The following is a 288358-nucleotide window of genomic DNA, read 5'->3' as shown; positions in this document are numbered from 1 at the left end:
GCTGGGTATGATATGATAGCAGACTATCGGGGTGACAGCAGGCTGGGTATGATATGATAGCAGAGTATCGGGGTGACAGCAGGCTGGGTATGATATGATAGCAGAGTATCGGGGTGACAGCAGGCTGGGTATGATATGATAGCAGAGTATCGGGTGACAGCAGGCTGGGTATGATATGATAGCAGAGTATCGGGGTGACAGCAAGCTGAGTATGATATGATAGCAGAGTATCGGGGTGACAGCAGGCTGGGTATGATATGATAGAAGAGTATAGAGGTGAAAGCAGGCTGGGTATGATATGATAGCAGAGTATCAGGGTGACAGCAGGCTGGGTATGATATGATAGCAGAGTATCGGGGTGACAGCAGGCTGGGTATGATATGATAGCAGAGCATCGGGGTGACAGCAGGCTGGGTATGACATGATAGCAGAGTATCAGGGTGACAGCAGGCTGGGTATGATATGATAGCAGAGTATAGAGGTGACAGCAGGCTGGGTATGATATGATAGCAGAGTATCAGGGTGACAGCAGGCTGGGTATGATATGATAGCAGAGTATAGAGGTGACAGCAGGCTGGGTATGATATGATAGCAGAGTATCAGGGTGACAGCACGCTGGGTATGATATGATAGCAGAGTATAGAGGTGACAGCAGGATGGGTATGATATGATAGCAGAGTATAGAGGTGACAGCAGGCTGGGGATGATATGATAGCAGAGTATCGGGGTGACAGCAGGCTGGGTATGACATGATAGCAGAGTATCGGGGTGACAGCAGGCTGGGTATGATATGATAGCAGAGTATAGAGGTGACAGCAGGCTGGGTATGATATGATAGCAGAGTATCAGGGTGACAGCAGGCTGGGTATGATATGATAGCAGAGTATAGAGGTGACAGCAGGCTGGGTATGATATGATAGCAGAGTATCGGGGTGACAGCACGCTGGGTATGATATGATAGCAGAGTATCGGGGTGACAGCAGGCTGGGTATGAAATGATAGCAGAGTATCGGAGTGACAGCAGGCTGGGTATGATATGATAGCAGAGTATCGGGGTGACAGCAGGCTGGGTATGATATGATAGCAGAGTATCGGGGTGACAGCACGCTGGGTATGATATGATAGCAGAGTATCGGGGTGACAGCAGGCTGGGTATGAAATGATAGCAGAGTATCGGGGTGACAGCAGGCTGGGTATGATATGATAGCAGAGTATAGAGGTGACAGCAGGCTGGGTATGATATGATAGCAGAGTATCAGGGTGACAGCAGGCTGGGTATGATATGATAGCAGAGTATAGAGGTGACAGCAGGCTGGGTATGATATGATAGCAGAGTATCAGGGTGACAGCACGCTGGGTATGATATGATAGCAGAGTATAGAGGTGACAGCAGGCTGGGTATGATATGATAGCAGACTATTGGGGTGACAGCAGGCTGGGTATGATATGATAGCAGAGTATAGAGGTGACAGCAGGATGGGTATGATATGATAGCAGAGTATAGAGGTGACAGCAGGCTGGGGATGATATGATAGCAGAGTATCGGGGTGACAGCAGGCTGGGTATGATATGATAGCAGAGTATAGAGGTGACAGCAGGCTGGGTATGATATGATAGCAGACTATTGGGGTGACAGCAGGCTGGGTATGATATGATAGCAGAGTATAGAGGTGACAGCAGGATGGGTATGATATGATAGCAGAGTATAGAGGTGACAGTAGGCTGCGGATGATATGATAGCAGAGTATCGGGGTGACAGCAGGCTAGGTATGATATGATAGCAGAGTATCGGGGTGACAGCAGGCTGGGTACGATATGATAGCAGAATATCGGGGTGACAGCAGGCTGGGTACGATATGATAGCAGAGTATAGAGGTGACAGCAGGCTGGGTACGATATTATAGCAGAGTATCGGGGTGACAGCAGGCTGGGTATGAGATGATAGCAGAGTATAGAGCTGACAGCAGGCTGGGTATGATCTGATAGCAGAGTATCGGGGTGACAGCAGGCTGGGTATGAGATGATAGCAGAGTATAGAGGTGACAGCAGGCTGGGTATGATATGATAGCAGAGTATCGGGGTGACAGCAGGCTGGGTATGATATGATAGCAGACTATCGGGGTGACAGCAGGCTGGGTATGATATGATAGCAGAGTATCGGGGTGACAGCAGGCGGGGTATGATATGATAGCAGACTATCGGGGTGACAGCAGGCTGGGTATGATATGATAGCAGAGTATAGAGGTGACAGCAGGCTGGGTATGATATGATAGCAGAGTATCGGGGTGACATTGGCTGGGTATGATATGATAGCAGAGTATCGGGGTGACAGCAGGCTGGGTATGATATGATAGCAGACTATCGGGGTGACAGCAGGCTGGGTATGATATGATAGCAGAGTATCGGGGTGACAGCAGGCTGGGTATGATATGATAGCAGAGTATCGGGGTGACAGCAGGCTGGGTATGATATGATAGCAGAGTATCGGGTGACAGCAGGCTGGGTATGATATGATAGCAGAGTATCGGGGTGACAGCAAGCTGAGTATGATATGATAGCAGAGTATCGGGGTGACAGCAGGCTGGGTATGATATGATAGAAGAGTATAGAGGTGAAAGCAGGCTGGGTATGATATGATAGCAGAGTATCAGGGTGACAGCAGGCTGGGTATGATATGATAGCAGAGTATCGGGGTGACAGCAGGCTGGGTATGATATGATAGCAGAGTATCAGGGTGACAGCAGGCTGGGTATGACATGATAGCAGAGTATCAGGGTGACAGCAGGCTGGGTATGATATGATAGCAGAGTATAGAGGTGACAGCAGGCTGGGTATGATATGATAGCAGACTATTGGGGTGACAGCAGGCTGGGTATGATATGATAGCAGAGTATAGAGGTGACAGCAGGATGGGTATGATATGATAGCAGAGTATAGAGGTGACAGCAGGCTGGGGATGATATGATAGCAGAGTATCGGGGTGACAGCAGGCTAGGTATGATATGATAGCAGAGTATCGGGGTGACAGCAGGCTGGGTACGATATGATAGCAGAGTATCGGGGTGACAGCAGGCTGGGTACGATATGATAGCAGAGTATAGAGGTGACAGCAGGCTGGGTACGATATTATAACAGAGTATCGGGGTGACAGCAGGCTGGGTATGAGATGATAGCAGAGTATAGAGCTGACAGCAGGCTGGGTATGATCTGATAGCAGAGTATCGGGGTGACAGCAGGCTGGGTATGAGATGATAGCAGAGTATAGAGGTGACAGCAGGCTGGGTATGATATGATAGCAGAGTATCGGGGTGACAGCAGGCTGGGTATGATATGATAGCAGACTATCGGGGTGACAGCAGGCTGGGTATGATATGATAGCAGAGTATCGGGGTGACAGCAGGCGGGGTATGATATGATAGCAGACTATCGGGGTGACAGCAGGCTGGGTATGATATGATAGCAGAGTATAGAGGTGACAGCAGGCTGGGTATGATATGATAGCAGAGTATCGGGGTGATATTGGCTGGGTATGATATGATAGCAGAGTATCGGGGTGACAGCAGGCTGGGTATGATATGATAGCAGACTATCGGGGTGACAGCAGGCTGGGTATGATATGATAGCAGAGTATCGGGGTGACAGCAGGCTGGGTATGATATGATAGCAGAGTATCGGGGTGACAGCAGGCTGGGTATGATATGATAGCAGAGTATCGGGTGACAGCAGGCTGGGTATGATATGATAGCAGAGTATCGGGGTGACAGCAAGCTGAGTATGATATGATAGCAGAGTATCGGGGTGACAGCAGGCTGGGTATGATATGATAGAAGAGTATAGAGGTGAAAGCAGGCTGGGTATGATATGATAGCAGAGTATCAGGGTGACAGCAGGCTGGGTATGATATGATAGCAGAGTATCAGGGTGACAGCAGGCTGGGTATGACATGATAGCAGAGTATAGAGGTGACAGCAGGCTGGGTATGATATGATAGCAGAGTATCAGGGTGACAGCAGGCTGGGTATGATATGATAGCAGAGTATAGAGGTGACAGCATGCTGGGTATGATATGATAGCAGAGTATCAGGGTGACAGCACGCTGGGTATGATATGATAGCAGAGTATAGAGGTGACAGCAGGCTGGGTATGATATGATAGCAGACTATTTGGGTGACAGCAGGCTGGGTATGATATGATAGCAGAGTATAGAGGTGACAGCAGGATGGGTATGATATGATAGCAGAGTATAGAGGTGACAGCAGGCTGGGTACGATATGATAGCAGAATATCGGGGTGACAGCAGGCTGGGTACGATATGATAGCAGAGTATAGAGGTGACAGCAGGCTGGGTACGATATTATAGCAGAGTATCGGGGTGACAGCAGGCTGGGTATGAGATGATAGCAGAGTATAGAGCTGACAGCAGGCTGGGTATGATCTGATAGCAGAGTATCGGGGTGACAGAAGGCTGGGTATGAGATGATAGCAGAGTATAGAGGTGACAGCAGGCTGGGTATGATATGATAGCAGAGTATCGGGGTGACAGCAGGCTGGGTATGATATGATAGCAGACTATCGGGGTGACAGCAGGCTGGGTATGATATGATAGCAGAGTATCGGGGTGACAGCAGGCGGGGTATGATATGATAGCAGACTATCGGGGTGACAGCAGGCTGGGTATGATATGATAGCAGAGTATAGAGGTGACAGCAGGCTGGGTATGATATGATAGCAGAGTATCGGGTGACAGCAGGCTGGGTATGATATGATAGCAGAGTATCGGGGTGACAGCAAGCTGAGTATGATATGATAGCAGAGTATCGGGGTGACAGCAGGCTGGGTATGATATGATAGAAGAGTATAGAGGTGAAAGCAGGCTGGGTATGATATGATAGCAGAGTATCGGGGTGACAGCAGGCTGGGTATGATATGATAGCAGAGTATCGGGTGACAGCAGGCTGGGTATGATATGATAGCAGAGTATCGGGGTGACAGCAAGCTGAGTATGATATGATAGCAGAGTATCGGGGTGACAGCAGGCTGGGTATGATATGATAGAAGAGTATAGAGGTGAAAGCAGGCTGGGTATGATATGATAGCAGAGTATCAGGGTGACAGCAGGCTGGGTATGATATGATAGCAGAGTATCGGGGTGACAGCAGGCTGGGTATGATATGATAGCAGAGTATCGGGGTGACAGCAGGCTGGGTATGACATGATAGCAGAGTATCAGGGTGACAGCAGGCTGGGTATGATATGATAGCAGAGTATAGAGGTGACAGCAGGCTGGGTATGATATGATAGCAGACTATTGGGGTGACAGCAGGCTGGGTATGATATGATAGCAGAGTATAGAGGTGACAGCAGGATGGGTATGATATGATAGCAGAGTATAGAGGTGACAGCAGGCTGGGGATGATATGATAGCAGAGTATCGGGGTGACAGCAGGCTGTGTACGATATGATAGCAGAGTATAGAGGTGACAGCAGGCTGGGTACGATATTATAGCAGAGTATCGGGGTGACAGCAGGCTGGGTATGAGATGATAGCAGAGTATAGAGCTGACAGCAGGCTGGGTATGATCTGATAGCAGAGTATCGGGGTGACAGCAGGCTGGGTATGAGATGATAGCAGAGTATAGAGGTGACAGCAGGCTGGGTATGATATGATAGCAGAGTATCGGGGTGACAGCAGGCTGGGTATGATATGATAGCAGACTATCGGGGTGACAGCAGGCTGGGTATGATATGATAGCAGAGTATCGGGGTGACAGCAGGCGGGGTATGATATGATAGCAGACTATCGGGGTGACAGCAGGCTGGGTATGATATGATAGCAGAGTATAGAGGTGACAGCAGGCTGGGTATGATATGATAGCAGAGTATCGGGGTGATATTGGCTGGGTATGATATGATAGCAGAGTATCGGGGTGACAGCAGGCTGGGTATGATATGATAGCAGACTATCGGGGTGACAGCAGGCTGGGTATGATATGATAGCAGAGTATCGGGGTGACAGCAGGCTGGGTATGATATGATAGCAGAGTATCGGGGTGACAGCAGGCTGGGTATGATATGATAGCAGAGTATCGGGTGACAGCAGGCTGGGTATGATATGATAGCAGAGTATCGGGGTGACAGCAAGCTGAGTATGATATGATAGCAGAGTATCGGGGTGACAGCAGGCTGGGTATGATATGATAGAAGAGTATAGAGGTGAAAGCAGGCTGGGTATGATATGATAGCAGAGTATCAGGGTGACAGCAGGCTGGGTATGATATGATAGCAGAGTATCGGGGTGACAGCAGGCTGGGTATGATATGATAGCAGAGTATCAGGGTGACAGCAGGCTGGGTATGACATGATAGCAGAGTATCAGGGTGACAGCAGGCTGGGTATGATATGATAGCAGAGTATAGAGGTGACAGCAGGCTGGGTATGATATGATAGCAGAGTATCAGGGTGACAGCAGGCTGGGTATGATATGATAGCAGAGTATAGAGGTGACAGCATGCTGGGTATGATATGATAGCAGAGTATCAGGGTGACAGCACGCTGGGTATGATATGATAGCAGAGTATAGTGGTGACAGCAGGCTGGGTATGATATGATAGCAGACTATTGGGGTGACAGCAGGCTGGGTATGATATGATAGCAGAGTATAGAGGTGACAGCAGGATGGGTATGATATGATAGCAGAGTATAGAGGTGACAGCAGGCTGGGGATGATATGATAGCAGAGTATCGGGGTGACAGCAGGCTGGGTATGATATGATAGCAGAGTATAGAGGTGACAGCAGGCTGGGTATGATATGATAGCAGACTATTGGGGTGACAGCAGGCTGGGTATGATATGATAGCAGAGTATAGAGGTGACAGCAGGATGGGTATGATATGATAGCAGAGTATAGAGGTGACAGCAGGCTGGGGATGATATGATAGCAGAGTATCGGGGTGACAGCAGGCTAGGAATGATATGATAGCAGAGTATCGGGGTGACAGCAGGCTGGGTACGATATGATAGCAGAATATCGGGGTGACAGCAGGCTGGGTACGATATGATAGCAGAGTATAGAGGTGACAGCAGGCTGGGTACGATATTATAGCAGAGTATCGGGGTGACAGCAGGCTGGGTATGAGATGATAGCAGAGTATAGAGCTGACAGCAGGCTGGGTATGATCTGATAGCAGAGTATCGGGGTGACAGCAGGCTGGGTATGAGATGATAGCAGAGTATAGAGGTGACAGCAGGCTGGGTATGATATGATAGCAGAGTATCGGGGTGACAGCAGGCTGGGTATGATATGATAGCAGACTATCGGGGTGACAGCAGGCTGGGTATGATATGATAGCAGAGTATCGGGGTGACAGCAGGCGGGGTATGATATGATAGCAGACTATCGGGGTGACAGCAGGCTGGGTATGATATGATAGCAGAGTATAGAGGTGACAGCAGGCTGGGTATGATATGATAGCAGAGTATCGGGGTGACATTGGCTGGGTATGATATGATAGCAGAGTATCGGGGTGACAGCAGGCTGGGTATGATATGATAGCAGACTATCGGGGTGACAGCAGGCTGGGTATGATATGATAGCAGAGTATCGGGGTGACAGCAGGCTGGGTATGATATGATAGCAGAGTATCGGGGTGACAGCAGGCTGGGTATGATATGATAGCAGAGTATCGGGTGACAGCAGGCTGGGTATGATATGATAGCAGAGTATCGGGGTGACAGCAAGCTGAGTATGATATGATAGCAGAGTATCGGGGTGACAGCAGGCTGGGTATGATATGATAGAAGAGTATAGAGGTGAAAGCAGGCTGGGTATGATATGATAGCAGAGTATCAGGGTGACAGCAGGCTGGGTATGATATGATAGCAGAGTATCGGGGTGACAGCAGGCTGGGTATGATATGATAGCAGAGTATCAGGGTGACAGCAGGCTGGGTATGACATGATAGCAGAGTATCAGGGTGACAGCAGGCTGGGTATGATATGATAGCAGAGTATAGAGGTGACAGCAGGCTGGGTATGATATGATAGCAGAGTATCAGGGTGACAGCAGGCTGGGTATGATATGATAGCAGAGTATCAGGGTGACAGCACGCTGGGTATGATATGATAGCAGAGTATCGGGGTGACAGCAGGCTGGGTATGATGTGATAGAAGAGTATAGAGGTGAAAGCAGGCTGGGTATGATATGATAGCAGAGTATCAGGGTGACAGCAGGCTGGGTATGATATGATAGCAGAGTATCGGGGTGACAGCAGGCTGGGTATGATATGATAGCAGAGTATCAGGGTGACAGCAGGCTGGGTATGAGATGATAGCAGAGTATAGAGCTGACAGCAGGCTGGGTATGATCTGATAGCAGAGTATCGGGGTGACAGCAGGCTGGGTATGAGATGATAGCAGAGTATAGAGGTGACAGCAGGCTGGGTATGATATGATAGCAGAGTATCGGGGTGACAGCAGGCTGGGTATGATATGATAGCAGACTATCGGGGTGACAGCAGGCTGGGTATGATATGATAGCAGAGTATCGGGGTGACAGCAGGCGGGGTATGATATGATAGCAGACTATCGGGGTGACAGCAGGCTGGGTATGATATGATAGCAGAGTATAGAGGTGACAGCAGGCTGGGTATGATATGATAGCAGAGTATCGGGGTGACATTGGCTGGGTATGATATGATAGCAGAGTATCGGGGTGACAGCAGGCTGGGTATGATATGATAGCAGACTATCGGGGTGACAGCAGGCTGGGTATGATATGATAGCAGAGTATCGGGGTGACAGCAGGCTGGGTATGATATGATAGCAGAGTATCGGGGTGACAGCAGGCTGGGTATGATACGATAGCAGAGTATCGGGTGACAGCAGGCTGGGTATGATATGATAGCAGAGTATCGGGGTGACAGCAAGCTGAGTATGATATGATAGCAGAGTATCGGGGTGACAGCAGGCTGGGTATGATATGATAGAAGAGTATAGAGGTGAAAGCAGGCTGGGTATGATATGATAGCAGAGTATCAGGGTGACAGCAGGCTGGGTATGATATGATAGCAGAGTATCGGGGTGACAGCAGGCTGGGTATGATATGATAGCAGAGTATCAGGGTGACAGCAGGCTGGGTATGACATGATAGCAGAGTATCAGGGTGACAGCAGGCTGGGTATGATATGATAGCAGAGTATAGAGGTGACAGCAGGCTGGGTATGATATGATAGCAGACTATTGGGGTGACAGCAGGCTGGGTATGATATGATAGCAGAGTATAGAGGTGACAGCAGGATGGGTATGATATGATAGCAGAGTATAGAGGTGACAGCAGGCTGGGGATGATATGATAGCAGAGTATCGGGGTGACAGCAGGCTAGGTATGATATGATAGCAGAGTATCGGGGTGACAGCAGGCTGGGTAAGATATGATAGCAGAGTATCGGGGTGACAGCAGGCTGGGTACGATATGATAGCAGAGTATAGAGGTGACAGCAGGCTGGGTACGATATTATAACAGAGTATCGGGGTGACAGCAGGCTGGGTATGAGATGATAGCAGAGTATAGAGCTGACAGCAGGCTGGGTATGATCTGATAGCAGAGTATCGGGGTGACAGCAGGCTGGGTATGAGATGATAGCAGAGTATAGAGGTGACAGCAGGCTGGGTATGATATGATAGCAGAGTATCGGGGTGACAGCAGGCTGGGTATGATATGATAGCAGACTATCGGGGTGACAGCAGGCTGGGTATGATATGATAGCAGAGTATCGGGGTGACAGCAGGCGGGGTATGATATGATAGCAGACTATCGGGGTGACAGCAGGCTGGGTATGATATGATAGCAGAGTATAGAGGTGACAGCAGGCTGGGTATGATATGATAGCAGAGTATCGGGGTGATATTGGCTGGGTATGATATGATAGCAGAGTATCGGGGTGACAGCAGGCTGGGTATGATATGATAGCAGACTATCGGGGTGACAGCAGGCTGGGTATGATATGATAGCAGAGTATCGGGGTGACAGCAGGCTGGGTATGATATGATAGCAGAGTATCGGGGTGACAGCAGGCTGGGTATGATATGATAGCAGAGTATCGGGTGACAGCAGGCTGGGTATGATATGATAGCAGAGTATCGGGGTGACAGCAAGCTGAGTATGATATGATAGCAGAGTATCGGGGTGACAGCAGGCTGGGTATGATATGATAGAAGAGTATAGAGGTGAAAGCAGGCTGGGTATGATATGATAGCAGAGTATCAGGGTGACAGCAGGCTGGGTATGATATGATAGCAGAGTATCGGGGTGACAGCAGGCTGGGTATGATATGATAGCAGAGTATCAGGGTGACAGCAGGCTGGGTATGACATGATAGCAGAGTATCAGGGTGACAGCAGGCTGGGTATGATATGATAGCAGAGTATAGAGGTGACAGCAGGCTGGGTATGATATGATAGCAGAGTATCAGGGTGACAGCAGGCTGGGTATGATATGATAGCAGAGTATAGAGGTGACAGCATGCTGGGTATGATATGATAGCAGAGTATCAGGGTGACAGCACGCTGGGTATGATATGATAGCAGAGTATAGAGGTGACAGCAGGCTGGGTATGATATGATAGCAGACTATTGGGGTGACAGCAGGCTGGGTATGATATGATAGCAGAGTATAGAGGTGACAGCAGGATGGGTATGATATGATAGCAGAGTATAGAGGTGACAGCAGGCTGGGGATGATATGATAGCAGAGTATCGGGGTGACAGCAGGCTGGGTATGATATGATAGCAGAGTATAGAGGTGACAGCAGGCTGGGTATGATATGATAGCAGACTATTGGGGTGACAGCAGGCTGGGTATGATATGATAGCAGAGTATAGAGGTGACAGCAGGATGGGTATGATATGATAGCAGAGTATAGAGGTGACAGCAGGCTGGGGATGATATGATAGCAGAGTATCGGGGTGACAGCAGGCTAGGTATGATATGATAGCAGAGTATCGGGGTGACAGCAGGCTGGGTACGATATGATAGCAGAATATCGGGGTGACAGCAGGCTGGGTACGATATGATAGCAGAGTATAGAGGTGACAGCAGGCTGGGTACGATATTATAGCAGAGTATCGGGGTGACAGCAGGCTGGGTATGAGATGATAGCAGAGTATAGAGCTGACAGCAGGCTGGGTATGATCTGATAGCAGAGTATCGGGGTGACAGCAGGCTGGGTATGAGATGATAGCAGAGTATAGAGGTGACAGCAGGCTGGGTATGATATGATAGCAGAGTATCGGGGTGACAGCAGGCTGGGTATGATATGATAGCAGACTATCGGGGTGACAGCAGGCTGGGTATGATATGATAGCAGAGTATCGGGGTGACAGCAGGCGGGGTATGATATGATAGCAGACTATCGGGGTGACAGCAGGCTGGGTATGATATGATAGCAGAGTATAGAGGTGACAGCAGGCTGGGTATGATATGATAGCAGAGTATCGGGTGACAGCAGGCTGGGTATGATATGATAGCAGAGTATCGGGGTGACAGCAAGCTGAGTATGATATGATAGCAGAGTATCGGGGTGACAGCAGGCTGGGTATGATATGATAGAAGAGTATAGAGGTGAAAGCAGGCTGGGTATGATATGATAGCAGAGTATCGGGGTGACAGCAGGCTGGGTATGATATGATAGCAGAGTATCGGGTGACAGCAGGCTGGGTATGATATGATAGCAGAGTATCGGGGTGACAGCAAGCTGAGTATGATATGATAGCAGAGTATCGGGGTGACAGCAGGCTGGGTATGATATGATAGAAGAGTATAGAGGTGAAAGCAGGCTGGGTATGATATGATAGCAGAGTATCAGGGTGACAGCAGGCTGGGTATGATATGATAGCAGAGTATCGGGGTGACAGCAGGCTGGGTATGATATGATAGCAGAGTATCAGGGTGACAGCAGGCTGGGTATGACATGATAGCAGAGTATCAGGGTGACAGCAGGCTGGGTATGATATGATAGCAGAGTATAGAGGTGACAGCAGGCTGGGTATGATATGATAGCAGACTATTGGGGTGACAGCAGGCTGGGTATGATATGATAGCAGAGTATAGAGGTGACAGCAGGATGGGTATGATATGATAGCAGAGTATAGAGGTGACAGCAGGCTGGGGATGATATGATAGCAGAGTATCGGGGTGACAGCAGGCTAGGTATGATATGATAGCAGAGTATCGGGGTGACAGCAGGCTGGGTACGATATGATAGCAGAGTATCGGGGTGACAGCAGGCTGGGTACGATATGATAGCAGAGTATAGAGGTGACAGCAGGCTGGGTACGATATTATAGCAGAGTATCGGGGTGACAGCAGGCTGGGTATGAGATGATAGCAGAGTATAGAGCTGACAGCAGGCTGGGTATGATCTGATAGCAGAGTATCGGGGTGACAGCAGGCTGGGTATGAGATGATAGCAGAGTATAGAGGTGACAGCAGGCTGGGTATGATATGATAGCAGAGTATCGGGGTGACAGCAGGCTGGGTATGATATGATAGCAGACTATCGGGGTGACAGCAGGCTGGGTATGATATGATAGCAGAGTATCGGGGTGACAGCAGGCGGGGTATGATATGATAGCAGACTATCGGGGTGACAGCAGGCTGGGTATGATATGATAGCAGAGTATAGAGGTGACAGCAGGCTGGGTATGATATGATAGCAGAGTATCGGGGTGATATTGGCTGGGTATGATATGATAGCAGAGTATCGGGGTGACAGCAGGCTGGGTATGATATGATAGCAGACTATCGGGGTGACAGCAGGCTGGGTATGATATGATAGCAGAGTATCGGGGTGACAGCAGGCTGGGTATGATATGATAGCAGAGTATCGGGGTGACAGCAGGCTGGGTATGATATGATAGCAGAGTATCGGGTGACAGCAGGCTGGGTATGATATGATAGCAGAGTATCGGGGTGACAGCAAGCTGAGTATGATATGATAGCAGAGTATCGGGGTGACAGCAGGCTGGGTATGATATGATAGAAGAGTATAGAGGTGAAAGCAGGCTGGGTATGATATGATAGCAGAGTATCAGGGTGACAGCAGGCTGGGTATGATATGATAGCAGAGTATCGGGGTGACAGCAGGCTGGGTATGATATGATAGCAGAGTATCAGGGTGACAGCAGGCTGGGTATGACATGATAGCAGAGTATCAGGGTGACAGCAGGCTGGGTATGATATGATAGCAGAGTATAGAGGTGACAGCAGGCTGGGTATGATATGATAGCAGAGTATCAGGGTGACAGCAGGCTGGGTATGATATGATAGCAGAGTATAGAGGTGACAGCATGCTGGGTATGATATGATAGCAGAGTATCAGGGTGACAGCACGCTGGGTATGATATGATAGCAGAGTATAGAGGTGACAGCAGGCTGGGTATGATATGATAGCAGACTATTGGGGTGACAGCAGGCTGGGTATGATATGATAGCAGAGTATAGAGGTGACAGCAGGATGGGTATGATATGATAGCAGAGTATAGAGGTGACAGCAGGCTGGGGATGATATGATAGCAGAGTATCGGGGTGACAGCAGGCTGGGTATGATATGATAGCAGAGTATAGAGGTGACAGCAGGCTGGGTATGATATGATAGCAGACTATTGGGGTGACAGCAGGCTGGGTATGATATGATAGCAGAGTATAGAGGTGACAGCAGGATGGGTATGATATGATAGCAGAGTATAGAGGTGACAGCAGGCTGGGGATGATATGATAGCAGAGTATCGGGGTGACAGCAGGCTAGGTATGATATGATAGCAGAGTATCGGGGTGACAGCAGGCTGGGTACGATATGATAGCAGAATATCGGGGTGACAGCAGGCTGGGTACGATATGATAGCAGAGTATAGAGGTGACAGCAGGCTGGGTACGATATTATAGCAGAGTATCGGGGTGACAGCAGGCTGGGTATGAGATGATAGCAGAGTATAGAGCTGACAGCAGGCTGGGTATGATCTGATAGCAGAGTATCGGGGTGACAGCAGGCTGGGTATGAGATGATAGCAGAGTATAGAGGTGACAGCAGGCTGGGTATGATATGATAGCAGAGTATCGGGGTGACAGCAGGCTGGGTATGATATGATAGCAGACTATCGGGGTGACAGCAGGCTGGGTATGATATGATAGCAGAGTATCGGGGTGACAGCAGGCGGGGTATGATATGATAGCAGACTATCGGGGTGACAGCAGGCTGGGTATGATATGATAGCAGAGTATAGAGGTGACAGCAGGCTGGGTATGATATGATAGCAGAGTATCGGGGTGACATTGGCTGGGTATGATATGATAGCAGAGTATCGGGGTGACAGCAGGCTGGGTATGATATGATAGCAGACTATCGGGGTGACAGCAGGCTGGGTATGATATGATAGAGTATCGGGGTGACAGCAGGCTGGGTATGATATGATAGCAGAGTATCGGGGTGACAGCAGGCTGGGTATGATATGATAGCAGAGTATCGGGTGACAGCAGGCTGGGTATGATATGATAGCAGAGTATCGGGGTGACAGCAAGCTGAGTATGATATGATAGCAGAGTATCGGGGTGACAGCAGGCTGGGTATGATATGATAGAAGAGTATAGAGGTGAAAGCAGGCTGGGTATGATATGATAGCAGAGTATCAGGGTGACAGCAGGCTGGGTATGATATGATAGCAGAGTATCGGGGTGACAGCAGGCTGGGTATGATATGATAGCAGAGTATCAGGGTGACAGCAGGCTGGGTATGACATGATAGCAGAGTATCAGGGTGACAGCAGGCTGGGTATGATATGATAGCAGAGTATAGAGGTGACAGCAGGCTGGGTATGATATGATAGCAGAGTATCAGGGTGACAGCAGGCTGGGTATGATATGATAGCAGAGTATCAGGGTGACAGCACGCTGGGTATGATATGATAGCAGAGTATCGGGGTGACAGCAGGCTGGGTATGATATGATAGCAGAGTATCGGGGTGACATTGGCTGGGTATGATATGATAGCAGAGTATCGGGGTGACAGCAGGCTGGGTATGATATGATAGAGTATCGGGGTGACATTGGCTGGGTATGATCTGATAGCAGACTATTGGGGTGACAGCAGGCTGGGTATGATATGATAGCAGAGTATAGAGGTGACAGCAGGCAGGGTATGATATGATAGCAGAGTATCGGGGTGACAGCAGGCTGGGTATGATATGATAGCAGACTATCGGGGTGACAGCAGGCTGGGTATGATATGATAGCAGAGTATCGGGGTGACAGCAGGCTGGGTATGATCTGATAGCAGACTATTGGGGTGACAGCAGGCTGGGTATGATATGATAGCAGAGTATTGGGGTGAAATTGGCTGGGTATGAAATGATAGCAGACTATCGGGGTGACAGCAGGCTGGGTATGAGATGATAGCAGACTATCGGGGTGACAGCAGGCTGGGTATGATATGATAAAGCAACCACAGATTCTGTTAATATGAATAAAAATCACTCAAACCAGTAGCAACAATATGTATGGTAAAAATTAATTGTATCGTTATTAAGACAAAACAACCAATGCTTTATAAGAAATTAAAGCAATAAAACACACATGTAAGTAATAAAATTACATATAAATAATAATGATTCCTAAATTGTATATATAGAAAAGAAAAAAATAAATTGTATGAATGAAAAGTTCCGGACTATTGAATAAACATTTAATGAAACCCTCTGAGGACCTCCTCCATGGACAAATATAATTTTTGAACTGTTGTTAATTAGTTCATCATCCGGTGATAAAGTTAAATTGTAATGAATAGATGTTGGTATTACCTTCTGTGTAGTTGGATCATACCCAGATCTTTATGTTTGACCACAGTGTGAATGATGGTTGCCATGACCGAGGATGGCTGGCCTCCCGATCTCAACCCAGCTGACGATGGAGATGCAGAGGGGAGTGGGTGGCCGCTCTAATGCTCCAGGTCCGGCACAGGGGGGGAGAAACAGTGAACTCCGTGCTCTGGAAATATGTGGGCCATCTGACCAAGATGCACGCGCTCTACCCGGCTAGCGGGGAGACTCCGAAGGATTGGACGCCGCCGCTCTGAAGCTCCGTATCAGACGTGTGGGGAAGCGAGTTCGGGGGGAACCTGGTCTTCTATGGTCGTTACATAGATGATCTTTTTATAATTTGGGATGGGGATTCTATTAGTGCACAATCCTTTGTTTCCTCCCTAAACACCAATTCCTTTAATCTTTTTTTCACACACACACATACAGCAGGGATCTAGTTACCTTCCTGGATGTAACTCTCACAATTAGTGATAAACATCTCATAACCACTAATCATTGTAAAGAAGTGGGAACTAACAAGTACCTGCATTTTAAAAGCTGTCATCATCACCCTTGGAAAACCAATATACCTAAGGGACAATTAATGCGTATCAAACACAATTGTTTCAACCTTGAAGATTTTTCCAAACAAGCCTTAACACTTTGTGAGAATTTTTTAGATAGAGGTTATCCCCGAGACCTGCTTGAGAAAGCGTACAATCAAGTTTTACTTATACCGAGGGAATCATTACTACAACCTAAAATAAGAGAATCTCATATAGAAAATACAGAGAGTAATTTTGCATTTATTTCCACCTATAATGATTCTTCGAGAAAAATTAAAAGTATTATAGAGAAAAATTACTCTATGTTAAAATTCGACCATGTGTTGAAACAAATATTACCAACGAAATATACTATCATTTATAGAAAAAATAAATCACTTAAAAACATACTTGCACCAAGCACTTTAAAGATTCCTATCATGACTCCAGAATCTGGATCAGACTGGCTTCCATCCAGACCTCCCGGTTTCTACAAATGCGGTTCTACTAAATGTATCACATGCCATCATGCATTAAATAAAACAAAAACTATTAATCTTGAGGGAATGGATAAGAGCTATACCATCAAGCAATTCATTAATTGCAACACTAAATATGTGGTGTACGTGTTATTGTGTAGTTGTAGGGATGTTAGATATGTTGGTAGAACCATTAGAGGTTTAAAAGAGAGATTCCTAGAACATAGGAGAAACATCCTGAAGAAAAACGTTTTACATAGTGTCTCCCGACACTTTATGGATAAACATGAGGGTGATATATGCTCCCTAAGAGTTATAGGAATAGAATCAATACCCCCTACTTCTAGACAAGGATATAGATTCAGAACCTTATGTAAACGAGAAGTTTACTGGATCTTTAATCTTAACAGTCTCTACCCTGACGGTCTTAATGAGCAAATTTAACTAAATACTATTATTTGATTACACTTAGTGATGTTTTTATTTTATTTATTTTTTATTCATATCAATTTTATTTAGCACCTGATATATAGACTTTATTATATATATATAAAAAAATATTTTTTGTTTAATTTGTTGCTTATTGTCTCAGTTCGTTATTCGTTATATCAAGATACATGTATTTTAGTTATTATTCATATGCTTCTTTTTACATGTATATATATATATGTGTGTGTGTCTATTTATGCATGTATATATATATATATATATATACACATATCTTTTTGTCTGTTCTCTTTCAGAATTATTATTCTTATGTCTTTTTGGTTTTTTTAAGTAAATATATGTATGTGCATTTATAACGTTTCTGCTCTATTAGTTGCCTGTGTCCCTCTAATAGGATCAAATTGTTTTTTCACTCAAACCAGTAACTAACTATACTCACATGTATTTAATGATGATTAATTGCTGCAGGTATTTAAACTGTTCAAACTTGCAATGTCTCATTCACCTTGAAAAAGCTGTCAGAAGGACGCTGAAACGCGTTGGTGCCTGATACCGCTACACTCACCCGGTTTTTGGTCCCTGGATTTCAATCACTGGTTCCCTCTGCACGCTCATACACTGCGCCTGGCAAGCTCTGAGCCAGTGCCTACATCAGCTTGCAGTGCATTATCCTTCACATTCATCCGGGACGCAGAGCCCTCTGTCTTATTCCCGTCTGATACGGAGCTTCAGAGCGGCGGCGTCCAATCCTTCGGAGTCTCCCCGCAAGCCGGGTAGAGCGCGTGCATCTTGGTCAGACGGCCCACATATTTCCAGAGCACGGAGTTCACTGTTTCTCCCCCCCTGTGCTGGGCCTGGAGCATTAGAGCGGCCACCCACTCCCCTCTGCATCTCCATCGTCAGCTGGGTTGAGATCGGGAGGCCAGCCATCCTCGGTCACGGCAACCATCGTTCATACTGTGGTCAAACATAAAGATCTGGGTATGATCCAACTACACAGAAGGTAATACCAACATCTATTCATTACAATTTAACTTTATCACCGGATGATGAACTAATTAACAACAGTTCAAAAATTATATTTGTCCATGGAGGAGGTCCTCAGAGGGTTTCATTAAATGTTTATTCAATAGTCCGGGACTTTTCATTCATACAATTTTTTTTTTCTTTTCTATATATACAATTTAGGAATCATTATTATTTATATGTAATTTTATTACTTACATGTGTGTTTTATTGCTTTAATTGACTTATAAAGCATTGGTTGTTTTGTCTTAATAAAGATACAATTCATTTTTACCATACATATTGTTGCTACTGGTTTGAGTGATTTTTATTCATACTAACAGAATCTGTGGTTGCTTTATCTTTTATGCATTTTCTACTCAGTGGGATTGACTACCCCACACAACCACATTGAATCTGTTAGTACATATCAACTCCACAGCGCCTGGGCTATATCTTGTGGGTATGATATGATAGCAGAGTATCGGGGTGACAGCAGGCTGGGTATGATATGATAGCAGAGTATCGGGGTGACAGCAGGCTGGGTATGATATGATAGCAGAGTATCGGGGTGACAGCAGGCTGGGTATGATATGATAGCAGAGTATCGGGGTGACAGCAGGCTGGGTATGATATGATAGCAGAGTATCGGGGTGACAGCAGGCTGGGTATGATATGATAGCAGAGTATCGGGGTGACAGCAGGCTGGGTATGATATGATAGCAGAGTATCAGGGTGACAGCAGGCTGGGTATGATATGATAGCAGAGTATCGGGGTGACAGCAGGCTGGGTATGCTATTATAGCAGAGTATCGGGGTGACAACAGGCTGGGTATGATATGATAGCAGAGTAGAGTGTCATTATAATGGGCAAGCGAATTGTGCTGGGAGCAGTAGTTCTCCAGACAATAGTTAAACCAGGGTATATTGTGCTTGGCCAAGCTGCATGTGTTAAGTCTGTAACGCAGTTGTTGGTGCTGGTGGACATGCGGTTACTGTTGATAAGGGAATTATGTTTCTCCAGGGAGGCTTCATTCACCACTCCAAGATGGCTGCCGAGGTAAGAACTGCGCATCGTGCATTATAGGGGTTGCAGTGGGAATCGGACGTTTCTTATTTAGCTCAGAGAGCAGTGCGTAATATGGTCCTAGAGAAGTGGTATAACTCACCGCCTCTTCTCTGTGCTTTTTCAATAAAGGTATAGCGGCACGTGCTGTAAAAAGGGGCGTGGTCTCAAAAAAAGGGACATAGGCCCTCATTCAGAGCCGTACGCTCTGAGCAGAGCGCACGCTCTGAATGAGGGCCGGGCTCCATTTTCATGGAGCGTCCTCCTGGACGCTCGTATAGCTGTGGGTCACCACCCACAGGCTATACGAGCGTGCTTTGTGATGGCCGCGATGGTCGAGACCATCGCGACCATCGAAATTGCGAGCCGGAGCCTGCGGTTGAGGTTTTCAACCGCAAGCTCCGGAGTGATTTTGGCTCTATCAGAGCCAAAATCACTCCCACTGACATCACTAGTGATGTCAGTGGGCCGGCTTCTGACGGGAGGCGTTCCCATGGGAACGCCTCTGTCAGGGAGGCACGCCCCCGGCACGCCCACCAAAGGGGGCGTGCTGTCAATCAACATTGACAGCACGCCCCCTTTGATCGGACACAACGAGCGAAGGACTTTCCTTCGCTCGTCGCGTCTGGCGCATGCACACGACGGAGCTCCCTCCGTCGTGCGCATGCTCAGTGCATAACATCGACCCACTTGCGAGCGGACAGCCGCTCGCGAGTGGGTCTGAATCAGGCCCATAGTCACACAATAGTATTTCCAATTCAAATTGCACCGCACAGTACCACAATCTTGATTCACATTACACCACATAGTAGTGTCCCTTATTCATGTATGACACATAGCAGTGCCCCTTTTACACAATGCCTACATTTGTGCCCCTTATACACAATGCCCACAGTAATAGTGCCCCTTATACAATACCCACAGCAGTAGTGCCCCTTACACATAATGCCCACTGTAGTGGTGCCCCTTATGCAGAGTCCACAGTAGTGGTAGTGTCCCTTATGCATAGCCCCCCTAATGCAGTGCCCCCAGGAGTGTTGCTGCTTATGCAGTGCCCCCTATGCAGTGCCCCCATTAGTAATTCTCCTGTAATAGTGCCCCCAATAGTAGTGCCTGTAGTAGTGACCCCTGAGTAATGCCCCATATAGCAATACCCCCTGAGTAATGCCCCCAGTAGTAGTGCCCCCAATAGTAGTGCCACCTGAGCAATGCCCCCAGTAGTAGTGCCCCCTGAGTAATGCTCAGTATAGTAATACCCCCTGAGTAATGCCCCAAATAGTAATTGTAGTGCCCCCAATAGTAATGCCTCCAGTAGTAGTGCCGCCTGAGTAATGCCCCCTGAGTAATGCCCCCAATAGTAATTGTAGTGCCCCCAATAGTAATGCCTCCAGTAGTAGTGCCGCCTGAGTAATGCCCCCTGAGTAATGCCCCCAATAGTAATGCCTCCAGTAGTAGTGCCCCTGAGTAATGCCTCCAGTAGTAGTACCCCCTGAGTAATGCCCCCAATAGTAATGCCTCCAGTAGTAGTGCCGCCTGAGTAATGCCCCCAGTAGTACTGCCCCCTGAGTAATGCCCCCAATAGTAATGCCTCCAGTAGTAGTGCCCCTGAGTAATGCCTCCAGTAGTAGTACCCCCTGAGTAATGCCCCCAATAGTAATGCCTCCAGTACTAGTGCCCCCTGAGTAATAACCCCAGTAGTAGTGTCCCTTGAGTAATGTCCCCTTAGTAATGCCCCCTGAGTAATGCCCCCAGTAGTAGTGCCCCCAATAGTAATGCCCCCTATAGTGAAGCCGCTTAAACAACAACAAAAAAAACCTAATACCTTAAGCCCTGCATCCGCTGCCGTCTGGTCCGCCTGGCTGCTCCTCTGAATTATGTAAGGGATATCATGGCCTCTCTCCCGTAGTGCACTGCGGGAGCCGGAAGCCGGAGCTCAGGAGTGAGCTCCAGCCTCCGGCTGCCCTGGTGTTGTAGGGAGGGAGCCGGGCTGAGGTGGCCGGAGGAGGCAGAACTGGTTCCGTCTCCAAATAGAAGTGACGGAACGCAGTTCCGCCCTGCTCTTGACTACTTTAACCCCTGTCAGAGAGAGACCTGCAATATTAAGTACCCTGCACTCGCTAGAGCAGGGATGGGAAACCTTCTGCCCATGGGCCATATAAGGCCCTCGGAATCATTTGGTCTGGCCCTCTGGGCTTTTCTCTGCCAGCCTCATCTGGCTAGCAGGGTGTCCTTAGGGCGCTTCAGATGGTCACAGCGCTGCTCTTGCAGCTGCCTGGAGCATCCTGAGGATGCTCTGGGCATTGCTGTAATCACCGGCGATTGTGGCCCTGCCCCCATGTGATGTCACGTGGAGGGGGCATGGCCTCCACTGGGCCAGCGAATAATGTTATATATACCAAAATGACCCTCGGCAGAAAAAAGGTTCCTCACCCCTGCGCTAGAGCAATCCACCCACCGGCTGGTGAGCTGTATCACACCCACTGCACTGCTCCATATCAACCAGTGTATTATAGTGAGTATGGCTGTACATCACCTATCTCCAAATAAACCATCCAACTGGTTAAACAACTGGGCTGTCTGTAGTGATAGTGTCTCCCGGGGGCCCCGGCCGCCGTCTGTTGCTCATGAAAAAGATTCCCTGGCTAAGTTGCCTGACTATGCCTTCAGGCGCTTGGTGGGCCAGGGGCGGGGCCACCAGAAGGGGCGGGGTCACAGCCATGTGAGCGGAAGACATGAGGAAAGCAGATAGGACCTCATTCAGAGGGGCCGGATATGCAAATGAAGCGCTCGCAAGTTGCGTCGTTAAGATGGGATCGTTAGCTGGACGAGCGAGGGGAGGATGCGGCCGTAAGACTAAAAATACGCCCCCTTCTCGTTCGCATTACACGTCATCTCCGGGCATATAAGGATTAATCGAGACCATCGGGAACCATCGGAGCTGCTCGTAGAGCTTAAGGTTGACCATACCCTCTCTTAAGCACTACAATCAAGTCAGTGTAAAAACCTCCCATGTCACATGTGCCATGATGCTACTTAGTTAATTATGCACTCCCATAATCCGTATGCACTCCCATAAAAAGCCGTTTGCATAGTCAGGCACGCCTGCGTTTGGATCTCCACTCCACTGTTCACATGCACCTTCCCCTATTACCACCCACAAACGCCTCATCCTGTCACTCAAACTAACGACCTGGCTGTGTTCAAGGAGAGAGCAATTTCTGATCGTAATAGCTAGTTTGCGCATGCGCATTGCGAATTATATGATTGCGCAGTTTAGCGAACATCAGTGGCATACGACTGAGCGGCCACAACTATCGACTCTGAATGAGGTCCATAGTGCTAGAGGTGTCAGAGGAAGTTTCAGTGCAATCTGTGAGGAGAGAGTGTAGGGGACAGTGTGATCTGTGGGTTATGGATTGAAAGATCTACAGTACAAAGGTAGACAATGTCTAGATAGACATCAGGGGGTAAATTTACTAAGAATCGAGATGCCAATCTCAGGAGAGTTTAGGCATGATTTAGAGATGAGCGGGTCCAGTTCCCTGAGATCCGGACCCACCCAAATATCGGGGAGCCAGGGCGATCCGAGCGCAGCTCGGATCTCCCTGCCTGCCCCGGATACCTGACCCAAAGCGGGCTTAATGCTGATTGGCTGAGAGAGCCGTCTGTCATTGTGACACAGACTGCACCGCGTGTGTAGCCGGCAGCTGTGTGTTTGCTTTAGCAGCTGATGAGAGTCAGACAGACACTCATCGGCTGCTGCTCCCACTGCCAGAGCCGGACATCTTCCGGCTCCCGCAGTGGGTAATGGGAGTGACACGTCACTCCCATGACGCATCACTCCCATAATGCAAAGCGGCAGACGGAGGAGCTGATCTCGACGGCGGGACCAAGAGCAGGAGCGGGTGTCAGGTAAGTGTTTTGTTTTTTTGTTATATTATGTGTGTCTACTGCAGGGGGTCTGGCACTATAAGGAGGAGACCATTACTGGGGGCACTACAAAGGGGGGGGACTACTACTACTGGGGGCACTACAAGGGGGGGACTACTACTGGGGGCACTACAAGGGGGGGACTACTTCTACTGGGGGCACTACAAGGGGGGGACTACTACTACTGGGGGCACTATAAGGAGGAGACCATTACTGGGGGCACTACAAAGAGGGGGGGACTACTACTACTGGGGGCGCTACAAGGGGGGGACTACTACTACTGGGGGCACTACAAGGGGGGGACTACTTCTACTGGGGGCACTACAAGGGGGGGACTACTACTACTGGGGGCACTACAAGGGGGAGACTACTACTACTGGGGGCACTACAAGGGGGGGACTACTACTACTGGGGGCACTACAAGGGGGGGACTACTACTGGGGGGGACTACTACTAGGGGCACTACAAGGGGACTACTACTAGGGGCATTGCATAGGGGGGAGGGGACTACTACTAGGGGCACTACATAGGGGGGAGGGGACTACCACTCTGGGCACTGCATCGAGGGACCACTGCTGGGGGCTCTATATAAAGGGTAATAGTGGGGGTACTGCATAGGGGGAAGACTACAACTGGGGCCACTATTTAAGGGGCACTGCATAAGGGTTACCACTACCGGGGGCACTATATATGGGGCTTACTACTGGGGGCACTGCATAGGGGGGATCACTACTCGAGGCCTGCATAAGGGTGTCCTCTCCTGAGGGGGGGGGGGCGCCGTAGCACGCACGTTCTTTCGGGCACCCTGGCTACACGCTACTCCTCTGCCAGGGCCGCCTGCATGCATTTGCCCCCCAGGCTAAAAGTTGTTAGCCAGCCCCTGGCTCCCCTGTCACCACCCCCAAACGCTGCCCATCACTCCCTCTGCGATGGCTTTGTATCTCCACTAGTGATCGCAGACCAATCACAATGCTAACTCACGCACGTGCTTGCAGAGCATAAGCATGCCCAGTACGCAACAATACACTATCACAATAGCGATCCATGCTGTCAGGCCCATAGCCAGTAATACAATCTGTAAGAATCAGCTACTTCTCAACATCTGACGGTACTGTCAATTATTCTAGAATTAAACATTTACAGAAACAGACATATTATACTGCAAACTACACTCAGCGGCCTCCATGTTATTCCAAAAGCCTTAAATGTACAATTAACCCATGATGAGCCTGATTCAGACTTGTACGCAAACCCAATGGTTTGGAGATCTGCGCATACCCAGATATCGCAGCCTGATTGAGAGGCTACGGCCATTTGGTGGCGGAGCCGGGGAGGAGCATGGGCTGTGTAGGTGTGGAGTCAAGGGCGAGGGCGGAGTCAGGCAGCGGGGGCGTGCTTACTAGTATAAGTGTACGTTACTATTGCGAATGATAAAAAACTAGAGATGATCGGTTCAGATTCCGAACCGCTCCGAACAGGTGGAATCCGAGTCCACCCGAATGCAAGTTCGGAAGTTCAGGCCTGACTCGGATTCCACCTCGAGGCCGGACATCACCCGGCTGACGTCGGATTCTCGCGATACTCCGGTGACGTTCGGCCTCAATAGAAGGCGCGGCGTCCAGGGCTCAGCACCATTTCGTCAGTCGCGCTCTGCATGTTAGGACTTAGGAGAGAGAGGGATTAGGAGTCGGACTGGTGTGCCTCTGGACATTATTTTGTTGTGAATTAGCCCTCTGTGTATACAACCTCCGTGACTGCTTGGATATAAGCCTAAGCCATCTGTGTATAACCTCTAAGATTTACGCTATTTGCGTACGCAGTCATACAGTAAAATAAAGACCTTAGACCTTGAACATGTGTTTCCAAAGCACAAAGTATTATTCAACCAAAGTACAGATAATACACGCTGTGATCTAAGTACAATTTAGCTCAAAGAAATTATACAGACCCAAGATACAGTCATACATACGCAAGCGCTCTGGGACCAGATTCCGGCATCAGCAAGAGACCTCCGTCAAACAGCAATCAGCAGAATAGACTAGAAACCCAGGGTCAAAGCACACATATTTATACCCCCCCAGAAATAAGCTGAACAAAGAGAGGTCTTGTTGCGACTCCATTGGCTCTCCTTTACGGTACGTTTGTTACAAGGCACTTAACAGGTTGATTCAAATGGCCACAGTCCAGCCTCCAACAGCTGGTTGCCTTCGTTTTCCCACCTGATGCAAATCTAGACTGTTGGTTTTACAAAGTACATTTTGGTTCTTTATGTCTTTACGGTCCATAAGTTGCGAACGCATGTTCCGATCTTCACACCGATGATACCAGAAAGCTGTGGATAAAGTGCAGATCAGTATAATACCAAACACGGTTTATTTATCATGTATTAAACCTTAGATTCCAAAATAGTCTTTATTTCACAGCATTTGTAATAAATGAATAAAACTTGGATCTTTTACTTTATAGCTATGGACCCTTTTGTGTAAGTGTGCATTATGTAAGTATTAGGGATATGAGAAAAGACGCTAGTTAGGTTTATCTGATTTGGGGAGATGTGCACGCATGCAGCTAATAAACAGCGTTCGCTTGCAGGTTATTGTGCATTCGCTACTGTGCGTCATGTTAGCAGCGCAACTGTGCATAATGTGTGGTGTTTATGCATGAGATTCTATTTATGATGGATTTAACATATATATATATATATATATATATATATATATATATATACATATCTCACTCCTTACTAACAGTTTCAAACTGCAATGCAAATGTGTTATGGGTAGTGAGCTTCACTTCTCAAACAAGGTGGAGACCCCCAGCTGTGAAGCTGGGGCCATTCTGTCTGGGAGTGAGACTAAAACCTGTTTAGGATTCAGACAAATTCAATTGTGTAGATCAATGTCTGGGTTATATTACAATTGCCACAACTATACTTGTCTATATACAGGGATTCCCGATTTGTATGTAAAACACTCACAGTATTCTGGTGTATTGTCTATTCTATTTACTTTTCTCAGGAGGCTGTTTTTCTAGTTGTTTTGGTATTTCTCTATGCAAGGTTGTCCCCAGAATGGGCCTGTCATGGCTTCTAAAAAGATTATCAAAAACATTGCCATCTGTACTTAGCTCGTGAGTTGTAACTTAAAATGGCGCTGGTCGCAAAATGGCATCTTGCAGATTCTTGTTTCTAAAATGGAGTCTAGCTGCCATTCGCAAGGTGGCGTCGCGCACGCTATTTTTTATGCTGATTCCATCTCAGCCACTAATCCAGCTTCGACAGTATATACAAGCTCTGTGGCTCCTTGGGCCTTAGCCCTCTGTGTGTCCATAACACACAAGTACTGTGACTCAGTAGTAAGTGGCAGTGAGTGTCAATGTTTCATAGATGTGCTTTAAACTGTGGTGTCTGTGCTGCTGCTCTGTCGCTTAGTAACCAGCCAGCTCACTGCAGCCTTTACCCAATAATGGTGAACACAATATTGTGAGCTGTGAGGTGGTCTAAATTGACTGTAAATTGCTGTAAATTAATGTTATTAAGGTTAATAATACTCTAGGAACAAAAAAAGCCCAAATTATGTGATTTTAGCTTTTTTTGTAAATTTTTGTGAAAAAATCCAAATCCAAAACCAGTCACGGCGGTTTGGCAAATCCAAAGCCGGACGACGAATCAGAGCCAAATCCAAATCCAGCAAAAATGGTTCAGTGCACACCTCTAGAAAAATCCCAGGCAGACTGCTTAGAGAAGAAAAGGAATAGAGACTTTTGGCTGCATCGCCAGGAAGATTGCGGTTACATTCTGAGCATGTGGTTACACCATCTTGTGCATTCCGGGAATTTGCCTGCAAATATCCTGTGTGGAATTCCTCCTCATTTTTGCTGCATCTAGTTTTCTCCCGTAGTGTACCCCAACCAGGGGCACATTAGGAGAGGAGGGAGCCCGTGTGCAGTCTCCGTGTAGGACCCCTCCTCTCTAGCGTCAGGTGAGTAGACTTTGGTATCATGTTGCGGGCAATTTTGCAAACCGCTAGGATCCCTCTCTGAAATAAGTGTGATCTTGTAGGCTATAGTCTACCATGGCCGATGTCATCAAAAGGTGCCATGAGCTATTGTTACCCAAGCTCCGAAAATCTAAGCATGGTATATCCGGCAATATTGCAGTCTATAGGGACTGCCCCGGTGATCAAAACTAGAGAGCACGCAGCAATTATCAGAGATAATATATGCAAGGGATACCACATGCAAGGGATACCACATGCAAGGGATACTACATGCAAGGGATACCACATGCAAGGGATACCACATGCAAGGGATACTACATGCAAGGGATACTACATGCAAGGGATACCACATGCAAGGGATACCACATGCAAGGGATACCACATGCAAAGGATACTTAAATAATGTGAGTTTTCTGCAAAATGCCTTTAATAAATAGGTTCCTTAGTGACTAAATGGGCAAAATAAGGGATGATAGCAGCCTAAGGATCCATCAGTCGCCTTATAAAAGCCCAAACAGGTCTATGACTGGAAGCTGATTTGCATCCAGACACTTGGCGAATGCTGATAGAACAAGCTGGAAGCGGAACCTCGGTATGTATCATGGAAAACATCTGTGCCTCCAAACAAAAAGAGGGGCAAACGCATTTACTGAGCCTGTTATTATGCTGCTCCAGCAACATTTGTTTAACGTATTCACACGCAGGCCATGTAGTGTCGCCGCAAACCAGACTGTATAATAGGACATCCTGCACAAAAATGTATATATAGCCCCTTTTAAAGTGGAACTCAATGAGCAGAATGTCTTATTTTAGGAATGTGTTATTTTACTAAAATGTCAATCAATGAAAAAGGATTCAGTAGTTGCTCAGTGCCAATTGCCATATTTATGTAATAGTCTATAACACAAGTCAATAACTTGGATGAAGATACAAACTATTGTTTTAGTCGGCTACAGAAGACTTTTCTGGAGCCGGAATAACATAAGTACAAAACCAAGTGCCTCATTAAGAGATGTACTGAAACCCGTTACAGAAGACCTTTTTTTTAATTTTTTAATTTTTTTTAATAAAAAAAAATAAATTTTTATGACGGCTGTTGTTATAATGATAATTACTGCCGGCCCACTCCATGCAATGATAAATAGACTCTTAAATGACAAGAAGCCATGTTATATATTTGACATTATTGTTTAGAAATCAAACAATGATGAAACTGGTTTAACTCGTTGGCAGAAGCACTTTCCAGACCTCAGCAGAGCATCAATGCTAAAGGCACTTCTATATTCTAATCTTACAGCCATTACATATCAAGAACTGTTTTTCAAATTGTTTTAGAGGGGTTATATGTCACCTTCATGATGCTATCTAATTGGGCTTACTTTTTCAATTTGCCCAAAATGCACTAATTCTGAGGCCTCACTCAATCAATATTTATGGGACTGTGGCCCTCATTCAGAGCCGCTCGCAAAATGAGAGCGCTCGTTCTGAATGTGGGCGCCGCTTGTATTTTCAAGTGCTGCCTCCTGGTTGCTAGCTAAGCTGTGGGTTACCACCCACAGCTTTAGCGACCGACCAGGTTGATGGTCGTGATGGTCAAGACCATCGCGACCATCGGGGCTTGCGATGAGACCCTAAACTTGAAGCTCCCCACTGACATCATTGCTGATGTCAGTGCGGCCGCCCACCAAACTTAAGGAACGCCTCCATTTGTGAAACCAACCCCCTGCCACGCCTACAAAACGGGGTAAGCTGCCTATCAACATCGTCAGCCGCCCCTTTTGTAGTGAGCTACGGAGCGAGATAATTTTTCTCTCGCTCTGGGGCTTGCGCATGCGCAGTGCGGTCGCTGCGCATGCGCAGGGCCTAAACATCGACTCGCTTGCGAGTGCTCAGCGCTTGCGAGCGGGTCTGAATGAGGTCTAGTATCTCTATTAAAAAATTCTGGTTCCAAATAAAACAGCTGGCGATTTCAGAACCGATAAATTTTTTGCTACTGACTCCTGAATGGGCTATTTTTGGAATCTTAACAAAAGATTCAAAAGTTTCACCAGGGTGCAGAAAATTACTCTTGATACTCTCAGCCGTGGCGATAAAATGTATACTCCAACAATGGATACATTCTTCCCCTCCATCCATTGTTTAAGGATAAACTTTTTAATACCTTTAAAATGGATTGGATAGAAACATCTTTGCACAAAGAACACCGTCTAGAAAGATTTTTTGAAATTTGGGAATCCATTATTGACACTTTGAATATATCACTCAGACAACAAATCCATGGTTGTTTTCGAACAACCTTATGGTACGAAACTAGAATATACCAATCAGATCCTCCGGTTCAACTTATATAATATGTTTGGGTGTGTGTATGGGAGGGATGGGGCCGCAGGTGACTCTTCATTTCTTCCCTTCTCGTTTTCTTCTTTTTATTGAAAATATTGTTTCATAATAATTTAAATGAGAATCTACTAATTCTACTTACTATCTTCATTTACAAGCACAATATCTATATATTTACAAATAATTTTTTGTAATTATTATACTAAAATGTGATTATTGTATATGATGATATGATTATATTTTTCTTTTTTCTAACAAATGTATTGTTGTATTCATATCTAAAATGCTTTAGTATGCATAACTAAAATGTTTGAAAACCCAAATAAAAAACATTTCGAAAAAAAAAAAAGAAATCAAACAATGCGCAAGTTTCAAAAAGAGCCGCCTCGTGCTAATAATTAAAATTTTTAAGGGGCATATTTTTTTTAATAATTGCCAACTGACCCCGAAAATGAAGATTCCTTGTCGCTACAGTTTGCTGCAATAAGGAATCTTTTTTCATCTGAATGCAATGACTGCGATTCAAATGTTGTAGACGCCCCCTGTTGGGCGTCTATACTAATAGGTGCCTGACGGAGTAATTCCAATTTTTCTCAGTTCAGGCGCCATTTAGTAGATATCGCGGCCCCGAGCACCGGGGTTATCTGCGCACAGTGATCTCACATGCGATCAGTTTACTTCCAGGTTCACCCTCCCTCCCCGTCACGCTACTGCATATGCAGCGACATTCGTTCCGCATGTGCGAGCAGGTAGCACAGGGGAGGGATGCGAGGTGTCTTGGATGCCAGTGTGGAAGCAGCAAGGCCTCTCTGGCAGCGCTGGACACCATGGGAAAGGTATGTTATGACACCCTGAGAGCTTTTTGGACATGATTTAGATGTAGACACAACTGCAGCTGCGATTTACTCACTTCTGAGTAAGTCTAAGCTTCCGCAGACACAGCAATGTACCTCCCGGCAGCTAACAGACAATTTGCTTGGCACAGGTGACAGAGGGAATTGCAAAAGAGTTCTGCTGTCACTGTGGGGCTGATTCGCAGCTGAACGCTAGCGGTAATTGCCCCCGCTCTGCGTTAACAAAACTAAATGCAGATATTCTATCCTATGCAGCATTGCACGCTTCCCTGTAGGCGGACCGCCCCCCATCCCTACGTTTCATAGCTGAGGTGCGACTGAGTTGCGAACGTTTAAGCATCTCCTGTAATTGCGTACAATCAGCCCAGGAGCATGCGCAGTGAGAAAACCGAGTTGAGTTCGACTTTGCAGCAGCGCTGACCGGCCTTGTGTCTAGAGAGCGGAACTTTGAGATTTACCTGCAAGCCGCCAGGTAGGTGACTGCCCTCCCCTGCCCCTCCTGTAGTGATCATCTGGGAGAGGAGTTTACTAGGAAAACATTTCTCTCTGTCTGGTGTTTGTGACTCTCTGGATGATGAAAGACAGTCATTTAATGTAACTTTTTAAAATCCGCAGCAGTAGAAACGAATTAACTGTTATATAACTTTTCTTTGTGTGGGAACTATCAGTGGTAGATAATCTTGGTGGAATAATTGCAGATTTCAATGTTTAAAGATCCATCAGCAGGGACGCTGATTTGGGATTCCCACCCCCCTTTCTTTTATCCTCGTACCAATGTCCCGCAGCTTGTTGATGGAATTAATAACATAATCAGCAGGACATTGAGCACCACGGGGGGAGGTCTGTCTAAATAATTATTAAACAGTTCTCCATAAATTACTGTCTGACCCAAGAATCCTGCAGAGGCGACTTCTATGACTCATGAACTTTATTACACTCCCCCCCACCCCACCCGTTACCTTATAGCAGCTCATATACAGTATACAGCCAGCCACCTCTTCTGTGCATTGGGCAGCTCATATACAGTATACAGCCAGCCACCTCTTCTGTGCATTGGGTAGCTCATATACAGTATACAGCCAGCCACCTCTTCTGTGCATTGGGCAGCTCATATACAGTATACAGCCAGCCACCTCTTCTGTGCATTGGGCAGCTCATATACAGTATACAGCCAGCCACCTCTTCTGTGCATTGGGCAGCTCATATACAGTATACAGCCAGCCACCTCTTCTGTGCATTGGGCAGCTCATATACAGTATACAGCCAGCCACCTCTTCTGTGCATTGGGCAGCTCATATACAGTATACAGCCAGCCACCTCTTCTGTGCATTGGGCAGCTCATATACAGTATACAGCCAGCCACCTCTTCTGTGCATTGGGCAGCTCATATACAGTATACAGCCAGCCACCTCTTCTGTGCATTGGGCGCCCTGATAAATCTCTCACACCAATGTCTACATGTAACGGATCTAAGCAGGATAAAACATTGTAAAGTGATTATTGTCTAATCCCAGGGGGAATTATATTTACTGACAATGGGCCTGATTCAGAGCCGCTCGTAAGCGGCCGCTCGTTCGTTGCGAGCGATGTTAGCCCAACTGCGCATGCGTACGGATCGTTATACACATGCGCGAACCAGTCAGTACGGTCGAAATTCATGTGCTCGCAAAATAGCGAATGCCTGAAAATTTGAGTGACAGAATGAGGCGTATGTGGGTGGTAACAGGGGAAGGTGCTTGAAAACGGGGGAGTGGAGATCAGAACGCAGGCGTGCTTAAAGGTCAAAACGGGCGTTTTATGGGTGTGCATAATTAATACAGCACCGTCACTGACCACGTCACTGGGTTATTTTATAGCCAGAACTGCTTGCAAAATTGTGGTAGCAAAAACCAACCACAAGAATAGCGAGCAGTTCATACCCTGGTTGATGTACTCGATTAATCTAATAAATAGCGGACATGACGTAGGATGCGAGCGGCCAGGGGGCGTAGTTTTCCAAAAAACGATCGCAAGTTTTGTTCGCTCTTTCAGACCTAGAGGCGTGAACAGACCGCAAAGAGCGAACGGTTCATTTGAATAGCCACCCCTATTTTCTGAACGAGCGAGCGCAAATAGCGTCCGGCTCTGAATCAGGCCCAATGTGCAAAAACTCTCTGCAGAGCGATGTAAAATGCCCTGGGGCCCTGTGTTGCACGCACGTTGCAATGCACACGGATCTTGCAGATACTGCGCATGCGCTGGATCGGGTACGGTGAATCGCCAGAGCGTACGGGTTGACCCGTCTGTCGATGGACCATGCTATTCATGCTATGGCCGGTAACTGGGCGGCTACCATGCGATCACACGGACCATTTCTGTCTCATGGGAAGTGTCATGGAAGCGTTGGCCATCTTACATGCTTCGCCTGTTTTAGCCGGATCTTTTGCACACAGCACAGGGCTGGTATAAGTCCACATATCAACGATGGCGGTTGCGGCAATGGATGTAAGAACAGTGGGCGTGACAGACTTCCCCAATGCGGTCGCACGGATTTCTACTATACAAAGGCGGATTTTCACGTTACTATAATATACTGTAGTGAGGAGGCTGCCGCGGCTGGACGGAGAGATGTCTGCAGGTGCATCCAATTCAGAATAAGCCCCTTAATACATAACTTTCCCATCTAGTTTTATCAACTCTTAGTGTTTCATACCGTCTCGTTATGTAGATTTTAGTGTATGTATTAGGAGTCTCTTCCTTGTTAATAATAATAGTAATGTTATTTTTATATAAATTTTCTTCCAATAGGACTCAAAGTGCTTTATATTTGCATTTAAAAAATACAAGATACAAAATAAGCTTAAAAGAAAAGAGAACTAAGCATCTGGGTTGTAGATTGTTTAGGGACATTAGTGAAACGCGTGAGCACACAGGTGAGTCTGGAGTCTGTGAAGGATTCTAGAGTGGAGGCCTCTCACCGAACTGTGCGGGGAAGCGGGTTCTATATAGTCGGAGCCAGTGGTCGAAGTGGGGCGGTATACGGCGGTATGATATACCGCCACTTCCCACCGCCACTTCGTTTTCGTGGCAGAAAGTGTACCAGCACTGGGATCTAGTATGGGATCCCAGCGCTGCAACAGCAAAGTGTGGAGATGTGTCCCACTGGGGACACATCTCTTTATCGGCGACAGCGCTGGCATGGAACCAGGAGCCTCGAGTAACGGGCGGCTGCACTGCACTAGTAAGCAGCGGCACTGACAGCCAGAGCCAGCCAATCGCGGCTCACAGAGTGCTATCCAATGAGAAGCTGCCAAGGGGCAGCTTCTCATTGGCTCACAGATCCGGCCGGCCGGTGAGCTGGTCCGCGAGCCGGGATTGGATGCCAGCTCGTGTGGACGTTAAACTGCATTTCAGCAGGGACCTAATGCTCCAGCCCCGGCTCCGGTCCGGCTGCAGTGTAGTTAGAGGTAAGAGGGGAGGTTGTAGGAGGGAATATGTTAATGAGAGAGATGAATAGGCAGTTAGTGGTGTAGAGGGGTTTAGAGAGGGGGAACCAGTTAGAGAAAGGGACAGGGGGTGAGAGAGAGGGAAGCTGGCAGGAAGAAGTGCAGTAAGTGAAAGGTGCAGTGGCTGAGATAAAAGCAGGGGCTAAAAGGATAGCCGCGCTCACTATTCTGTGGTGACCGCACCGGGTGTCATCCAGTGCAGGACAGCCAGTGGAGTGAGGGTTGGGGGGGTCTGGATTCAAATCTCCATGCCCCCACCTCAAAATTCCCACTTCGAGCACTGGTCGGAGCCATAAAGCTTAAAGCTCAACCCCCAAATGAATTAATGGAGATTCTAGATACTGCTAATAGTCCTTCATCTTTGCAGGTAGATTACTTGGCATATGTGTGCATTACATAAATAGCAATAAATAATTTTATTTTTTAATTTTAATAAACTACTGTTTCTGTATGGACCTATTCAGGTTGATGAATAGGCCCCCATGAGAGGTAAACCAAAACAATATTACAGCTGTAGTTGGCGTTAACACTCATCATCTTTCAATGTTAATGAGTCACTCGATTCCCTAGTTACAGTTTCACATTTGATGCTATAACGGAACTGTGTAAATCAGCATTATGCATGTAGTGTAGGTTTTGCATGTAATACTGGTATTGGGCACCAGGCTCCTCTTATTAACAGTAATCAATTAAATCAATCAAATTCTCTATTGAAAATAAATAGACTGCTCCCCCCCTCCGACCCCAAATCATTAACTAAGACCAGTGCCACTCTTTGTTCCCCTACATTACTAACAATCCCCCCCTCCCCCAGGGGAGGGGCCATGCTGTGAGCTTCATTTATTTTATTTGTATAAAGAATTTAACTTTTTCATTGAATATAATTCCTGTGACGTGCGTTACGGTTTCGGTATGTTTTGTTGACGATCACAACTTCGACTGTCATTATATAGACACCATAATGTCGACAGACAAAATGTCGGCATGTTCAGAATGTCGACCTGATAATTTTAAGCCTAACCCAAACTTTTTCGATCATGGCGCCCTAGCGTATCAGGATTGTTTTCACGGCACCCCTAAGCCAAAAGTTTGTTATTGAGAAATTCAGATTTTTTTTTTTTTTTTAGTAAAGTGAAGTCAATTGTGGTTATATGTCATCTTTAGGTGCAGTTATGTGGTGGTGGACAGGTTTGCAACTTCTGTTTGTACACATATTTACATTACATGGACAATAAATCATTTTATTTGGTGCTGGACCACCAACCTGAGGCTCCCCTGCAAGTGTCCTGAGGCACCCCAGGGTGCCACGGCGCACAGTTTGGGAACCACTGGCCTAACCTATAACCCCAAACCCTAAAATTTCTATGGTCAACATTGTGACTGTTTTGACATTTCATATGCAAGTGTTGACATTTTGGGTGTTGACATTATGGCATTCAATGGTGTCGGAATTGTTATTGACTGTTGGCAATGTGACTACATGCCATGCATTATGTAATGTAGCTTATCATGTGACATCTGCTGGTATAAAACGGTACTACTGTTAAAAACATTTATATATGAAAACATACGCAACATGATGTTTTTCTGCAAAGCGCCATGGAACATTACAGTAACGACAATAAGATGCGCTGAGTTATACATTAATGCTTAAAACACCTGTAGCTGTAAAAGGCAATAAACAATGTACACACAATAAAAATAAAAAGCACTCTCCACAGAGATTAGATTCTAATAACAGTGCTTGATGTAGGTCAGCGATTGACAGGCGTCCCGAGGTCCACATGTAACCCACCAAGCCCTTTCAGTGTCCCCTAGCTACTTCCTGCTTTATGACTCATTGGTGGTGCACTGAAACGGTTGGTGCACTGAATCGACCTGAACAGTAAATATTTTTAGGACCCCAGGTAACTGCTCTGTAGCACAATCCAATCACATCACTGAGGTTTACATTCCTGGTTATTATTCCTTGATTGGACATACAGGACTGTTTTGCACACAGGTTTCTTCATGCCCGTTACAAATTTACAAATGGCACACCATTTTATTATGGCTACTCCAGTTTGGACATATTGCAGCAGAAACATTAAAATATTGCTGCCTGCATCTGTTCACCTAAAAACCCTATATAGATTTTCAGATGATGTCCCTTACTTTTATACAAGTTCTATAAGAATCAGAATTTTAACTTCTGCATGCAGTAAATAACTTTTTTCTACAACTTTACTGAAGGTATTTTAGAACAGTTTTTTTCTTCTGATCTCTTGTACATTTGTATTTTTAAAACCCTGAGGTCTTCTGTGCAACAATCTACAACTTTCCTCTCTTATTATTAATAAAAACGCATTCGTTGTGGTTTGTTTCCATTATATGTTTATAATATACTAGCTGGAGTACCCGGCAATGCCCGTTATTTTATGAATGTTTGTTTACACATCATCCTCCAACCAACCTCTCCTGAGGCAGGCCTCATAAAAAGTGTGACAAACTTCCCCATCAACAGTCCTAAGGTCTTCGAAGGAATTAGGACCTGTAACAGTGTAAAGCAAGCTTCGGAGATAAAAACATTCAAAATTTGTCGGATGTACAGTGTAAACACGGCCAAGAGCTTCTGTTGCTCTGATACCAGGATGACCATCTACAGCGACTCCCTGTTTTCTGCGCATAAAAACTTTTCAAGAAGCAATCGTGTAATACTTTGGCAGCTCACAGTACAGCAGGGTCCTTGCAAAGTCATCATTTTGACACAGGGCCTGATTCAGAGCCGCTTGTAAGCGGCCGCTCGTTCGCTCCGAGCGACGTTCGCACATCTGCGCATGCGTATGGGTCGTAATGCGCATGCGCCAACCAGTCATTGTGGTCGGAAATCGAGCGCTCGCAAAATAGCGAGTGCCTGCTAATTTGAGTGACAGGATGAAGTGTTTGTGGGTGGTAACAGGGGAAGGTGCTTGAAAACGAGGAGTGGTGATCCGAACGCAGGCGTGCCAAACGGTCAAAACGGGTGTTTTAAGGGTGTGCATAATTAACAAAGCAGCGTCATCGACCACGTCACTTGGTTGTTTCTTAGCCTGAACTGTTCGCATGATTGCGCTAGGAAAATCCAACCACAAGCACTGCGAGCAGTTCAGATGCCTTTCGATGTACTCGATTAATCAAAAAAATAGCGGAGATGACGTAGGATGCGAGCGGCCAGGGGGCGTCTTTACAAAATAGCGAGCGCATGTTTCGTACGCTCGCTCAGACATAGAGGCGTCAACAGACCGGAAAGAGCGAGCGCTCAATTTAAATAGCCGGCCCCTTTTTCTGAACGAGCGAGCGCAAATAGCGTCCGGCTCTGAATCAGGCCCACAGTTCGAAGAAAGAAGTCAATGTTGTTGCGTAATTTGGTATAGTCAGAGAGCTGAGAATGCTGGGAAAGCCTGCTAAAGCTCTCTTCGATAATAAACATTAAGATCATGACAACACAAAACGCTTGCTCCGAGGCCCTACCCATATGCCATGAAAAAAATAGTAGATAAGCTAAATCCTTTTCTAATTCCGTACCTGACCTGTAAAGGGCAAATGCTATGCAAAAATTGTGTTTTTTTTATTAATTAAAATTAACAGTAATTAATTTCGATTGAAAATTATTTTAGTTGCCTCCGCCGTGTTTTAATACGCTCGTATGTAAAATTTCACGATCTTGGCTTGTAAACTGGATTTGTATAGAAAGACAGAAGGACAAAGTTTCACTTTTATATAGTAGATTGTCCTGATTATTAGCCCTCATTAAATAAGTGAGTTGGGGGGTGTTTTAGGGAAAGTGGTAGGTCTGAGAGGTAAATTTACTAACAATCGAGTTTTTCTCGAGAACAAACTCGCTGAGCTTCGCCAGGACTCGGGAGGGATTAGAAAAATTTAAAAATGCCAATTTACAAAAAAAATTAAATAAAAATCGAGTTTTGACTAAATCAAGTTTTCCGATGATGAATGAATTTGAGTTTTCTCTGGCGAGTTCCCTGTGTCTAAGCGCAGCCAAACACTCCCGAACATGCAGCCTGCACATATCCCTGAGATACGTGCAGGCTGCATTTGTGTGTATAATCTTAAAAAAAACTATCAAAAATAGAAAAAGATTACGTGGGGTCCCCCCCCCACCAAGCATAACCAGTCCTGGTTTCCTGATGCAGTCCTGGTTCTAAAAATACAGGGGACAAAATGTGTAGGGTTCCCCCGTATTTTATGAACCAGCACTTGGCTCTGAGAGTCAATATTATGCAGTGTGTATGCCATACATGCCTACTCTCCCAGTTGTCGTGGGAGGCTCACGATTTTTCCGGTAATCCCCCGCACCCCTGAAGAGGGCAGGATGGGAAGATCCTCTGAGACTTTTGCTGGTCCATATGGAGGGGGTGTGGCTAAATGGTACAAATCGCATCATTAAGCCCTGCCCCCTCGCGGACATGCAAATCGTGGGGGTTTAATGTAAAGGGGGCGAAGCCTAATGTCGGCTATATTCTGGCTCCGCCCCCCCCCAAAGATGAAAGAAGAAGGTGGTCCTCTCCGGCTGCTCCCAGCATGCTGCCCTGCAAAGTCTGTAAGTATGGTGAATGCACTACATCATGTAGTGCGCGCTCCCGTTGGGTCATCAGCCACATCACCCGATCTTTTGTACATGCAGGAAGATCAGGAGATGCGGCCTGCATATTGGGCACTGGATCGCCCAGTGTGTATGGACCACCCGATACGTTGCCCCGTCAGCGCTGGGGTACACAGCCAGCTTAACACTGTGTACAATATATTTAATAAATCATGTACTGTAAATACCAAAAAAAAAAAAAAATTGTAAAACTGATCTATATACAGTAAATATTACACTTCACTAGTCTACAAGTCACTGCAACAATTATATAAGCAGCACTGGCAGTAAGTTTTGGCTCTGTATTGCCACCTACTGGTCACAAACAGTGAAACATGTAGCTGTTGCTATCTTTTAAACTGCAACTTCCGAAGCAATATTTATATTTCTTACCCAAAGTCCAGTCCTCTGAACATGCACCCTACAATCTGTCTACAAGTAGACTTGTAGACAGATTGTCTACACAGTGCTGGCGACAACACCACCTATACAATGTCATGACCTTAGGGGGAGGGGCTGGCACAAGGCGCTCCAGAGCCTTGTTACAGCACTGCCCAAGGAGGTATTTTTAATTCATGCCCACGGTACTTGTAATTGTGTTATTTATTAGGTGGTGTGTTTGGGCAGGTCTCCATCAAGTTGCACAGTATATATTTGTCATGCATGTTGTATGAACGAACAGTGCAAGCCAATACTGGGGGGAATAGGTTGGGTTATTGACCAGATCTCCCAACTTTCAGGAAGTAGGATTAGTGACCTTTGCGCGCACCCATAAAAGGGGGCGTGGCCCCACATCAAAAGTCATACCTGCGAGAAACGGTCTCCCATTTTCGACATGCTGGGGGTGTGCCCAGCGCTCCGGGAGCTGCTGGAATGCCCCCAGTCACTCTCTCCAGTGAATAGATGCCCTGTGCATGTGCATGGCTTTTATTCACTGCATGCTCTGCTAAGCAGAGCCTCCTAACCTATCCCCACTCCCCATCCTCAGGACACTGCGGCCCGTGGGCAGCGGAAGAATGGTACCCGAAAAGCAGGACTGTCAGGACGGTTGGGAGGTATAGCAACCTTCGATGGTCTGATGATGGTGGCAACTTGTTTTACCATCAATGGGTGACGTTGCGATGGCCAATACAGGCCATGGTCTGCGCATATGTAAAGTTAATGAATCAATGGATTAACCATCAATGGTTTCTGAGCCATGGTTTAAAACCAAGGCCCATGGATGGCTGACAACCCTGCTGAGGAATGAGTAATGCATTGGGTGGGTGGGGGGAATGTGCATAGTCTATAGAATGATAGGGGTGGGAGGGGCACAGTTGGGCAATGTATAAGTGACATCACAGGGGGAAGGTGACCATGCATTGTGTACCAGACATCACAGATTAATCATGCTTTCATTTTAGCGGTACATGAAATTGCTATTTCATTTCAAGGCTCCCACTAGGAGGCCTGGTGTGGGTGTGTGGGGCGGGGGGCACACCCATCCTTAAACTATGCCCTGGACAGTTTCTTTTATAAAAAAATTGGCAAAAAGTTCACATGAATTGTTTTAAGGGCCATAAGAAATAGCAGTATGTCATCTCTGAAATAGAACTACAGCTCCCCCTGCTGGCAAAAATACACCATTTCCCATAACTGACCCTACACAAGAATGTCCTTTCTGCAGCAGCGCAGCATTCAGCTTATATTGCAGCCAGCGAATGGGCCTGTTAGCCCACGGAGCACTTCCTTGCCCCCCCCAAGTCTTTATGCACTGGGTGACAACACACATTACAGTAAACATAGGTAACTGAAGGGAAAGTCACGCCAGTTTTTCCCTAACTTGCCCTCTGCTCACCAGTGTACCCCAGTGATTCTCCATCACCACGGCTGCACAGGAACCCTGCACAGTGTGATGCAGCAGCAACATGACGATGAGACAGCGCAGTGGGAAGGAAGGGGGACTAGTCCTGCCAGGGCCGGCTCCAGGGGACGGAGCACCCTGTGCCGGCTCTTTACAGGGCACCCCTACATCATGTGCGGTTGAAAATCGGGGCGTGGCCTAATTACCATAGGCCATGTCTCCTACGTGACGTTATTTGGAGGCGTGCCCGCATGGCACGCCTCCAAATAACGTCAGGCTGTGGGGAGCCTCACTAGCTGGGCTTCCCCCAGCCCTCTCCCATCACTGAATGGATGCTGCGCGCATAATCCATTCAGACTCCGGGGTCACAGCTGCGGCGGTGTAGGTCCCCAACCACCCGATTTGACCACCCGCAGGCCACTTTGGCCCACGGGTGCAACAGCGGGACAGTGAAATTGGGATGTTGGGGAGGGGTGCGCCCTATAAGGGTGGCGCCCAGGTTCGAGCGCACTGGTTGAACACCCCTAGAGCCAACCTGGGTCCTGCTATGCCCCTGCTGCCATCCTCTTTAGGGACTATAGCCATCCGCCTTAATTAGCCAAGCTCCACAGGTGGCAGCCCATCAATCACTTCCTCAGGCTTTGACCCCATTACAGACATGATCTTGGGGTAGCACCAGGCCTCAGTGCCAGATTAAGGTCCACACGGGCCTGGAGCTGAAATGTATAAAGGGCCTATTGTGTGCTGCAGCAGGGGGTGTGACTAGTGATGTGGTGGGGCAGGACTAGTGCTGTGGGGGTGTGGCCTGCACAGGGGGTGTGACCTGCTTCATGGGCTGTGGCTAGCCCCTACCTTCAATCACCTCAATTGCACCCCCCACTCCACTTATAATGTAATGTGAAAGTCTGCAAACAAAAAGGAAATACCCCTTGTTAACGTGACACAAAAAGAAAAATGGCACTTCGTGATCACATGAATTTGAAACCTCCCTACTAAAGAGCATGCGGGTCACTTAGTGATGTCTTTGAGTGTGACATCACTTTATATATTTAGGACATGGAGGAAGATGCGCTAAGCTTTGAACAGTGATAACGTGGAAAGAGATAAATTACCAATCAATCAGCGCCTAAGTTTACAGGCTGTTTGAAAAAATGACCGTTAGGAGCCGATTGGTTGGTAATTTATCACTTTCCAAGGCTTTAGTGCATCTCCTCCCTAATCTTATAGCTACACCAAGATGATATTAGATCTATACCCCATAGTGAGAATAAACAAAAAAGTCACGAAGAGAAGCAAATACATGTATACATTACATACACACACATATGTATGTATACGCGCGCACACACATATATTATATATGTAAAAGCAGAGAGAGGCAGCACTCCAGGGACTGGCACAATGTAGATTAAATATGTGGTGACAAGCATTTTTCATACATTGTGCCAGTGCCTGTACATATTTACCGGTCGGTTCTGGAAGGCACCGGAGCATTGTATACTGAATTGACCGAATTACTTAAGTGTTCGGCAGTAGCAGTATGAGGCGACAGGAAAAAGGTTTCCTGTCAATGCAGTCAGCCTCCTGTGGGCCTATTTTCAATGGGGGCCTGGAGCTGCAGCTCCACCCGCCCCATTGTTAATCCGGCCCTGCCAGGCCTCCCAAGGTAGGAGTTATGGAGAAGACACCCCCATGACACAACTAGGAAGCCGCGGTTACATAGTTATACTGGATGAAAGAGGCAAATTCATGGTAGAAAATTAAACTTTAGTCTTTATTGCTGTGTGAGGGCTTCTCAGCACCAATCATGTAAAACTGATCAATGTGGAATAATTTCACCAAAACCTCAGACAAAATCAGTAAAGTGAATTAGAGCAGAAGGATTCAGTCCTCCTGACAGATTAGAAAAATTCTACATCATCGATGTGCCGGCACCGTACAAGGAACTGACAAATTACCATTGAAAAAAGGTTTAGAAACTGCAGATTGGAGAAGGGAAAGAACTGAAGCCCTGTATACAAAGCAACAGTCAGATTAGCCCTGGATATAGGCCTGCACCTCTCATACAGCGGGAAAAGAATAGATTATAGGAGCTACAGAGCCAGGCTTGGGAGTCACTTTCCTATTACCCTGTGCATAGTCACCCACAGTCCCTGAGTGTCAGCTGCAAATCCACACGATCACAAAACTGTATAAATGGCATTTTTCATCCCAATACTGTCCCAGTTCTCCAGAGATTGGCCAAGTTCTTCCAGATACCATCCCAGTTCTTCATAAACTGACCAAGTTCTTCCAAATACCGTTGCAGTTCAGAGACTGAGCAAGTTCTAACTGATTCAGTCCCAGTTCTTCAGTGACTGACCCAAGTTCCCCCTGATACCGTTGCAGTTAGTCAGCGACTGTCCCAGCTCTCAGGACAGCAGCTTTCATTACAGAACTCTGCTGACATTTATTGAAGAGCCGTGTGTTTACATGGAGTGAGAAGAACACGACATTATGCCCCTAGGTACACATGCCCAGCTACAAATTCAAGATGGAAACTCAGCAGTTGGGTATGATCCGAGAGGGTAATGTATGAATTATAAGAACAGATACACAAATACTGCATACGGCACAGACAGGGATGCTATTAACCTAGTAATAGGTCACAGGTATATAATAAGGCTAAATATTTGTGCATCTGTGTCTCCATAGCCCAGACTGACCTGGTGCTCAATGAAACATTTGATTTGAACTGTACAGCAACTGACAGAACACGTATCCAGTGCACCTGTTGGCCGGACATGGAATGTATTAAAAAATGAAGGAAAATTGCAGAGACCCTGTACAATTCTCCACATACTGCAGACTTCTCGCAGGTATATTTCAAGTTTCCCCAGAAGGGTCATTCTATTTACACGTGCCCTATACCGAAATATGGCTCAGCAAATTCCTGCAGCGGCGGACAGAACCGAGCTTTCCATATCCAATTCTCCTGTATAGGACAATAAAATAAGTTCTGTTATCCAAGTAATCAGAATACACAGAGGCCCCTTTAGTGGATAGGTTACTGTCCATCCACCAATTTATAGTCCATCAGCGCTGAACTGCTTTCTGTATTCTTGTATCCATTTCTTCATGTAGGACACTTCCAAAGCCCGAGCCTCGGTCACAGACCGGGGGTCCAACGGGTTATTGGAGCGCAGGTCTAGATGGTGGGCCCCGTCTGATATAATGATGGCAACGAGCGACTCACTGATGCTCTCCTTCACGCCGCCAGCTGACCACGGATCCAGATCACCGTTACTGCAAGAGAGAAACAATGACAGACTCTTTGTTTTTTTTTATTATATTTTTTGCTACTGTACCCCAAAAGAGAATTAAAAAAATTTAAATCTTTAAAAAAGTTCATACAAGGGTAGGGATCATTCTTAGAATATTGTACACTCCCTAATTACACATGCCGCACTTGTAGATATTAAGAGTTCTCTCCCCCAAAATCAATTGTTAACATAATAAAATAAGCCTTTGAATTTTTGAATAACTACTTCATTACAGGCCATTGCTCCCCATGGAAAGAGTTTATTGTACGCCGTAGGGGGAGACATGTAACGGAGCCACTCCCATTCTGCAGACTAGAAATCTGAAACATCCTAATTACATAGGATGCCGCTGCATTAATCCCTCGACCGCTGGGTTATTAAAAGCAGGACACGGGTTTGCGCAAAGGCAGGACGCTCTCTACCGAAAGCCCTCTCAGAGGGTAGTGCGGCCAGTGCCATGGCACAGGGCACCGCAGGGCAGGGGGCGCTGTTTGGGCCTCTCAATTTCCTGTTTATTATCACTCTCACTTGTAGCTTCCTCTTCTTTTATCCCCAGCATCTCCTGGCCTCCCCTATCTCTTCCCTGGCCCTTCCCCATGAGGCCATGGCCCTTTTTCCGGTGCACTATTTTATGTCCCTATTTAAAAATTGTGGGGGCGCCAATGCTCTTTCTGGCACAGGGCACCTAAAAGTCTAGTTACGGCTCTGCTCTCACCCACACTAGGGAACGTGTACTCAGAAGGTCTGTTGTGTATAAGGAATTTCCCGGAAGTCTGCACTCCTGAATAAGGAGGAGATTATGTAAAAGGAACCACTAAGTGTTACAGATTGCCTCCTCAAGGGGATCACGTGTCCTAGATACCAGCAATTATGGGGTCAATACGCACGTGGCAGAAAGCAGACACTACTCCTATGTAAGCATTTGTATATTTTCCACCACTTATTGGTGATCTGGGCCAATATATGAACTTTTTATCCTACCTCATGCATTTGAATTTAGTAAAAAAAAAAAAAAATTTGTGGACACAGTGTTTGTGCTTTGCTGGAAATGTTAAACAGCTGCTTAGTTGGAAAAATGCAAGTCCTAGTAAACAAAGGGGTTAATTTATCAACTGGCAAAGAACCTGGGTGCCAACTAAAAGATTGCCCATAATAGGGCACGTTGTCACCAAGGCCACAATCACTGGACCTGCTATTACAGAGATTGGCCACAAGAGGGTGCTTCTTGACAAAATTTCAGAAGACCCTCAGCATTTAACATGTTGCCGTCAGCCCTTTGTAAGGCTGAGTACACACCTAAACGACCAGCAATCGTGCCGATGTTCAGGGCGATCTGCCTTCCCCCTGGACATCACACGATTGCCGGTACACACTAAAAAGATTTAATGAACGTTGGAACAATCACTGTTCCGTTCTTCATTAATATGTACAGCCTCACATGTGATATCGTGTGAATGACTGTGCAGCACGACCAATCCCACGATATTGCATGCGACCGCGGGAGTGCGCAATTCAGGCATACACTGCACGATATGCCCGATTTGTCATTCTGATTTAGCCAAATAGGGCAGATATCGTTCAGGTGTGTACCCAGCCTAAAATGTATTTATATTACTAATGCTGGGCATACACTATACAATTATCTGTCAGATATCTGTCCAATCTGGCTGGTTGGAATGAAAACCTGGTAACGTTTGGGAGCCAATGACAGTCGTTCATTTGCTCACAAACACTGGAAAACACATAAAAATGGTCATTCAGACAAATTGGGTAAAACACATGAATTTAACCAATTTGAACAATTGTTTTTTTGTCCATTTTCCAGTGTTAAAAACCATATGATGGACTGTCATTTGCTCCCATACAATACCAGGTTTTCATTCCAACCAGCCAGATTGTGCAAATATTTGTATAGTGTATGCCCAGCACATGATTTATCAAAGCTTGGAGAGAGATAAAGTACCAACCAATTAGCTCCTAAATGTCATGTTACAGGCTGTGTTTGAAAAATGACAGGAGCGGATTGGTTGGTACTTTATGTCTCTCCAATTTACAACTTACCAGAGCTTAGTACAGCTGCCCCACAGCTTCTAAAGTGACAGTTAGGAGCTGAATGGATGGTACTTATTCTCTCCACGCTTTGATAAATCTCCCCCTATTTATTGCAGCTTCTCAGAACTACTTAAGAGAATATTTTTTTAATTTAAAAACATTCTGCGACTACACCGCTACACACACTACAACGTTTTAAAAAAGACAATCCTACTGTTTGTGCTTAACCCATGCACAACATATCGTATCAGCTATGTATAGCCCAGCAACATCTGTGTAAGCCCACACACCCCTTTATGTGACGCACTCACACTACGTGGTGAAACTCTGGCTCTCGTTTATGGGCTCCTATCTCCTAGTTCTTACAGTTTGCTCTCAGAATTTGGACAGCCTCAAACAGAGAGGCTGCTTTTTCAAAGCCCCGTTTGAGGTCTCCTTGATGTAAGGGTGACCCCATTTTGCTTCCTTTACATTCCACAACCCACCCAAAACAAATTTGGGAGTGGGCTGTGGAAATTGGAGTTACATTAAGGCAGCGTTTCCCATCCTCTGTCCTCAAGGCACACTGACAGTCCAGGCTTTAAGGATAACCATACTTGAGCAAAGGTGACTTATTATTAGTACCTTAGTTAGTTTGATTCAACCATCTGTACTAACGTGTGGATATCGGTAAAACCTGGACTGTTAGTGTGCCTTGAGGATGGAGGTTGGGGAACACTGCAGTAGGATGAAGATGAGATGGGGTAGTAATGCCTTTGCCCATTTGTGGATTCTTACCCAACAGAGCCACAATAACCCTGCGGGTAGATGGGGGTCAAATAAAGGGAGCATATGTAGTAGTTTTGGGGGTGGGTTGGGGGCATTAGGGGAAGCAGGACACAGAAGACAGCTGCCTATGACCAGAGACGCGTTTCGTCACCCTGACGAAGTCTCCGTGATGAAACGCGTAGGGTCGTGGTCTAGCGTGTCGATGACTGATCGTGGACCTGCTGAATATGCCACGGATGCTTGACATTACATGTTTTCTTGACTTGCGGCCGTTGTGACCGCCACCGTTGATACGCATACTCGACTTATGTATTTTTTTTTAAGCTGCTTATTACATTTATCTTGTGATGCACTATGGGGCGTCCCCTTTATTCTGTTCATTTTTAGATTAAATTGTTTTGCCCGAGGAAGTGAATACGGGATACGAAGGGGAAGGCGCCGACTTACATACAGTCTATGTGCAAGCAGGATGGCAGTGAAACTACTTTTATTAGAAAAGATCCATCTGCAATAGTGAGGCAGTTGAGCCTGGGACTTGTTGTTCCACAAGAGCTTCTGTGAAGTGGATTATACTTTGCGCACTGACTTTTTTGGGTTGAACTATATATCTATTTATCCCACACATTTATAAATATTTTTACACTGGTAATATGGACAAACCCTGCTGTGCTTACCCCACGTCAGGCCCAGCAGTGCAGGGTTCTCCCGTCTTCATCAGTCAGCCATTGGCTGGGAGGGTAAGCGCTTAGTAGAACAATTGTCATGGCAAAATTAAACTCCATCTCCACTGTACAAGTATTTTATCATGAGGCTTAGATGGCCCAGGGATTGTAGGACCCAGCAGGGGAATTAGGGGTGAGAGGCGCTGTATCATGGTCTCCGCTACAGAACTGGTCACAAGACAGGAGGAGATCAGAGTACAGTGACGTCTCCACGTGACCATACCCTGAGCGAAGCCAATAAAAGAGAGCCAATGAATGTGTGACAACACCGAGGCACAAGCTACCTCATATCTCAGTGATGCCACCAGTTCCTAGTAAATTCATAGGATCAAAGTATTGATTCAGCCCAGAAAATGGCCGCCCCTACTGTGTTTAGGCAATAGGCACTGTACATTGTAAGACAAACTGCCCCCTCCCCTAAGGAGCAGCGTTTAGATTCACGGTTTCACATGTCATTTGGTTAGGAGACTATAACCAGTTCTAATTCTGTGCATCTACAAAGGTCTCGCTTCAGTCACATATAGATCAAGTTTTCCTTTAAACACCATGAAAATGTACAAAGCCAATCATTCAGCTGGCGGCCATCTTACCTGAATATTATATTGCTTGAGGAGCTAATGTTCTTCCCACCGTACACAGATGTAATCCAGGAGGGGCGGGGTCGGACCCCCCACTGCTTATAACATTCTTCTGAGAAGGCCTCAAAGTTCCACGACTGTGGTTCAAACATGTCAGTGACCCCATCAGAACAGAACGGCATCACCATTTCCGTGCAGGCCTGCGGAACACAACAGAAAGGGTCAGAACTTAGCGCCAGTCGTCAGAGAATCAGAATTCACACATTACAGGCAAGTCATTAGCTGCGCAAAAGGTGCGTCTTATTCGCATAATTAAACGAGCAGAAGCAGCAAAACTACATTGGACCAATGGGACCTGCACATCTGTGTGCGCCCGAGTCTGGATCTGTATAAAAGGGCTCTAGTACAGGCATCCGCAGCTTTTCCTCCTATTGCGTTCCGTTGTGCTTGTGTTTAATACTAAGGGACTGTTTGCGTGCGCTCGCTCTGAATCAGGGCGTTTTTTGTTTGTTTGTTTCGGCCTCCAGGCAGCTCGCAAAGCTGTGGGTGACCACCCACAGCTAGTGCGACCGGCCTGGCGATGGTCGCAATAATCGCGACCATCGGGCTTGCGGCGAGACCTTGTGGGAGGGTCTCAGCTCCTGCAAGCCTAAGTGGACTTCCTGCTCTATTAGAGCAGGAAGTCCACTACTGACATCATGAGTGAGGTCAGTAGGGCCGCCCACAAACGGAAGGCATTCCTAAGGGAACGCCTGCGTTTGTGCAGCCACTCCCCCTCCCCGCCTACAAAACGGGGCGAGCTGTCACTCACCATCGACAGCCGCCCCGTCTTGAAGTGAGCCCCGGAGCAACTGAACTTCAGTCGCTCGCTGGGGCTTGCACATGCACACACCGGAGGCGGCGCATGCGCAGGGGCCAAACATCGACCCGCTTGCGAGCGCTATGCGCTCGCGGGTCTGAATCAGGCCCTAATTCCTGTGTAAGTAAAGTCGCAGCCCAGCGTCTCTGGTGAGCAGCTATTTACTGCGCCTGCGATGCAAAATGTAAAGAACATTTTGATACGCTACTCATCTCAGATACGCCGGACGTCTTGCGCCAAATGGTGCAAAGATGGTAGGTATATGAGGACCCATCTGTATTTGTGCTGCAGCTTCAGTGTATGCTATAATCTGCATTACATACAGAATCAGACCACGGTTATCATTGTCTCCATCACGTACCAGAAAAGGTTAGCTATATAAACACACTGGCTATACATAAACATACCTATTAGGTTACAATTGGCAAAGAAACCTCAAACTTATTTAGCAGAATTTTCTTGCCAAGTAAAACAAATATCTTTACCCCTTTGACAATTAAGAATATGTAGTTTCCCGTTGGCCTGACCCCTATACATCTAAGCTCTGATCTTTGTTCCCAAACCAGCATGAAGATCTCATTTGCTGGGGTTCAGACATGTACAGTATAGATAGTTATAGCAATGAGGGTTCCTGCAGCACTGTCCCATGTGGGTCCTACACTGAACACCCTGCAGACGTGGAGGGCTGTGTGGGGAGGGGGATGCCTGCATTAGTGTGGTGCAAAATAATTATATATATATTATATATATATATATATATATATATAAACATTTGCTATACAGTCTCATTAAAAAAGGGGATCATTTCATTGAACACCAATTATTGAAAATTATCCTAGGGAATGTGGACCTCATACAGAACCGCTCGTAAAAAGCGAGCGCTCGCTCTGAATGAGGGCGGACGCTTTTTTTTTTTTTTAGCCAGCCTCCAGGCCGCTCGCTAAGCTGTGGGTGACCATGGGCTTGCGACAAGACCCTTGTGGTAGGGTCTCGTCTGCTGCAAGCCCCAGTGAGCTTCCTGCTCTAATAGAGCCGGAAGCTCACTACGGACATCACGAGTGATGTCAGTAGGGCCGCCCACAAACGGCAGGCGTTCCTTCAGGAACGCCTCCGTTTGCCCAGGCGCCCCGCCTACAAAATGGGGCGAGCTGTCGATCAACATCGACATCCCCCCAGTTTGTAGCGACTCCCGGAGCGAGTGAATTTCTCACTCGCTCCGGGGCTTGCATGCGCAGTGCCCCACCATCGACCCGCTTGCGAGCGGGTCTGAATGAGGGCCTGTGTTCAATGCTGCAAGGCCAGATTATCAAATGAGATGGATGGAGCTACAGCCCCAGGCCTCCATATAAAAATAGGCCCATCATCATGGTAATATGATTACCAGTCACCCATATGTCGTCCATAAATAATAAGTATTAAATAGTTTTTAGATTTTTTTTTTTCTCCACAAAATTCAGCAAAATGTTATTTTATTGTGTATTTAGGGAGACAGGGGAGCGGATATTATCGGGAGTGTACACGCCCACACAGCACAAGTCACACCCACAAGGCACTGGCCACACCCACACAGCTCCTCACTATATGCTCTTGAACATTCTCAGCCCCAGGCCCACTATCTGTTCCTAACACTGAAGCGTTGATTTAATACACTGAGGGCCGCACCTTTGTGAGGGCACCGGTCATCGTTTATTTAGATTGGTTGGCATGCCGGACCATTGCGGTTATTTATTCAGTTGCACAATACACATACTGTACAGCAAGTGTCGTGAACCCCCAGCACGCTGGGAGCTAAAGGTTTCCAACCCCTGCTGTACAGTCCCCTAAATTTACCACATTTTGCAGAGGTCAGGGAACATACCTGATAACTCCAGCCAAGGTCATCCAGGCTCCCCACGGCTGTCTGAGAAGTGTTTAGGCACAGCGTGTCCCCAGTGTAGTTATAATATACATTGATCGCCTGGAAAATATTCTGCAGAAGTGCCTTGTCCTCAAGTTTGGGATTCTTTAAAAATCTGCAAACCACCTACAGGAGCATAAAGGACAGTGAGTCATGTGAGAATATCCAGTTCTTCTCAGTAACCGTTAAATATTAAAATTTAACTTTGTTAATAGATGAAAGTATTAAAAATAGGAAAAAAAAACAAAGTTCACCATTCAGTAAATATACTGTTCCTCTCCAGTCAGTTGTACAGCACTAGATGGAACGTCTTGGTAGCAAGTGATCATATACCCTGCACGGAGGGGAGAGTGTGGTTTATGCAGTTCTAGGTTTTAGCAACAATAGAGGTTACAGACTCTATAATAGATCCCTGCTCCCGTTTCTCATCGTTATCAGACCTGAATTTGGAGATTGTGCTGCACTAGACCTTTGTGTATCTGCAAATAAGTTACCTTAATAGGCCAGGCAGGCAGAGGCTCCAGGAAGTTGGCCGGGTACGGGTAGTCCACCATGGCCAGGTTCACCCAGGTCTCGCTGAGCCAGTTTTTAAATGCTGCAACATCATCTTTGCATTTCAGCGGAGAGCACAAGTGAAACGCGTTGGAGAGCCATCTGATGCCTTCATCTGTCAGACAGGGAAAGGGTTACAGTCCAACAAGATTCTATGCATCCTGAAAGGTCTTTGTGAAAAAAGTAATAAAAATAATAATAATAATAATAATAATAATAATAATAATAATAATAAATAATAGTATATTGTCAGGGCCACTAACAGTTACACCCTGCCTTCTACCATATAGAGTCAGGACCATGGTCACGCAGCTCCCCAAGTCCCAGTGTAGCGAGGGCAGAGCCTAATATTATGCTCAGTTAATATTTAATCCCTCTGCCGGTTACACAATCTATATCTCTAAGAATGTCTATATAACCCAGTAGTCTGCCACCACCTGCGTAAAAAGGGGTCACAGGTCCCCAATCGCTTTAGTACAATTGCGTCGTCTCTGCGACACAAACTAGCACCCAGTTATTAGTCTCCCGATGCTTCTAACAATATCAATAATAGTTCAAGGGTAGCCTAAGCTGCAGCCTGATTGACAGGCTGCAGTCATTTGGGGGCATGTCGAGGCCAGGGGTCTGCGTGTAGCGACACAGATTTCCTGGCCCGGCTGAGCAGTTCCGTGGCCAGTCTGAATAAGCTTAGGCACAACTCAGAAAGCCGATGTACATTGCATCTGATAGTCATAATGGCGATCCGATGCGGTGTCTTTGGCCGCAGCACTTGGATCGGAGATGCTGACAGGAGGCGTCTTTTGTCCTCAGACGCCTCCCGTGCATTAGCATATTTTAGCATTGCTGCTAAATCCAAAGTAGCAATGCCATTAGCATCCATCTCTCAATCACCCCCCATGATAGAACAAATGCTCGTGGACAATTTAAGCAGGTTGACTGGTATTATGGTGCCTAATCAGGGTAATGGTCAGTCACCAATTACTAACTAATGCTGGATACACACTGACCAACAGATCGGCCGTTTCACTGAATGGCCGATATATTGTGTGTGAGTCGACGTGTCTGAAAAAGGGGTGTGTCCTAATTTCCATAGACCACGCCGCCTATGTGACGCTATTTGTAGGGTTGCCCGTATGACACGCCTCCCATTCACGTCAAGCTGGGGGCAAGCCCAGCCCTCCGTCAGCAGCTGTGCTGCCCTCAGCCGTCTCCCAGCATTGAATGGAGGCAGTGCGCATGCGCGCAGCCTCCATTCAGCTTCGCCGGCACCAGCTTGCTCCGCTTAGTAAAGCAGAGCTGCAGCGGTGGGGGTCCCAAACTGCTCTGGGGACACTTTGGCCCGCGGGTGGAACAGCGGGATAGTGCCTGAAAAACAGGACTGTCCCACTGAAATCGAGATGGTTGGGAGGAGCATGCCCTCTATGGGGAGGCACCCCTGTTCGACCGCACTGGTTGATCGCCCAAAGAGTCGGCCCTGCCTGCTTCACAGGCTGCCAATGACTGGCATCACAACTGGGAGGACACATTAAATGTCCACCCAGTTGTGACGTCAGGCACGACACATCGAGCCGATGATCTGTAAGTGTGTATGTATGCACTTACCAATTGTCATATAGGACAGCGGATCGGCCAGACAGCCTAACAGTCGTCCCAATGTGTACCCAGCATAACATTTGATTGGGATCATTCAGAGGTTAATCTGTATTGGTGTTATCAATAGGAAGGGCAGTTGCTTTGGGCACACAGCCATTTGGGACTCATAAAATCGCCATAGACACAGCAATAGCTTTACACACACCAAACTTACCAGATTCTGCCATGCGGTTTATAGCTGACCAAGACTTGGAGATACATTCATCGCACCCAGGTCCACTTTTCTTAAAGTCATTTGTCACAATTTGATAATACAAGTTGCAGGGAACCAAATCCTCGAATTGCCAAATAGGAGCAGAAGCTGCCAGAGCCCTGTTAGAGGTGGAGGGAAATAACATCGTTCTTTGCAGCTTAAAAAAATTAAATAAAAATAAACAATCACCGCAGACAAAAATCGGTAAATATCCCAGAGACAGGTTTGTTTGGGTCTTTGTTGGACACAAAACAATTGATCCCTGCAACAACCAACTTCATAAAAAAGTCTTGTAAACATCTAGGGAGTATGGGATGTGGTTATGAGACCGGTGGCCGCGAAGCCGCCGGTCTAAGTCCCGACAAGGGACTTAAGATAGGTGTTGAAAAACAGACGCCCATCTTCATCCCGACGCCGGAATCAAGAAGGATGCCAGCCCAATCGAGAACAGTCCGAAACGACCTTAGCGTTAGCCATGGAGGGGGGGGGAGAGTTCGGTTTAGGTAGCATAGCCGGGTTAGAGTTGGATTTTGGGAGAAGGGGGTTAGGGTTAGGCACCATCGGGATGCCGCTGTTGGTATTTTGACAGAAGACATCCCAATAGCCGGCACTACCTACCGATTCCGGAAGTATATATTACACTAGGAAATTGCATTAGGGGCCCATTTATTAATTATCGGGTTTAAGACCATTCTACTTAATCATTGGCTGCTCTTCAAATAACTCCAGAACATCTTCAGTCATCCACTCAGAGCATGAGTTTAGTGTAAGGAATAACCCACAACAAAAATCACAATGAAAGCCTTGCGGATATGCCATATCCTTCCCAAGGCCACTCTGCTGCCGGATGGCTCTGATCCCGGTCATCATTTTCAAAACCCACCATCACGAAAACTCCCATATCAACACCAGCACTTACCCCACTACAACATGAGGGTACTTTATTCGCAGCCAGGCCGCCAACATGCCTCCATAAGACCCCCCAATGGCGATCACAGGGCTGTTCCGGGCATCGGCGCTCTCTTTAAAGAACCGTATTAATACGGCAAAGTCTGCAAGGGCCTGCTCAGAGGTCAGATAATTCAGGTGTTTGGGATCCTGAAACAGAAGGTGGTGGGCGGTTCGTTGTTACCCCAAGTTGGGAAGGCAGATTTATCAGAGCTCCGCTGTCAGAGAAAGGTCATATAAACCAATACTAGAGTCCAAGGAAATACTTACACTGTATGACAGGTTACCAAATGGCATAGATTGCCCATAATACCGGTGCTCGGCAAACACCAGCAGAGCGCCAAGCTCCTCCGCTATATCCCACATGAACCCCTAGAAGAAGAGAGAGGATATGTATATTTTATTAATGGTTGGAATATGCCACATTGCTCGCAGTGTCAGAAGTGAGAGAACCCAGAACAAGTAAGACAGGGACATACAAGTGTCAAAACAGGGCAGATCAGAGACAAGAGGAGCAATGTGAGGATATATCTTAGAGGGATTAAGGAAGGCCATTGGTGGAGTGTCTATCGATGGTCACCATCAATGGTTCCATCAGTGGTTACCATCGATGGCAAACCCCCCCAAAAAAAACCTGTGGTGAAATATCAATGGTTTGCACCCCTTAATGGCAACGGCGGACCATGGACCAATCATAAATGAGGGGCAGGGCTTAGGGGCTACCAGGGACATTGCTAAGCTCAGTCCTGTCAACGATGGCAAAACCATCATCAGATATAGTTAGTTAACTACTGATGATTGTTAACTATCAGTGGTCAATGGCCATCTCTAATAGGAAGTACAGTGGGAGTAGAGTGACCAGTTATCAGAGGAAGCCAGGCAGGTCTACGATGGAGTGAGGGAATGTATTTGGAGAGGAGGTCTGCGATATCCGGGCATTTGCATCCAGAGCGTGTAGTGCACCCACCGAGCCATTCAGTAGAGGGCCAAGCTTTTAAGCGCAATGGGTCCCAGAGAGAGTGCTACGGGAGGCTGAGATGGTGGGTACCGTGGCATGGGAGGACACACTGAGCACTGCAATGCCCCCTTCCCCTCGAAGACACAATGTGGCAGACCTCGCTGCACCCACTATTTGCAAGTTAAATGTGTAGATATAGACACCCATTGCGTCTGTAAAACAGCATTTGATGCTGGTACTTTCTATATAACAGTAAAGAATCTATTTCTGGATAAGAATTTAAGGTTTCTCCCAATAAAAAAAAATTATTAAAAGAAAAAAAAAAATCACATTTCACACTGTCCTTTATCATTTATATTGGTGTAAGGTTTCTCTGATGCGCTTACTGTATTATTGCTGAATAATGTGATGTCCCCTTCATTCCCGGTGTAGAACAGGATAGGGCCCCCGGGTCTCTTCCAGTGGGTATCAGATACTAGGTAACGCTGCTTAAAGGTGCAGTCCTCATAAAATCCAAAGTGATCAATCTAAGGAAGATTAAAGAAAATAATGTAACATCCAAATCACTTCAGTGGGAGAACTCAGAGTTATGTGGGCAATACATCTACGGCCCGATTCCCTGTTCTGCCGATGATCAGCGTTCAAAATCGGATCGGGGAAATTCAACATGTTATTATCAGGTCGGAGCTGGGGAATAGAGTTGTCCAAAATGGTGAATTTCTCCAATTCGCCGACAGAATTCGGAGTTGGGGCTATCCATCGTAGATGCATGGGCTACAGTAGGTCTTACAAGTGTGTTAACAATCAAGAATTGTTGGTACGTGATCATCATTTTAGTTTTTACCACCTTGTTCTACTAAAGGAATAATCATGCTTTCCCTAGTTTAGCAACCGTGCCATTGCTGATCTGCTGTGCATTACCCATAGAGGAGTACTTGCTGGTTTATATAATTCACAAATCCTGGCTTCACTCGACTCTTCTGCCAACTATTAAAATTCAAATGCTGTGACCTGAAGTTTGATCGGGCAATAAAATGTACTCTGCACTTCCCATCGGTCCCAAAATAAAAATGTGAAAAAATTATATAGGAACCTGATCTCAGTTATCTGGTTCATATAACCACATCAGGGGGTTTATTTACTAAAGGTCAATTTTGATAGATGTCAAATTTGATATTCGTATTTTTGAGGATAAACCACACATTTACTAACAGACAATTTTTTATTTCGTTTTGTAAGTACATTAGCAAATGTGTGAATTAGCCCCAGGAACACAACATCAATGTTGTTTGTTGTTTATCAATTTGAAATACAGGTTGAATCTCCCATATCCAAAATGCTTGGGACCAGGGGTATTTTGGATTCCGGATTATTCCGTATTTTGGAATATTTGCATACCGTAATGAGATATCTTGGTAATGGGACCCAAATCTAAGCACAGAATGCATTTATGTTTATATACACCTTATACACACAGCCTGCAGATCATTTTATACAATATTTTCAATAATTTTGTGGCTCAAACAAAGTTTGTGTACATACATGAATATCATTTAGGTTTCATATACACCTTATACAACCTACAGGTAATTTTACACAATATTTTTAATCATTTTGTGCCTTAAACAGGGGCTGAGCCATGCCTACTCTCCCAGCCCGCACACACTCCCTCCAACCCGCTGGCGTCTGCTTCCCTTTTGTAAGTGGGCGGTCCGGGGAAGAAGATGACGTGATTCGTCCCACCCCCACCCCGGTAATCTCGTCATTGTGTGGTGGGGGTGTGGTCGCGATGATGATCGCATTGTCACGTCCTCAAATTAGCATACCCAAATCGCTCCAGGCTGCATTGAATACCTAGACACAGTGCATCTGGAAAGTATTTACAACGCTTCACTTTTTCCACATTTTGTTATGTTACAGCCTTAGGGGCCTATTCATCAACACTAAAATAACGTTTTTAAGGACATTTTCCTTAAATAACGTTATTTTGGTATTCATGAACAGACTTAACACAGGAGATATCACAGATATCTCCTTGCTAAGTTCCCCTGCGTTAATTTCCACACTCCCCATACATTAGTACATTAGTACGGGGATGTGGAAATTATGGTATTCATCAAATTCCGAAAATTATCAATTTTCGGAATTTGATGCAGTTACTATTCGCCACTGTGAGGTGGCGAATAGCAGAATCCACTTACCTGTATCAGCGTGTGCAGGTCCCCCGACGAGTCCCTCCGGCGCTCTGCTCCGTCCTCAGGCTCCGGAGGCTGGTCTGTCATGTGGTTTCCCAGCAGAGCACAAGAAAGTTTAGAAAAAGAAAAAAATATATATATTTTTTTTCTAATCTGTCATGTGGTCTGCTGGGAAACCAAATGGCAGACCAGCAGGACGGAGCCGGAGGCTGCTGCGCGGACAGGTAAGTCGGGGGGTGGGGGGGGTGGGGGGAAGGTGAGCGGAGGGGGGTACAATACTTAACGCATCTGTAGGCAGTGCTGCGCATGCGCTTGTTTTTACAGATGTAACAGCGCATGCGCAGCACTGTTTCCAGACGCGATAAGGTAGTGTAGAGAGGGAAAAGTATCTATTTCCCGAAAAGCTGTCATCGCAAAAATGACAGCTTTTCGGAATAGATACTTATGGAGAGGTGGAATGATGAATTCCACCTATAATTAGCTAGAACTCCATGAGAGTTCTAAAGCTAATTATCTCCACTGAATTTTTCCGTTTAATGAATAGGCCCCTTAGGGGTCTATTTATCAAGCAGTGAAAAGTGTGGAGAATAGAACCAGTGGAGAAGTTGCCCATAGCAACCAATCAGCTCCTACCTATTATTTTATAGCCTGTTCTAGATCAATGCTACTTGAAAGCTGATTGGTTGCTATGGGCAACTTCTCCACTGGTTCACTTCTCCACACTTTTCACTGCTTGATAAATAGACCCCTTATTCCAAAATGGAATAAATTCAATTTTGTCCTCAAAATTCTACACACAATACCCCATAATGACAACATGTAAAAAGTTTTTATGAGCTTTTTGCAAATTTTATTAAAAATAAAAACCATTAAGAAATCATATGCAAATAAGTATTCACGCCCTTTGCCATGAAGCTCAAAATTGAGCTCAGGTGCATCCTGTTTCCACTGATCATCCTTGAGATTTTCCTACAGCTTAATTGGAGTCCACCTGTGGTAAAGTCAGTTGATTGGACATGATTTTGAAAAGGCATACATCTGTCTATATAAGGTCCCACACTTGACAGTGCATGTCAGAGCACAAACCAAGCATGAAGTCCAAGGAATTGTCTGTAGACCTCCGAGACAGGATTGTCTTGAGGCACAAATCTAGGGAAGGGTACAGAAAAATATCTGCTGCTTTGAAGGTCCCAATGAGCACAGTGGCCTCCATCATCCATAAATGGAAGAAGTTCGGAACCACCACGACTCTTCCTAGAGTTGGCCGGCCGTTTAAACTGAGTGATTGGGGGAGAAGGGCCCTAGTCAGGAAGGTGACCAAGAACCCGATGGTCACTCTGTCAGAGCTACAGCATTTCTCTGTGGAGAGAGGAGAACCTTCCGGAAGGACAACTATGTCTGCAGCAATCCACCAATCAGGCCTGTATGGTAGAGTGGCCAGACGGAAGCCACTCCTTAGTAAAAAGCACATGGCAGCCCGTCTGGAGTTTGCCAAAATACACCTGAAGGACTCTCAGACCATGATGAGACAAGGATTGAACCCTTTGGTGTAAATGCCAGGCATTATGTTTGGCGGAAACCAGGCACCGCTCATCACCAGGCCAATACCATCCCTACAGTAAAGCATGGTGGTGGCAGCATCATGCTGTGGGGATGTTTTTCAGCGGCAGGAACTGGGAGACTAGTTAGGATAGAGGGAAAGATGAATGCAGCAATGTACAGAGACATCCTGGATGAAAACCTGTTCTAGAGCGCTCTAGACCTCAGACTGGGGCGACAGTTCATCTTTCAGCAGGATAACGACCCTAAGCACACAGCCAAGATATCAAAGGAGTGGCTTCAGGACAACTCTGTGAATGTCCTTGAGTGGCCCAGCCACAGCACAGACTTGAATCCAATTGAACATCTCTGTAGAGATCTGAAAATGGCTGTGCACCGACGCTTCCCATCCAACCTGATGGAGCTTGAGAGGTGCGGCAAAGAGGAATGGGCGAAACTGTCCAAAGATAGGTGTGCCAAGCTTGTGGCATCATATTCAAAAAGACTTGAGGCTGTAATTGCTGCCAAGGGAGCATCAACAAAGTATTGAGCAAAGGTTGTGAATACTTATTTATGTACATGCGATTTTTATTTTTTAAATTAAAATTTGCAAAAAAATAAATAAAAAAAACTTTACACGTTGTTATTATGGGGGTATTATGTGGAGAATTGTGGGAACAAAAATGAATTTATTCCATTTTGGAATAAGGCTGTAACATAACAAAATGTGGAAAAAGTGAAGCGCTGTGAATACTTTCCGGATGCACTGTTACTTACACATAAGGCCATTAACCAAACCACACCAACATACATCTCTTCACTCATCTCAAAATATCTCTCAACCCGACCTCTCTGCTCAGCACAAGATCTGCGTCTCCCATCCCCACGCATTACTTGCTCCCACTCACGGTTACAGGACTTTCTTCGGGCTGCACCCACTCTATGGAATGCCTTACCACACACAATAAGACTTTCCTCTAGTCTTCAATCCTTCACGCGTTCCCTGAAAACTCACCTCTTCAGACAAGCTTATCAGATTCCAGAACAGACCACATAACCCTCATAGCTTCCATGTCTTATCACATCCCCTTTCACAGTCCACACATAACCTCACACATTGTCTTTCACATACTCCTGACATTTGGCCGACATTCCTGTGTGACTGGATCATGCAGCCCACCAAGAAACTCTGCAGTCTGGCTGGACCAAATTGCAATATATATAGCACCTATCCTTGTGTATCAATGCCTATTTCCCTATAGATTGTAAGCTTACGAGCAGGGCCCTCTTACCTCTATGTCTGTCTGTTATTATCCTAATTTGTTCTATAAATGTTTCCAATTGTAAAGCGCAATGGAATATGCTGCGCTATATAAGAAACTGGTAATAAATAAATAAATAAATACATAAATATTGTGCCTGCTTTATCCCTGTGTCTACAGCCACCTTCATTTCTGCCTGGTTAATAAACCTTAAAACTGATTAAGGGCCTGATTCAGACCCACTCGCGAGCGGCTGTCCGCTCGCAAGTGGGTCGATGTTATGGACTGAGCATGCGCACGACGGAGGGAGCTCCGTCGTGCGCATGCGCCAGACGCGACGAGCGAAGGAAAGTCCTTCGCTCGTTGTGTCCGATCAAAGGGGGCGTGCTGTCAATGTTGATTGACAGCACGCCCCCTTTGGTGGGCGTGTCGGGGGCGTGCCTCCCTGACGGGGGCGTTCCCACGGGAACGCCTCCCGTCAGAAGCCGGCCCACTGACATCACTAGTGATGTCAGTGGGAGTGATTTTGGCTCTGATAGAGCCAAAATCACTCCGGAGCTTGCGGTTGAAAACCTCAACCGCAGGCTCCGGCTCGCAATTTCGATGGTCGCGATTTTCGCGACCATCGCGGCCATCACAATGCACGCTCGTATAGCCTGTGGGTGGTGACCCACAGCTATACGAGCGTCCAGGAGGACGCTCCATTTTCATGGAGCCCGGCCCTCATTCAGAGCGTGCGCTCTGCTCAGAGCGTTCGGCTCTGAATGAGGGCCTAAGGCTTCACGTGTGGACGAAGCACCACCAGCACCTTTGCTGCTCACTTCAACCATCCAGCACGCATCATCAGTACTCCCAGGGCTCAGAGTACCGTTAGGAATCCCGACTCTGTTGTTACTTTTATGCACTGAGTGTCCTAACGCTGGTCACTCTACTAATAGACTGCATTGGGATTTCAGTAGGCGATTCACTTTTAGAGATAGATTTTAAACCCAATTGATCAGATCAGGCACTACTGATTGAGTGTACGGTCACTGCTGGAAAAGCTGAATGGCGGCCACAGGTCACAGCAATGGGGCCCATTCACAATAAAGGAGCAGTGTAGCAGATCATTTTAAGATTAGGACGCTTACAGTAAATATAACAAGTAATGATGTGCCTGGTTTCAGTAAACTAATCAGATTTTTTTTTAAATATGCCAAAATCTTAAACAATGAACAAGAAGCAGTTTTGATGTCCATCCTGTCTGATCAGCTTCCTGGAAAAGATAGCGGTAGGGATGAGGATTTCCTCACCTCGCCCACACTGTGCCCTCCGTGTGCTGGGCAGGAAGTCAGGATCTCCTCTTGCTAATTGCATTTAGGGAGACGCACATTAGTCTGATAATTACAAGCAAAACAAAAACGTGAACAAAAAAAATAAAAAAAAATAAATAACTTTCAGTTCTACATCTACACTGAAAAGCCATCTGCTCTGACAATGCACATTTTACTGGTCAGTGTGTGGACACACCTATGAATTAACCGACCAGGCTCCCACAACCAGTAGTAGCCGTGGTGTCGTAACTGCGTGCAGGTGAATTAGCTGCGCCAATGGCACGCTTAAATCTGCACCAGTCCCCAACACTAGGGTTCGGAGTTGGACGTAGGCAAATCCTTGTCTGTCTTTTGCCGGACGGATGTCTGAGACTTTATGTGAACGCCGCTACAAGCCTTTCCCTCTGCACATCAATGCACCCGACTGTGCAAGGACTGAGGCACCCAATGACCGCGTCCTCAGACGCTACAATACCTTCTTGTGCATCTTTAGATGCCGCTATTAGTCGAAATGTGCTTCTTAATAGCCACCTCCGTTAACGCCCAAAACATTTTCAACACACCTCTCCGTGTGCGAGCCTGAAATCGCAACTACGACTCTGTACGAACACAATGGGGACGCACGTGCAGTGTGACAGTTGTGCAGTAAAAATAAATAAATTGCACCACCATGCCCGACAGTGACCTAGCACGTGACCCGGAAGGGGGCTGAATGTCACTGGTCCAATGCTGGGTACACACTGGACGATGTGTGTATGGAGCGATGTCGGATTCGGCGGACCCGGCGAGGGTGTTGGCATCAGCAGGTGCATACACATTTGGAAATGCCGGAAAAGACGAACGACAGTGGCAGGGGGGTGGGGGGGGGGACGGTGACGACTGAATGTTCAGACGGCTGGGAGATATCGGTAACGACCAGTGGGAGCGTGCATCGTTCATCAGTAAGTGCATATACACTGGGCGATTTGAAAGATATATCGTTGAAAGAGATCGTTAAAATAGATCATAGGTCGTCCAGTGTGTACGGGGCTTAAGAATTCTATTTATGGCAGCAACACATTTTAGTACCACAGCGGATGCATAAATGTAGGGACACAGGGCCTGATTTAGAGCCGGACACCTGATTTTTTTTGTGTGGCCTCCTGGCCGCTCTCATAGCTGTGGGATAACGTCTCCGTTTGGCCAGCCAGCCCCCCTGCCCACCTCCAAAACGGGACGAGCTGTCAATCAAAATCGACTGCCGCCCCCTTTTGGTGCGAGACCCGGAGCGCCCGTCGCTAGCCGGGTCTCGTGCATGCGCACGTCGGAGCCAGCTCCGGCATGCGCAGTGGCCAAACATTGACCAGCTCGCGAGCAGGTCTGAATCAGGCCCACAGTAGGTGGTTGATGGATAACTTTAAAACTCCACCTTGGATGAAGTTCAACAAGATATACAATAAGAATACGTGCAGTGAAGCATTTTACAGACCCTCAGGTACCCCGGATGCCTGTACCAGTCAAGCAATCCTCTCACTTGCTTTAAACTGGCAGGGGAGGAGAACACCAGACCCCAGGTACACTCCTTTATTTTAGAAGTGCCATTCACAGCTCAGGGAAATGTATTTTTCAAATTACCACGTCTGCCGAATGAATGAAGGTCAGGTCACAGCGGCAGCTCCCGTGTCATTAGCCCCCTCCCATCATGAGACTGAGGGGGCGTGGCTAAATCACATATTCTCACATCATTTAGCCCTGCCCCCTCCATACGGAGTCACGATTCCTGGAAATTAGCGGGGAGATGTACTAACATACTTACCTACTTTTGAAAAAGCATTTCAGGGAGATTGTGTAAGCAGCACCTATGAGCACGGCGGTAAAGCACTTACCGATATGCTCATGGAGTGTGTGTATGAGCCTGCTGAAGACTGAGGACCTGATTCAGACCTGCTCGCTAGGATGTGATTGGTTGTAGCTGGCCGATATTTGCATTCTGCGCATGCGTATACATCACCTTGTGCGTGCGCAAACCACTGCGACAGATCGGGAAGCACTCACTCGCTCAGCATAGACAGCCCAGTTAAATGAGTGACAGGAGAGGCCATTTATGGGTGGTAACAGGGGCAGGCCACTAGAAACTGGGGAGTGGAGGTACGCCTGTGTGTTTCCACACCGTTTCATAGGCATGCATAATTAACAGGCAGCGTCATTGTAGACGGTTGTATTTCACACTGAAGTGATCGCAGTGCTTGCGGCCAGGTATAGTCAATCTCATGCGCTGCGAGCACATCCGATGGTGCTCGATGTACCAATGTTTTCATGCACTTCCAGGAGATGACGTGTGCAAGTGGGCGTCTTATGAATGGCTGGTGGGCATCTGCATACACAAAGTGACCGCTCGACAAGACATAGTGGGCGTGCTAATGCCTTGCCATGCGATTGCCTGCCTTGCTGGGCGTGCGCTGGATTTGCATTCGCTGGGAGCGAGCGATCGCATCTAGCGAGCGGCTCTGAATCAGGCCCCGAGTTTCGTCCTATATGCTAAGTGGATGACATTTTACACTTTTCAGTTGTACTTTGGCGGATAACACATATATATGCCAATACATTGGTCCATTAAGAAAAAGACACTTTATTTTTGCTTCAGCTCACAACTGGCAGTCTCTGCATGCCACACAACACATTATATTGGGTATAGGGGTCTATTTACTAAGCAGTGTTAGGAGACAGAGTTAAAAGTGATAAGAAAGTGATAAGGTGCCAGCCAATCAGCTCCCAACTGTCATTTTTCAAACACAGCCTGTGAGATGACAGTTGGGAGCTGATTGGCTGCCACCTTATCACTTCATACTTGCCTACTTTTGAAAAAGCGTTTCAGGGAGATGTGACAGCAGCTCCTATGAGCATGGTGGTAAAGTGGGCGTGTACTGCTACATCTGAGAGGCGTGTCATAAAATTGACTTACATCCTAATATAAATGAGCCCCAAAGCAGTTAGTAAAGATCTAATTGTTGATGAAAACACACTGATACTTTTCAGAAAATGCATGTTATAACTAATGCAGGGAAATGATACTAATGATCCCATTTGAATGTAAATATCTCTGTTTATTTTTATATATAACATATTCATAATGGGGGTAAGTTAGAATCAGGGAGATTACTAGGCTCTTCAGGGAGACAGGGAGATTGCTACTGTTTCAGGGAGTCTCCCTGACAATGAGGGAGAGTTGGCAAGTATGTACTAAGCATCGCTTCCACGATGCGGTACATCCCCCCCCCCTGACTTCACATACATACTGCGGTATGTACTAAGGATTTCGCAAAGAACAGCTCTTCCGATAAGCGGTCCTTTGCGATGCTGCCGGGCAGAGGGACTTCTGGGTTGAACACCCAGAAGTCCTTCTGCGCATGCACAGAAGGCCGCGGGCCGCGGGGGATCATGGGAGGGATCAGATCGGATCTCTCCCAGCCAGGAGCGTCGTGTTAAGAAGCCCATAGGCAAAGCAGCAGCCGCTTAGTACATACGGGGAATGCTGTAAAACCCCCGAAAACTGCATTTTTCAGGGGTTTTACTGCTTTTTCCCCTTTAGTACATGTCCCCATTCTGCCCACTGCCCTAGGAAGTAGGTGGGATGCGGGAGATTTGCCTACTATTCCGGGAGCCTCCTGCAACTTCCGGGAGAGTAGGTAAGTATTACATAGATATACCAATGTGGCATATTAATCAGCGCAGTCACCTGGTCGCATCACATTGCAAGTAAGAGGCATTTCAGGCGGGAAAGACGCCCAGCACTAGCTGAGTGGCATGGGACCTGGCCCGCCAAGAGGGGTTGTTTGGCGCGACTGCAGCAAAATGTCCGAGGACACATCTGTACTATGATACGCGTGGTCATCAGTAGATGTGAATTTTGGGGAAATAATGAGGGGAGGGGTATCAAACCTCCAAGTAGAGACGCTGCCCATAGCTACCAGAATTAAGCTATTATTTACATAGCACGTTATGTAAAATGATAGGTAGAATAAGATCGGTGGCTACATCTTCACCTTAAGGCGGGTATCCACGAGCCGTTTAAAATGAGCGATTCAACAATAATGATATCGATTAATTGTTCACAAATCGGGCATGAAAATGTCGAAAACGACCAGCGATGCCCGCTCACGCTGGTCGTTTTTTACATCAATCATCGCCTGAACATGCCGGTCAATCTACCGATAACGATAGATTGACCATGTTCACGTATTAGGGAGGTGCCTGCACTGAATGACATATCGTTCAGCGTAGGCACTGCAGGGGAAGAGGAACGACTGTACAATTACAATGTTGTAATCGTACCGTCGTTCCCTTATTCTGCCAGTGGATACGCACCTTTATTAGATACTCAAAGCGGTTTCTCCCAACGGTGACACAAGAACATGGTTTATATCTAATTGTCGCCCCTGACCTGTGCACTCAGCATGTGGCATCTCGCAAGGCAGCAGAGAGGGTTGCAGCCAGCAGATGGAGAAGTGATTAGGAGGCCGTCTACAGATGAGACCCTGCTGGGGAGTAATCAGGGGGCGGCTCTGCACAAACAAAAAGTTATTCTCTTCAGTTAACAAAACAAAATGTGATAATCCCCGAGAGCCCTGAACTCCAGTATAACATGACCACACCAAGGCCGCCTGCGACATCTGCAGCCTTTATTCCTGATGTGCTTCAGGTGGCCGGCTGTACTGGACATTCCAGCAAACACACTGTAGGTCAGGAGTCTCTGACCTATATGGACAAGGAGCCAGGGATTGGCTGCTGCCATGAAAAATAGCAATTAGCAGCCAGTAGTCTGATTTATTAATAGTGTCAGGGAAGCCGGCTGTATGTACAGCGCTCGCCAACTGGCTTCCAAAAACGTTTCACTAAAACATAGCAGCATGTGATATAGCATTCACGGCAATTCCCTAGCAGTGAGCAAGGGGAGCCGGGCCAAGCCGCATAGACCATTAGTCGCTCCTATCAGAGATTCTATAGGTACGTATGTATGTACGTGCAAGCCGCAAGCCCCCCCCCCCCCCCTCCTTTTTACTCCATTCCAAGTACGAGTTGCAGAGACTACAGTATTAACTAAATCATTTTTGTGGGATACCCCCCAAGAACACCCATTTACAGGGGGTATCCACAAATATTAAGGATCCCCTAGATGTACCATGGAGGGTCCCTCCATTTTCAACAACAAAATCAGCCCCCGTAGTTTCTATAGGTGCTGCTAGGCTGTCGGAATTACCAAGCTCCGGAATGCAAAGTTTGGCTCAGCAGCCAACGCCATTTGGGCTACTCAGAAGTTTCCTGGAGGGCACCTACCCTGGCAGTGGCCGCCACACCTGCGCTGAAGTGCTGCGTGGTCCCAATATAGAGGTTAAATGACCGCATTTGCGATGGCTATTTAAGTAACTTGACTAGCGATCCATGAGCTGCTAAATATGGCTCTAGTCTCACATGTTACCTCACAGCCACATAATGGGGGTAAGGTGCAATCAGGGAGGTTGCTGGACTCTTCAGGGAGACAGGGAGATTGCTGCTATTTCAGGGAGTCTCCCTGACAATGAGGGAGAGTTGGCTAGTATGCTCTCCCATTAGATTGTATACTCAGTAGTCCTAATCATGACAACTGTAGGTGTTTTAGGATGTATTGTCCATAAACGGTACAGCACCAGGTAAAATGCTTGCACTTTATAAATACTGGGACACTATCTGTTCTTTACTCCATCATCTCTCCCAGAACATGAGAGGATATGAAAGCAGACAGGCTGATAAATGGTTTATAGAGGTGGCTTCAGTTCCCTTATATTGTAGCAACCACAGAACTGTACAGAAGAAAACATGTTGCTTCCTATAGTAGTCCATCACATGCAAGTATAAAAATCACATATCCAAAATACTGGTACCAGCCCTGGAGCAATAGGCAAACGGTCCCAATTTGGCAAAATTAATGATTTTTGGTAGTTTTGCAGCAGGATTCAAAAGGGTAATTGCAAAACAAATCGCTGCGTGCGCACAGTACGGGTTACATGTATGCGCAGTGGCTAACAATCGCTCCAACGGCGTAAATAACGGTACTGCATGTGGATCTGAATCAGGCCCTTACCTATTCTTAGACCAAAGATATGAAAATACTAAAAATGTTCCGCAACAAGTTTAAACTTTATTTTAATGTAGTAATTTTTTTTTTTTTTTTATTCAATTCAAGATGTCCTAAAACGCTGCCTAACCAGCATTCAGTCTGCAGGTCTGACATTGAAGTAAAGCAGCCACCTACCTGGAATCAGTCCCTCATCTGCCGAAGATAACTGTAGTATTATATTATAATGAAATGGTTTTGTCTGGCTGTGCAGTGGCAGAACGCAGGCCACATAACTCGTAGTAGTAAGCGTTCTTTATTACTGACAGTATCGCATCATGTGGGAAGACTGTTCTTCCCCACTGAGCTGTTCTAGCTGCCTCACCATGCAGGATGTTTCCCATTTACGGATGACTGAGAACACGCAAGCTGGAAAATAAGCCTACAGACCAAATCGCTACTGACAGACACAAACCCAGTGCACTAGTATTGTAAAGGCAATACACAAACAAACACATAGCGCCCAATTTCCAGTTGGAACACAAGTCTATTTATAATTTTGTGCGTCACATAATTTATCTCATATGCACAACTCGAGCCAAAAATTTGAGCTGAATGTACCAAATACTGTAAGTCCATTTCCCATTGCACTATGAAATGACCAGAGGTGACCAGGCGGAAGTGCAGAGGAGCAATGGTGGGAAGACGTCAGTTAACCCGGCAGACCTAAACTGCGCAGGTATTTAGGGCTAGTGTTCAGTGGCGTAAATTCATCCCAGACGCCCGGAGGCAAGTTATAATTTGGTGCCCCCCCTCGTCACAGCGCCTGACACTGTAAAGTAGCAATTTGCATGCAGACAGGCTATAGATCAGGGATGGGGAACCTCAGACCCAGGGGCCGTATAAGACCTCCGGAATCATTAGGACTGGCCCTCTGAGCTTTTTTCTGCTAGCCTCATCTGGCTAGCAGGGTGTCTAGAATGGCACAATGCACAAACAAAAAAGGAAAGTATTCCCAATACGGGGCACTCACGAACCAAATGGCACCCTGCAGCCAGAATCTATGCAGCAAAGCCACCAGGCGCGTCCTGAGGACGCTTGAAACGGTCACACCGCTGCCCTCACAGCTCCCCGGAGCATCCTCAGTAGGCTTCGGGCATTGCTGTAATCACCGCCGATTGTGGCCGCGCCCCCCGAGTGCCATCACACAGAGGGGCGTGGCCTGCACCGGGCCCACAAATAATGTTATATATATCAAAATGGCCCTCGGCAGAAAAAAGGTTCCCCACCCCTGCTATAGATAGACGAAGGCAGCAGCTGGTGGTGGCAGCTTCTCAGGTGCCGGGAAGGGGAGCCATGTTTTGGGCAGCCATGATGGTACACTCAGAGCACATAGTTACAGCCCTAAGTGGGGTGAATATGTTGTGAACAATAGAGGAGGTGCCCCTTCAGAGCTGGAGCCCGGCGGCAGGCGCCTCCATTGTCTCCCATAGTTCTGCCTCTGCTAGAATTATATCAGACATGTATATTACACATATTTGCCAACTCTCCCTGATTGTCAGGGATTCTGCGTGAAATAGTAGCAATCTCCCTGATTCAGGGCCATTTCTAGAGAGGAGGGGGCTCGTGTGCAGTCTCCATCACGGGCCCCCTCCTCTCTGTCCGGCTACCAGCGCAGCACTTATAGACTCTGGGCACTACAGTGTGCCCAGAGTCTATACTCTGTGGCGCATGCGCAGGTCACCGGGAAAATGGCCGCGGCGGCCATTTTCCAGACTTTTTTTTACAGGCACAGACACCGGAGCCGACTTGGGACTCTGAAGAGGTAAGTTTTATGGGTGCAGTGCAGGTCCCGCACACCCTGCACCCATTATAAATACACCCCCTGCCCTGATTGTACCTTACCCCCATTATGAAGCTGATATATATAAAAAAAAAAACCAAAAACAGATCTATACAATCAAATGGGATCATTAGTATCATTTCCCTGCATTGTATATAAGGCACAGTGGGCCTGATCGAGAGCCGGACGCTCTGAATCAGGGTGTCCCTTTTTTTTTTTTTTTTTTTTAAAGACGGCCTCCTAGCCGCTCGCATAGCTGTGGGTGACCACCCACAGCTTATGCGAGCGGCCAGGTGATGGTCAAGACCATTGCGACCATCGGGCTTGCGACGATACCCTTGGGGTAGGGTCGCTTGGCCGCAAGCCCCAGTGGACTTCCTGCTCTACTAGAGCAGGAAGTCCACCTACTGACATCACGAGTGATGTCAGTAGGGCCGCCCACAAATGGCAGGCGTTCCTTAGGGAACGCCTCCGTTTGTGTAGCCACCCCACGCCTCGCCTACAAAACGGGGTGAGCTGTCGATAAACATCGACAGCCGCCCCTTTTGTAGTGAGTCCCAGAACGAGAGAATTCCTCTCTCGCTCCGGGGCTCGCGCATGCGCACGCCGGAGCCGGCTCCGGCATGCACAGTGGTGGACCATCGACCCGCTTGCGAACGCTGTGCGCTCGCAGGCGGGTCTGAATCAGGCCCAGTGATCCATATGGTTACATGCATTTTCTGAAGAGTATCAGTGTGTTTTCATCGCCAAGTAGATCTTACAGACTGCTTTGGGGCTCATTTACATTTGGATGTAAACACGCCCCTCAGATGTAGCAGAACCCATCCACTGTAACGCGCGCTCATAGGTGCTGCTTTCACAATCTCCCTGAAATGATTTTTCAAAAGTAGGCAAGTGTGATATTACATATCACAGTTATTTGGGTGTATACCGTGCAAGTACTAGCTTGGGTGTCACTTGCGTCTATTTAGAGGTAAAGCATGCCTGACATTTATGCGACTATACGAGCAGACGAATTAGATTTCCAGCCATGTATACTTATTTGCGCAGGTGCAAGTTTGCAAAACTTTGTGCAACGCTAAAATCACTCCCTTAAGGTGGACAATTTAAAGTTCTGTCAGGATAAGGTAACTCAGGGTTTGTGAAGTGTTCTTGCTCAATGATTACAGCTTGGTAAAGGTGGAGAAATATTCTATACCAGTGGTTCTCAAACTTGGTCCTCAGAACTACACACAGGTCACGTTTTGCAGGTCACCCAGCAGGTGCACAGGTGTACTCATTACTCACTGACACATTTCACTTGTGATTCTGTAAGGAGACCTGGAAAACATGCACTGTTTGGTGTCCTGAGGACAGAGGGGGTCATTCAGACCCGCTCGCAAGTGCAGGACGCTCGCAAGCGGGTCAATGTTCCCCCACTGCGCATGACTGAGGGAGCTCCGCCGTGCGCATGCGCGAGACCCGGCGAGCGACGGGCTCTCCATCGCTCCGGGTCTCGCACCAAAGGGGGCGTGCTGTCGATGTTGATTGACAGCACGCCCCCTTTGTGGGCGTGCCTGCCAGACGGAGGCGTTCCCATGGGAACGCCTACCGTCTGGGTCCGGCCCCACTTACATCACTAGTGATGTCAGTGGGAGTGATTTTGGCTCTGACAGAGCCAAAATCAATCCAGGGCTTGTGGCAGCGAGACCCTACCGCAGGGTCTCCGTCGCAAGCTCGATGGTCGCGATGGTCAAGACCATCGCGACCATCATCATGGACGCTCGCATATGCTGTGGGTTGTCACCCACAGCTATGCGAGCGGCCAGGAGGCCGCTCCATTTTCATGGAGGAGGGCACTGATTCAGAGCGAGCGTTCGGCTCTGAATCAGGCCCAGAGTTTGAGAACCTGTGATCTATACCATAGCCTGGTCACTGTGGCTTTAATTTAACATCTACCAACCATCTATACACGGAGGGCAGCGCGTCAGGGAGCGGAGAACGGGGCCCTGTCTTCAGAATGGATGGCATGAAGAATTGGTATCTCAGAGGCGATACTGGAGTTTGTTGCCTAGTTCATCTACAATGCAAAATAAAGATTAATGCTATATTTATGTGCCCGTACTTAATGTGTATTTTAAGCATGAAATGTTCAGGTACTAAACAGCACAAATCATGTTTACTGAGTAAAAGTAATATACAAGACATTTTAGGTTACTTGGCATTTTGCAATGCATTCAGGTGGCTTACTGTATATGCTGGGCATACACTGTTGGCCCGATCAGCCCATAACCGTCCGACCGGGCCGTTCATTGAACAGTGTATTACCGCAACCGATCAGTAATTGTCGGTCTGTTGGACATACAAAAAGCATCCAGCATGCCGACTAAGCGGATCATTGGTCGGGCACATCTGGCAGTGTATGCGGTGTGATGGCTGACCGTCTGACATGGCCCTTGTTCCTTCACAGGGGAGGAACACAGAAAGGTTTCCTTTTCCCAGGGGAAGAAAGCAGATATCGTGGCCATACACTGTGACATAGCTCAGAGTGTACGGCCACGAGATCTGCTGGGTTTCAGCTTGTCAGGTCATATGTCTGTCAGTCTGACAGACATTATATCCGACAGTGTAGGCCGGTCTGACAGACATTATATCCGACAGTGTAGGCCGGTCTGACAGACATTATATCCGACAGTGTAGGCCGGTCTGACAGACATTATATCCGACAGTGTAGGCCGGTCTGACAGACATTATATCCGACAGTGTAGGCCGGTCTGACAGACATTATATCCGACAGTGTAGGCCGGTCTGACAGACATTATATCCGACAGTGTAGGCCGGTCTGACAGACATTATATCCGACAGTGTAGGCCGGTCTGACAGACATTATATCCGACAGTGTAGGCCGGTCTGACAGACATTATATCCGACAGTGTAGGTCGGTCTGACAGACATTATATCCGACAGTGTAGGTCGGTCTGACAGACATTATATCCGACAGTGTAGGTCGGTCTGACAGACATTATATCCGACAGTGTAGGTCGGTCTGACAGACATTATATCCGACAGTGTAGGTCGGTCTGACAGACATTATATCCGACAGTGTAGGTCGGTCTGACAGACATTATATCCGACAGTGTAGGTCGGTCTGACAGACATTATATCCGACAGTGTAGGTCGGTCTGACAGACATTATATCCGACAGTGTAGGTCAGTCTGACAGACATTATATCTGACAGTGCATGCCCAGCATTAGTTTGATAATGTATGTAACAAAGGCTTGCTCTGTGTCCGGCCTGAGTTAAATGAAGTCACAGGAACAATTACAACTCCCATCATCCTGTGGGGCAGGGTAGTGCTCCAGTGGAACACAAGAGCTTGGCAGCCAGCACCTTGGGGACCAGCCAGCAAGAGAAGAGGGGCAACCATACAGGATAGGACGGATGCCAGCACCAATCAATAGGGACAAAGCTTGAGCTCATCTCTGATCGGATTTGCCTGCTTAAGTGGAGTTAGGGCTCCCCCTCACCATCCTGGCAGCCGGGTACACTACAGAATTAAAGTTTATTTTCCCACGAGTTTGCATGTTAAACACATAATTGATGCCAGTTAAACCAGTTGTAGGTCTGTGTGTGACCCCTCTCAATAAAGCCACTAGTTTTGTTAAAGCTACTTTGTAAGTGTGTGAACCCAACACTGAAGACGTCCCCTTGGAGTACGCCGATACGCCAACACTGCAGTAAGAATATGAACATCTGCTTAAATAGACCATGGCTGTATAACGAAGGCTTGCTGGCTATTGTCAGCTTGTCACTACGGGTAAATGAGCGGATCGGAGGAAGCAGGCTGTTCTGTAGGGAGGAAATGAGAGACCCTTCCGGCCCGTGCTTAGAGTGGTGTCTGCAGTGTGACCCCTTTGATTAGCAGTGCATAAAAATATATCATTTCACTGGCATCATATAACAAGTACTTCCTTATATAACCTAATCGCAGAGCAATCTATTGTTTTTTTTTTCTGCACAGTCCTTTGTTTGTATTATGCTATTAAAATCCTCATTCAAGGATTGCCAAGTACATTAGCTGCACTGATTGGGAGAACAATGGGTAGCTGTGCTGCAGAGAGGCTTCGGTTCTCCCAGCGATAGTATGACAGCAGCTACTGGCAGGCACTGAATTTATATATATATATAAGCTGGCACTTGCTGCAGTGTATTTAAAAAGTTTTTTTTCCAGTCCAGCACACTTTGTCCCTCTTTTAGGGTCTTAAGCACTAGACTCTTTGAAGTAGAGTCGCTGCTCCCCTTTATAAGTCCTTCCCCACTGGGGATGAGCCACGAACCGCACACCTCTCTCCAGAGCGGACAGCACGCCTCTCCACCTCAGGACAAGGAACCGACCTCCAGGACTCTGGGACACGTGATGGAAGAGTCAGCAAGCCACGCCCTAACGCGTTTCGTTAGTCACTTCGTCATAGCTGTATAGTGATTGGCTAAAATGTCCTTATATACTCCCTGTCTGCGTCATGCCAGCCCTCGGCGTGCTGTCCGCTCTGGAGAGAGGTGTGCGGTACGTGGCTCATCCCCAGTGGAGAAGGGCCATCTGCTGGTGATTGCCTGGGGTTTAATAGAATGCCAAGTGGTAACCAGTCCACTCCGTGAATTAAATGGTACGCATGTACACAGCAGAGGTTGAAAGTTGACTGCGTGGTTTTAATAAATAAATCTTTAATGCACTATGGAGCGCCCCCTTTTTCTTTATATTTCAACAGAAAAAATAAAAAAATTATACTATATTCTATATATATATTAAATTAATGTAGTCCCTATAATAATGTTAATTACATCAGATAGAAATATAATGTAACAACCTAGGTTTCAAACATACACAGTGTTACTTCTAGTCTTCCTATCAGTACCACATAAGCTGCCATCCCCCCGCTCATAGCCGTCATTATGTATGCAGGGAAACAATGAGGACATCAGCCTGGTAATGAATGAGGAGCGATTATCATGCAGGGCAGCTACATTCTGCACCGTGTTCCATTGGTTTCAGTTACGAACGCATAGTTATGTACAACACTCCCTTCTCCCACAGCCAGAAAGACATGCTGAGACTTGCAGTACACATGCGGTAATTCCTGGTGATAACTGTGACAGGACACCGGATTCTCAGAGGACTGTGCATTTTGGAGGTTCTCAGAAACTACACACTCCATCAGGTTAGGGCCGACCTTACCCCTCAAATTAGAAGTCTCCTCCCCTCCTTTATTTTACCCCCACCACCGCAGCTTAGCAAGTAAGGTGGGGGGGGCGCTTGGCTGTAACATCCAGGGCAGGGATGATGCGATTTGTGCCAATTTGAGTAATTGTGGCACCGCCACCTGCTATACAATGATGGCACCGCCATGCCCATGCACCACCCACCTATGCTGCCGCCACGCCCCCGGTTGCGCCAACGTGGCGATCCCCTCCTTGTTTTATTCAGTGGATCCTTAATATATGCAGGTATTCCCCAATAATGGGTGTTTTGGAGGGCTATCCCACATTTATGGTTTATAAATATGCCCCTCAGTGTTTTCGTTGCCCCCTAAACGTTGTTGCCCTAGACAACCGCTTGGCAATGCCAAAATGCTTCACAAATATCAGTGTGTGGGCCTCATTTACTAACGAGTTTTATCACCAAAACGAGTAATAAATGTCACCGTGTAGGATACTGATGCTCCAGCCAATCAGCTCCCAACTGTCATCTGTTAGAAAAGTGACAGTTGGGAGCTGATTGGCTGGAGCACCATTTATCATACATAGCGAGTTCTATCACTCGTTTTGGTGATAAAACTCGTTAGTAAATGGGGGCCTGTATTTGGAATACAAATAGAGAAGTTATTAAACCAATGCAACAAACTGACATCCTTTATAGTACAATGCTACAAGTCAATCTAAAATCTACAAGAGGAATAATAAAGAAAATCTAGTTATGCCCATGGGTGGTAGCCATTTAGTCAGTGGAGGAAAGTGTCCCGGACATACAACTTTTTATTGGTATTGTATAAACAAGACAAACATTAGAGACAAAGGGGCCCATTTATCAAAGTGTATTTGAGGTATAATCCCCGAAAACACCCGTTTGAGGATTTACCTCAAATATTAAGTATCCCCCATATGCATTAACGAGGGACCGCAACAGGTATCTCCGATACCTGCTGCGATCCCTCCATTACCGCTGGCACCCGCATCCCCCGTAGGTTGCTGCCAAATTTACCAATATCCGGATGTGATGCATTCCCGACACTGGCCCCGCAGCTAACGCCAAGATGACGCTAGCCGCTGTAGCCTGCACTGGCTGGCAGCTCTCCGGAGACATCGCAGGGACGTGCTCCTTTCGGAGCCAGTGTCCCTGTATGTCCCGGATGATACATCCGGCCGATAGGATCGCATTTTGCAATGCGATCATGGGCGTTACTGGCATGCCCCGACTGCATTGCAAAAGCGATCATTGATAAATGGCCCTTAAAGTTACATTTGTCTAACCCAGTGGTTCTCAAACTCAGGGCCTGATTCAGAGCCGGACGCTATTTGCGCTTGCTCGTTCAGAAAAAGGGTCCGGCTATTTAAATTGAGCGCTCGCTCTTTGCGGTCTGTTGACGCCTCTATGTCTAAGCGAGTGAACGAAATATGCGCTCGCTATTTTGTAAAGACGACCCCTGGCCGCTCGCATCATACGTCATCTCCGCTATTTATTTGATTAATCGAATACGTCGAAAGGCGTCTGAGCTGCTCGCAGTGCTTGTGGTTGGATTTTCCTACCGCAATCATGCGAACAGTTCAGGCTAAGAGACAACCAAGTGACGTGGTCGGTGACGCTGCTTTGTTAATTATGCACACCCTTAAAACGCCCGTTTTGACCGTTTGGCACGCCTGCGTTCGGATCACCACTCCCCATTTTCAAGCACCTTCCCCTGTTACCACCCACAAACGCCTCATTCTGTCACTCAAATTAGCAGGCACTCGCTATTTTGCGAGCACACAATTTCCAACCGCAATGACTGGTTCGCGCATGCGTATTATTACAACCCATACGCAGTTGTGCGAACCTCGCTCGGAGCGAACGAGCGGCCGCTTACGATCGGCTCTGAATCAGGCTCTCAAGTCCTCAGGACCCCACACAGGTCATGGTTTCCAGGTCACCCAGCAGGTGCACAGGTGTATTCATTACTCACTGACATTTTAAAAAAGATCCATAGGTGGAGCTAATGATTTCACTTGTGATTCTGTGAGGAGACCTGGAAAACATGCACTGTTTGTGGTCCCGAGGACCGAGTTTGAGAACCTGTGGTATAGCCGAACAACAGAATATAGGTGCTGACAATATAAATAGAAACAGCAGCAACAGAATATAATACACATATAAAATAAAACTGCGATAATAAATGCTCAAATAGACAATTATACAATCAATAAGATGGTAACCTCATTAATAATTTCAAATACATTTTTGTTTTATTAAACAAAAAAATAGAATACAAAATAAATATAGAAAAAGGAAAGAGGGAAAAAAAGAAAAGACAGGAGAGGTCAGGGAGTGGCAATGATCTTGAGAACACCTGATTTACAGTGTACACAGCACTGACGAATGATCTTTCCAATCTGTACGATTATCTGTTCTAAGATCGTCACAAAAAGGTGACCTTTCTAAAATCATATATCAGCAGAAATACCAAACAGATGATCAGAAACGCATAGGTCAGATCCAATCAGAGTAGTTTTTGGAATGAAAATCGAGCCTGGGGGGGTCTGCGTACACACTGAGGTTATCAGGCCGAGCAGCCAAAAACAGTCTCCCTATTTTATGGTGTATAGTTTAGTTTTCTGTATCTTTTTGCTGATACTTGGAAGAGAATGAGTGACCTGTCTATATTCTAGGCAGCGCAGTAATTTGTTTCTCAAACCATTTGATCTATTGTCATTATTGCATAGGGCAGAGGTTCCCAAACGCTGTCCTCAAGGCTTCCCAACAGCTCAAGTTTTACAGATATCCATGGTTGAGCAGAGGGTTTAAATCAAATTGACTGAGGTTCTAATTAAGTCACCTGTGGTCAAGCATGGATATGCATAAAACCTGGACTGTTTGGGTGCCTTGAGGACAGAGGGCCTGATTCATTACGGATCGCTATTGTAGCTGCGATTATGCTCGCAGTCCCACTGCTAATGAACGCTATCGCAATGCCGTTGCAGCCTAATATAAGGACGTCCACTTCACCTTCCACACAACCGTAATACTTTGCAAGTCTGCGAAACCATCGGTAACATCGAGTACCATCGAAGCCTCAGGCACACTTACCAAAGCTCTGGCCTTACTCAGAAATTGCTAACCTCGTCACACGCAGTGATAGCTCAAGCTGCGTATGGCCATCGCAGTGACTAATTTATGCACGCCCCTGTAACAGCGTTCAAACGCACTGGCACCCCCAAAGGCTCACTTCCTGTCAAACACTCTGCTATGAGTCTGCGTAGTCACTGCGATCCGATCGCGTTGGAGCCTTCCCGCTCTGCGATGCATATGCAAGCGCAGTACGCAACAATCGTCCACCTGCGTGCGTAATCGCAGTTGCGATCGGTAACGGATCAGGCCCAGAGTTTGGGAACGTCTGGCATAGCGTCTACCTAGCTTAAGGATGACATCCAACGCTGCTGAAAATTCTCACAAAATGCAGGTCTGGCCCAAGCTAGAAGTATCGGAGACTTATCAGGCAGGGTCTTCTCCACCCTGCCACGGGACCCCTGTGCGGCCAGTATCGATAACGGCTCCATTAGCAAAGAATCCAGCAGAGCTTACATTTTAGCCGTGAACAGATTAAAAACAACAACAACCATCAGCACTTTCCAAATTTTTCCCATAGCTGCTTTTACGCAATAAACATAATAACCCCACATAATTGCCCCAATATGTTATCCCTAGTACTCTTGATACCATATACGTCTCTCAGGTTTCAGGCAGCTTTGTGGCCAGTAGCAATGCTATTATTTGTACAGCAAGTTCATCACTCTACGTACATATTATCTCTCTGCAAGGTTATATCGACCATGGTGATCTGCACTGGCACAGGATACCCTTCAGAGGCTCATTTATACAAATGCTGGGAAAAGGAGTAACCCACTGGAATTTCTGTGTGCGTCCAAGACGACTTAACGCATTTTTCACCAGTAAAAATGGCTGTATTAGCAGCGCACATCGATGCATGAGAAATAATTGTTGCTAAAAATTTAAATACAGCAATCAGGGGCTCTGTTTAGTAAATCAATAAATCAGCTTTTTCTCCAGCATTTTAGACATACTGGCCTATTCTCCCAGAAAGGCCAGGAGGCTCCCAAATCTCGTCTGGCAATCCCGGATGAGTATTTAAGACTCCCGGAGCTGCCCATATTCGCCAGGCGCTGCCCACTTCCCGAGGGCAGTCTAGATGGTCGATGACACAATTCGCGCTATAAATCGTGTCATTGTAGTTCTGTCCCCACTTTACAATGCCGGTAATCGCTGCATTGTATAGAGAGGGTGAGGACATGATTACACAATCGTGCCATAGCGCCCCTGCACATCTCACCTATGCCATGCCTCCCCCCTCGCTATACTAACCTGGCTACCCTCTCCCGGAACGGGGCAGTCAGAAAGTTGGCAAGTACATGGAGAAAGCCCGAAATCTCTCATCTCCACATTTAGCACAGTGAAGAGTTTCTCCTTGCACTGCCCAGTAGCTCCCATCGGATGAAGGGGGTCATTCAGACCCGGTCGTTAGCGCCGATGCGCTCGGACCGGGTCGATGGCCCCCCACAGAGCATGCACACGACGGCGCCGTCGTGCGCATGCGTGAGACCGACAGCGCCGGTCATAGCGGGTCTCGATCCAAAGGGGGCGAGCTGTCGATGTTGATTGACAGCTCGCCCCGTTTGGAAGGCGGGCCGGGGGGGTGGCAGCCCAAACGGAGGCGTTCCCGTGGGAACGCCTACCGTTTGGGGGCGGCCCCACTGACGTCACTAGTGATGTCAGTGGAGAGCTTCCGGCTCTGACAGAGCCAGAAGCTCTCCGGGGCTTACGACAAGGGAGACCCTACCCTAGGGTCTCGCCGTAAGCCCCGATGGTCGCGATGGTCTCTGACCATCGCGACCATCACCGGAGCGGTCGTTAGAGCTGTGGGTGTTAACCCACAGCATAACGACCGCAACAGAGGCGGCCGGTCAGGACGCAAGCGGCCTCCCAGTTTCTGAGCGACCGCTTGCATCCTCCGACCGCCTCTGAATGAGGCCCCAAACGCGGGCTGCGCAAAAACGATGCAATCATGCTTGGTGCGTCTTTAGATGCCGCCATAGGTTGCACCATTGAAACTTGCAGCGGCCCTGTGCTCGGTGCAGGTTTTCCATCCAAGTGTGGCCTCCAATGTGAGCGTGGAGCATCTGTGTACATTACCACTTCAGCACCACACCCACAACACATACACTAGACGGAGCCCATCCCAGGGCGTCTGAATCGTCACCTCCCCGTCACCGCCCAATACATTTCTGCGTTCATCTGAAATCGCTACTGCGACTCTGTATGAAAGCAATCAGGACACAAGCGAGGAGAAAATCAGACGCTTGCAGTTAAAAAAATTACTCAGCGACACAGCATAAGACTGCGAATAAGCCCCATAGTGGTCTTCCTGCTTTTTCCCATAATTCAGCGCTCCCTTGGCTCTGATGTCACCTCACATCGATGTGCGTATGGTCGTCCTCAGTGGCTGAATATGCAAAAGAGGTTACTAAGGTCCAATTATCAAAAAATATTTGCAGCTTATTCCCTGAAAACACCTATTTTATTTAGTATCCCCGAATTTATGACATATAGTGATCTCTCCATTCCCACCGGCAGACGCAACCCCCATGGGTTTCTTTGGGGGACACGATGCTGCCACTTTAACCAACTTACAGAGATTGGCCCCCGCAGGTACCGCCCGCTGTAGCCTATGGGCTACACATTGCAAAAACTACTGGGAGAGGGCTCCATAGGAACCATCCCCTGGCAATGGCCGTGGCACATGCGTTCTCAGTAGACTGCGCATGCGCTGAAGTCCAGGCACAGGAGTGAAGAGACCACTGACGCGGTCACTTCACATCGCTCCTTTTACAGCCCCTGTCCCTTTTTGTTACATCTGGGCGCTATGGTCACATCCCGCAATGCGGTCATGGCGGCGCCAAAATCTGGCCCAGATCGCATTGCAAACGCCATCACTAATAAATGGGCCCCTAAGCGCAGTTATCTCCTTGCTGGCACAAGCCCTGTAGCACACGGCCCACCATGACATGTGTTTTTATTTTTTAATATAAATACACTGAAAAATGCAAAGATATATTTACACCATGTTTACTAATTAGAGCTTTAAATCTTTATAACAACCATCAGCAGCTATTTGGCCTATTGCTAATGCGCATTAATAGTGTATGTGTGAATGAGTACGGATCATAAAATACGGTCACACCACAGAAGCCCCAGGTCTCTGAAAGTCAAAATTAATTCAAATAATTATAAAATCATAACCCTGATCATTTTCATAATCTGAGCATACTATACGTCTTGTGACAACAAATAAGGACTTAAAAACACAAAAAACAAACACAGGATGGATTAAACATGAGAGTTGCTCCATGCACACTTCCATGTATGTTTTTTTTTTCGTTTGGTTTGTCTTTTAAAGGCCAATTCCTCATTTGAAAGGTAACACACAGGGCCACCCAGCTTGTCCTCAAATCAGCTTGTGTACCACACAGAATAAAGGCTACAACGAACATTGAGCTCTAGGCACCGTGCGACGCGACGGGGGATCCGACGTCCGACATATCAGGAGGTCCCCACACACGTTGCGATTGGGTGGCCGACCGCCCCATATGCCGACTCCCCCTCCCCCACCCGCATAGCGCTGCATGGGGTCGCACATGGCATCCCCTGATCGACTGATCCGGCAATAAGAACAGGGGGTGCAAGGTGCGCGCTCGGTCCGATATCATACACAGTGCCATATAGCCAGGGGCGCCGAGAGGGGGGGGGGGGAAGGGGTACAATTTACCCGGGCCCGGCCTTCCAGAGGGGCCCGGGTCTGGCACCGCCCCCTTCCTCGCAGGAGCTAAGCAGCAGCCACGACAATCTCCTATGCCTGAGGGGGGGAGCAATCACACTGAACGCGCCCCCCCATGGCTTTGTACCAGGCTGAGGGGCTCACAGCGCCCCCTCCACGGCGCACTACGCTGCGCTGAAAAAGTGTATATTTTATTTTAAGGGGGCGTGGCCACGCCTCCCGCGATTAGGACGCCCCCTCTTTACCGGGGCCCGGCGGCATGCTCTACGCCCCTGCGTATAGCAGCCAAATCGTACCAATCCGTCGGATCGGCTGCTTTATCGCACCGTGTATGGCCCGCTTTAATTGCTACATATGCTTCAGTCACTATAACATTAGTGTGTGGAACTTCTTGTTACCCCCTAGGACACCTGTGCAGCGACCACAAGCCCAATTCCGGGTCAGCTGATCACAGACATTTGCTGACTGCTACAAAGTAACTAGAGGAAACGAGAATCAGATGTCAGCGGCGGCAGATAGACAGGGAAACATCTTGCAACACACAGGAAGAGAGAGACTCGTGATTATATATATAACTATACATGTGAAGAGTCTCCTTAGGCTTAACCCCTAGAGAGCCACAGTGACCTGCGATGCCCACCTGCCTGCACTTTAGGGGTTAACAGGACCAGGAGGGCAAACCTTATACAAATGATTGTGGGGTCTCATTGTACATCCCTCCAGATGACCCAGAAATGCCATGCATAGCCCTGACTGCGGGCAGCACAAACATTGCAGGTGCACTAGAGCAAGGAGCTGGCACCTAAGACAGCCAGGACCCCTCAGGGCAGCGCTGCCCTCTCCTCCCCCTCATACAAGACCCCCCCAAGGTGAGCCGGGAAGCTCCCCTTACCTTCTGATCAAAGTAGTAGGTCTCATAGGTGGGACCAGAGTGCACCACAGCGACCCCCAGCCACGTCCAGGCCACAAGGAGCCAGCCTGCCAGCCTTACAGATGCCATATCTCTCTCTGTGTATGAGATCAGGGCAGAGAGAGGGGATTCCCTGTCTATACAGATTGTAACAGGAGAGGAGGGTCCAGCCCCAAGGAGGAGACTGATTCCCCTCCCTGTTAACCTACTCAGTGATGTGCTGTTGTGTAATAACTAGCACTTATATCATCAGCAGGACTGAGCAGGTCTATTTGGAGACTTTAACTAATTAAGTACAGGGGGGGATAAATCTTCTGAACTCAGTAATGACCCTAATGGAGAGAAATACACTGCCTAACAAACCACACTGTGAGACCTCTGCATATTGGCTTTATAAGGCTATGCTTTTCTTTCTGTATAATGGAGCTCATTCGGACCCAGACGCTAAGCTGCGCTCTCACGCAGCTAAAAGGTATGCAAATGCCGCGATCGCACTGTCTAGTGTTTGGACGCCCCCTCTGCCTTAGAGAGCGACGGCAGAGCGAACGCACGCCGGTATAAAGACGGCCACCTATCATTCTCAGTACATGTCATCTGCAGGAAGTGTAGGATTAATCGGTTACATCGAGAGCCATCGGAGCTGCACGCAGCGCTTGAAGTAGACCCTACCCCACCGCAAGCACTGCGATCACTGCAGGCTGAAATACAACCAAGTGACGTGTACAATGACGCTTCCATGTTAATTATACAAGCCCCTAAAACTCAGTTTTGACGCCCAGACACACCTGCGTTCACAGCACCACTCCCCCATTCACAAGCACCTTCCCCTGTTACCACCCACAAACGGCGCTATCCGTCACTCAAAATAGCGTCCAGTCTGTGTACTACGAGCGCAGTGACTGGTTCGCGCATGCATACTTTGACGCATATGAAAACGTGCGATAATCGCCCATAGCGTGCGTTCGTAGTTTAGCGAATGGGTCTGAATCAGGCCCAATGTCCAAAGAATAATTCATTATATATTAACTAGGTCAGTGATCGCCGGGTGCGAATGCCTGAAAAAAGTAGTGAGGGGTCACTGCAATGGCAGAGGGGCCCCGGGAATAAATGTCCGGGTCAGAATGAGTTATTTCAGCTAGAAACAATATGTAAGAAACAAAGGGCCTGATTCAGAGCCGCTTGTAAGCGGCCGCTCGTTCGCTCCGAGCGATGTTCGCACATCTGCGCATGCGTATGGGTCGTAATGCGCATGCGCCAACCAGTCATTGCGGTCGGAAATCGAGCGCTCGCAAAATAGCGAGTGCCTGCTAATTTGAGTGACAGGATGAGGCGTTTGTGGCTGGTAACAGGGAAAGGTGCTTGAAAACGGGGAGTGGTGATCCGAACGCAGGCGTGCCAAACGGTCAAAACGGGCGTTTTTAGGGTGTGCATAATTAACAAAGCAGCGTCATCAACCATGTCACTTGGTTGTTTCTTAGCCTGAACTGTTCGCATGATTGCGGTAGGAAAATCCAGTGGCAAACGCAGGATTTCTAGAGGGGGGTTTCCAAATGCCTGATTTTAGAGCGAGTGTGGCCAGTCCATGAAGAGGGTAGAATTAGCACTTAACCAGCTTTAATATGTTTCATACAAAGTGTATTGTGTGTCATAAGTCCAGCAGATAGAGGACCAGCAATGACTGTAACCTATTAAATGCGGCAGTAGGGCCTGAGCTGAATGGTTTTATTTTAGATGTGGGCACCATTCCAGAGGATTAGAGCAAGTCCGGGAGTCTAGGGGAGCAGCAGAGGAACCTAGCGCTGCCCTGGACATATATATATATATTGGGCTCTATAGCAGCACATCCTTAACAGTGCATGTTTTCCAGATCTCCTAGTTGGTGCACAGGTTATTTATTATTGGCTGATACATGTTAAAAGATCCACAGGTGGTGCTAATTATTTCATTTGTGATACTGAGAAGAACATACAGCACTAGTAAATTTCTATCATATTACTATTTCTATTGTGGTCATGGTGTGGGCTGGGGAGGGGGGTTTCCAGGCAGACAGAAACCCCCCCTGCGTTTGCCTATGAAATCCTACCACAAGCACTGCGAGCAGTTCAGACGCCTTTCAATGTACTCGATTAATCAAATAAATAGCGGAGATGACGTATGATGCGAGCGGCCAGGGGGCGTCTTTACAAAATAGCGAGCGCATGTTTCGTTCGCTCGCTCAGACATAGAGGTGTCAACAGACCGCAAAGAGCGAGCGCTCAATTTAAACAGCTGGCCCCTTTTTCTGAACGAGCGAGCGCAAATAGCGTCCGGCTCTGAATCAGGCCCAAAGTCAGTGATGTAGTGTTTTTCATGTAGAATGCACAGTGCATCTGTCTATGGGCCTGATTCAGCAAGGATAACAACTGTGATTATGCACGTAATCAGCCGATTGTTGCGTTGTGTATGCTTCGCCGTGGGCGAACCAGTCACTGCGATCGGGACTGTGATCACAGTGACTACGCAGACCCATCGCAGAGTGATTGACAGGAAGTGCCGTTTGGGGGTGGTAATGGGGGGGTGGTCAGTAAAATAAAGGCGTGTCAGTGCGTTTGAACACCGTTGCTTGGACGTGCATAAATTACCCACTGAGATGCCGTACGCAGCCTGAGGCCTCATAGCGTGCAATGAAGTTAGCAATTCCTGAGTGAGGTCAGGGCTTGTGCAAGTGTGCGTGAGGCTGCGATGGTACTCGATGTTATCGATGGTTTTGCAGTCTTGCTAAACATTACTGATGTGTGTAAGGCATGGTTGCCGACTTTCTGGCTGCCCGTTCCAGCAGCCAGATCAGGCATGGGCGGTCGGGCATGACCGGGGGCCGTGGCCAGTGCAAGGGGGCATGGCCAGCAGATAGAAGTCATTTGTGGGCAGAATGGGGGGCGGAGCCATACGATCACATCATTTTGGCCCCGCCCCTGCTACACAATGCTGTTATCATAGGAATCACGTCACCGGCCTCCCCTCGATGTGGGGGTTTCTCAGGTATTCGCGGGGAGGGGGGGCCTTCCTGCCTCTCCGGGGGGGCCGGGAGCGATACCCAATTTCCGGGAGGCTCCCGGCCGAATTGGGAGGGTAGACAAGTATGGTGTAAGGTAAGTTGGGCGTCCGTATGTCGTGCTGCGGCGGCATAGCGATCGCAATGAATTAGTATACTATCGCAGTGAGACTGCGTTTGTAATCGCTATTGCAATCACAGTTGCGATTCATAGTGAATCATTCCCTAAGGGTCTAATTCATACTTGCCAACTCTCCCTCATTGTCAGGGAGACTCCCTGAAATAGTAGCAATCTCCCTGTCTCCCTGAAGAGTCTAGCAATCTCCATCATTTCATCCTTACCCACATTATGAAGCTATTATATAAAAAAACAGAGATAAATACATTCAAATGGGATCATTAGTGTCATTTCCTTGCATTGGTTATTATAAGGCAGAATGATCCCTATGAATTTCTGCAAAGTATTAGCGTGTTTTCATCAACAAACAGATCTTACTAACTGCTTTTGGGCTGGTTACATTTGGATGTAAGTCAGGTTTAGGACACGCCTCTCAGATTTATCAGTACACGCCCACTGTAACACGCGCTCATAGGTGCTGCTTTCACAATCTCCCTGAAATGCTTTTTCAAAAGTAGGCAAGTATGGTCTACTTCCGAGTTGCATACTATGCTGATATTTACACAGTTGGACGTTCTTTTTTACAGCGCATGAGTCTAAATCGCACGGTTCCGGTGCCCCCACAATGTCGTTCGAAGTGAGGAGTTAGACACAGAGAGATTGACAGGTAAGAACCGTTTGTGGGTGGTAACGGAGGGGTGGTTAGAATAAGGTGGGCGTGTCACAACCTTTTCATAGGAATGTCGGATCCAGCAACTGTCCTTGTACGCAGTTTCACTGGTGCCGACGTCTTAGTTTAGTTGCCCATTCTGTAGGACCACAGGCTTACTCAGGACTGCGGTAAGCTAATGATCTGCAACAAATGGTGCGACTTTGTATGCAGATGCTGTGCTGCGACTTTGTATGCAGATGCTGTGCTGCAACTTGTTACGCAGGTCCTTAGATTTGCAAAGCCACCGGTGGGCGACTAAATACAACGCCCCGCGGCTGCAAAATTTGCATATTTTCACCTGGCAGCTGCGTACACTGAGCCAGCCTGATTCAGCAGTGGACGCTAACATGATCGCAGCTCTGGTTTTGCACGGACCGCAGCTGCACGCGACAGAAATCGCTGAGTATCAATTGATTGGCCAATGTATCTGCTGCCCGTCGTCCAGTGTGTACCCGCGATATGTCGGTGAACGTCGCAGCTCACCGACATATCACATTGGCTGTGCTGCACACCGCAGACCGCCCGTACACACCCAGCGGCAGCCGCGAGGAGGGGGACGTGACACGCCCCCGACTCACCCCCTGGCCGCCAGACCCTGAGGGCACAAGCAGATGATGGCCGTTCAGTGTGTATGAATGACCATCATCTGCAGATATATCTGTAATGTGTGTACCCACCTTTAGTAAATTTACCCCCAGGTCCTGATTCATGCGCCTGTTCAGATTGGTATTGTTGATTCAAGAGGGGCCAGCAGCAATAGCAGTTACATAGATGGTGACCCTGAGACTGATTAGACAGTGTTGGTCAGCCGGTCAGGGCAGCCAGATCTGCATGTGATAGGGCTGGTGTTTCTGCACAGAGAGGCGTCTAGGGGGCTCAGTGACTGCGCTCCCTTCAGTCCTGAGTGTGGTTGGGAGCACACAGGGTGAGAATTTAGACGACAGGCCTGTAAGGCTGCTTATGTGACCACAGCTGTGTATGTGTGTTTCAGCTCTTCTCCATACATGCCTACCCTCCCGGTTTTACTCAGCAGTGGCTGTGGGTAGCAAATGTGCCTTAATGCTGGATAAGTCAGTGGGTCTCATTCAGACCCGGGCCCAAGCGCTGAGCTGCGCGTGCGCAAGCCCAGGTGCGAGAGAGAAGTTCTCTCGCTCCGGAGCTCACTTCAAAAGGGGCGGCTGTCGATGTTAATCGACAGATCGCCCCTTTTTGTAGGCGGGGGTGTGGTTTCACAAACGGAGGCGTTCCATAAGGAACGCCTGCCGTTTTGTTGGTGGCCTGCACTGACATCAGCAGCAGGAAGCTCCCTGGGGCTTGCGGTTGCCGAGACCCAACCTTAGCGTCTCGTCACAAGCCCCGATGGTCTTGACCATTGCGACCATCAACCTGGTCGGTCGCTAAAGCTGTGAGTGGTAACCCACAGCTTAGCTAGCGACCAGGAGGCCGCACTTGAAAAGTGAAGCGGCCGCCCTCATTCAGAGAGAGCGCTCGCTTCTTGCGACCGCCTCTGAATGAGGGCCAGTGTGTGCTCGTCACAACAGTAGTGCTGGTGTCCTTGGAGGATTAAAGTGGCGCCAGACTCGATGAAGGATACCCGCCGGTAGGCCCAGCTCCAATCCACCTACAGCGGCTTACTGTACAGTCCAAGGGATCAATTCACTTAGGCGCAAATTGCAGGTGATGCGCTGTTGCAACAGCACCCTAGATCGCACTGATTTCACCCCAAATTCACCCCATAATTACGCATTTTAGCTTGCAGGTCCATAGCGCAATAAAATATGTGTTTTAGGGGTAATAAGGGGAGATTTAATAAATCTTGGAGAGAGATAAAATTGGAGATAAATAGCACCAACCAATCAGCTCCTGTCATTTTTCAAACACATCCTGTACAGTGACTGTTAGGAGCTGATTGGTTGGTGCTATTTATCTCCAATTGTATATCTCTCCAAGCTTTATTAAATCTCCCCCTAAAGGTGCCCATCCACTAGACGATTAAGTTGAGCGATTGAATGATAACGATCGCTCAATCGATCATAAATTGTTTGCAAACATGTCTAAAATGACCAGCGATGCACGTGCCCGCTGGTCATTTAGACATCTATCATTGTGCAAACACGCTGGACAATCTGACGATAACGTAGATGATTGATGAGCCTGCACTGAACGACTGCTCGATCAGTGCAGGCTCATCAAAGACTGACAAACAACTGCACGATTAAATTACAATGTCGTAATCGTGCAGTCGTTTTCATGTCTGCTAGTGGATGGGCACCTTAAAGAGTGTACTAAATCACAGGCATCGCCCCTTATTGAATCTGCCCAATAATGTCTTGTACTGCTAAGAGTGAAGAGGATCAGTCCAGCCTGGGTGGGATTGGAGGGGACAAGCTAGATTGCAGAGAACCCTGTAATAACAAAATAAAGTTAACTAATATATGGGGGGAGATTATCTAGGCTGTCAATGTTTAAAATGAAATATACTACTTGTAACCTAGAAGGAAAATATGAACTTTTGTAGAATGACATACATATTAAGCATCTAGTCACGTGGCTGTCAGTTACCATGTCGATATATCGACACCACAATGTCAACAATAGAATCCCCAGAATGTCAACATGTTCACAATATCGACATCTACAATGACGCCATATGAAATGTCAACGCTCTCAGATTGCCGACAGTTAGGCCAGATACACACTAGAGTGACATTGACACGAAACGTCGTTTTGAGGCAAATTGGCACAACATATCGTGTGTACATACAATTGCGTTCTCCTGTCCGTTGTATACTACATCTTCTGGTTGGCAGTGCTGCACATCGTGTAGTGAGTGTACGGCCAACCGGATGACCAGGCGATATGTCGTTCTGATTTAGCCTCTGAAGACGTCACCTCTTTCCACTCGCAGCCAGTGATCTTAAAGATAGTTATTCTGGTGTGTACAGGAGCAACGATAAATCGTATACGATCAACTGACACGTTAAATCGTCCCACGGCTTGAAGGATGGCACAGTGTGTACGTTCAACAGCGTCTGTTCTGGGATAGGGTTAGGCGTCGTCAGGAGGGTTATGGTTAGGCTGCAATGGGAGGTTAGGGTTTAGCTGCTGGGTTGGGAAGTTAGTGTTAGGCACTAGGGGGAGTGGAGGTTAGGATTTAGATGCTGGGTTGGGAAGCTAGTGTTAGGCACTAGGGGGAGTGGAGGTTAGGCTTTAGATGCGGGGTTGGGAAGTTAGTGTTAGGCACTAGCGGGAGTGGAGGTTAGGGTTTAGATGCGGGGTTGGGAAGTTAGTGTTAGGCACTAGTGGGAGTGGAGGTTTAGCTGTGGGGTTGGGAAGTTAGTGTTAGGCAATAGGGGGAGTGGAGGTTAGGGTTTAGATGCGGGGTTGGGAAGTTAGTGTTAGGCAATAGGGGGAGTGGAGGTTAGGGTTTAGCTGCGGGGTTGGGAAGTTAAGTGTTAGGCACTAGTGGGAGTGGAGGTTAGGGTTTAGATGCGGGGTTGGGAAGTTAGTGTGAGGCACTAGGGGGAGTGGAGGTTTAGATGCGGGGATGGGAAGTTAGTGTGAGGCACTAATGCGAGTGGAGGTTAGGGTTTAGCTGCGGGGTTGGGAAGTTAGTGTTAGGCACTAGTGGGAGTGGAGGTTAGGGTTTAGATGCGGGGTTGGGAAGTTAGTGTGAGGCACTAGTGGGAGTGGAGGTTTAGATGCGGGGTTGGGAAGTTAGTGTGAGGCACTAGTGGGAGTGGAGGTTTAGATGCGGGGTTGGGAAGTTAGTGTTAGGCACTAGGGGGAGTGGAGGTTAGGGTTTAGATGCGGGGTTGGGAAGTTAGTGTTAGGCACTAGCGGGAGTGGAGGTTAGGGTTTAGATGCGGGGTTGGGAAGTTAGTGTTAGGCACTAGTGGGAGTGGAGGTTTAGCTGTGGGGTTGGGAAGTTAGTGTTAGGCAATAGGGGGAGTGGAGGTTAGGGTTTAGATGCGGGGTTGGGAAGTTAGTGTTAGGCAATAGGGGGAGTGGAGGTTAGGGTTTAGCTGCGGGGTTGGGAAGTTAAGTGTTAGGCACTAGTGGGAGTGGAGGTTAGGGTTTAGATGCGGGGTTGGGAAGTTAGTGTGAGGCACTAGGGGGAGTGGAGGTTTAGATGCGGGGATGGGAAGTTAGTGTGAGGCACTAATGCGAGTGGAGGTTAGGGTTTAGCTGCGGGGTTGGGAAGTTAGTGTTAGGCACTAGGGGGAGTGGACGTTAGGGTTTAGATGCGGGGTTGGGAAGTTAGAGTGAGGCACTAGTGGGAGTGGAGGTTTAGATGCGGGGTTGGGAAGTTAGTGTTAGGCACTAGGGGGAGTGGAGGTTAGGGTTTAGATGCGGGGTTGGGAAGTTAGTGTTAGGCACTAGGGGGAGTGGAGGTTAGGGTTTAGATGCGGGGTTGGGAAGTTAGTGTTAGGCACTAGGCGGAGTGGAGGTTAGGGTTTAGATGCGGGGTTGGGAAGTTAGTGTTAGGTACTAGTGGGAGTGGAGGTTAGGATTTAGATGCGGGGTTGGGAAGTTAGTGTTAGGCACTAGTGGGAGTGGAGGTTAGGATTTAGATGCAGGGTTGGGAAGTTAGTGTTAGGCACTAGGGGGAGTGGAGGTTAGGGTTTAGATGCGGGGTTGGGAAGTTAGTGTTAGGCACTAGGGGGAGTGGAGGTTAGGGTTTAGATGCGGGGTTGGGAAGTTAGTGTTAGGTACTAGTGGGAGTGGAGGTTAGGATTTAGATGCGGGGTTGGGAAGTTAGTGTTAGGCACTAGTGGGAGTGGAGGTTAGGATTTAGATGCGGGGTTGGGAAGTTAGTGTTAGGCACTAGTGGGAGTGGAGGTTAGGGTTTAGATGCGGGGTTGGGAAGTTAGTGTTAGGCACTAGGGGGAGTGGAGGTTAGGGTTTAGCTGCGGGGTTGGGAAGTTAGTGTTAGGCACTAGTGGGAGTGGAGGTTAGGGTTTAGATGCGGGGTTGGGAAGTTTTGTTAGGCACTAGTGGGAGTGGAGGTTTAGATGCGGGGTTGGGAAGTTAGTGTTAGGCACTAGGGGGAGTGGAGGTTAAGGTTTAGATGCGGGGTTGGGAAGTTAGTGTTAGGCACTAGGGGGAGTGGAGGTTAGGATTTAGATGCGGGGTTGGGAAGTTAGTGTTAGGCACTAGTGGGAGTGGAGGTTAGGATTTAGATGCGGGGTTGGGAAGTTAGTGTTAGGCACTAGTGGGAGTGGAGGTTCGGGTTTAGATGCGGGGTTGGGAAGTTAAGTGTTAGGCACTAGTGGGAGTGGAGGTTTAGATGCGGGGTTGGGAAGTTAGTGTTAGGCACTAGGGAGAGTGGAGGTTAGGATTTAGATGCGGGGTTGGAAGTTAGTGTTAGGCACTAGTGGGAGTGGAGGTTAGGATTTAGATGCGGGGTTGGGAAGTTAGTGTTAGGCACTAGGGGGAGTGGAGGTTAGGGTTTAGATGCAGGGTTGGGAAGTTAGTGTTAGGCACTAGGGGGAGTGGGGGTTAGGGTTTAGATGCGGGGTTGGGAAGTTAGTGTTAGGCACTAGTGGGAGTGGAGGTTAGGATTTAGATGCGGGGTTGGGAAGTTAGTGTTAGGCACTAGTGGGAGTGGAGGTTAGGGTTTAGATGCGGGGTTGGGAAGTTAGTGTTAGGCACTAGGGGGAGTGGAGGTTAGGGTTTAGATGCGGGGTTGGGAAGAGTGTTAGGCACTAGGGGGAGTGGAGGTTAGGGTTTAGCTGCGGGGTTGGGAAGTTAGTGTTAGGCACTAGTGAGAGTGGAGGTTAGGGTTTAGATGCGGGGTTGGGAAGTTGTGTTAGGCACTAATGGGAGTGGAGGTTTAGATGCGGGGTTGGGAAGTTAGTGTTAGGCACTAGGGGGAGTGGAGGTTAAGGTTTAGATGCGGGGTTGGGAAGTTAGTGTTAGGCACTAGGGGGAGTGGAGGTTAGGATTTAGATGCGGGGTTGGGAAGTTAGTGTTAGGCACTAGTGGGAGTGGAGGTTAGGATTTAGATGCGGGGTTGGGAAGTTAGTGTTAGGCACTAGTGGGAGTGGAGGTTAGGGTTTAGATGCGGTGTTGGGAAGTTAAGTGTTAGGCACTAGTGGGAGTGGAGGTTTAGATGCGGGGTTGGGAAGTTAGTGTTAGGCACTAGGGGGAGTGGAGGTTAAGGTTTAGATGCGGGGTTGGGAAGTTAGTGTTAGGCACTAGGGGGAGTGGAGGTTAGGATTTAGATGCGGGGTTGGGAAGTTAGTGTTAGGCACTAGTGGGAGTGGAGGTTAGGATTTAGATGCGGGGTTGGGAAGTTAGTGTTAGGCACTAGGGGGAGTGGAGGTTAGGGTTTAGATGCGGGGTTGGGAAGTTAGTGTGAGGCACTAGGGGGAGTGGAGGTTAGGATTTAGATGCAGGGTTGGGAAGTTAGTGTTAGGCACTAGTGGGAGTGGAGGTTAGGATTTAGATGCGGGGTTGGGAAGTTAGTGTTAGGCACTAGGGGGAGTGGAGGTTAGGGTTTAGATGCGGGGTTGGGAAGTTAGTGTTAGGCACTAGGGGGAGTGGAGGTTAGGGTTTAGATGCGGGGTTGGGAAGTTAGTGTTAGGTACTAGTGGGAGTGGAGGTTAGGATTTAGATGCGGGGTTGGGAAGTTAGTGTTAGGCACTAGTGGGAGTAGAGGTTAGGATTTAGATGCGGGGTTGGGAAGTTAGTGTTAGGCACTAGTGGGAGTGGAGGTTAGGGTTTAGATGCGGGGTTGGGATGTTAGTGTTAGGCACTAGGGGGAGTGGAGGTTAGGGTTTAGATGCGGGGTTGGGAAGTTAGTGTTAGGCACTAGTGGGAGTGGAGGTTAGGGTTTAGATGCGGGGTTGGGAAGTTAGTGTTAGGCACTAGTGGGAGTGGAGGTTAGGGTTTAGATGCGGGGTTGGGAAGAGTGTTAGGCACTAGGGGGAGTGGAGGTTAGGGTTTAGCTGCGGGGTTGGGAAGTTAGTGTTAGGCACTAGTGGGAGTGGAGGTTAGGGTTTAGATGCGGGGTTGGGAAGTTGTGTTAGGCACTAGTGGGAGTGGAGGTTTAGATGCAGGGTTGGGAAGTTAGTGTTAGGTACTAGGGGGAGTGGAGGTTAAGGTTTAGATGCGGGGTTGGGAAGTTAGTGTTAGGCACTAGGGGGAGTGGAGGTTAGGATTTAGATGCGGGGTTGGGAAGTTAGTGTTAGGCACTAGTGGGAGTGGAGGTTAGGGTTTAGATGCGGGGTTGGGAAGTTAGTGTTAGGCACTAGTGGGAGTGGAGGTTAGGATTTAGATGCGGGGTTGGGAAGTTAGTGTTAGGCACTAGTGGGAGTGGAGGTTAGGGTTTAGATGCGGGGTTGGGAAGTTAGTGTTAGGCACTAGGGGGAGTGGAGGTTAGGGTTTAGATGCGGGGTTGGGAAGTTAGTGTTAGGCACTAGGGGGAGTGGAGGTTAGGGTTTAGATGCGGGGTTGGGAAGTTAGTGTTAGGCACTAGGGGGAGTGGAGGTTAGGGTTTAGATGCGGGGTTGGGAAGTTAGTGTTAGGCACTAGGTGGAGTTTTAGGGGTAGGGATTAGAGTTAGGGGTAAATACCGGAATATCGATGCATGAGATGACTGCTGGAACTGACGGTCACAGAACCACCGGTACATGGAGAGGCTGCTACCCCGGGACCAGATAAATAACCACTAAACCACTAGGGATGTCAGGTCGACATTCTATCATGTCAACATGTCAGCCGTGTAGTTATTCTTATTGTTGTCACTGTCGACATGCGAAACTTTGAGAGTTCGACCATGTCAACAGGAGAAATAAAAGGTTCACCTGCTGCAGAACATGCTAGAATTGTTTATGCAATGTTAGATATTACTCTTCATGAAACTCTCCCCTTCTCTACTGACCTGTATGACCAACAGAGTTTTTCCTATGTTCACATGGATGTCCCAAAGTTGGCTAAAACTAAACGTTACCTAAACGGTAACGCCACAAGTCCCTCAGTCGCCCCCAAGCCACTTCTATCCAACTTAAATGCTCCACGAATTGTTCTGCAAATCCCTATACTGGCTCCCCATAGTCTTCAGAATCCAATCCCTCCCTCTTAGCTACAAAGCTCTCAGCACCGTCCCCTCATACATATAAAATCTAACCTTATAACAGTCTCCCTCACCCCTTCTTAGTTCTACCTCTGACCTGCGTCCCTTTCACACACGCCTACAAGACATACTGTATTTGCCAACTCTCCCAGATTGTCAGGGAGACTCCCTGACATAGTAGCAATCTCAATGACTCCCTGAAATGCCTAGTAATCTCCCTGATTGCACCTTACATTATGTAGCTGTTATATTTAAAAAAAACTAGACATATATACAGTCAAATGGGATCATTAGTGTAATTTCCCTGCATTGGGCATAAGGCACAATGATCCCTATGGCATTTTCTGAAAATTATTAGTGTGTTTTCATCTACAAGCAGATCTTAGTAACTGCTTTGGGGCTCATTTACATTTGGAGGTAAGTCAGTATCATGACACGCCCCTCAGATGTAGCAGTACACGCCCACTTTACCGCCACGCTCATAGGTCTTGCTTTCACAATCTCTCTGCATTTTCAAAAGTAGGCGAGTATGCTACAAGGCTTCTCCCAGGCTGCCACCCACCAGACGTTTGCCACACGGCCTGACCTTGTATTTACATTCACACAAGTTATACATTACGCTAGTGATCAATGACCAGATCTGGGAAATATTGACAGAGTTTTTCCATAGATGGATATTCTGAATTCTACTCTAAAATGGAATGACCCTAATGTAAAATACTTATCTACAACCAAATATTTTTTTTTTCATAGAAAAAATATATATCTAGCAAAATGATGATAATAGTTTAGGAGGAACAGAAGAGATGTCCCCTATTGAGAACCGTTCTGACGCCTGGACATGCTAAGCCACTGGTGCACACAGGGCTGTAGTGAGGGGTGTGAGCGGTGACGTTACCCAGGACCATGGGGGGGCACCGTCACGGCCCCATGGCTACTGTAGTGCTGCTTCAGTGATGCTGGGAGCTTCCAAAGGATGCTCCGGGCACAAACCCTTCTGTGTGTAGAGCTAGCCAGAGCGCCCAGGCAGCTCTCCACACTTCTTCTGCCACCTGCCTTGTCCCTCATGTGATGTCACGGGTTGGGGGCGGAGCTGGCACAAGGAGCTGGAGAGCACTGCACAACGCATGGCCTACAACCTGGGGTCCACCTGCCTTGTCCCTCATGTGATGTCATGGGTTGGGGGCGGAGCTGGCACAAGGAGCTGGAGAGCACTGCACAACGCATGGCCTACAACCTGGGGTCCACCTGCCTTGTCCCTCATGTGATGTCATGGGTTGGGGGCGGAGCTGGCACAAGGAGCTGGGGAGCACTGCACAACGCATGGCCTACAACCTGGGGAGTGAAGGACAGATACAAAAATACTCATGACTGCTATATGAATGGGCGTAACTGCCATAGGTGCAAGGGGTGCAGCTGCTAAGGGACCCAGAGCTTAGGGGGGCCCATCTTCCATTCCAAAGTTACATGTGTTATAAACATTTTTCACTATTGGGTAGTACATAGGGGCCCTTACAAACTTTTGGTATGTGGTCTTCAAATCCCTAATTATACCCCTGTCTATATGATTACTACAGTGGCATCCTACTGTAGTAGTAAGGGGGTAGCAATAGGAATGGCATCCCGGCAAGGCCGATCTAAGGTTCCCAAATGAGCATCTTGTTTATGGGGGATTAAATATTTGGTCTTGCATATAGTATATTGCAAACATTGGAGACAAGCTATTATACTTTATAAATACAACTTTCCTACATGCGGTCATACAAACCCAGGGGGTGGCCAGTGCTTGTGCTTTTTTTCCGCTGTGCCACTCCCAGCCCATGTAATCCCCCCCCAAAAAAACCTTCAATGATGTGTGCACCTGTCACAATATGTCCAGCACCAACCATTGGCACACCTCAATAGATACCAGGTGTATCTATACCTGTTGTAGGGTCAAAAGAGGTCAACGCCTGCACCCCAAAAAAGTCAGTTTGTGCTGAGGCGGCAACATTTTTCTGGTGGTTTCTTCAAAGCTATAGGGGCGGAGCTTAATAACATGGTGCCTGCCATCCCTATGCCACCCACAACCTGTGCAGTCTGCAGATGTGTGTGTAATGTATGTGTGACTTGTGTGTGTATGTGTGTATGCAAGCATCTATGTATGTATGTATGTATGTATGACACATGCATTTGTGGTGTATATGTGTGTGAATGTAAGTATGTGTGAGTAAATATATAAATATATGCATGTGTGGTGTGTGTATGTACAGTATATATATATATACACACAAGAAAAATATATATTAAGTCAGTGCGCAGATTTTGACGAATAACCCAAAGACACCTGTCTGAATTCCACTTGCCCAACGGTTGAAAGTTTGTTTAGCCAATATATAGTAACAGAATGTCCCGTACACGTATCACGGCACTGGCCACCGCAATATTGTAGCCCGGCGTCTTCCCCGTAATTACTTGAATCCAGACGGGATGTATCTAAAAACAAAACAGAAGAATGCGAGGGCGCCACATCGTGCATTAACAAGATAACATTTATTGGCAAGTAATAACAAGCAGGGCGTGCGTACCACAACAAGCGCTTATCCACCTAACCACCGCGGAGTTTGACAGCAGAGTAATGGAAAGGTGCTCCCGGCTGGCGTCCCGAACGACTCCCATCTCCAGGATGCATTCTTCTGTTATATATATATATATATATATATAAATGTACCCCCCCTGTAAAAACCCTACATTTGCCTCTGCTGACTGTATCCGTGTATCCGCAGCCTGGAGATGGCGATCCGGCCACTCAGTGCTCCCCTCATTAAGCGGTGAGTGAATATATTATATATATATATATATATATATATATATATACACACTTTTAATACAATTATATTGATAGGGGCCCCCACAAGGTTGTTGCCCCATGGCCCCCACAAGCCTTAATCCGGGCCTGCTGGGATACATCCAAGCCCCATTGCGAAATTTCTGTGCATGTTCCAGCACTCATTATTCCGGGGGGTGAGCGCACACAGAAAAACCTGCACACGGCCCCCTCATTTGTAAGAATGCTCCTAACTCTCTTGGAATCGGGACAAAAGTCCTGAACGGCATGACAGCGGGACAGGTCCCTGCAACTGGGACTGTCCTACCTACACTGGGGCAGTTGGGTGCTATTGTAGGCTTATGTATTTTACAGGACTGTATAAAGGAAGGAACATTTGCAAACGGAAACCCTGACTAGCAGAACATATGTGTAACGTTATCAAAGGTCTAGAAACACACAGCTTATCCAAACAACACTGTGACCACTCTAAACTCAAATACACAGTAAGATAGATCGTAAAAAACAGCTGAAGAGGCGACAATTGGAGAAAGATCAACCAGAGACCATGTGGCTTAAAGCATTAATCTACCAGTTCAAATATGGATTTTGCATTTAAGTTATTCATACATTGTCCATTCTAATCTCCCACTTTGCATTTGCAAAAATCCCCAAAAATCAGAAATAATCCTCTAGAGGGGCACATAAATACTCTCCTCACTACACCCAATACAGGTTGACTCACCCATATCCAAAATGCTTGGGGCCAGAATTATTTTGGATATTGGATTTTTCCGTATTGTGGAATAATTGCGTACCATAATGAGATATCTTGGGAATGGGACCCAAATCTAAACACAGAATGCATTTTTGTTTCATGTACACACAGCCTGTAGTCAATTCTATAAAATATTTTTAATAATTTTGTGTATCAAACAAAGTTTATGTACATACATGAAATTCATTTGTTTCATATACACCTGATACACACAGCCTAAAGATGATGTTATACAATGTTTTTAATAATTTTGTGCATTAAACAAAGGCCCTGATTCAGAGCCGCTCGCTCTGAATCAGGGCCAGCCTTCTGGATTTTTAGAGCGGCCTCCTGGCCGCTTGTATAGCTGTGGGTGACCACCCACAGCTATAGCGAGCGGCCAGAAAGATGGTAGCGTTGGTCAAGACCATCGGGCTTGTGACGGGACCCTTGTGGTAGGGTCTCATTGCCGCAAGCCCAGAGTGCTTTCGGCTCAAACAGAGCCGAAAGCACTCCCACTGACATCACTTGTGATGTCAGTGGGGCCGGCCCCAGACGGTAGATGTACCCATGGGAACGCCTCCATCTGGGCAGCCACGCCACGGCACACCCACCAAAGGGGGCGTGCTGTCACTCAACATCGACAACACGCCCCCTTTGGTACAAGACCCGGAGCGACGGTTTGCCCGTCGCTATCCGGGTCTCGCGCATGCGCACGACAGAGCCGGCTCCGTCGTGCGCATGCGCACTGGGCCACCATCGACCCGCTTGCGAGTGCTCGGCGCTCGCGAGCGGGTCTGAATCAGGCCCAAAGTTTGTATACACTGAACCATCAAAGGTGTCACTATCTCAGTCCCGCTAAAAAAAAAAAAATCTGTATATCGGAATATTCTGTATATCGGTATATTTGGATATGGGAGACTCAACCTGTAACAACCCTGGAAATTAATTACAAGGATACCCATCAATAATGATTATTATTTTATGATCTTTTTTTATTATTATTTTACTTAATAACTGATAAATTCTGATTACCATCCTTTTTTTTTTAAATGAACATGTAATGCTGCCCATCCATTACACGATGCGGGGACGACGGCACGATTATAATGGCGTCGTCTCCCGCGGGGTGAACTGTATACACTGAACGTTCAGTGTATGCAGATCAATCATCCCCGAACATGGCAACCTGACGGCGGTCGTCAGGTTGACCGTCATGTTCTGCCGATGATTGATGTTAAAAACAAACCAGTGGGCGCGCGCATCGCTGGTCATTTTTAACATTTTACTGCCCGATTTGCGGGCGATTACCAAGCGATGGAGCGATAACGACCGTCGTTATCGCTCCATCGCTAGGTTTAATCGCCTAGTGGATGGGCAGCATAAGTTATCGAAGGTGTTTGTAATGTAACAAAACCTGTATTATAATAATGATAATAATAATAATAATAATATTTATATAGCTCTTTTCTCGAAACAATTAACGCTATTTACATTTGCTGAGGGGAAAAATATATTATAAAGGAAGCAGCCCACTTGGATGCAGTACAATGGTTACAGTAGGTGAATACAAAATATGAAATACAAAGTACAAGGTACTCATTGGTGTCAGTTCTGTGGATCGTTCACACCCCCCCAACCCCCGATGAAGTGAGGAGACAGCCATCTTAGGTGCACTACATGGGTTACAATGGTTGGGAAAAACAATACAAGGAGATAGAAATAAGCTTTGGGGAGATACAAGGTATGAAATACAATATACAAACACGGTGACACTCACATCACTCACAGATTGATCAGTTTCACGGATCGTTCATCCCACCAACAAAAGTACCAGGCGAGGCAGTCATTTTGGGTGCACTACACCTACATAGGTTATAATGGGCAGGATAAGCAACACATGGAGGTGACCGTGTACCTATAATGGGGGAAGCTGGGCAGTCCAAGACACAGAAGGACATGATGAAGGATGATGGAGGTAGCGGTGTAACGTCAGACTGTAAGAAAGGATTGAAATAAAAATAGAAAATAAGAGAAAAATGAGGGTGTGAGGAAGAGTGGATGAAGCAGTGATATAATACAGTCACAAGATAAAATAACACAGCAGTAACATGCAATGAGAAGAGCCATATAAAGTGAGTGGTGCAGACTGTGAGAAGCTAGCAAGATGGACAAGGCCTGGATCTGGAGGTAGCTGAGAGACCATGAAGGAGAAGCTGCTTCAGGCAATCAGAGTGGGTAGGGTCTGCAGTTGAGGCCTGTGAGACAGGTAAAGTTTAAGAACTGATTTTGGTGACCTCAACAGACCTTTCCTTTTCTATAATAATCATGTAGGTTCTTTGTTGTCAGCTCAGAATGGAACATATTCTGTTACAGTCAATTACTGTTCATATGGCTCATATGGAATAAGTACCAGATGACTGCTCGGGAGAGATTTACGTAGTGTGTCTTTGTTCTAAATTTACATCCTCTGGAGTAAATAGGGGGACGGGACATATATCAGTCACGTGCTTGTTAGTGGGCTGCGCAGGTCACCAGATGAGAATCTGTGTATTTACGACCTGATTCAGAGCCACTCGCTAGATGCGATCGCTCGCCACCAGCGTATGCAAATTTGGCAAAGTGTCGGCATGGCAGGCGCTCACTCGGAAAGGCATAAGCACGCCCACTTTGTCTGGGCGAGCGATCACTTTGTGTATGCAGACGCCCATTAGCGTATGGTGAGACGCCCACTAGCTCACGTCATCTCCAGGAAGTGTATTAAAAAACATTGGTACATCGGAAGGGCTTGTAGCGCTTGTGGTTGCCTTACCCTACCGCAAGCACTGCGAGGATTTCTGTGTAAAAAAAAGGTTGTGATGTGTACAATGATGCTGGCTGTTAATTATGCACGCCTCTGAAACGGCGTTGCAACACTCAGGAACGCCTGCATTCGCACCTCCACTCCCCTGTTATTAGAGTCCTGGCCCTGTTACCACCCACAAACGGCCTCTCCAGTCACTCATTACAGTGCGCTGTCTTTGCTTGCCGAGTGAGCGGATTCCGCTCGCTCTGAGTAGTTCACGCACGGACAGTACGAAGCATACGCATGCCCGGTCGCTTAACATCGGCCACGTACGAGCGAGCGGCTGCTTGCGACTGGTTCTGAATGAGCTCCTTAGTGCCATCCTGCCGCCGGCTTTCCATAATTGGATCTATGGCCTGGGAAACGGGCATTTGTCTGCCACGTCCTCTGATTGTGTACTCCATGTTTTTATTACTGACATATCTAACCGAAGGTCACCGTGGCCATTTTCCGGTCATTCACGCATGCGCAGTAGAGATGTCCCAGGAACGCGGTGCAGGCGCCATGTTCCCGGAGACCTGCACTTGCGCAGTAGACTCCAGTACGTTGCCAGAGTCTACTGCGCCGCTGGAATGGAGGTGGCCCGATTGGAGCCTGCACATGGGCCCCCTTCTCTCTTAAAGCGCCTCTGCGTGGAACGTATGGACATCTGCAGGGAATCGGTATGTAATGGCGGCTGTTTAGCCGCCGAATCAAAAATCAACAGCAGCAGCCCGACAGATCAAAATCCCGACTGCAGCAGGTAAGAAACCTAACCCTCTCCTCTCCCTACAGTAACCTCCACCCCCTAGTGCCTAACCCTAACTTCCACCTTGTTAGTGCCTAACCTCCCCCCGTTAGTGCCTAAATGTAACCCCCTCTCCCCGCACCCTAAACCTCCGGGGAAGGGGGGTGTCTAACCCTAACCCCCCTAGTGGTGCCTAACCCTAACCCCTCCTTTCCCTACCCTAATCCTCCCGGAGGGTGCCTAACCCTAAATACCCCCAGGCAGTGGCGTAACTACCGTGGGTGCAGGGGGTGCGGCTGCTATGGGGCCCGGACCAACCCGGGGCCCGGCCTTCCCCCTGCACCTACGGTGCCAGGCCGCTGTCCGCTGCCCTTCCCTCCGCACCCTCCTCAAACCCCTCTACTGCACTTACCTGCTCCGGGAGCTGCATGGAGAAGGAGCGCCGCTGATCGGCGCTCCACCTCCATTGGCGTAACTACGGAGGGTGCAAGGGGTGCGGTCGCACCCCTGCACCCTCCATTTGCCGGGCGCCCGCTGAGTGCGTTACCAGCGGGCGCCCGGCTCCTATCCTCCTGGCGGTAGCCGGAGGACGGAGCTCCCTCCATCTTCCGGGTCCCGCAGTGCATTATGGGAGTGACATAATGACGTCACTCCCATAGTGCCGAGGAGCGGACGCCGGGGATGGACGGCAGCAGCACTGGAGCGGGGATAAGGTAAGTTGTTGTTTTGTTTTGTGTGTGTGCGCGCGCGGTGGGGGCCATCACTACTGGGGGCAACTACAGGGGCTCACTACAGGGGCCTACTACTGGGGGCAACTACAGGGGCTAACTACAGGGGCCTACTACTGCGGCCTCACTACTGGGAGCAACTACAGGGGCTCACTACTGGGGGCAACTACAGGGGCCTCACTACTGGGGGCAACTACAGGGGCCTACTACAGGGGCCTCACTACTGGGGGTAACTACAGGGGCCTCACTACTGGAGGCAACTACAAGGTTGCTCACTACTGGGGGCAACTACAGGGGCCTCACTACTGGGGGCAAATACAGGGGACTCACTACTGGGGGCAACTACAAGGGGCCTCACTACTGGATGTACTGCATAGGGGGACCATTACTGGGGAGCACTACATTAAATAAAAGGAACTGCATAAGGGGGGCGGCGGCAGCTGGGGCTGGCATAGGTGCTGGGGGGTGGTACATTTTAGTTTGGGGGGGCACCAACATTTATCTTGCCTCCGGGCACCTGGGATGAAGTTTCGCCACTGGCGGGGGGGCCTCAGACCGGGGGGGGCAAGAGCGGGACGAGATTGGGGGCCGCGGGCTGAGAGGGGGGCCCATAAAAAATTTTGCTATGGGGCCCCTGTAGGTATAGTTACGCCCCTGCCCCCAGGGGTCCCTAAACCTAACCCTCCCCCCGTGGCTAAACGCTAAAACACCCGGCATACCTTCGTTCACTATGCCGGGTATCGGGATTTTGTAGTGGGGCTATTAATAGGTGTTGGGACTTCGACATCTATCTTTAGTCCCATGTCGGGATATCGTCGGGCTGGATGGCGCCTTCCGGTATCTTGACTTCATCCCATCTGCAGAATGACGACATGTTCACAATAAAGTGTTGACATTCTGCATGGACTGGAAGGTTGGGCTGTGGCAGCAGAATGTTAGGTTACGGGAGGGGAGGTTTAAATCCTGGGGGGGGGGTTGGGTTAGCGATACCACAGGAACAGCCGGAAGTCACCGACAGCTGACCACCAGACCCAGAAGACAACGTCAAAGCCGCCAAACCAGGTAAGTCACCACTAGGCTGACACTCTACTCATGTCGACACTTCATCAGTGTAGTTGTGATAAATAAGTGGTCAACATGACAAGCATGTCGTCATGACACATGTCAACATTATGATTGTCGACAAACTATACTGAACTCCTATTCGAATGTGTTCTCAATTGTTCCTTGTGTATTCTTATAGTAATGAAAGAGCAATATTATGAGACTGATAATACATGACTGGTATTATGCCTCATACAAAAGGCTGTGAAGAATATTTTACTCTCTGACACAACTACTCACAATAGAATATAATATCTATCACTATGGTGACCATGTGTCACGTGGCAGACAGACTGGAAGGATTACGTCCGTCAGTATAGGGTTGGCACAGTCAGTGCTGAGGCGCAAATCCCCCCATATACACCAGTATCACTGCAAGCTGGTAAGGGCTTCTCTGCCCAGGGCCTACAAGTCAATGCCCTCTGATCAGTAATGTGACTAGCAGGGAAGGTAGGTGGTAACATGAGAATGGAAATGCCAGGGGATGCCTCCAAATAAAGTCAAGTAGGGGGGTGTGGTCTATGTTAATTGGGCCACGTCCCCATATTCGGTCACGCACTGTAGAGAGCCGGCACAGGGTCATGCGTATTGAAGGTACGGGTCACAATCTCTCATTTCTAAATGGCTAAACAAGCAGGGTCTGTTACACGGAGTTGCTAGACAAAAAATTACGGAACACTGAAGTAAGGTATAGGACCTAATACGCTGGCACGTGATGGTGTACAGACCAGGCTTTGCACACATGCGCTGACTGAAAACATTGGCCTCTTGCTCCCGACTTCAAAACTGCGTCCATCTCTGGTGCAGGCACTATTGGTAGGCTGACTCTTCCTGTGCGCAGAGCAACAGTGCACCCAGGATTGGGTAGCAGGCTGGTCACTTGGGGGCTATTTACTGTGTGGGGGATATTTGGTAAAGCCAGGTAAGATCAAAGTGGACAAACCCATTATCCAAGGTTTCTGAATTCAAGCATCTAGTAATGTTCTCCTGAAATCGAGGTGCAGCAATGGCGCCATCTAGCTGTCAATAAAGAAATATTTAGAATGGTTTCTACTTAACAGTACATCACTTCCTATTTATAAAGCACAAATGAAGCCAGACCACATGATAAATCTAACAGCATAAACAATATGTAAACATAACTAGGCTTCATAAACAGGTTTATATCCTGTATGTAAGAAAGAATGTAAAGCCACTAGTACAAGAACCAGTCACTGAGGCAAGGCAGGCCGTATAAATGTGGGCTTGCAGAGCAGTTTCTTTTTGCTGAAATGCGCCCATTTAACCTCCATACGCATACATACCGTAAGTGTGAAGTGACTCCGGGCCTGATTTAGAGGTGTGCACAATTGTATCCGCGACCGCGTCTTTGCCGTAGCGCAAATCGGAATTAATACTCACCATCGGACATACAACAGTCGCACCATCGAACATTGCACCGGCCCTAGGGAGGCACAGAATGCCAGTCTGAACATGGGCACCAAAATCAGTGCAAGATTATGGCCCTCATTCAGAGGTGGTCGCAAGAAGGTGGTTAGCAAGAAGCGACCGCTCGCTCTGAATGAGGGCGGACGCTTCACTTTTCAAGTGCGGCCTCCTGGTCACTAGCTAAGCTGTGGGTTACCACCCACAGCTTTAGCGACCGACCAGGGTGATGGTCGCGATGGTCAAGGCCATTGCGGCTTGCGACGAGACCCTAAGGTTGGGTCTCGGCAACCGCAAGCCCCAGGGAGCTTCCTGCTCTGATCAAGCAGGAAGCTCCCCACTCCCATCACTGTTGATGTTAGTGCAGTCGCCCACAAAACGGCAGGCGTTCCGTCAGGAACGCCTCCGTTTGTGTAGCCACCCCCCGCCCCGCCTACAAAACGGGGCGAGCTGTCAATCAACATCGACAGCCGCCCCTTTTGTAGTGAGCTCCGGAGCGAGAGATTTTCTCTCTCGCTCCGGGGCTTGCGCACGCGCAGTGCGGCCGCTGCACGTGCGCAGGGTCTAAACATCGACCCAGTTGCGAGCGCTCAGTGCTTGCAACCGGGTCTGAATGAGGTCCTATAACTGATAAAACTGGTCCTGTGAAATCACTTCCACACTAGCCCCAATGGTTAGTGGTCTGGGTACGTGATGAGGGGATTCACTGTGAATCCCGATGTTGCTACTAGCCATCACAATAAAATCATTTGATGGTATAACCGTCGATGGTTACTATGTGTGCATGCGCAGAAGCAATCGAATGCGCATACACATATGCGCACATAAACTGAGCTGCGGACACTACTTCCGGATTTCCGCAGCTGCACACAAGTAGGGCCATCAACAGTTAACAATCATCAATGGTTAACTACCAGCGGGTGATGGTTTTGCCAATCGATGGCAGACTAGGACCTGGTGGTTTCCCCCCACCACAGCATGGAGCTTAGCCCCACCCCGATGTCACTCTAAGCCCTGCCCCCTATTCTGATTGGCCCGCGGGCCACCATGCACTACAGCAGCAGTGGCCATCAAGTGGGGCAGACCACTGATAATTCACCATAGATGGTTTTGTGCCATCGATGGTGTAATACCCCTAAACTGAGGAGTATTACGAAGCTTCTGGTAGACTAACAATTCCCAATTAAACCGCACTCAGGAGATATTTCTCTGAAGGTTACCTTAGGAGGAGTTGCTGGTCTGCTGTTTCTCTGACAATGTATCAACCTAATTGGTAACTGTACCACGTTTCTTTTTATTTGCAATAACTTCAATAACAGAAGATATTTTAAACAGAAGTACTGATACCTAAATGAATATACGTGAATACATGCAGACACGGTTAATTAAACATAAAATACATAGAAAAGTTTTATTATGCAGGAACAATCTTGCCTCTGGGCTGTGCGTCTGTGAAACGGAATGGGTTAGGTCACAGGTTCTCAAACTCGGGGTCTCATTCAGACCCGCTCGCAAGCGCTGAGCACTCGCATGCGGGTCGATGTTGAGGCCCTGTGCATGCGCAGTGGCCGCACTGCGCGTGTGCAAGCCCCGGAGCGAGAGAAAAATTATCACGGCTGTCGATTGTGATCGACAGCTCGCCCCGTTTTGTAGGCGGGGTGGGGGTGTGTCTGGCCAAACGGAGGCGTTTCCGAAGGGGGCAGCCCCACTGACATCACTCGTCAGAAAGCTCACTGGGGCTTGTGGCAGACGAGACCCTACCACAAGGGTCTCGTCGCAAGCCCCGATGGGGGTGGTCACCCACAGCTTAGCGAACGGCCAGGAGGCCTGCTATTTACAGAGAAGCGGCCGCCCTCATTCAGAGCGAGCGGCTCTGAATGAGGTCCTCGGTCCTCAGACCCCAAACAGTGCATGTTTTTTTCAGGTCTCCTCACAGTATTACAACTGAAATAATGACTGTAGCTCCACCTGTGAATCTTTTTAAAATGTGTCAGTGAGTAATGAAAACACCTGTGCTCCTGCTGGGTGACCTGGAAAACGTGAACTGTGTGGGGTCCTGAGAACTGAGGGCCTGATTCAAAGCAGCTCGTAAGCGGCCGCTCGCTCGCTCCGAGCGATGTTCGCACATCTGTGCATGCGTATGGGTTGTAATGCGCATGCGCCAACCAGTCAGTGCGGTCGGAAATCGTGTGCTCGCAAAATAGCGAATGCCTGCTAATTTGAGTGACAGGATGAGGCGTTTGTGGGTGATAACAGGGGAAGGTGCTTAAAAACGGGGAGTGGAGTTCCGAACGCAGGCGTGCCAAATGGTCAAAACGGGCGTTTTAAGGGTGTGCATAATTACTAAAGCAGCGTCATCGACCACGTCACTTGGTTGTCTTTTAGCCTGAACTGCTCGCATGATTGCGGTAGGAAAATGCTACCACAAGAATAGCGAGCAGTTCATACGCCTTTCGATGTACTCGATTAATCTAATAAATAGCGGAGATGACGTATGATGCGAGAGGCCAGGGGGCGTCTTTACAAAATAGCGAGCGCATGTTTCGTTCGCTCGTTCAGACATAGAGGCGTCAACAGACCACTAAGAGCGAGTGCTCTATTTAAATATCCGGCCCCTTTTTCTGAACGAGCGAGCGCAAATAGCGTCCGGCTCTGAATCAGGCCCTGAGTTTGAGAACCTCTGGGTTAGGTCAAGGCATGCAATAAAGATCAGAACAAATGAAGGAATATACTACTATGTGTAACATATGACCTATATAAATATTGTAACTAACTATCCCTATTCAAGTAATAACTTTGTACAAGTTGCTGGCCGGTGAATTCTTTACAGGTGGTGCACGGTTGTAACTCTTGTACTCTATACTCCTTTTATGTATGCTGCCTCCCTTGTCAAGGCTACACTGCTTGATGCTGCACTGTTTACTCCCTGTTGCCACTGAGTTTGAAATATTTTATAACAATTGCTTCAGTTAGCATGAGTTTCTTCCAGAAATGACAACGTAGATTAATTAACCTCGAGCTGTAATAGATTAATTTGTGCAGCAATATGAATATTGTAGTTCCTAGCTGCACCTAACTGATCCAGGTCACTAAAGCAATATGTAGTGAGTAAATTAGGCTTTCACTGGCAGTCTCAATTGCCTGTCCTCACTATGGGGCTTATTCATCAACACTAAAATAACAGTTTTAAGGACATTTTCCTTAATTACCGTTTTTTTTAGTATTCAGTAATACAGGAGAGATCACTGATATCTCCTGGTTAAGTCTGCCTGCGTTCATTTTCACACTCCCCATACATTAGTACATTAGTATGGGGATATAGAAATTAGGCTGTTCATCAAATTCCGAAAATTACGTATTTTTGGAATTTGATGGTGTTACTATCCGCCACTCTCAGGTGGCGTACAGCGGGTTATACTTACCTACTTTCAGCGTGAGCAAGTCATCCTCCGGCTCCCTCCGTCGCTCCCTGGTCCCTCCTCCGGCTCCGGCTGCTGCTCTGGCACAGACTGTGTTCTCCAGGCAGAACACAGTAAAAGTAAAAAAAAATAAATCTTCAGACGGGAGGGCCGGGGACCGCGGCTGCAGCCTGTGACAGGCAGCCAGTTAGGTGGGGGAGGGGAGGGGGGTTGGGGGTGGCGGATGGACACAAAATTACTGCAGCTTTTGGCAGCGCTGCGCATGCGCCACTTTTGTGACTGTAACGGCGCATGCGCAGCACTGATTACAGCTGCGGTAAGGTAGTGTAGACAGGGATAACTATCTATTTCATGAAAAGCTGTCATCGCAAAAATGACAGCTTTTCGCAATAGATAGTTATGGAGAGGAGGAATGATGAATTCCTCTGGTAATTAGGTAGAACTCAATGCCAGTTCTAAACCTAATTACCTACATCGATTTTTTTTAGTAATGATGAATAGGCCCCCTATGTGCGTCAGGCAGACCAAAGGGAGCTGTTGTCAGATAATTAGGGCATCAACAGACTGCTGAGAATGAAATAACTGAAGTCAATTACTAGGGTAGTGTAACTGGTGAGGCTTATACTGTAGTTTCCCTGTTGAAGATATAGCTATGCTGGCTACTCTCTTTATAAGGGATGTAGTAAAGTGTAGACTGGTGAGCTCCCTAGTGTAGAGAATTAGGCTGGCCATACACGGTAAGATTTTTTACACGATCTATACGATTTAGATCGATAGTACCGATCAATCGTACACATCGTATGTTGGTTTGGTGTACATACGATGGGGATGCGCGTCCCCGCAGTCGTATAATCGGATCGCCTCTCGTACTGGAAAACCGTACGAGGGCGACCTATCTTACCACGATGTGACACACATTGTATCTCTTTTGGCAGGTAATACGATCCGATGTCTAATTACGAGGTGTATAAAATCCCTAGTCACTCCCTTCCTCCATTTTGTATGAGACGGCATTCCAAGCAGCAGCATCGCATCGTAGCGTGTGGCGTGTGATTGAAGTTGAAGTGAGTATATATCGTGGCACTCAGTACAGTCTCTGGCCCTGCATTGTTTATATACCACTATGCCACCACTGCCATTGTTTATATACCACTATGCCACTGATTTATGTACACAGATAAATATTTCAAAATTAAAAATTCTATTAAAATCAACTTAAAACTTAACTATTAACTAAAAACTCAACCAACTGTAAACTAAAAACTCAACCATAAACATTATAACACAATCAATGATCAACAATAAAATTTTCAAACATTTAAAAATAAACATATATGTTATATTTACAGATGTTTCTGATTTTTATTTCCATAGAAATTAATAGCCCTTGAAAACGCCAGTTTATAAGTGGATTCCTCGAGCGTTATCGCACTCACGAGTGCCCGTGGAAGGTGAAGTCCAAGGACTATAAATACAAACATCGCAGGGCGACGGCGATAGATGACATGGTCACCTTTTCTCTCCCCTTCCATGATAAGGCTTGTCCGGTTTGGGTGAGAAGATGCATCCAAAACCTCCACACATATGTTAAAAAGCGGAGGAAGGAGACCGAGTCGCGGGCGTCCGGTGCCGGGACGGATGACGTCTATAAAAGCACACTCTGGTACTACCCCCTTCTTGAAATTCTCCACAAGGAAGAGCCCCAGAGATCTTCACAAAGTCTACTTGTAGATACAGGCCCGGAAGAAGAGGCTGTACCAGTGGAGAACTCAGAGGATGAGCCGGCATCTACTATGGATGTGGTAAGTACATGCAAGTTCATTATCTGATACTGTCTTCCTGCCATGGTACAGTGCCCACTCCATTAAAGTATTGCTCCCTGACCTCTTTTGCCCGCGCACTTGCTACTGTCTCCCTCACTGTGGGTGTGGTGACAGAGGGCATTCCTGAACCCTTCTGTGTTTGGTCCTGCTCGTCGATGGCCATCCCCATAGTCCGCAGTTGTAATTTACATTTTTTCCTCAAAAAATCATGCAGAACACATCAGGCCATGACGACAGAATCAGTTTTGTCCACACAAAGGTTTATAGCCGTAGGGAATATCCGGAACCTGCTGCACATTATCCCAAACGCATTTTCAACTATTCGCCGGGCCCTAGATAGGCGATAATTGAATATGCGTTTCTCTCTGGTCAGTTCCCCTTGTCCATACGGCTTTAATAAATGTTCATGTAGAGCAAATGCCTCACATAGTTGAGGCCGTGCTTCGTAACCGCTGAAGATGGCAAACTGAGACGGTTGGTGGATGGTCTGTTATAAAATACCGTATTTTTGAAGGATCCACCATCTGAAGCACGGCCATTTTTTCCCATGTCCACATAAATAAATTCATAGTTGGCATTGACCACCGCCATCAGCACGATACTGTGAAAGCCCTTGTAGTTAAAATAAAATGAACCGCTTTCGGCAGGCTGGATAATACGTATGTGTTTCCCATCAATGGCTCCTCCGCAATTTGGGAAATTCCAGCGGCAATCAAATTCATCGCCTATGGTCTGCCAGTCCTCCACCGTTGTAGGAAACTAAAATAAAGAAAAATGATAAAATAGACTTTACTGTATATTAATCTCTCTCTACTCCCACAGTCTTTCCTGGCTGACTTGGCCCCCCTATTAGTCCACCAAGTGCAACAGCTACAACTCCTGAGAGTGTTGCAGAGGCACCACAGCCTCCCCACCGAGCTAGTAGACAGGCACGCAGGAGTCTGCCAAACCCGGATCCATTAATGCAGCAAGTCAGACAGGCACTCTGCAAACCCCCAGACCACTTGGACAGCCTGGGGTCACACGTTACAAGTAGCATGCATGTGATGGAGGAGGAGCAACAGCTTCATGCTGAAAGAATAATTTACCAGGTCATTATGTAGGGTAAATTAAAGAAGCTGACAGGCACCTCAACGCTTCACCAAGACCCTGTAACCCCATCGCCTACACTTCCACCTGCAGGTCCTCTACTCCTGTCACCTTCACTTCCTTACGCAGCACCATTCTACCATGGCCGCCCACCACCAACCTATCTGGCCACAGAACGAATGGGGCCATCCCCATCCATTCATACACCCCCTCCCAATTACAATAGGCCTGAGAGGACCTACCCCTCCACATCCACCTCTACGGAGGTTTTATATAGTGCCATGTTGGCTGAGGGAACTGAGAATCCCGAATTTTATAATATTGGGTGATGTTGGAAAAAGTTTGATGCTATCAGCCATTTTGTTCTCTCCCAATACCTGCTGCATGGTATGGGGTGTGGATGATGCGGATTGGGCGGGGCCACTAAAACGCATGGCGCAAAGACAGATTAAGGTTTGTCGGGGCCTCAATCTACACTTGCGCCATGTGTTTCTTGGCCTGTTCAATCCGTCATCTGACACACCGCATACCATACAGCCGGTATTGGGCGACACAAAAAGCGTGATAATATTTATATGTGTGTTCCTGTAAAGGGAAAAGTTATGCTCCAGCGGTATGGGGCGACAAAAACTGGCAAATATGTTGTGTAATAAACAAACCATGTTGGTTTGATTAAACATTGTTTATATTTTACTATGTTGATTACAACGTAATTTGTTGTAATTAACGTTACATTAATTAACAAAACGTTTGATTGCAAACAGGTTACAAAACAAATAAAATAAAAAAAAAATTTTTACACCAAAAAAAAAAGTGTTGTGCTTTTACTCACCTTAAAATACTGGTACTTTAGGACTTTTACAATGGCATCACAGGTTTCGGGTATGATGCGCCCCAACACCTGGGCGGAAATGAGGGTCCCAAACTTCAGGTCTTCGAAAGACCGTCCTGTAGCCAGATATCGCAGGGTAGTCACCAACCTGTCCTCAGCCGGAATGGCCATCCTCATGCTGGTGTCCTGCCTCTGAATATACGGAGTCATCAGACGCAGCAGCTCCTGGAAGGTGTCGTCATCCATACGCAGATAGTTGCGATAATCGTCCGGGTTGTTCTCCCTAATCTCCATCATCAGGGGCATATGGGAGCGTTTCTCCCTCCTCGTCAGCCACTCTTTAGTCCAGCACGACCTCATCCTCCTCCTCATCTCCTCGCCTTTCAGATTCAAGTAGCCATAGGCTAGCAGAAGCTTATGGCGAAAGGAATCCATCAGAAGATGATAGAAATCAGAAGAAATACAACACTTTGTACAAGGCAAGCCTGTAACAAAGCACACTAGCACTGCACAGCGTTCAGCAGGTATACAACCAAGCTTCACTAGTCACAGAGCAGAGTACCCCCTAGATAAGCCCTCCCCTATTCACATTCCAGGAAATTCATCGTAATGGTTATGTGCACAATCGATCAATCGTTTACAATTTGTAATCGTGAAACGAAGCATCGGATCGTACGAAAAATCCATCGTATCTAAAATTTCAAGGGAAATCTTATAAGACACCGTGTATGGGCCGCATTACTCCTGTTTTGCCAGCTGGTTGTAGAGGGGTTAATGAAGGGCTGTCTCTGGCGTAATTACAGACCTCTCATGTAAAGGTGAGAGTCACTCAACCTGGTTACCACAGCCCCTCCAGTCAGCTCCGTTCTCCAAGTAGAAAAAAGGGGGGGGGGGGGTTAACCCCCTAGTGTTCCTCAGCACACTGAATTATACCTGCAACAATTTATGAAGACTATATGGTCATAGAGATTCAGAGATATTAGTTGCATGCATTTGCAAATACATGGGAAGCTGCTAGGCCACGTCACTGCTTCTCTGTCACTAGCAGTCCCTAACACTAAGGGGTTCACGTCCGGGGCGCAGGGCACCCCAAAAAACCATCCAGCCCAGGACCCACCCAGAGCCTGGTTACCAGAGCCCCTCCAGTCAGCTCCGTCCTCCACCAGACTGCCTTTCTGACTTGGCCGCCGCCTCTGGTCCGCCCCCTTTCCCAGCAGACCCACCTCTCCTCAGCCCGTCTAGGAAGTCAGTCCCCGATCTCCGGCTCCTCCTCAATTAGCCAGCTCTTTCTACTCTGGACGCAGATGCCAGGTAAGCGCTCTGGCGCGGCTGCGATCTCCCCAAATGTCCGTCGGGCAGCCCCATATATAACCTTCCTCCGGATCCTGTACATGTACCGGCTCTGCACCCGCTGGGGTCACTTGCTGCAGTAAGTGGGCAGGATTCTATTCAACTCAGAGTGAATAGCGGTGGGAATCAGCTCCCGGAGATATTCAATTCATTTGCACTGTTAAGCCCGACTAAGGATTTCTTCTCGCATCTCTCCGAGGATGTGAGCAGAAATATGACAAAAGTCCAGGCACAATGCTGTTTTCTGACCTTAGCGCCGGGAAAACAGCATCGTGCTGGGAAATTTAGTTGGAGAATACCCGTTCTCGCGCCTAAACACCCTGTTTAAGGCACGAGAACGAGCCTTCCCCGACCTAACTTCGGCGCTATTCACTTTGCGTTTAATTAAATCGTGCCCAGTGTCTCTAACGGCAGCTTGTCATTCTCTCCATAAGGCGCAGGGCTCCCCTTAAAAGCTCTATAGGAGAGTCCCTGCCTTGTGCCCCCCTCACCTGCACAGTTTAAGTTAGATGGGAGAAACCATCACACATAAAGAACAGGGCATAGCCCCAGAGTGGGAACAGAGGAAGGTTAAAAAACACACTGTTCTTGTATTTACTAACTCACCAACATATATATATATATATATAATAAAGCATAAATATAACTCTATAGTGCAGGGTATTTGGACACAATTGGTACTACTGAGTGGTACTCCCAGGCCTGTAGTACTACAATGGTAATCACTCATGGAGCCATCAATGGTGACCATCAATGGACTGCCCACCGATGGCCATCCCTACACACAAGACTATCACCCATCGAATGGGCATTGGAAAGCTGCATCCAGTGGTTGGCAACCATCGAAAACCTGCAATTCGATAAAAAAAAGTATTTCCATAGTATCAGGAAAATCGATGGTTGGTAGGTCCATCCCAAACTCATTGACACATCATCTTTACCTCATTGACACGTCCTCTCTGTGACATGGCCATGCCCCCTGTCCCGGGATGCCGACCTACTATGTTGGGACTGGTACAGGCTTGCCTACCGCTCCCGACCCCCCGAAAAGGCAGGCAAGCCTCCCAGCTGCCGTCTGCCCCCCCCCCCCCGACTACTACAAGAAACCTCCTCAGCAGTGGCCCCGATTTGTGCTGAATCGCGTCATCGTGGCTCCGCCCCCTGCTTCACAATGCCAATATTTTAGGCATTGTGAAGAGGGGGCAGAGCCGCTATCGCGTTGCTCCGGACCCAAAACCGCGTCATTACCCGGCCACGTCCCCCCACTGTGCGCAGACATTCAGCTCCTGCCGGAAGGAGGGAGCTGAATGTCGGCAAGTATGGACTGGTATGCAGCAAGGCATGTTTTTTTCCCAATTTTTTTTTATTAAATATAATATATGGTCACATGATTTTTCTGTTTCCCTCTGTCCCAAGAAACTTACTTCCAATTTAATGCAGCAATCCCACATAGAAGTATTTTTTCATTTAAATAACAAGTTAATTACCTTTAATGTGTATGTAAATTTTCTAAGCTGTCCTTCTACAAATCATTATCTTCTTTTCAAAAGCTCTCTGGAGGAGATTCCAGTAATGGCTGCCGTTTAGTGACTGTCAGTCGGAATGAGATAGAACTCCTTCCGTTTCTGTGCGATGACGTCATCAGTCAGTGTCTAACGTCATTCCATCGTCAGCAGACACTGATCCCTGTCTATGGTCTGGTACAGATGTTCCATTATAACAGATACCCAGTTATGCTGTAACACCATCATTCTCATTATCTTCGCCCAATGTGCCTGTGACTGTCACCAGCAGCTGTTTTACTGCACAAATCACTATATAGTCACGGGACCTGGACACGGGTTCACTTTTAAACATGTCTATGTAATGAAATAATAATGTGAAGTGGAGGCCATTTTGTAGAAGATCCGTCAGTAGTGACCATGATAGAGTTTTCGTTAAAATGGAAGAGACAATCAATAATGGTACTTATCTGGCTCTAGTGACCGACACGGCAGGCTCAGCCAATGGTGGCTCGTTTTACTTTTCTTTTCGCTAAAGCAATGAAAGTAAGACGTGCGGCTATTGGTGGTTGCCTCTCGCCTGTGATCACTAGAGTTGCGATTGTGTGATGGCGTTATCGGGCCGGGCGCGCTGGATTTAAATCCAGAAGAATAATGCAGAGGCTTGTGTAAGGTGAGTGTTATAGTGTAACCACTAATATACATGTATCCAGGGTAATACCACCACAGATAGGGGTGCTCTCCCTTACCACACTGCTGTGGAACTACATGTCTAAGCATGCCAGATCGCAGTAAGGAAGGTTATGCTGGGACATGTAGTCCCACAGCATCTGAAGAGGCGCAGACTGCTTAGCTGAGGTTTATATCAGCATATTGCTCGTTACAGGGGACGTTTACGTATCTGTGTAACACTTACTGTCAGTCACTGGTGTATAGATCATATTTTGTGTTTGTTCTCCCCTCAGTTTCATAAAATAACCTTGGACTTTGTGCCTGTAACTCTCTCCGTCGTACGGGAAGGAAGTCGCCATCTGTCGCTTGAAAACGTTAACAGTTCCGCCATTTCAAAGCAGACTTCTTCAGAGGACATATTCACGAAGGCGAACGGGTTTATACATGTGGAAATGGTAGTTTGCGTATGTTTAATAACGCAAAGGAGCCATTCACCATTAATGCCCGCCATCTATTCATCAAGATCCACAGACTGAAAGTTTCCTGGGGCTGATTGCGGGTACTACAGGTGTGTCCACATACATCTTACTTCCTTGAGCGTTAAACAGCCCTTCTAGTCGCGACGTGGCGTGACTAGGTAGCGCCAGGCGACTTTTCTTGTGATGGGAATAGGACGCACAATCAGCTTCTGCTGATTAAAATGATATGCGGCATGTCTTTATGCTGTGTGTGGGTGCATCTGTGTGCGTAGGCTTACCATACTACCCCTTTACAGCGGGAGACTCATGAATTACACAGGTTCTGTGGCTGGCTGACTCCAAATCTGCATTTCACCTGGATTTAATCAGCCACAGAACCTGTGTAACTCATGAGTGTCCCAGTTTAAAGGGATAGTATGATAAGCCTATATACTGTATATAAAGGGGTAGTATGGTAAACCTACGCATGCAAAACGCTACGTTACAGTATCAGCGGCACGAAAAAAACCGCTCTGCGCTATCATGTCGCATGATGCTCGCGTTATGTTTAACACAACTTGTAGTGCGCCGAAGTAAGATGTATGTGGACCAGGGTTAAAGTGGGCAGGAATGGGGTGGAACGGAGTTCTGTCACCTCTAATGGTAGGTGGAACTAGTTCCCCCCTCCACCGTCCCTGCACAGAAGTCCCACAGACAGAGAGCCACTTTTTAAGTGATATATATATATATTACAGATGTATTTCACACTGTCATAGCCCTCAAAACTTCTGGGGACCTAGACAGCCCCAGCCATTCACTTTACCATGTCCTATACACAACAGTGCGTATGTGTGTAAAGAACAGTTTTCACACTTGTTTTGGCCTGTCAGACTAGTGTGTGTGTGTGTGGGGGGGGGGGGGGGGGGGGAGTAGGCAGCGGGAGAGATTAGTTCAACCACCTCTCCAGGACCACTTTAAGCCCTGATGTGTACACATCTGTAACTCCTGCTAGCCCGCGGATCCCTGCCCCTTCCTATAAGACATTACTGTTTTCATGCGTGAATCACTTCACACATGGCAGCAACACTGTCGGGAGGGAATCGGCAGCGCAGCAATTGGTACATGTCGTGGGGCAGCTGCTTTTCCTGGCAGCTATTCCCGCACCAGATTAATACTGAATTGCTACGATAGATTTGGATCTGCTGTTGCAACTTGTGTGGAGTCAGATCCTTAGATTGCGAGGGTTAATCAGAATGAATAATAAGTAGGCCCGCTAGTGTGTGTATAACAGTAATTTTGTGTCTTCCTTTTATATACAAATATGATGGCCATTTTATCTTTTTTGTCTATTTAAAACTATACTAACACCTTGGTAAAATGCTTTACCTACCCCTGTTCCATTGCTGCAATAACCCGGGATATTGCCGGGGCGCAGCTCAGTGGAAAAGGGTCCCTGAAAATAACCCTGGTTCTGTGACCTGGGAATCCAAATCTGGTTGCAACCCGGGTAGGACTTGGGTAACGGTCCGGTGTAAACGGCATGACCAGGGTCCTATCTCAAACCAGTGGATTGGCTGCCTTCAGTAGCGCTTGAAGATAAGACATACCCCTTCTACGTCATATTCCTGGGTAAAGCCCAGGTCACTGTACACAGGTTTCAAGCCGTCTCACAGCGGCTTTGGAAGCCATTTACACCGCAGGGTGGACGCGGGTTATTGCCCGGGCTTCTCCTCTGTTGGTATTTGGAGATGACATCATCTCCAAGCATCAGGAGCATCTCCTTACTTTATTTTCATCTACTTACCCACCACTAGGACACCTAACACTTGGTGCTTATGCTTTGTTGCTTATTTGGGTGTTATTGCCACCAATGTATCAATGTATATTGTCCTTGTCCTGCATTGTATTGTATTGTGCTTTAAGTCTCTTTTTTGGTTATGTACTTTGTAAGGCGCTGCGCTGTGGCGCCATATAAATAAACGACAATAATAATCAGAGAGCCAGCTGTTGCTATGCTTTAAACAGGACCCGTGTAGGATGACCTGGGTCACCCGTTTACACTGGACCAGGGTTATTTTTTCGGAGACACATTTACACTGAGCCACAACCAGGGTTGACACGGCAATAACCCAGGTTATTTGGCCAGTATAAAAGGGATATTACTGCAGTATAATTACCCTCCGATCCAGGTGGAAGTAGACGATTTGTGCTCTGGTCTTTAGCCCCTGGGTGTGCCTCCATATCTCCATGTATTTCCCTATCTTTCAATATGTATATAACCAATGCTGCTGTGTCTATAAAACTCAGTCATTTGTTTATCTTATGATATTAAAGGGGAACATTTTATTTTTGCAGCAATTTAGGTCTGAGCTCCCGTAAGACTATATTATGTCTGTACTTTTTGTGCAACGCTTCAATAAGTATAAAGTGTAAACAGCTATTATCTTCAGGTATTACAGAGCCAATTCGCTGATTTACTCATGTATTAAATACTGGTTAGATGGGGAGAAGGTGCGGCAGGGTACTGTAAAATGACCTTTCCAATTCAAAGTCTGTCCCACAAATCACATTTACCATTTTTTTTTTCTTTCCCTCTTCTAATGCTGAAGTCTCTCTCCCCCCTATAGAAACCATAACGTCTGTATGAATGGCACCAAGAGGCTTCTTGTCGGCACTGTGCTCTCCGTCCAGAACACCAGCTTCACGTATCCCGCCTGCCCGAACTGCTTCTCCCGGCTGATACACACACGCATCAGGTAGGAAAACGTTAAACCTTCTTTTGTGTAATACTAAATTGGCCACCAGAGGGCACAGTACACATGCACGGTACGTTTCTGCATTTTCACATTTGCTTTCTGTTCTGTAATGTGTTGGTCCCACGTCTGATGATATTATGGGTAGCAGGTCGGTCCTGTCTTTTGCATTGCACCACTGTCCTATAAACCCCACAGTGTCTCCTTATGTCAGGCCCCTCTTAAGTAGATGACTCAGCTGAGTATTACTATTTTACGTTTCTAAGACGATAGCGTTTTGTGGCGTAGTCTAGTAATGTCCATTAGTTTGAAGCACTTGTTTTATTAATTTAGCTCTCCGGGGGTTGAGAACACCAGCTCCTGCCATTGTAATAATAGGACATTTAAAACCATAAGATTTGTTTTTAAGTTATTATTTAAAAATGTGGCTATTGTGACAAAGTTGACAGTGTACAGATACAAGGAACAATATATTGTTGTGGTAGCCTGCACCAGATTCAGCACAAAGTCATACACGCAGGATAGGACAAATGCAGCCCGTGTACACTTTCCATCTGAATAACATGAGCAACAGGTCAGACATGAAGCTCTTAAGGTGGGTACACACTGGGCGATTAAAGTGGACGACTGAACGATAACGATATCTTTATCGTTCAGTCGTCCACTTTATCGTCCATTTTTAACACCAAAACGATGAACGATAACGACGGCGCGCATTCCTGCGGGTCGTTCGTCATTATCGTTCATCGGGTAGACATGCAGGCCAACCTGACGATCTCGTCAGGTTGCTGCATGTTATGGAATGGGGGAGAGAGCCCAGCGCTGAACGATATCGTTAATGATATCGTTCAGCGGGTGTGCTCAATGGCATGAACGACATTGAGCACAGCCTGCCGGGGACACACTACACGATATCGCTCAGGGAGCATATCGTCTAGTATGTACGCTCCTAAACTCTTGCTTACATCTGTTCCATATATTTTAACTAATGGCAAATTTCTAGTGTGCAGGGATATATAATACATAGTTGAAGGGTAGATTTAGTCTACCTACCGAAGATGCTAAATAAATAGTGTGTGGTGCCACTATCTCTCTATTTATAAATAAATTACCCAGTTACCGAATGGCCAAGGGTAACAGGAGGGGTCACGTGCTATTCCGCAGTGGACCTTTAGTCTCTAGTTAAGGGGGCTCGGTTATTTATATGTGCTACGTCATAGAGGACCAAACCCAATGCTGAACAGGCTGGAGGTCTGTGTTACACGATGGAGACAGGGAGGCCCATGCTATGGCCTAAGACACATACATTTTATTGTTTTGCAGCTGCCAGTATTCAAATTGATTTGAGATTACAGCTTCTAAAACTCCATTCATGAGGTTTGGATTTGAAAGACTCTGTCCGAAGTGCGGCACTTTGCATACCGAAAACATAACGGGTCCTTAGTAAATGCTAGCCTCCTTCTGTGATTTCCTGCTGCCTCCTTTCCCCTCCTCACACCCTGACTCTATCCCTGTCACATGCAGCCCTGTCCTCACTAACACATCCTGATATACTCTGTGATGGTGGAGATCCTGCTCATTCCACTATATAACTCTCAGCCTGTGGCCTTCTGCTGCCTCCATACCCCTCCCCCCATCATGTCACTGCCCCTGTCACGTGTAGCCCTGTCCTCACTAACACATCACTCATCTCCTGATATGCTCTGTGCTGCTGGGGGACCCTGCACCTCCCACTATATAACTCTCAGTCTGTGGCTTCCTGCTGTCACCATTCCCCTCCTCACATCATGTCATTTCCCCTGTCACATGTAGCCCTGTCCTCACATATTATTAATTTCCTGATATACTCTGTGCTGCTGGGGGACCCTGCTCCCTCCACTATATAACTCTCAGCCTGTGGCTTCCTGCTGCCTCCATTCTCCTCACATCATGTCACTGCTCCTGTCACATGCAGCCCTGTCCTCACTAACACATCACTCATCTCCTGATATACTCTGTGCTGCTGGGAACCCTGCTCCTCCCACTATATAACTCTGTCTGTGATTTCCTGCTGCCTCCTTTCGCCTCCTCACACCCTGACTCTATCCCTGTCACATGCAGCCCTGTCCTCACTAACACATCCTGATATACTCTGTGATGGCGGAGATCCTGCTCATTCCACTATATAACTCTCAGCCTGTGGCTTCCTGCTGCCTCCATTCCTCTCCTCACATCATGTCACTGCCCCTGTCACATGCAGCCCTGTCCTCACTAACACATCACTCATCTCCTGATATACTCTGTACTGCTGGGAACCCTGCTCCCTCCACTATATAACTCTCAGTCTATGCCTCCATTCCCTCCCTCACATCATGTCAGATGCAGCCCTGTCCTATCCCCCATCTCCTGATATACTCTGTGCTGCTATGGCATAAGGATGAGAGGGACTTGTCCGTAGTATATCCTTCAAACGTGGTAAGCGGCAAATGGTAAAGCTCAGTACATGGGTGAGAAAGCGGTTAAGTAGTGAATAATGTAGGGGAGCTATGAAATACCTTTGTAGAGTTCCCGCTATGCTGTTTTAGTGGGGCGCCACGCCCTGCCCTATCTGTAGAGTGCAAAAAGCACCCTGCCCTCCGGCGCGGCGTCTCGCTGAAACAGCCAGCAGGTGCCGTACCCACCCGTGGGATGCAGTGTCCCGCGGTAGGGAAAATTGCGGTGTAGCGGTCACCACCGGTGAATGGATGCCGGGCGTGTGTGCCCAGCATCCATTCACACTGACAGCAGCGCTTGGGGGCAGCCCGGCATGTCCGCAAGTGCCCGGCGCGCCCCCAAGAGTGATGGAAAGGGGACGTGTCTTAAAGACACGCCCCTTTTCATTGACCACGCCCCCATTTCTGGTGCGCGCAGTTGTACCCTTTCTCTAGATCCGGCGCCGGACCTATAGTGAATACTATTCCAGACAATAATTATAAGGCGCAATTTATAGATAACATTATAAAAATATTTACATTCATTTTGTATTACGTCTCTCTTCAACTGACCATAGAACAGAGGGTAGATGAATCTATAGAATGCGAGCAGGGCCCTTCTCACCTCATTGTCTGTCTGTTTTTCCGCAGTCTTTTTAAAAAAACTTTTTTATATTGACAATTGTATAAGGCAGTGGAATATGTTGGCATCGGCGGGTACAGGCTATTATCACCTGGTACCCGTTACCATAAACTGCAGGTTGCTCCCTGCAGGACGTCTGGTGGACATATGGCGCTATAATTTGCCACATAAACCCGATCTCAAATGTTGTCATTTCTATTAGGCTCTTGGAGTTTTTTTATCTATATGTGTTTTATTATATGACTACTTATTTTATACAGGAACTTGTATAGGGTTTGGTTACATTGTCCTGTAATGCAAGATGGTGAGGAAATGTAAGCGCAGGTTATGGCTGCCGTCTGGTGACCATGATCGCGCTGCCCTATATTATTGGGTGGTATTTATCTGTAAATAGATCCTTACTGAAGTCCTGCCGCATCCTACAATCACCAGGTACGAGTGCCCGAGGTGCGGCGACACGTGTAAAGCCGCCACACAACGATATAAGCTATGTGTGAAAGTGGCCGAAGACCAGAAACTTCATCTCATCACCGTCTTCGGAAGATGTCTGGAGAATGTTTTCGGGACCAGCGCCGATGCCCTGCACAGGTATGACGCCGCCTCCTCCGTGGTACGTAAGGGGGCTTATTACAGCATTGTCCTCCTCAGATGTTTCCATGCTCGTTGCACTGCCCAGGACTTGTATTGGCTGATGGTAGTTACAGTGTAGAATAGCGATATGTCAGATAATGTTATACGCCATTGCCAGACAATCAAACTGTAAATGCGCGGATGTCTCCTGTCATTTCTTAGATGCTGTAGAATGATTTGCAGACGTATATAATACTTTTTATTCCATGCAGATATTATTTTCTCTACATTTTATCCTTTTTATTTTAACTTATTTATGCAGAATGAATAAGGTCTTTGGAAGTGGCAGCATTTGAGGGGCAGATTCGTTGCTTTTGTTGAATGCAAAGTGTCACGGAAATGTTTTCTGGTCGGCCGAAGCGAGCAAAACCGCTCTGCTGACACCAGATTTGTGACCCTCCATCGTCCCCTTATGCATGGCATGCCGGCAGCTGGTGATTTTGTATTTCTCTGCTCGGAGCCCACGGCAATAAATTCTAAAGAGGATTATGTGGAATCCGTTATCACACACACCCCTTTGTGTAGGAGTGTGTTTCCTTAGGAAGAGCTCTTCCCAAACCATGCGGCACTCTGGGAGGTGACCCCCGGGATCACCTTTGTGTGTAGAACGCAGCACCTGATTGCAGCCAGGTGGCACGTTCCCTGCCGGCTCACATCCTAGCAGACTGATAGCTCTCAGGTATGGCCTCAGTGCACAGCCCTGACAGCCCGTCTCCTCTGTCCCGGCTGCTCCCCTCAGTTTGCAGGAACCCATTGGAGGCGCTATATGAGGCTTAACTAATGTGAATCATTGTTGAACGCAATCTATTTAACTCTTTCCTCCGGTGTGCTCGTCATCCCAGTACCTCAATCTACCGCAGAGCAATTAATAAAAAACCTAAGATGACATCCTTAGGTTGTATCTAATGTAAAAAAGCTAATGAGAAAAACGCTAATATAGTCATTAAAAAATTCCCCTATAGAGTGTAGTCTTCATTCTAGCACCCTGCACCTGTCACAACGGGTGCAGTTCCTCTTTCCTGCCTGGGGTGTCACTCTCTGCTCTGGTTATTGCAGCACACTATGGTCTGTATATCAGCATTGTTGCATCAACCGAGTGTGCTAGAAGCACCAGAGCAGAGAGCTGAGAGTGCTAGAAGAACCAGAAAGAGGACCTTAATGGGTTGTGACAGGTGCAGGGTGCTAGAATGAAGACTAAAAGTAGATGAAATCTCAGTATATGTTCATATTGCAGAAATATGTAGTTCACAAACTCTGAGCATAGTCACTGGGAATCTGCATAGTTTCCATCTGGAATACTGTAATGCTGCCTGTTCAAGTGTGTTGCTCACTGCCAGCTGCCATATAGCTCCATCAGAATAGGAAACACAGTATGAAAGCTCCACATACACTATTGTGCAAGCTTGTAGGTAAGGTGTGTAACGCACAACAGCAGAGTAACACACACCTCACCTACAGTGAATTGGTAATTAATTGGGTTGAAGTAACTGCTGGGGAAAATCATTTAAAATTATATTTATGGTCTAAATGTACCTATTTAAATGGGAATTGGTATGAAATACCGCCGGCCGGCGGTTCGATTCCCGTCAGCGGCAGCCCGACAGAAGCAGAGTGCGACGCAGCTGAAGCCCAACAGCCCTGGAAATCCCGATCGTGGATAGGTAAGTATCCACTAACCTTACCCCCCTAACCCTAACCCTCCTTAGGGGTGCCTAACCCTAACTTCCCCCCCAAGTGCCTAACCCTAACCACCCCCTTCCCCGCTACCTAAACCTAAGTCCCCCGGGGGGGGTGCCTAACCCTAAGTCCCCCCCGGGGGTGCCTAACCCTCCCTCCCCCTAGCCTGACCCTAACCCTCCCGGGGGGGTACCTAACCCTAAGTCCCCCCCGGGAGCCCTAAACCTAACCCTCCCCCCCGCGGCTGTCCGCTCGCGGCGCCCGGCATCACTACGATTGTCTTCCGGCGTCGGGGAAATGCAGGCGTCTACATCTAGACGCCCGGCATTTTACCCTTGCCGGGATAAGACAGTCGGGAAGCCGGCTGCCGGTATTTAGGCAGTCGACTTCCCGATAGCCTCCCTTTTAAATGTGTGTACTGCACCTAGAAAAATTATTACAATATTTATTTCTGTATGCTACCAATGGAGAGTGCTATTTGTCTCAACAAAAACACAAAGATAAATTTAGTACAGTGTAAAGGACTTGTGTAAATTAAATGTAGTTAATTTTCCGGTGTTTGGGATGCTGGACGTCAAAATCCCGCCGCCTAAATCCCAAAGTACTACTAAAGACTGGAACAAGAATCCAGACATGGTAGGAGATGCCGATGTCTAAATCCCGACGGCCGGCATCCCGTGCGATGATACTGCGGGTAAGTACAGTTTTAGGCACCTCGGGAAAGGGGTGGGGGTGGGTTAGGGTTAGGCACGAAGGGGGGAGGGTTAGGTTCAGGCACTAACGAGAAGGGTTAGGGTGCGGGGGGCAGGGATACTTATGGAGCCGTTGTAGGTCTTTTGATCGGCGGCATCCTGACCACCGGCATGCTGTATTGCACCCGGTTATTCTCAGTTGCTCTTCAGCATTTCCATCACATTTGTATATTTTTGTTTTTCTTCCAAGGCACTTGCTGGGTCCGGCCCAACTTCCAGGTCCTGTAGAAAGCGGCAGAGCTCAGGAACTATTATTCCAGGCGGCCGAATATTGTCTCATTGGCCAAAGCTTCATTTTTACTGTGAAGGTAAATTACAAGAAACATTTTATAAATATGTAACCAACGCTCATCGAGGGTTATTTACTGATAGAGTCCAACCCGTAACAACCACAGTGGCATTAACATTAATAGATAGGTAATAACTGCAAAGGCGACGACGTCCAGCCCTGGGCTTGGCAGGCCTACAAATGGTGGCAACACGCTCCCATCCGCCCCCCAAAGGGGGGTTTGCGAGCAATCGTGCAGCACCCGCTCTGTACGTGCGCAGAACGGGTCCAGCACAGACCCTGAACCATCGGATTTATACATAGACCATTTTATTTGAGCACAATATGCGGTATGCGGTAGGAAAGCCAGCGTACGTGATCCCGACAGCCAGCTTCCCGACTGTTTTATCCCGGCGAGGGTTAAATGACAGGCGTCTAAACCTAGACGCCTGTCATTTTACTGACGCCGGGAGACCGGCGCCCGGCATCCCGATCGAAGTGATGCAGAGCGCGGACAGCCGCGGGGGGTGTTAGGTTTAGGGCTCCCGGGGGGGGGGGGACTTAGGGTTAGGCACCCCCCCGGGAGGTTAGGGTTAGGCTCGGGGAAGGGAGGGTTAGGGTTAGGCAAACCCGGGGTAAGGTTAGGTTTAGGCACTCCCCCGGGGGACTTAGGGTTAGGTTTAGGCACTTAGAGGTGGGATTAGGGTTAGACGCTGGGAGGAAGGTTAGGGCTAGGCACCCCTAAGGGAGGGTTAGGGGGGGTTAGGTTCGTAAATATTTACCTAGGGACGATCGTGATTTTCAACCATGTCGGGCAGCCGCTGCCGGGATTTGAACCGCCAGACGCAACGGTGGTAATTCATACCGAATTCCCAATAAACAACCTTTGCTATGATGTATTTGTGACAGTTTACTGCTATCTGTGGAATCTATATTTAATGCCAGCGGCTGACTAGCCGCCATAACAAATACCGACAGCGGAACACCGACGGACCTAATTCCCGACTGGAGCTGGTAAGTATCCTGACCCTCCCCTCTCCCCCCCCCTTGACCTTAACCCTCCCTTACTGGTGCCTAACCCTAACCTCCCCCCCAATGCCTAACCCTAACCTCCCACCGTTAGTGACTAAACCTAAACCCCCCCCTCAAATGGTGTCTAACCTCCCGGGAGTTGCCTAACACTAAGTCCCCACAGGGGTCCCTAAACCTGCCCCTGCCCCCCGCGTCGGGATTTTGTAGCGGGGCTAATGATAGGCTTCGGGATTTCGACGCCTGTCTTTAGTCCCATGTCAGGCTGTCAGTGTCGGGATAGCGCCCGCCGGATCCTGACTGCATCCTCTGCTACTGTATCCTATCTGCACTTTGTGGTTCTACCATCTGTCTACCTCAATAATGAGCTGTCCTGATTAATCATTTGGCTGCTGAGCATGACAGCTTCTCTATTCCGTACATAGGCTCAAAGTTTAGCTTTCTCATTGCCGGATGTCTTTATTCCGCGTAACGATGTGTACGGTAACAGTATAAATAACGCATCAACAACTGTTAAACAAAAAATAGCTGTCATGTAGCTTATTCAGCTGACCTTTATAATATACATAATCGGAAAGGAAATTAATAAGGACAACAATATTTGAAGTAGCATTTACCAAGTACAGTCTGTAAAATAATAGGTGGGAGCTGAGTGGTTGCTATGGGCAACTTCTCCACTGGTCCATTTCTCCACACGTTTCACTGCTTGATACTTAAACCATAAGATATTTTAATAATAATAAACGTCACATTCACAGAAAAGCCATTTCTTCATCTTTTAGTTTTTTTTTTTAATAACATACTTGATGATCAAAATGATATATCATTATGGATTTATATACACGCCAGGATTTAGAGAAATACCACATAGACCCAAGCCTCTGGAGGCGGGGTGATGCTATGGCATTCATCACGATCATTGTTCTATATTTTTAATTTACAGTAATCTATTGTTTATATATTCTATTTAAACTTTGTCTGGAATAGGGCTGACTACCTCCTCCTCTATTATTGGAGGACGCCTGTTCAGATGTATAATTTTTAGTAGACTTATGTTGGAATAAAGAATCGTTATAAGGTCCCTGTTGTGTTGTTCTGTGTTTTACAGATTCCAGGGGATCTGGGCAGAGGCGATTCAGTTCCTCTGTCTGACTCACTCCGGAACATAGTTGCGTGCCAGATTATTCTCCCAAACGATGACCCAATTGGCTGCACAATTCTTAACCACTTCAATCGTCTGGCGCAGCCCGGATTGAGCAACAGTTTGACAAACGCCAGGGCCGACATCTCTACCGATACCGCGCTCGGCGATTCCAGGGATTTGGGGATTTCTGACGGCAGCCTCAGCCAGTGCAGGAATCCGTTTGCGGATTACTGGCAGCAGTCTCTCGGCTTATCACCCTCGCCCCTGGGCAGCACATCTTCGGAATCTGCGCTTTGCGATGGCAGACCATGTCGGTGTAACAGACCCGAGCAGCTCTTCCACGGGGAGGATCATAAATCCCAGGAGAATAAAGTCTCTGCGCAGAGACAAATAAATCCGACAGAAGACGTACTCGTTACCACTCCCTGCAGGAATACCAGTACTCCAAGGACCTCACAGTCCTCGCTAAGGACTCCCAAAACACCTAATGCCATGCGTTACTGCAAGCCTCAAAGTTCCTTATGTTTGCACAGACCATGTTTCAAATCGAAAATAGATTTCAGGCAAGAAAGTTCTATGCAAAAGATTTGTGGCTCGGGAGGTTGTAGAAGCCAAGGCGGCCCAACGTGCGGGGGGGACTTTCTTCCCCAGAATCTGCAGGCAGCTGAGATCCATCAAGGCCCAGACGGAACCTGGGAAGACTTCCCGTTCTCTGAGAGCCTGAGCAATGTCATAGCAGGAATTGAGGACGGTGAAGGCACAAGGTCTCCCTTCTGCATTACAGAGAATGAATTCTATTTGAACTTGGAAACGGAAGGGTCTTACAGAAAAGGTTTCAGAGAGCCGCCTGACTTTATTAAAACGCCGGATGTCATATTAACGCTGTCAGCAGAAAAATCCGAGCATGGAACAGGATCGAGAACCCCAGAGCAGTACAGCTCGGACGAGAGCGACGGATCTAATACGCTCGTTCTAAACCATTCCTGTGAAATTGGCAAAACCGACGACAACCATTTACCGTCTGTACAGAGCATTTCACCATCCGGTAATCTCCAAAGGTCATTAGAGGAAAGCCACGCGCCTAATTATATATCAAGGGACTCGTGTTCCACTTCACCAGCTAACCAGGATTGTTCAGTGACCCCGCAACATACATGTTCACCACACGATGAAAACGTGGTTTCTAATTGCGCAAAAGACAAAGGGAGCTTCAAATTGTGTAACGTTTCTCGCCATCCTATTGAGAACATAAATACGCGCGTCATTTCATTAGGGAAAGGCGTCTTCTCCAGTCTCAATGGAAATGGCATAAATAGTACATGGGAAGATGTGGACCTGGGGGAATTAATCACTAGTGATCTGAATCGCAGAGACCATGACAGTGAGGTCTATAACGCATCATCGGATCTATTTGACGCCAGCAATAACATCGAGGGTACCTCAGCGGTGATTCACCATCCACATTATACAGAGTCACTGGAAAAACAAAAAAACAAAATGAATAAACAGTACCTCAAATACACCCTACATGACTCGCCATGTGCAGATGTGATTCCTTATTGTCTTAGACCTTCCCACACAAGGGAAGTGACCACACAAGGTTGTGACTTTGTCCCATATTTACAGTCCACTCCGGTGCTAAGGCGACTATCGGAAGTTAACTGCTTTACCGGTGAGAGGCGGCTCTCTACGAACACCTCCATCGCCAAATCGTCTATCTTTTCCATAGGAAGGAGGTCGAATGGCCCGGTTACCAATTTCCTCTTGAGGAAAACGAGACTATCTTTGTCAGAGCGTAGATCCACCGTGTTCTGTGCGGTCTCCGATAACTTCCCCCTTCTCTACTCCCCAGTCCCAGCTTCATTTTCCATTTCACCGGTGAGGACCCTAAAGCGGAGAAGCTCAATGTTTGTCTGTAAATCCATGAGGAGAAAGACCATCTTGGAAAATAAAGAAAACGCTTACCATAACGGGCCTAACAATGAAATAGGATGTACAGTAACAAAGCTTGACGGTATGAATGCCAACATAGATGAAATAGATGAATGTGGCAATAATACACTGGATAACATTGCAAATCTGTCTCCCGTGATCTGCTCATCACAGCATCCTGCATCTCAGCTTTTCCCCATACAAACACATCTTCCAAGCGACTGGTCCCCCGAACTCTTCTCTGAAAAGTCCAATGTTTGTCGGCAAAGTGACGATCTTCAGAGGCGCTTGTTTTAACCGGGAAATGCCGCAGGCCAATAAAATACATTTCTGAAATGCAATAACTTTGGGCCGATGTAGCTCTGGATCTATCCTGTTTATCCACCAGGCGCATGTCAAGTTGCGCGCCCACTTACTGGTCTTTAGAAGGAACCCCATGAATACAGGGTACGCCTTCCAGATTCATCCCATGCTGCAAAAGAATTGATTGTTTTACCACCTCGGTGCAAAACTAGGCGCACTTGCATGCCTAATCCGAATTTAGCAAGGAACAACTCAAGGACGCCCAATGCCTCTAATCGTCTGGCAGAGAACGCAGCACGGAAATGAGGCGTTTGAGACTTCGGTTCTAGACTTTTACACTTTTGTAAATGAACTCTCCGTGGCTTTATATGAATTCCGTGTTCCAATGCTTTTATTTATTTCATGAACTGTTCAACAGGGTTATTGTTTTATAATAATGGTTATAATGGTCAGCCTGGGGTAAGGAATAAAGACAATCTAGGTAGATGGTTATACTTTCAACGGCTGTTGGTTCGATTCTGGATCTAGTTACCTGGAAGTATTTAGGCCAAATCCAGACCTGTTTCTGTATAGTTTGGTCATCAAAAATGTTCCACTTTGCTGCATCGGGTACAATTATGTGTCTCTATCTCCCTCCTGTCGCCACTGTTTCTGTCCCCATTGCTGTCTTTCCACCGCCCCCTTATAAATGTATTTTTGGCACAGTTGGTCTCCTCTCACCCTGTAATTGTTGTCCATATCAATTCGCAGCCTCTGACCTGGACGTGCCACAATTATAAACGAAAAAATATCTACGTTCCCCTAATCCTGTGGTGCGCACACGACCCTGTGACATCAGCGAAGCCTATTGGACAGGCTTAAAGAGGACGGTGCTGATGTTTCAGACCTGCGCAGATGCACCATAGGATTGCGGGATTCCATTGGCGCACCTTCCAGGTGTGTGATATCCCTAATGCCAGGATCCCATACCCACCCCCGTAGTTGTGATTTAAGTTGTAAATTTAGCTTGAAGGTTTTGTCTGACTAGTTCATCAGTTCAGTACTATAATTAATTTTTAATTATACATCAGTTTATATTTCACATGAAATTTGTATTTTTAATGATCTCTCAATATTTCTTTTTTTAATTTACATGGAAGCTTAAATGAAAAGATAAAACACTACATGTAGAATGACAAGAAGAGACCGACGTACCCTCTGGCTTGTTTGGATTGTGACTTCTGCACCTGCCTTGTATAGCTCCTGTTTTATTGACATCCTGTTGTAATGCTAATCGCTGAACACGACGTCTGTTATGTTTGTGAATCTTCCTCACCAGACTTGAAATCAGTTTTGCACGTGATGAGTCTGGTAGATTATATATACATGTAAAAGAAATGCGGCTGCTTTATAGTGGCGACAGCAGTAGACATGAAAGTTAGCGGGAAGAATGCACAAATTGCCGTGCAAACAGACTGCGCCGTCCACGCGGGTTGCTTCTGACTGGTTCTCTCGCTACGGAGGAGGAAGGTATGCGGGCAGCTTTTTTTTTTTTTCTCCCAATGATCAAACCTCGCTATTAATAACGTGCTGCTATAATTAATATGTTTGTGTCTACAATATATGAACAAAAAAAATGTGGTTATCTGTAAATTATATTCTTGTAATGTGATAGAAATTATTCTAAGCAGAAAAAGTTTTTACGCTAGCGACAAATACCTCAGAGTATTGTTACGTAGGCATCAGCCTCCTTCCCCCATCTTACAGGACTGTGAGGGGGGGGGGGGGTCACTTGCCAGAACAATCCCCCCCCCCCCCCAATCAAAAACAGGAGTTAGAGGTGCTGATTGCACTGAGACGTTGTTCTGTCCAGTCAGTGTGTCAGCATCTCAGCAAAGGGAGAGGATCCAGGGCAATGCCAGAGGGGCGGGTATACTCTGAGATGGCAGGGTTCCCCGGCATAGGGCTCCAACAGTTCCAGCAGGGGTGAGGAGGGGGAGGGCTGCAGAGTAGCATTAATTTGTCGCAACAAAAGAAAAGTATTCTGTATACGGGCACACCAGAGTTATATGTTATTATTCAATAAATAAACAAATGTTCTATTTAAAAATGTAAATTGTTCTCTTTTCTATTCTTGTCTTTTTGAAAGTGACAAATTGGTATCGTAGGGCCCGATTCAGAGATGTAGCTATTGCCGCGGCGACTGCTGCGCGAAAATATGCAAATGTGGCAGCCGCTGGGATATGTACGGAGACGTCCAACAGCATCTGTGTATGAGGACGCAGCGTCACTTGCAGACCATTGATGATAGCGCTCGGGGAGCCTGTGGTCGGGCAGACTGGCCGCTGGAACTGAGAGGCCGGAGCCATGTTTCTTGAATACGGCAGACGCAGGATGTGACACGCCCCTGAAGTGGTAGTGACGCACCTGCGGTTTTAGCCGCCTCTCCCCGTTACATGCCTGAAATGCTTCCTGACTGTCAATCATACTGTGAATAAATAGTGCCTGCGAGGGACTACGGTAACGGACCTTGATGCTTGCACAGTGCGACTCGCAGGCAGCCTATAATTGCACGACTGCGAAAACATCAGCATAGCACACACCTCTGAGTCAGGGGCAGAGATGGGATCACCAGCTCCCTACTGTAACTGGTATAGCCATCATATGGCACAGAAGATTTCTATCTCCATATAAAAGCTGCAGTGGTCTTATGCGGGATGCGGTTAAGATGCCAGAAGACTGGCGCCAAAGGGCCTGATTCAGACCCGCTTGCGAGCGCTGAGCGCTCGCAAGCTTGTCGATGTTGGCCCAGTGCGCATGACGGTGGCGGCTCCGTCGTGTACATGCGCGAGACCCAGATAGCGACGGGCAAGCCGTCGCTCCGGGTCTCTCTACAAAGGGGGCGTGCTGTCAATGGTGAGTGGCAGCACGCCCCCTTTGGTGGGCGTGCTGGGGGCGTGGCTGCCCAGACGGAGGCGTACCCATGGAAACGCCCACCGTCTGGGGCCGGCCCCACTGACATCACAAGTGATGTCAGTGGGAGTGCTCTCGGCTCTCATAGAGCCGAAAGCACTCCAGGGCTTGCGGCAACGAGACCCTACCACAAGGGTCTCGTCGGAAGCCTGATGGTCTTGACCATCGCGACCATCCTTTTGGCTGCTCGCTATAGCTGTGGGTGGTTACCTACAGCTACGCGAGTGGCCAGGAGGCCGCTCTAAAAAAAGAGAAGGCCGGCCCTGATTCAGAGCGAGCGCTCTGTCAGAGCATCCGGCTCTGAATCAGGGCCAGAATCCCAACATCACTCGCGATACTCACACCAGAATCCCGACTGCCGGCATCCCGAAAGTAAGTATGGTGGCGCGGGTTAGTCTTAGCCCTGGGGTGGAGGGATATAAGTTCAGGTACCACTGCGGGGGTTAGGATGTGGGTTAGGCTTAGGCACCACCCGGGGGGCGGGGTTAGAGTTAGGATGCAGGAAGGGGGGGTGAAGGGGGGAGAGTAAGGTTTAGGCTGCGAGGATATGGCCTACAATGTGAGCGATTTAAGCGGCGAGAGCTCTCTACCTGTCCAGCGTCACTCCCATACTGCGCTCATAAGCGGACGCATCTCTTTGCGCCTGACTAGTCACCTCTCAGTAACTCCCTATACAGGGTTTTTTGTGCACACGCAGTAGCAGAAATTCACTCCAAGTCCAGGAACACTGGCATTGTGTATTCATCTTAGAATCGGGGTCCATATTCCTACATAACCCTCACAGCTATGCTACCAATGACCTCTCCTCTACACAGGCCACAAATAACGTTACTTATACAGTATTATCTCTCTACACTCAGACATCACTCTGACACCAGGCCAGCCTTGCTGTGCGGCTGGATCTTACAGCTCACCAAGAACCGCTGCGGTCTGGCTGGACCAATATGCAATAGGTATGTGTGTATCAATGCCTATGTCCCTATAGAGTGTAAGCTAGCGAGCAGGGCCCTCTGTTGTTACCCAGTCTTGTTCTATTATTACTGTTTATCTTCCCCAATTGTAAAGTGCATCAGAATACGCTTACGTAAGTGTTAATTGGAATAATATGCCTCCGCACTGTACTACAAACAACTGAGACTTCCCCAACGTATTCAGGACAGGATCATGCTGGGTATATGGTACCTGTCAAAAAGCTGAGAATGCAGTCATGTGAGTGGCTGTGACATCACCATGCCCATGTGCGTGGATCCACCAATCCGCACTCGGGACTTGCACTAAGTCGGGCTGCCGGGTTATCACTCACAGTATAAGATAATCACCTCCTTTGTGGCATGGGAGGCTGCAGAGGGGTGACCGAGTGTCATTTTCTATAGAAATGAATGAAATAGTTCATTCATGTATTTAATTCAGCCATTGATGTAAAACAGTTCTTGACAGCACATGAAAATATTATATCACATTTTTCACTAGGGAGAAATCCATGCAGACCACCATCTGTAACGTCTCCCTGGTGCCAGTTGCGCGTTGCTGAAGCTATTGTCGGAGCTTTGGCGAGTACCGGGAATCGGGCGTGTTATGCGCCCCCGCTTATTTTATCCGCAGCCAGACTCTTTCTTGCTGCGAGTAAAACTGAGCTTTTGGCCGTGATCCAAATGAAGCCGGAGCATGGCACGTGGGCACAAACATGCTGGATGGATTTCACGCCAGGCCGCCTTGACAGGCACCTACCCAAACAGACTTGGCAGCCCTGTTCTATAGCGAGAGATAGGAGAACCGTACTGGAGCTGGCTCACAGAAGTCAAACACACAGCATGGATTAAAGATCCGTTCATGGAAGCCTGCCTTACAATAATGCTGATTGTGGAGTCATGTTTTTTGCAGATGTGGTTGATGAAAGGTGATGGGTGCACCCTGCTAAATCACATTACTTACCATGATTGGTTGAGAATTTTTTTTTTTTTGGTGGCAGGATGTAGCTTAGCCTTACCCCCCAGCGACTGTTATGCCCCCGCCCCCATTTTTGATTGCCCGCAGCAGGGTGACCAGGAGGGGGTGCAAACCATCACTGGTTCACCATAGATGGCTTGTGTGACATCGATGGTATACATCAATGAACACCCCACCGATGGCCATCCCTAGCAATTTCTGAGTAAGGTCTGACCTGCTGTAATTGTGCGTGAGGGGCCGACCCATAGTGAATCAGTCCCAGAGTTAGAAAGAGCAGGCTGCACTGCAGGTGGGGCAGATGCAACATGTGCAGAGAGACTTAGGTTTCTATTTACTAAGCTGTGTTAGAAGATAAAGTGAACGGTGATAAGGTAACAGCCAATCAGCTCCTAACTGCTATTTTTCAAACACACCCTGCGAGATGACAGGAGCTGATTGACTGGTACCTTATCACCGTTCACTTTATCTCCTAACACACTTTAGTAAATCGACCCCTTAGATCTGGGAGAGGCGTGTCCAAACTCAAGTCTATATTGCAGTGTAAGAATAAAGCTGTCCAGCATTTGTGGGCTACATGCAGAAGCAGCCAGTATTTACCCTGCATGCACAATAATAAATGTATGTGCCCACTTACATTGCAGCATGGTCTGTTCCAGGTGCACAGTTACTTTTTATTGCTTTGCTTCCTACTCAGAATCAGCACTGATAGGCAGAGCCGGATTAAGGGGGGCAACAGGGGCTGTAGTCCCGGGGCCCCCACACACAAAGGGGCCGCGACAACTAGAGCACTTGGGGGGTTTCTGAGTACCTAGAAACTCCCCCTGATGAACCAATTAACTCTGCTACCGTGGCTGAATTAGGGGAGGAACCAATATGGCAAGCCCCACCCCCATATGACCCGCGAACCGCAGCAGTACAGAACGAGGGGGCGGGGCCTAATGAAGAGAGCAGCAGCTGCATAAAATGTAAGCGTATGTGTACTCTTTTATTGTGTATATATGTGTATGTCTGTTTGTGTGTGTCTGTATTATTGTATATTCAGTATGTGTTAGTGTGTGTATATATATATATATATATATATATATACGTGTGTTATTGTATATACAGTATGTGTTAGTGTGTATATACTGTATATGTGTTATTGTATATACAGTATGTGTTAGTGTGTGTATACTGTATATGTGTTATTGTATATACAGTATGTGTTAGTGTGTATGTACAGTATGTGTATGTATGTTATTGTATATACAGTATGTGTTAGTGTGTATGTACAGTATGTGTATGTATGTTATTGTATATACAGTATGTGTTAGTGTGTATGTACAGTATGTGTATGTATGTTATTGTATATACAGTATGTGTTAGTGTGTATGTACAGTATGTGTATGTATGTTATTGTATATACAGTATGTGCTAGTGTGTATACCGTGTATGTGTTAGTGTGTATACAGGTGAAGGGGTGTGGTTATTTGTGGAGCGGGGTCACACCTTCTTAGGGGAAAAAACATTTTTGCAGCGCCGCTGTGTGCTGGGGAGGGGGCGCTCTGAGCCCCTCAGCCCGTCGCATAGCCAGTGGGGGGCACGATCAGTGTGATCGCTCCCCCACAGGCATAGGAGACTGCTGCTTAGCAGCCATGGGCAGTCTCCCAGTGCAGCCCAGCACACGGCTGCTGTGATGTAAGAGGGAGGGGGGTGGTCATGGTGCCGGGCCTCTTCAGCAAGCTCGGGCCCGAGTAATCAGTACCCCCCCCCCACTCTGTATGTGTATGCGTTATTGTATATACAGTCTGTTAGTGTGTGTGTATACTGTGTATGTGTTACTGTGTATATGTATGTGTTGGTATGCAGTCGGGAAGCCGGCTGACCTAATCCCGACAGCCGGCTTCCCGACTGCTTTATCCCAGCGAGGGTGAAATGACAGGTGTCTAAATCTAGACGCCTGTCATTTTACCGACACCGGGAGACCGGCGCCCGGCATCCCGATCGAAGTGATGCTGAGTGCGGACAGCCGCTTTTAGGTTTAGGGCTCCCAGGGGGGGACTTAGGGTTAGGCACTCACTCGGGAGGTTAGGGTTAGGCTAGGGGGAGGGAGGGTTAGGCACCCCCGGGGGTACTTAGGGTTAGGCACCTCCCCGGGGACTTAGGTTTAGGCGGCGGGGAAGGGGGGGTTAGGCTTAGGCACTTAGAGGGAGGATTAGGGTTAAGCACGGGGGGGGAAGGTTAGGGTTAGGCACCCCTAAGGAGGGTTAGGGGAGGGAATTAGGTTAGTGAATACTTACCTTAGGGACGATCAGGATTTTCACCCATTTCGTGCAGCCACTGTCGGGATTCCAACAGCCGGGCATATACAGTATTTCTACTTCAGGGTCCATAGGGTATCCACAGGATACCTTGGGGTATAGGTGATGACGACGTCAGGCATCGGGCACCATAGAGTTAAATTTTCAGTCCTCCCAGGATGCACTAGGGTCCCCCTCCTATACCCCGCCCCCGAGCCAAGACACCTCAGTTTAGTTTGGTGCCCGGCCGGAGTCGGATGAACCTGTTGGAGTGGGGGCTAAGAAGAGCCCCTGAAGTTTTCTTCAAGCAGCTGTGGCTGCACATCTGGAAGTACAGCATGGACAGTCAGTCCTGACGTCCATGCTGTCTTCCCTACACCCCCGCCGGTACCAGAACGCCGGTACTGATCCGGGGATGCTGGTAGACATCTGGGGTCACAGCTAGCGGTGACCCCAGATGTTTAGGACCATGGCCGGAATCAAGGGGGACAAAGGTAAGCAGCGGGGTCCCGCGGTGGGTCTCCGCTGAAACATGGTCCAGAGTCCCCAGGCAGGGGGCTCCCTGGGGACTGGCTGCAACGTTGAGCCAGGTTCTAACCTGCGCTTCCACTACCCCCCTGGGACAACAGGACCGCGGCAGAGCGGTAGCGCTGCGGCGTCCCAGGGGTTAAATGCATGCCAGGGGAGCGCGCCTTCCCTGTCTCACAGCGGGTGCCTCCCCCGCTGCACACAGCCCTCTGCACACGCTGACTGGTCCTGTGTCAGCGCTCCTCCCCCAGGCCGGCCTCCTCTCTGCTCCTCGTGGCCATCTTTGGAAGAAGCATGGTGAGCGCTGCTGGACGCTGAACAACGGTGGCATCGTGGTCTGGGTCCCCCTGCATACCTCTCCTCCGTTGGATAAGGTCTGTGTATGCAGCGCTGTGTCCTACCAGGCTCTGAGTCTGTGTAGTTGAGAATCAGCGCTGATAGTGCAGGAATTCATTTTATTTGCATTGCATGTGACCTATGCTAGCGTCTGCTGCCTGTACTTTCACTTTCTATCTGTCAGCATTTAACTGTCCCTGTTCTTTCTGCTAAAGCCCTTGCGGTGCGGTGCTTGCAGGGTGGTCTCACACTATACTAACGAGTATCAGTGAGAGGGGTCACATACTTACCATTATGTCTGAAAGTGATTTTCCTCTCCAGCTTTTATGTACTACATGCAAGGTACCTATAGCGGAGGGGGACGGCAGTGCGGAAGGACTATGTCAACGGTGTTATTCGTTGACGCGACTGATTACGGTCACGGCTCCGGTACAGGAGCCGCCCTGGGCTTGTTTTGCCAAAGCGCTTACAAACCTCGTGGGCCAGTTAGCTCCGCAGCCTGCCCTCACTCAGATGGGTTTGTCCCAGCAGTCAGTGGTGTCGTCACCCATGCAGGGTTTCCCAAGACAATTGATGGTACCCCACAGTCTCCCTATTTCCCCCCCTCAGGTCTCTCATGAGCCTGCGTGGTTTAATTCGTTAACAAGCTCTGTACAGCAGTTGTCAGAAGTGTTACAAGGGGAGTCTGTGATGCGGCCTCGCAAGCGGCCGGTGGCGACTCTGACTGCTCCTTATGAGGATGACGACGGGACGTCCGATGATGGGGAGATTCTGGATCTTTCTGAACAGGAAACTTCCCGCCCTAAAGAGTCGGACGCTAAGTCTAAGGTGTATATACCTGGCCTTATTCGTGCAGTCCGTACTGCTTTAGTTATTGAGGATGAGGAGCCTCCGGTATCAAAGTCCAAATACGCCTTTTTCAAGGATGTTAAAGGAGATACAACAGTGTTTCCTCTTTCGGGGCAATTAGTTGACCACCTAGAGGAAGCGTGGAAATAGCCAGGCAAACGATATCAGCCTCAAAGGCGTTTAGCAGTGGCGTATCCGTTTGCGGACAATTATTTTGCAAAGTGGGAATCCCCTCCTCAGGTGGATTCTCATGTGACACGCCTTGTCCGTAGTGCCACATTAACCATGCCATCCATGTCCTCCCTTAAAGATGCTACGGACCGCAAGGTGGAGATCTGCCTGAAGTCCGTCTATTCCCTTGCGGGGGGGGCTGCGCGGCCGGCTATGGCCATTTGCTGGGTTGCCCGAGCTATGGAGCGCTGGGCTGATACGTTGGAGGCGTCCTTCGATTCCGACTGTCCGGCTGAGCAGACGGAGTTTAGTGGCAATCTCCGGGATTCGGCCACTTATATCAACGAAGCGGCCTTGGATGTTAGTACCCTGGCGTCTCGAATTTCTTCGGCAGCTGTGGCTGCTCGTCGCACCTTGTGGTTGCGATCCTGGAAGGCGGACGCTGATTCCAAAAAGGGTTTGGAGGCGTTGCCTTTTAACGGAGAAGTTCTCTTCGGTCCGGACCTGGACAAAATTGTAGCCACGCTGGCGGCAGCTAAATCGGCATGTCTCCCATCGGCTGCTGTTCCTTCTCGTTCAGGTACTCCGTCCTTTCGGTCTTATAGGGCCCAGGGTAGGCCTAAGACACAGTCCTTTCCCCGACAGGCTGGCCCCAAGGAATCGGCCAAGCCCCGGAAGCAGGCCTGGAGTACCAGACGTCCGGCCCCTAAGCCAGATGACAAGCCTGCGGCCTGACGGTCCGGGCCTCCCTTTGGGGGATCCCAAAGTGGGAGGCCGCCTGCTGCAGTTCGCCCGGTGTTGGTCGGTCACCACGACAGACACTTGGGTTCTCGAGGTGGTCTCACACGGGTATGCCCTCTCCTTCCGGCACAGACCTCCGGCTCGATTCTTCACCACGGGTCTACCATCAGACCGGAACAAAGCCACGGAGCTGCGGAAAGTTTTGCACACTATGCTCCAGGCTGGAGTTATAGTGCCTGTTCCATTCTCCCAGAAGGGCCAGGGTTTCTATTCCAATCTCTTTTTGGTGCAGAAACCCAATGGGTCATTTCGTCCGATTCTCAACCTCAAAGCTCTTAACAAATGTTTGCGGGTGCCGAAGTTTCGGATGGAGACCCTATGGTCCATCATTCTGGCGCTGGAACCTGGGGACTACATGGTGTCCTTGGACATACAGGACGCTTACCTGCATGTCCCTATTCTTTTGCGCCATCAGCGGTTCCTCAGGTTTGCAATCCGCAGCGACCACTTCAGTTCCGGGCGTTACCTTTTGGCCTGGCGACAGCACCACGTGTTTTCACCAAGGTGATGGCGGTCATGACGGCTTCCCTGCGGCTGCAGGGGGTCCGCATGTTGCCGTACTTGGACGACCTTCTATTAGTGGCAGGATCTTCGGAGCTCCTTCTGCACCACTTGGACCTGACCATTGCACTACTGCAACGGCACGGCTGGTTAATAAACTGGCAGAAGTCCACCCTGGTCCCGTCTCTGCGGATTCTGCACCTCAGAGCCTTATTGGACTCGGGACAGCAAAGGATCTTTGTGACGGGGGAAAAGATCTCTGCCTTACAGTCGAGGATGCGCAGTTGTCTGCTGAGCCGCCGGGTGTCTCTACACTTGGCGATGAGGTTACTGGGCTCCATGGTGTCGGTATTCGACATGGTGGAATATGCCCAGTTTCACTCCAGGCCTCTGCAGCACCTGATCCTGTCCAAATGGAATGGACTGCCTCAGTCTCTAAAATCCCAGACGATAGTGCTCACTCCGGAGGTTCGCCTGTCCCTTGCCTGGTGGTTGCAGACGACCCATCTCAACAAGGGTCGTCCATTCTGGGTGGCGAATTGGGTCCTATTGACGACAGACGCCAGTCTTCGGGGCTGGGGAGCAGTTTCGGGTCCATACTTGTTCCAAGGCAGGTGGACTCCGGCAGAAGCAGAGCTTCCAATAAACATCTTGGAACTCCGAGTGGTGTTCAACGCTCTCCAGCAGGCACGTCGGGTTCTCCAAGGTCACCCAGTGCAGGTCCAGTCGGACAACGCTACCACCGTCGCCTACATAAACCGGCAAGGAGGAATCCGAAGTTGGGCGGCTCTCGTAGAGGTGTCTCGGATCCTGGTATGGGCGGAGCGCAATCTTCCGGCCATATCAGCTGTCTTCATCCCGGGAGTGCTAAACTGGGAGGCGGACTTTCTCAGTCGCCAGGACGTTCATCCAGGGAGAATGGTCCCTGCACCCGGACGTTTTTCAACTGCTGGTGGACAGGTGGGGTCTTCCAGAGATCGACCTCATGGCGTCCCGGCACAACAACAAGTTGCCGGTGTACGGGTCTCGCACAAGAGACGAAGAGGCGTCTCTGGTGGATGCTCTGTCCGTCCGGTGGACTTTCCGGTTTGCTTATCTCTTTCCGCCGGTTTCCCTTCTTCCACGGGTAATCCGGAAATTCAAACAGGAAGGAGGGACGCTCCTGTTGATAGCTCCCGCATGCCCAGACGGCACTGGTTCTCAGACCTTCAGAGGTCTGTCCGTGGACAGTCCTCTGCGGTTGCCGCTACGTCCGGACCTTCTGTCACAGGGTCCTTGTCTTCACCCGGACCTGACTCGGCTGTCTTTGACGGCGTGTCTGTTGAGACGGCCATGTTAAGGTCCAGGGGGTTTTCCAGCTCTGTAGTGCGTACCATGCTCAGAGCTCGGAAACCGTCTTCCACGAGAATATACCATCGCGTGTGGCATACGTTCTTCCAGTGGTGTCGGCCGAGAGGTTATGCACCGCGGGAGTTTCGTCTGTCTCGGGTTCTCGCCTTCCTGCAAGCGGGACTAGACCATGGGCTTCGCCTTGCTTCTTTGAAGGTGCAGGTTTCGGCCCTGTCTGTCTGGTTCCATCGTAGGATTGCTACAATCCCGGATGTGCGCACCTTTATGCAAGGTGTTCTACGCATTCAGCCACCCTTTGTTCCACCTATGGCGCCTTGGGATTTGGCTGTGGTCCTTAGGGCTCTCCAAGGACAGCCATTTAAGATCCACTGAGCCCAGTGGTTCAAAAAGGCGAACAGCTAAGACTGTTTTCCTTCTGGCCATAGCTTCGGCCAGACGTGTTTCTGATTTAGGGGCTCTTTCTTGTAGACCCCCTTTCTTGATTTTTCATGGGAACAGGGCAGTGCTACGCACTCGTCCTGAATTTCTTCCCAAAGTTGTTTCCCAGTTTCATGTTAACGAGGAAATAGTTGTTCCGGCCTTTAACTCACCTGGCCTTTCAGTGGGTGAGGCCACTTTGGATGTTGTGCGGGCCTTAAGGACTTAGGTTGACCGCACTTCTTCGTTTAGGAAGTTGGACGCCTTGTTTGTTCTCTATGGCTTCCGTAAAAAGGGTTGGCCTGCTTCAAAGCAAACTTTGGCAGCCTGGATCCGTATGGCTATTTCTGAAGCTTATCTTCATGAAGGTCTGCCGGTTCCTCCTTCTGTGAAGGCTCATTGTACTAGGTCTGTGGGTCCTTCGTGGGCAGCTCGACGTGGTGCCTCTGCAGTCCAGATCTGCAAAGGCTTCTACATGGTCCTCTGTCCATACCTTCGTGAGGTATTACAGGTTTGACACCTTCGCCTCTCAGGATGCTTCCTTCGGGCGGCGGATTCTCCTTTCAGCACAGGAGCGTCCCCACCCTTAAAGGATACTGCTTTGGGACATCCCCAAGGTATCCTGTGGATACCCTATGGACCCTGAAGTAGAAAATATGAGATATGGTAAGAACTTACCTTTGTTATCTCTATTTCTATGAAGTCCATAGGGTTCCACAGGACTCCCGCCCTGTCGCACCTGTGCTGCAGATGGGCTTTACTCTGGTCACCGGTTTTTCCGTGTCCCTCCGGTGAGAATGTGATTCTTGTGTGTGTCCAGATCTTCTTTCTCTCTCTTCCTTCTCCTCCTCCGGCCTATGGCTTGGTAACTAACTGAGGTGCCTTGGCTCGGGGGCGGGGTATAGGAGGGGGACCCTAGTGCATCCTGGGAGGACTGAAAACTTAACTTTATGGTGCCCGATGCCTGACGTCATCACCTATACCCCAAGGTATCCTGTGGAACCCTATGGACTTCGTAGAAATAGAGATAACAAAGGTAAGTTCTTACCATATCTCATATTATATATGTCCAGTGGACCCTGTTACCAGATGGGGGCTGAGCTGCTGCTGATCTGTGTTCTAAATGTAGCAGCACAGTCAGCGCTGTTCCCATAGAGCGCAGAGCGGCTCCCGAGTCCCCTCATCAGCGTCATGTGACACATCATGTCTGTGACGCTAATCACTGATGTCGGGCTTCAGGAGCCGCTCTGCGCTGACTGTGCTGCTGCATTCACAACACAGAGCCAGACGGTAAGTAATCAGGGAGGGTGGGGGTAGGCCCCGTGTAGCAGGGGAGGTAGGCTCTGTGTGATTTTGGGGGGGGGCCCCCACAAGCCTTAATCCTGCCCTGCTGACAGATACACACATGTTATGTGGGTGCACCGGCCAGTCCTTGGAAAGAGGTCACACGTTTTGGCCAGCCCAGTGGAACAGAAGCCAGCCCACACTTTCATGGCCAGACACATCGGCTCCACTTTAGGAACATTTCCAGGAATCCTGCCCTGGAAACAAATTAAACAGTGACTTCATTACATTTCCATGATTGTGATACAGTTACACTTCCTAAATAATAATAATCATATCAGAAAATGTTATATGGATGTGCTTTTTACACATCAAATGCAGAGTGTAGATTTTATTATTTATATATATATATATATATACATTATTTGTATGTGTGCATTACATTTAAAAGTTCCCAGAGTGCCCAGTGACTACATGATATCAGGACAGTTATTCTGCATTTACTCCCAAAGAAAAGATCAGACATGGTTTTAGGTGCTGGGTGCATGAAAATAAAGCACGCGATGTGTTGAGAGTACCACCAATGAGCACATTATGAGAGTACCACCAATGAGCACATTATGAGAGTACCATGTATTGAGCACATTATGGTAAATATACGCATAGGGAAAATATACGACATACTTTGAAAATGTTTTTCTAGCCATGGCTTCAGTTTGCAAACTTCAGAAACTACACGAAAAAACGAGTTGAACATATAAAACCTTTAGTTCCATTTTAAGGAACGATTGACAGCCCTGTCCCTACTCACAGACCCTATGAAATATTACATGATAAAATTTAAAAATGAAAAAAAAAAAAAAAACATTCCCAAGACATTATTCCAGTGCTTGTTTATTAGACCCCTTGACTAGAAGGGAGTGGGAATGTATTAACGGCGGCTCAGCCGCCGGTTCAAATCCCGAAAAGGAGAGACCGACAGGCTGAAATCCCGACAGATTCAGCTAACCCTCTCCTCTCCCCCCCCCGTAACCCGCCTTTAGGGGTGCCTAACCCTAACCTCCCCCCTTAGTGCCTAAACCTAATCCCCCCTCCCTGCTCCCTAAACCTAACCCTCCCGGGGGGGTGCCTAACCCTAACCTCCCCCCGGCGGTGCCTAACCCTAACGCCCCCTTCCCCTAGCCTAACCCTCCCCTTGGTGCCCTAAACTTAACCCTCCCCCCGCGCACCTAATAAAATGGGCGGTCGTACTTCTGGCGTCGGGATTATGACAGGCGTCGGTATCTTGACGCCTGTCATAACTCCTTAGCCGGCGTTCCCATCTAGAAGGGATATAGGGTCTCTTTCAGACCCGATCACAAGCCCTGAGCACTCGCAACCAGGTCAATGTTAAGGCCCTGCGCACGTGCGCAAGCCCCGGAGCGGGAGAGAAATTCTCTCGCTCCGGAGCTCACTACAAAAGGGCAGCTGTTGATATTGATCAACAGCTCGCCCCTACAAAACGGGGCGGGGGGTGGCTACACGCCTAAACGCCTGCCGTTTTGTGGGCGGCCGCACTGACATCAGCAGTGATGTCAGTGGGGAGCTTCCTGCTCGATCAGAGCAGGAAGCTCCCTGGGGCTTGCGGTTGCCGAGACCCAACGTTAGGGTCTTGACCATCGCGATCATCAACCAGATCGGTCGCTAAAGCTGTGGGTGGTAACCCACAGCTTAGCTAGCGACCAGGAGGCCGCACTCATTCAGAACGAGCAGTCGCTTCTTGCGATCACCTCTGAATGAGGGCCATAGTCTTAATGTCCACAGTTATGATGTCACTTTCTGCAGGGACTGGAGGGTTAAGGTTAGGGGTTAGCCATACCGCCAGAAATGCTGCAGGACCTGACGAAGAGGACACAGCAAAGCGCGTGCTGGCTTTCTAAAGCTGTGTGCAGGCTCTACTGCTGTGTCCTTATAAGATATGATATAATTTGTTTATACTGTGCCCACACTGTGTATCACTTGCCTGACCTGGGAGGGCATATTCTGAAGTAACACAGTGTGAGGGAGCTATCAGTCTGATCACATTGCTCCCACACTGTGTATCACTGACCTGGGAGGGCATATACTGCAGTAACACAGTATGAGGGAGCTATCAGTCTGATCACATTGCTCCCACACTGTGTATCACTTACCCGACCTGGGAGGGCATATACTGCAATAACACAGTATGAGGGAGCTATCAGTCTGATCACATTGCTCTCACACTGTATCACTTACCTGACCTGGGAGGACATATACTGCAGTAACACAGCGTGAGGGAGCTATCTGTCTGATCACATTGCTCCCACACTGTGTATCACTTACCTGACCTGGGAGGGCGTATACTGCAGTAACACAGTGTGAGGGAGCTATCTGTCTAATCACATTGCTCCCACACTGTGTATCACTTACCTGACCTGGGAGGGCATATACTGCAGTAACACAGCATGAGGGAGCTATCAGTCTGATCACATTGCTCCCACACTGTATCACTTACCTGACCTGGGAGGACATATACTGCAGTAACACAGCGTGAGGGAGCTATCTGTCTGATCACATTGCTCCCACACTGTGTATCACTTACCTGACCTGGGAGGGCGTATACTGCAGTAACACAGTGTGAGGGAGCTATCTGTCTAATCACATTGCTCCCACACTGTGTATCACTTACCTGACCTGGGAGGGCATATACTGCAGTAACACAGCATGAGGGAGCTATCAGTCTGATCACATTGCTCCCACACTGTATCACTTACCTGACCTGGGAGGACATATACTGCAGTAACACAGCATGAGGGAGCTATCTGTCTGATCACATTGCTCCCACACTGTGTATCACTTACCTGACCTGGGAGGGCGTATACTGCAGTAACACAGTGTGAGGGAGCTATCTGTCTAATCACATTGCTCCCACACTGTGTATCACTTACCTGACCTGGGAGGGCATATACTGCAGTAACACAGCATGAGGGAGCTATCAGTCTGATCACATTGCTCCCACACTGTGGGTCTCATTCAGACCCGGTCGTTGATGTTGATCGACAGCTCTGCCCGTTTTGTGGGTGGGGAGGGGTGGTTTCACAAACGGAGGTGTTCCTTAAGGAACGCCTGCCGTATTGTGGGCGGCCACACTGACATCAGCAGTGATGTCAGTGGTGAGCGTCCTGCTCGATCAGGAAGCTCCCTGGGGCTTGCGGTTGCCGAGACCCAACCTTCGGGTCTGGTCGCAAGCCCCGATGGTCGCGATGGTAATCACCATCGTGACCATCACCCTGGTCGCTAGCTAAGCTGTGGGTGGTAACCCACAGCTTAGCTTGCGACTAGAAGGCCGCACCAAAAAAAAAGAAGCGCCCACACTGTGTATCACTTACCGGACCTGGGAGGGCATATACTGCAGTAACACAGTGTGAGGGAGCTATCAGTCTGATCACATTGCTCCCACACTGTATCACTGACCTGGGAGGACATATACTGCAGTAACACAGCGTGAGGGAGCTATCAATCTGATCACATTGCTCCCACACTGTGTATCACTTACCTGACCTGGGAGGACATATACTGCAGTAACACAGTGTGAGGGAGCTATCAGTCTGATCACATTGCTCCCACACTGTGTATCACTTACCTGACCTGGGAGGACATATACTGCAGTAACACAGTGTGAGGGAGCTATCAGTCTGATCACATTGCTCCCACACTGTGTATCACTTACCTGACCTGGGAGGACATATACTGCAGTAACACAGTGTGAGGGAGCTATCAGTCTGATCACATTGCTCCCACACTGTGTATCACTTACCTGACCTGGGAGGACATATACTGCAGTAACACAGTGTGAGGGAGCTATCAGTCTGATCACATTGCTCCCACACTGTGTATCACTTACCTGACCTGGGAGGACATATACTGCAGTAACACAGTGTGAGGGAGCTATCAGTCTGATCACATTGCTCCCACACTGTGTATCACTTACCTGACCTGGGAGGACATATACTGCAGTAACACAGCGTGAGGGAGCTATCAATCTGATCACATTGCTCCCACACTGTGTATCACTTACCTGACCTGGGAGGACATATACTGCAGTAACACAGCGTGAGGGAGCTATCAATCTGATCACATTGCTCCCACACTGTGTATCACTTACCTGACCTGGGAGGGCGTATACTGCAGTAACACAGTGTGAGGGAGCTATCAGTCTGATCACATTGCTCCCACACTGTGTATCACTTACCTGACCTGGGAGGACGTATACTGCAGTAACACAGTGTGAGGGAGCTATCAGTCTGATTACATTGAAATCCTGGAAGTACAGGAATGGCGTTTATATGTGGTAGTGTTCCTTTTGATGTGTGACACAGGGAGATTACTATCTACAACAACGGCAATGATTTTTGTGGGCACAGAATACCCTGCCTAAACCCTTAAGGACATTATCCAGTATATAATCAATGGATTTATTGGATGGTGGCTACATTATTACCATTCATTTTGATAACATTGTCACGCAGTGGATGTTACATTGGAAATCCCTGGGGATGTCTGTTACTCCCACCCTCATCTGATAATGGAATCGGTGTGAGATGTCGGCTCTCGGGATCCTGGCTGTTAGAATCCTGACACCGGCATCTCGAAAGGGTTAACATGCCGACACTTGTTGGTCAATATGCTTACCCTTCTCCTCTCCCTATCCAAACCCCCCCTCCCCGATGCCTAACCCTCCCCCCTTTGTGCCAAACCCTAACCCTCCCCCAAGTGCCTAACCCGCACCCTAAACCTAACATCCCGACACTTGCCGTCGGTATCCTGGCGCTGGGCTTCTGATCAGTGTCTGGATTTCGGCGCCGGTAATGGGAGAGTCTGCATCCAGACCGCCGGGATGCCGAACGCATACCCTGACAACAAAATATAAACTCAATACAATATAAAATATAGGAAAGAGGCACTTATAGCGGCATTCCTGCACACAGGAGTTTGTAATCACACTTCTTAGTATTATTTCGCAGTCATTTTAATTAACAATATTTTATTGTATGTTATAAAGGTTATATTTTATTAATTTCTCTCTCTGTGCACCACAGTATACAAATTCTAGTGGTGAAGTCACCAGGACGTCACCACTGGAGCCGCAATGTTGACATTTCATCAGTGTTGGCATGATGAATATTGACATGCCAACCATGTCGTCAAAGTGTGCCACACCTGATGTACATTGTAAACTCTCCGTACTGCATTTGCCTGCGGTAACTGTTCCAATGTGAAATTGTGCCTCGCTCCTGATGATTGGATGGTGGCTACATTATTACCATTCATTTTGATAACATTGTCACGCAGTGGATGTTACATTGGAAATCCCTGGGGATGTCTGGAATACTGCACTATGACATCACTCTGCTTTATCTATGAAATATTAATCCCTGAATCCGCAGGCAGGGTTATCAGCATCCCTCGTCCCTTGTTCGATGTATTCTCTTTGCTTTATAGACATATCTTAACAGCCTTTTCAGTAAGCGCTTGATAAAATGTTTCCTATCTCAGAATTTTCAGACCCCCTCCCCTGTTTGTATTACACGTACATTAATGTCTGGGGAGGGAGAGAACACTTACAGTGCTGTGTAATTTGATGCATCCTGGATAGGAAGGTATCACCGCACTGTGGGCCTGATTCAGACCCGGTCGCAAGGCTGCGTTCACACGCAGCCTGCCGATGTTTGCAATCTGCGCATGCGTACAAGACGCAGTGAGCGTGCGTGAATCGGGAAGCGTTCGCAGCCAGAGCATGGCAGGGATCCGTAAAGGGAAATTGGGGGTACTTATCCGCAGCAGCGTGGCTAGACACTTTTGCCTACTCCAGTGGTTCCCGAACTTTTGAACCACGGCACCCTAGAGTATCAGCATTGTTTTCACAGCACTCCTAAGTTTTAGTTATTGTGAAATACAGAAAACAATGTAGTGAAGCAAGTTGTGCTGACCTGTCATCCTTAGGGTCAGTTATGTGCTGGACAGGTTTGCGCTTCTGTTTGTTCACATATTTACATTACATTGACCATAAATAATTTGATTTACTTCTGGACCACCAAACTGAGGCACCCCTGCAAAGTGGCCTGAGGCACCCCAGGGTGCCACGGCGCAGTTTAGAAACCACTGGCCTACTCTAAGAACTCGAATGGCACCAGTGAGCCACTGACCTTATCATTTTTAATTCCTAGTGACAATCTATTACCTATTATGTCAGTGCGTGTACATGGTAATGGTCAGCCCCATAACTGGACATTTTAGTGCTCCCGGCAAGGGTTCTTGTCAAGAAGCCAATGGTACCTGGACCATATTAGTGGCCGTACCTCGGTTTAGACTCCTGCCAGTGTACTTATTAAACCCCCAGGCTACAGGAGAGACGAGTGCCAGCACCATCATTAAAGGTTATCCCTCTGGGGATGCATGCAGTTATTTCCCCCAGGATTAATGTGCTACTACTCCTTCACCAGGGGTACCAGCCCTTAACCTCCCCCTCCCTAGTCTGCCCCTACATGGGAGCATGACCCATCCACACAACTATCTTTATATTACAAATGCTGTTTATTAGGAACAAACACCGAACCCTTTCCCAAAAGTTCTAGAATCTGTCTACACAGCTTGCTTAGGGTGGCATATCCATACCACACAATGGGGAACAAGGCATGATATTACTTGTCTTGCTAACCCTAGGATGTCTGTTCTGGATACATCTTCTGATCCCAGCGGCTTCCCTCCCAAAACGGACTGTCGGCTAGGCAGCCGCCTGCTCCAATGTGACCCCGCTTTTATGGGACCTGAAATGGACCTGACGGGTGCAGACTTGCTGGACTACTAGTGTACCACGGCCCCCACGGCCTAAGTTGGCTAGAATGAACCCCAGTAATTTTTAGTGTGCAGCTAGAGTACTCTGGGGGGGGGGGACCCCATTTGTCTGGCTGCTCCCCCCTTTTGAGGCAGGTTTCCTGTATAGAAAAGGCATATAAAGCTGTTTTTTAGTTATTTGTTTTTTATTATTACACAATGCACCATGTGGTCTGAACAGCTGTCAGTCACTTACATTTTTCCTCTTGTCGGCTGCCAGTTACCTCTGCTCTGACCACAAATGTTTCTAATTAATTAGTTTCAGCCGTAAGACGAAAATTAATTTGTGATTTGACTTAAAGAAAAAAACATGCTGCAACTTTATTTTTTGCATCCGACAATGCGTAGTATGATTTTCTCAAAGTGCCATCTGGTGGTAGAAAAGTATATTGCAGGGAATTTCAGGGCTTCACTTTGCGAAAAAAACAACTTTTAGCAATGCAATGTGTTTCTTTGAAGCAGCACAAGATAGCACACTGTAAATGCAGTTTTCTTTATTGTAACTGATGAAAACCTAGATGTATATATTCAGTGCACACATAAATCATATTTTATTCTTAGAGGCAGCTTCAAAATAATAAGCGAATCCGTTGCTGTTATAATTTGTCGCCTCATTTTCCTGGAACAATCAAGTTAGATAATGTTCATGGCTTCATTTAATTTTCATGGACACATGTCTGTAATTAATCTTGTATTCATGAGTCTGTTGCGTGTGCAGGCAAAAAAACAAACCCCAATGCCTCAATTAGACAGCAAATTGGATTTCACTGTATCACTCGGAGCAGTACGCTTTACCCATCAGCAAATGCGCAGAACCTGTTCTCTTGTACAAAACAAATGAAACTTTATTGCTATTAATTGTCTGAAAGAAAAAAAAAATTCTGAAGAACACTTGGGGCATAACAACCGTGATCAGACTGTGCCTATTTTACAGAACTGCAAATGGATTTGATCAGCCAAATTCTGATTTCAGCTTTGGACGCATTTGTGAATCCTAACGCAGATTGCCGATTATCGGGAATCTGCGCAGGACCCTTACTGCGTATGTGCAGAACGGGTCTGCGATCCCACACACAGAGCGGCAGCAGACTGTTAGTGATTGATAGTCTGCTTCCCTTTGTGGGGGGGAGGGGCTGGCGACACCCTCAGTTTCCCAAAACGTAGGCGAGTCATTGGGCGGGAGAAGAGGCCAGGATATCCGACGGCTGACAGAGATTTCCTGGCCTCTTTCTCATCTGCGGTGGCCGGCTTGCGTGACCCCATGGGGGTCAGCCAAGCCGGAGGGATCGCAGATGACCCAATGCAGCTCGGATCCGTAATGCGTTCAGAAGGTGTGACGCCTCCGGAATCGGTATGATTTACCGCCGGACCCATGCCCGGCGGTTGGAATCCCGACAGCGGCATCCTGGCAGAGGAGGAAATCCTGATCGTCCTAAGGTAAGTATATACTAACCTATTTCTACCTCCTAACCCTCCCTTAGGGGTGCCTAACCCTAACCTTCCCCCCCAGTGCCTAACCCTAATCCCCCCTCTAAGTACCTAAACCTAACCCCCCCTTCCCCGCCACCTAAACCTGTCCCCCCCCCGGGGGTGCCTAACGCTAACCCCCCCTTCCCCTAGCCTAAACCCAACCTCCCAGGGGGGGTACCTAACCCTAAGTCCCCCCCGGGAACCCTAAACCCAACCCCCCCCCTTCCGAGGCTGTCCTTCGATCGAGATGCGGGCGTCGGGCTCCCGGCGTATGTCCAATGACAGGTGTCGGCATATCGACGCCTGTCTTTAGACCCTTGCCGGGATATGACAGTCGGGAAGCCGGCTGTCGGGATTAGTTCCGCCGGCTTCCCGACTGCATACCGACGCCTCCTGCTGCATTGCCCTAATAGAGCTATCCTGGTGGCAGCTGTTATAGCTCTCGCGACCACAACTGAATCAGCCCCTCTGTACGGATAGGCAGACCTAGATGTCTGGGGTGCCAGGTGTTTGCCTCAGTCTAACTATGTAAGATTTAGCTTTGTGGGTCACCATATTTAATAACCAGGAACTCCTGATATAGTGAGGCTTTTTATTTATGTTTTTATCCCGCTCGTGCACAGGATGGGACTTCGCCATTATCCCTTTTTGCGCTGTCTGCAGTTCATCACGAACACCAGACTCGGAGCTGCACCAAGGTGCGAGACCACAAGCTAGGAACTACACTATAGGTATGCTCATACACCTATACTTTTTCACCATATGGCGCGAGACGACTGATGCAACTTAAACGCTCCACCACGGGCAGCGATTCCCATACGTTCCTACTTTTATTGCAAACTTAGCGTCTTATTCACATTCTTAGCTGCATCCAAAGTCCCTTATAGTGTAATAGGCATTTAGGATTAGTATTTTTGTCGCAAAGATATAAAGCCGCAGATTAAGCACATGGCGTGGCTCAAGGTATATCGCGGCTGGCTCACTTGTATCCGCCCGCAGTTTTTAGTTTTTTGCTCAGGTTAGCGTATATGTTCCATACAGCTACTGCATGGAATGCCGATGTCTGGGGTACCTGTGCACTGTACTTTCTACTTCAGGGTCCATAGGGTATCCACAGGATACCTTGGGGTATAGGTGATGACGTCAGGCATCGGGCACCATAGAGTTAAGTTTTCAGCCTCCCAGGATGCACTAGGCTCCCCCTCCTATACCCCGCCCCCGATCCAAGGCATCTCAGTTTCGTTGGTGCCCGGCTCGGAGTCGGATGCACCTGTTAGAGGGGGGCTAAGGATAGCCCCTGAAGTTTTCTTCGCGGCAGCTGTGGCTGCACATCTGGAAGTTCAGCATGGACAGTCAGTACTGACGTCCATGCTGTCTTCCCTACACCCCCGCCGGTACCAGAACGCCAGTACTGATCCGGGGATGCTGGTAAGCATCTGGGGTCACAGCTAGTGGTGACCCCAGATGTTTTGGACCATGACCGGACTCAAGGGGACAGCAGGTAAGCAGCGGGGTCCCGCGGTGGGTCTCTGCTGTAACATGGTCCAGAGTCCCCAGGCAGGGGGCTCCCTGGGGACAGGCTGCAGCGTGGAGCCAGGTAACCAACCTGCGCTTCCACTACCCCCCTGGGACAGCGGACCGCGGCTAAGCGGTAGTGCTGCGGCGTCCCAGGGGTTAATTGCATGCCAGGGGAGTGCGCCTTCCCTGTACACAGCCGGCGCCTCCCTTGCTGCACACAGCCCTCTCTGCACCTGCCGATTGGCCCTGTGGCAGCGCTCCTCGGTGGCCATCTTTCCTAAAGCATGGTGAACGCTGCTGGAAGCTGTTGATCAGTGGCATCACGGTCTGGGTCCCCCGGCATACCTCTCCTCCGTTTGTACAGTTCTATGTATGCAGCGCTGTGTCCTACCAGGCTCTGTGTCTGCGTAGTTGAGAATCAGCACTGATAGTGCAGGAATTGATTTCTTTGCATTGTATGTGACCTATGCTAGCGTCTGCTGCCTGTACTTTCACTTTCTACTGTCAGCCATTTCACTGTCCCTGCTCTTCTTCTGCTAAAGCCCTTGCGGTGCGGTGATTGCACCGCAAGGGCAATCACCCCTCTCACAAGTATTAGTGAGAGGGGTCACATACTTACCATCATGTCTGAGAGTGAATTTCCTCTCCAGCTTAAAGTACCAATAGCGGAGGGGGAGGGTAACGCGGAGGGGCTATGTCGGCAGTGTTATTTATTGGCGCGGCCAATTACTGTTACGGCTCCGGTACAGGAACTGCCTGGCGCTTACAACCCTAGTGGGCCAGATAGCTCAGTCACCTGCGTTTTCACAGATGGGATTGTCCCAGAAGTCAGTGGTATCGTCACCCATGCAGGTTTTCCAGAGACAACTGATGGTACCCCATAGTCTCACTATTTCCCCTCCCCAGGTCTCTCAGGAGAACTGACAAGTTCTGTACAGCATTTGTCGGACGTGTTACAAGGGGAGTCTGTATTGCGGCCACATAAGCGGCCGGTGGTGTCTCTGTCCGCTCCTTAAGAGGATGACGACATGAGGTCCGATGATGGGGAGATTCTGGATCTATCTGACCAAGAACCTCTCCGTACTAAAGAGTCGGACGCCAAGTCCAAGGTTTATATTCCTGGCCTTATTCGGGCAGTCCGCACAGCTTTAGTTATTGAGGATAACGATCCCCCTGGTGTTTAAGTCCAAATATGCCTTTTTTAAGGATATTAAGGGTGACGCCACAGTGTTTTCTCTTTCGGGTCAGTTAGTAGACCATTTAGAGGAGGCGTGGAAACACCCTGGCAAACGGTATCAGCCTCAAAGACGTCTAGCGGTGGCTTACCCGTTTGCGGACAATTATTTTTCTAAGTGGGAATCCCCTCCACAAGTGGATTCTCATGTGACACGCCTAGTCCGAAGTGCCACATTGCCCATGCCCTCCATGTCCTCCTTGAAGGATGCTACGGACCGTAAGGTGGAGATCTGCCTAAAGTCCATTTATTCCCTCGCGGGGGGGGGCATCCAGACCGACTATGGCCGTATGTTGGGTAGCCAGAGCTATGGAGCGTTGGGCTGATAGTTTAGAGGAGTCTTTGGATTCCGACTGTTCAGCTGAACAGGCCGAGTTGGTAGGCAATCTCCGGGATTCGGACACTTACATCAATGAAGCGGCCTTGGATATCAGTACCCTCACATCTCTGATTTCTTTGGCAGCTGTTGCTGCTCGTCGCACCTTATGGTTGCGATCCTGGAAGCGGGACGCTGATTCCAAAAAGGGCTTGGAAGCTTTACCCTTTAATGGAGAAGTCATATTTGGTCCGGATCTGGACAAAATTGTGGCACGCTGGCGGCAGCCAAGTCTGCATGTCTCTCGTCTGCTGCGGTCCCTTCCAGTTCAGGTACGTCGTCTTTTCGGCCTTACAGGGCCCAGGGTAGGCCTAAGGCGCAGTCTTTTCCCCGACAGGCTGGCCCCAAGAAATCGGCCAAGCCCAGGAAACAGGCCTGGAATACCAGACGTCCGGCCCCTAAGTCTGATGACAAACCTGCAGCCTGACGGTCCGGGCCTCCCTTTGGGGGATCCCAAAGTGAGAGGTCGCCTGCTGCAGTTCGCCCAGTGTTGGTCGGTAACCACGACAGAAAATTGGGTTCACGAGGTGGTTTCTCACGGGTATGCCCTCTCCTTTCGGCACAGGCCCCCATCCTGATTCTTCACCACGGATCTTCCCTTAGACCGAACAAAGCCTTGGAACTGCGGAAAGTTTTGCACACTATGCTCTAGGTTGGAGTTATAGTGCTTGTTCCATTCTCCCAGAGGGGCCAGGGTTTCTATTCCAATCTATTTTTGGTGCAGAAACACAATGGGTAGTATCGTCCGATTCTCAACCTCAAAGCCCTCAACAAGTCCTTGCGGGTGCCGAGGTTTCGGATGGAGACCCTACGGTCCATCATTCTGGCGCTGGAACCTGGGGATTACATGGTGTCGTTGGACATACAGGACGCTTACCTCCATGACCCTATTCTTTTACGCCATCAACAGTTCCTCAGGTTTGCAATCCGCAACGATCACTCCCAGTTCCGGGCGTTACCTTTTGGCCTGGTGACAGCACCACGAGTGTTCACCAAGGTTATGGCGGTCATGGCGGCTTTCCTGCGGCTGCAGGGAGTCCGCGTGTTGCCGTACCTGGACGACCTTCTGTTGGTAGCAGGATCTCCAGAGCTCCTCCTACGCCACTTGGATCTGACGATTGCGGTACTGCAAAGGCACGGCTGGTTAATAAACTGGCAGAAGTCCACCCTGATCCCGTCTCAGAGGATTCTGCACCTCGGAGCCTTATTGGACTCCAGACAGCAGAGTATGTTTGTGACGGGGAAAAGATCTCTGCCTTACAGTTGAGGGTGCGCAGTTGTCTGCAGAGTCGCCGTGTGTCCCTGCACTCGGCGATGAGGTTACTGGGCTCCATGGTGTCAGTATTCGACATGGTGGAATATGCCCAGTTTCACTCCAGACCTCTGCAGCAATTGAACCTGTCCAAATGGAATGGACTGCCTCAGAGTCTAAAGTTCCAGACGATGGTGCTCACTAAGGAGGTTCGTCTCTCCCTAGCCTGGTGGTTGCAAACGACCCATCTCAACAAGGGTCGTCCATTTTGGTTGGCGAACTGGGTCCTGTTGACAACGGACGCCAGCCTTAGGGGCTGGGGAGCGGTCACGGGTCCACACTTGTTCCAGGGCAGATGGTCTCAAGCGGAGGAGCTTCCAATAAACATCTTGGAACTCCGCGCAGTTTTGAATGCTCTCCAGCAGGCACATCGGGTTCTCCAAGGTCATCCCGTGCAGGTCCAGTCGGACAACGCCACCACTGTGGCCTACATAAATCGGCAAGGAGGAACCCGAAGTCGGGCGGCACTCGTAGAGGTGTCCCGCATTCTAGTTTGGGCAGAGCGCAATCTCCCGGCCATATCGACCGTATTCATCCCGGGAGTACTCAACTGGGAGGCGGACTTTCTCAGTCGCCAGGACGTTCACCTGGGGGAGTGGTCTCTGCACCCGGACGTCTTTCAACTTCTGGTGGACATGTGGGGTCTTCCAGAGATCGACCTCATGGCGTCACAGCACAACAACAAGTTGCCGGTGTACGGGTCTCGAACAAGAGACGAAAAGGCATTTCTGGTGGATGCTCTGTCCGTCCAGTGGACGTTCCGGTTTGCACATCTCTTTCCTCCATTTTCCCTTCTTCCATGGGTAATCCGGAAATTCAAACAGGAAGGAGGGACGCTCCTGTTGATAGCTCCCGCGTGGCCCAGGCAGCACTGATTCTCAGACCTTCAGTCCTCTGCGGTTGCCGCTGCGACCAGACCTACTGTCACACGGTCCTTGTCTTCACCCGGACCTGACTCGGCTCTCTTTGATGGCGTGGCTGTTGAGACGGCCATGTTAAGGTCCAGGGGGTTTTCCAGCTCTGTAGTGCGAACTATGCTAAGAGCTCGGAAACCGTCTTCTGCAAGGATATACCATCGTGTGTGGCATACGTTATTCCAGTGGTGTCGACCGAGAGGTTATGCCCCTCGGGAGTTCCGTCTGTCTAGAGTGTTGGCTTTCCTACAGGCGGGACTAGACCATGGGCTTCTCCTTGCTTCTCTGAAGGTGCAGGTGTCTGCTCTGCGTCTGGTTCCAACGTAGGATTGCTACAATCCCTGATGTGTGCACCTTTATGCAAGGTGTTCTTCGAATTCAGCCGCCCTTTGTTCCACCGGTGGCGCCTTGGGATTTAGCTGTGGTCCTGAGGGCTCTCCAGGGACCGCCGTTTGAACCACTGGGCTCAGTGGACCTTAAATGGCTGACAGCTAAAACAATTTTCCTTCTGGCCATCGCTTCGGCCAGACGTGTTTCTAACTTAGGGGCTCTCTCCTGTAGACCCCCTTTCCTGACTTTTCATGGGAACAGGGCAGTGCTGCGCACTCGTCCTGAATTTCTTCCCAAAGTTGGTTCACGTTTCCATATCAACGAGGAAATCGTTGTGCCGGGCCTTTAACTCACCTGATCTTTCAGTGGGTGAGGCCTCTTTGGATGTTGTGCGGGCCTTAAGAATTTATGTTGACCGCACTTCTTTGTCTCGGAAGTCGGACGTCTTGTTTGTCCTCTATGGCTTCCGTAAAAAGGGTTGGCCTGCTTCAAAGCAAACTTTGGCAGGTTGGATTCGTATGGCAATTTCAGAAGCTTATCTTCATGAAGGCCTTCCGGTTCCATCTTCTGTGAGGGCTCATTCCAGTAGGTCTGTGGGTCCTTCATGGGCAGCTCGACGTGGTGCCTCTGCAGTCCAGATCTGCAAGGCTGCCACGTGGTCCTCTGTCCATACCTGTGAGGTATTATGCGTTTGACACCTTTGCCTCTCAGAATGATTCCTTCGGGCGGCGGATTCTCCTTTCAGCACAGGAGCGTCCCCACCCTTGAAGGATACTGCTTTGGGACATCCCCAAGGTATCCTGTGGATACCCTATGGACCCTGAAGTAGAAAATATGAGATATGGTAAGAACTTACCTTTGTTATCTCTATTTCTACGAAGTCCATAGGGTTCCACAGGACTCCCGCCCTGTCGCACCTGTGCTGCAGATGGGCATCGGTTTTTCCGTCTCCCTCTGGTGAGAATGTGATTCTTGTGTGTGTCCAGATCTTTCTTCTCTCTCTTCCTTCTCCTCCTCCAGCCTATGGCTTGGTAAGTAACTGGGATGCCTTGGCTCGGGGGCGGGGTATAGGAGGGGGACCCTAGTGCATCCTGGGAGGCTGAAAACTTAACTCTATGGTGCCCGATGTCTGACATCATCACCTATACCCCAAGGTATCCTGTGGAACCCTATGGACTTCGTAGAAATAGAGATAACAAAGGTAAGTTCTTACCATATCTCATATTTTTTTATGGCGGGACGCATGGGATGGCTTAGTTGCAAAGACCATGGCATGCCAAATGAGGCTGTTTAGCTAAAAATGAGGATAGGTGTGCAAGGACACATCGATAGGACATATTCAATGGTTCCTGTCTATGCCATGTATATGTACTGGGCAGTAAGGGGTCTGTATGTGGTGGACCAAGGAGGGGATGTATATATAAAGTTAAAATTGGTCTATATGGTGGACCGATAGGTAATGGTGGACAAGTGGGCTGCCATTGACATACATTGCTATAAGGCAGCAACGGACTGGGGCCTTAATTGTGCAAGGAAAAAGGGCATGACCATGCCTCAAGGGAGCGTGCCAAGATTCATGGGGACGTGGCCTCACTACATGGCCGAGCTGAGTGCCGGGAGGCGAGCTGCTCGATCAGACCTTCACACGGCCAGACCAGTTCGGCCATGCTATAAGGGGTGGACCTGCCCAGTTTGGACCAGAATCCTGTTTAGCTTCTACATCACTGGATTCCATGAAGCAGCAGAAAAAACTACAACAAACCACTTATCAGTCCTTCACAATTTTAATTGGAATTTTTTTTTATTTATATGTATAAAAAAAAAATGTCATCCAAAGCTCCTAAATAATACAGCATTAAGGAACAGACAAATACATACCAAATACATTCATAATAAATGTGAAATAATAGTAAAACAATGGCGTTTGCTTAGAGCCCACTGCTTTCTGCATGTTACTATGAAACACAATGTTATAACGTTACGTAAACCCTGGAATTATACAAGGGTCTAATGACCTCCGCCATTCGTACTGTTATCTGAGAACGGGGTAAATAATGGGGCATACTATTTTCACTATGGGTAAAATATAAAACGTTGGCGGATGAGATATCCATGACACACAGGAATGCTTTGCTGCAGGGATTGTTAATGCCCCTCCCCACCTCCTATTCCATGCCCACGCCCACTGGAGTAACATCACAGATTATGTTAATTAAGTGACGGGGATTCCAATATTCATGAGAATGCAGCTTTAGTATACGTGCGACCCAGAGCCTCTGGGTCATAGACAGGAGCTTTGGATGGATCTGGCTCTGCGGCAGGCTAATTACTACATGAGTGTAATGGCGTTTGTCTCTTATTAATGCCAGCTTTGCATACACTTAATAATTGAATATGGCTTGTTTTGCTGATGTGCGAGGATCCTCCCTGTGTTTGGGGATGCATTCTGAAAAAGTCATTGGAAAACTAACAAAAGACTGGCTGGAATTCCTATGGGGTGCAGCACTTAGGTACAACCTGTAGGTGGAGCTATGTGCTTTCTTATTTATGATGTTTAGCAAAACGACATCCAGCTATACAGTGAGTTGCCCTACTGTACTTACAGGTTGGATCTGACATATAAACCAAGTCTACTGTCTGAGGAAATAATTAGCAAAGGTCACTTATAATGAATCTTACATCCAATGTTATGATTCATCAATTCCACTTAAACTGCAGAAGCATTAGAATGAGACAATTGAGGTTACTGAGGTACAGAAAAGTTTTGGGCGTGACACAAAACATTGACAATAAAAAGGTCGACACGAAAAAGGTTGACATGGTTACACAGTACAGAAGGTTGACAGGTACAAAAGCTCAACATGGAAGTGGTCAACACAGAAATTGTCGACACTTTTTTTTTGGGGGGGGGGGGAGGGTCTGACCATAATCTTTACCCTAACACTAACACTCCCTTTGGCGCCTAACCCTTACCGCCCCTCCTAGTGCCTAACCCTAACCGTCCCACCAAGTGCCTAACTAACTAGTGCCTAACCTTAACCATCCCTCCTAGTGCCTAATCCTAACCTTCGGGGTAAGTAACTAACCCTAACCATCCGTCCTACTGCCTAATCCTAACCCCTCCTAGTGCCTAACCCTCCCTCCTAGTGCCTACCCTAACCTTTGGGGTACACTACTATCCCTAACCATCCGTAATAGTGCCTAATCCTAACTGTCCCTCCTAGTGAATAATCCTAACCATACCTCCTAGTGAATAGTTCTAGCTGTCCCTCCTAGTGCCTAATCCTAGCCGTCCCTCCTAGTGCCTAATCCTAGCCGTCCCTCCTAGTGCCTAATCCTAACCGTCCCTCCTAGTGCCTAATCCTAACCGTCAATCCTAGTGCCTAATCCTAACCGTCCCTCCTAGTGCCTAATCCTGGCCGTCCCTCCTAGTGCCTAATCCTAGCCGTCCCTCCTAGTGCCTAATCCTAACCGTCCCTCCTAGTGCCTAATCCTAACCGTCCCTCCTAGTGCCTAATCCTAGCCGTCCCTCCTAGTGCCTAATCCTAACCGTCCCTCCTAGTGCCTAATCCTAACCGTCCCTCCTAGTGACTAACCCTCCAGTAAGTGCCTAACCCTGACAAAAAAAAAAGGGTTGACCATTTCCATGTTGACTATCTCCGTGTCGACAGGCTTCAATTTGTCGACCTTCCATGGCGACCAAATCATTGTCAGCTTTTCATTGTCAACCTTTTGTATGGAAATCATGGAATATTATTATTAGAAGTATTTCTGGTGCACTGGAAGAATGTACTGTAACCATAGTGACCCGATATAGGTTATACCACAAGGGACGGTTGACTCGTTGCTATGGGTTACCGCTAGTTTTCACAAGTCCCAATAACCAGTATATTATTATAAAGATTCTGAATTTCAGTCTCATTATCCCACATGTTCTCCTACAGGAATCCATAAATCAGCTAAGATTACATTTCTAGAACTGTAACACATTCAAAGAATTTACTTTTATGGCAAAATCCATCTACCTTAGTATACAGTCTGCTCGGGCAGTACATAGAGGCGGCACTGATCACAGTAACTCAGGCTACCTGAAGACGCAGCTGCATTATCCATTACCGTCCAGCAAAGTAACCGGAGGTGTAATTATAACTTGCTGCTGCTCTCACGCTTATTTTCCACTTTTATGTCTTGGGTTCAGTTCAGACCAGGGCCCGTATTCACTTAGAAGCAAAAAGCCGAGATCCACGAAAAAAGTATCGCCGATTGCGACATTTCGACTAGACGGAAACTTATCTCCGTATTCAATTCCATCCGCTTTTTGCGTAGGGGGAAAGTCAATGCACTGTAATAGGCGATAAAGATTCGCCTCTGAATAGCAGGAGAAGAGAAGTGCAACATTTTTTATTTATAAGGTGGGGAAACCACTCAGAACCCTTGGGATAGCCCCCCAAAAGATAACTGCATCAAAAATCCCTAGAAATTCCTAAAAAAAAAAAAGTGAGGAACACCCCAAAACAGTCCTTTGATTTTCGGGGCGAAAAGTACAAAGTGGGGGTACAAACATAAACAGTAACGAAATAGACTCTTTGGGGGTCTGTAAGTATGGGGGAAGTGCTTTTTTGATTGCAGGTGCTTGCTTAAGGTGTGTTTTTTGAAGTTTTTTAAAAGTTCGCTTTAGCGACTTTAAAACATACTAGCACCCATTTCAAGTACCCCAAATGTGCCAGGACTACTTATTTTCTAAAAACAAAATACTGCTTTATGCCATTCTTCACCACTTGTGCAAAGACGCTAATTAGGCAATTGTACCAACTTAAGTACCCCAAATTGTTTAATTAGGGCTAATCGGGCACTACTACATTGATCCCCAATGTTTCTGCATCTTTTTGGGGGGTTCAGGCTGATTTCCCTGATTCTGACTCCACTTTCCGCCTGTTCTGACTTTTTGATGTTTTTCTGACGTTTTCGCATCTTTTGGAATTGAATAAGGCGAACAGTGGGTACGCACACGATAAGTTTCCACAGCTAAAATACGTGATGTAGGCGAAAAGTCCGGCAGGTGAAACTTTATCGCTTAAGCAAAACTAATTGAATACCGCCCCAAGTTGTTATCTGCCAATAGATTCTTACCTACAGACCATAGACTTATTATTGGCTGGATAATTGGCCCTAGTTTTGTCCTACTGTGATAGGGAAGTTAGAGCATTAGCTGTAATGGGGCCGGGACTGATATGAATAGAACGCTTACACTGTAGATCAATCAGATTTACCCAATTTACCTGAACGGCCATGTTTGTTCGTTTCCCAGTGTTAGGGAGCGAATGTACATTGCCAGATTTCCGTTCCAACCAGCCAACTAGCTGGATGGTTAGGCAGATAATCTTACGGCTTTAGACAACAAATGTCACAACTGTATAATTAATTATGAGATGATTTACAATATTTCCATACATCTCCGATGTTTTCAGATCTGCTCAGGAGTCGCACTGCGCATATATTTCTGCGATGTCCGCGGCAGTGCCCCAAAAGTCACAGCATGCGCGACATGACTGACACCAGGTACGTCATCTTTTTTTTTTGGGTGGCGTTATTCTTTAACCACTTAACTGACGGGGGTCTCATGGGATGCGAACGCAGCTAACTGTGCTTCAGCTGACAAGGTGCGACCGCACCGTCCCGCTGTGTTTTTGAAGGGGAAATCTGTTCTACACAGGTGCAGAACAGATCTCCTCTGACCCCCCGGAATCTCCTGCGGACCCGCCAATCTGTGACCGGTTTTGCCGTGAAAAAAGGTCAGTTAAGTGGTTAAAAAGGTAGTTAGTTGCATGAATCAGACTCTCCACCTGTTTGCAATCCTTCAAACGGGCTCTCAAGACCCACTACTTCATCAAAGCCTTCCAGCTATCATTCTAACTCCTTGCTACATGCTCCTTCGTCCCCATCTGTGTCAACCCAGTTTGTCTTCCCCCACCTTTTTAGAATGTAAGCTCTCACGAGCAGGGCCATCTACCCTCTTGTGCTTCTCCTTACTATAGTGTCATTTACTTCTTACTCACCACTAGGGCACCTAACACTTGGTTGCTTATGCTCTGTTGCTTATCTGGGTGATATGGTCACTAATGTAGCAATATATATTATCCATGTCCTGTATTGTATTATTCTGTAAGTCACTTGTATACAATTTGTTTTTGTACTTTGTAAGGCACTGCGGAACACTTGTGGCGCCATATAAATAAATGATAATAATAATAATAATGAATCTAATTTACAAATGCCAACATTAAATACAAAAAAGTATTTAGGCAGTTTTATAAACTCTTACATGATTCATCTTTTCTTCCCAAAAATGTGTTGTGTCCTCTAAGAACTAAAAGGTCCCTCGGTAAATGTGGGATGTACAGTAGTCGGCATCCTGGCGCACACAATGCCAGCGCTCAGAATTCCAGGGCCGGAATCCCAACAGGAATCAGAATGTGATCCCAATGGTGAGTATTAGGGTTAGGGGTTAGACACTTGGGAGAGGGTTAGGATGAAGGAGGGGAGGACTGCGGGCAGGGGTGGGGCGAGGGGCGGTTTAGGGTTAGGCTACTGGAAAGTAGAGATGTGCAGGTTCGGATAGGTTCAAATTTTCCCGCCAAGTTTGGATTTTTCCCGCCAAAAATCGGGTCTCAGAAAGAGGCAAAACGTCATCTTTCATGGACAAACATCATCATTCCTGGACAAAAGTCCATGGAAGATAATGTCTGTCCATGAAAGATGACGTTTTGCCTCTTTCTGAGACCCGATTTTTGGCGGGAACATTCAAACCTATCCCAGCCTGCACATTCCTACTGGAAAGGAGGGTTAGGGGATAGGGTTAGATTACTTACCATGCCTCTGGATTTCCACCACCGCGATTCTGGCTGCCGGCATTGCGTGCGTCGGGATCTCGTACCCAACCCCTAAATGTCCAGGCAGTCATTTGACTCCACCTATAATCTGGTATAAGGTCCAGAGCCCTAGGCCCCATGAAAATGCCGCATCTACGTGAAGTATAATCGTCACTGCTGGGCCACCAAGCCAGTCCAGATGCCCAGGTGCTATGTACCCATCCCTCCTCTCTAAGCACCCCTAGTGGTAACCCATAGCAACAAATCACCGGCTGCCGATTTCAGCAGGAAGTAAAAGCTCTTAGCACTGGAAACTTCCCTCTGAGTGCCACGCCAGCAGCGCATCCTGAGAAATCAGGGACAAATGGCGGGGGCGACATAGCGCTCATATACACATGGGAATGTGAGAACTAACTGGCACATGGGCTTGTTAACGAGGTTATACTGAGACATATTGGCTGTATGGTGACATATGAGGGGACAGTTAGGTCTGATGTGCACGCTTCCACTTTTACCAAACCACGCTTCACATATATTTACATTTTTCCAGTACTAAAAAGTCATTGTGTCTTCTGCAAACCACCCATATAGCATTTTTCACCGTAATGTGCCCTACAGTACATACATCATTTTAGCTGTAAACATCTGGTAGGGATCAAAGAAATATCACATTCATGTTATGCCACAACTATCTACAGCTTAACCTATTTTCCTGGAGATTTCCCGTGGTACGTTCCGCGTCTAATTGGCAGCTTGGGGTCACTGTGGTTCCGCTTCCTCTATTTTATTAAATAAGCCCTAAAGTTCTGCAACTGATCACTGCTCAGTTCCAAAACAATATTAAACCATTTAGTACTCACGCTAGAATTCTAATGTGTCCTCCCGGCTCTGGCCTAATGCTATTACACTTTCATCCACAGTACATTTCTCTCCGCTGTAAAATAAAAAACATACTTTCCTTTATTTGGCAAAAGGTTTGATGCTGGCAGCCAAGTTGTGCGCTGGCGTTTCTTAAGGGTTATAAATGCAAAATAAGACTCATAAACTTATTTTCCGGAGTATGAGAGTCAATGAAAAGCTGCTGCTACATACAATTCAAGCCAAGCAATGAAAATTCAGTTTTAATTCATTTTAAATCCAAAAAGAAGAATCCCCGCTAGGGCAACGATCGCTTTTAGTGTTAAAAGTTACATCCGTCTCTATAGTGTTGCTAGCATTCCAATTAATAACATTATAAAACTTGTTGTCTTTTCTCTTTGTCTGACAAAGACACAGTTATGTCCTGGAATTCATAGAAGACGTTCTTCTATCTACTAAAAATAAACGAGAAAATAAAAGAGGGTAACCCTGACTGTTACGCACCGTTCCGTCATATGTGTTGAAAGTTTTGTTCTAGTTGTACCCATGACCTGCCGACAGGACTCCCCGGCTTTTGCCCTGTCCTGCTCTGAGCCGTGCGTCACGCGGCTCGCGGTGACCCGCATGTGGTCCTCCATGAAGAGACTCTGAAACTGACCTGCGATGGGCGGAACCGTTGCAACGTTCCTCAGAGAGGAATCCATCTCGTCAAAGACTCTCGGCCCACGCTGAATGTTTTTTGTTTGCTTGCTTGGAAATACATCAAGCTCTGGACTAATTAAAATTACAGCAGTTCAAATAGTTGATGCTTTTCCCCTCGCCCGGCAAAGAGGAGTCTACGCTGTTTACCAGTGAGTTTTGCCTGGCCTCGCTGATCAGGCGGCACGCTAAGTCTAGGAACAGTTTCTCCACGTTGTCCGACTCTTTGGCAGAGGTTTCAAGGTAATACATGTTTTGGGAACCTGCAAACTCTTCGGCCCTTTGCTGGGAGACCTCCCGCCTCTCTGCCAAGTCAATCTTATTTCCTGCAATAAACACAGACAGAAGACAAAACATTAGCAGTTGTTAGGAGCAGATAATACTGTTTGTGGCTTATAGCTGGAATAATCTAGAATATAATGGGGGTCAAATGTAGTAGCCCGATTCAAAGCTGCAATTAGTTTAAAGGCAAAACCAACCTGGCCGCTTTAAATCTAGTTACTATCTCACCGTAATTGTGCAAATCGCGGGATAGTATATTTGACCCTGGGTGTGCTATAGTATATCTTAAGCTGGGTACACACTAGACCATATATTGGAAGATTTGTCATTTTGAGGCGAATCGGAAGGACAAATCGTCCACATCATCCAGTGTGTATGTACTATTGCGCGCTCCCGTGCGTCGTAAGTCGCATCTTCTAATTTGCTGTACATGCACGGCAGATCGGAGAAGATCCGTCGGCCAACACCATGTTTCTGGATGCAGCATACGAGCGATATATCAGGCAGTATTACATCGGATTGTGCAGTGTGTACGGGCCGCCCGAAATATATGTTGTCGCTAGGTACACACATAGGGCCTGATTCAGACCCGCTCGCAAGCGGGTCGATGGTGCCCTATTGCGCATGCGCACGACGGAGGGAGCTTCGTCGTGCGCATGCGCGAGACCCGCATAGCGACGGCCAAGCCGTCGCTATGGGTCTCGCACCAAAGGGGGCGTGCTGTCGATGGTGAGTGGCAGCACACCCCCTTTGGTGGGCGTGCCGGGGGCGTTGCCTACCGTCTGGGGCGGGCCCTACTGACATCACTAGTGATGTCAGTGAGAGTGCTTTTGGCTCCGATAGAGCCAAAAGCACTCCTGGGCTTGCGGCAGCGAGACCCTACCGCAGGGTCTCGTCGCAAGCCCGATGGTCTTGACCATCGCGACCATCTTTTTGGCCGCTCGCATAAGCTGTGGGTGGTCACCCACAGCTATGCGAGCGGCCAGGAGGCTGCTCCAATTTTAGGTAGGAGGGCCCTGATTCAGAGCGAGCGCTCTTGTCAGAGCGTCCGGCTCTGAATCAGGCCCATAGTTTAGTGCGTACCCAGTTTAACTGAGATTCACATGTAAAACAGGTACAAAATGAGTAACACTAATCTTAGACTATGAATTTTCTGTTGTCCATGTTGGAAAAGCAACTTTTAAACTTATCAGATTATTTGCAGCATGAAGGATGACGTCAGACGGATGCATTTTCAGCTGCAGTTTGTTGGGCTTACATCGCTACCTTCTGACACATTGAAGCGGATGGGAAGTCATCAAGTCACATGAGAAAGGTTAAAGGCCTGAACATGCTGCATGTACCGTTTCCCCGGGGTAATCTCTCCCATGTGCCAGGGAAGCAGCTTTCCCCCATCACAATGTGTCAGCACGGTAGCAGCTGAGTGCTATAAACTGTATCAATATGGTGGCAGCAAAGTAAAAAAAAACTAATATGAGTGTGACTGCCTGAGAAATTTCACAGCAACAAATAAACTGCAGTAGTAACATTAAGCTCAAATGGATTCCATATTAGTTGAATTAATAGGAGTTGGCCATACTGGAAAAATGGAGTTATTCAAACAATCAGCATTTTCCCTCGCCTTAAACAATGGGTTCACAAACGCTAACCCATAGATTCCGCACAAAGTGCTGGGACCTATGGCTTTCCCTACACGTTATCGTTATCGTTCAAATCGGTCATTTAAATGGTCCCTACCAACTTACCATCGATCAGCGATGCGCAGACACGTATGGACGATAGCGATATCGTCCATCAGCCGTGCATGCCGGTCAACTTGCTCGATATCAAGCAAGTTGCTACAGGGACCTTCTCTATAGTCGTCGGTAAGTATGTGGTGTGCTGGGTGATCGATATCGATCATCGAGCACACCAGGGAGGGTGCATAACGATCAGCCAGCGATATCGTATTGCTGGATGATCGCTACGTGTGTATGCACCATAGGGATAAAGCTGTCCAGCATTTGTGGGCTACATGCAGAAGCAGCCAGTATTTACCCTGCATGCAAAGATAATACATGTATTTTGCACCCCTTACATTGCAGCGTGGATTGTTCCAGGTGCATTTTTCTTGCTTTGCTCCCAACTCAAAATCAGCAACATAATAATGTATTTATTGTTTCATATATAAAAAAAATGATGTGACCAATTTCTGGAAGTAACATGCCGTCCTAACATTGTGATGTATACTATATTATCTTTGCATCCCTCTGCCATGGATGATGTGTGTCCTATAATGGCCACCATAGACACATCTAAGAATAAATGTGTGGTGTATCTTACTATAGACCCCACCTGTCCAAGCTTCATAGATTCAAAGGTGATTTTCTGGTCTCGTACTTTGCATCACTTTCTATTCCAGCATGGCGCCATAAGTTGCCCTAAGTCCTTTATTCTACTGCGGAAAACTGGGAGCGATCATCTTATAATAAACTACCGGCAAGGGCGTTACGTGATTGAACAGAACAATGACTTACCCACGAGCACAGTGATGACCTCGTTATTGGCGTATTGTTCTATCTCCCGTAGCCATTCCGGAAGGCAGCGGAAAGACTCCTCGCAGGTTATATCATAGGTTAAAATCAAGGCATTGGCACTGCGGTAATAGCTCTGCGTGATGGAACGGAACCTCTCCTGCCCGGCCGTGTCCCATATCTGGAGCTACAGAGCACAGGGGGAAGAAGGGCGGAGAGAGGTGTTAGTTTCTTACAAATTGGCAGCAGCCTCGGCTGAAATGGTTCTGCCCGCCGGCTGTGCTGGAAACACACCGAGCTCCTGCTGCCATCGCTATACAACTGCCAATTCCTTTCCACACGGGCAAATCAGAGACTCGGTGACACTACAGTCCAGCTGGGGCACTGGGAAAGCTTCAAGGTTTATTTTGTGCTGCTTTGCACCTTAAATAATAGTTACATTTGTAAAAGAACAAACCATCACACAAAGTCAGTTCCCCCAGATGAAGCAATCATTGTAATAACTGTATAAAATGCCCGATTTAGTGGCACTGCGGTATGTACGACAGAAAAACAATTTACTGGTAAGACACAGGGGGGAGATTAATTAAGCCATGGAGAGAGATAAATTACCAACCAATCAGCTCCTGTCATTTTTCAAACTTTTTTTTTTTTTACGTGACAGTTAGGAGCTGATTGGTTGGTCCTTTATCTCCGTCCACTTTATATCTCTCCAAGGCTTAAGGCCTGATTCAGCTTGGTTCGCAAAGGCGTTCGCACGCACCCGGCCGCTGCAAATGAATGCGATGGCAGCACTATACAAAGCTGCCCACCACATTATCAATCCGCCCACTTCGCAAGTGTGCGAAAACATGGGTACCATCGGACCCATACGCATTGTCACTCACACACCGCTAAACTTCCTGTCGGTATCTACAGCTCAGGCTGCATATGCCACCGGCAGGGGCTTAATTATGCACGCCCATGCAACGGCGTTGAAACGCACTGGCACGCCTGCGTTCGTCCGATCACCCCCCCCTCACCACCTACAAACGGCACTTCCTGTCAATCAATATCGGAAAGAGCCTGCGTACTCACTGCGATCCCTTTCCCGATCGCAGTAGCTAGTTCGCGCACGCGCAGTGCGCAGAATGCAAACATCGAACGGGTGCGTGCGAACGCAGCTTTGCGCACCAAGCTGAATCAGGCCCTTAGTACATAGGACCTCATTCAGAGTCGGTCGTTGTGGCCGCACGGTCGTACGCCACCGATGTTCGCTATACTGCGCATGCGTAAAGTTCGCAATGCGCGTGCGCAAACTAGCCGCTACGATCAGAAATTTCTCTCTCCTTGAACACAGCCAGGTCGGTAGTTTGAGTGACAGATGGAGGCGTTTGTGGGTGGTAACGGGAAGGTGCTTGAAAACGGGGGAGTGGAAATCTGAACGCAGGCGTGCCTAATTATGCGAACGGCGTTTTATGGGAGTGCATACGGTTTATGGGAGTGCATAATTAACAAAGTAGTGTCATGGCACATGTGACATGGGAGGTTTTTACACTGACATGATCAAGAGGGGGTATGGTCAACCTTAAGCTCTACGACCAGTGCCGATGGTCTCGATTAATCCTTATATGCCCGGAGATGACGTGCAATGCGTACGAGAAGGGGGCGTATTTTTTTGTCTTCCGACCGCTTCCTCCCCTTGGTCGGCCAACTACCGATCCGAACTTAGGGACGCAACTTGTGAGGGAATCATTTGCATATCCGGCACCTTTTGCCGTACGACCGAGCGGCCGCTTCGACCGACTCTGAATGAGGTCCATAGACCCTTTAGCCCCAGAAACACAACATGGATGTTGATCGAGTTTCATCGATTTTAAAATGAATCATAATCGATCAAAATCGACCTTTAGTAAATATAACCCTAGATCTAACTTCGAATCAGCCCCACAATTTGCAGATCAGCCCCAGCTGCTATATTACACACAAACGTTGGTAGATTTGGTAAAACGCGTTTATTTTGAAAGGACACTATCATCAGTGCTATAATTATGTTTTAACTGTACAGAGTTTAATCTATTTCTTACAGATAATATTGTGCTCACTTCTCCAGTTCTATTGTTTAGTTGTTGGAATACGTGTATCAGAGTTACGGAGCCGCAGTTGTTATCTCTGTTGTATTAATGTCTTTTCATTCGTCATTATGCTGCAAACAATGTCAGAGTTTGCAGACGAGCGTCATTACTAAGCTGCAGGATGGGAAAACGACCGGAATAGCTCAGGAGGCTTCAATCACAATTTGTGATCAGCCTTTCAGTGTCTACAGACCAAAACCCTCCATTTCTTATTCCCTCCCTAACAATGGGCCTGATTGGGAGTAGCAGGCAAATGTTTGAGGTTCTCAACTGCGCATGCGTCAAAGTAGCTAAAAAGTCGCACTGCGCATGCGTTTAATGGCATGTATTGGAAATGTCCTGGGTGGTTCCTGGGCGGCGGCTATGCAGACGTATGGAGATGGTCCGTCTTAGGGGCATGCAATATGGTTCGTTCCAGATACAAAGTTACTTTGCATTTTTTTTTTGCTTTGCTCCCAAATCAGAATCAGTCTCTTAGTCGCTGACATAATCTAACGGAGAATCTGCACCTAGCGTGGGGCTTTCGCAAATTTCCATAGTGTGACCAATGGTGGTGTCTAAAGAAGAATTAGGAGGTCCTTGCACAGTCATACGCAGGCTTGTACACCAGGGGAAGGGTAACCGGACTATAGAGCTACATAAAAAAAGATCGACAATGTCTAGATAGACACCAGATGTTAGACAGGCAAAAGGTCGACAGGGACAAAATGTTGACAGGGTCAAAAGTTCGACATGAACATGGTTAGGGTTAGGCACTCACTGGAGAGTTAGGGTTAGGCACTAGAAGGGACTGTTAGGGTTAGGCACTTACCCCGACGGTTAGGGTTAGGCACCAGGAGGGTGGATTAGGGTTAGGCACTTACCGGAGGGTTACAGTCAGGCGCAAGGAGGGTTATGGTGAAGATTAAGGTTAGGAAACAAAACAAATAAACATGTGGCGACCATTTCCATGTCAACCATTTGTACATGTTGGCCGGTTGTCCGTCAACCTTCTTCCATGTGGACCATTTTTACCTGTCGACCTTCCATGTCGACCTTTTGTCCCTGTCGACCTATTGTCTGTCTAACATCTGGCGGCAAATGTAATAGGGTGAGAGTTTAGAAAATGTGAGAGTTTAGCAGTAATACTTTTTAAACTGACTCAATGTAACAGAGTGCGAGAACATGGAAACTCTCACGATTTAAACTCTCATCCAGGTGTTTCCCATTTTGAAGATAAAACGCGACCAATGTAATAGTGTTACTGCTAAACTCTCACATTGCTAAACTCTCACCCTATTACATTTGGCCCCTGGTGTCTATCTGGACATTGTCATATAGATCTATTCTAGCACACCCCAGGGGAAGGGCTGGTACCAGCATTAGCGTAAGGTCGCAGGCGCAACTACAGCAGAAGACGGTAAAGTAGTCGCAGCGGCACGCCACTCTGAATCACGCCCTATAGGTACCGTGTACTTTTACCAATAACGTGCACAATACTAGTTTAGCAAACTAGCCCCTATCATTTGGCACGACTAAAAAAGTTGGTATTAAAATAGAATGATTGCTGATAATTAATACAGATATATAAGCACAAAGAACTATATATACACACTGGCATATTTATATAGCAATGTGCAGTTTACAACAGAAACATGAGGCCTTCTGGAGGTTGGGTGGCCAGGCCGAATGCCTTCTCTGCCCTGTGCCTGACTGACTGGTGTGGTGTGCAGCAACTAATTATTACCCCTTCTCAGTGACCTGGAGCCATATTGTGCAGCGTCCGGCTCCTGGTTACTGAGAAGGAGCCGGCAGTGCGGGGAGTCACTGGGGGCGGGGCAGGAGTTCAGGGCACGCCCCCAGAGTGATGAAACCGGGAATGTTCCGCAAAGACACACCCCTTTATGGGGCCACCAAGCAATGTGATGCAGCTGCTCTTCCATTGCTGAGGTATATCTCCCACCCTGTGCTGAGCCTATTTTGGCATTTCGCCCTGAATCTGAGTCGCAGGTAATGTGAACGCAACTCCGGATGCCCACTGCTAATTCACTACTGATACGACTATGCGTCTGTTCCATGTATCACTATCATCCGCAAGTAACTCTGGCTACACGTCCCCGACACTGCCCGACACACCTGCAAAACGGTTCTCCTGCGTGCATTTGCATTGTTGCCACCAAGAAACGCCCAGGTGTGTATGACTCTGAATCGCTGGTAAGTTCGCAAAGACGCATAGGAAGCCTGCGAGATATGCAGAAAAATGGCTAGATGAGGATGCATTTGGATTTGCGTGCAACCAGAATCAGGCCCTTTATGAGCTGGTCACATGCCAACATCAATATCAGTAACTTGTTTATGCAGCACCCAGAAAATTATACCTTGGGTTTTTTTTTTTCTTTCCATAAGACTTTAAACCAGTGGAGTAAATAAGGGGGGTCGAGCAGGCTCTGTAGCAACACACACATCGCCGCCAGTGCGGCAGCGATGTGTGTGTTAACCAGAAGCCAATGAGAGTCAGACAGACTCTCATTGGCTGCTGAGCTCCCACTGCAAGAGCCGGCTCCCTTCCGGCTCCTGCAGTGGGTAATGGGAGAGACGTCATGATGTCATGACGTCTCTCCCATTATGCAGACCCAGCCCTGATGTGCGGCACCGGGAGCAGTGGCTGGAGCCGGAGCATGGATTCAGGTAAGTGTATTATTTTTTTTTTGTGTTGTGTGTCTGCACATCGGGGGGGGGGGGGGGGCACCATTACAGGGGGGCAACACTACTGGGGGCACCATTACAGGGGGGGAACACTACTGGGGGCACCATTACAGGGGGGGACCACTACTGGGGGCACCATTACAGGGGGGGACCACTACTGGGGGTGGGGCACTACTGGGGACTACAACTGGGGGGGACTACTATTGGGGGCACTATATAAGGGGCTTACTACTAGGGGACTACTACTGGGGGCACTAAATAGGGAGGAAAACTACAGGGGGCACTGTATAAGGGTCACTACTATGGGCCTGCATAAGAAGGAGCACAACTGGGGACATTGCATACTGGAGGTACTGTAAAAGAGACACTACTGGGGTTAAGGTGCATATGGAAAGGAATGTTCAGAGTGACGATAAAGGGGTGTGTCATGTGGACACGCCCCATTTTTAAGTGACCATGCCCATTTTTTTGCTGCACGCGCACATAGGGGGGGGGGGGGCTCCATTTTTACATTTGCCCTGGGCTCCAAATATCCTAGTTACACCACTGCTTTAAACTTTCAGAAAAGACCATGGGTCCACCTACTCTTTATAACACCGCAAACTAAATCTACAAAAAAGTGGTTGTTTGTTTGTTTTTATTGTAGTCGAAAGAATGTGAACCGAGGGCTGATGCGTGTTATTTGGATTCTTTTTCTAAATGCTTTGTGGTTCTTGCTTCAGCATGAATCCTCCTTTCCAAAAACAGCAAGAAGCTGGATCCTTAATAAAATCTGCACTTGAATATTATAACGCCTTTGTCCATTTTTAGCTAAACGCTTGCCATGTGTAGGAATAGTATGGTAAAACAAGAAGGCAAACCATTCTGAAAACTAGAAGACCTACCTAGTGTTGGGCACTTGGGGTCATCCCCCAGTGAGTGAGCTCCTGAGTTTATTGAAGCCAAGATCAGGAGATCCTCCTTTTCCCTGGACATTTCTATGTTTCTGCGGGGAAGGGGGTTATTGTCTGGGGGCCACACATGGGGGCCTGATTTTAGAGCCTCACCCAAAGCTGATGTTCATGGAGTTGAGGGTCTTTCTTTAGTACTGCGCGTGTGTGAAAATCTCTAAAATCTCCTACAGCGCATACGTTACACTGTTTGTACGCACAGAGGCGCTGTTACAATTGAGCCGCGCGGTATCGAAAATGTCTTGGACACAGACGCTGAACTGCTTGCATTGGGTTGCCCCGATGATGCCCTAATAGTGGGGCCTCCCTCCCCAGCTATACACCATTAGTAATTACCAGTGGGGCTGTGGTAAGCACGTTTTTCACTTACTGTACATACAACCGTACTGTGCTGAAGACGGATGGGACTAGACCTCAACATTTTTGATGCACATGATGAAGATGATTCGGACTCGTCCTCAGCAGTGGTTACATTCATTTTGGATTGTTCGTATAGTGAAAGTGTTGCGAATGGACAGCGCCATCTTGGATGTGTAGGCGAAAAAGTGCAATTGCACGTCATCCCTATAGTCTGTGACTAGCAGCCCTACATTGTATTATTATCCTGGCAGTCTGCATCTGTACGGTCAGTACATCTAACCTTTTCAGTGTATATAGGACCTGCTCGTTTGTACCACGTGACTTCCCCGTGACTGTGTAGCACAGGCCTGGCCAACCTGTGGCTCTCCAGCTGTTGTGAAACTACAAATCCCAGCATGCCCTGCTACAGTTTAGCTATTAGGGAATGCTAAAACTGTTGCAAGGCATGCTGGGACTTGTAGTTTCACAACAGCTGGAGAGCCACAGGTTGGCCAGGCCTGGTGTAGCGCAAGCATCCAGTGTGGCTGGTCCTCGGGCACTGTGCATATCACGCACAACACAAGCAACACATACTGTATGCATAACAATCACTGTGTCTGACAGACTGTACGGCCGGGTCACCATTAACAGGCAGGAAAAATGGTAAAGCGTTTTCCGTGACAGCGCAGCGGAAATCAAGATTTAATAATAATAAATGAAATAAAGCCATATTACATATAATCATGTACATTAAAAGGGACTAACCACAATAAGGTGGGGTAAAAACTTTCGTCTACTTTTCCACTCATCCCCTCGTGTCTCACTCGTCTCCCTTATATTATAGAAAATGATGGCGTCTCAAAAAAATCAAAAAACATAAACAAGCTAATAATAATAATACTAATAATCTCACCTTTATTTTTTCACCTTTAATTTCCACAGTTTTAATCATAAAATCTACCCCGATGGTGGCCCCCTGGCCCGGCGGGAAGAGACCCTGTAAAGAGGAAGCACAGAAAAAAAATGAGGCGCCAGTGAAAGGTTTTTGGGTACCGGATTCCAACCCTCTTTTTTTGTTTGTTATGTTTGTAACACATGATTAGTATGAATATTTGTACAGGCAGATGTGAATAAGATATCCTTATCTGACATCAGTAGCCATCACAGATGATAATCTCTTCCATTACAGCTGCCATGTTAGTACATACCTCGTCCGTGCCCAGGGCCGCAACTAGGGGGGGCTGGAGGTCATATGCCCCGGGCACCAGATTTAGGGGGTGCTGATTTCCGGTCTGGCATCTAAGTTATCATTAGCGGTGTGCAGTGAGGGGGCTGTGCAGTGAGAGGGTTGTGGTGTGAGGGGGCTCTAGTGTGAGGGGGCTCTGGTGTGAGGGGGCTGTGCAGTGAGGGGGCTGTGGTGTGAGGGGGCTCTGGTGTGAGGGGGCTCTGGTGTGAGGGGGCTGTGCAGTGAGTGGGGCTGTGGTTTGAGGGGGCTCTGGTGTGAGGGGGCTGTGGTGTGAGGGGGCTGTGGTTTGAGGGGGCTCTGGTGTGAGGGGGCTGTGGTGTGAGGCAGCTGTGCAGTGAGAGGGTTGTGGTGTGAGGGGGCTGTGCAGTGAGGGGGCTGTGCAGTGAGAGGGTTGTGGTGTGAGGGGGCTGTGGTGTGAGGGGGCTGTGGTGTGAGGGGGCTGTGGTTTGAGGCGGCTCTGGTGTGAGGGGGCTGTGAATAGGAGGGCTGTGCAGAAGGGGTCTGTGAGGTGAGTGGGTTTTTCTGTTCTGTTATTATAAATATAGAGAGGCGGTGGGGGCAGCGAGACAATCAGTAATGAGGGGGGTCACCAAATTAAAGCCTTGCTCCGGGTGACAGAAATCCTAGTTTCGGCCCTGCACGCCATGCCAGAGGAAGAGTGTACGTCTCATGTTTTACTGAAGGGTGATTGGACATTACTTACTGCTAATCTGCTTTGCGCTTTTCTCCCTCCATTACATTTACCTCATTAGATTACACAGACCTTTTGTCGGTCTTGCCATAGCCTCTTCCCTATACAGCCTGTCAAACACCCAGGGTGCGATGCATCAAGCATCTCATTATGTAAGTGATGCATCCCGCTACTCATGGCATGCTGGGGTTAATACCACCGGTATGCATGGAGAAAATCGCAAAGGACAGTTCTCCCGATAAGAGCTGTCCTTTGCGAGAGAGGGGCTTCCTGGGTTTATGACCCAGAAGTGCCTCTGTGTATGTGAAGATCGATGCACACGCTGCCGGGGTTTTGGGTGGGATCCGTTGGATCCCTCCCACAGCATTTTGCAGAAAGAAGCTTGGTGCATATTAAACCCCTGAAAACAGCATTTTCAGACTTTGACCACATAAATGATGATAATGCATCCCACCCATAGGGGTAAATTTACTAAGATTCGTGTTTGGTCGAGATTGCAATCTCAGGTGAGTTTCGCCAGTTTCACCAACTCGCAAATTTACTAAAGGCAAACTCGAGAGAGATTTCTCTATCAAGTTGCAAAAACTTGGGAATGCAAACTAGACTGAATACACCATCGACCAAACTCAAAAGTACTTTCAGTGAAAAAGATACAACTCGGGAATTTACCAAGAATCATGATTACAATCACGGGTGTAATTGTATCAAACTTGGACCTAAAAAGAAGTTTCAAATAGACCACTTCCTGAGCTGCAAGTTTGGCAGAAACATACACAAATCAGTGTGATTGTGAATGTTTCTGCATGTAAACTACCTAAAGTGTTAATTTAAAAAAAAATTATCTAGAGTCTCCCCCCCCAAAAAAAACAAAAAAAACATAAACAGCCCCGGGGCTCCTCAGCCAGTCCTGGTTCCTAAAAATATGGGGCAAAAAATATGTAGGGTTCCTCCGTATTTTAGGAACCAGCACTGGGCTACTGAGCTAGTCCTGGTGTGAAAAGTGGGGGAAAAAAATTGCGTAGGGTTCCCCCTATTTTTAAAACCAGCACTAGGCTCAAATCCAGCCGAGGTGTAATGACACAGCCAGAGGACCCTTTCACCGGGGCAGGGACTGATGGGAATAGCTGAAATATTCTCTGTAAAGCGCTGTGGAATATGTGTGCGCTATATAGACACCTGTTAATAAATAAATAAACAATGAATTAGAGGATATAGAAAAAGGTGGAGTTTTCACCCAAAAGTGGGCTTCTCTCGGTATATCCATAGCCAGGTGTCTGCGTATCAGGGCAGGACTTAAAATTTTGCAAGGCATGAGGTAAGTCTGCCAAAATATAGCCTATAAATAACACAGGCAGCAGAAACGCTGATATAATTGTATTGTTTTCAGCAAAATCTTCTACTTATGAATCCTAAGGTTTTATGCGTCCTGTGTGAGTCGCCATTATGTGGTGACACAACGTCTCGCTAGCTTCTAATATCCTTATATTTCACTACATGTAGTGCATTATCCCTGATATATTGCTTTGTATGCACCACTGAATGAGATGGTGGAAATGTATGATGAAAGCTGTCACAGCGATAGCTGGAACATATCACTATGCCTATGGGAAAAAACAATGTAAGCGCCTCTTACCTGTGTAAACCTCCGTACGAGACAGGTCTTCCCTACCCCAGCATTTCCAATTAGTACAATCTTGAATAGGAAATCATAATCTTCCATACTCATTTACACAGCTGTGAAGACACAAGTGGAGGAGAGAGAGAGAGAGAGAGAGAGAGAGAGAGAGAGTCAGCTTCAGGGCACAGCTGGGATCACACTGCTCATTGCTTCCTCTGCTCAGACTTGTTGTAACTATCATTGGGGAACTTTATACCTCCATGTAAACAGGACAAAGGTCTCCAGCTTTGCAGATTGTGCAACGGCTCATTGTGGAACTGATAGTACTACAGCCAATGGCTGCATCTGGGAGCTGTGTCATGTAATGTTAGTACATAACGGCTCATTATATTTCTGGTATAATTGCAAATAGATAGGACTTCCAGTCTTGTTTATGTGTCCATAGACACAGTAACGTCCCGAGAAGCTTCAGTCTAATCAATGCTCATTGAGGATTTATTCCCATGGCTGCCTAATTGTCGGTGGATCGAAATCGCCCTGCCCATCATTCGTGATGTATTGCTCTGTATAGTGAACTCCTCTAGTATGGGAAAGTCTGGCTCCTAACTGGTGTAGCTGCCAGCAGGTCCCTTTTGCCCCTTATATATATTTAGTTTGGCGGATGCTGACAAGCCACGATTCCACGAATACACAGTCAAAAGCAGGAGGGGTTTGAAGTTGCCCGGAACCTACCCTCCCCCATCCACTGAGCCGGGCAGAATATCAGTTGTATATAATATAATTTTACTAGTGATGCAGCCAGAACATGCAATATAAGGGACGAAAAAAAGCTGCTGTGCATGCCCAGTGGTAGCAGATTTTCCTACCAAGGCTGGTGCTGGTGCGTGTGTGTGCGTGTCAACAGCACACCGAAGCAGAGAGACCAGAGAGCAGCTGCCAGCAAGAAGAGACAGGCATCTTACCATGAGTTGGGACAGTGGGGGTCATTCAGACCCGGTCGCAAGTGTTGATAGCTCGCAACCGGGTCGATGTTCCCCCACTGGGCATGCGCACGTCGGAGCCGGCTCCAACGGGTGCTCTGTCACTAGGGGTCTCGCATCAAAGGGGCCAGCTATCGATGGTGAGTGACAGCTCGCCCCGTTTGGGAGGCAGGCAGGGGGCGTGGCCGGCCAAACGGAGGCGTTCCCGAAGGAACGCCTGCTGTTTGGGGATGGCCCGACTGACATCAGCAGTGATGTCAGTGGGGAGCTTCCTGCTCGATCCCTGGGGCTTGCGAGTGCTGAGACCCAACGAGACTTAGGGTCTCGTTGCAAGCCCCGATGGTCGCGAGGGTCTTGACCATCGCAACCATCACCCTGGTCGGTGGCTAGAGCTGTGGGTGGTAACCCACAGCTTAGCGATCGACCAAGAGGCGGCACTACAAGATGCAAGCGGCCGCCCTCATTCAGAGCGACCGCTTGCATCTAACGACCGCCTCTGAATGAGGTCCAGTGTGTGCTTAGAAAGCTCAGTTCTGTCTCCTACTAGTTATATTATGTATGTATATTTATTATGGGATATTTAGCCTTTTCCTGACGACTTTTGTTATTTATATGAAAGTTTGTTTTTAAGTGGCATATTTATTATCAGGCTCAAGACCGGATAATTATAATTTCTTATGGCTGCAATAAATGTATTCAAATATACTGGCAGGAACAGGGGCGGGAACTCGTCCCTGCGATATAAGTGTAGTTATCCCTAATGTGATCACTTCACGTGGTCATAGAGTTAGCTACCGGGTAGATTCAAGAATTAAGTATCCCCTACACAAACCCAAATGGGGGCTCTCAGGTGCGCTGTTACAACCTGGCGCACTGCAGAGCTCAGCATGACCCTATATGCAACCAGGCTGCAACTGCCACTATAACTTTCTACCTCAGGGGTCTTCAACCTTGGCCCTCCAGCTGCTGTGGAACTGCACATTCCAGCATGCACTGCCACCTTTTTGGTATAACAGCATGCTAAAACTATGGCAATGCATGCTGGGATGTGTAGTTCCACAGCAGCTGGAAGGCCAAGGTTGAAGACCCCTGTTCTACCCGTCTAACTTTGTGTGTCCAAAGCCGCCTGTTTCTACCTGGTTAATAAATCTGGGACTTGGTTAAGGGCCTGATTCAGAGCCGGACGCTATTTGCGGTCGTTCGTTCTGAAAAAAGCAGTGGCTATTCAAATGAACCGTTCGCTCTTTGCGGTCTGTTCACGCCTCTATGTCTGAACGAGCGAACAAAACTTGCGGTCGTTTTTTTGGAAACTACGCCCCCTGGCCGCTCGCATCCTACGTTATGTCCGCTATTTATTAGATTAATCCAGTACATCGACCAGCGTATGAACTGCTCGCTATTCTTGTGGTTGGTTTTTCCTACCGCAATCTTGCGAGCAGTTCTGGCTATAAAATAACCCAGTGACGTGGTCAATGACGCTGCTGTATTAATTATGCACACCCATAAAACGCCCGTTTTGACCTTTAAGCACGCCTGCGTTCTGATCTCCACTCCCCGTTTTCAAGCACCTTCCCCTGTTACCACTCACATACGCCTCCTCCTGTCACTCAAAATAGCAGGCATTCGCTATTTAGCGAACAAACGATTTTCGGCCGCACTGACTGGTTCACGCATGCGTATTACGATCCGTACGCATGCGCAGTTGGGCAAACATCGCTTGGAACGAACGAGCGGCCGCTTACGAGCGGCTCTGAATCAGGCCCTAAGTTGCTTGTTGTGTGGACTAATCGCCACTCGCACACCCACTGAGCACCTGATATATCCCCATACACAAACCAGGATCGTAGTTAAACGTGACTACGTGGTGCCTACGTGGTATCGCTGCTTGCTAGTGAACTGACAGCTACATTCCCATACACTTTGGCCACTTCCACTATGTAAAGGAAATCGGTAGACTTTAATATTGCTCAATCTACCTAGTCCTGCAGCGCTGATTGTAGATCATTTATCTAATGAACCAGGTCCCACTTCTCATCAATATCTGTCCTTGCTAGAGCCCTGCAGTATCTGATTTCAGTTAGGTCACTAAATGAATAGTTTGTTTTACTCTGCCCCTCTGATTAGTCTGATGGGGTACAGAGCGAGCCTGTATCATTTAATAAAACAAATGCTGCGGGTCTTCATGTTGCCTTGGCAACAGCATCCGCACGAATTACAGTCTTTGAATTTAGTTGCTGAAAACACAACAGACTCCTAGTAAAATATTTAGGGCCTGATTCAGACCCACTCGCGAGCGGCTGTCCTCTCGCAAGTGGGTCGATGGTCTGCACTGAGCATGCGCACGACGGATGGAGCTCCGTCGTGCGCATGCGCCAGACGCGACGAGCGAAGGACTTTCCTTCGCTCGTTGTGTCTGATCAAAGGGGGCGTGCTGTCGATGTTGATTGACAGCACGCCCCCTTTGGTGGGCGTGTAGGGGGCGTGCCTCCCAGACGGGGGCGTTCCCAAGGGAACGCCTACCGTCAGAAGCCGGCCCACTGACATCACTAGTGATGTCAGTGGGAGTGATTTTGGCTCTGATAGAACCAAAATCACTCCGGGCCTTGCAGTTGAAAACCTCAACCGCAGGCTCCGGCTCGCAGTGGCGATGGTCGCGATGGTCACGACCATCGCGGCCATCAAACTGCACGCTCGTATAGGCTGTGGGTGGTGACCCACAGCTATACGAGCGTCCAGGAGGACGCTCCATAATTATGGAGGGCGGCCCTCATTCAGAGCGTGCGCTCTGCTCAGAGCGTACGGCTCTGAATGAGGGCCTTAGTTCCGTCAGTTCCAGGGTAGCTTTAGATGTTAGGGGCTGGTGCCGCGTTAGCACAACACCAGCGGGGTCTTGCACATCTATCCTCTGCACATGCCCAGAAACGTGGCCTCGTGCATATGCCCCCAAACATATTTGAATGACTTATTCATGCCTATTAGTGAATACATGCTTTGCAAGCAAAATCACAGCGCGGAAAAGTGTATGTGACATAGGGATGCGGTCAGGATATCGGCAGGCGCTATCCCGCCCGCCTATATCCCGACACTTACATCCCAACATGGGACTAAAGATAGGCATCGAAACCCAGACGCCTACCATTAGACCCACTACGTAATCCCGACACCCGGCACACCGAACAAGGGTAAGAAGGGTGCTTTAGTGTCTAACCGAGGGGGGGGGGGGTTAAGCTTAGGCACCACTAGGGGGGGTTTAGGGTTAGGTCCCCCCCCATGGGAGGGTTAGGTTTAGGGTGCGGGGACGGCACAGTATATGGGTCTGAAAACGTTGCAGGGGTTTTTTTTTGGAGAAGGGGGGATTTGCATAATTTATGCAAATTTTGTGACCAAAGTTGCATCATCCCTAAATGATCTTAGTGACGGGTGTACTATATTTTCATACATGATGATGAAATACTACAGAATAACCTAGAAATATGGACACTTCAGCTGGGTACACTACATGTGTACCTAGCGATGCGATCCACGATCTGATGGCTGACATATCGGGCGTTCCCTCACACGGAACGCTCCAGAGCCCGACATCTCCCCCCCCATAGACCGCTCTTACAGATATCTTGTGCATGCAGAAAGATCTGGAGGAGCGACGGACGACCCCACCAGAGCGAGCAGCGGACGATATCATGCCCAGACATGGAACGATATAGCTGCGATATCATTCCAATACGCCGGATAAAGTCGCTATATCGCTCCGTGTGTGGGGGCCTTTATGCAGCCGTAAAATGTACTATTTATAGACTTGTGCAATATATTACATGTTATTCCACGGTCAGGCGTGTTCCGGTACCACCATAACTGTCTACATTAGCACATGGTTTAATTAGGTCACTGGTTCCAAGTGAACGGAAAAGGTTGGGTAGCCATAAATATTGGTTTAGGCCACAAAATGGCTGCCTCCACTGTGTCTGCCTCAGAGTATTTAGTTATAGTAACAACATCATAATTTCTCACTGTTACTTTTGGCTAATCATCTGACACATGGCTAGCTTGAGATGATACAGGATCTAAGATAGACAATATGGCTGACTGAAGGGCATTAGAAGTCTCCACCATTACACTTCTCTGACGTACGTCGGAGACAATGTGGAGCCTTGTGCTGGGAACCCTGGAGTCTTTTATTAATTGGATTTTGTGTTTTGCAGCACAAAGCGGGATCTAATCATTTTTTTTCTTCACAAAAACAGTGCGGTAAGTTTAAAACATAATTACTCATCCTCCTGGACTGCCCTTATGACTCCTGAGGGAGTATATCACCCTCCGAGATCTTGTTTCTCTTACTTGAGAAATAGCCTTGATAAAGAGATTTGCCACGAATCGCATCACCATAGCACCACTCCACACACCCCACCACATAAATAAACTGTGCCATTTCATGATGTGTGTGTGGGGGGTGGGATGGGCGGGGCATGGGGGGATCAGGAGGTCATCATCAAGCCTAGGGTTTGCCATTGCCCAATAATGTTTTGCAACCATTGATGGTCTGATGGCAACTGGAGACCCTATGGTTTTGTTTATTAAAATCAGATTGCAACAATATATTACTTAAATATACATAATATAAATTCTAATACATAGATACATATATACATTGCACATTGTTGCATAATAAACAATAATTCATAACGTCTTATATCTTCACACCCTACCCTCCTATTTGACCCACACAACAATAACAAATGCACACTCGAGACCCTATGGTTAGTACTGCCTGTGGTCTGGGCTTGCAGTCTGCACGGAATTGGTATGATATACCGATGGATTGTGAAGAATCCCAACAGGAGCCAGTGAGTACCCTAACCTTCCCCTCCCTAACCTCCGCCCAGTGGTGCCTAACCCTAACCCACCCTTCCTGCACCCTAAACCTTCCCTGGAGGGTGCCTAACCCTAACCCCCTCTCCTCGTAGCCTAACCCTCCCCGGGGGAAGCCTAACCCTAATCTCACCCCTGGGGTGCCTAACCTAACCCTCCCCCCCCCCCTAGTTCGAGGTGGCGATTGTCGGGATAAATATAGGCATTGGGATTTCGACATCTATCTTTAGTCCCGTGTCGGGATTCCGACATCGGAATTCCAACAGTCGGCATCCCGGCAGCCGGTAATGTGACTGCATCCCCTCTGCACATACATAAAGTTACACCATCAATGGCTCAACTATCGATGGTTTCTAGTTGATGGTTTAAAACCATCAACCATTGATGGCAGAGCCATCGATGAACAACCCTAATCATGCTCTCCACACTTGCCCTTGGAGGTTTCCAGGGATACATCGAGCTTAATATTTTCATATATATGAAAATGACAATTGTGGTGTTAGTTGTCCTTTTAATATCTGTCCCTGAATATGTCCCTGTTTTTCAGAACTGACCAACTGTACAATACATTTCCAGTATTACTCTGTTAGATTCAATTCTCATCAATTCACAGCCTTAGCTGTGCACACTGGGTGTTATGGTTCTCCCAGGTCCTCTGTGCCAGTACTGTGTGTTACCTGCGTGGCTGCACTGACTCGTGTCAAGAACTGTACAAGATATATCTAATATACATCTTAAAGAGACGCACTGTTATTTCACACTCAATGGTCCTGATTCTGAGTCGGGTGCAAGTGGAAATGTGGACGGCTCCAAGGTATTTCACGTATTGAGCATGTGCCGGTGCAGACACGCGCACACTAAAGGAGATCGCAAGTACATATGACTGTGGGGAGCGTTAGGCACTAAGGGGGGGGGGGGGGTTAGGTTTAGGCACCAAGGATGGGGAGGGTTAGGTTTAGGCACTGAGGAGGGGGAGGTTAGGTTTAGGCACTAGGGGGGAGGGTTAGGTTTAAGCACTGAGGAGGGGGAGGGTTAGGTATAGGCACTGAGGAGGGGGGTGGTTAGGTTTAGGCACTAGGGGGGAGGGTTAGGTTTAGGCACTGAGGAGGGGGAGGGTTAGGTATAGGCACTAAGAGGGGGAGGGTTAGGTTTAGGCACTGAGGAGGGAGAGGTTAGGTTTAGGCACTGAGGAGGGGGAGGGTTAGGTTTAGGCACTGAGGGGGAGGTTAGGTTGAGGCACTGAGGAGGGAGAGGTTAGTTTTAGGCTCTGAGGAGGGGGAGGTTAGGGTTAGGCACTAAGAGGGAGGGGGTTAGGATTAGGCACTGAGGAGGGGGAGGGTTAGGTATAGGCACTAAGAGGGGGAGGGTTAGGTTTAGGCACTGAGGAGGGAGAGGTTAGGTTTAGGCACTGAGGAGGGAGAGGTTAGGTTTAGGCACTGAGGAGGGGGAGGGTTAGGTTTAGGCACTGAGGGGGAGGTTAGGTTTAGGCACTGAGGAGGGGGAGGTTAGGTTTAGGCACTGAGGAGGGAGAGGTTAGGTTTAGGCACCGAGGAGGGGGAGGCTAGGTTTAGGCACTAGGGTGGGGGGGGTTAAGTTTAGGCACTAGGGGAGGAGGTTAGGTTTAGGCACTAGGGGAGGAGGTTAGGTTTAGGCACCGAGGAGGGAGGTTAGGTTTAGGCACCGAGTTGGGGGAGGGTTAGGTTTAGGCACAGAGGAGGGGGAGGTTAGGTTTAGGCACCGAGGAGGGGGAGGCTAGGTTTAGGCACTAGGGTGGGGGGGGGTTAAGTTTAGGCACTAGGGGAGGAGGTTAGGTTTAGGCAGCAAGGAGGGGGAGGTTAGGTTTAGGCACTAGGGTTGAAGGTTAGGTTTAGGCACCGAGGAGGGAGGTTAGGTTTAGGCACCGAGTTGGGGGAGGGTTAGGTTTAGGCACAGAGGAGGGGGAGGTTAGATTTAGGCACTAGGGGGGGAGGGTTAGGTTTAGACACAGAGGAGGGGGAGGTTAGGTTTAGGCACTGGGGGGAGGGTTAGGTTTAGGCAGCGAGGAGGGGGAGGTTGGGTTTAGGCACTAGGGGGGGAGGTTAGGGTTAGGCACTGAGGAGGGTGAGGTTAGGGTTAGGCACTAGGGGGGACGGTTGGGTTTAGGCACTAGGGGGGAGGGTTAGGTTTAGGCACTGAGGAGGGGGAGGGTTAGGTATAGGCACTAAGAGGGGGAGGGTTAGGTTTAGGCACTGAGGAGGGAGAGGTTAGGTTTAGGCACTGAGGAGGGGGAGGGTTAGGTTTAGGCACTGAGGGGGAGGTTAGGTTGAGGCACTGAGGAGGGAGGGGTTAGTTTTAGGCTCTGAGGAGGGGGAGGTTAGGGTTAGGCACTAAGAGGGAGGGGGTTAGGATTAGGCACTAAGAGTGAGGGTTAGGTTTAGGCACTGAGGAGGGGGAGGGTTAGGTATAGGCACTAAGAGGGGGAGGGTTAGGTTTAGGCACTGAGGAGGGAGAGGTTAGGTTTAGGCACTGAGGAGGGGGAGGGTTAGGTTTAGGCACTGAGGGGGAGGTTAGGTTTAGGCACTGAGGAGGGGGAGGTTAGGTTTAGGCACTGAGGAGGGAGAGGTTAGGTTTAGGCACCGAGGAGGGGGAGGTTAGGGTTAGGCACCGAGGAGGGGGAGGCTAGGTTTAGGCACTAGGGTGGGGGGGGTTAAGTTTAGGCACTAGGGGAGGAGGTTAGGTTTAGGCAGCAAGGAGGGGGAGGTTAGGTTTAGGCACCGAGGAGGGGGAGGTTAGGTTTAGGCACTAGGGGAGGAGGTTAGGTTTAGGCACCGAGGAGGGAGGTTAGGTTTAGGCACCGAGGAGGGGGAGGGTTAGGTTTAGGCACAGAGGAGGGGGAGGTTAGGTTTAGGCACCGAGGAGGGGGAGGCTAGGTTTAGGCACTAGGGTGGGGGGGGTTAAGTTTAGGCACTAGGGGAGGAGGTTAGGTTTAGGCAGCAAGGAGGGGGAGGTTAGGTTTAGGCACCGAGGAGGGGGAGGTTAGGTTTAGGCACTAGGGGAGGAGGTTAGGTTTAGGCACCGAGGAGGGAGGTTAGGTTTAGGCGCCGAGTTGGGGGAGGGTTAGGTTTAGGCACAGAGGAGGGAGAGGTTAGGTTTAGGCACCGAGGAGGGGGAGGCTAGGTTTAGGCACTAGGGTGGGGGGGGTTAAGTTTAGGCACTAGGGGAGGAGGTTAGGTTTAGGCAGCAAGGAGGGGGAGGTTAGGTTTAGGCACTAGGGGAGGAGGTTAGGTTTAGGCACCGAGGAGGGAGGTTAGGTTTAGGCACCGAGTTGGGGGAGGGTTAGGTTTAGGCACAGAGGAGGGGGAGGTTAGGTTTAGGCACCGAGGAGGGGGAGGCTAGGTTTAGGCACTAGGGTGGGGGGGGGGTTAAGTTTAGGCACTAGGGGAGGTGGTTAGGTTTAGGCAGCAAGGAGGGGGAGGTTAGGTTTAGGCACTGAGGAGGGGGAGGTTAGGTTTAGGCACTAGGGTTGAAGGTTAGGTTTAGGCACCGAGGAGGGAGGTTAGGTTTAGGCACCGAGTTGGGGGAGGGTTAGGTTTAGGCACAGAGGAGGGGGAGGTTAGGTTTAGGCACTAGGGGGGGAGGGTTAGGTTTAGACACAGAGGAGGGGGAGGTTAGGTTTAGGCACTGGGGGGGAGGGTTAGGTTTAGGCAGCGAGAAGGGGGAGGTTGGGTTTAGGCACTAGAGGGGGAGGTTAGGGTTAGGCACTGAGGAGGGTGAGGTTAGGGTTAGGCACTAGGGGGGATGGTTGGGTTTAGGCACTAGGGGGGAGGGTTAGGTTTAGGCACTGAGGAGGGGGAGGGTTAGGTATAGGCACTAAGAGGGGGAGGGTTAGGTTTAGGCACTGAGGAGGGAGAGGTTAGGTTTAGGCACTGAGGAGGGGGAGGGTTAGGTTTAGGCACTGAGGGGGAGGTTAGGTTGAGGCACTGAGGAGGGAGAGGTTAGTTTTAGGCTCTGAGGAGGGGGAGGTTAGGGTTAGGCACTAAGAGGGAGGGGGTTAGGATTAGGCACTAAGAGTGAGGGTTAGGTTTAGGCACTGAGGAGGGGGAGGGTTAGGTATAGGCACTAAGAGGGGGAGGGTTAGGTTTAGGCACTGAGGAGGGAGAGGTTAGGTTTAGGCACTGAGGAGGGGGAGGGTTAGGTTTAGGTACTGAGGGGGAGGTTAGGTTTAGGCACTGAGGAGGGGGAGGTTAGGTTTAGGCACTGAGGAGGGAGAGGTTAGGTTTAGGCACCGAGGAGGGGGAGGTTAGGGTTAGGCACCGAGGAGGGGGAGGCTAGGTTTAGGCACTAGGGTGGGGGGGGTTAAGTTTAGGCACTAGGGGAGGAGGTTAGGTTTAGGCAGCAAGGAGGGGGAGGTTAGGTTTAGGCACCGAGGAGGGGGAGGTTAGGTTCAGGCACTAGGGGAGGAGGTTAGGTTTAGGCACCGAGGAGGGAGGTTAGGTTTAGGCACCGAGTTGGGGGAGGGTTAGGTTTAGGCACAGAGGAGGGGGAGGTTAGATTTAGGCACCGAGGAGGGGGAGGCTAGGCTTAGGCACTAGGGTGGGGGGGGTTAAGTTTAGGCACTAGGGGAGGAGGTTAGGTTTAGGCAGCAAGGAGGGGGAGGTTAGGTTTAGGCACCGAGGAGGGGGAGGTTAGGTTCAGGCACTAGGGGAGGAGGTTAGGTTTAGGCACCGAGGAGGGAGGTTAGGTTTAGGCACCGAGTTGGGGGAGGGTTAGGTTTAGGCACAGAGGAGGGGGAGGTTAGGTTTAGGCACCGAGGAGGGGGAGGCTAGGTTTAGGCACTAGGGTGGGGGGGGTTAAGTTTAGGCACTAGGGGAGGAGGTTAGGTTTAGGCAGCAAGGAGGGGGAGGTTAGGTTTAGGCACCGAGGAGGGGGAGGTTAGGTTTAGGCACTAGGGGAGGAGGTTAGGTTTAGGCACCGAGGAGGGAGGTTAGGTTTAGGCACCGAGTTGGGGGAGGGTTAGGTTTAGGCACAGAGGAGGGGGAGGTTAGGTTTAGGCACCGAGGAGGGGGAGGCTAGGTTTAGGCACTGGGGGGAGGGTTAGGTTTAGGCAGCGAGGAGGGGGAGGTTGGGTTTAGGCACTAGGGGGGGAGGTTAGGGTTAGGCACTGAGGGTGAGGTTAGGTTTAGGCACTAGGGGGGACGCTTGGGTTTAGGCACTGGGGGGGAGGTTAGGGTTAGGCACCGAGGAGGGTGAGGTTAGGTTTAGGCACTAGGGGGGACGGTTGGGTTTAGGCACTGGGGGGGAGGTTAGGGTTAGGCACTGAGGAGGGTGAGGTTAGGTTTAGGCACTAAGGGGGGAGGGTTAGGTTTAGGCACCGAGGAGGGGGTAGTTTAGATTTAGGCACCGGGGAGGTAGGGTTAGGGGTAGGGAGAGGGTTAAGATACCAATTGTCAGGTGTCGGTATCCTAACCCTGTCGGGATGCCGGTGTCGGGTATTTTGGCCGCCGGGATCCTGTACCCATCCCCTTAGGACTCAGTCTACACCGGCATGAGCCTCAAGGAGCATATTTTAGCCATTCTTTAGAAAGTATAAGTTGTTTTCTGTGCGACAGGCGGAAGGTGCCCGCCTGCTTCCCGTTCTCATTCAGAGAAACCCCCTTTTGCACCAGGCTGGGTGACAGTGATAAAGACATCATCTTATACCTAATAATATATCTCCCTTATCTCTCTCTAATTCCTCTGGTCTTGTTTCCCATATTACAGACAAGGCTGTCACACGGATGTCACCGGTATTACTACAGGAAAATGACACATTATTCAAAACCAGCAATTTGTCTGCAGGATTCCTCCAAGGAAATGGTTGAAGATGAAAAGCTCCCTTCAAGCTTGGCCGAGTGCAGAGACATCTCTCTTTGTCTAAGTACTTGTGATATGTAGCCAGACATTAAACACACCTGGCCATAAATCTAATTGGCGATGGCTATTACATACATACACAGTATTACAGATGTGTGCTCATACAGCTGTCCTAAAGTCACACCAAATAGCCCGGTTTGGCGTACCAGGGACTTTGCGACTCAGCCGCACCAATGCGTCCTGCCACACATTTCTGTACGAGGGTTGACTAGAAAGTAAGGAGCCTGCCTCTGTCTTACTGTCCCGGGGGTAGACAGGACAATGCTATGCTGGTTATTGTGAGGCTCATACATCGATGTGTCTGAATCTGCGGTTGGACTGACGTAGTCTTCTTTGTTTGGTCACAGCGAGTGGAAGATCTTCGTACCTTTCGTCATGGCGGATGAGGAAGACGTGTCTGTGAGATTACGTCAGAGATTGAATTTTGTGTTAACAACTTGGAAAAAGCGGAAATGAAACTCATGAAATGTTACGGTCGGCATACGGCGGAGAAAAAAATTAGCCGTGCTGCAGTATTCCGGTGGTGGGAGCACTTCAAAAGGGTAAGACGCGAGTGACTGACGCAACGCGTTCTGGGAGACCATCCACCGCGCCAAAGCTGCAGAGACGCTGCACAATGACAGAATGTAACTTTACGCTCTGGGCTACACTGGGACCAGAGAGGCTGCATCCGCTTACCAGCAGCAGCAGTCTCCTCTAGAAGTGCGGGTGGGGGGGAGGGAGCCCATACTGGTTGTGCCCCCCTGGATTTGTTGCTGGCTGAGGGGCACACAGCGCCCCCTGTGGAGCTCGCTTTGTAAACTTTTCCTAAGGGGGTATGGCTACGTCTACTGCAATTAGGCCACGCCCCCATCCCTCCACAATAACTAGGGCCCAGCATACCTTACTAAGGCCCTGGATGCGCCTACGCATAATTACAGTTTTCAGACCAATTTTTTGCACCAGGGATGGGGCTGGTTCAAGTGTCAACGCCCAAACCAAGGACCTCATTCAGAGTCTCTCGCTCGCGCTGTGCGCCCGCAAGCGGCCCGATGGTTTGCAGACACGCATGCGCACGCTTAGTTCTGCGCGTGCGCGAACTACTCTGTGCGATCGCAGGCTGCTCCCTCGCCCAGCAAATACAGCCCAGTGAAATGAGTGACAGGAGAGGCCGTTTGTGGGTGGTAACAGGGACAGGACACTAATAACGGGGGAGTGGAGGTGCGAACGTAGGCGTGCCTGAGTGTTTCAACGCCGTTTTAGAGGCGTGCATAATTAACAGGCAGCATCATAGTACACGTCACATGTCTGTTTTTTACACTGAAGTCCTCGCAGTGCTTGCGGCAGGGTAAGGCAACCACAAGCGCTGCGATTGCTTCCGATTGTCCTCGATGTACCAATGTTTTAATACACTTCCTGGAGATGACGTGTGCTGGTGGGCAGCTCTGCCTGTGCGATTGGGCGTACTCTGGCCGCTCGCTAAGACATGGTGGGCGTGCTTATGCCTTGGCGAGCAATCGCTTCCCGTGGCGTCACTTTGACAAATTTGCAAACACTGGGGGCGAGCGATCACATCTAGCGAAAGACTCTGAATGAGACCCCAAGTGTATGGATAGGAACGGTCTGGCCTGAGAGATGCGCCCAGCTAAGCATAAGCACATTATGTCCGGCTTGCGTTCACCTCCGCATTGCCCCGTGTATGTGTAGCACAACATTTGCACACCTGTGTTGTGTTTAGTGACTGTGTACCACAAATGCATATTGTTGGATGTTATGCTATGTACAAAGGCTCTCTTCAATGGGGTCAAAGGATAACTCACAATGCGCACGGCTGACCTTCAGTGATTGTTGTATCTTCATTGTGGCCAATGTTAGTTCTTACATTGACAATGATACACAGGGTAGATACAAATACAATTATGTTGCATTTAGAAACAAGATCTCTTTTAAGCAGGTCATATATCCAAAGGGGACTATAAAATGTTCCACAAAAAGTACAGACACTGTGGGAGGTAAATAAAATACCTGAAATAAGAGAATTATTTATCTTAGTAAAATATGTCTAGTCTGCTCTATGTTATACGTGCCTTTGGTGAACGCTGCTTTGCGTCAAAAGCTGCTTAACAGATGGAGAGGAAGAACAGTGTAAAGTTTGTGGCTCATAGCTTGCAGTCTCCTAGGTAACAGTTAAGTGGATTCTGGGCCTGATTCAGAGCCGGACGCTCTGACAGAGCGCTCGCTCTGAATTTTTTGAGCGGCCTCCCGGCCACTCGCATAGCTGTGGGTGACCACCCACAGCTATAGCGAGCAGCCAGGAAGATGGTCGCAATGGTCAAGACAATCGCGACCATCGGGCTTGCAACAAGACCCTTGTGGTAGGGTCTCGTTGCCGCAAGCCCAAGAGTGCTTTCGGCTCTAACAGGGCCGAAAGCACTCCCACTGCAATCACTTGTGATGTCAGTGGGGCCGGCCCCAGACTGTAGGCGTTCCCATGGCAATGCCTCCGTCTGGGCAGCCACGCCACCGCCCCACCCACCAAAGGGGGCGTGCTGTCACTCAACATCAACAGCACGCCCCCTTTGGTACGAGACCCGAAGCGACGGTTTGCCCGTCGCTATCCAGGTCTCGTGCATGCGCACAACGGAGCCGGCTCCGTCGTGCGCATGCGCACTGGGCCACCATTGACCCGCTAGCGAGTGCATAGCGCTCGCGAGCAGGTCTGAATCAGGCCCTCTGACCACGGGGATCTTTGCTAATGAACTGCAATAACCAAAAGCAAAAAAATCAGACAATAAAGTTAAATGACCAATTGGTTGCTCGTAAACCCACCTGAGCTAGTAAACCCGCCTTACGAAGTTCAGGTGTAGGTTGTGTGTTCTATGCTGTTCCTGCTGTACAGCAAATAAATATTATAACACTTAAGCATTACACAATCCTGCTTTGGAAATTCAGAGGAAGATTAAACAATTTCATCCCCACACTTTACATTACAGTATTGGGGCCTGGAGATAGATTTCTGCTAACTTTTCCCATCCACAATTCTACAGGCCTCGTACTGCAGACAATCAGCTCATTTCTCTGCCCCCCGCCCGGGGCTGGTAATGAAGGAGCTGGAAGGCAGATGATACAGATATGTTTGGAGAAGAGCACATCTATAATAATAACTGAAGTCCTAATTTGGGATGCGTAGTGCTCTGCGTTCCCAGCTGGGACGTGAAGCTTCTGATGTCGCCGTTAATGAATCAATAAGGCATTTTGGAGAGCAGAGCGTTTCAGGGTATAAATATCTTCCCGTAATTGCTAAACGGTTTCATTTAGCAGCGCACACAGCGAGCAGATTGTGCCTTTGGTATTGCAGTTTAGTTACCGCTGATGAAAACCACATTGATATTGTTACAGTGATGCATATAAGCTGTGATATTATCCTCCTCTCGTGCAGGCGGCACAGGGGAGGGTCACATTGGTGCTACTTTATTCTGCTGGCTCAAAAAAGTAAAGGGTATTTGTTTTTAGGATACACACTGTGGCATTGCCCCTGTGGCTTCCTCTATTCGTCATACTACTGACCATCCCGCGGCCTCATCACATAATATACCAGTCTGTGCACCCATTTACCATCCTGTGCCCCCATCACTCATTTACCAGCCTGTGTCCCCATCACACATTTACCAGCCTGTGCCTCCTTCACCCATTTACCAACCAGTGCCTACATCACCCATTTACCAGCCTGTGTCCCCATCACCCATTTACCAGCCTGTGTCCCCATCACCCATTTACCAGCCTGTGTCCCCATCACCCATTTACCAGCCTGTATCCCCATCACCCATTAACCAGTCTGTGCCTCCATCACCCATTAACCAGCCAGTGCCTCCATCCCCCATTTACCAGCCAGTGCCTCCATCCCCCATTTACCAGCCTGTGTCCCCATCACCCATTAACCAGTCTGTGCTTCCATCACCCATTTACCAGCCTGTGTCCCCATCACCCATTAACCAGTCTGTGCCTCCATCACCCATTTACCAGCCAGTGCCTCCATCAACCATTTTCCAGCCAGTGCCCCCATCATGCATTTACCAGCCTGTGCCTCATCACATCATTTACCATTCCACGGCCTCATCACATAACTTACCAACCTGTGCTCACATCACCCATTTACCATCCCACGGCCTCATTACATAATTTGCCAGCCTGTGCCTCATCACCCATTTACCATCCCACGGCCTCATCACATAATTTACCAGCCTGTGCCTCATCACCCATTTACCATCTCACAGCCTCATCACATAATTTACCAGCCTGTGCCTCATCGCCCATTTACCATCCCACGGCCTCATCACATAATTTACCAGCCTGTGCCTCATCGCCCATTTACAATCCCACGGCCTCATCACATAATTTACCAGCCTGTGCCTCATCACCTATTTACCATCCCACGGCCCCATCACATAATTTACCAGCCTGTGCCTCATCGCCCATTTACAATCCCACGGCCTCATCACATAATTTACCAGCCTGTGCCTCATCGCCCATTTACAATCCCATGGCCTCATCACATAATTTACCAGCCTGTGCCTCATCACCTATTTACCATCCCATGGCCTCATCACATAATTTACCAACCAGTGCCCACATCACCCATTTACTAGCCGATACCCCCACCACTAACACATACCATCCTGTGCCCCTTATCCTTAAGAGCGCTCGTGGAGAACCATCAAGCAAACCAGGTTCTTCCCAAGGCAAAATTAATAATTAAAAAATAATTTTCGAATCAAACAATTAAAAAGTAAGGCGATAATTAAATATATAACTTTAATTTTAGTCCTATTATTCCTTAAAATTTAAAATATAAAAAAACAATTATTTGGTATCATTATACTAAGAAGAACTAGCCGTCTGCATTTAGGCAAAATAACGAATTGCACCGACAGTAAAAGTAAAAAACAGACTTTTGATAAAAAAAAACTAAATTCTGATTTTTTGTGAATCAATCGCTAATAAAACAAAATAAAGCAATTAAAAGACACGTACTAGTTCATAAAAGGTGTCTACTTGATTGCGATAACATTTCTCAGAGGTAAAATAACATACTGATCATAGCACTAAGCGGTGTCGGAACGGTGGGATGGTACTCGGCTGCAGAACGTACCTTACAATGGGCTGCGGCCTCAGCCAGCTACCGGCGCTGATTGTACTAACAGAGTTTCGGCGTGAGCTCTCTGCGCTTGGCTAGGTCAGTGGTGGCCCGAGTAGAGAGACACAATGGTGAACTACCAAGTTAACGTTGGAAGAATGCTCTGTGATATCGTTAGGTTAAGCAAAATGTCTTTGGGCACAAACACAGAAGTGAGCTTTGAATGTCAGTGATGTGTTTCAGCCTCAGCCCTGTCCTTGTAAGAAGACTACAATCACTAATCAATCTAATTACATACGTAGAATAGTCTTCATTCCAGCACCTTGCACCTGTCACAAACCGTGCAGTTCCTCTATCCTGCCAGGGGTGTCGCTCTCTGCTCTGGTGCTTCTAGAAAACTCAGTTTATGCAACGTACTGCTGAGATTAAGCAGTTTGTGTGCTACAAGTACCAGAGCAGAGAGTGACACCCCAGGCAGGAAAGAGGAACTGCACGGGTTTTAGCAGGTGCAGGGTGCTAGAGTAAACACTACGTAGAAGATTGCAAAAGTGCTTCAGGCCATTAACACAGTTTTACACAAGAATGGGGAAAGACATGACATACAGCACAAGATAACAGAGAAGGAATAGGGGGACAAAGGGTGATGATTGAAGGTGAAAGCAGACCACCCTGGAAAGCACCATCGGTGACGCGAAATTTGTAAGACAAAGAACCATTCACGCAGACTCTAGTGTTTAAAGTCTTATGGAAGCCAAACTGGGCGACCGGAAATGATCCTGCATTTCCTTTTCATCATCCAATGAACATACTGTATCCTATGTTGCTTGGTTAATACAGAGAGTATTCTAGTAACCAATATACATTGTAGACAGGATTCTAGTAACCTCTATACAATACAGCAGTTCGGTGTATGAAATTAATTAATCGTAATGTCTTTCGCGACCAGGAGCAAAAGCCACCAGATCAAAGTGGATCACATTGGGTTGGTGTTTGTTAATCTGTTTACCAACATGTTATGGTATATTTTTCATGTAAAAACAGATATGAAAGCTAAAAACACTGGATGTCAATAAACAATCATAAAAGAATACAAAATGTCCCCAAATCGGGGTGTGGTGAGGTACCCCTACCGGATGGCAATGGTGTTTCAGCTGGTACAGTAATGGGCAAAGACCTGGCAAAACTGTAACCAATGCTACAAGTAGGCTTCTGACGGGAGATGGAACCTTGTGTGTTTTTATATGTATATCCACCCAATGAAGTAAGATAAACCACTAGATGCATTAATCTTTCTTCACAGATCTCATTATCGCCCCTGACGGGGACAAGAGGCTTTTGGATAATCACTTATGGAATAGAAGCAAGACTACACTATGGGGGAGATATAGCAAATCTTGAAGAGAGATAAAGGGGTCTACCAAGCCTTGGAGAGAGATAAAGTACCAACAAATCAGCTCCTAACTTTCATTCTTTAAAGACAGATGATAACATGACGATTGATTGGTTGGTACTTTGGCCCTGATTCAGAGCCGGACGCTCTGACCAGAGCGCTTGCTCTGAATCAGGGCCCACCTCCATAAATATGGAGCGTCCTCCTGGACGTTCGTATAGCTGTGGGTCACCACCCACAGCCTATACGAGCGTGCAGGATGATGGTCGCGATGGTCTTGACCATCGCGACCATCGCCAGTGCGAGCAGAAGCCTGCGGTTGAGTTTCTCAACCGCAAGGCCAGGAGTGATTTTGGCTCTATCAGAGCCAAAATCACTCCCACTGACATCACTAGTTATGTCAGTGGGGCCGGCTTCTGACGGTAGGCGTTCCCTTGGGAACGCCTTCGTCTGGCAGGCACGCCCACCAAAGGGGGCATGCTGTCAATCAACATCGACAGCACGCCCCCTTTGATCAGACACAACGAGCGAAGGAAAGTCCTTCGCTTGTCGTGTCTCGCGCATGCGCACGAAGGAGCTCCCTCCGTCGTGCGAATGCGCAGTGCACACCATCGACCCACTTGCGAGCGGACAGCCGCTCGCGAGTGGGTCTGAATCAGGCTCTTTATCTCTCCACTTTATCACTCCGTTTGATAAATTTCTCTCAAAGTACCAGCCATGACTGACAGCTGGGAGCTGATTGGCTCGTTGATAAATGAGGTCATAAGTTCCATAATACCTTTCTACTACTATCTGTGGCCTACATTTATTCAATACAAGGAAGATTATTTCCATTTTGTTCTTGTCCTTTCACCCCTATATACTCTATATAGATAGTACACAGATAGAAGTGTGAACTCCACCCATAAAGACGTTGGAGACGTCTGTGACCCAATAATTCAAAAACACTCAGGGGTCTAGTTACTAAGCAGTGTTAGCAGACAGAGTGATAAGAAAGTGATAAGGTGCCAGCCTGTGAGATGGCAGTTGGGAGCTGATTGGCTGGCACCTTATCACTTTCTTATCACTTTTCACTCTGTCTCCTAACACTGCTTAGTAACTAGACCCATCAGAACCTGAGAGCCATGGTCATCACTGAGACTTCCATCAGACTCTTCATTCTCCACCATCATTAGCAGCCAGCTACCCATCAGCCTTTTGGGTTTGTGAACAAGTAGCAAAGCTGTGTAGCTAACATGACTGGACACACTGCTTATAATAAGGATTTGCAGGTAAGTGGGCTGTAGAAGCTGGCTTGCCCACTAATAGTATATTTTAGAAAACCACCCCAACGCCAGGGATTCCATAAATCTACAAGGTCACGGTCAGCGGCGGCTCCTACGCTCTTTGGTGAGTGGGGCTGCCGCAGCTGAAAGCAGCGGGGTCACTCTCCGGCTCCTGCCTCCTCCTGGCCAGGTCCCGGCGTCTGCGCAATCGATCTCTCAGTCACCGTGACCGGCACATGCGCACTAGCGGTGGGGAGCCGCGCACGAGCATATCACCGGCTTCCAAAGGGCTGCAGCCCCAAGGAGCCAGTTAGGGCTGGCGGAAAGGCTTCCTCCTGGAAGTCGCTCTCTGCTAATAGCAGCCCGGACAGGCCGTGCCAGGTTTAGGAGACACCTCCCCCTGGGGCTGCCTGTTGTATATGTGACAGGCAGCTGGCGCATCCAATAAGAAGCCACTGCCAGTCACAGTGCAGTCACGGAATGCACTGACTACACTGAGGTGGTGGATTTTGCTGGGGGGGGGGCTACAGCCTCGCAGCCCCTAGGCAAAATCCGCCACTGGTCATGGTCAATCCAAAGGACAGATTATACAACATCCAGCAAACTCAGCAATTGCCGTGCAAACAGCCAAACACACAACAATGACTGTGCACAGCTTTCATGGGCAAGGTAGAGATGGCATTTGGAGGGGTACACATCGATGGGTCGATCAGTGGTTACCATCAATGGCACAAAAACAATATATGGTGAACTATCAATGGTTTGCACCCTCAATGGCCGTCGCTGCAGTGGGGAACGGCGGGCCTGGGGACAATCAAAAACAGGGCCGGGGCTTAGCTGGAGCCGGGGACGGGGCCAAGCTACGTCCCGTCCAGAAAAAAAAAAAACAATAATAATCATCTCCCACTCGTCCATCGATGGCAAAGAACCATTGACCCTCTGCCATCGATGTTAAAAGTATTCGACATCGGCCATAAACAATCTATGATTTTGTGTTAATCGTTCATAAATCGTTAGCAAATCGTTTGCAAAAAAGTCTAAAACGACAAGCGATGCGCGCCCCCGCTGGTCGTTTAGACATCTATCTTCGTGCACACATGCTGGACAACCTGATAACGTCAGGTTGAGCATGTTTGCATATGATTGATGATCCTGCACTGAACGACTGCTCGTTCAGTGCAGGCTCATCACAGACTGACAAACGACTGCACGATTACAATGTCGTAATCGCGCAGTCGTTTTCATGTCTTCTAGTGGATGGGCACCTCTACTATCTGTGAAGACTGACTCGTCTCTGAGAGGAAGAGGAGGAGCTAAGGGTATGATAGCGGAGGCCAGGGGGCGGGCGCCAAAGGGGTGACATGAAAGCAGCCCGGGCAGTCGTTGCAGCTGCAGGGAGAGAGGAGACCAGTGTGCAGCACTGTCGGTGCGCACTGTCGCAGTTTCTGACAGCGGTGGAAGCGGCTGGCTAGACCAGCGCCGCGGCCGCCGCTAGACCATCAAATACACAGCCATAGCACAAAGTTATGTTATATTTGAGTTAAGCATGCTTCTAGGCAGCGTGTGGCGCCCTCCAGTGGCCGACGCCCCTAGGCAGCTGCCTAATGGTGGGGCCAGTCCTGGGACTGAGCATGCTCACACACAAGTACAACTGACAGCTGAAGGAATATACACTGAGCATTCTCAGGGAAACAACTGACCGCTTACCTCTTCTATACACAACTGCGGGGTCGGAATCTGCCTGCTCCCTCTGAGAATAGCGAAGATTTGTCAAGTAAGAGGCAGAGGTTTAGCAATATCATTCTACAACATTTTTCCCCCTTTGTGCAAAAAAATAGCCTGTGCATGTTCCCTGTTATTCCTGGCATAATGCCTTGGCTAGTAGTTTGACACATTTATTTTGCTTGCCAAATGGAACTACTGAGAAAGAACAGAAATGAGGCTCGGCCTTGTTATCTAGCAGAAGCTATTTTTCTGTGTTCTAGGGGTCTATTCATCATTCCTTATTGTACGCGAACAAGATGATTTTTCACCTACTTTTTGTGGGAATTAAGTGTCGGAGCCATTCACTACAAAGGGGATAACACAGACGTGGCCCGCCGTCCCCATGCACCTACATTCATCAAACTCTGGAAACGGAACGTTTGACAGCGGGAACTGGCGCCATCTTCAGAGGCGCACTCCTTCCTATGGTCTCCGGCTTCTTACTTTGGCGCATGCACAGTGTGCCGAAATCCGCCTGCAATTCCACTTGCATCAGAATGAGGCCCAATGTCTCATTTGCGGGGAAAATGCAACGCGGAACTCAGATAAATACGGCGACTTTCTCTCATCCCGCTGGAGGTGAAAGAGTCACTCAGAGCCACAATGTGGGTTATATTTACAGATACATCTACAAAAATTAAAGCCGCTATCCGGATATACTGTAAGTGTTCATTTATAAAAGGTCCTTATTCTACCTCACCGTATAATGATCATACCCTGTAATTATTCCTTAGCAGAGAATGATCTCACTATTAAGTTGTTGCCTGGATACACTCATAATGCAAGAAATCCTACTGTATCCTACACAATATCAGGAGCTTTACCGCCCTCTTAAAGGAATCAGTCAATTTAAAAGGCAATTTGCCTTATGAATAAGCGCTACTAGCAATAAATTTATAAGGGAACGGAATCTACTATCCAGATTGATTGGGACGGGGTTGTCCAGATAAGTCAATTCGGAGTCCTTCAATTTTACCAAGTTACATTTAAAAAAGATCCTGGTCTTTTCTCACACGGCCCCTGGAATTCTCCTCCTTATTAAGACTGTTTATCAGCGCTCATAGGGAGATACACTCCTAGATTCCAACTGTTCTGTTTTCCAGGGAAAAAAAAACAAGACTTAGGGCCTGATTCAGACCCACTCGTGAGCGGCTGTCCGCTCGCAAGTGGGTCGATGGTCTGCACTGAGCATGCGCACGACGGAGGGAGCTCCGTCGTGCGCATGCGCCAGACGCGACGAGCGAAGGACTTTCCTTCGCTCGTTGTGTCTGATCAAAGGGGGCGTGCTGTCGATGTTGATTGACAGCACGCCCCCTTTGGTGGGCGTGCCGGGGGGGGTGCCTCCCTGACGGATAGAGCCAAAATCACTCCGGGCCTTGTGGTTGAAAACCTCAACCGCAGGCTCCGGCTCGCAGTGGCGATGCTCGCGATGGTCACGACCATCGCGGCCATCAAACTGCATGCTCGTATAGGCTGTGGGTGGTGACCCACAGCTATACGAGCGTCCAGGAGGACGCTCCATAATTATGGAGGGCGTCCCTCATTCAGAGCATGCGCTCTGCTCAGAGCGTACGGCTCTGAATGAGGGCCTTAATGGTTTGTTCCTGGAAATGTCCCCGTACTGGCCAACTGCACAAAATAAAATTTTTCTTTTTATGCCTTTTATATGTATCCTTTACCATCTGTTATCTGAGGATTTGACTCACATTACGGATAGCAACTGCAACATCGTCCGCAGAATGGCCGATGGTACATACTGCGCATGTGCATACATCACAGTGCACGTACGTGGGTTAGCATTGCCATCGCACTGCGATCACGCATGCAGAAAGAAACTGGGTCGCAGAGCGCGTAACGGGATGTCAGTGTTTGGGGGTGGTGACGAGGGAGTGGTCGGAGAAACGCAGGCATGTCAGTCCGTTTGAACGCGTTTGACAGGCGTGCATAAATGAGCCACTGGGACGGCGTACGCAGCTTGTGTACTCACTGCGTGTGACGAGAGTTGTAATTTCTGAGACGGGTCAGAGCCGCTGCACTTGTGCGTGAGGACCCCGATGTTACTCGATGGTACAGATGTATACGCAGGTCTGCGAGGTCTTACGGATGTGAGATAGCGGTACTGATCCGGGCTGTGTCCATGTATGCAGCAGAAGGAAGCACGTGCCGCAGGGGAGTGCTGGGAGGGATCCGATGGGATCTCTCTCTTAGCACTCTCCCGATAGAGGCCCACAGGCTTCTATAGGGTAACGCCATCAGCAAGATGGCGTTACCCATCACAACCAAGCAATCCGGGGCTTGGTGCATATGAGAAATGCGGTCATACCTGCATTTTCGGGGGTTTGACCGCATTCCTCGGTTCGCTGCATCCCACCCTAAGTGCAAAATCTCTGCAAAGTGTCACAGATCACTGCCCCCTCCCCCCCTTTATTAACTTTTCCTGCACAGTTTTTGCCGGAAGCGGATTCATGGTCACTGACCAATGACAGAGAAGCTGAAGGTGATTTACAGTGGCATCGCAAGAAATCTCCGCCCTCACCGCCTATTCACGTTGTGTCTGTTCTATTATTGGAACCGTGTCACCGTCATTTATGTCGTCCCCGAGTGTCAATATTTAGTTTGAAAGGCATCTTATAAACAGCTGAAACCTTGCTATGTAATAGGAGTACAATTCATTGCGTAATGTGTTCGCACCAAGGGCCTGATTTAGAGATGGACGCTAATCTGGTCGCAGCTGCAAAAAAAATATGCTGATGGTTCCAAAGATCACCTGAGCGTAAGGACGCCCACTGCTGCCTTCTTACATGCGCACAGCGTCGCTTACGTGCGTAAATATCAGTAACATCGACACACATCGACATGCGGCATCTTTGGCAGCTCTCCTGACACGCAGAACTACGTAGGAGATCGCAAGGGCTAATTTATGCACACCCATGAAATGGCGTTTAAACGGTCAGACAAGCCAGCGTTTTTCTCAACCCCCCCTACGTTACCACCCCCAAACGCTGTCAACCTGTTACTCACTTTGCAAGTGGATCCTCTTTGCGTCTGTAATCGCCCTGCGATCGCTGCACACACACACTGGCAAACAATCGCTCCATCTGCGTCCAGAATAGCCATTCCGTTCATCTGTGAATCAGGCCCCAAATTAGGTGGGAAAGCCTGCAGGCCACATGGAGGGGTTTATCCACCGTTACAGCTTTCAAGTAAATCGTTTTTTTGTTTCTTTGTAGAATCCTCTTAGATTAATCTGAAGGAAGAGTTCCCCTTTCATTACAGTGTAGTGACCTCCACAAAGTTTGTGTAACATTATTGTACCATAAAAGAATTGGTCTTCTAGGGCCCCTTTTTTCTTTTATCTCTGACCTCATCCAACGTTTCCCGCCAGACACCCCACTGCGGGCGTGAGATCACTGCCACAGCTAATGGTTCTTTTAACATGTCTCAAAAGTTTAAGGAACTCAAAAGCATATAATGCGGCACTCAGGGGCTGGCTGGCAACTTTTAGCCTGGGGGGCAAATGCATGCAGGCGGCCCTGGCAGGGGAGTAGTGTGTAGCCAGGGTGCCCGAAAGAACGTGCGTGCTACGGCGCCCCCCCCCCCCCTCAGGAGAGGACACGCTTATGCAGGCCTTGAGTAGAGCCCCCAGTAGTGATCCCCCCTATGCAGTGCCCCTTGTGCCCCCAGTAGTAAGCCCCTTATATAGTGCCCCCAGTAGTGGTAACCCTTATGCAGTGCCCCTTAAATAGTGGCCAAAGTTGTAGTCTTCCCCCTATGCAGTACCCCCACTATTGCCCTTTATATAGAGCCCCCAGCAGTGGTACCTCGATGCAGTGCCCCCAGTAGTAGTCCCCTCCCCCCTATGCAATGCCCCTAGTAGTAGTCCCCTTGTAGTGCCCCTAGTAGTAGTCCCCCACAGTAGTAGTAGTCCCCTTGTAGTGCCCCCAGTAGTAGTCCCCCCCCTTGTAGTGCCCCCAGTAGTAGTCCCCCCCTTGTAGTGCCCCCAGTAGTAGTAGTCCCCCCCTTGTAGTGCCCCCAGTAGTAGTAGTTCCTCCCCTTGTAGTGCCCCCAGTAGTAGTAGTCCCCCCCTTGTAGTGCCCCCAGTAGTAGTAGTCCCCCCCCTTGTAGTGCCCCCAGTAGTAGTAGTCCCCCCCCTTGTAGTGCCCCCAGTAGTAGTAGTCCCCCCCCTTGTAGTGCCCCCAGTAGTGGTCTCCTCCTTATAGTGCCAGTCCCCCCGCAGTAGACACACATAATATATATATAAAAAAAAAAAACACTTACCTGACAACCGCTCCTGCTCCTGGTCCCGCCGCCGAGATCAGCTCCTCCGTCCGCCGCTTTGCATTATGGGAGTGACGCGTCATGGGAGTGACGTGTCACTCCCATTACCCACTGCAGGAAGCCGGAAGATGTCCGGCTCTGGCAGTGGGAGCAGCAGCAGCCGATGAGAGTCTGTCTGACTCTCATCAGCTGCTAAAGCAAACACACAGCTGCCGGTGCCGGAGGCTGTGTGTTTGTGCTGTGTAGCGCTGACCGGACGCAGACTGCCCGCGGCCCGCATGACGCTGCGGCCCGGGGAGCATATGGCACCCTGCCCCCCGGCCCAGCCCGCCACTGGCGGCACTCCAGATAGCCGTGGTAGTTAAACTGACATAATGCTGGCCATACGTCTAGCGGGCCAATCCCTGATTCCCCGCCGATTGCCGCACTCCCATGACCGCCGTTTTCGGGGGGATCGTCAAAAATCCAACATGTTAGAAATCCCAAATACGCCGATTCTGATCATTTTTGGGTCAGAATCGGTGAATCGTGATTGTCCAACATGTTGGATTTTGCCGATTAACCAGATAGATTCTAGTCACCACATTAAAATGGCTGCATAGGGAAGTGTGGTTTCTTGTCTGACGTCCGCTGCTGCATTTGCGATCTCAGCGCTGCAGCCTCAGCTTTTACTCAGGCTGGCCAGCTTGCGAGGCCAGGAAACTTCATCCGTGGACGCATCCCCTGGCCTTGCCACTCCCGGAAAACAGGGCCAATACACCCCCATTTCCAAGATCGCCGGCCGTCCTCGCCCCTGCACCGTCCCGTAAACGCCTCTGCCTGTCAGTCAGACAGGGGCATAGCTGGGGCTGCGTGCACACACAGGACCCGTTCTGCACATCGCAGAAACGGGTCCTGCACACACACATATTCCCGATAATCAGGAATATGCGTTCAGCATCGCACGCTACTGAATCAGCCCCCGTTTGAACGGAATGTAACTCAATAATATTCATTTACAACATATATTCATCCTAAACCTAGAAAACCTTGTAGAGCGCTGCACTGCGTCAGTCTATTAATCATAAATAACCACCTGATTTCTAGCATCCATTGCAATACAATAATCACTCTGCAAGGTGTACACTGCAGAGAGATATCCGGACAGATGAGCCTCCTATTCTGTGCACAACTACCTACACTGTATCCTGTGACACAGGGGATGAGATGTACGAAGTCTTAGAGAGAAATAACGTGGAGAGAGATAAAAGTACCAACCAATCAGCTCCTGTCATTTTTCAAACACATCCTGTTACATGATAGTTAGGAGCTGATTGGTTAGTACTTTATCACTCTCTCCACGGCTTTGTACACCTCCCCCAGCCGTAAGGAGAATTTTTTAAATGTGACGAAATCCCCAGCACAATCTTTAGTTTTCAGCTTGGAAATCTGACAGAAAAGAGGAACACTGTAGAAGTATTTCACCAGTGACTGGAGAGCTGGGAAACCTCCCTATATACACATTACTGTCCTGCATTCTTTTACAAGCCTGATCACAGAACGGGGATCTCTAAAAGATCTTATCGACAGTCGTCCACATGACATGGTCCTTACACTGCCGCTTCTGACAACAGACAAACACCGCCTGGGCGGAGTTCAGTCAGTGATGAGAGAAAAACAGCTAAAACATGATTAAGGTGAAAATAGATTATGTAAGTTATACATGTTTTATCTATTTACGTACACAGTGATTATTGTGGACTATTTCCGACACCTCTCAAGTGTTGGAAAAATTCTGCTTTGAATGCTTCACATATAGCCCTTCGGCGAACAAACTGTCTTCTGTTACAGCCAAATATTCATAATTTTTCCTCATCGGTCCAGAGCACCTGCTGCCATTTTTCTGCACGCCAGTTCCTATGTTTTTGTGCATAGTTGAGTGGCTTGGCCTTATTTCTACGTCGAAGGTATGGCTTTTGGCCGCAATTCTTCCATGTAGACCTCTTCTAGCGAGACTTCTCTGAACAGTAGATGGGTGTAACTGGGGCCCACTGGTTTCTGTCAGTTCTGGCCAAAGCTCTGGAAAACGCACTAAAATAATGAGTGTCTGCTGGCAACAGTGAAGCATGGCGGAGGTTCCTTGCATATCTGGGGCTGCATTTCAGCAAATGGAGCTGGGGATTTGGTCAAGATTAGTGGTGTCCTCAATGCTGAGAAATAAAGGCAGATACTTATCCATCATGCAATACCATCAGGGAGGCGTCTGATTGGTTCCAAATTTATTCTGCAGCAGGACAAAGACCCCAAACACACAGCCAATGTCATTATGAACTATGGGCCTGATTCAGACCCGGTCGCAAGCGCTGAGTGCTCGCAACCGGGTCGATGGTGGCCCACAGCACATGCGCACAACGGAGCCGGCTCCGTTGTGCACATGTGCGAGACCCAGCTAGCGATGGGCAATCCATCGCTCCGGGTCTCGCACCAAAGGGGGCGAGCTGTCGATGTTGAGTGGCAGCTCACCCCCTTTGGTGGGCGGGCCGGGGGGTGGCTGCCCAGACGGATGCGTTCCCATGAGAACGCCTGCCGTTTGGGGGCGGCCCCACTGACATCACAAGTGATGTCAGTGGGAGAGCTTTCGGCTCTATTAGGGGGCTTGCGATGAACGAGACCCTACCACAAGGGTCTCGTCGCAAGCCCGATGGTCGCGATGGTCTTGACCATCGCGACCATCATACTGGCCGTTCGCAATAGCTGTGGGTGGTAACCCACAGCTATGCGAGCGGCCAAGAGGCCGCTCAAAAAAAAAAAAAAGCCCGGCCCTGATTCAGAGCAAGCGTTCTGTCAGAGCGAGCGTCTCTGAATCAGGCCCTGTCTTCAGTGTAATATATACTCTCGCACACATACATATATACAGTCACACACCTCTACACATGCATATAAACAATCACACATTTATGCAGACACATACATAGTCACACACATACATACAAATAGTTACACACACATATAGTCACACGCTTATATACATATATATATATAGACAGTGCCCCCTGCTTAAGTCCCTTTTATATTATAGGCTGGCTGCTGGATAGTCTCTAACACTCTAGTAAATGGTCTGTAGCAGCTCCTCCCCTCCTCTCTCCCATGCTGCTGCTGGCATTCCACCTACCTCTTCTCTTCTCCAGCTCCCAGTGCAGCTCCTTCTCTGCACTACAGCTGTGATTAGAGTATGGGGGTTTCCCAGATAGAGGGTGGCCTGGGGGGACATGTCCCTTGCGTCCCCCCCTCGTTAATCCAGCTCAGCGGCTGCTGGCTGGGAGGAAGGTATAGAATGCTGCCTGATCGCTCTGCTTGTGTGTAATTCACAATCAGGGCCAGCCGAGGAGCATTTGTCTCCATCTGGCTCTCAGCCAGCTGCCCTAAGCCCGAAGCAAGCAGCTGCACGCTCCATGCAGATGCCCCCGTCCCAGTCTACCCCTGTTTAAAGTCCCCAAGTATCATGTGGTCGTAGGTGACTGCCCAGTGTGCCCATACGTTAAGATGGCCCTGCGTATACCATGGGAAATAGGGTTTCCTTCTTAACCGCCTGTTCAAGATTCCTCTGACTGCTTTGTAAGAGGTTAAGGGGTCTATTAGCTAACCAGTGGATGGAGATAAACGGTGATAAAGTACCAGCCAATCAGCTCCTAACTGCCATGTTACAGGCTGTGTTTGAAAAATGACAGTTAGGAGCTGGTTGGATGGTACTTTATCATCAAAGCTTAGTAAATAGACCCCCAAGTCACTGCCAACAACAGGTTCTTACACCAACACCTGGAACCATTTACTTCCCGAGGCCTTTGGCAGCTCGCGTTTTGCATTCATAAGCCCATTATAGTAACCGATCTCTGCTCGTACCACCATAGGCAGAAATAAAGTGGTTCGCTAGTGCCAGCAGCCGTCATTATCAACATTATCCACTGCTTGCACCTGTCCCTAATCACCCACATATAATGTGGCTTTCCCAGGCATACATGCGTCCTTTTCCCAGTCTGCATGCGCCCGATGGTCTGCGTATAACTCCGATTACTGGAGACCTGTACATGCGCATGTGCAGAGGTCTCTGCGACCGGTCTAATAAAACAGACATATCCGCCCCTTCACAACTCTGCATAGCCTGCTATAGTGTCAGTATGTAACTGCGGTTATCTAACTTATCACCAGGGGCACCGCGAGGGGGGCAGTGGATACTAATAACCCGGGCTTGTTTAAGGGGACTGGGCCATCTGTGCAGGGCGAATGCCCCCAATCCATGGCGCAGCGCATAATAGTTTTCATTCTGGACAGAAATCAAGGTGGAGCACCCTAGTGGTGAGTTTACAGTATAGCGGGATCATTTGAAAAGTTACACAGTAACCAGAACACAGCGGGGGGGGATCCAGGCAGAGGGCAGTACTGGTAACAGATTCCCACCTTCCCTACTCCCATCATCCCTCCCAATACAGTGACTCTTTGTTAATGCTGTTATATGTACTACTCTCACTGCACAAAGGTCACACACCAGGAAATTCCATGCTCGGTGAATTGCTCTGTATTTATCACTAAAGACCCATATTGTCTTTCCCTGCAATGCAGCCGTGCTACCGTGTGATACAGCTAATTAATATTGCATGTTTGCTTTTTTTTTTTTTTAAAGACAAGACCTGAGAAACGTCCTTAAGAACATCATCTACGGCTGATGTAACCAGCACTGACATTTTAAAACACATTTGTGATTTTTGTGTCACTCGCCTGCTTTCTGCGTTGTCAGATTAATCACTGCCCAGCGCGGCGAGCGATGAAAACGCTAAACTGTAACGGTACTAAGTGCCAGCTCTCAGGTCACGCTCACATTCTGCACCTTCAGATAAAAACTGATGCTGTATACCTAAATCTAATTCAAAGTGTTCCACGCGGAAGAGGCAATGCACCCTACTATCTAATATAATAGCTAGAATCTGATTGGTTGCTATGGGCAACATCTCCACTTCTAAAAACCTGCAATTTAGTAAATCTACCCCTTGGACTACGAATTAATTAGAAATGATAAATCGCCACCCAAAATTGTAATGTACATTTTGTTTGATTTATCCTTTAGCGCTGAAGATTGAGGGGTACAAAGCATTCTGTAATCCGAGTGCTCCTGGATTGCGCATTCTGATAAAATTATCATCCGATGTTACAGATATCCATAGCAAACACACAGGGCACATTCAGTCATACAATACTGCATATATACAATGATGCCCAAGGTTAGCTCAGTGTGCTGCATTAGAACAATAGTTTATCCATGAAGTTGCAGTGACGACTCGGTTACTATTACAGGGAAAGCTGGAATGCTCTGTGTATTGCGTCACAGTGTTTATAATAACAAGTCACGGAATGCACAGAGAAATCGCTGGTAAATGCCATCTGCAAGATGCCAATCTGGGATCAATAAAGCCATGAATTATAGATCATAACCGTAACCGCTGCTGCTATCCAGCTGTATCCAGGGTCGCCTACAATAGTATTAAACAATTACTGACAAATAGCAATTTACTGACATACCACTATGCCTGAGAAAAATATGAAACTAAAAGCAGCATCTGTAAAAAAACAGTATCCAGAGATTGCGGGTAAGGGGTCAGTACCCACAGATTGCGGGTAAGGGGTCAGTACCCACAGATTGCGGGTAAGGGGTCAGTACCCACAGATTGCGGGTAAGGGGTCAGTACCCACAGATTGCGGGTAAGGGGTCAGTACCCACAGATTGCGGGTAAGGGGTCAGTACCCAGAGATTGCGGGTAAGGGGTCAGTACCCAGAGATTGCGGGTAAGGGGTCAGTACCCAGAGATTGCGGGTAAGGAGTCAGTACCCACAGATTGCGGGTAAGGGGTCAGTACCCAGAGATTGCGGGTAAGGGGTCAGTACCCAGAGATTGCGGGTAAGGAGTCAGTACCCACAGATTGCGGGTAAGGGGTCAGTACCCACAGATTGCGGGTAAGGGGTCAGTACCCACAGATTGCGGGTAAGGGGTCAGTACCCACAGATTGCGGGTAAGGGGTCAGTACCCACAGATTGCGGGTAAGGGGTCAGTACCCACAGATTGCGGGTAAGGGGTCAGTATCCAGAGATTGCGGGTAAGGGGTCAGTACCCAGAGATTGCGGGTAAGGGGTCAGTACCCAGAGATTGCAGGTAAGGAGTCAGTACCCACAGATTGCGGGTAAGGGGTCAGTATCCAGAGATTGCGGGTAAGGGGTCAGTACCCAGAGATTGCGGGTAAGGGGTCAGTATCCAGAGATTGTGGGTAAAGGGTCAGTACCCAGAGATTGAGGGTAAAGGGTCAGTACCCAGAGATTGCGGGTAAGGGGTCGGTATCCAGTGATTGCGGGTAAGGGGTCGGTACCCAGAGATTGCGGGTAAGGGGTCGGTATCCAGAGATTGCGGGTAAGGGGTCAGTACCCAGAGATTGCGGGTAATGGTTCAGTACCCACAGATTGCGGGTAAGGGGTCAGTACCCACAGATTGCGGGTAAGGGGTCAGTACCCAGAGATTGTGGGTAAGGGGTCAGTACCCAGAGATTGTGGGTAAGGGGTCAGTACCCAGAGATTGTGGGTAAGGGATGCACAGCCCTATACAAACTCACAATCACTGGCGTGACCTATCTGTGATCACAGTAGTGTCAGGATGGGATGCTCCTTGTACCGACCCCTAATTCTGTCTCATCAATCAATTAAAAATATGCTTATTTTTTGCTCACTGTTAACACATTTACTGGAAATTGGCCTTATATGCTATTGGCATTTATCAAAGTTTCAGCTGCCTGGAGTGGCCGGCACCAGGAAGAGGATATCAGACCACTCAATGGAGACCGTTATGTATAGAGAGACTGGCGGCAAGAGAGTGATGTCATTTGGATCAGTTGGCACAAGTGAAACGGGAGTCAAAATATATATAAACACATGTTGGTCTATAAGCCTGCCGTGCACAGCTTGTCCCTTTTCCTGGCCGTGCACAGCTTGTCCCTTTTCCTGGCCGTGCACATGGCAGTGCTATTACTTACTATGGGGCCCATTTATCAATCAGCTTCCAACTAGCATCTGTTTGAAAAATGACAGTTGGGAGCTGATTGGCTGGAGCACCATTTACCATACACACAGCTGTGGGTTACCACCCACAGCTTAGCGACCGACCAGGGTGATGGTCGTGATGGTCAAGACCATCGTGGCTTGCGACGAGACCCTAAGGTTGGGTCTTGGCAGCTGCAAGCCCCAGGGAGCTTCCTGCTCTGATCGAGCAGGAAGTTCCCCACTGACATCACTGCTGATGTCAGTGTGGCCGCCCACAAAATAGTAGGCGATCCTTAAGGAACGCCTCCGTTTGTGAAACCACCCCCCAGCCACGCCTACAAAACGGGCCGAGCTGTCAATCAACATCGACAGCCGCCCCTTTTGTAGCGAGCTCCGGAGTGAGAGTGTTTCTCTTTCGCTCCGGGGCTTGCACACGCGCAGTGCGGCCGCTGCGCGTGCGCAGGGCCTAACCATCGACCCGGTTGCGAGCGCTCAGCACTTGCGACCGGGTCTGAATGAGAACCACTGTCTGAACTCTTCCAGTCTCTCATCACTCCTCAGGCGTCTAACCCCAAATGGCTCTTTTATACATTTAAGAGTCTTCTGAAACCTCCCACACTCACCAACCACCATCAATGCCCAAGGTCTTGCTTTCTACTTCAAGGACAAGTTTGATGAGACCCTACATGAAATTGCTTCTGCTTCCCCGACCAACTATCTGCTCATTTCCCACCCTCGATTCTCTGGCACTTTTTTGCTCAGTCATACCCATTTAAAAAATAAAGATGATGCAATCTGCTCTCTTCCTACTCTACTACCTCTCCTCTTGATCCTAAGGCCGGGATGCACTAAAGGAAAAATGCGGTAAAAACCGAGTTTTCGGGGGTTTTACCGCATTTTCATATGTACTAAGACCCGGCCTCACTTATCAGTGCAGAGGGTAATGCCAGAAAAACCTGGCGTTACCCTATAGAAGCCTATGGGGCTTCCTGCATAGGTCACCAGCAGAAAGCTCCGGGGTTTCGGATGGGGCGGAGTCCCACGGAGACCCCCTCACCCGGCGTAGGCTTCTTCATTAAGGGCAGCTCTTTGCGATACTAATCGCATATGTTAGTACATATGCGATTAGCAAGGTTGCAGTGACTGGCGGAATGGTCACTGCAACCTTAGTACATCCCGGCCTAAGTAATCTCTCTCCCTCCCTCTCTCTCTCTCTCTCTGTGTGTGCGTAATTTACACCAGCATGCATGTGATGAGTGGCGGGATCCATCGCATGCATCTGAAGATGTGCAATGCATCCCACCCCATTACTCCCTAGATTGTGAGCTCCTAGGAGCAGGGTCTTCCTCCCCACTGTCTCACAGCCTTCTTCTCTAGCACTTCTATGACAGCCTTCACCTTCCCAGCTGTACTGTGTATGGAGAATTGTGTTGCTAATTGTTACTTGTGCTCTGTTTAGAATTTGGTTACTGTATTGTAATGTAATGTTCTGTGTACCCTGTACTGCATGTACGGCGCTGCGGACCTCTTGTGGCGCCCTATAAATAAAATGTACTAATAATAATAACTGCTCTGCACATTTGTTCAAAGCAGAGCGCCTATTTTCTGGGAGTACCTTCCTTCCACCCAAATCCCTCCCTCTGTCTGTGCAAACTGCTGCTCCGCCGATGTGCTCATCTTGCTCAGCAAACCAACTCCCCCCTGCGGGCGTCTAGTTGCGTTTGCGCAGATCGGGGGTACAACGCAAATCCAAAAACATTAATTTGTGCTGTGGGGAGAGGCCATTCTGCGCCTCGTCACTGACTTCCCACGGGCTTCATATAAGAGTTATAGATTTAGCCTGTGATGTTAAAGCAATCAATATGACAGAACGCCCAGCATTAATCGCTCTATAAATAAGACCTAAAGGCATTCCCTCAGGATTCTCCTGGTTGAAGATGCGAGGTGGGGATGCGCAGGAGGAATCAGGCGCCGTGTACACAATTCACCACATCATCCTATTAGATTTGTTGATTTATGTTCACACGTGGCTCATAATTTATGTCCTGTTCAAGCAGCACTTAGCGATCTGAGAACGAGAGCATCCATTAGGCGATGCGATGCCCCGGCCAGCTCGCTGGGGAGGTGATGTGCGCACACATGGCAGGACGGCTGCTGAGTGATGGCTTCTGTGTGTGTGTGTTTGGAGAAGTGAGAATAGTCACACTGAGGGCAGGACGGGCTGCGTCCCTGTGCCGTGACCGTGTGGCATTTAGCTCCAGGTGCCCACGTTAGAGGATGTGAATATTTAATCAAAAATTAATTTACTTATTTCCAGTGTTGCTCTCAAATTCAATTTCTATATAACTTTATAGTTCACAAATAGAGCTGGGACGACAATAGTCACCTCATTCTGCTTCCCGGTGTGGCTGAGAAAAGATTGGGAACACTTGAGGCTAAGGGCCTGATTCAGCACGGATCGCTAATGCGGCTCGATCACGCACACAGGTCTGCTGCGAAAATATGCTAATGTTTGCAATCGCACTTCCAGCACAGAGACGCCCACTACTGCTATCTCACATCCGTAACACCTCGCAGTCCTGCGTGCACATCAGTAACATCGGACCCTCACTCACAATTATAGCAGCTCTGACCTGGCTTTAGAAATAGCAAGTCTCGTCGCACGCAGTGAGTACACAAGCCGTGCAGGCCATCGCAGTTGCTAATTTATGCACGCCCATGTAACGGCGTTCAAACGGACTGGCACGCCTGCGTTTCTCCAAACACTCCCCCGGCAACAGCCCCCAAACGCTGACGTCCCGTCACTCACTCTGCGACGGCTTTCTTTCTACGTGCATGATCACAGTGCGATCGCAATGTATCCTGCGCACACACACTGCAGTGCGCAACAATCGACCGCCGGCGTACGCGGTTGCAACTGCGATCCGTGCTGAATCAGGCCCTAAATTCCACCAGCAAAACTTATACGGATCCCCTCCCCACCCAGTCCAGTCTCTCTCTCTGTCTTTCTGCCCCTACTCTGTAAGAATTCAGGAGGCATTTAATTTAAATACAGTTAAAGACAGAACATGAGTGTGTGATATTTGTGGTGCCTGCTCCTGCTTATGGAGGGCTGTTTGTTCCGGTCTCTGCATGGTGGGTTGGGAGTGACTGACAGGCTGCGTGTGGTGATTGCATAGGAGGAGAATATATTTGTTGGTGTTTGAGGAGCTGAATGCCCACCTATAATTATTGTTACCAGTTATTTATACAGCGCACACATATTCCGCAGTGCTTCACAGATAACACTTTAGCCATACACATCAGCCCTTGCTCCAGTGGAGCTTACAATCTATATTACCTGTCACATACTCACATACAAACACACTAGGGCAGGGTGGCCAATCAGCCAGAGGCAAAGAGCCCAAAAATATCTGCAGTCAAGCTAAAGAGCGACATGCAAAAATGGGGCGTGGCCTAGCTGTCACAAGGCCACGCCCCATTTCTGTGCTCACGCCTTTAGTATGACATTTGCAGGAGCATGTCACACCCCCAGGAGTTATCTCAACAGCCCCACTCTGCACCCATAAGCATGAAATCAGGCATCATCCCCCCAGCTCTCAGGCAGTGCCCTTTATGCTGTGCCCCCTGTAGTTTTGCCCCTTATGCAGTGCCTCCTGTATTTGTGTCCCTTATGCAGTGCCCCCTGTAGTTTTGCCCCATATGCAGTGCCCCCTAAAGTAGTGCCCCCAGCCCAGTACTTACCTGATTACGCTGTCTCGGGCTCCCGCTGCCTCTGACTGGATCTAACTAGATCCAGCAGGCGCGCAGGGCAGGATCCTCACATCGCGGGTGACATCATGACGTCACCCGCGCACTGCATCACTGGGAACACCGGCCTCTTAAGCGGAGGCTTCTTTAGCCTCTGACCGCTTCAGAGGCCAGCATTCACAGTTACAGTGGGGGGAGCCGCATCTCAAAACCTAAAGAGCCGCACGTGGCTCGAGAGCAGGCGGGTTAGCCACCCTTACACTAGGCGTTAATTTTTTGTCTAGAGCCAATTAACCTACCAGTATATTTTTGGAGTGTGGGAAGGAAACCAGAGCACCTGGAGGAAACCCACGCAAGCACAGGGAGAATATACAAACTCCACACAGGGCCATAGTGGGATCAAACCCAAGACCTCAGTGCTGTGAGGCAGTTATGCTAACCATTACACCGTCTGTGCTGCCAGGACAGCGCTCATCGTGAGAGCTGTCCTTTGCTAAAACCATCATGCCTACGGCGTTACTAACTGCCAAAATACATGCGATGATTGGCAGGAGGCATTCCATCCAAAAAGCGATGCTTGATTCATCCCGCCCACAGTGAGCTGTGAGGGGGGGGGGGGATTCCCCTCTTCTCTACTGAGCAACTGCTAGACTGACATGTTGGCTGGTTATATTAAAGATAATAGGTATAACCTAATGGGACTCCTTGTTGGATTTATTATTATTACTACTACTACAACTACTAGTAATATTATTAATTAAGGTGCGTACAGACATAACGATTTTTTGAACGATTTAACTATAACGTCTGTTTAAGTTGAACGATGAACGATCATAGTTCATGCGCGTTCACGTTTGTAGTTCATCGTCCATTCTGACTGTCCAGCAATTTTCGTTCAGAAAATCGTTCATGTTGTGCAGAATGAACGATAAACGATCAACGATTTCCATTCACTGTATGGATGATTAAAAAATCGTTCATGGGTTTTGAAAATCGTTTGTTATTTTAGTAACCAACGATTTTTAGTGAACGATTTTCGTTCACTTTTTCAAGGGAAAATCTGAACGAAAATCGTTCACTAACATCGTTGTGTGCGTCTGCAGCCTAATAATTATTATTGTTTTCTAATGTTTTTCTCGCTGTAGAAAATACTTAGTAAAATATCAAGCAAAAATGATGTTTTATGTAATTAGTAAATGTATTATTTAAATAGGTCATTTTATGACATTATATGATAAAGTTGCCTTTTACAAAACATCTGTGACTGTACATAATGCAAAGAGAACAGTTTAACCAATGTGTCCTATCTAGATCATCTCTTTCATGTAGGCCAAGGCCTCTAATACGTAATGATATTAAAACTCTTTCTTCTCCGTTACATAAACCTAAGCACAAGTCATGTGAATTAGAGGAGTGGATAGAATTAGCTCCTGTAAGATTGTATTATATAAACAGCAGTAAACACGAAGACTATAAACAGAGTGTAATTATAATTATAGCAGGTAATTAACAGCAATCACTGTTAACATTGTTACCTCCTGGTCTATTTCTATAAAGCAACGGAATGATTAGTTGCTAGATAAATATAAAAAAAACGCACAGAAGCGCGGTGGGAGAACAGATCGCTCGCACTGACGGCATGTTCATACAGATAAGTGGTCTCCGCCTATTTCATTCATCTAATGCAATTGGGAAGATAAATGTCACATTATTGTTATACATTGATCGGCTATAAATACAGCGCTTGCTGATTTGATCCTTATACTGCTTTTACACCTAAATCCTGGGTCTGACCCCAGATTTGAAACACGGGGCCTGATTCAGACCCGCTCGCTAAGATGCATCCTCTCCCTGCTGCCGATGGTAGGCAGTGTGTATGCATTGTGCGCATGTGTATACCTTAGCGAAAGTTCACAATGCGTTCGCTCGCTGCACATAGACAGCCCAGCAGAGTGAGTAATTGTAGGTGGTAATTGGGGCTGGCCATTAAAAACCGGGTAGTGGAGGTGCAAACCAGGCGTGCCTGAGCGTCTCAATGGCGTGTTAGAGGTGTGCATAATTATAGGACAGCGTCCTAGTACACGTCACCTGGCTGGTTTTTACACTTAAGTGCTCGCAGTGCTGGCGGCAGGGTATGGTCAACCTCAAGCGCTGCGATCGCATCCGATGTTACCCGATGTACCGATGGTTGCATACACTTCCTGGACATGACACGCACAAGTGGACGTCTTAAGACAGGCTGGTGGGTGTCTGCATACACTATGTGATAGCTCGCTAAGAAATACTGGGCGTGCTAATGCATTGCTGTGCGGTAGCACTGCCTACGCAATTTGCATACACATCGTGCGAGCGATCGCATCTGGCGACCAGCTGAATCAGGCCCACAGTTCCAAAACAGGTCAGACCCGGGACAGACCTTTTCTACTGCGACGACAATCTTGATTATTCCCGGATCGGCGCCGTTCATACTGCACACGGGTGCAGTGGGACACTTCGCCCGGCGCATGAAAATGACATCAACTCCAAGCGCCTAGAAACCAGGAAGTCCCCAACCAATCAGCTCCTAACTGCCATGTTGCAGACTGTTTGAAAAAAAAAAAAGACAGGAGCTGATTGGTTGGTACTTTATCTCTCTCCAAGGCTTAGTACATCTACCCCAATGACTGCAAACACGGCCAGATGCAGTCATCATATCAGTTCACTTCCCTTCTGTCTCTACGGACATCTGATAGGACCCAATTAGATGTTGATTGTCCCAATTAGAAGCCAACTGTGCCGATACGCTCCTGCAGTTTATGGCCAATTAGGTGTAAAACAGCTTTAACTGAACCATGCCAAAACTTTACATGACATTACAATGAACACACCATAATCAGATTTCACCTGGACAGATTAATTTCACTAAAATATATACCATATACACATTGGAGCTGATACTGATCCGGACCCCTCCGAGGCCCCTTTTATAGCCAGCCATGGCGGCCTACGCACTAGGTTATGCTACTGCCCGTATCCTTGTGTCCGTATGCATCTAAGTAGCGCTAGACACAGTTTTTCCCTCCGCAGCTGAAACTATCAATATTACCATTAGCAATTGTACCCATCCCAAAAATGTCTGTCTGAAATACCCCTTTTACACCGGAGCTAAAACCTGGGTTATTGCAGGGTTAACCCGAGTAGCTCCTTGGTGTAAAAGGGTGAAGGGTTGGATCGCCGGGTCGAGTGACCCGGCGATCCAACCCAGGTAACTTGCAGGGTTTAACAAGGGAGTAACCCATGAAACCCTGCAGTGTGAACGGCGCGCTCCGGGTCATGGTGACCTGGAGCGCGCTGCATGCCGGCCGTTTGGTCCGGCCTCAGTTGCGCTTGGAGATGTCATCGCCGGAAAGGCCGGGTCAATGCAGACCTGGCTCCGGTGTGAACGGCGCCAACTCAAGAATATCCTGAGTCGGAGCCGGGGAAGTTCCGGTTCTGATCCGGGTTGGAACTGTAGACCTCATTCAGAGTCGGTCGTAAGCGGCCGCTCGGTCGTACGCATCCGATGTTTCCAAACCACGCATGCGTACGGTTAGTTGTGCGCATGTGCGTACGAGACCTTCCGATCCAAAATGCTGTCGATCGTACGGCTAACGAGCAGGAAGTGGTTTCCGAGAGTTGATTGACATGAAAGGCCGTTTGTGGGTGGTGACGGGGGTGGTGGTCTAAAAACGCAGGCGTTCCTCACCGTTTTCAGGGCGTTTTAGGGGCGTACATAAATTTCCTGCTACAACCGACATAGAAGGCTGGAAGTCATAAAACGTCACTCTGCGAGCAGGTTAGAGGCCTGGCTGATCGTACAGCTTGAGGTTGGGTATGTGCTCTCTCAAGCCCCAGAGTACAATCGATACTATCGAATGTGACTGATGTTATGTTTGATGTTTCTATTTTGTGCCACACAATGCAAGCAGCTAATAATCGTTTGTTGTTGCTAATAACACTGCTAATTAGCTTGTAATTGATTCAGCTGCGTTTGCATTAGAGAATAATAAGAATAAATATATTTCAGGGGAATGGCTTATTCTATGAGGTTTTTTGTTAACTTTTGATGTCATTTGCACACAACACAAGCGGCCGCAACCATCAGAAGAAAATTAACATACAGCGACTGACAGCAACTGACAACGATCGACTCGATCACTATCTGCTATCACTCGTTAGCTAGAGGAGGTGCATTGTTCATGTATGGGCGTCACTTTGGTTGCGATCGCCCGGCCGTGCGATTGTTTTTTTTTCCTGATTCTGGATCGTTAGGCATACGACCGAGCGGCCGCTTACGACCGCCTCTGAATGAGGTCCTCTGTTCCAACTCCAGGTCAGACCCAGAATTTTCGGTGTAAAAGCGGTATGAGAGGCGTCCCAGCTGCCTCCGCATGCCTCAATCAAGCATGGAAGTCGGGCTACAGGCCCAGGAGACTCCCAAGAGACGCAGCTATTCCAAGCATGCGAATAGTCCCCACCCAGAAATTTATGTTCCGCCTGCTGGAGATGGGATTAGGATGGAGCTACTGCAGGCACATGAGCAGACCACTTTTGCCGTTTCCTATGCATGCGCAGTCAGCGGAAAATCGTGTCCGTTTCTGAAAATGTCGTCTGATTCAGTCCCATTACGTTTAGGCTTAGGGCAGGATGTACTAACATTGTGCGGCACATCCCGACAGACATCGCATCCCTACTGATCACATATGTACTAACATATGCGTTCAGTACCGCAAAGCACAGGTCTTCCGATAATAGCTGTCCTTTACGATCAACGCTGCACCCTGGTTATGAGTGACGCGGCGGCCACGGGGAATGCTGGGAGTTATGTGATCGGGTCCCTCATTCCGGCGCGATGCAGTAACGCCAGCATGTGAGCGCCAGCGGCCACCCAATACTACAAAACAACGGGTTTTTTATTGCATTTTCCATTTAGTACATCCCGGCCATAGTGGCTGCTGAATGTGACAGTCACCCACACTGTTATGACAACCATTGCACTCTTAATTTAAATAAAGCAGATTTTTCAATAGCACTTGGAGCCTGTTTCATTACGGATCAGTATTGCAATCGCAGCTGCGATTACGCACACAGACCCACTGCGAAAATATGCTAATGTCTGCAATCGCAATGCCGTAACATAAGGACGTCCACTTCCCCTATCTCATATCCTTATACCTTTTGCGTGAGGCTCCGATGGTACTCGATGTTACCGATGGGGACTTGCAAAACCATCGGTAACATCGAGTACCATCGGAGCCTCACGCAAAATTACAAGAGGTCTGACCATACTCAGGAATTGCTAACCTCATCGCACGCACACAAAGCCCAAACTGCGTATGCCATCGCAGTAGCTAATTCATGCAAGATCCTGTAACAGCATTCGAAGGGACTGACACGCCTGTGTTTCGCCGATCCCCCCCGTCAACACCCCCAAATGGTCACTTCCTGTCAATCACTCTACGATGTGTCTGTGAGCAGTGTGATCGCAGTGGAGCCTTCACGCATGCGCACTGGGATGCATAAGCATGCACATTACGCAGCAATCGACATTTTTATTTCCATCAGTATTCACGAACGTCCCTATCTGCAGACTGTGGGCCTGATTCTGGCGTAAGTGGTTCTGTGTATGGGTCCAGGTAACTGCAGCATAATCTGCGACTGCGCACGTATCGGATCCGGCATCCGAACATGGGCAGAGATCGCCGTTGCAGAGGATTAATTGGACCGCTCTTTCCGTGAAATGGGCGTTACAGGGTGGCGAAATGGTTCTAATGCTACTTAAAGCATTTTAATCCTGCGAGTATTATAACCGGGATCCAGTCTATGGGCCCCATTTACAAACGAAGGGAAATACCAGCGGGAATTTTCGTTTAGTATCACTGTGATACAAACAAAAATTCCCCTGGTATTTAGTAATACTTACCCCTCCAGCGAGGTCCCGCGAAGTCCAGCGGAATCCTCATCCTCAGCGAGGTCCTCTGCTGGGCTGCTGGCAGCCTAACGCTGCCAGCGACGGGGCTCCAGGGTCATGCGCATGACAGGGAGACCCGGCAGTACCTGGAAGGCTTCGTTGAAGCCGGAAAGGCACCGCCGGGTCTCCATTGCCGGCAATGGGGCCCGCATCGCTCTCGCCGTCTTTTAGATGGCGAGAGCGATGCTGTACAAACAGCGGTAATCTCAGATTACCGCTGTTTACTAAATACAGCAAGATGGTATAAGCCCTTTAGTGAGCGCTAAAGGGGTTATATTTCGTTTGTAAATGGGGCCCTATATATGGACAGTAAAAAGGTCGACAATGTCTACATAGACATCAGATGTTAGACAGTCAATAGGTCGACAGGGACAAAAGGTCAACGGGGTCGAAAGGTCGACACAACAAATGGTTGATGCATTTTTTTTACGGTTAGGGTTAGGCAACAGGAGGTAGGGCTAGGGTTAGGCACTTACCCGGGCGCTAGGGTTATGGTGCATACACTCGGTCAGATTTTCCTTCAGATCTGTACAATTACGATTTTAAAAATCGTTCAATCGTTCATATCTGAAGGAAAATCTGACATATCTGACATGTTTGTCAGATGAACGATGAATGATGCGCGTTCCCGCTGGTCAGATAACAATATCTGACATCTGATGTGTTTGCAGTCAGACTTGGACGATTCCATTCATTTTATTGCAGTCAGAAATCGTTCAAATCGTTGGTAAATCATTCAATCGCTCAAATCGTTCATCTGACATATCTGACCGTGTGTATGCACCATAAGGCCCCAGGAGGGAACGTTAGACGCCTACCCCGATGGTTAGGGTTAGGCATCAGGAGTAGGGGCGGGTGAAGATTAGGGTTAGGAAAAAAATTTGTCGACCATTTTCTGATAAACCTTTTGACCCTGCCGACCATTTGTACCCGTCGACCTTTAGTGTGTCGACCTTTTGACCCTGTCGACCTATTGACTGTCTAATATCTGGTGACTATCTAGACACTGTCAACCATTTTACTGTCTATCTTTTAACCCACACCCATTATGACCTTAAACGTGCTGGTACAGTGTCATGTTTGAAAGTTCTAATGCCCATCTGGTTAAAATGCTTCAAGTAGCATTAGAATCCTCAGGATACTGGCGCCGGCATTGTAGTGTCGACCATAATCAGACTGTCGACATAATGACTACGTAACACATAACATGTAATGTTTCTCCTTATCATCCTCTTTCGTCCACCTTATGTTTGGCGGCAGAAACCACTTCCAGAATCAGCAGAAACAATGAACTAACACCAATCAATCACAGTAATCTGTTCTCGTTTTTACTACAGTATGTTATTTGTCCTCCCCTCCCCCCTCTCTCGGAGTAACCCCATTATATGAAGCTGGCTGCCGACGCCTGAAGTGCTAAATCCACCTAGTCCTAGCCATAGAGCTGCGCTCCTGAGAACTGGTTGGATAGTAATATCGCTATGGTGACCATGGTCTGGGTGCAGCACGATGAGTCTCCAGCACCCAGAAACTTGTTTACGAGGTATTTGCTATATGGGAGGGGGGTAATGAATAGGGGAAGCAGTCGGGAAGCCCGACAGCCGGCTTCCTGACTGTCTAACCCTGGCAAGGCACTAATGACAGGGGTCGAAATCCCGATCGAAGTTAAGACGGGCACGGATAGCCGCAGGGGGGAGGGTTAGGTTAGGGGCTCCCGTGGGGCACTTAGGGTTAGGCACCCCCATGGGAGGTTAGGCTAGGAGAATGGGGGGGTTAGGGTTAGGCACCCCCGGGGGGAGGTTAGTGTTAGGCACCCCCCCGGGAGACTTAGGGTTAGGCTGCGGCGAAGAGGGGGGTTAGGTTAGGTTTAGGCACTTAGAGGGGGAGGTTAGGGTTAGGCACTTGGGGGGGGTTAGAGTTAAGCACCCCTAAAGGAGGGTTAGGCGGTAGACTAGGGTTAGTTAATACTTAATACTTACCTTTTTAAGTTCGGGATCTTCAACCATGCCAGGCTTCCGCTGTCGGGATTTGAACCACGGGCCATGCGGCCTGGCGGTAAATATACTGATTCCAATGAGCAGGCACCTTGTAACATACAGTATACCTCTGTGAGAGACCCTATATAATAAAGGAATCTGTAGTGTATAAGTAACCCACTAGTCCCAAAAGGAGGCAGCCATTTTGTAGGCTGAACTTCTACAGACTGTATGGGGAGATGCTTTAAGCCTTTGGGGGAGTATTCAATTAGGAGTGAGAATGGCAGAAATCCAGCAGGTGGTGGGTTTTTCAGTTTTTGAGCACCTCCAGTGCACGACCAATTGTTCCTAAAATCCATATATTTAAGAAAAATGGTCAGGAAATGCTCTGGGACCCGGCGGTATCCCTCCTAATGACTAATTAAGCAATTGGAGGTTTCCAATTAGCTTAATTAGTCATTAATTACTCACCTTCTGCAGACATCTTCTGTTCATCCACACACCAAAGATATCACCAACGATGAAAGACCAACGTTTGCAAACTCCTATGGAAAATGCACGATACCGTCCAGCGGGGGCGCGCATGGTTGGTCATTCAGTGCACACACAAAACGATATGAACGATATCATTATCGTTCATATCGTAACGATATATCGTTCCGTGTGTATGCACCTTAAGAAGCAGATTGGTTACTTTATCTCTGTCCAAGTTTTGATACATCTCCCCCTCTGTGCACTAGGTAAGCACAAACTGCTATTATACAAGTCATCTCCCACAGTGGGTTCTGCTACCTAATTGAAAAACAAGGAGTGGGGCGCCAGTATGAATAGTAAGTTACTCAGAGGTAGGAGTGGAGCACCAGTATGAATAGTAAGTTACTCAGAGGTAGGCGTGGCGCGCCAGTATGAATAGTAAGTTACTCAGAGGTAGGAGTGGAGCGCCAGTATGAATAGTAAGTTATTCAGAGGTAGGAGTGGAGCACCAGTATGAATAGTAAGTTACTCAGAGGTAGGAGTGGAGCACCAGTATGAATAGTAAGTTACTCAGAGGTAGGAGTGGAGCACCAGTGTGAATAGTAAGCTGCTCAGAGGTGTTAAATAAAATACAATATTTATTAAACTTTGCTGTATAGCAAATAAAATTCAACAGTATTTACACAACAATAATAGAATAAGACTGTATAAATATTGTTCACATCAGTATCACAGATTTAAAACAAGGGCATTTCCAAAGTATATTCCGGGGCTTTTGCACCCCTCCAAGGAAATAACCTCTATACTTCCCCATGTTTAGTTCCCAATGCAGTGTACAGTACTTTGATAGAGTCACAAATGTGCCACGAGCAATCTAACGTAGGTGGGTTTTCTTACATTAAATAGCAAGCTAAGTACATTTGAAGAATGCACCTAATTTTTCTTCCTACAAATTATTATCTACTTTTCTAAGGATCACAGCTCTAAGCATATCCTGTGATGGCAGATGGCCGAGTAGGAGGGGGAGGATGTTACAGTGCACAATGCAGATACAAAATAAATTGGGGGCAATTCAATTGATTGCCATGCAGGCGATGCAGAACAGAGTGGGAACGCTGGTAACAGCAGCAGCACATCATTACCTATGTAGCCCTGCCATAAGGGTGCGCAGTAAAATGAGCAAGTTGGTCTCCTGTAAATTACATGCAATGTGCACAGCATGGCTAATTGAATTGCCCCTAATGTCTTGCTGCGAGACACAGAACTAGTCATTCTGCTACCCACACACACAGACTGTCACACAGTCAGCATGTCATGTGACGACAGAGGGGGAAGAAGGAGCAGTAGAATGTCTCGGTAAAAACAGAACTCAGAGGTGTTTTTCAAAAGCCTCTCTGCTCACTACACTTTGGACCTCATTCAGACCCGCTCGCTAGTGGGTCGATGTTTAGGCCCTGCGCACGAGCAGCGGCCGCACTGCGCATGCGCAAGCCCCGGAGCGAGAGAGAAATTCTCTCGCTCCGAAGCTCACTACAAAAGGGGCGGCTGTCGATGTTGATCGACAGCTTGCCCTGTTTTGTAGGTGTGACGCCAGGAACACCTGCCGTTTTGTGGGCGGCCGCACTGACATCAGCAATGATGTCAGTGGGGAGCTTCCTGCTCGACCAGAGCAGGAAGCTCCCTGGGGCTTGCGGTTGCCGAGACCCAACCTTAGGGTCTCGTCGCAAGCCCCGATGGTTGTGATGGTCTTGACCATCGCGACCATCAACCTAGTCGATCGCTAAAGCTGTGGGTGGTATCCCACAGCTTAACTAGCGACCAGGAGGCCGCACTTCAAAATACAAGCAGCCGCCCACAGTCAGAATGAGCGCTCGCATTTTGCGAGCGCCTCTGAATGAGGGCCTTTGTGCCATGTTGACTGTGGTTACCATGGTAATCACATACTGTAAAATATGTTGAATTATTAAATATTAACAGCAGTCATTTTTTTCATGGGATTTGTACTTTAAGTTCCAGCAAATTCCAAAAAAATAACATACGGACATCATTCTACAAATGAGGCTACAACCAGCTTCCACATAAGACAAACTTGGTCAGAAGCTTTCTATATTTATCATTTCAGGTTTATTAATATTGGGCATGATTCAGGTATGGACGCAATGTGATGTTTACACAGATGAGCAATTATCGGTGGTCTGTGCATGTGGCAAGTTACATTATAGTGAGGGTCACACCGACTGTTTTCCCTCAGTGTGACTGACAGTCAGGGAGCAATTGGGGGAGGTAATGGGGGAGTGGCTGGAAAAAACGCAGGCGTGTCGCTACCGCTTCTGGGTTGTGTCGGAGACTGCGAATGCGATCCTGTACATAGTTTCCGTGGCCATTCTGCGTGAACCATACGTGGCAAATGATATTTCCCCCCATATCTGCTGACCCCTTCATACCTATATTAGTTAACAAATCTGCACTACACTTTTTAAACCTTAATAATATTCTTGGTGCCAAGTCCATTTCATGCGCTTCTAAAATAAACATTACCCGATGCAAGTAAATAATTTTGGTGGCTGTCTCTAAATGCAGATATTATAGAATAGAGCATTCACATATCCAAGTATGGGCTCGGTCTCGATGTGCTGTTCCGGAACTGCACATGTCAGCAAGAAACATCACTGCTTTTTAATCACATCAAAGAGAGGCTTACAGGAAAATTATCAATGTAGATTGGCCCTGATTCAGAGCCGGACGCTCTGACCAGAGCGCTCGCTCTGAATCAGGGCCCACCTCCATAAATATGGAGCGTCCTCCTGGACGCTCGTATAGCTGTGGGTGACCACCCACAGCCTATACGAGCGTGCAGGATGATGGTCGCGATGGTCTTGACCATCGCGACCATCGCCAGTGCGAGCAGAAGCCTGCGGTTGAGTTTCTCAACCGCAAGGCCAGGAGTGATTTTGGCTCTATCAGAGCCAAAATCACTCCCACTGACATCACTAGTGATGTCAGTGGGGCCGGCTTCTGACGGTGGTCGTTCCCTTGGGAACGCCTCCGTCTGGCAGGCACGCCCCCGGCACGCCCACCAAAGGGGGCGTGCTGTCAGTCAACATCGACAGCACGCTCCCTTTGATCAGACACAACGAGCGAAGGAAAGTCCTTCGCTCGTCACGTCTCGCGCATGCGCACGACGAGCTCCCTCCGTCGTGCGCATGCGCAGTGCACACCATCGACCCACTTGCGAGCGGACAGCCGCTCGCAAGTGGGTCTGAATCAGGCCCATAGATAGATAGATAAAGATCCACATACAAATGCCATAGCAGCTGCAATATCTCACAGATCGCAATTGCGAAAATATGCTAATGACTCGCTCGCCGTCCAGTGCTTAGAGATGCACACTAAACACATCTCACATACGCCGCTCACACACATAACTGGAAACATTAAACACAGATCAGGCGGCCATCAGCCTTCTAAGCTGTCACACACACGGCGAGTCTCCAGACACACAGAGGGCTCTCCTGCTGCCAGCAAGGACGCAGTGGCTAATTTATGGACGCCCAGAAAAGTGTTTAAACGCTACCAACACGCCTGCGTTTCCCTAACCACTCCCCGATACCTCCCACAAACGCTGACTACCTGTTACTCACTTTGTAAGTGAATCCTTTATGCGAGCGTACTCGCAATTCAATTGCTGCCTGTGCACAGTGGTTTCACGCATGCGTAATGACTAACAATCGCACAATCTGCAAAACATCGGCATTCGCATGCAGATCTGAATATGGCCGATGATAGACAGACAGATAGTTTGAAGGAGAGGGTACAGGTTTGTATGGCAGTCAAAATCATTGACTCTGTTTTTTAAATGGTAACTTCACTGAACACTGTGGTTACTAAAAGAATCATTATTCTGGGTACATGACTGATAAAGTACTAAAGAAATATCCCCAAAGCTCATCTACATAAAACTAATGTACAGTCAAACATAAAATATTTTGCTTTGTTTTCTGTAAAAAGCACAGGGGATCACTAATTATTTCTACAGTACTCATCCATGCAAAACATTTTAAAAATACTCAAAACAATGTGAGGAGCTCATTGATTCACCTAACAGAGGCCAGGAGACCCCCAGTGCTAAAACGTCTTCTGTCTGCAAATGAGACAGATCGTTCATGGAGTCAGTGGGTGAGAGTAAATCCTGCACAACAGAATGTGGGGAACATTTACCACAGTTCTGTCTCCAGTATAATACACCAGACATCGCTGCGCACAGACCACAACGTACTGATAGCTAAAGACAGATACTTTCTCCCACTTTCCGCATGGTGGGATTAGTATTATTATTATTATATTTACATGTCGTCACAAAAAGTAAGCATACTAAGCAAGTCTACTTACCCTCCCCTCTTCTCCCCCTAACCCTCCGTTCTTGTGGCCTAACCCTAATCCTCCCCACACCGCACCATAACCCTACCATGATGCCTATCTTAAGACCCTTGTCGGGCTTCCCCCTTCGGGATTTAGACCGGTGGCTACGCGGTTGCTGGTCTCATAACTACATCCCCAGTATATACCTGTCATTCAGGAGACACAGGACTTATTTAAAAGGCAACTTGTTGATACTTGTCCCTGATGTCTGTACCATTGTTCTTACACTGAATGTACTTTGCCGATGTTTCTTTCTTTTGTATCTATTATTGTCATACTTAAAGTTTGGAAAAAAAAACATGTCTGTAAATGTTCTATAAGGAACAAGACAACTTATTGAAAAGAAAAACACTGTTACCTAATTAATAAGAGATGTCTCTAATATGCCTTAAGCTCTATTGTTACTTGTAGAACAAACTACCTTACTGCCAGTCCTTGTAGCCTAAACAGCAGTATGGAACGGGTTAGGTATGGGATCTCAGCAGTCAGAATACAGAATCCAAACACCCTAAGGTAAGTAAGCTAACACTAACCCTCACCCCTACCCTAACCCTCCCTCCCTGGTGCCTAACCCTAACCTCCCCCCTACTGCTTAACACTAACCTCCCTCTCCCCGGTGCCTAATTCTAACCTCCTCCCTACTGCCTAACCCTAATCTCCCCCTCCCCGGTGCCTAACCCTAACACTCCCCCCATAGTGCCTAACACTAACCCTCCCCACATAGTGCCTAATCCTAACCCCCCGATACTTACCTTCAGGATGTCAGCGGACGGGATTCTGGAGCTATGGAACGTCTAGTGCCTCTTGCACCTTGAACCAGGTGGTTTGGAATCATTCTCACCCCTTCTCACCATGTCCAATCATCATGACTGACAGTCCCGACCCTATTGCTTGCATGGGTGCAGTTACTGCCAATCATAATTATGCAGCAGTATGACAAAGAACAGATTGGGGGGGTGCCCCCCTGCAGGTCCAGTATTGGGCTAAGTGGGTTGGGTATGCTTGGAGGGGGGGGAGCCATGTCCGCTCTGCAAATTATGCACCTCTCTGCCTCCATGGCTGACATGGCCCCCCCAGACAAGCCCGGGTAATTTGTACCCACCCTTCTCCAGCTTGGTAAGGGTGGCCATTGAATGGTTCACCATCAATGGATCTAGCAGTTCTTGACATTGATGGCAGGAAACCGTCAACGGAAAACTATCAATGGTTTGGATCATTGATGGGCATCAATAAATGTGGGACAAGTGACCGCAGTGGGAGTATCAGGGAAGAGGGCAGGGCTAATTGGTGCAAATGGGGATGGCGGCAGACTAAGCACGATGCACCAAAAAACACAATTCCCTCATCTCTGCCACTGATGGCAGATAAACATCGGATTTCCATCAGCGAAGGTAAAAACATCGCCTAGTGGTCAATGCCCATCGCTTCCTCTCCGCTCCCCGTCTAGTTGGAGCAAAACGACATTACGTAAGGTGACAGCCAGAATAGCTTGCCAAGGTGAGATGATACGTGGGCGGGGAATCTGCGTGATCTGTGAAAGAGAGAGACTCTGTGGGAGATGTACTGAAACTCAGAGAGAGATAAAGTGGAGAAGTCGCTCATAGCAACAGATCAGATTCTAACGGTCATAGATTATAGACTGTACAGCATACCTCCCAACATGACCCTCTCCAGGAGGGACACAATGCTCTGGTCCTGGACTTCCCTGGTAAGAGGCGGGGCTGCAGCGCAGTTCAATATTCAAATAGGGGAGCCACACCAACTGTCATTTCACACGCTGCCAAACATCACTGGCTGGGACTCACTGGCAGTTGGTGTGACTCCCCTATTTGAATATTGGACTGTCCTGCAGCCCCAGCTCTGGAGCCTCCACCACTCATAAATTACCAGGGAAGTCCAGGACCAGAGCATTGTGGGGGTCATTCAGACCCGGTCGTTAGCGCCGATGCGCTCGGACCAGGTCGATGGCCCCCCACAGAGCATGCGCACGACGGCGCCGTCGTGCGCATGCGTGAGACCCGCTACGACCGACAGCGCCGTTTGTAGCGGGTCTCGATCCAAAGGGGGCGAGCTGTCGATGTTGATTGACAGCTCGCCCCGTTTGGAAGGCGGGCCGGGGGGGTGGCAGCCCAAACGGAGGCGTTCCCATGGGAACGCCTACCGTTTGGGGGCGGCCCCACTGACATCACTAGTGATGTCAGTGGAGAGCTTCCGGCTCTGACAGAGCCAGAAGCTCTCCGGGGCTTACGACAAGTGAGACCCTACCCTAGGGTCTCGTCGTAAGCCCCGATGATCGCAATGGTCTCTGACCATCGCGACCATCACCGGAGCGGTCGTTAGAGCTGTGGGTGTTAACCCACAGCCTAACGACCGCAACAGAGGCGGGCGGTCAGGATGCAAGTGGCCGCCCAGTTTCTGAGCGACCGCTTGCATCCTCCGACCGCCTCTGAATGAGGCCCTGTGTCCCTCCTGGAGAGGGTCATGTTGGGTAGTATGTACTAGATAAATGGCAGCTAGAAGATGATTGGTTGCTATGGGCAACTTCTCCACTTCTCTCTCTCGAAGGTTTGATACTTCTCCCCTTAAGTCAGGGGTCTTCAACCTTGGCCCTCCAGCTGCTGTGGAACTACACATCCCACCATGCACTGCCACCTTTTTGATATAACAGCATGCTAAAACTATGGCAGTGCATGCTGGGATGTGTAGTTCCACAGCAGCTGGAGGACCAAGGTTGAAGACCCCTGCCTTAAGTACTCCTTGATTGTGAGCTCACAGCATATTACAGCTCCCTGCCTCAGCCCCCAGCTACCGGGTGGGCAGGTGACAGAGAGGTTTGATGGCCCCAAACTGCACTTTCAGTGATTCAATGATGTATAATGTTGAGCTTTATTAAAACATAACATACTGTACCAATGAATCATCTGCCTGTAGCTAAGCTTCGGGGAAACGCTATTAAACGACACTGATCTGCCTACAACCTTGTTACTGTATTATGTTTGCTGAAATGATGGCGCAGAAGCCGCTTGAGCCGCCTCCTTCCCAGAAGGACCCTGTTATTATGACTCAGAACCCTCTTGTGAGAGGCTGAATTCTCCTAGTCCGTCACCTAATGTTTGTGGTAAACAATCCCCATCTGACAGACAGTAGCACCGGGAACGGCGCGGGATTGCAGGGTTCTAAGCTGTGTGACTTGGTATTTCATTCTCAATTTAAAATGATTTTTTTGTCAATAAGGGTGAATGATAGCCCTGACTATCCAGTGCCTGGGAGCTCTTATAAATAAACAGTGATGATGAAATTGACATTAAAGGTGTTGTTTTCATGTTCTATGCAACAATTATTAGAACCTATATGCTCGATCCAATTGTCTGCGATGATCTCACGGGTGCGAGTCATTTTCACAACAGTGCAGTCCGAGCTCACACAAAAGCGCTCGCAGCCCCATAGTGCTCTGAGCAAAACTGTGCGAGATTTGGGCTGGGAGTGGGCCGCAAGGGGTGCGAGACGCGGTGCCCTTGCCGGCATGGCATCGGCATCTCGCACCCTTCTCAAACAATTGGATTGACCCCTAACCGCGCACTGTATCAATCAATCAGCTCCTGTCATTTTTCAAACACAGTCTGTAAAGTTAGGAGCTGATTGGTTGGTACTTTCTCTCTCTCCACTATCTCTCTCCAAGGCTCAGCACATAGACCCCAAAAGGAGAAATGCTCTGTTTGGAACCCCCACCACTTCTTGGTTATAAACAGCCTGGATCTTACCCCTTGCTTGGGGTAACAATATGCTGAAGGGTTGTTTCATTAGTCATCCACATTAAGGAACCGTTCATGAGATTAGAGGTTTCCATGCGTGTCCAGCACCCCATCATCCCATGTTACATATAGAATATATTGGGAAAATTATTCAGAAAGTCAAAGGACCACATTGTATAAAATAACTTAACCCACTAAGCACTTTCTATATGCACTGTAGCACGTTATTTTATGTATCAAACTCCTATTTCCCTATAGAGTGTAAGCTTGTGAGCAGAGCAGGGAGTATTCCAGGAAGGGATAGATGATTGGCCAGAGAGAGGGTGGGACAGAGCAGAGCAGTGGGGGCGGAGCAATGAGGCAACGGGCCGGTACTGGAGCTGGACGGGGCCGGGAGGGGCGCACGGCGTTGACCCGGGTCCCTTTACTAGTAATAATAGTAATTGTATACAATTATAGATGTAACTTCCGGTACATAAATATTGTATAGAAGCCACTTCCAGAAGTGAAATATATGACCGGAGACCATGAGCAAAAACCCCATAGAAGGGGGACAGGACTTTACTGTTTAGACAACATGAAGTCTATTGCGTACATACATCAGCTTAATACAGGCTGACCTAAGGGCATTGATTGTGCTTATGATTTATTTATCTCGCAGGATGTATTTGTTCTGGTCTATGAATATTTGATCTCCGATTGTCATCTGGAGTATTATCTCCTAGTTAATGAACGAAGAATATTGTCCTCATCAGGTTTGATTTCATGTTACAGCCTCAGCCAGCAGTATCTGTTTTAGTACATGAATTTACTGTCGCTGTGTAGATCATATTTACAGTATTACTCTATGGTTACCTTCACGTACACATTTACCTTGCATGTAAGCAGCTTTGGGTTCACGCCTATTTAATGACGAGTCTTCGCTACATTGTTGCTTATACTTTTGGCCCTGATAAAAGGAAGTGACCGAAACTCTTCCAATTTGAACATTTTGTTTATAATAACATTACGCTGAATGCTACATCCCCGTGGATTTTGTTTCTCTCTCTCTCTGTAATGAGATTGTATTGAATAATGGAAGTCTTTAAAAATTTACTATATATTATAATGCTGACAAAACACTAACAACACAAGTTATACATTACTGATTAGCCACGGTGAACAAAATTACCTTCTCCATCTTACTGGTGCACAATACATGCAGCAATTTCAAAGATTAGTTTGGTAGTTAGGAGACCACATGGGCCAAAAATAGTCTTGTGGGTTCTAAAACAGATCTCCTGGTCCCAGCCAAGTCACAGAGTGGATATAATTTTTATTGGACCTGGTGGAAAATCATATTGCCCAACGACCACATCAGTCATCTGGTAAAATTAACAATTATGCCTTTGCTATTCATTAGTTTGGCCATCGAGACTACATTTTGTTTTTTATTGCAAGTACATTGAGCTAGTATTAGTGTGTTACTGTGTGCAAATGCAATTCCAGATGTCCAGAACAACAGACTTACGCTTTCCGCAAATGAGGCTGGATCTGAACTCACTTGTGCCACGGTCAACTGAGAAGATGTTTTGTGGTCAAGTCAATTGACCTAACCAACTTGAGTCATAAGGACCCCATGTCTCCTGTTGGCTGCAGACTACACACACACAGGCCACTATGGGCACTGGCTGACAGGATTTTACTCCCGTCAATTCACATCCAATTGGTTTTTAATTACCTGTGGAGGCAGCACAGGTTATAAGTGTCATTCTGCAGATTCAAGAGAGTCCCCTCATCCCTGTAAACCTACTCAACATCGCCAATATACTCCACGCCTCCATCCTACTCCACCCCTCCATCCTACTCCAGCCCTCTACTCCACGCCTCCATCCTGCTCCACGCCTCCATCCTACTGCACGCCTCCATCCTGCTCCACACCTCCATCCTACCCCACGCCTCCATCCTAATGCACGCCGCCATCCTGCTCCACGCCTCCATCATTCTCCACACCTCCATCCTACTTCAAGCCTCTAACCTACTCCACGCCTCCAACCTACTCCACGCCTCCAACCTACCCCATGCCTCCAACCTACTCCATGCCTCTATCCTACCCCATGCCTCTATCCTACCCCATGCCTCTATCCTACCCCACACCTCCAACCTACCCCACGCCTCCATCCTACTCCACGCCTCCATCCTACCCCACGCCTCCATCCTACCCCACGCCTCTAACCTAACCCACGCCTCCATCCTACTCCACGCCTCCATCCTACTCCACGCCTCTATCCTACCCCATGCCTCCATCCTACTCCACACCTCCATCCTACCCCACGCCTCCATCCTACTCCACACCTCTATCCTACCCCATGCCTCCATCCTACTCCACGCCTCCATCCTATCCCACGCCTCCATCCTACCCCACGCCTCCATCCTACCCCATGCCTCCATCCTACTCCACACCTCCATCCTACCCCACGCCTCCATCCTACCCCATGCCTCCATCCTACTCCACACCTCTATCCTACCCCATGCCTCCATCCTACTCCACACCTCCATCCTACCCCATGCCTCCATCCTACTCCACACCTCTATCCTACCCCATGCCTCCATCCTACTCCACACCTCTAACCTACAGAATAGCATGAGGAGGAGGTAAAATAGGGCTTGTAGCTGCCAAATAATACAATAATATGTTATGCAGCAAAATCCTTTTATTTTATTTTCAGATAAAACTCGAAGTGACAATGCTTCGTATGACTAATCCTACCCTTATTCCCCCAAATAACCAAATATCCTGACATATGGAGGCAATTTTACATGTAAATGCGAAAAACTATTCTTCCTCCTGAATCCCTGTACTCCCTCTGACATCACTGCTCTGCCTGATTTGGAAATACTATATATATGTGAGTAATGCAGAGCAGCAGGGACACATTACACCGAGTTATGACCTTCTTCTAGGTCAGCGTAACAATAACAGGACATGAGCCTGAGGGAACAAGCTGGACACTCCACTCTCACTCACCATTACCAGGCTGCTTACAGTGTTTCCTGTTGCCAACTCTCCCACTGATCGGGCTGACGGCCACAAACAATCACCCTCTCCTCTCCTGAGCAGCCAGAGATGTACAGACGGGGAAACTCATCTGCACAATCACTTCTATGTGGCTGCCATCCGATGCCAGGGAAGACCAGCACCAAACTACCAAGGGAGGGAGTGTCATCGCCATTGTAAAACACTCCGTAAAGCATTGTCTTTCAGGCACAACAAAGGGAGTGTCAAAGGAAATGTATCTGAGTGGAGTCAGAATAATGCATATAGGGGGAGATGTACCAAGCCTTGGAGAGAAAAAAAAGTGTAGAAGTTGCCCAAAGCAACCAATCAACTTCTGTCATTGAAATGATAGTTAGAAGCTGATTGCTTACTCTGGGTAACTTCTCCACTTTATTTCTCTCCAAAGCTTGGTACATCTCCCCCATCTTCTGATATAATAAGACAGGGGAATGGCTGATACTAGCTTTGCGTATTATCGCAGCTCCGGCAACAGACGCAGGAGAGGATGCAGCAGCGGCCACCTCTGCGTCAGGCCATCAGTCTTAATCTTGAATTATATGACATAGGGGCCTATTCATGATGTTAATTACCTCGATAATTAACATCCTAACTCGCTGCAGCTACCGGAGTAATTCATCATTGCTCTGGCGCGGTGACAGATGCTCCTTTTCAGAGCAGTGAATCTTTTCACACGGGACTGCACATGCGCACAAGAGCCCCGATGTCCGGCGGCAGTAACCGGATAGGAGCGGAGGGATCCGAAAAGATCTCTCATCGCAACACAGACTTCCTTCCCATAGGGAAGGAGCGGGTTGTGATCCCGGAGCATTCGCCATTCGCAGTCATGCTCCGAAAAATATGATATTTTCGGAGCTTGATGACTTTTGTCTCCATACTAGTGTATTGGGACAGCGGGCTATTCCACCAGAGGAAGGTAAGCAGGAGATATCTGTGATAGTAGTGTATGGGGACAGCGGGCCATTCCGGGAGAGAAAGGTAAGTAGGAGATATCTGTGATACTAGTGTATGGGGACAGCGGGCCATTCCAGGAGAGGAAGGTAAGCAGGAGATATCTGTATTACTAGTGTATGAGGACAGCGGGCTATTCCACCAGAGGAAGGTAAGCAGGAGATATCTGTGATACTAGTGTATGGGGACAGCGGGCCATTCCAGGAGAGGAAGGTAAGCAGGAGATATCTGTGATACTAGTGTATGGGGACAGCGGGCTATTCCACTAGAGGAAGGTAAGCAGGAGATATCTGTGATACTAGTGTATGGGGACAGCGGGCCATTCCGGGAGAGAAAGGTAAGCAGGAGATATCTGTGATACTAGGGTATGGGGACAGCGGGCCATTACGCAAGAGGAAGGTAAGCAGGAGATATCTGTGATACTAGTGTATGGGGACAGCGGGCCATTCCGGGAGAGGAAGATAAGTAGGAGATATCTGTGATACTAGTGTATGGGGACAGCGGGCCTTCTGGGAGAGGAAGATAAGCAGGAGATATCTGTGATAGTAGTGTATGGGGACAGCGGGCCATTCCGGGAGAGAAAGGTAAGTAGGAGATATCTGTGATACTAGTGTATGGGGACAGCGGGCCATTCCAGGAGAGGAAGGTAAGTAGGAGATATCTGTGATACTAGTGTATGGGGACAGCGGGCCTTCTGGGAGAGGAAGATAAGCAGGAGATATCTGTGATAGTAGTGTATGGGGACAGCGGGCCATTCCGGGAGAGAAAGGTAAGTAGGAGATATCTGTGATACTAGTGTATGGGGACAGCGGGCCATTCCAGGAGAGGAAGGTAAGCAGGAGATATCTGTGATACTAGTGTATGGGGACAGCGGGCCATTCCAGGAGAGGAAGGTAAGTAGGAGATATCTGTGATACTAGTGTATGGGGACAGCGGGCCATTCCGGGAGAGAAAGGTAAGCAGGAGATATCTGTGATACTAGTGTATGGGGACAGTGGGCCATTACGCAAGAGGAAGGTAAGCAGGAGATATCTGTGATACTAGTGTATGGGGACAGCGGGCCATTCCAGGAGAGGAAGGTAAGTAGGAGATATCTGTGATACTAGTGTATGGGGACAGCGGGCCATTCCGGGAGAGAAAGGTAAGCAGGAGATATCTGTGATACTAGTGTATGGGGACAGTGGGCCATTACGCAAGAGGAAGGTAAGCAGGAGATATCTGAGATACTAGTGTTTGGGGACAGCGGGCCATTGCGGGAGAGGAAGATAAGTAGGAGATATCTGTGATACTAGTGTATGGGGATAGCGGGCCATTCCGGGAGAGAAAGGTAAGCAGGAGATATCTGTGATACTAGGGTATGGGGACAGTGGGCCATTACGCAAGAGGAAGGTAAGCAGGAGATATCTGTGATACTAGTGTATGGGGACAGCGGGCCATTCCGGGAGAGGAAGATAAGTAGGAGATATCTGTGATACTAGTGTATGGGGACAGCGGGCCTTCTGGGAGAGGAAGATAAGCAGGAGATATCTGTGATAGTAGTGTATGGGGACAGCGGGCCATTCCGGGAGAGAAAGGTAAGTAGGAGATATCTGTGATACTAGTGTATGGGGACAGCGGGCCATTCCAGGAGAGGAAGGTAAGCAGGAGATATCTGTGATACTAGTGTATGGGGACAGCGGGCCATTCCAGGAGAGGAAGGTAAGTAGGAGATATCTGTGATACTAGTGTATGGGGACAGCGGGCCTTCTGGGAGAGGAAGATAAGCAGGAGGTATCTGTGATAGTAGTGTATGGGGACAGCGGGCCATTCCGGGAGAGAAAGGTAAGTAGGAGATATCTGTGATACTAGTGTATGGGGACAGCGGGCCTTCTGGGAGAGGAAGATAAGCAGGAGGTATCTGTGATAGTAGTGTATGGGGACAGCGGGCCATTCCAGGAGAGGAAGGTAAGTAGGAGATATCTGTGATACTAGTGTATGGGGACAGCGGGCCATTCCGGGAGAGAAAGGTAAGTAGGAGATATCTGTGATACTAGTGTATGGGGACAGTGGGCCATTACGCAAGAGGAAGGTAAGCAGGAGATATCTGAGATACTAGTGTATGGGGACAGCGGGCCATTCCGGGAGAGGAAGATAAGTAGGAGATATCTGTGATACTAGTGTATGGGGATAGCGGGCCATTCCGGGAGAGGAAGGTAAGAAGGCATATCTGTGATACTAGTGTATGGGGACAGTGGGCCATTCCGGGAGAGGAAGATAAGTAGGAGATATCTGTGATACTAGTGTATGGGGACAGCGGGCCATTCCGGGAGAGGAAGGTAAGTAGGAGATATCTGTGATACTAGTGTATAGGGATAGCGGGCCATTCCGGGAAAGGAAGGTAAGTAGGAGATATCTGTGATACTAGTGTATGGGGATAGCGGGCCATTCCGGGAGAGGAAGTTAAGTAGGAGATATCTGTGATACTAGTGTATGGGGACAGCGGGCCATTCCGGGAGAGGAAGGTAAGAAGGCATATCTGTGATACTAGTGTATGGGGACAGCGGGCCATTCCGGGAGAGGAAGATAAGTAGGAGATATCTGTGATACTAGTGTATGGGGACAGCGGGCCATTCTGGGAGAGGAAGGTAAGTAGGAGATATCTGTGATACTAGTGTATGGGGATAGCGGGCCATTCCGGGAGAGGAAGATAAGTAGGAGATATCTGTGATACTAGTGTATGGGGACAGCTGGTTTTGCCAGCGGCCCATGCATGACTGTCGGCAAGATACAACCGGGATTTGAGGATCACCTAAAGCTCTGTGTACATTTCACTTCTCCGGTTCACTAGCAGAAGAAATCTGGAAAGCGTTAGCTCTGGGACCTCAACCGCAGCCAAAAATATGAAATGGACCTGCCTTAGGGTTCATAAATCCCTTTAATGACCGCTGCTGTCAGCTCACACTTAAACGTGTGCTAAAGTGCAATGCCTGTGCTGAAATACTGGCATGCTTCCATTGCATAGAGATCAATGATGTCATGGTGTAAACAGACCAACTGAGAAGGAAAGTGTCAGAAAGAGTAATCACTGCCAAGACCATAGGTTTCTGACAATAGGGGGTAGATTTATCCAACCCTCTCTAAAGAGGGCAGTGTTGAAGTTGGCCATAGCAACCAATCAGCTTCTAGCTGTCATTTCATACAATGTACCAGATAAATGATAGCTAGGAGCTGATTGGTTGCTATGGGCATCTTCTCCAATTGTCCTATTTAGAGAGGGATTGAAAAAAATCTTCCTCAAAATAACCAATGATGCTGTATAGACTTATATTCATACAGATGTGCCCTCACGCACCTAGCCACAATAGGGCATGCGGCACGAGACACCTAGCGCAAGTAAGCTGCACAGAGCGGTGTTATTCTATTTTTGCTTGAACGTGTGTCTTAATCGCTACGCGATGCTTCAAACCGCTTCCCAAGACTCCACTGATGAATTTGATATGCGACAATTGTTTATCTGTGTGCGTATGAATCTGTATACAGAGCGTAGAGGAACTCGGCGTGAAAAAAGCCGCGGCTGCTGCATTGTGGCACTTCGTATACAGATTCAGACTCCGTCGTACACAGATATACATTTCAATTACAGGCGAAAAGTCTGGTTTGGCGGAAAGAGCGATTATTTCGCCTCATTCGCCCGTTTGGACGCAATGTTTTCTACATACGCGTCCCCGCTTTTCGCCCTATTCAAATCCAAAACAGGCGAAAACGCGGATAGGCGAATGTAGTAAATAGCGAAACTAGCGACAAGGACAGCACATTTTGGGGAAATCAGTCTGTACCCCATAAAAAGCCTCACTGACCCTGGGAAGCAATATAGAAGAGTATTAATAGCCCTAATAAAAGTATTTAGTGATCTTATATTGAGTCAAAGGGCTGTTATATGCATATTTGCGGTCAATGATATAAAGCAATGTGTTCTGAGAAAGCTAAGTACCGTAGTTAAATTTGGGGTGTCTCTAAAGTGAAGATTTAAAAAAATCTAAAACACACCTGCCGCAGCCTCCTGCAATCCTATAAACACCTGTCTCAACCTTATAGCCCCCCCAAAATACCAGGCCCACTACTCATTACCCATTCTCCAACACTTTTTACATTTTCGGCCCAAAAATGACAAGTCGCTTTAAGGGTGTTTTAAGTTTGTTTTTATTTGCCTTATTAGTCATTGGGGGGGTGGGTTAGTCCAAAGGGTTCTGAATCATGTCCCCACATTTGTACCCCAAAATAGAGATTTTGCACTTTATTTTTGCCTATGGAGTTTTCGTGCAGGCGAAAACGTCCTGGAACTGAATAGGGAGAAAAGTGGAAAACAGGCGAAAAGCGCAAATCAGCAAAAACTTTTTGCCAAAATGGACTTTTCGCCTCTAATTGAATTCGTCCCTCAGCCTGTAAAATGACAGTTCTAAGCTGATTGGTTGGTACTTTATCTTTTTCCACTTTATCTCTCTCCATGGTTTGATGCATCTCCCACAAAATCCCCCCAGTCTATCTAGTCTGCCCATTTTTTATACCCTTAAAGCAGGGATTGGGAACAACAGGCCCGGGGGCCGTATGAGGCCCCCAGAATCATTTGGTCTGGCCCTCAGAGCTTTTCTCTGCTAGCCGCATCTGGCTTGAAGGGTGCCTAGAATGTCACCCTGCAGCCAGAATCTATGCAGCAGTGCCGCCTGGAGCATCCTTAGGACGCTTCAGACTGTCACACCGCTGCCCTTACAGCTCCCCGGAGCATCCTCAGGATGCTCCAGGCATTGCTGTAATCGCAAGCGATTGTTACCCCGCCCCCATGTGATGTCACACGGAGGGGGGTGGACTGCACCAGGCCTCAAATCATGTTATATATACCAAAATGGCTCTCAGCAGGAAAAAGGTTCCCCACCCCTGCCTTAAAAGACATCAAACCCTATCCAGGACCTCCATGAGATATTTTGGGCCCAGTACTTTAGGGGCGGTTGCCAAGCATATGGGGTCATGGCTACACTCCATTTTCAATACCTATGCCCTACCATACTTGCCCACTCTCCCATAACTGCCAGGAGACTCCCAGATTTGGGGAAAAGTGGGCACCTCTCCCATAAACCGCCGACCATAATTACTTCTCTAATGAAGACAAAGGGCCTGGTGATGCGATTCGTTATGAAATGCGTCGGTATAGCCCTGATTCCAGCAACGCAGGATATAGCATTAAAAAACATCTCAGGGGGATGATGGTGCAATTTGTAGTGCCCAACTTCCACCCTGCACATTTTGCCCTCCTTTTCCACAGACTCCCGGAGATGGACGTGGCGAAGTCGGCAACTATGCGCACTTCATGTTGAGCGGCGTTCTGCTGAAGGGGGAGTGGCCACACCGCCCTGGCAGGCCCGAGAACTTTAGTCTTTCCTGGTAAGTTTTGTGACGTAGTCTATGTCCATTTTTGGTGGCCCTTTTTTTGCCCAATCTCTAATTAACTTATGTTCTGAAGCTGCACTATGGATTTTAGATTTTGCTCAAAACTGCCTGATAGGGCCACTGTAAATGTCAAAATACAATGACACACCAAACAAGGAGTCTAGAAAACAATGCTGGATATATGTGTCATCTGACAATTTCTCCCCCAGCATTTTGGCGCAGTGTTGTTCTGTTCTGCTATCTGCATCCCATTAATGCAAATGATATTTACTTAGTCATCACCTGGAATTGAGGGAGGCAGCGAGCCTTTTACAGCTAAGACAACTGCTTACAATTCCTCCTCTTCCTCAAACAATCTCAGCTCAGGCTAGAAGCCAATATTGAAGCCTGTAACACACAGTATATCACAGCAGAAACTCATTTCCAAAATGTTTATAGAGAGCCAGGCAAGAATCCGGCATAATTCTCCGGTAGCTGAGTTACGGTCACAATACGCCCTGCGCGATCAATCTTTTTTATAAAAATAACATACACAAGCTCTGCAAAGCTCAGTTGGTAAAATAATGGCACCAAACCGTGAGAAGATCAACATTAGTCCTAAACCAACCAACTGCAACGGACTCGGGGAGGGGGCTACATCCAGAGGCCCCGGCGTGTAACCTGTCTACGAGAAAATAGGCAGCATGTTGGACACTGAAATGATGGGTTACCAAGAAATTCTGCATAAAGGGGTATCTAAATAAAGTTGATTGCATATACCTCCTTCTGCTTGTCTAAGCAGACCTTTTGGGGGGGGGGGGGCTTGACGTAGAGTTAAACACGACAGTTTGCTGAGCGTACCTTGTGCGTTTTTGCACTGCGCATGCTTTGGAGCTCAGAATACGCAAGCACAAGAGATGCAAAGTCGTACGCATCAGAAATGCATCTCCACTGGCGACTGAGAATAATATTATTATTATTATTATTATTATTACTGTATCTTATTTATATGCCTCCTCTAAGTTTCCAACGTAGAATTATAATGGTATAAACAATAATATATAACGAGTTTTATCATTCACAACGAGTGATAAACTACATATAATAAATGGTGCTCCAGCCAATCAGATGACGTTTGGGTGTCGATTGGCTGGAGCACCGTTATCCTACGCAACGAGATAAAACTTGTTGATAAATGAGTCCCCAAGTCTGTAAAATGGAGATTAAGAGCTGATTGGTTGGTACTTTCTCTCTCTCTATGGCTTAGTTAGTACATCTCCCCTATAGACAAGGTCCGGTGAGGGCGCATTGATTGAACTGCGGGTTATGCAGAGATCTGCGCATACGTGAATACGCCTAGTGCAAGTGCGACCGATGGTGGTGGCATTAATAAGACAAAAACATATAATATGGCCTGATTCGCCCCAGTCTGTGACTTTATGCAAATGTCTCTATAATGTCCTTCCCTGATGTACACCCAATGCTTACGAATGAGCAAGAACTGAAACGCGGAGTGTCAGGGTATGTAGACGATGTAATGCCACCTGGTGCGTCAATATTTTGTTTTTTATGCCCCCACCCTTCACCCCCTCGTCCCGAATTGTGGGGCTGCACACGTGGCAGGTACTTCTTTGCACTGTTGGGACAAATAGGCAATACAAAGATACCTTTAATACTATTGGCACTGGGATTTTTTTTAAGCTTCCTGGTAACGTGGCGGGAGACGGGTGATGAAGCCTCTGCCGCGCTGTACTCAGAGAAAGCACCCTCCGTTTGCAATCAGCTGGTAGGACAGCACCGATGAAGAAAGTCCCAGTGTCAGATATGGAGGGTAATGATTTGTAGGCGATCGATTTAAAAAAATAAATAAACAGAAAACACACCCAATTTATAGCTATGGAGGATGCTTATGCCACTTCAAAATATATTTCATTCAGTGGCGAAAAAAAATTATTTGTTCTTTTTCCTCTTTAAAGCTCCCTGAGGATCTGACGGTGAAAGCAGAGAAACAGATAGAAATTAGTTTCAGCCTGACATCGGCCAAAAGGCGTAGCGCGCTGATGGAAGTGCAGACTCCGTTCTATTATCAGCCAGCTATAGGAAGGAATGTGAATCTCTGAGACATGGGGAGACGACCGTCATCAATCTGCGTGCGCCACTGATGGTTCTGCGTCCACTTTGTAAAAGCGTAGCTGCAGAAATAAAATTCAGGCTGTCTTACCTGTAAGAGCGATAGCGCAGATATAATGTGCCAATTTAAACTTTGATAACGGGTTGTATTTGGAGAAAAATAAAAATTAAACCACAAAGAAAAGTAACGTTAAATGTATTGTGTAGCGCTGTAAAGTGGTGAATCTGACGCTGATCTTTGAATTCTATTGCTAGTGAAGGCTTTATAATCTGAACAACTTTAATCAGGACTTCAGACAGCAATTTTTAGGGGTTAAGAAAAAATTATGAGCATGCATTTATATAGATTCACTAGGAATCAGTGACACCACTGCGAATGAAGCCTATTCATGCATTAGGAACCAGAGACATCATTGAGAATACAGGTTATCCAGTCACTAGGAACCCGTAACAACAATGAGAACTCAGCCTATCCATTCACTAGGTACCAGTGACATCACTGAGAATGCAGCCTATCCAGTCATTAGGGGCCAGTGACATCACTGAGAATGCAGCCTATCCATTCACTAGGTACCAGTGACATCACTGAGAATGCAGCCTATCCATTCACTAGGTACCAGTGACATCACTGAGAATGCAGCCTATCCATTAACTAGGAATCAGTGACATCACTGCGAATGAAGCCTATTCATGCATTAGGAACCAGAGACATCATTGAGAATACAGGTTATCCAGTCACTAGGAACCCGTAACAACAATGAGAACTCAGCCTATCCATTCACTAGGTACCAGTGACATCACTGAGAATGCAGCCTATCCAGTCATTAGGGGCCAGTGACATCACTGAGAATGCAGCCTATCCATTCACTAGGTACCAGTGACATCACTGAGAATGCAGCCTATCCATTCACTAGGTACCAGTGACATCACTGAGAATGCAGCCTATCCATTAACTAGGAATCAGTGACATCACTGCGAATGAAGCCTATTCATGCATTAGGAACCAGAGACATCATTGAGAATACAGGTTATCCAGTCACTAGGAACCCGTAACAACAAAGAGAACTCAGCCTATCCATTCACTAGGTACCAGTGATATCACTGAGAATGCAGCCTATCCATTCACTAGGAATCAGTGACATCACTGCGAATGAAGCCTATTCATGCATTAGGAACCAGAGACATCATTGAGAATACAGGTTATCCAGTCACTAGGAACCCGTAACAACAATGAGAACTCAGCCTATCCATTCACTAGGTACCAGTGACATCACTGAGAATGCAGCCTATCCATTCACACGGAACCAGTGACATCAATGGGAATGCAGCCTATCCATTCACTCCAACCAGTGACATCACTGAGAGTAGACTATCCATTCCAGAGGAACCAGTGACATCACTGAGAAAGCAGACTATCCAGTCACTAGGAGCCAGTGACATCACTGAGAATTCAGCCTATCCACTCACTGGGACCAAATGACATCAATGAGAATGCAGCCTATCCACTCACTACGACCAAATTACATCACAGGGAATGCAGCCTATACAATCATTAGTGACATCACTGAGAATGGATCCTATCCATTTAGCAGGAACCAGTGACATCATTGAGGCTTCTAGAAATGAGAAAGTACATTTTACTGCACGCGCAAAAATCTTGCAGAAAAAAAAAAAACCTAAAATAATCAAGCAAAAAAAAATTATTTTGTTGTAAACAAAAAAAATAAGTAAACATTGTGTTGCGTACAGTGAGTAGGACTTGCCTGTATGATAATTATGTCGTAAATTTATTTTATTTTTTTAATTCCTTCTGTCGTTATTGCAATTGTTTGTTTGTTTTTTGTTTCTCTGCTGCCTAACAAAATGCAAGTAAAAAAGTTTTTCATAAGACCTAAAAAACTCTCTTAGACGTTTAAAAATGATTCTCAATTTTGCTTTTCTTTTTACAGGAAAACCTTAATTTCCTGCCCAGTTCAATGGCATGAGATTTATTGGCATCCCAAGGGGTTACAATAAAAGGAATGGGCAAGATGCTGAATAATACAAATCAGATACAATTTGTAAAAGGGCATGAGAACTCCCGGCCACTTTGAAATATTTATCACAACTGCTCCAGGGACTTCGCAATAGTGACGCCTATGTGGTGAAAGGGGGCGTCCTAGAACCGGACGGGAGCATACCGTGATCACCCCACACTTCTGCCAAGTCTCTTACTGTGATAAAAACTACCATAAAGTGGCAACACTGAAGTACGAGGCACAAAGTACCTCATGCCTCAATGCTGTCACTTATTGAATAGCCTGACTTGCGGACATTAGTTCAGCCCACAAAAAAAGGCAGCCACCACTACGAGAATGACGACTAGTATTTTTTTAATAAAGAAAGTAAAGTACGAATTTCAAACACAAAAACACCAGTTGTACCAAACAATATGTTTTGACATTTTAGCTACGGTCTAGTTTTTGTGGTATCTTTTTGTGAAGCAATAGCTACAGACTGTGGTATGTGGGGCACACAGAGCCTTAGGTCAAGGAATACCCCAGGCTGCACACTCTGTACCCAGAACAGACTTCCTGTGTGCTGTATAGTTCCCTCCTCCCCCTTCCATATCTGCCATCGTGCCATATTTCTGGTGGTCTTCGGAAAGATGGCGCATGTACAGCAGACAGCAATGACTCTGGCACAGTGCTAGGTGAGCTGCTGCTCATACACTATGGGCCAGTGCTGCGTGTGCTCACCTCCAGGCTACAATATGACAGTCACTCCATGTAAGCAGGGATCATACCCTACCCTGTAGGTGCCCTCCGTGGGCCTGCTGCACATCCTTTGGAGGTTGGAAACTCCAGGATGGGTACGGGATGCCGGCTCTCGGGATCCGGCAGTCAAAATCCCAACGTCGGCATCCCGACAGGGTTAGGATACCTACACCTGTCGGTCAATAATATTAACCCTCCCTCTCTCCCTACCACTTCCTCCCTGGTGCCTAAACCTAACCTCCCCCTTCCCCCACACCTTAAACCTAACCCTCCCCCCTTAGTGCCTAACCCTAACTCTCTCCCTAATGCCTAACCCTTCCCCTAGTGCCTAACCCTCCCACTAGCGCCTAACCCTTCCCCTAGTGCCCTACCCTAACCCTCCCCCTAGTGCCCAAGTCTAACCCTTCCCCTAGTGACCTACCCTAACCCTCCCCCTAGTGCCTAACCCTTCCCCTAGTGCCCTACCCTAACCCTCCCCCTAGTGCCTAACCCTCCCCCTAGCGCCTAACCCTTCCCCTAGTGCCCTACCCTAACCCTCCCCCTAGTGTCTAACCCTAACCCTCCCCCTAGCGCCTAACCCTAACCCTTCCCCTTGTGCCTGACCCCAACCGTTCCCCTAGTGCCTAACCCTAACCCTCCCCCTAGTGCCTAACCCTCCCCCTAGTACCTACCCCTAACCCTCCCCCTAGTGCCTAACCCTAACCCTCCCCCTAGCGCCTAACCCTAACCCTCCCCCTAGGGCCTAACTCTAACCCTCCCCCTAGCGCCTAACCCTAACCTTCCCCCTAGTGCCTAACCCTAACCCTTCCCGTAGTGCCTAACCATAACCCTCCCCCTAGTGCCTAGCCCTCCCCCTAGTACCTACCCCTAACCCTCCCCCTAGTACCTAACCCTAACCCTCCCCCTAGGGCCTAACTCTAACCCTCCCCCTAGCGCCCTACCCTAACCCCTAACTATAACCCTCCCGCTAACCCCGCTCATCCCCTTTGTCGGGATACTGAATTTATCCCGGAAAGACATAGGTCTTTCTGGGATAGGTACATACATAGGTCTGCAAACATTATCTGCACAAAAAAAACAGAATATTTAGGTAGAGTTAATAGTAGATACACCGTGATAGAAGGGTCTGTAACCACCGATTAATGAGAAGCAGCCACATTTCCAGTACAGACTGTAGGACACTAGAAGGAATTGTGCACTTTAGTTATTAGAATCTGCAGGCAGGGAAGTAGAACAGGGATATTGATAGTTACATATCCGAGTTATCAAGGCTGTGACTACATAATGGCAGCCTGCTGTGATATGATGGGACTGGAAAACAGTTCTGCAAATCGTTATGACACGGAGCGAGCACACAGACGCTAACGATTCCTGACACATCAGTCTGACCTGCGACCTTCATAGGAACAAAATCAAAACACAGACAATGGCAATTAAAGAGAATCCATATTTAAAGGCGATCAGTCACAAAACTAAAACAAAGGCACACATAACCTTTCTTTGGGTCAATATTTTAAATATGTGTAATGGTAAATATATTTTATATTCAGAGTCTACAGGCGAGATGTACCAAAGGTAACATTGCAGTAAATACTCCTAAAACTGATGTTTTCGCATCACTAGAGGATCCCCCATATGTACTATTAGGGGGCCTGAATCAGTGAAGTACGCAGAGCAGATGTTTTTTGCAGTTGAGCGATTATCGGTAAACTGCGCATGTGTCTAAGCCGTACTGCGCATGCTTCAAAGTCCTTTTACCGCAGTCGCTCGCTGTGACTTTTTACTAGTAGTGTTATGGACAGTCTGGCTGCATTTTGGGGGAGGTTGCTACCCCCTCACCGCCCCCAGTTTCTCAATCAGACTGAGGCTGTCGGGCATTTTGCCATGGAGTATTAAGTGCTTCAGGTACTATGCCCAGTTTTAGATATATTTTTGAATGAATAAAAAGCAGAAAAGATTTGTCGTCTGCAATAAATCAGATATGAGAGGTGACACCAGTCACTGAAATGGGGTTTTTCTTAATTTTGGCTACCACTTTGGTTAATACTGGAGAAAGGGGCATTGTGCTGGTGGGACATCCTCTCAGTAGGCCATTCCAGGACTTGCCCTACCAAGAAAATTCATTTCTCTTAGCTGTCAGTCTGCTACAAAAAGTTAGAGCTGTCAGGAAAAAGTTTGCTGTCAGTCTGGGGGAAGAGAGGTTACACTGACCCAAGAGAGAACAGCAGAGCAAACGACTGTGAGCATAGGGCCTGATTCAGAGCCGGACGCTATTTGCGCTCGCTCGTTCAGAAAAAAGGGGCTGGCTATTCAAATGAACCGTTCGCTCTTTGCGGTCTGTTCACGCCTCTAGGTCTGAACGAGCGAACAAAACTTGCGGTCGTTTTTTGGAAAACTACGCCCCCTGGCCGCTCGCATCCTACGTCATGTCCGCTATTTATTAGATTAATCGAGTACATCGACCAGCGTATGAACTGCTCGCTATTCTTGTGGTTGGTTTTTCCTACCGCAATCTTGCGAGCAGTTCTGACTATAAAATAACCCAGTGACGTGGTCAATGACGCTGCTGTATTAATTATGCACACCCATAAAACGCCCGTTTTGACCTTTAAGCACGCCTGCGTTCGGATCTCCACTCCCCGTTTTCAAGTACCTTCCCCTGTTACCACCCACATACGCCTCCTCCTGTCACTCAAAATAGTGACCCACAGCTATACGAGCGTCCAGGAGGACGCTCCATTTTTATGGAGGACGGCCCTCATTCAGAGCGAGCGCTCTGCTCAGAGCGTCCGGCTCTGAATGAGGGCCATTGTGCTGAACTTCTGGTACAAACAACAGGGGCGAGAGGGGTGCCTGCAGGTCACTATCAGCCTTTTGTAACTGGAAATGCCATGGGCAGGGGCGTATCTACACATTGGCCAGGACGGCATTCGCCAGGGGCACCGGCCGAGGGGAAGGGACGTCACCCAGCGGTGCCATCCACGGCCAGGTGCTAGATACACGCCTGCTCATGTATACATCCACCGTTTAGGAGGTTTTTTTTTTTCCTTTCTATGACGTGCGCCGGGTCTTCTCTTCACAAATAAACCCCCAAAACTTCATCTCAGGGCGCCGGCAGAGGCGCACTTCGGGAAGTTGCGTGGCCCGGGGAGGGCTGGCAGCAGCAGCCTCATTCTCGTTGCGACCGTGCAGCCGGTCCCCGAAGTGCGAGCCTGTGGGCGCCGTAAGATGAAGTTTTTTTTTGTGTGGAGAGAAGACTCGGAGCGAGTGATGTCCTGACGTCATGCTGCACTGCTGAAGAGAACACTGCACTGGGGACATAAAAGGCTGGGGAGTGGGGGATATAACAGGCCGGGGCTGGCTGGTGAGTGGGGGCACAGAAGGGGACCTGCTAGGGCTGGCTGGGGAGTGGTGACTTAGGTGGGCTGGCTGGGGAGTGGGGATGTAGAAGGGGGGCTTCTGGTGCTGGCTGGATGGGTGAGATAAGTAATGTGTGGCACTACAAGTCAGTGACTGGATGGGTGAGATAAGTAATGTGCGGCACTACAAGTCAGTGGCTGGATGAGTGAGATAAGTAATGTGCGGCACTACAAGTCAGAGCTGGATGGGTGAGAAGTAATGTGTGGCACTACAAGTCAGTGGCTGGATGGGTGAGATAAGTAATGTGTGGCACTACAAGTCAGAGCTGGATGGGTGAGATAAGTAATGTGCGGCACTACAAGTCAGTGGCTGGATGGGTGAGATAAGTAATGTGCGGCACTACAAGTCAGTGGCTGGATGGGTGAGATAAGTAATGTGTGGCACTACAAGTCAGTGGCTGGATGGGTGAGATAAGTAATGTGTGGCACTACAAGTCAGTGGCCGGATGGGTGAGATAAGTAATGTGCGGCACTACAAGTCAGAGCTGGATGAGTGAGATAAGTAATGTGTGGCACTACAAGTCAGTGGCCGGATGGGTGAGATAAATAATGTGTGGCACTACAAGTCAGTGGCCGGATGGGTGAGATAAGTAATGTGCGGCACTACAAGTCAGTGGCTGGATGGGTGAGATAAGTAATGTGCGGCACTACAAGTCAGTGGCTGGGTGGGTGAGATAAGTAATGTATGGCACTACAAGTCAGAGCTGTATGGGTGAGATAAGTAATGTGTGGCACTACAAGTCAGTGGCTGGATGGGTGAGATAAGTAATGTGTGGCACTGCAAGTCAGTGGCTGGGTGGGTGAGATAAGTAATGTGTGGCACTACAAGTCAGAGCTTGATGGGTGAGATAAGTAATGTGTGGCACTACAAGTCAGTGGCTGGGTGGGTGAGATAAGTAATGTGTGGCACTACAAGTCAGTGGCTGGGTGGGTGAGATAAGTAATGTGTGGCACTACAAGTCAGTGGCTGGATGAGTGAGATAAGTAATGTGTGGCACTACAAGTCAGAGCTGGATGGGTGAGATAAGTAATGTGTGGCACTACAAGTCAGTGGCTGGATGAGGGAGATAAGTAATGTGTGGCACTACAAATCAGTGGCTGGGTGGGTGAGATAAGTAATGTGTGGCACTACAAGTCAGAGCTGGATGGGTGAGATAAGTAGATCAAAGCAACTGCACAACCCACAAGTTCTGCTACGGGTTATTTTGTGAGGTGCGATCAGAGGGCAAAACAGCTTTATACAAAAACACAAGGCAGCCATTCATGTTTTGTTGTCTCCGAGTAGTTATACGATGAGTCCCAGCTACCGATTCTGCCCAGCTAAGCGGCTAAGAACATCTTGTATACACATGTGAATGCGTCTCACTGTGTCATGGCTTCAGGGGGCGGGAAACAAATGCCGGGGATGACAGATTGTCAGCAGGTTGCAATACTTGTTAACCCCCTTTGGGGAAGGAATGTGAGGGGCCAGAAGGTGATGACATTTAAGGGCACAAATAAATCACTGATTTCTCATCCAACAAAATAACATGTTCTGTTAGTAGGAATATTATTCGCTGTTTAAATCTCTGGTATCCAATAAGAATGTGACTCACACCCTTATTCAAAGAAATAAATACTGTCTGATACAATGTCCAAGGCACGGCGGAGACTTTTAGTATTCCAGGGCAATACATTGCACAACTCTTCCTGCTCATATAAAGACATGGCTGAAAAGCACAGACGGAAGCTACAGTAGGGAGAGAGAAGTGACGTTCAAGCAGCTCTTCCTGGAGCATTCTAAAGCTTCTCCATATTAATATTTCAGAGTTATTTACACTGTGCTGTTACTTGTAAAACTAATCTATATTAAGAATTCTAGTGAACTAACAAAACGGTTACTTTAGAGCAGGGATTTGGACCCTCAGGCCCGGGGGCCGTATAAGGCCTGTGGAATCATTTGGACTGGCCCCCTGAGCTTTTCTCTGATAGCCTCAGCTGGCTAGCAGGGTGCCTAGAATGTCACCCTGCAGCCAGAATCTATGCAGCAGAGCTGGGTCTTGCGCAATATGTTACCGTCTCCACCGCTCATCAATTTTGCGCATGAGTCATCGGTCCAGAATGAGATAACGCGGTTTTAGCACTGTGCCTGCATGGACCACTCCATATTGTATCAGCGTGACTGTCTTTTTAGTACATTTCAGCGCAAAGCTATCCTGCATCGCTGCGACAAGAGGTGATGCAGGATATCTCTTAGCGTTGAAAAACTTATTTAAATTCTATTTTTAGTACGTTTTTATTTTCCTTATAAATACTCTTTCAGAGTCTGTTGAAGGAGAGAAAAGCAGCGGGCCTCAACATCATGTTTTTACCTGAGGATTGCGAGTGGCAGGGGTATCTATAATCGGTGCATGGTGTGTGGTAAATGCTGCCCCTGGGGTACAGGGAGACCCACACTGGCAAATCCTGCACCCATATATTATACTTACATCCCCGGTGTCCAGCGCTGCAGGAATCATCGGGAAAATGGCACGGTAAGAACATAGCATCCGAACATCGTCTACAATGAGAGACGGGGCCTGCACAGATACTGCACACAGGGCCTGATTCAGACCCGGACGCTATCCGCAGTGCGCTCGCTATTACCGATGGTTGCTAATCTGCGCATGCATCGCAGTGCGCGTGCGTAAACTACACAGTGCAATCACAGATCCCTCGCTCACACAGCAAAGCCAGCCCAGCAGAGTGAGAGACAGGAGAGGCCGTTTGTGGGTGGTAACAGGGGCAGTCCAGTAAAAACGGGGGAGTGGAGGTGCGAACGCAGGCGTGCCTGAGTGTTTCAACAGCGTTTTAGAGGCGTGCATAATTAACAGGCAGCGTCATAGTACACGTCACCAGCCATTTTTTTACTCTGTTTTCCTCGCAATGCTTGCGGTAGAAAAAAGCTACCACAAGCACTGCGTTCACATCCGATAGTGGTCGATGTACCAATGTTTTCACAAACTTCCAGGAGATGACGTGGGGCAGTGGGCGACTCTGCATTCCCTAAGGGGAGTCTGCGAACGCACGTACAGGTAAGATGGGCGTGCTTATGCCTTGGCGAGCGATCGCTCCCCACCGCGTCACTTTCAAATATTTGCATACGCATCGAGCGAGTGTACGCTCATAGCGACCGGGTCTGAATCAGGCCCACAGTCCCACTCCTCTCTTAAACTGCCCCTGGTGGAAGTGCTTTGTGTGTGGACTGTATACACAGAAGACACTGGTCTGCCCAATGCACGGTTTCCTTGATGATGTGATGGATGTTGGATATTTTCACCATTAAGAAATTAGTAGCCGGCATGCCGTACCCACTACCACCTTACCATCATCATTAGCTGCGCCGTCACGCGTGATGAACCCAGGGCCGTGACTGACTAGGGGAAGCCCAGTAGCTCCTGGAGCAATGGGTATGCCATAAGAGTGGAAAGGAAAGGGGGCGTGTCTTGTAACTGTGATGCCACTCCCATTTTTCGTGCGCGCCAAAGTGCACCACTGGGTCATGTATACAATAATATTCAGACGTCATTTAAGCACCATGCTGTAAAAACTCATATTTATCACTAGGATTTCTCAGACAAACAACAAATATCTGATAAATGTATAGGAAGTTTCATTCTAAAGGAAAAGCTGAATCAGGCCATTCTTAGGGTTTTTTCTTTTTTTTACATAAAGGAAGGAAAGGAACTAAGGATGTCATTGTATTAATGTAGAAATCCTGCAGCCATCGTGGATCTAGACTGCACGTCAACAGTGAAAGGAACACGTCCGTCACAAACGCGTGTATTTACACGCCTACAGCATAAACAGTGCTCTTATTGCGTTAGCGTTAAGCGTCATACCTTTCCTAACTGCATTATTCTGATGCCATGCAATGATTATTGTAGGCCTTTGCCCTGAGAACAATAGATAAGCGTAGTAATGTATTCAACAGCATCATGAAGTTTTATGTTGCCTGCTATGGTGAGTCACTTAGGGGTAAATTTACTAAGATGGGAGTTCTATTAAGAAGTGATGTTGCCCATAGCAACCAATCAGATTCCAGGTATTATCTTCTAGAAGGTGCTAGATAAATAAGAAGTAGAATCTGATTGGTTGCTATGGGCAACATCACTTCTTAAATAGAACTCTCATTTTAGTAAATTTACCCCTTAGTGTCAGACCTAAAGAGCACATACCCCCACCCCCCACACCAACTTAGGTAACGTCTCTTGCAGACGTTAATTAGAATAAATCCTGTCGGGGCCACTATAAACCAATGATGTTGTTGACATGTGCAGCATTTAATATACAGCAATTTGGTGCTTGTGACGTTTTGGCACTTTTACACCTCACACCTCAGTCTGTTTATTTCCTAGTGAATGTATGAACGCAACTGCAATTTAATGAACATGAGTTAAGCAGACAAAATGGCTGCCTACACTGTGTGCAGGCAGACTGGCATATTTAAGTTCAGCTCGACCAGGGCAACACAGTGTAAGACAGAAAAGAACAAGTCAGCATCATGGCAGGGAGTTATGTGGCTATGACAAGGTAAAAATAATTCTCTAAAGCACAGCCAAGTCTTTCTCCCAATCATACACTCACTCCTGTGGCCCTGCTGTGTGTAAAGAAATACTGGCATGCTGCTGTTATCATAAATTCCATTTCACATAATAACAATGAGTCCAACCACCAATGTGACAGCACAATTTGCATAGTAACTGTATCCATAAAAATCCTATACTTGAAATAGCCTTGCAAAAGTAATGCCGCGTATCCACTACGCGACATTACCGAGCGATTGCCCAATTACGACACCGCAATCGTGCAATCGCTCAGTAATCGTCTGCAAATCGGGCAGCTTAAAGTAAAAAACGACCAGCGATGCGCGCGCCCGCTGGTCGTTTTTTTTACATCTATCGTCGTCCGAACATGCTGGTCAACCTGCCAACGTCGTCAGGTTGACCATGCTCGGGGATGATGGATGTGCCTACACTGAACGACTGAACGTTCAGTGTAGGCACAGCGCAGACTGTGAAACGACTGCGCGATTACAATGTCGTAATCGTGCAGTCGTTTCACAGTCTGTAAGTGGATACCCTTAAGTGCGCCTGTATATTCCGTCACAATACACCACTGTACCCATCTGTGATCTGGTTACCGCCGGACGGGATGCCGGCTGTTGGAATCCTGGCATCGAAATCCCGATGCGGGACTAAACATAGGCGGCAATAAGCCGAAGCCAGTTTAGAGGCCGACACCGGAATCCTGACAGCCGCCATCCCAAACGTAAGTACACCGAGGCGCCTTAGCTGTTAGCACTGGGGGGGAAGGGGCTTTGGGTTAGGCACCACTGGAAGGGGGGGGGGATAGGGTTAGGCCCCATGGGGGGGTGAGGGTTAGGCTTTGGGGGGCAGTTAGGGTTTAAAAAAATAAATTTTTCACTATCAGAGCCACTATCAGTGTGATCACTCTGCCCCCAGAGGCAGGAGGAGACCCCCAGTACAGCCCAGCACACAGCCGCAGGTGCTGCTGGGCTGCTGTGATTAAGAGGGAGGGGAGGGGCGGGCACCGGGCCCTTCCAGCAAGCCCGGGCTAATATTCCTCCGTCCCCCTTGGCGCCCCAGCCTCCCCTTAAATCTCCCCCTAAGTTGTAGAATATAGTTGCACATACTGTATTAGTGCACTATGCAGAATAGCGATCTATTGATCGACAAAAAGCTTATTAATTCTAGTATTGGCCACAAACACTGGATACACCAAAAATGTATCTTTGCTGAGCCCAGGGTGCATCCAGTCTGAAGCTTACTTTAGTTCTGACAAGCATGGGATCACCAATCCTAAGCTCTTAGGGCCTGATTCCGAGTTCTACGCTACGCCGATGTTTTCGCAGTCGATCGATAATCGTGAATCTGCGCATGCGTCTAAGTGGCACTGTGCATGCAGCAAGGTTCATTATTGCAGACGCTCGCATCCAATTTTTACTCGCAGTGTGATTGACAGGCAGGGAGCGCTTGGGGGAGGTAAAGGGGGAGCGGCAGGAAAGAAAGCAGGCGTGTCGCAACCATATTCGGGGCCTGTCACAGCCTGCGTCTGCCATCCTGAAAGTGGTTCCGGCGTCTCAGTTCCTGCGGTCATTCTGTGCGACCATGGAGTCACTCAGAAGTGCGATAATCAAAAGACATGCGAGTGATGCTGCGTCTTTGTACGCAGATGCCTGGATTTGTGTCTAAATACAACATTTGCATATTTTCGCACAGCAGCTGTATTCGGATTTACATAAGCGGCTGTGCAAATCTGTCCACCCCACAAGCAGATGCAGAACCTATTGCTGCATTAGCAATCCCAGCACTGAGAACGACGCCGCAAGCAGGGATCACCATCGCGACCTGTGGTAGCTGAAGCCTACCGCAGCCTTGCTGGTGCCTGATCACAGATCCTGGCTTCGCCGAACCCCCCCCCCTCCCCCACCCTGGATTTCCAGGAACAGCACCCAGGCACACCCATGCACCACCCCCCCTGCGGTTTGGGGGGTATGCGAGCAAGATCGCAGGACCCATTCTGCACGTGCGTAGAGTGTGTCCAGCGCAGACCCTCCAACATCAGAGATGTGCGTTCAGCCTGGGATGTACGAATCAAGCTCTTAGTACACTATTAGGGATTGAAGACGCAAAATTCTGGAAAAGAATACTCAAGCACGAGAATCGCTACCCGAGTTACGGCAGTGATCTTGCACTACTATATAGCACTAAAAGGATAGGTGTATGAAGGCACACATGTACAGGAACGCATTAGACTGGAAGGGTGCACAGCCCTGCATTGCTGTACTGATAGAACGTTTACAAGTCCTAAATCTATGTACACACATTATAATCATGAGATGGAGCTCCCGGGAAGCGTTGGTAGGCTTTGTTTTCTGTCAGCCGACCTCTCTTCCATTCTACTAATTTCCAGACAGACTTTTCACGGCATGTAGGGACTAGACAAATGCCATCGCCGGCTCCAAGGCCACAATTTACCAGGAACAGGCACTTTACAAACCTTCTTTGATGCAGTAAGATAATTGAAATCCATTCTGCGAAAATCCGGATGAATGACACAGATAAAACACTTTTGTGTTTTGGGATGGAAAAGAACAAAGGTGACTTCAAGGTGATACCATTAATAGCTAATGAGATAGGACAACATTGCATGTACTCCTCTACCCAAGGTGACGTCTAAAGCTGGGGACACACTGGGCGGTATATGGGCGCTGAAGATATATCGGCGCGTCCGTCTGTGGCTACGGGAGCCGACCGTCCATACATTTGTCAGGAAGCACACATTGAGCGGACGATCAGTAAGTCTGTATAGCTTATCTGATCCGCCGCTGTGCCGGCGGATCCCCCTGTCGGCAGAATCGTCATCACAGTGTGTACCCACCTTAAGGCAAGTGACTTAAGCAAAATCTTTTTGGGATGGCATCGATGGGATATAGTCAATACTTTTTTTTTACAGGAGATGTAGTAGTGGCCTGTCCCCTCTTGAAATCTGATTGGTAGATCATTCCCACCACTCGCCATTCAGTGTGCAGACATCCCAATGCTCTGATTGGTGAATGACACCCTTTGGATCCTCCACTGCCAGATAGGATTGGATGAAAACTTAAGGAACCAATGGGGAGATTCATTAAAACGTAGAATGCGCTAGATAAATGTATAATCTGATTGGCTGCTATGGGCTGCATCTACACTATGAGGGGAATTCAATACGAAACGTAAACTTCGCTGTCGAAGTTTACGTTTCATATCGGAGTTTTTACCTGCGTTAAAGTATCGGGCGCGCACCCGCTTATCCCCGTATTCAATATGAAATTAACAAAAACGGGAGACTCCGAAGTTGGATTTGCGTAAAGTTACGAATTTTTCCTTAAAAAAATTGTAGGACCCCCCTAAAGTTGTAAAAACATGGGGGATCACTATGGGTACCCCCGTTTTAGCCTGTAATTGAAAGTCGGAGATTTAAATAGCCGCAGCAGGTGTTTTTCCCGACATTGAAGAAGTGGTGCAGAAGAGCACTTAGGTAATTTTTTTCATTTTTTTAAGTGGTCCCATCAAATTTGGGGTACATGAAAATGGGTACTAGCATATTTTGATGTCCCTAAAGTAAGTTTTTAAAAATTCTGCAATTGTGCACCTGCCGCTATAAATCTATTCTAGAAAACACCTGCCGCATACATGCAGAATAGCCCTGAACCTATTTCCCTATTGTTAAACAAGTTTTTCCCTTTTTTTTTTCACCCCAATTTTTTTATTAATTTTTTGGGGTGTCCCTATTTTTTTTTTAAACTTTTTTTGACACAGTTCTTTTATAAATGTCATTCCCAGGGGTGCAGGCTATTTTTTTTAAGCCTGCACCCCTAAACCCCAATTCTGCACTTTTTTTCGACACCTATTCAATGGTGAAAAGTTATCCCCGTTTTTTATCAAAGACTTTCGAACCTGCGATAAGTCTTTGAAATTGAATACGGTGTAAAAGTAAAACCTGCGATAATGACGTCAAACGTGCGATATTAACACAAAAACGATGTTTTCACTCCCATATTGAATACCCCTGTATACCTTTTAAGGAGTTTTAATAACTCTCCCCCTAAACAGTAGGGCTCTTTGTTTTTAATGAATCTGCCTCTTACAAGGGTGGTGACAGCTTGTTCCTTTATATTCATTTTAAAGTTGCTAGTCTTTCTTACATGCAACGGTATCTCCAGCTGTGACTACAGAATGTGTTATTGGCGTACTCGTTCCACGGCATTAATCTGCCTAGATATTTAAAGGGTCAAGATGTACTTACTGACTTTACTTGGGCGGTATTGTAGAGACAACTATTCTTCCCACCACACGCAAATGAAGACTAAGGGCAGTTCAGTAAACTATAATGGCGTTCTGTGGCAGCGCTCGGAAATTACTTATAACGCCATGTCGGCGAGGTGATTTGAGATAATGCTTCTAGTCCTTTGTTAAAAAGCAAGGTGTAAAGGTCCTAACTCAGCTCCATTCAAACTTACTGTAGAGGACAAAATCCATGCTTAGGGGAAACATATTTTCAAAAGAATCCACTTTAACTTTAGCTGAATAGACCAAATAAAAAACTGAATAACCGCAATATATTTGCTAGGAAACATCTGACATTCTGACACTTACTTGAAGACCTTGAAAAATCTTCAGATAGTTTCAGCTTTGAACATGCCCCAAACATTTCAAATGCCCCCAGGACGCCTAAGATTTACTATAAAAGCTTGTTTTTCGTCATGCTGTGGTAGACCCTTGCAAGCCCGCCAGCAGGCTTGCAACTACAAACTGGAATGAAACACACGCTAATAGGCATGTATATACAGTATAATATAGATTAGATAAACCAACACCAAGGACTATAAATGTCGAGGCCGGGTACAGCCAAACAGTTACTTTTGGCCTCATTTAGCTTTCCGTAAATCCATATAGGTTTTTGCAACTTGTCAACTCTACACTGCACTGTAAAAATAAAGCTGCCCAGCGCTTGAGTGACACACGCAAAAAAAAGAGTCCGGATATTCCGTGTGCGCAAAAAAAAACATTTGTAGCCCTTGCACTGTAAACCACAACATGGCTTGTTCAAGTGCTAATCTGTTTCATGTAGCTATATTTGCTCCTAACTAATGCTGGGTACACAATTGTCGATATATAGTTTGTTCGATCAAAGAGTGATATATCGCCGGGTGTATACACTCAATATGTCTGTGACTGACGTTGTTTACAGACATATCAGGCCAGCCCTGCAGTACAGCCGATGCCAGTATATCTGAAGATATATATGGTGCATGTGTGTACAGGCGACCCACCGACCCCCTTGTACATTGGCTGCCGGGACCCCCATGAAATTGACATCACAACTGGATGGGCAAATTTATATTTTTCTCTAAAGAACCTCGTATTCAATTAGGGGGAGATGTATCAAGTCTTCAAAAGAGTGGAAAAGTGGAGAGGTTGCCCATAGTAACCAATCAACTAGTACCTATGTACTTGATGAATGCAGGGCCGTAATGACACGATTCATGGTACTGCGGACCCTGCCCTTCCCACCTGGACCTCCCTAGGTCAGGTTAGCAAAGCTGATGAGTACACAAGTAACTGGAAAAAATAATAATAATAATTTGAGGTTGGACAATTGTTTTCAGCTCCAAGACCACGATGTGCATAATGTACTGCAGGCGTGACCGCTGCAATGAGAATGGCACAGGCCATACTATAGATCAAGGGTACTCAACAGGAGGCCCTCCAGCTGCTTTGCAACTACACAACCCAGCATGCCCTGCAATAGTTTTGCTATTAGGGCATGCTAACACTGTGGCAGGGCATGCTGAGATGTGTAGTTCCACAGCAGCTGGAGAGCCGCATGTTGAATACCCCTGCTCTAGGTTGTTTGCATTGTGATAGAGCAGGCTGCAGTGGCTTGGCATTTTTCTCTGACTGACATCTGGAATCTGTTCTGAGTGTATCGAATGTAGAGCTGCCTGTACTTCATCAGAGACACTGGCTGATCCTACAGCTTACAGATCCGTCACTGCCTACAAACCAGAGGAGGAAGAGGCAGGACAGAAGCACCACAATGGAATTAGTTATATAATGTAACAACTCACGATGGTTGAAACTTTTTTTTTCCTTTCTTGTAACATATCAGCCACCGAGCTTAGGGCCTGATTCAGACCCACTCGCGAGCGGCTGTCCGCTCGCAAGTGGGTCGATGTTATGCACTGAGCATGCGCACGACGGAGGGAGCTCCGTCGTGCGCATGCGCCAGACGCGACGAGCGAAGGAAAGTCCTTCGCTCGTTGTGTCCGATCAAAGGGGGCGTGCTGTCAATGTTGATTGACAGCACGCCCCCTTTGGTGGGCGTGCCGGGGGCGTGCCTCCCTGACGGGGGCGTTCCCACGGGAACGCCTCCCGTCAGAAGCCGGCCCACTGACATCACTAGTGATGTCAGTGGGAGTGATTTTGGCTCTGATAGAGCCAAAATCACTCCGGAGCTTGCGGTTGAAAACCTCAACCGCAGGCTCCGGCTCGCAATTTCGATGGTCGCGATGGTCTCGACCATCGCGGCCATCACAAAGCACGCTCGTATAGCCTGTGGGTGGTGACCCACAGCTATACGAGCGTCCAGGAGGACGCTCCATGAAAATGGAGCCCGTCCCTCATTCAGAGCGTGCGCTCTGCTCAGAGCGTACGGCTCTGAATGAGGGCCTTATAGACCAGTGATTTTCAACCTTTTTTAACTCGCGGCACACTACACAAGATTTTAAAATTGCCAAGGCACACTATCCGGCGATGCGGTGTGCGCGGACTATGAAAAAACACACTACATTAGTTCCCACAGGAACAAAACACACTACATTGGCCCCCACAAGAATAAAACAATCCCATTGGCTGGCCTAACAAAAAAAAACAACACATTGCTCCCCACAAAAAAAACAACCATACCACATTGCGCCCCACAGAATTGCTCCCCACAGAAAAAGAAACCTATGGCTGGCCCCACAGAAACAAAAAACAAAACAAAACACAATGTTCCCCACTAAATAGGCAAATATATGGCTGGATAACATATGGCTGGTTCTCATTAAAAAAAATGACATGACTGGTTCCCACGAAAAAAACTATGGCTGGTACCCACGAAGAAGAAAAAAATGTCTGGTCCCCACAAAACCCACATTTCTTCCCCCCTTGTCACTCACACTGCAGCAGGATCGCGTGCGGGCGGGCTTCCAGGCAGGCTGCAGAGCCTGCCTGGACAGAGCGCGGGCTGGCTGATTGGCGCAGGGCTTTGGCTGGCAGAGCGGGCTGGAGGGCAGTGGACAACGCGGCGTGCGTGACCTGTGATGTCACACCGCCGCATCTTTGCAGGTCACTATCCAGTCGCGCCTGAGTCTCCCAGAGGAGCTCAGCGGCCCGGGATGCTGAAGTACAGTAAAATGTGCCCGGTGGCTCTGACAGCCCCGCGGCACACTTCACAACCGGCCACGGCACACTAGTGTGCCGCGGCACACCAGTTGAAAACCGCTGTTATAGACTGACAGCTGCGTCACATGGACGCATTAGAAAGTAGATATACTAAGCCTTGTAGAGAGATTAAGCGGATGGAGGTAAAGTACCAACCAATCGGCTCCTATCTCTAAATTTTCAAACACGGCCTGTGAATTGACAGTTAGGAGCTGATTGGTTGGTACGTTATCTCTTTTTATCTCCTAGGCTTAGTACATCTCATTGAACTACTGGATCGAGGTCACACACATTCTAAAGCTAAGGTCTCGGTTATAAGTTAGACCTACAAAAAAACAAGGGGGAGTTATCAAGAGCGAGAACCCTGATCCGCTCTAAGGGCTTGATTCAGCACAGATCGCAATTGCGAATGCAGCTCCGTAAACGCACGCAATGCATCCTCAGAAATATGCTAATGCCTGCCACAGCTCAACCTGCATAGAGACGCCCACTGCCGCTTTCTCACATCCGTAATACCTTGCAGTCCTGCCAGGGGCCTATTAAGACGGGTAATGCACACTGGCCCCCTCCTCTCTCTTCCCAGCAGGCCGGCAGCAGGCTGACTGCAGCAGCAGTAGACTCTGGGCGCGGGTCTGTGCCCAGAGTCTACTACGCATGCGCAGGTCGGCGGGAAAATGGTGCGGCCGCCATTTTCCATGCATTCCTCACTGCGCATGAGCAAAATGGCGGGAAAATAGCAGCGGCGGCCATTTTCGGGCATTTTGTGCAGGGTGGAGACACCCAGCGCGTGACCGCAGAGAGGTACGAATAAGAAAAATATGAGATATGGTAAGAACTTACCCTTGTTATCTCTATTCTACGAAGTCCATAGGGTTCCACAGGATACCTTGGGGTATAGGTGTGACGTCAGTCGCAGGGCACCAAAGAGTTAAGCTTTCAGCCTCCCAGGATGCACTAGGTCCCCCTCCTATACCCCGCCCCCGGGCCAAGGCACCTCAGTTAGTTACCAAGCCATAGGCCGGAGGAGGAGAAGGAAGAGAGAGAACAAAGATCTGGACACATACAAGAATCACATTCTCACCAGAGGGAGACGGAAAACCGGTGACCAGAGCAAAGCCCATCTGCAGCACAGGTGCGACAGGGCGGGAGTCCTGTGGAACCCTATGGACTTCGTAGAAATAGAGATAACAAGGGTAAGTTCTTACCATATCTCATATTTTCTACTTCAGGGTCCATAGGGTATCCACAGGATACCTTGGGGATGTCCCAAAGCAGTATCCTTTAAGGGTGGGGACGCTCCTGTGCAGAAAGGAGAATCCGCCGCCCGAAGGAAGCATCCTGAGAGGCGAAGGTGTCAAACCTGTAATACCTCACGAAGGTATGGACAGAAGACCACGTAGCAGCCTTGCAGATCTGAACTGCCGAGGCACCACGTCGAGCTGCCCACGAAGGACCCACAGACCTAGTGGAATGAGCCTTCAGAGAAGGAGGGACCGGTAGGCCTTCATGAAGATAAGCTTCAGAAATAGCCATACGGATCCAGGCTGCCAAAGTTTGCTTTGAAGCAGGCCAACCCTTTTTACGGAAGCCATAGAGGACAAACAAAGCGTCCGACTTCCTAAACGAAGAAGTGCGGTCAACATAAGTCCTTAAGGCCCGCACAACATCCAAAGAGGCCTCACCCACGGAAAGACCCGGTGAGTTAAAGGCCGGAACAACTATTTCCTCGTTAACATGAAACCGGGAAACAACTTTGGGAAGAAACTCGGGCCGAGTGCGGAGCACTGCCCTGTTCCCATAAAAAACCAAGAAAGGGGGTCTACAAGAAAGAGCCCCTAACTCAGAAACACGTCTGGCCGAAGCAATGGCCAGAAGGAAAACAGTCTTAGCTGTTAGCCATTTAAGATCCACTGAGCCCAGTGGTTCAAACGGCGGTCCTTGGAGAGCCCTCAGGACCACAGCCAAATCCCAAGGCGCCACAGGTGGAACAAAGGGCGGCTGAATGCGGAGAACACCTTGCATAAAGGTGCGCACATCCGGGATTGTAGCAATCCTACGGTGAAACCAGACAGATAGGGCCGAAACCTGTACCTTCAAAGAAGCAAGGCGAAGCCCATGATCTAGTCCCGCTTGCAGGAAGGCGAGAATCCGAAACAGACGAAACTCCCGCGGTGCATAACCTCTCGGTCGACACCACTGGAAGAACGTATGCCACACGCGATGGTATATCCTCGCGGAGAACGGTTTCCGAGCTCGTAACATGGTACGCACCACAGAGCTGGAAAACCCCCGGGACCTCAGCATGGCCGTCTCAACAGCCACGCCGTCAAAGACAGCCGAGTCAGGTCCGGGTGAAGGCAAGGACCCTGAGACAGAAGGTCCGGTCGTAGCGGCAACCGCAGAGGACTGTCCACGGACAGACCCTGAAGGTCTGAGAACCAGTGCCGTCTGGGCCACGCGGGAGCTATCAACAGGAGCGTCCCTCCTTCCTGTTTGAATTTCCGGATTACCCGTGGAAGAAGGGAGACCGGAGGGAACAGGTATGCGAACCGGAACGTCCACCGGACGGACAGAGCATCCACCAGAGACGCCCCTTCGTCTCTTGTGCGAGACCCGTACACCGGCAACTTGTTGTTGTGCCGGGACGCCATGAGGTCGATTTCTGGAAGACCCCACCTGTCCACCAGTAGTTGAAAAACGTCCGGGTGCAGGGACCATTCCCCCGGATGAACGTCCTGGCGACTTAGAAAGTCCGCCTCCCAATTTAGCACTCCCGGGATGAAGACCGCTGATATGGCCGGAAGATTGCGCTCCGCCCAAACCAGGATCCGAGAGACCTCTACGAGAGCCGCCCGACTGCGAGTTCCTCCTTGCCTGTTTATGTAGGCCACGGTGGTAGCGTTGTCCGACTGGACCTGCACCGGGCAACCCTGGAGAAACCGCTGTGCCTGCTGGAGAGCATTGAAGACCGCACGGAGTTCCAAGATATTTATTGGAAGCTCCGCTTCTGTCGGCGTCCACCTGCCCTGGAACAAGTGTGGACCCGAAACTGCTCCCCAGCCCCGAAGACTGGCGTCCGTTGTCAACAGGACCCAATTTGGAACCCAGAACGGACGTCTCTTGTTGAGGTGGGTCGTCTGTAACCACCACGCAAGGGACAGGCGAACCTCCTGGGTGAGCACAATCGTCTGGGACTTCAGAGACTGAGTCAGCCCGTTCCACTTGGACAGGATCAGGTGCTGCAGAGGTCTGGAGTGAAACTGGGCGTATTCCACCATGTCGAACACCGACACCATGGAGCCCAGTAACCTCATCGCCGAGTGTAAGGACACCCGGCGGCTGTGCAGGCAACTGCGCACCCTTGACTGTAAAGCAGAGATCTTGTCCTCCGTCATGAAGATCCTTTGCTGTCCCGAGTCCAATAAGGCTCCAAGATGCAGAATCCTCCGAGACGGGATTAGAGTGGACTTCTGCCAGTTGATTAGCCAGCCGTGCCGTTGCAGCAGTGCAATGGTCAGGTCCAAGTGGCGTAACAGGAGCTCTGGAGATCCTGCCACCAATAACAGGTCGTCCAAATACGGCAACATGCGGACTCCCTGCAGCCGCAGAGAAGCCGCCATGACCGCCATCACCTTGGTGAAAACACGTGGTGCTGTTGCCAGGCCAAAAGGTAACGCCCGAAACTGGAAGTGGTCGCTGCGGATTGCAAACCTGAGGAACTGTTGATGGCGCAAAAGAATAGGGACATGCAGGTAAGCGTCCTGTATGTCCAATGACACCAAGTAGTCCCCAGGTTCCAGCGCCAGAATGATGGACCGTAGGGTCTCCATCCGAAACTTCGGGACCCGCAAAGACTTGTTGAGTGCTTTGAGGTTGAGAATCGGACGATATGACCCATTGGGTTTCTGTACCAAAAATAGATTTGAATAGAAACCCTGGCCCCTCTGGGAGAATGGAACAGCCACTATAACTCCAGCCTGGAGCATAGTGTGCAATACCTTCCGCAGCTCCGTAGCCTTGTTCCGGTCTGATGGGAGACCCGTGGTGAAGAAGCGAGCCGGGGGTCTGTGCCGGAAGGAGAGGGCGTATCCGTGGGAAACCACCTCCAGAACCCAAGTGTCTGTCGTAGTGGTCGACCAACACTGGGCGAACTGTAGCAGGCGGCCTCCCACCCTGGGATCCCCCAAAGGGAGGCCCGGACCGTCAGGCCGCAGGCTTGTCATCTGGCTTGGGGGCCGGACGTCTGGTACTCCATGCCTGCTTCCGGGGCTTGACCGATTTCTTAGGGCCAGCCTGTCGAGGAAACGACTGTGGTTTGGGCCTGCCCTGGGCCCTAGATGACCGAAAGGACGATGGTCCCGAACCAGAAGGAGCAGCGGCCGACGGGAGACAAGCAGATTTGGCTGCCGCCAGCGTGGCCACAATCTTATCCAGATCCGGACCGAAGAGAACTTCTCCGGTAAACGGCAACGCTTCCAGACCTTTCTTGGAATCTGCGTCCGCCTTCCAGGATCGCAGCCACAAGGTGCGACGAGCAGCTACCGCTGCTGAAGAAATTCTAGACACCAGAGTACTAATGTCTAGAGCCGCCTCGTTGATGTAGGTGGCCGAATCACGGAGATTGCCAATCAACTCCGCCTGTTCGGCCGGACAGTCGGATTCAAAAGAAGCCTCTAATGAATCCGCCCAGCGCTCCATCGCTCTGGCAACCCAGCAAATGGCCATAGCCGGCCGTGCTGCCCCCCCTGCAAGGGAATAAGCGGACTTCAGGCAGATTTCTACCTTGCGGTCCGTAGCATCCTTAAGGGAGGACATGGATGGCATTGGCAATGTGGCACTACGGACAAGACGGGTCACGTGAGAATCCACCTGTGGAGGGGATTCCCAGTTAGCAAAATAATTATCCGCGAACGGATAAGCCACCGCCAGGCGTCTCTGCGGCTGGTATCTTTTGCCAGGTTGTTTCCACGCCTCCTCTAAATGGTCCACCAACTGACCCGAAAGAGGAAAGACTGTGGCATCGCCCTTCACATCTTTGAAAAAGGCATACTTAGATTTAGCCGCTGGGGGAACTTCGTCCTCAATCACCAAGGCTGTGCGGACCGCCCGAATAAGTCCAGGAATATATACTTTGGACTTAGCATCAGCGTCCTTAGTATGGAGAGGTTCCTGATCGTAAGGATCCAGAATCTCCCCATCATCAGACGTCCCTTCGTCATCCTCATAAGGAGCGGACAGAGACGCCACCGGCCTTTTATGAGGCCGCATCACAGACTCCCCTTGCAACACATCCGACAAGTGCTGTACAGAACTCGTCAGGGAGTTAACCCACGCTGGCTCCTGAGAACCCGGGAGCGGGGAAATAGGGAGACTGTGGGGTACCACCAATTGTCGTGGGAACCCCTGCATGGGTGACAACACCACAGACTGCTGGGACAAACCCATCGGAGTAAACGCGGGCTGCGGAGCTAACTGGCCCACTAAAGCTGTTAACGCCTGAGCGAAACAAGCCCAGGGCGGCTCCTGTACCGGTGCTGTAACCGTAATAGGCCGCGCCATGGACAAACACTGCCGGCAAAGGCCCTCCGCGCTACCCTCCCCCTCCGCTAACGGTACTTTGCACGTGGTACACTGTAGCCGGAGGGGAAAATCACTTTCAGACATGATGGCACCACGTATGTGACCTCTCTCACCAATTAAGTATTAAATAGGCGAGAGACCACCCTGCAGCACCGCACCGCAAGGGCTTTAGCAGAAGAACAGGGACAGTAATAAAGCTGACAGTTTAGAGAAGAAAAGTTACAGGCAGCGCTAGCACAGTCACATACAATGCAGAGAAATAACAATTCCTGCACTAACAGTGCTGATTACTCAACTACACAGACACAGGGCCTGGTAGGACACAGCGCTGCATACACAGACCTGAGCCACAGCGGAGGAGAGGTATGCGGGGGGACCCAGACCACGATGCTTCCGTCCAGCGCTTCCAGCAGCGTTCACCATGCGTTCTGGAGAAGATGGCCGCCGAGGAGCAGAGAGGAGGCTTGCCTGGGGGAGGAGCGCTGCCACAGGACCAGTCGGCAGCATGCAGAGAGGGCTGTGTGCAGCGGGGGAGGCGCCGGCTGTGAGACAGGGAAGGCGCGCTCCCCTGGCATGCATTTAACCCCTGGGACGCCGCAGCGCTACCGCTCTGCTGCGGTCCGCTGTCCCAGGGGGTAGTGGAAGCGCAGGTTGGTCGCCTGGCTCCACGCTGCAGCCAGTCCCCAGGGAGCCCCCTGCCTGGGGACTTAGGACCATGTGATCAGCGGGGACCCACCGCGGGACCCCGCTGCTTACCTCTGTCCCCCTTGAATCCGGCCATGGTCCGGAGCATCTGGGGTCACCGCTAGCTGTGACCCCAGACGCCCACCAGCATCCCCGGATCAGTACCGGCGTTCTGGTACCGGCGGGGTGTAGGGAAGACAGCATGGATGTCAGGACTGACTGTCCATGCTGTTCATCCAGATGTGCAGCCACAGCTGCATGAAGAAAAAGCTTCAGGGGCTCTTCTAGCCCCCACTCCAACAGGTGCACCCGACTCCGGCCGGGCACCAAACTAAACTGGGGTGCCTTGGCCCGGGGGCGGGGTATAGGAGGGGGACCTAGTGCATCCTGGGAGGCTGAAAGCTTAACTCTTTGGTGCCCTGCGACTGACGTCACACCTATACCCCAAGGTATCCTGTGGATACCCTATGGACCCTGAAGTAGAAATATGGGTGCAGGGTGTGCGGTGTGGGCCCCCCCTGGACCCAGGGGCCCGTGTGCACCGCTCACTCTGCAATCATTATAGATACGCCCCTGAGTCCTGCGAATACATCGGTAACATGGCAGCACATCGGCCCGTCACGCTCAATTACAGCAGGTCTGACCTGTCTCAGAAGTTGCAAGTCTCTTCGCTTGTAGTGAGTACTCAAGCTGCGTAGGTAATCACAGTGGCTATTTTACGCACGCTAATGCAAAGGCGTTTAAAAGGACAGGCACCCGAGCGTTTCTCCGACCTCTCCCCTGTCACCACCTCCAAACGCTCACGGCCTGTGACTCATTCTGCAATGGATTCTTTTATGCGCCCATAATCACAGTTCGATTGTGGTGCTGGCACAATGCGGTGCGTACGCATGTGCAGTACGCAACAATTGACCGATGTGCGCACGCGGTTGTGATCAGTGCTGAATCAGGCCCTAAGTACAGTTCACACAACATTTATTGGTTGCAGCGGGTCCAAAAAAAGTATAATTACCTTTTGGAGGACCCAGAAGATGCCTCCCAACAATGCTCCAACCCCCATAGGTTTACAACTGCTTACTCCTTCTGAAGATGGTATTAACAATCGGGCCGAGCTCCGAAAAGCTAAGCTGATCAATTGGGCCAGACCACAGTCCTGACTAACAATTATTATTTATTTATTACCAGTTATGTATATAGCGCACACATATTCCGCAGCGCTTTACAGAGAATATCTTACCGTTCACATCTGTCCCTGCCCCAGTGGAGCTTACAATCTATGGGCCTGATTCAGACTCGGACGCTATTTGCGTCCGCTCGCTGGCTAAAAGGGGCCGGCTATTTAAATCATGTGCTCGCACTGCGTTGCGTAAAGCCGCCCACTAAGTAATAGCGAGCGGCCACACTATGCGCTCGCACCTGTATAAAGATGCCCCTTTTGCCATTTGCAACACACGTCATCTCCGGCAGTTGTAGGATTAATCGGGAACATCGAGAGCCATCGGAGCTGCTCGCAGTGCTTGTGGTAGCCTTCTCCCACCACAACATTGCGAGTATTTCAGTCTAAAATACAACTTAGTCACGTGTGTAATGACGCTTCTTTGCTAATTCTGTACACCCATTAAACGCCGTTCTGACGGTCAGGCACGCCTGCGTTCGCACATCCACACCCCCGTTTACAAGCACCTTCCCCTGTTACCACCCACAAACGGCACTATCTGTCACTCAAAATAGCGGCCCGACTGCGGGCTACGGGCGAGCACTTTCCCATCGCAATGACTGGTTCGCTCACGCGCATTGCAACTCATACGCAGATTGCGAAAAATCGCTCAATGCGAGCAAGCACAGCATAGCGTCCGGGTCTGAATCAGGACCTATATTCCCTATCACATGCTCTCACACATACGGTCAATTCTGTGGGGAGCCAATTAACCTACCAGTATATTGTTGGAGTGTGGGAGGAAACCAGAGTACCCGGAGGAAGCCCACACAAGCACAGAGAGAATATACAAACTCCACACAGTTAAGTCTGTAGTGGGAATCAAACCCATGACTTCAGTCCTATGAGGCAGTAACGCTAACCATTACACCGTCTGTGCTGCCTGGTCTGTGGTCTGCTAGCGGACTGCTGGAATGATTTATATCAAACCTGCTGAAGAGGAGAGGTTGAGGGTGTTGCCGGTAACGAATCAGATTGTAGCTATCATTTATCTTGTACATTCTATGAAATAACAGCTATGATCTGATTGGTCGCTACTGTATGGGCAACTTCTCCACTTCTCCTCTTTAGAGGGTTTGAAACCTCTCCCTCAACCATTTGCCTTTGAAGACTGTGGTGAATATTTATTTTTGGAGGGGGCTTAATAAATGAACCCCTATATCACTGGTAAAAATGCTTCAAGACGGGAGCGTATGTACCATTTCAAAATGAAAGTTCAGATTATATAAAGCAAATTATTAATCATAGATTTATTTTTCTTTCTGACAGTACAGAGTGTTTCAGAGTCTATTGTTGATGTTCTGAGTCCTGCGGAGCTCAATGCTTTATAGCACTCCCACACTACAATGTATTATTTCATTATACAGGAGAGACAAGCGGGTTACTCTGCAAACTGCCAGGTAGTAACAAGCTGAGGAGAAGCTTCTAACTCCCCGAAACATCCATGTGTGGGATTCATGCTGTCACTTTGCCGTTCTTATCGCAAACGCTACGTAATTCTGACAGGCCGGAAAAATATCCCACAAGTAAACACACAAAGTCTAGATTATTCTTTTATTATTATTATTTTTGTTTTTCCTCTGTATTTGTCGAATGGAATGCTGCAAAATGTATCATTTGCTTATTGTAAGACTTCACTTTTGACTTCGCCTACTCTATTTTCTATGAGAAAGTAACTCGTACCCCTTTTACACCAGAGCAAAACCTGGGTTATTGCTGGGTCTACCCGGGTCGCAGCTCAGTGTAAAAGGGTCCCTGAAAAATAACCTGGGTCAAGTGACCCTGCAATGCAACCCAAGTAGCTGCCAGGGTTGGACCCAGGATGGACTGGGGTAATGGTGCAGTGTAAACGGTGTAACCCGGGTTATCCGACCTGGGTCATGCCTAAAATGAGCTGATTGGCGGCTGTGGAGCCGCCAATCAGCTCGTTTTAGGCATCAGTCCCACTTTTTATGACCTCACAAGTTTAGTATGGCAGACCCAGGTTTAGTGTGAACGGGGCTGACCAGAGAATAACCCAGATTGATGGTGCTGTGTAAACGGTCGGACCCGGGTATTTGGTGAAAAAGAGGTATAAGGAGCCAGGAGAGAGCGGCAAGGGCCCCTTGCTATTCCTGACCAGGGGCTACATTTACTAAGAGGGAAGTTTTCAAAGCCATATATTGCATGCATAATCATTGCATTTAATAGGACTGCCATTTCAGATCCCACGGGCAAAGCTGGCGAAAAATCATTGGCTTTGAAACCCGCTCTGGTCTGTTTGAAGGCCTAATGGCTCCCTGCCACTCCAATGATTTGCGCCTTAAAATAGGGGTCTGCTTAGCTTTTTTTCTTTTTTAGGGTGAGGTGTTCATGCAGACAATGCAGTGCAAGCACCTGTCCTCACCAATACAGGAACGATTGAGGGTGTATATAACAAATTACTGTACCTAGAAGAGTGATTACATTTGCAAAGAAGACACAGAGGTGGCTTATGAGAGCAGGGGGCCCGTGTGGGAACCCTCCTCTCTCGCGAGCAGGGGAGTAGAATCTGGCACTGTCTTTGGGAACAAGGTGCCCATGCCATAATCCCGGTGATTTTTCTACTGCCCATGTGCAAATCTCTAGGAAAATGGCTGCCACACCATTTTCCCGGTGATCTGTGAAGCGCCGCCATGGGTCTCTGGTAAGGTGAGAATAAGACATGGGGGCAGGGTGTGCAGTGCAAACCCCCCTGGACCCCAGAGCCCGTGTGTACCCATTATGGATACACCACAAAGTAGACCATTTTGCACTAAAGGACCATTATGGTCATTACAGCAAGCCAAGGGCAAAGACTGGTTTTCTAAATCTGTAACAGCAAAACTGTCCACTAAGTGTTTTTGAACGAACGTCTTCGATAAAATCTAGTTTACGATGATGCAGGCAAGAGGGGGAAGGTCTGACACCTTTGCAGTAAGCTGTCGCTGTCTCCTGTGGTTGGCCACAAATTCCTGTGGTCTGCCCAATGTCGTTTGGGGTTTGCCACTGAAACACCAACTTCGCTAAACCGTTTTCCTGAACTGCTGCTGATAGGAGATGGGAAAACTGGTTGGTTCGGAACTGCAGAATCCGACACCCAGTAAAAAGTTTGAGAAAGCCGTTTATTGTGACCCGCGTCCAATAGCAGCAAATGTCTTTGTGCTTTGTCCTCAAGCGACAGATTAAAAACAGACGGACTAAAGTACAAAAGTAAAGAAAGATGAGAGACCATGTTACTGCAGGCATATGTTTTCTGTAACAAGACAATGTAGATTATTAGATTTCAATATTTCTATCATGCCTGACTCATATCCGCAGTGTGATAATACTATCTGCTATTCCCACTTATTTCAATGATTTATTACTCTATTTCTTTTTCTTCTGCGCTATAAAAGGGGGTGTGTCCTCAAGACGCGTCGCCTTTTCATCACTGTAGGGGGCGTGTCCAGCACTCACGGAGATGTTGGGCTGTCCCCAAGTTCTCCCCGCAGTGTGAAAGATGAGGAACTTTCCCCCCGACGAGTTGCGATGGCTGTTTCAGCGGGACGCTGTCATAAGGGCAGGACGCATTTCAGCAACTTCGAATTGGGCAGGGTGCGGAGCGGCTGGCACCCCGCTGCAACAGCATAGCGGAAACACTGATTAGTATTATTATTATTTATTATCAGGCAGGGAACAACAAATATTGCTACGTGATAGTGGTCCTGATTCAGAGGCGCTCGCTATTGCGAACGCTCGCTCTGAATCGGGGCAGATTTTAATTTTTTTTTTAAATCCACCTCCAGGCCGCTCGCATAGCTGTGCGTGACCACCCACAGCTTGGGCGGGCTGCCTGGCGATGCATCGGGCTTGCGACGAGACCCTTGTGGTAGGGTCTCGTCCACCGCAAGCCCCAGTGAACTTCCTGCTCTAATAGAGCAGGAAGTTCACTACTGACATCACGTGTGATGTCAGTAGGGCCGCCCACAAACGGCAGGCGTTCCTAAGGGAACGCCTCGTTCGTGCAGCCACCCACCCTGACCCGCCTACAAAACGGTGCGAGCTGCGCCCCTTTTTGCTGCGAGCCCTGAGCGAGTCAAGTTCTCACCCACTCCGGGGCTCGCGCACTGCCCGACCATCGACCCGCTTGCGAGCGGCTCTGAATCAGGCCCAGTATTCGAAGTATCCCTGGTTTTGAGAATAGTGATCCCAAGTCCTTGATCACCTGATACAGCGACGAGGGCTTGTCCTGTGGGGAAGGTGGGGTTGGGGCAGCTCTGCGCTTCCGAAGCGCTATACTCCCCATGTGACACGGTGCTGGAAGATATATAGTTATTATAGTAAGTGCCCCCTTGCTTTTGGTTCTTTTTTTAAAGCATTTTGCTATATTACATCATGGAAAGATAAAATGGATTTGTTCTGAAGTTCTTATCATCAATCAGCATAAAGTAATAGTCTAAAGCTTCTCCCTAGTTACAAATAAAAACCAGACAATTGATCACATGCCGATTTACCCCCATGTAGCAGTAATTGGTAGAAGCACATTACGCTGCTCTGACAGCTGTGAGTATTTGGAAGAAGTCTGCGATTTTCCCCCATTCTCCTTTGTAACATTGCACAAGTTCCAGGGGAATGGTGAATAGCAATTTTCTAATTATTTCACAGATCCGGGTGGGGCCTGAGGTCTGGGCATTGTCCCAGCTCCTCCCCAAATTTTTGTATTTGAGCCACCGCTCACTGTATGCTTTGGGTTACCGCCCTCCTAGCAGGGCTGCGTAGTCAGGGTCGGTAGACATGTGCCGACTCCGATTCCAGCTTCAAGAGGTGAGGATTACTGATAATGCTGGTACAGCAGGGGTGAGGATGAGAAGCATGGTGTTTTAATTATTGGAGAAATAGGACACTAACATCAAAACAGCAGGAATAGAGAGCCAGGGATGGCAGCAGAGCCAGCAAGCCTGGATTGGTCTCTGTTTGTAACAATAATGTATATACTGTACTAGACTACTCTCCCGGAATGTCCAGGAGACTCCTGAATCTTAGATTGCTCTCCCGGACTCCCAGAAGAATAGACAAGTCTCCCGGAGGCCGCAGGGTGAAGTGGGTGGTCCGGGCAACTTGATGATGTGATTTGTACTGTAGCCCTGCTCCTGTTCTGTAAGGCTGGCAATCACTGCATTGTATAGCCGGGGCCACAATGATGCATTTGCTGCACCATGCCCCTAAACTGCCGCTGGGGGGGCAGCTAAAATCTCTGAAAGGCGCAATAAAGTCCTGTTGAAAACAATAGGAAAAATAACTGTAGCTGGGCAGTGAGGTTGAAGAGCCCATTGTCCAGAGAGTGGTCTGTAAGTATAAGAAACACATGATGATATGATACTAATTATGTTGGTAGCAGTACAGTACGGAATGGGATTGAAATGCTGGCGGTTCAAATCCAGACAGCGTCAGCCCGAGAGGATGAAATCCCGACAGCGTCAGGTAAGTTACCTAACCCTCCCTTTAGGGGTGCCCAACCCTAAACTCCCGGGGTGGTGCCTAACCCTGTTCCCCCCGGGGGTATCTAAACCTAACCCCCACTCCCCGCACCCTAAACCTAACCCTCACGGGGGGGTGCCTAACCCTAATCCCCCCTCCAATCCTAACACTAACCCTGCTAGAGCCCCTAATCCTAACCTCCCGTGCGCGTGGCTAATGCTAAGGGCGCCTCGGCGTCGGGATTAACATTGGCGTCAGTATTTCAACTATTTTAAATCCCTTGCCGGGATTCCGCTGTTGGGATTGAGACCGGCGGCCGCATTATAACTACATCCCGTACAGTACAGGGGACAGGTGAAGAGTACAAATAATGTTGGTAATGAAGTAGTACTCTATAGTAGAGTGGATAGGTGGGGAATTCTAATAATGTTGGTAGTGGAGTAGTACTGTACAGTACAGGGGATAGATAGGGAATACTAATACTATTAGTAGTGGAGTAGGACTGTACAGTACAGGGGACAGGTGAGTAGTACTGTACAGTACAGGGGATAGATAGGGAATACTAATACTGTTGGCAGTGGAGTAGTACTGTACAGTACAGGGGACAGGTGAGTAATACTAATTATGTTGGCAGTGGAGTAGTACTGTACAGTACAGGGGACATGTGAGTAGTACTAATTATGTTGGCAGTGGAGTAGTACTGTACAGTACAGGGGATAGATAGGGAATACTAATACTATTAGTAGTGGAGTAGTACTGTACAGTACAGGGGACATGTGAGTATGTTGGCGGTGGAGTAGTACTGTACAGTACAGGGGATAGATAGGGAATACTAATACTATTAGTAGTGGAGTAGTACTGTACAGTACAGGGGACAGGTGAGTAGTACTAATTATGTTGGCAGTGGAGTAGTACTGTACAGTACAGGGGATAGATAGGGAATACTAATACTATTAGTAGTGGAGTAGTACTGTACAGTACAGGGGACATGTGAGTAGTACTAATTATGTTGGCAGTGGAGTAGTACTGTACAGTACAGGGGATAGATAGGGAATACTAATACTATTAGTAGTGGAGTAGTACTGTACAGTACAGGGGATAGATAGGGAATACTAATACTATTAGTAGTGGAGTAGTACTGTACAGTACAGGGGACATGTGAGTAGTACTAATTATGTTGGCAGTGGAGTAGTACTGTACAGCACAGGGGATAGATAGGGAATACTAATACTATTAGTAGTGGAGTAGTACTGTACAGTACAGGGGACAGGTGAGTAGTACTAATTATGTTGGCAGTGGAGTAGTACTGTACATTACAGGGGACATGTGAGTAGTACTAATTATGTTGGTAGAGGAGTAGTACTGTACAGTACAGGGGACAGATGAGGAGCAGTAATATTGGTATTGGAGTAGTAAGTAAGCGATCAATTACTTGTTGGCAGTAGTAGCCACTCTGCACATTTGCCATTTATGAAGGAGTCGGACTGCAGTAAAAGAGAGGAGTTGGAGTGGAAGGTTTGGTGTACCAACTCCACAGGCCTGCATGCTAGATTATACATTTTTCTGTCTATATTTCTCCATTGAGATCTGTATTATGACACATTTGAGAATTCCCAAACATCGTTGTGCCCCCACCACAAGGCTTCTCGGCAGGGAAAGTGTTCCTAGTGTGGTGCGGAGTACCAAACACAGACCTTAGTATCACCAGACCATATGATATATCTACAGTATATGGTATGAGGGTCTCCCACACTCCTTCTTATTACATGTCCGTTATTTTCGCAAAAAGATTTTCTTTTGCTTTACACCTATAAGTAGCAGATCTGTGAGAGAGGCCGCTGGCGTCTTTGGCGGTCTCCCTAACACGGATGCTAAGTTACAAAGTGTGACTGGTTCTAAATCAATTCTGATGCGGAGTGATCCGTGCTACATTAACAGCCCTTATAATCCTTCCCTTATGGTATGTTTCAATATCCTTTTCCTGTATATGCTTTGAATGTTCCTTGCTCTTCATGATAAAGCTCGCGTTTGAAAATGAGCTAACCAGCTGTGTTACCTCAGACAGGTTTGTTTATTTTCAAATCAATTAAAGACATTAAGTTCCCATTTCTCCCTAACAATGAGGGTCCCTGGGGGCCAGAGGGGTTTAATACAAAAATAAACATTTTCCAAGGAATGCTTGTAAAAAAAAAAAAGTGCTGACTGAACGGGTGCACACTACGTAATGAAAAACAGAAGTGAGCCTGATCCTGCTGTGGGAGAGTAATGCCAGGCTGGCACGTGGGCAGATGGCAAGGAGTGGGTATGAATGGGTACTGTAAAGCAGCCGTATTATACAAGCTATTTGGGGGTGGGGGGTGGTGCGATTAGATTTGAGTCATATGGGGGAGAGCTGCCTTCCCTTCTGTAAGGCTGTAATACTCGTGATGTCTTACTACACAATGCACAAATCAATACAGCCATTCAGTCAGCCAGATGAATTGGTTTAATCAATTCAGCAATGTCATTTACGAGCAAGGTCTTTACAGTTTACACGAAACCGCTTTCACCTTCCACTTCCATATCTTGTGCCAAACCCTATAAGCGGATGTGCCTCTTCAGGAAGCCATATTGTGGGCTGAGCTCATACCCAGCTCATCAAATCACTCGAAAATACCTCATTAGGGGCATATTAAGTGAGGAGGGGGCCTGCGTGCCGTCTCCGCCTGTGCCCCCTCCTCTCTAGTCGGTGGCACAAGCGAGTAGACTCTGGTGGTGAGGTAAATATTAAAGGACATGACTGCAGGGTGTGTGGTGTGGGCTGCACATCCTGCACCCATTATAGATACGCCACTGTGCCTCATGCCTCAGAAATCTGTCTAGTTCCTAGTGAACTGATAGGCAATAAGTGCCTTATGGCTCAGTGATATCGCTGATTCCTAGAGGATTGACAGAAATGAAGTGACTTATGCCTCAGTGATGGCACTGGTTCCCAGTGGGTGGACCAGTATTAAGTGCCTCATGCCTCAGTGATGTCACTGGGTCCCAGTGAATTGATAGGTATGAAATGCCTAGTGCCTTAATTATATCACTGGTTCCTAGTGGATTGATAGGCATGAAGTGCCTCAGTGACATCCGTAGTTCTTAGTGAATTGACCGACGTGGAGTGCCTCATGCCTCCATGATGTGAATAGGATTTCTTGTCATAAATTGTAAGTAGAGAAGGCCTAAAGCTGATCTAAGATTTATATTACAATGTTCCAGAAAATACAAACTGCTGGCTATGTGTAATCTACAGTGGAATGTTACTTTGTATCCTATATCAAGGGGAACCAAGGGTTCATTAAGCGGAATACATTCCGCCATATGGCCAGACAGAATGCAATTACGCCACAATAGGGCCTTGAGGGGGTTAATCGGTTGCAGATTTTGCAGGCTGTCGAAGGAAATATTCACAATTCGGCCAAATATGTGATACTGTTTGCACAAGGCTATTTTCTGGCAGTAGACATTTTATTTAAATGTACACTATAAAGTGAATGTTTTCTACAATACATTTTCCTGATAAATCCTTTAAAATGTGTTTGGAAGCAGCAGAACTGGGAGGACGGGGAAATTATATGTACAGCCATGGCCAAAAGTTTTGAGAAAGACACAAGTATTGTTTTTTCACAAAGTTTGCGGCTTCAGTGTTTTTAGACTTTTTTGTCAGATGTTACTATGGTATACTGAAGTAATATTACAAGCATTTCATAAGTGTCAAAGGCTTTTATTGTCAATTACATCAAGTTTATTCAAAGAGTCTATATTTGCAGTGTTGACCCCACAGTCGTAAGTAGACTTTTTGGTGCCCTGTGCCAGAAAGAGCATTGACGCCCCCCCTATTTTTTAAATAGGGAGATAACACACCTGAAAAAAGGGCCATTGCCTCATGGGGAAGGGCCAGGGAAGAGATAGGAGGCCAGGAGATGCTGGGGATAAAATAAGAGGAAGCTACAAGTTAGAATGATAGTAAAGAGAAAATTGACAGGTCTGAACAGCGCCCCCTGCCCTGCTGTCCCCAGTGCCATGGCACAAGTCGCACTACCCTAGTAACGGCCCTGGCTGACCCTTCTTTTTCAAGACCTCTGCAATTCGCCCTGGCATGCTGTCAATCAACTTCTGGGCCACATACTGACTGATTGCTGCCCATTCTTGCCTAATCAATGCTTGGCGTTTGTCAGAATTTGTGGGTTTTTGTTTGTCCACCCGCCTCTTGAGGATTGACCACAAGTTCTCAATGGGATTAAGGTCTGGGGAGTTCCCTGGGAAAAATTTCAATGTTTTGTTCCTCAAGCCACTTGGTTATCACTTTTGCCTTATGGCAAGGTGCTCCATCATGCTGGAAAAGGCATTGTTCATCACCAAACCGTTCTTGACTGGTTGGGAGAAGTTGCCCTTGGAAGATGTTTTTGTAACATTCTTTATTCATGGCTGTGTTCTTAGGCAAAATTGTGCGTGATCCCACTCCCTTGGCAGAGAAGCAACCCCACACATGAATGGTCTCAGGATGCTTTACTGTTGGCATGACACAGGACTGAATGAAGCGCTCACATTTCCTTTTCCGGACAAGCGTTTTTTCAGATGCCCCAAACAATCTGAAAGGGGATTCATCAGAGAAAATTACTTTACCTCAGTCCTCAGCAGTCCAATCCTTGTACCTTTTGCAGAATATCAGTCTGTCCCTGATGTTTTTCCTGGGGAGAAGAGGCTTCTTTGCTGCCCTTCTTGACACCAGGCCACCCACCAAAAGTCTTCATCCTGTGTCATGCTAAAGGTGCCCACACACATAGCGATATTTTACACGATTTGGCCGATTTCGACGAATCGTGACGACGAATCGGGTAAAAAAAAAGTACAAATCGTGAGTTTATACTCATGAGCACGATGCCGATGCTCGTCCCCGCTCGTCGTACATCGCATCTTCTGATCTGCCGTGCTGTAGGGCAGATTAGCCAATCCGGGATACAATGCATTGGCTGAAAGATGGATCTTTAGTCAGATTGGACATTTTTAACTCCAAATCGTGATCACGACGGCAAGGGAGCTCCCGTGAAAGTTCATGAGGAAATTGGCCATAAAATCGTATCGTGAGGACATCGTTATGTGTGTGGGCACCATAACAGTAAAGCATCCTGAGACCATTCACGTGTGGGGTTGCTTCTCAGCCAAGGGAGTGGGATCACTCACAATATTGCCTAAGAACACAGCCATGAATAAAGAATGGTACCAAAACATCCTCCAAGAGCAACTTCTCCCAACCATCCAAGAACAGTTTGGTGATGAACAATGCCTTTTCCAGCATGATGGAGCACCTTGCCATAAAGGAAAAGTGATAACTAGGTGGCACGGGGAAAAAAACATCAACATTTTGGGTCCATGGCCAGGAAACTCCCCAGACCTTAATCCCATTGAGAACTTGTGGTCAATCCTCAAGAGGCGGGTGGACAAACAAAAACCCACAAATTCTGACAAACTCCAAGCATTGATTAGGCAATTATGGGCGGCCATCAGTCAGTATGTGGCCCAGAAGTTGATTGACAGCATGCCAGGGCGAATTGCAGAGGTCTTGAAAAAGAAGGGTCAGCACTGCAAATATTGACTCTTTGCATAAACTTAACGTAATTGTCATTAAAAGCCTTTGACACTTATGAAACGCTTGTAATTGTACTTCAGTATACCATAGTAACATCTGACAAAAAGGTCTAAAAACACTGAAGCAGCAAACTTTGTGATATCCAATACTTGTGTCATTCTCAAAACTTTTGGCCGTGGCTGTACAATAAACTGAAATAATCCAGTCTGTACACCACTCATGCACAATGATATTTATATAAATGCTCATAGGATATGTAACATAAGAAATCAATTAATTGCAAAACATTAGAATGAACAATTACTGATATGATTTTAAAAGCAATGTCTATGTTATAATGAGTTCTAGATCAATAAAAGTTATTCGCCGTCAACGCAACATATTGAAAATATGTAGAACTTGAGTGGAGGTTTATCAAATCTTGGAGAGGGGTAAAATGGGGGAGTTGCTCATAGCAACCAATCAGCTTCTAGCTGTCACTTATCTAGCACAGTCTGTAAAATGACAGTAGCTGATTGGTTGCTACGAGCAACTTCCCCACTCTCTCTCTTTCTCCAAGATTTGTTAAATCTCCCCCTTGGTGTGATCAATGAGTTATAGACACCAGTTGTCATTCTAGGGGGAATTCTAAAGGTCTATTTTGGCCTTTTTTTTTCTTTGTGGCCTTGGGGGAAGGTAAATGTCAATACATTCCTCTACAACTCGCTGGGCCCCTCAGATAAGGACCCCACACACGGTGCAATGGCGACAGGGGATCCATCGTCCGACCTATCGAGCGGTCCGCAGAAAAGGTGCGATCGGATGGCCGAGCGCCCGATATGCCGGCTCCCCCCTGTCTCACCTGCATAGCAATGAATGGGATCGCATCCCCTGATGCTATGGTCCTGCAGAGAGATCAGGGGGTGCGATGTATGATCCCGCGGGAGTGCGCTCGGCCCGATATCAGGGCCACACAAGGTGCGATATAGCAGGCAAATCGCACCAATCAGTCGAATCGCCTTGCTTTATCGCCCTGTGTATGGGGACCTATAATGTTGGGCACAGGTAATCAAGAATGTTTATATATTAACAGTTATTTATATAGCGCACAATACACAGTGGCCTGCAAAGAATATTTCAGTCAGTCAATTAATCTACCAGTTAAAGTGTGTGAGAAACTGGAGTACCTGGAGGAAACCAACACAAACACAGGGAGAACATACAAACTCCACACAGACAGGGCCCTAGTTGGAAACGAACCCCTGATCCCAGTGCTGTGAGGCAACAAAGCTAACCACTGCTCAACCGTGCAGACTTAAATACCCTATTAGTAACAGTGCATGACCCACAACTGTACTGGTTAATGTACATATCACTGCCGCGTAGATAATACGTCATTTAACTTAGTGTTTTGCGCAGCTGGTAAAACATGTGTACTTACTGAAGTGCTAAGTGGAATAAAACAAAATGATAAAGCGACCGTTTCTGCCATCGCACAAATGCCTCAGTACTTTTTATCTGTCTTTTCTCAGTGTAAAGCATCAAAACAGACCTTCATGTAGTATAAACTATATATTGTGTATAACCTTCACTATCACAACAACATTTTATTTTATGATTATAAAGGTGCTTTAACCCTGTTGACTAAATAGCAACTGGATGATAAGATAGAGACTATGGGGGAGATATATCAAGAGGTCTATTTACTAAGCAGTGAGGAGACAGAGTGAAAAGTGATAAGGTACCAGCCAATCAGCTCCCAACTGTCATTTTTCAAACACAGCCCGTGAGATGACAGTTGGGAGCTGATTGGCTGGTACCTTATCACTTTTCACTCTGTCTCCTAACACTGCTTAGTAAATAGACCCTCAAGTCTTCTAAAGATGATAAACGGAGAAGTTGCCTTAGCAGCCAATCAGAGTCCAGCTATCATTTATCTAGTACATTCTATAAAATACTAGGTAGAATCTGATTGGCTGCTATGGGACATATATCTTCTTTAGAAGATTTGATACTGCTCCCAGTATATATGCAAAACATACCCTTAAGAAGGCCTTAGACAACCAATCAGGGGGGGTAATTCTGGAATGGCACATGGCGTCCACCTCCCTCGCACCCCATAGAAGTGGAAGGGAAAACTTGCAATGTCGGCACTACTGTAAGTGGCCAATATGGGCGCTACCGGGCCTCGCCCCAAAGCCCGCCAACACATCGCTTTGAACTTAATCTGCCCTATATAGCTGCTTTCTTTCTGTAAACTGCCAAATCTATCATAGAGAAACAGAGGTAATAGGATAGAGTGTAGTAGGTATTACCACCGGATGCATGGCGGTTCAAATCCCGGCAGCGGAAGCCCGGCAGGGGTGAAGATCCTGATCGCTAATTAAGGTAAGTACCGCTAACCTGATTCCCTACCCTAACCCTCCTTTAGGAGTGCCTAACCCTAACCCCCCTTTAAGTGCCTAAACCTAACCCCCCTTTCTCCGCAGCCTAAACCTAAGTCTCCCGGGGGGGGTGCCTAACCCTAACCTCCCCACGGGGGTGCCTAACCCTAACCCACCCTTCCCCTAGCCTAAACCTAACCCTCCCGGGGGGTGTCTAACCCTAACCCCCCCTTCCCCTAGCCTAAACCTAACCCTCCCCGGGGGGTGCCTAACCCTAACCCACCCTTCCCCTAGCCTAAACCTAACCCTCCCGGGGGGGTGTCTAACCCTAACCCCCCCCCTTCCCCTAGCCTAAACCTAACCCTCCCCGGGGGGTGCCTAACCCTAACCCCCCCCTTCCCCTAGCCTAAACCTAACCCTCCCGGGAGGATGTATAACCCTAAGTCCCCCCGGGAGCCCTAAAACCTAACCCTCCCCCCTCTCCCGCGGCTGTCCGCGCCCAGCTTTCCTTCGTTTGGTATGCCGGCGTAGGCCTAATGACAGGCATCGGGATTTTGACACCTGTCATTAGTACCACGCCGGGATTAGACAGTCGGGAAGCCGGGGGTCAGCATTTGGACCGTCAGCTTCCTGACTACATGCCATAGGATACAACTGTGAATTTATCTAGAACATGCCTCCTCCAAAACTAAGTTTCCATGTTAGAAAAACGCTTGGTTGGAAGACCACCGAGAGAACATCTGCACTTTATTGGAGAGTAAAGAAAACTACGGTTCACAAAAAGTCTCCCTGTATCTAGTCTGCAGTTTGCTAGAAGAACATGCAATGGTCTAAGATGGAGATGTAACTTTATGCTTGGCGCAAGCAGGGCCGTAGAGAGCCGGCCCGGGGGAGGGGCGTGGCCTAATCACAGGGATGTGGCCACGCCACCCTTAGGGAAAAAAAGAAACAGAAAAAAACTTTTTGCAGCTCAGCAAAGCGGCGCTGTACACTGGGAAGAGGGGCGCTGTGAGCTTCTCAGCCAAGCGCAAATCCAGGGTGGGCGCAATCAGTGTGATCGCTCCCCGCCCACAGGCAGAGGAGAGGAAACTGCAGCTGCTGCTCAGCATTAGCGAGCAGTCTCCCACTGCAGCCCAGCACACAGCAGCATGTGCTGGGCTGCTGACAAGTACGAGGGAAAGGGGGTTGAAGAGGGGCATTAGAGGCGTGCCCCTCCAACAAGCCAGGGCCCGGCTAATTAGTATCCCCTGCCCTTCTCTGCACTCCTGGGCGCAAGTCTATACTGCGCATCATCCCTAGATCACTATAGCTATGGGGATCCTTGGTGGAGGGTCTGGGAAACTTCTCAAAATAGAAGGCAGAATGGACGGAGCAAGATATGAGACAAATCTTGGAGGAAAACCATATGCAGATGGACAATTACCCAAAGCATACAGTATAACAAATGCTACTATGGAGTGACATTATTGATTATAATAATATTATTATTATTACTATTATTATTAATAATAAAACTAATAACAATAAAATAACCTGGATTAGAGTCAATGCCCAGAACGTAACCTCAACCGCATCCGAGGAATTAATTAAAAAATGCCATTTACCAGCCGTCTGCAATCAACCATGAAGCAACTATAGCAACAATCAGTTGAGGTATTCAGATGTGCAACTCAAATATACTCACATCTGAAAGTGCCAGTAAAGATGCCTTGTCCAAATATTAAAACAAGGGCAGTTGAAGAGATAAGTAATCATCTTTATTTGTTTTATGTAACTGATATTTAATTTTACTTTTTATTTCAGGTTGAATTTTTTTTTATATTAAATATCACACACACACATACATATATATATTATATATACTGTATATATTCATCAGGGTCTCTGATCTGGTAGAGGCCTGAGAACAGAAAAGCCTAACATTTCTCATGTACTAGTTGAGGGCCTGATTCAGAGCCGGACGCTCGCTCTGAATCAGGGCCGTCCCTCTTGGTTTTCAGAGCGGCCTCCTGGCCGCTCGCATAGCTGTGGGTGACCACCCACAGCTATAGCGAGCGGCCAGGAAGATGGTCGCGATGGTCAAGACTATAGCGACCATCAGGCTTGCGACGAGACCTTTGTTGTAGGGTCTCGTTGCCGCAAGCCCTAGAGTGCTTTCGGCTCTACCAGAGCCGAAAGCACTCCCACTGACATCACTTGTGATGTCAGTGGGGCCGGCCCCAGACGGTAGGCGTTCCCATGGGAACGCCTCCGTCTGGGCAGCCACTCCCCCGGCCCGCCCAGCAAAGGGGGCGTGCTGTCACTCAACATCGACAGCACGCCCCCTTTGGTACGAGACCCGGAGCGATGGTTTGCCCGTCGCTATCCAGGTCTCGCGCATGCGCACGACGGAGCCGGCTCCGTCGTGGGCATGCGCACTGGGCCACCATCGACCCGCTTGCGAGCGCATGGCGCTCGCGAGCGGGTCTGAATTAGGCCCTCAGTCCCCAATTCATCTGTACTTCATTCAGTGACTTCAGCAATTAGCTTAATAATAAATATTACTGATGGAAAACGGAATCAAGAAGAAACGTGTGTTCATGAAAGCTGCGATAACTCACCCTGTATAGAATTTCACCCCGGGGCAACATGAGTAAAAATATTAGCGCATATTTGAGATATCTCTTGAACTACATTCCTGGGTCACACTGCCCTTCTCACTTCTCCTCTCTCCGGAGCCCTGGGGGGAGCTCCGTACATTTTTTTCCAGGCTCCTGCCATTCGTCTCTCAGCCACGGGAGCGAAGCTGTGGAGGGTGGTAGGCCCACGAATGTCCCTTAAAGTATACATGCAACTTTACTGCATTAGTTACTATCCAGTGTGGCGAGCCACATTGGTGAGTAAAAATAGGGACTAGATGTGTCTCAAAAATGTCCGCTTTTGAAAGTCAAGATAAGTCCTTTCTCTGACATTGGGGCATTTGTGCCAGAGAAAGAATTTGTCTCAGCTGCTCCCAATTCTCACAGATTTCTATTGCTTTACCTCTCATCCCGCTAACAGACCTTTATTGGGACGGTATCACGAGGCAATTTACCAATTCGCCGCAGCTAGTTATCAGTCAGGACGGTATCAGCTATTCCCGGAAATTGGGACCTTGCTCTGTTAGGCTGCCGGTTAGCAGAAGAAAAACCTTACTGTGATACCTGGTATTTGCTGGGGCTTCCAGGGGAACTCCGCCATAGTAAAATACAAGATGCAGTAATACATAAAGGTTCTTAAAGCAGAGGAGTAGGAATAGATTTACTGTAACGTCTAGAAAAAAAAAACAACAGAAAAGTGGAGCTCTTGCCCATAGCAACCAATCAAATTTGAGATATCATTTTCCAAAATGATGTAAATAACAGCTAGAATATGATTGGCTGCTGTGAGTAACACCTCCACCTTTCTGTTTTAGTAAATCTACCCCTTAAAGTTAATATATATGACCTAGATTTAAGACGGGATGTACTATGTATCGCATTATGGATGTGGTACATCTGGCCACCTATTGGGTACATACTGGCAAATCGCAAAGGACAGCTCTTCCGCCTCGGGGGACACTGGGAGGGATTCCATTGGATCCCCCCCAGTGAACATTGAGAAGAGAAGCCCATAGGCTTCTATTAGGCGACGCCATCTATAGATGACGTTGCATGTGTCCAATCCGGATCTCCGTACATATGGGGAATGTGGCCAGAACTCCGAAAACGGCAGTTATCAGAGTTTTGGCCCCATTTTAGGCTTGGTACATTCCACACTTAAACTGAAAATTAAAATACAGAAATTAAGTCAAATTGCAAAGGTTTTGAGATATTTAATAAGATTCCAGGGGGTAATTTTACTAAAGTGAGAGTTTTTAGAAGTGGAGCTGTTGCCCATAGCAACCAATCAGATTCTAGCTATTATCTTCTTGAAGGTGCTAGTTAAATGTAAAGTAAAATCTGATTGGTTGCAATGGTCAACATCTCCACTTCTAAAAACTATCACTTTAATAAATAAACCCCCAGCTATTTGTTCCCACACTTAATTTGGCATGCAATAAATTTTGTTTTCCTTTGTTTTCACACTGCGCACGCTTCGGAAGACGAGCATACGCAAGTAAGGGCAATGCTGAGTCATACACATCTCATGCACACTGGGCAGAGGCGTCACCAGGTGTGGTGACCCCCAGGGAGGCAATCATCTACCCCTCGCGCACCGGATGCACGTGCGAAGGGGGCCATGGCCTTGTTGCAGCAAGGTCACGCCCCATGCCATTTTGAGGGCGTGATCGCGTACCACGCCTCCATCCTCGTCACTCTGGGGGACTTGCCCAGTGCTCCAGGAACTGCTGGGAAGCCTCCAGCTTCCCCAGGCACAGTGCAAATCACCTCTTCAGCGCTGTTCGGAGGCACCATCCAAGATGGTGACACCGAACTAACAGAGCAGCTCTGTACTTTTGGTGTCACCCCCTCAGATGGTGTCACTCGGTGCGGCCTGCACTTCCTTAGTGATGCCACTGTAACTGGGAAGCAGGGGCGTTTCTAGAGAGGAGGGGTCCCATGTGCAGCCTCCGACACGGGCCCTCTCCTCTCCGCCCGGCAGCGCACTGAGAGGTATGCGGCCAGTGCCGGAGTTATAGACTCTGGGCACTAGAGTGTGTCCAGAGTCTAAAGTGTATGCACAGATCACCGGGAAAATGGCCGCGACGGCCATTTTCCCTGTACTGCACATGCGCAAACGATGGGAAAGTGGCCGCCGCGGCCATTTTCCAGTCGTTTTACAGCTCAGGACGACAGTGCCGACGTGGGACTCCGGAGAGGTAAGTAATATTATGGGTGCAGGGTGTGCATTTCGGGGCCCCCCTGGACCCAGGGGCCTGTGTTCCCCGCACACCCTGCACCCCTTATAGATACGCCCCTGCTGGGAAGTAAAGGGGTGCTCACACGTAGGCTAAATTCAGTGAGGGCATATCGATAAAATCGTGGGTTAAGCAGATTTGTGCGTATGTGCAATCCCGCCTGTTTTCAGACAAATCTATTGCACCAAGGATAAAGCTAGCGTAACTGCCTAGCGATTCTGATGGCAGGTATAACCCTAAACGTACGGATAGAGGCAGCCTGCCTGCACACAACTCTGCAAATGTGCAAATATAAGCATTTAGCTCTGTGCACACAATTCCGGACTCTACAATGCGAAACATCGCCCCATGGAATCCTGTGCCATCGCTACTGTCACAATATAAATCACATTTTTACACGTGTGACATCACTACTATAGTAAATAGCAAATTACGACATGATACAAATACCAGGTATACATTACCGTCTCCGAGAATGTAACCTACGATGATTGCAGACAGTGCTAACTACACCCATTAGTATAACATCTCAGAGCCCATCTCATTTACGACTCCTATAACTCTCTCCAAAGTGTTCATCCCACACAACGCCAAAATCAAGGTAACTTAAAATAAAGAAAACAGTAAGCGCAGTTTGCGCACAAGTGTAACCCTCCTATGATCCAGTTATTGACGTACATTACTGCATCTGCTCTGAAAATGCAAATGATGAAGTTGCTGCCTTCTTAACCACAGTATGCCAAATGACCGTCAATTGTATTTTTACCATAACCCAACAATTAAAAGCCTCCCTAGCCCTGCAGATGAATGTTCCGATTAAAATCAACAACCTCCAGGGAGGGGCAAAAATAAATAAATATCATTAAAGTTGGGAATATGCAATCAATAGATTAACATATTTTGCAAGCCTCTATTAACCCCTAAAAGGTCAGCTAGACCCTATCTCCTGATCTGCACTAGTCACAGTGCATCTGTATTATTGGTGTGTCAGAGGCACTGCAGAAATTGAGCTACATCTTGCAATGACTACAGAAATCCAGGCATTTAGGATATCCAGATGCTATGTGTTTCCTCCAGTCTCCCAGCAGCCTGGTGAGGATTCTGCAGCCAATTCCTCCCCTGCTAGGGGGAAAAGCAAACCATACACCCTCCTATGGCAAACTACACACATACACAGCACTGCAGAGATCAGCAGCTGGCTAGGGTAAGTTGCTGCCAGCATCTCACAAACCGGTCCTTAGAATGAGCAGGAATATACAGAATATATAGCATTAATGCATGCATTAAACAATGCATTGCTCACCTGGAGTGGGATGCATACAGAAGAAGAGGGTGTGCAGGTCTGATCACCACCTGGGCATTGGTGATGTGTAGTGGATGGATGCAGTCCCCTTTACTAAGGCTCCATGCACAATGCACAGGAGTTCTCTCTCTGCTTTCTTATAATGACATCATTCCTCAGGGCAGCAGACCAATAGCCGTGTTGAGGGTGAAGCCTGCCGACAGGAATTCTGGGAGATGTAGTTCAGCTGGAAGGAATTCTCAACCTAGCTCAGTGGGATCTGGGGACTGGCGGACTGCAACACCCAGCAGGCGCAGAGGGGAGGCTCTGGCTACATAGCAGAGGCTGCTTTAGGCATCATTCCTGACAGGAGGAGACATAGCATTTGTACTGGGAGGGAGAGTTTAGCAAGAAAGGCTCAGAAGTTTCAGAATAAATATTGGTTACACAGTAATGTTGCAAATAGGCCTAAAAAAAAATACAATGCATGATTATTCAGAATATGGTACTAATAAATAGGGATATATGCAATTCCCACATTATTCCCATGGGGACCAAAAGGCCCCCATACATCAGCAATTGATTGCAGCAATCGTGCAATTTGCAATCGATTGTGTATAAAAATCTTTCCCTTATTCAATCGATTGCAGATTACAGAGATGCCACAATCGATTGAAAAAGGGAAAGATTTTTATACACAATCGATTGCAAATTGCACGATTGCTGCAATCAATTGCTGATGTATGGGGGCCTTTACACAGAATTAGTGTAACCATAGGGATTTAGGGCCTGATTCAGACCCACTCGCGAGCGGCTGTCCGCTCGCAAGTGGGTCGATGGTGCGCATGCGCGAGACGCGACGAGCGAAGGACTTTCCTTCGCTCGTTGTGTCTGATCAAAGGGGGCGTGCTGTCGAAGTTGATTGACAGCACGCCCCCTTTGGTGGGCGTGCCGGGGGCGTGCCTGCCAGACGGAGGCGTTTCCAAGGGAACGCCTACCTTCAGAAGCCGGCCCCACTGACATCACTAGTGATGTCAGTGGGAGTGATTTTGGCTCTGATAGAGCCAAAATCACTCCTGGCCTTGCGG

At 48.1% G+C, this 288358-nt stretch overlaps 3 protein-coding genes across 5 annotated transcripts; 1 reads left to right on the top strand and 2 right to left on the bottom strand.

Annotated features, from left to right (window-relative positions):
- Positions 1–42212: 42212 nt before the first annotated feature.
- Positions 42213–82376, bottom strand: PRCP (prolylcarboxypeptidase). Its single transcript, XM_088479811.1, has 9 exons — positions 82133–82376; positions 55326–55466; positions 54252–54353; positions 53953–54131; positions 52995–53152; positions 51130–51302; positions 50597–50761; positions 47892–48079; positions 42213–43742 (listed from the first exon to the last, which is right to left on the bottom strand). The coding sequence occupies exons 1-9, from the start codon at positions 82238–82240 to the stop codon at positions 43523–43525; spliced, it is 1434 nt and encodes a 477-aa protein (XP_088335937.1). The 5' UTR covers positions 82241–82376; the 3' UTR covers positions 42213–43522.
- A 3569-nt stretch (positions 82377–85945) lies between these two features.
- Positions 85946–131247, top strand: DDIAS (DNA damage induced apoptosis suppressor). 3 transcript variants are annotated; one of them, XM_088479810.1, is made up of 5 exons: positions 85946–85966; positions 118256–118384; positions 121907–122062; positions 124724–124841; positions 126939–131247. In XM_088479810.1, the coding sequence occupies exons 2-5, from the start codon at positions 118272–118274 to the stop codon at positions 129201–129203; spliced, it is 2652 nt and encodes an 883-aa protein (XP_088335936.1). In that variant the 5' UTR covers positions 85946–85966; positions 118256–118271; the 3' UTR covers positions 129204–131247. The 3 variants fall into 3 exon arrangements, with proteins under 3 accessions (XP_088335936.1, XP_088335934.1, XP_088335935.1); XM_088479808.1 differs by lacking the exon at positions 85946–85966 and adding an exon at positions 115043–115171; XM_088479809.1 differs by lacking the exon at positions 85946–85966 and adding an exon at positions 115477–115738.
- Positions 131248–163456: 32209 nt separating this feature from the next.
- On the bottom strand, positions 163457–287416 carry RAB30 (RAB30, member RAS oncogene family). Its single transcript, XM_088479815.1, has 5 exons — positions 287292–287416; positions 177552–177652; positions 174895–174978; positions 167897–168080; positions 163457–165424 (listed from the first exon to the last, which is right to left on the bottom strand). The coding sequence occupies exons 2-5, from the start codon at positions 177642–177644 to the stop codon at positions 165174–165176; spliced, it is 612 nt and encodes a 203-aa protein (XP_088335941.1). The 5' UTR covers positions 177645–177652; positions 287292–287416; the 3' UTR covers positions 163457–165173.
- Positions 287417–288358: the final 942 nt, after the last annotated feature.

The sequence above is a fragment of the Taudactylus pleione genome, unplaced genomic scaffold (genome assembly GCF_031769625.1).
Source record: "Taudactylus pleione unplaced genomic scaffold, aTauple2 ptg000245l, whole genome shotgun sequence".
NCBI lineage: Eukaryota > Metazoa > Chordata > Amphibia > Anura > Myobatrachidae > Taudactylus > Taudactylus pleione.
This window is presented reverse-complemented; position numbering and strand designations above follow the sequence as displayed.

What these genes read in the sequence shown, in the direction of transcription:
- PRCP (XM_088479811.1), bottom strand. Translation starts at nt 82,240, where the DNA reads ATGGCATCTGTAAGGCTGGCAGGCTGGCTCCTTGTGGCCTGGACGTGG. An exon ending in CCTACTACTTTGATCAGAAG is followed by an intron (nt 55,467 to 82,132) that starts GTAAGGGGAGCT and finishes AATCTTCCTTAG; the next exon opens with ATTGATCACTTTGGATTTTA. An exon ending in TCAAGCAATATAATATTCAG is followed by an intron (nt 43,743 to 47,891) that starts GTAAGATGGCCG and finishes TCTCTCTTGCAG; the next exon opens with TAACGGTGATCTGGATCCGT.
- DDIAS (XM_088479810.1), top strand. Translation starts at nt 118,272, where the DNA reads ATGAATGGCACCAAGAGGCTTCTTGTCGGCACTGTGCTCTCCGTCCAG. An exon ending in CTGATACACACACGCATCAG is followed by an intron (nt 118,385 to 121,906) that starts GTAGGAAAACGT and finishes TACAATCACCAG; the next exon opens with GTACGAGTGCCCGAGGTGCG. An exon ending in AGCGCCGATGCCCTGCACAG is followed by an intron (nt 122,063 to 124,723) that starts GTATGACGCCGC and finishes TTTTCTTCCAAG; the next exon opens with GCACTTGCTGGGTCCGGCCC.
- RAB30 (XM_088479815.1), bottom strand. Translation starts at nt 177,644, where the DNA reads ATGAGTATGGAAGATTATGATTTCCTATTCAAGATTGTACTAATTGGA. An exon ending in TCGTACGGAGGTTTACACAG is followed by an intron (nt 174,979 to 177,551) that starts GTAAGAGGCGCT and finishes TCCTCTTTACAG; the next exon opens with GGTCTCTTCCCGCCGGGCCA. An exon ending in TTAAAGGTGAAAAAATAAAG is followed by an intron (nt 168,081 to 174,894) that starts GTGAGATTATTA and finishes TGTGCTCTGTAG; the next exon opens with CTCCAGATATGGGACACGGC.